This window comes from Haematobia irritans, chromosome 2, assembly GCF_050003625.1.
Source record: "Haematobia irritans isolate KBUSLIRL chromosome 2, ASM5000362v1, whole genome shotgun sequence".
In the NCBI taxonomy this organism is placed as follows: domain Eukaryota; kingdom Metazoa; phylum Arthropoda; class Insecta; order Diptera; family Muscidae; genus Haematobia; species Haematobia irritans.
In genome coordinates this window covers 25,973,519-26,192,164 of record NC_134398.1, presented here as the reverse complement: position 1 = coordinate 26,192,164, position 218,646 = coordinate 25,973,519, and the positions used below count along the sequence as shown (strand labels likewise).

The following is a 218,646-nucleotide window of genomic DNA, read 5'->3' as shown; positions in this document are numbered from 1 at the left end:
CTCTTAGAGGCTCCGCAAGCTAAATCGGGCGATCGGTTTATATGGGGGCTATATATAATTATGGACCTATGTGCATGGTTGTTAGAGACCGTATACTAACACCATGCACAAAATTTCAGCCGGATAGAATGAAATTTGCTTGTTTTATGAGGGCTATACGTAAAAGTGGACCGATATGGCCCATTTGTAATGCCATCCGACCTACAGCAATAACAACTACTTGTGCCAAGTTTCAAGTCGATAGCTTGTTTCGTTGGGTGAGTAGCGTGATTTCAACAGACGGACGGACATGCTCAGATCGACTCAGAATTTCACCACGACCCAGAATATATATACCTTATGGAGTCTTAGAGCAATATTTCGATGTGTTACAAACGGAATGACAAAGTTAATATACCCCCATCCTATGGTGGAGGGTATAAAAAGAAAATTTAAATCAATGATCCTGAACAGCGTTGCCAGAATTGTTTCACCAAAAACCGCTAGATTTGCCCAAAAAAATAGCTAAAAAAAGCTAAAAAATTCTAAAAAATAGCTAGAAAAAAAGCTAAATTTTTTTGTATCAAAAGTCACATTTTTGATTGAAATTTAACAAACTTAAAGGCTTTATTTCACTTACAATGCATATTATTTTCATTTTAATTCCACTTCTGTGAGACTGTAACAATATCTAAGGCATATTAGCTCTGTTTGCGTATTCGATACATTTTGATTACTATCACAAATTTTTTACTGGAAGTCCTTCGTTTTGTGGGAGCTACCTTCCCAACACCTCTATTTTATTTACTCGTTATTTTAAAATATTAAATGATCTAAGCATGCTTTGGATTTGGTAAAAAAAATGATTTGTCATTTTTTTAAATAAAATTTTAGTTTAGTTTTGCAATTGTGAAAAATTCGAAATACATTACTTTTATTTAAATTGTAGAAAATTCCTATAGTTTACATTTCCCAGTAAAAACATTTTCCTTTTCTTCATGAGCTATCAAAGTGCTTTAAAAACGTGCTAACGCCAACTTAAATTTCCAAATTCAGACTCGACTTCAAGTAGAAATTATTGTATATATACGTTTTTAAAATAAAGTGTTGAAAAACATCTTCTATTTTTGAACGCTATTTTGGTTTGTGGTTAAGATGCAAAAACTCCTCACATTTAAAGACTATTTCATTAATTCTTCCTTCTTTCATGAAAACATACCCATTTTTAAGTTGAATCACTTAATTATAAGGACAAAACGACTTTATCGTCTTTTGGACAAGGAAAACAGTTTATATAAAAGAAATTCACAAATGCTATTATAACCAAAATTCGCGTTCGTATTTTAAGGAGACGACAATATTTTTTCAGTGCACAAAGCTATTCACATCTACTATTTTAATTTAGTAATATCGTAATAACTTTAGAATATTATAATAACATAAAAAGGATAAACGAGTCAAATGATAATATTCCCAATAATTTACTGACAGTTTATCTAACAAATTTGTATGGTAATAGTAGATTTAAAGTTTACGATAACTTTTATGTATATAATGAAAAAACTTTACAACAAAGTGTATTTGCTACAAAAATGCCCACATAATGGCTGGACTCATTATTAATGTTTCAACTGAGCTTTGAAATATGTGGAAACCCTTATACTTGCAGCAAGGCTTAGATAAAAACGCCGATTTATCCATATTTCAATAGAAACATGTCGAAAATAAAAAAAGCCAAAAATAGCTAAAAGGGTCATGAAAAAAAGCCAGAAAAAAAGCTAAAAGCTAAATGCATTTTTTTCCCGCTAAACGTCTTCAAAAAAAGCCAAATCTAGCGGGAAAAAAGCTAAATTGGCAACGCTGATCCTGAATAAGTCTTAGCCTGTATTTCAAGCCCTTTTATATTTAATTCAATTATACACTATCTCAGTTAATTTAAGGATTGCTTCTTTAAATCAATAAAGTCTTTCTTTACTGTAAGGAAAATTTACTTCCTGAGACAAATTTCCCTTAAAGTAAAGACAAACTTTATTGATTTAAACAAACCAATCTTAAATTATGTTTTTTATTAGTCTTTATTACAAGAAAATCAGCACGTTATTTTGGAAATAATTTGTAAAATTTTTACAAAAATTCCCTTCAGAATATAATTTATAAATTGGTTTAGCCCACACTCTTTTCTTAAAAATAACATTTAAGAGAGTTATAGTTAAATATTCTCTTAACTCTGGAAACGAATACTCTAACAACGAAGCATGGCTAACACAGCTGACATCATCGATGAAAACTTATTTAATGGCCAAGACAGTAATCCAACGTTTTTAGTACAGCGTTGGCGGGCTTAAGCGACGGTTTCACAGACAGAGAACGATAAAAGTCAGATGAGTTTTGAAACTCGTAAAAAACTCAGCTGCTACAATCGAGGCATTGCCAAAAAACGAAGATAACAAATAGGAATAAAAAGCAAAAATAAAAACCATAACACAACAGAGTCTATAAAATTGATTCCAAAAAAAGCAAAGGAAAAACCAACCAAACTACAACAAAAGTGAACTACTATAATACTAAGTGAATGTTTAACACTAAATAATAAAATCTCTATATTAAAAAAAAAATAAGGTAAAAAGTCATAAAAGATATTTTAGCCGTTTTAAGAAAATAATAAAAAAATAAATATTTGAACTGAAAGTCATTAGCAACGAATTAAAACGTGAGACCTTAGACGAGAAGAAAGAGCATCGTTCAAGACGGGGTGTATAACACTTTTACGTTCACAGAACCAGTCTAAACGGAAAGACGGCAAGTAAGACAAAACAAAAAAACGCTGCAAATGATGTCAGTTGTCTAGAGGAGCTAAAACAGCCAACAACGATTATTTGAAAAACACAAGAGAACTTGGAATAAAATCCTAAAACAAAATAAAAGTAAAGAAATCACAAGAAAAAGTAAAAAAAAACGCTGTAAAAGTGAAACAGGAAAGTTCCATATGGTATAACCGAAAAAAGTGTTAAATTTCATTGTCCTCAGACAAAAGTTAAAACCACAACAACAACAAAAAAAGAAGCAAGCAGCAAGTTGGAGTTCAGCTTAAATTACAAAGAATAAAAAAACAAATAAATAAATATCGCCGTCCATACAAAAAATTTATATCAACAAATTATTTTGTGGCGTGTTAATTTCAAGTGAAAATTCGTTCAATAGCAACACCAACAATGACAATAAAATTTTCAAAAAAAAAAAAGAAATAATAAATAAAATTTAAATAAATACATATTGTTCATTGGAAATTGCAAAATAAAAACGAAACCTAGCAAAAAATTACTCATTGTGATTCCCATTGTGTGTATAAAAAAAAAAAAAGAGTTTCCGGCAAATATCAATAAAGCTACAATACACTTAAGCTTGTAGAATATATCACAAGGCATATGTGGATTTTTTTTCGTAGGCTCTCGTTAGTAGACTCCATGAATTGATTTAAGGTAACTTATAACTTTTTTATTTAGATATAGGATTGGAGCATATATAACGTATTTCCATTACTCTTTGTATCACTTGCCAGTTAAAGTATTATCACATGTTCTTTGTTTTTCTCGATTAGCATTTATTATTGCTAGTTTTTTTTTAATTTTTATTTTTGTTAGATATTTATATATGTAAAGATATTTTTGTAGTATTTTTTGTAACCATTTTCTATTGGCCTATAGGTTTGGTTATTTTTACAATAAATAGAAATAAAAATAAATAAATTAAATAAAAATTTGCGTCCTTCTGTTAAAGTGATACGTTTTTGAAGTAAGGCAAATTTCTTTTAAAGTAAAGAAAACTATTTTGGATTTAAAGACATCGTCCTTAAATTAAGTGAAAAATTTAATCTTTGGATAAAAAGGCTAATATTTGTTTTGAGGATTTTGCAAATGGTTTGGTTTTTGTTTTTTTTTTTTTTTGTTAATAAAAAAAATATTTTTTTCGTTGAAGTATGTGTCATAGTTATGATTTTTAAACTTTCTTTAATACGAATGCGAATTTTGCTTAGCATAGCTCTAATATTGTGTTAGGTTAGGTTAAAGTGGCAGACCGATTAAATTTCAGGCTCACTTAGACTATTCAGTCCATTGTGATACCACATTTAACTAAAAGTACCTATTACATATGGGCACTTCTACACTCAAAAAAAAAGTGAACTCTCTATTTCACTAAAGCCAATTTAACTTTATTTTAGTTCATGGAATTATTATGTTTAGAGAAAGTTTTCTTTACTTTAATAATTTTTTGTGTACGTTAGTTAAATTAACTAAACCCGAGGAAAAAAATATACTCCAATGAAGCATAAAGATGAACTAAATTCGTGTCTTCCACAAAATAGTTCAGAATTTCTTTATATTTGTAAATTTTACCAAAAATGCGTCCATCATGAACTTCGTATGTCACTAAAGACATTCTTGCAATTTTGAACTCCAAGTTTGTCCTTCAAACTACAAAATTTTCTTTAACAAGTGAAAAAACTTAGTTATGTCTAATAAATTTTCTTGAATTTGTCGAAAAATATGTACTTATTTTTATGACATCGGCGTGATGCGGACGTTTGTAATACTGTTTAGTTAAAATTTTCAATAAATATTCAAAATTTTCTAAAATTAACCGAAAGTTTTCTTCCTGGTGGGTTCACTGTTTTTTCAGTGTAGTCTTAACCACTGAACCTTCTTTATTATTTACTTTTGTTGAACCAACCAGATTGCTCCAAAAACTTTAACAAACTGCTTAAGTTAACGCTTTCCAGGTCCGCCAGTAATCTAAAGCTATATGCTCCTAAAATTCGCTTACGCCTTACACAAAACAGCAGGACACTCACACAAGAGGTGTTTAATTGATTCCTTTTCCTCCACATCATGACAGCTAGCTCTGATATTAAGTTTTGCCTTATCAAAAATTCGATAAATTTTTACTTAAAACTGAGTATCTTTACTTGAATGAACAATTAAAAAAAAAAATTTACTTGGATCCAAAGATTTTGACTTTCCTTTAAGAATTTTGGTATTAATTCTGAGCCAAACATGCGGCTTCTTTAAAATAAAGAAACTTTTTAGCGACCTATCTGGCTTTAAATCTAGGATCAATAAAATTAAAATTATGATGCAGATTTAATTTATAAAAATTTCCAATCTCTTTTCGCTATTCACGTACAAACAAATGCTAGTTTAAAAATCCATATTATAAAGAATACTTCAAAGTAAACAAGTATATACGGCCGTAATTTCGGCCAGGCCGAATCTTATGTACCCTCCACCATGGATTGGGTAGAAACTTCTACGAAAGACTGTCATCCACAATCGAATTACTTGGGTTGTGGTATCTTAAAACTTCTTAGCATAGTTTTCTAAATTGTGAATTAGTCCATACGTGGTAGAGAGCAAGAATTGAAATATGGGAGTCGCTTATATGGGGGCTATACAATTATGAACTTGATATGGACCAATTTTTGTGTGATTGGGGATCGATTTATCTGAGTTAGGCATGGTTGTTAACGGCCATATACTAGCACAATGTACCAAATTTAAACTGACTCGGATGAAATTTGCTCCTCCAAGAGGCTCCAAAACCAAATCTCGGGATCGGTTTATATAGGGGCTATATTTGTTTATGGACTGATATGGACCACTTTTGGCATGGCTGTTAAATATCATATACTACCACCACGTACCAAATTTCAACCAGATCGGATGAATTTTGCTTCTCCAAACGGCACCGGAGGTCAAATCTGGGGATCGGTTTATATGGGGGCTATATATAATTATGGACTGATATGAACCAATTCCTGCATGGTTGCTGGATACCATATACTAACATCACATACCAAATTTCAATCGAATCGGATGAATTTTGCTCTTCCAAGGGGCTCCTGAGGTCAAATCTGGTGATCGGTTTATATGGGGGCTATATATAATTATGGATCGATTTCACGGGTGTTAGAGACCATATACTTACACCATGTACCAAATTTCAGCCGGATCGGATGAAATTTGCTTCTCTTAGAGACTCCGCAAGCCAAATCGGGGAATCGGTTTATATGGGGGCTATATATATTTATGGGCCGATATGGACCAATTTTTGCATGGTTGTTAGAGATTATATGCTGACACCATGTACCAAATTTCAGCTGGATCGGATGAAATTTGCTTCTCTTAGAGTCCCCGCAAGCCAAATTTGGGGGTCCGTTTATATGGGGGCTATACGTAAAAGTGGACCGATATGGCCCATTTGCAATACCATCCGACCTACATCAATAACAACTACTTGTTCCAAGTTTCAAGTCGATAGCTTGTTTCGTTCGGAAGTTAGCGCGATTTTAACAGACGGACGGGCGGACGGACATGCTCAGATCGACTCAGAATTTCACCACGACCCAGAATATATATACTTTATGGGGTCTTAGAGCAATATTTCGATGTGTTACAAGCGGAATGACAAAGTTAATATACCCCCATCCTATGGTGGAGGGTATAAAAAGGGTTTCTTAATTCCAAAAATCCTTTAAACCAAAGATGCTGAATCCTTTAAGTCTTTGCCTATATTTGAAGTGTTTTTATCTTAAATCTAAAGATTCAACATTTCAGTTGATTTCTTTAAATCAAAAATGTGTTTGTTTATTTTATTTATGCGACTTTAACGAAGGGACGCAAATTTCTAAAATTTGTGTCCCAAATTCAATGAAAAAAATGTTTGAAGAAAAGATTTTAAAATTTATTTTAATTAAAATTTCATTATTTTAAAGAAATTTGTCCTTAATATTTTGTAGATTGCACATTCTAAAACTTAGGTTGCGTAATCCTTAATATCACGTAAATATTTTTTTCAGTGAAGATTTTATTTGGTCAAATTCTTTACAATTAATGAAATCGTCCTTAAGTTTCTTGGCTTTTTGTATTTTAACTACAACGCAAAAAAGCATTAAAAAAGAGATGTTTTCAGCACGTTTTAACTAGAACTTTGAGAGCGTATGAAGAAAGAAACTCAAAATAAGTATAAATTAAAAATTTTCTTTTTAGAATTGTTGATTGTTCGGAAACATATGTTAATATCACGTACCAAGTTTCAATCGGATTGGATGAAGTGGCTGTTCCAGGAGGCTCCACACTGAAAAAATATTAACATATAAAATATTATGCAACCTAAATTTTAGAAAACCCAATTTACACAATAATTTTTTAAATAATGCAATTTTAATTAAAATAAAGTTTATAAACATTGCTTCAAATTTTTTTCATTAAATGTAGTATACAAATTTTAAAAATTTGTGTCTCTCCGTTAAAGTCTTGTGTCTTTGAAGTAAGGCAAATTTTCCTTAAAGTGAAGAACAATATTTTTATTTAAAGAAATCGTTTTTAAATTTACTGATATACTGCATTTTTAGATTTAAGACAATTACGTTTCAAATAAAGGCTAAGACTTATTTTGAGGATATTTGCATCTTTGGTTTAAAGTGTTTTTGGGATTAAGAAATCATTTTTTTCTTTGGAGTATCCGTTATAATTTTGAATTTTTAAATTGACATTTGTTAGTACGTAAATACACTGAAAAAAATATTGTCGTGAGGTCAAAGATTTCATGTCTTTAAAATACGAATACAAATTTTGCTTAGCATAGAAGACGCATTTCTCTAAAATAAAGTTATTTTCCTTGTCCAAAAATCGATAAACTTTTCAATGAAGTCATATTGTCCTTATAATTAAGTGATTTGACTTAAAATTGGGTATCTTAACATGAAAGAAAAAATTTAAAGGCTAAGGTCAATTTGACTTTAATAATTCAGAAAAATTCTTTAAATTTAATGAAATTGTCTTTAAATTTGTTGTCTTTTTGCATCTTGACTACAAAGCAAAAAATCGTCCAAATATAGGACATGTTTTTCAAAACTTTATTTTAAAGAAGTTTTTTGCTTCAAACACAGCATAATTTCTACTGGAAGTCGAGTCCTAATTTGGAAAATAAAGTTGCCGTTAACTCGTTTTTAAAGGACTTTGATAGCATATGAAGAAAAAAAGCTGAGAAAGCGAAAAATTAAAATTTGCTTCCTAGAAGCAAGTACACAAAACCTAATTTTAAAAGAGAATTGTGTCTTAAAATTATCCTTACTTGTATTCTCCGCTTCTTTGGCTCGGAATCAATACCAAATTTTTTAAAGTAAAGACAAAATCTTTGGAACCGAGTATGCTTTTATTCAATGTAGAATGTAAATTCAATAAATAAAATCAGTATCCTAATTTTAATTTTATTGATCCCAGATAAGTCCCTAAGAATGTCTTTATTTTGAAGAAGCCACATCCTTCAGGGAAGGTCAAAATCTTGGGATCTAAGCAAACGTTTATTTGAGTTCAGAAATCAAACAGGGATCGATTTATATGTATATCTATGAGTTCAGAGATAAATATTTTAATGTATTACAAATGGAATGACAAGTTTAGTTTTCTCCTATTCCGCACTGGAAAAAGATATTTACGTGATACTACAGATTATGCCACCTACATTTTTGGATGCGCAACTTACAAAATATTAAAGACAAATTTCTTTAAAATAATGACATTTTAATTAAAACAAAGTTTATAATCTTTACTTCAAAAATTTTTTTCATTCAATTTAGAAAACAAATTTTGTAAATATGCGTCCCTCCGTCGCATGTCTTTGAACAAAGGCATTACAAAAAACATATTTGATTTAAAGAAATCGTCCTTAAATTAACTGAAATATTGAGTCTTTAGATTTAAGATAAAAACGCTTCAAATATAGGCTAAGACTTATTTTGAGGATTTAGCATCTTTGGTTTAAAGTTTGTTTTTTTTGGAATTAAGAAAACATTTTTACTCTGAGGTATCCGATTAAAACACGATATTTTTAGTTTTTGATATTGTGGCAAGTGATGTAACCCCTATATGCAACGATCTTCCAAGTGGAAGATCTTATTTATATTCTCAACTACGATATCTTTCTTCTTCATATACAAAAGTCTGAAATTTACCACTTCTCTGACCAGATGTTTGATTGGGCTCCAATTAATTTATACAAATATTCCAATTAATTTATAATAATATTCTGGTTTTTATTATTCTAGTTTATTATAATGAGGTGACACGCCTTGCAGCATTCAGAGTCAATAATGTCATTATGAATATTGATTAGTAATAAATTCTGCCTGATAATAGAATTTTTGCTACCACCTACGATTCTAATTAAAAAGGCAAAATAAATCACATATACAAATTATAAATGATTAAATCATAATTAATAAAATGTTTCGTATTTTATGATTAGAAATGTATAAAACGGTTTCGTTTTTATACCATAATCAAAAATAGTTCATTATTTATAATATGTATATAGATATTTCCCAAGCAAATATTTTCGTAAGATAACTCTAATTATCTCTAATCGAAATATAAGCAAAATACAAAAATTATTTGTGCTTAAATTACGAATTAAATTGCTTCATAAAATATGAGGCACATTTAAAATAAAATAATCTAGAAATAAAAATAAAGAATATGGAATGCAAAGAAACCGTTAATTTCAAAACAAGACTCTTGAAATGAAAACAAGCTATATGTCAATTAAAGAAACCATAAATTTCAAAAAAGTACCCAGCCAAAAAAAAAAAAGTCGTCTCAAACAATACTAACACATATGTGATGGAAAATTCCACGTCAGAAGAGAAGTGGATACACAGAAAAAAAATAATTGTTTGTCTTGAATTAATCGAAACTAATTGATCCAATTAATTTAATGTCTTCAATCTCAGGGAGGATAGTATCAATCACCAAAGTCAATTAGAAAATTAATTGTTTCTATTAAAAAAATAATTGATAGAATAATTAATTGTTGTGATTGATTTTTGTCGCAATTAAAACATTTTTTGAACCAATTAAATTTTTAGTTGAATATTTTTTAAAATTCAATTTAAATCACTTGGAATTTTTTTCTGATGTTTTTTTGTGTTTGTACTATTATTATTTTATTTGTACTGGGTAAAATTCAAAAAATTAAAATTAATTGGTCAAACTCGACTTTCTTTAATCTTCAAATTTAAAAAAAAAACTAATTTCTACGTTTTTGATAGACGTCGAGTTTGAGTCGAAAGTATAATATGATGTAGATCTTTCACACAGATGTAGATCTCTTTAACTTGCCAATAAAAATGTCGATAATGTCCGCAATAGTGCACACCGTGGTCTAAGGAAAATTCGAAATTGTGAACTGCACTCACCAACATCTGCCGAATTGGCGATGTACACCGCATGGTCAAATTGGCCAAATTGAGCCACAAACTACCCCATCCACCGTTCTGGAGAAAAAAAATTGTAACAAAACAAAAACGTTACGATTCCTAGGTATTTTGAAAAATAAATTGTTTTTTTTTTTTGTATTTTGTGGTAGGCTAATAACTTATTGTCTTTGTAGTATGTTCAGCCTAAAATTCAGTCAGTTTTTAATAAAAAATATCCTACTATGTTATGTTTGTGTTTTTTTGTATTTTCAAAGCATTCGATAACCTTGATGTATTTTGCAAAATTTCTATATAGTAGCACAAACAAAAAAATGGTACAATTGCAATGAATAATGTTCTAGTTGATTATTTATATAGACACCTCTGTTATCCCACTCATTTTATCGTTTATATGTGTCTGTCTGTGTGTGTGTAGTAGTTGGTTTAGTTAAATTGAAATATAAAGCAAACATTTTTAGCAGACATTGAACTAAATTTCAATGCACAACCACATTGTGGCACCCAATGAATGGCATTTGTGACCACTTACATGTGTTTAGAATGTTGTAACTCATGCCAGACGAATATAAATCGCTACTCCCTATTTGTGGAGCTATATGTTTTTTTTTGTTCTACTCACATTTATTTCCAATTGCCCACCCAGAATAGAATACGAGTTTTTGTGTCTGGATGTATTGTATTAGGGAGGGCTAGTTTTGTATGTTTGACATTGCATTTCGATATATTTATGTTTGCCACTGAACAATATTTGCAAACAAATAATGATATTGTCATATGAGAATATTTTGTTATTGTACTTAAAAAAATTTCGAAATAAAGGGTGATTTGTTAAGAGCTTGATAACTTTTAAAAAAAAAAAAACGCATAAAATTTGCAAAATCTCATCGGTTCTTTATTTGAAACGTTAGATTGGTCCATGACATTTACTTTTTGAAGATAATTTCATTTAAATGTTGACCGCGGCTGCGTCTTAGGTGGTCCATTCGGAAAGTCCAATTTTGGGCAACTTTTTCGAGCATTTCGGCCGGAATAGCCCGAATTTCTTCGGAAATGTTGTCTTCCAAAGCTGGAATAGTTGCTGGCTTATTTCTGTAGACTTTAGACTTGACGTAGCCCCACAAAAAATAGTCTAAAGGCGTCAAATCGCATGATCTTGGTGGCCAACTTACCGGTCCATTTCTTGAGATGAATTGTTCTCCGAAGTTTTCCCTCAAAATGGCCATAGAATCGCGAGCTGTGTGGCATGTAGCGCCATCTTGTTGAAACCACATGTCAACCAAGTTCAGTTCTTCCATTTTTGGCAACAAAAAGTTTGTTAGCATCGAACGATAGCGATCGCCATTCACCGTAACGTTGCGTCCAACAGCATCTTTGAAAAAATACGGTCCAATGATTCCACCAGCGTACAAACCACACCAAACAGTGCATTTTTCGGGATGCATGGGCAGTTCTTGAACGGCTTCTGGTTGCTCTTCACTCCAAATGCGGCAATTTTGCTTATTTACGTAGCCATTCAACCAGAAATGAGCCTCATCGCTGAACAAAATTTGTCGATAAAAAAGCGGATTTTCTGCCAACTTTTCTAGGGCCCATTCACTGAAAATTCGACGTTGTGGCAGATCGTTCGGCTATTCATGATGAAATGTCAAAGCATACTGAGCATCTTTCTCTTTGACACCATGTCTGAAATCCCACGTGATCTGTCAAATACTAATGCATGAAAATCCTAACCTCAAAAGAATCACCCTTTATTTCGTATTATTTTATTTTGCTTAATTTCGTTTCATATTACTTCATGTTTTATTTATGTCATTTAATTTATAATTTTATAAACTTCATTTTAAATTCTAATACCTGTACTGTAATTTAGAGAAATTAGGGTATTGTTGTCGAAGAATAAATAAAATAAATAAGTAAAAATGAATAAAAAAAATGGATAGAAAATGATTTATTACCTTAGCTCAAAGTCCTCCAATTACAAATTAAATTAGATTAATTAACTTAAACGTAATTTAATTTAGACTCCCAGCAAAAATAAAACGTCGCCAAAAACGTAGTGAAAATTGTCTTTTTGAATCAAGAACTGGTGCAAAATTGGCGCAGAAGCAATGAATTTAATATGGGCTTGTCATAGGACGGATGATAACCATTTCAACAGCCGTTGCACTGAATTTGCATCACTTCTTAAGGTGAGATTCGAATTCAGTATTTTGGATCTGAATTAAAAAATTTTATGATATTTTGCCAAATAAAAAATTTTCATAATTTTTTATGATTTTTAGTGCATTCTAACGTTTGTCTGAAAATTTTAATCTCATATTTTATCACAAATTCTCAATTTTTCTGGAACGGATGTCGCATTTTTATCGACAAAATTTAAATAAGTTGTACCATTTTATTAACTATTACTCTGTTTTTAATCCATTTGAAACAAAAAAGTTAAAATTATCCATTAAAAAGCGAGTTATAACAAGTATATACGGTCGTAAGTTCGGCCAGGCCGAATCTTATGTACCCCCCACCACGGATTGCGTAGAATCTTCTACTCAAGATTATCATCCACAATCGCATTACTTGGATTGTGGCAATACTTACCGATGGCAAGATATCTTAAAACTTCTTAACATAATCTTCGAAAAAAAGCAGATTAAATTCGTATATTCGTATAGGTTTAAATGGGGACTATATTATGGACCGATATGGATACATGTTTGCGTAGTTTTAGAGACTATATACTTACATCACGTACTCCGGTGGCTTCGGAGGTCAAATCTGGGGATTGGTTTATATGGGAACCGCACCCAGAAAAAAGTGACCCCTTCTTTAAGTTAAAATGAACTCATTGTGAAGAAAGTTGAACTTCGTATAGCGCCAAAGACATTTTTATTTGTTTGAACGATGTGATTTTCGTAGAAATTAGGAATAATGCATTCCATATATTAGTTAACATTTTCCTATATTTATATACCACTATACTACAGAATGAAAAAATTTAACTAATTTGAATTCATATATGGAATGATTTTATTGAAATTTTTTCATTCATTTCGACAAATCTTACACATTTGTGGTAAAACTTTTACTTCATAATTAGAACTGCTTACCTTCGTTTTTAAATACAATTTTATTTATTTCTATAAGCAATTTTATCTTCAATAAAAGACATGTTTTATTAATATATTGAATATATTTATTAAGAATCAACAGCATCGAATCTCTTTGAAATATTAGTTTATTATTCCACTATTTCCAATTTCCGTGTGATATTATCAACTGTAAAACGCACTTTTTCTTCTTCTTGTACTTTTCACTTTTAATAAGTTGCTGCCTAACGATTTTGTCCTCCTTTTACAATTTCAATACCTACAAATATAAAAAAAAAAAATCATAAAACATTTTTGTTGCAAAAGGTTAGCGTCACTGAATATTACCTGATAATTGAAGATTCCAAAATGAAGACAAATGAAAGGGTTGTTATTCTGCTGGTGTTTTCTTTCTTTATACACTATCACGAATATTGATAGATTTATTTAAAAAACGAAATTTTTTCTCACTAATTTAAAATAACAAATATTTTATATATTTTATTTGTTATTTATTATATTATTTTACCATATTATTTTTTAACAATCTCTCCGTATACCAAAACAACGCGATTCCAACTAAAAAAACAACCGACGCGCAAATATATCGATTACACCCACGCGCAAACACATCGATTACGATGACAGGTATCGATTACAGGTAAACAATAGAAATTTAGGAAAATTTCCTATATTCTAACAAGTGTGTTTCCTTAAGTTTTGAAAGGATTGCATACTTCTTAGTACGAATGAACTAAAATATTTTTCTATGCCAAGTGTTGTTCGTATGTATGAAAAACTTTCTATTATAAAGGAAGTCGCAATTATCATTTTATAAGAAATTTTACTAATTTTGAGGAAACTTGGTTTTAGTTCGGTTTTTGTTTATTTTTACGAATGCTTTGTTATCGGTGAATAAAATTTTCTTTTTCAGAAGTAAATTCTTATACCCAGCGAAGAAAATAGGATGAGTAAAATTCCATGCCTTATTCTAGTTAATGAACTATTCCTAACTGCTTACAGTTTAGGATTTTTTTACTGAAACGAGTAAATTTTATTATTTTTCACAAAAATTTACCTTAATGGAAATAAAATGGATAAACTATATTGATGAAAATTTTTTCCTTTAGTTTCGAAGGCACTTTTTTCTGGGTGCGATATGGATAAATTATTGCGTTGTTTTTAGAGACCATATTCTAACACCACGTACCAAATTTCAACCGGCTCGGATGAATTTTGCTCCTCTAAGAGGCTCCGGAGGTCAAATCTGGGGATCGGTTTATATGGGTGCTATATATAATTATGGACCGATATGGACCAATTTTTGCATGGTTGTTAGAGACCATATACTAACACCACGTACCAAATTTCAACCGGATCGGATGAATTTTGCTCCTCGAAGACCCCGGAGGTCAAATCTGGGGCTATACGTAAAAGTGGCCCATTTGCAATACCATCTGACCTACATCAATAACAACTACTTGTGCCAAGTTTCAAGTCGATAGCTTGTTTCGTTCGGAAGTTAGCGTGATTTCTACAGACGGACGGATGGACATGCTTAGATCGACTCAGAATTTCACCACGACCCAGAATATATACTTTATGGGGTCTTAGAACAATATTTCGATGTGTCACAAACGGAATGACAAAGTTAATATCCCATGGTGGTGTTGATACCCACCAAGGTCAACTTGACTTTAATAATTCAGAAAAATTCTTTAAATTTAATGAAATTGTCTTTAAATTTGTTGTCTTTTTTGCATCTTGACTACAAAGCAAAAAATCGTTCAAATATAGGACATGTTTTTCAAAACTTTATTTTAAAGACGTTTTTACTTGAAACATAGCATAATTTTTACTGGAAGTCGAGTCCTAATTTGGAAAATAAAGCTGTCGTTAACTCGTTTTTATAGGACTTTGATAGCATATGAAGAAAAAAAGCTGAAAAAGCGAAAAATTAATATTTGCTTCTTAGAAGAAAGTACACAGAACCCAAATGTTAAAGAGAATTGTGGCTTAAAAGTATCCTTACTTGTATTCTCAGCTTCTTTGGCTCGGAATCAGTACCAAAATTTTTTAAAGTAAAGACAAAATCTTTGAGACCGGACATGCTTTTTTCAGTGTATTGAGTATATTCTTTTTGACCAAACAAACCCAAATTTATGATATGCGATTCAACGATTGTCTCTAATTTTTTATATTACAGTTTAAAGAAGATTCTATAGAGTCAAAAGAAAACTGTTTTTTCTTTTCTGAGGAACGAAGTTTTCGACAAACAACTTCGTTCCTCAGAAAAGAAAACTCTTCTTTCAGTATATGTGAAGGTGAAAGTATGGGGTTTCTATAGCTGATAACTAATAACGTTTGAAATGGTTAAATAAATTGCAACACCATCGCATAATATTACATCATTAGGGTATTACATTTTAATTTTCAATAACTTAAAAACTCCTGATTTAAGACGAGTAAAGTTTTTCAACAACTCATTCGGGGAAAATAGCAAACAAACAAAAAAAAATAATTCTAAAGAATCATAACAAAAAAAGAAACACATGATATAACAATCTAGTTGAACTTGTCTTAATTAAAGTTAGAAAACAACCTACACCAAATGCGTTTGTCTATACGCAAATGTGTGAAACATTGAAATGGGTAGTTCAAGTACAAAGATATATGAATGCCTTCATGTTTACATTGTTGTTGCTGGATTTATGACATTTAAACAAGACTCTAAATGATAATTTTTAAAAGAAAATCGAAATAAAAAGGAGTATCATTGTAAACAACACTTATTGGAAATCCAAAACCCAGCAACAAAACCACGTTCTTATGCCCATATTTGTATTGCCTTTAGGCCAAATTTTCAAACCACGCAAAATATTTTAAAATAAATGAAAAAAAGCAATGTCTATACCTATAAACTGAAATTGCCACAAATATATACATACATTCGCTTATAGTGTTTAATATATACAATGTATATATATAAAGATTGCCCCTACACACATTTTGATGTACTTCATTAACATCTTCAGTAAGTATTTTAATGCGATTTTAATGCAATTTTTAATTTCACTCATTGAGGCCAATACTGCATTAGCACCTTTTCTGAACGATTATGGACATTTTTATAATGATTCATAAGAACTAGGTTAGGTTAGGTTGTGGCAGCCTGATGTTACTGGCTTACTTACACTATTTATTCAATCTATTGTCACCAGAATTACTGATAGGGGATAATCCACCGCTGAACTTTTTTTTTTGGTGTTTGGTCGAAACTGGGATTGAACCTATCACTCTTTTTATGGAAGGCGGGTCTGCTAACCATTGCATCACCGGTGCTTTAAAAAAGTACAAAATTTAGTATTTCATGTATATTTTTTATGAAAATTTCTTTTTCGGTATTAAGCTTTTGGCTCCCAATGTTTTAAGTTACATACGTACAATTTTTCACAAAATTAGGGTAAACATTTTAAATTTGTTGTTATATCTCCTAAACTTTAGCAGATATTTACGAAACGTGAAACATAAATGAATGAGATATAGCAAAATTTGAATGAGGCTATTTCTCAAGACCCGGGTACTTCCGGGCCAAAATTTTTACTTTGTTGGAATCAACACACCAAATTACGTAACATACTTGAAATTTAAGCGATTTGGTGAGGTGCCAGTAAAGTGCAGTTGCTCCAGATCTCGTTACCGCTAGTGCACTGTATTTCAGAAATGCCCTTGATAATTCAATATTAAGAAAATTGTAAGGACTGATTTCAAGTTTGCGTATATGTTATTTCTACTATATAACAAGTACATAAAGCAGTAAGTTTGGCCGGGCCGAATCTTAAATACCCACCACCATAAATCAAATATTAGGGTTTCCTTTGAAATTTCAGGAGGGCTTGAGGACTTGAGGACACTTCCCGAAGATAAATTTAAAGATTTCACCGATGAGGACTATATCAGATTCTGGATTTATAAGAACCATTTTTGTTTGAGTTTTAGAGGAATCATTAACATCTCTTGTAAGTGTGCAAGAAAATTATAAAATAACGTCTTGATTTGAAATCTTAAATCTGTAGAAGTAAAATCTGGAAATTTTACATTGAGTTTCAAGCAATTTTCGTGATCAGTGCCCCTTCTACACCCTCAAGAAGTGAAGTTGGTCTATATGGAGGCATTACCAAATGGACCGATAAAAACTTAACCCGATACACGTTTTTGTGAGCCTAAAATACCAGAATATTTACAATTTCACGCAAATCAGATAAAAACTACGGTTTCTAGAAACCCAAGGAGTTAAATCGGGAGATCGTTCTTATGGGGACTATACTAAAATATGGACCGATACTCACCGTTTTCGGCACACCTCTTTATGACCCGAAAATACCTCTGGATTTCCAATTTCAGGCAATTAGGATAAAAACTTCGGATTCTAGAAGCCCAAGAAGTAAAATTGGGAAATCGGTTTATATGGGGGCTATACCAAAATATGGACCGATACTCACCATTTTTGGCACACCTCTTTGTGGTTCTAAAGTACCTTTCGATTTCCAATTTCAGGTAAATTGAATAAAAACTGCGGATTCTAGAAGCCCAAGAAATGAAATCGGGAGATATGGAGGCTATGCCAAAATATGGACCGATACTTACAAGTTTTGGCACACGTATTTGTGGGTCTACAGTATCTCTAGATTTCCAATTTCAGGCAAATTGGATAAAAACTAAGGTTTCTATAAGCCCAAGAAGTCAAATCGGGAGATCGGTCTATAAGGGGCTATACCAAAACATGGACCGATACTCACCATTTGTGGCACACCTCTTTATGGTCATAAAATACCTCTAGATTTCAAATTTCAGCCAAATTGGATAAAAACTACGATCTCTATAAGCCCAAGACCCCAAATTGGGAGGTGGGTTTATATGGGGACTATATCAAAACCTGGACCGATATAGCCCATCTTCGAACTTGGCCTGCCTGCAGACAAAAGACGAGTTTGTGCAAAATTTCAGCATGATTGCTTCATTTTTGAAGACTGTAACGGACATGGTTTTATCGTCTTAGAATTTCTCACTGATAAAGAATATATATACTTTATATAGTCGGAAATCGACATTTCGATGTGGTACAAACGGAATGACAAACTTATTATACCCCCCTCACCATTCTATGGTGGTGGGTATAAAAATAAGTCGGGTTTTCCTTCCTGACGCAATAACTCCAGAACGCACGAACCGATTTCCACGGTTTTGCATTCGTTGGAAAGGTCTCGGGCTCTGTGAGGTTTATAGAAAGAAAATTTTCAATGGAAAAGCGGGAAAATCTTTTTTACATACAGCGCATATTACAAAAATGTATAATTTGAATTCATGGCAGTTGCTTTTGTTCGGAAAACGTGGAGGGTAATCATGTGGTGAAAATAGGGTACCTCATTTTTTGATATCTGGTGGGGAGGGGGACATCCCCCTTGGCCGACTTTTTGAAAATTGGGCCAAAGTTCTGCGATTTTGGTGAAATTACCAAGGAAGGTTAGGGGTGACCCGCCAATTTATTTTTTGATATTTGGTCACGGAGTTGGAACACCCCTTTATACGATTTTTGCTTAAAGTACAGTAAAAAAAACAAAAATTCTTTGATTTATTTGAGATTTGCAGAGAACACGCCGTGATGCTATGAATTTATTACGGAGTACCTGCTCTTTTAATATTTGGTCGGGAAGGGGGACCTCCCCTTGTCCGACTGTTTGAAAATTGGAACAAAATTATCCGATTTGCTTGAAATTTTCAGGAAGGTTGAAGGGGGCGTCTAGGCAAAGAACAGCTATTTTATTTTAAAAGGTCACAGGTCAAGTACAAACCGTGACACAATTAAACTTTTCAATTTACTTGAAATTTACCGAGGATGTGGGGTAGGTTATATTATTATAATGGATATTTGATTTTGTGATATTCGTAAGGAAAGAAGGGCCTCTCCTTGCCCTGCTGTTTATAAATTGGGCTTATAATTTGCTTGAGATTTTCTGGGACGTATACACAATATACGGTATATCATTTTTCGATATTGGGCCGGAAGGGGGGTCTCCTCTAAAACTGTAAAAAAAACTAGAATTCTCAAGTTTAGTAGAAATTTACAAAGGCGTAGGGGAAGCTTATGAAATCAATATGGTGTACTTGACTTTTGGGTATTTGAACGGGAACCTTCTCCTTGCCCCACACTATGAACCTTGAAGTAAAGTTTACAGATTTTCTCGGAATTTGCAGGAAAAGTGACGTCACTGTACAAAAAAATAGATAAAAATCTAACCTTCTCCGATTTACTTGAAATTGGCAGAAGATGATTAAATTTATGCAGGGTATATGATTTTTCGATGTCTGGTTGGGGAAGGGAATAGTGAAGTTGGGTAGTTTGTGAAATGAATATAGAGTACGCGAATTTACAATATATGGTTGGGGAGGAGCGAAGGTGGGGGTGTTCTCTTTTGCCCGATTTTTTGAAAATAGAAAGTAGAGAATTGTCGATAAATGGGAACTTGATACATAATTTTTTGATTTTTCCACAGGCTTCTGCCAGACTTTTTTAAGTAAAAAATTTCTGCATAACCGCCCTATTTCTGTATATAAACGAAAAAGCAAGTAGTCCGAATTTTTTGATATGTATGGGTCACGTGTGTGGAAACCATGGAGTGATTAATTAGTACTTCAGCTTTTGCGCCAGTTCCCCTGAGTTCCCCTGACACTACTCTTTAAAAGAGTTCAAATCTTTTCGAATTTGTTTTCAGAACGAAGGATATGGTACCGAAATAAACCTAATGAAACAAAAATTATTTTTCTTCTGGTTTTACTTGTACTAATAGCATGTAGAACAAAAATTGTCATTTTGAAAACATACCTCAATACTTCAAGGGCTATATTAGCTTTTCCTGAAAGCTTGATTCTTAAATTGTGACCAAATGGCCTTACGAAAATAAGCGCATATAATATCTTTCAAAATGTGAGAAAAATACAAAACTGAACCCGTAAAAGTATCAGCTATAGTTTTTGTATAAATGTCCATCTACTAGAAACATACAGTACAAAAATTGTCTCAAATTTTCGTATTTTTCTTTTATTGTTAAAGAAGTTTATAAAAATATATTTTAGACATCACCAATATGGACAATATTTATAGCTTATTTATATTAAGGCCTCTACTTTAAAATAAAATATAGTACAAAATCGAAACTAAGTGGGAAAAAGAATTTGGTGTCTTTTTCGAATGTCCTTCTAAGTGGACATCGGTAGAGAAAGGGTTTACGAAAATATTCTTCGGGAGGCGCAGCAAAGCTGGCCGGGTTACGCTAGTCTATTTACAAGAATCTGTCTTGAACTTATGTTAAGAATTCCAGCACTTTGATATAATTTAAAATTCTGTTTTTTTTCAATTTTGATTTTATATGAAAATATAAAATTTTTGTGTTAAATGGCTTGCAAGTAGGCCTTCCTCTTAAATATTTCATTTCATAAACTATGGCATCACAATCTCTTTAGCTCACTCAGTCAGTTGTTGAGAGTCTCGTTAATTATTTCTGATACCATTGCACTGTTTGTTGGCAGTTAGTTCAAGTGGTTTTTATTATACTAAAACAAAAGACTTAAGACACAAACTTGAAAAATGTATTTATGTTGTCTGCTCAAAGCAATAATCACAAGCATTCGCTGCGGCCTCAGCAGTGCATTGCAACTACCGTCAATTGACTTAATTATTATAGTTGTTTCTACGTTTGTTTGTTGTTGTGCTGCTAAAACTGCTGCTGTTATTGCTAAGCTGATGTTTGTAAATAGTCCAGTGAAAGAGAGCAGAGGTGTTATAATTGTTGATCTGTTGGTTGTTTAGTTCAATGTGGTGTTTGACTGTTTTGAGTGAGCTAAGTAGTTTTGTACATCGGTATGCTGTTTAGTTAGGTGTTGTAGTTTTGGTTTTGCATCGTTTACCTTGAGGTCTAATAACGGTGTGGATCATAATTTATATTATGTTTTTCATTTTATTTTTATAACCCTCATCCTACGATATAGCAGGGGTATTTCAATTTCTTTTTTTATCTATGTAACATCTCGTTTTGATGATCTAGGGGGAGTGGATAAAAAAATGTACAATGGCTTTATTAGCGAAAGGGGATGTGGTCATATTCATTTTCTGGATGAAGAGAGTGTTGTCTTTGGAACAAATAAAAAACTTACAACGAAAAAATTTAACTAAATTTATATAAACATAAAAAAATTCACTAAAAATTTTTCCTATTAAAGTCTTAATTGAGTTTTAAAAAATATTCAATTAAAATTTAATTAATGCAAAAATTTTTTTTTTATTGAAACAAAAATCAATCACAAAAATTAATAGTATCATTTACGGCCATTTTCATGTAGCTCCGTTATGATTTAACTGCCATTTAACAGAAAGTAAATTGCAAATCTTCTCTCCGGTTAACTTTAACTGAAAAAAATTCATCAGTTAAGTTCCTAACTAGCCTATGGAATATAAAGGCAAGATGACAGCTTCGTCCATAATACGGTTTAAAAGTTGGTTAGTTAACGGAACACTAACGGAGCTTTATGAAAATGGGGGTTAATGTTTTAATTGAATCAATTAATTTTTTAATTGGATCAATTAATGTTTTAATTGACTTTAAACTAATTTTTAATTGATACTATCATCTCTGTGATTGAAGACATTTCAATTAAAAATTAATATTTTTGTGTGTACAATTTTTGGAAATTTCCTTAATGCGACAATTTGAATTTACCATTCTACCATTTACGAAATTCTTCCTTCTCATAAAAGCAAAACTAAACGTCAGGGCTGTGGAGTTGAGCCAATTTTGCTCGTCTCCGACTCCAGCATTTTTTATCAGCCTCGTCTCTGGAGTAGACTCCGGGTAATAAACTAAATCCCATTTTAATAAAAGTAATTCCTAATTTATGGTGGAGGGTACCAAAACTGCACTGATATATATTAACTTATTTATTTATGTGTGCAAACGTTCTCTAAATTTTATATTTAATACCAATTGTACACTAACAAATCTTAGCCTTTTAGGAGATTAAAACAGCTCTAGATTTCAAATTTGTTCAATAAATTAAATCACATAGATATAGATGACCCGTCACAATATGAGCATATGTATTTATAACAGCTACGTACGGTTAAAAGTTCGGTCGAATCTTAAATACCCATCGCCATGGAATCCATAAAATAATTTTATTTGAAAACACCTACGCGTCCCAGCAAAGAAAGAGTCGCAAAAAAAGAAGTTCTTTTTGAATCCGAAAGTGGTGCAAAATTGGCGCAGAAGCGATGAATTTTACATGGGCTTGTCATAGGACGGATGTCCACCATTTCAACAATCGTTACTCTGAATTTGCATCACTTTTTAAGGTGTCATTCGAATTCAGTGTTTTGGATGAGAATTAAAAAATTTTGTAATATTTTGCCAAATAAATAATTGTTATAAGTTTTCATCTCAAATATTTTCAAAAATGTGCAATTTTTCTAGATTTGATTTAGCATTTTTTTCGACAAAATTTTAATTTAAATTTGAAACAAAAAATTAAAATTACCCATTAAAAATATGAAAAAGCGAGTTATAAAACAATAAAAGAATTAAAAGAATTTCCGGTGTAGTTAAAGTAAAGAACATCTTTGGGAGGACATTTATGGAAGTGCTTTTCAAGTTGTGCCTTTGGGATAACTTACAAAAATTTTTCTGGCAGGTTAAAAATTTGGATGTTATATTTAGTTTCAATGAAAACATAAAAGGCGTTTGCAAATGCCGTAAAAATACGTTGTTACACGGCAAATATTAATTCTATTATAATGTTTAACTTTCCTAAACATATCGTGTTTGGACATTTGTTAAAAATTATATGTTTCTGAACACACATTATTTGTATTAACAATTTTATTCAGCTAAGCATATTATGTTGTAACATATTGATATGGTAGATTACAAACATAATATATTAGTTTTTAACCACAATGTTGAAAATTAATATTTTGTTCAAAATTTTTGTCCCAAACATCGTATTTGACTATCCAAAGACATAAAAATATTTGAAATAAATAATCCAAAGTATGCAATTCAAAAGGAACTATAATGTAATCCTGACTACAGACTACAGTTATTGTGATAACCATGTGTACTGCCTACCCTAAGGATGAATAAATGCTAGAGAAAAATTACTGAATTGAATTTATAATTGAACTAGCATAATCCGGCCCGCTTAGCGTCGCCTTCCGAAGCATATTTTCGTTAACATAGTCAGCCATATCCTTCGATCTGAAAACAAATTCCAAAAAATTTGAACTCTTTAAAGAGTAAGGTTAGGGGAAGCACCCTCTACGTTGCTATCAACTTCATGAAAATTTAAGTTTTTTACTTAAAAATATCTGGCAGAAGCCTGTGGAAAAATCATAAAATTATGTACCGAGTTCCCATTTATCCACAATCCTCTACTTTCTATTTTCAAACAATCGGGCAAAAGGGAACCTCCCTCCTTCGCTCCTCCCCGACCAGATATCGTGAATTCACGTGCCCTGTATTCATTTCACAAACTACCCAACTTCACTATTCCCCTTCCCCAACCAGACATCGAAAAATCATGCACACTGTATAAATTTAATCATCTTCTCCCAATTTGAAGTAAATCGAAGAAGGTAAGATTTTGCTCTATTTTTTTGTAAAGGTGGAAAAAATGGGACATCACTTTCGCTGCAAATTCCAAGAAAATCTATAAACTTTCCTTCAAGTTTCATAGTGTGGTGCAAGGGGAAGTTTTACGTCCAAATACCCAAAAATCAAGTACACCATATTGATTTCACAACCTTCCCCTACGGCCTTTGTAAATTTCAAGTAAACTTGAGAATTCTATTTTTTTTTAGTTTTAGGGGAGGTATCCCTACCCGTCCCAATATCGAAGAATGATATATCGTATATTGTGTATACGTCCCAGAAAATCTCATGCAAATTATAAGTCCATTTTTTAAACAGCATGGCAGGGGGAAGCCCCTCTTCCCTTCCGAATAACACAAAATCGGATATGTATTATAATAATATAACGTACCCCACATCCTCTTTAAATTTCAAGTAAATTGGAAAAGTTTAATTTTTTCACGTTATATACTTGAGGAGAAATGAGGTCTTCCTGTGCCCCTTTATTTTTACCCGATCAAATCTTAAAAAATCAAGTTCTCCGTAAAATTTCAGTATGTTGACAAATTTTAGTTTTTTCACTGTATTTCAAAAAAAGTCAGACAAAATGGGGGCCTGCCCTCCTCGACCAAATATCGAAAAATAAAGTAGCTGTTCTTTGCCTAGACGCCCCGTTCAACCTTCCCTGAAAATTTCAAATCGGATAATTTTGTTCCAATTTTCAAAAAGTCTGGCAAGGTGGAGGTCCCCCTTCCCGTCCAAATATTAAAAAAATCAGGTACCCAATAATAAATTCATAACTTCACGGCGTGTTCTCTGTAAATCTCAAGTAAATCAGAGAATTTTTGTTTTTTTTTACTGTACAAAAATCGTATAAAGGGGTGGTCCACCTCCGCGACCAAATATCGAAAAATAAAGTAGCGGGTCTTTGTCTAGACATCACCCCAACCTTCCTTGGAAATTTCACCCAAATCGGAGAACTTTAGCTCAATTTTGAAAAAGTCGGCCAAGCGGAATGTCCCCCTCCCCCACCAGATATCGAAAAATGAGGTACTCTATTTTCACCACGTGTTCTCCGAACATTTTTCATGTGAAAAAAAAAAAACAAAATTATATTGTAACAAAAGCAAATATGTAAATACGAGTATGTAAAAAAATATTTTCCCGCTTTTCCGTTGAAACTTTTCTTGAATTTTCTTTGCTATAAACCAGGCTCTGTGAGGTTTTGAACGAATGCAACACCGTGGAAATCGGTTCGTGAGTTCTGGGGTTACAGCAGAGATGGCGCTGTATATAAAAAAAGGGTTTCCCGCTTTTCCGTTGAAACTTTTCTTGAATTTTCTTTGCTACACGGATGAAAAAGACTGTTTTACATATGTTTGGCTATAAACATTATATGTTTGGAACACAAATTTTTAAACACAATATTTTTGAGTGCAAGCATATAATGTTCATAAACTAGCATAACATGTTTGGGACATATATGTTAATATGTTAGAACATATTATGTTTGGGACATAAAATGTTTGTAAATATAATATGCTTGGATGCAAACATATATTAATTTAGAAATAGCCTATAAACATATATGTGTTTAGTAGCTTGGAGCGCTATTTAACAGGGAGCGATATTGAATTAAGTTGGTGGTTGTTGCTTGTTATTACAAAATTAACATTTTATTTTTCCTTGGGCAATTGATCTGCTACTTCTTTGATCCTTACAAACTGTGTAGTCCGCTGTTCGAATCTCCGTCCGGCAAAAGGTAAAATTAAAAAACAAAAAAAAAAATAAAATTGAATAATTTTTTCTACAATGTTTGTATCACAGAAAAAAGTGCTAAGAACTAAAAAATCTCGTGGAAGTGAGAAAGATGTGGGGGAATATACAATTAGGCAGAAACAAAATTTTGAGCATTCAGGTCGAAAACCTATGTTGTTAGCACCTATATTACCTGTTTATTTTCATAATTCATTATGATTGTAAATATATAAATAAATAAATAAAATTTTGAGCACAATATTGTTTGGGAGGATTTCTTTAAGCATATAATATTTTTGGGTGCAAAATGCTTCCAAACATATTATATGTTCACATAATAACATATTGTTTTTTGGAAGACAACATTATTGAATTTGGATGCAAAAATACAAAATGTTTGGAAATTGACTACCCAAACATATATTGTTTAGACCAATATACTTTCAAACATATTATATATTGGAAGAGATCAAACATATAAATGTTTGGGCAATAGCCAAAAATGTATATGCTTGAAGCAAAATATGTTTGGGAGTATATGTTACAGAAGCGATTTTTTGTGAGCGTGTATAAACCTCACAGAGCCTCAACGAATGCAAAACCGTGGAAATCGGTTCGCGCGTTCAGAAGTTATTGCGTTAGGAATGAAAACCCCACTTATTTTTATATAGTAGAAGAAGATAGATTAAAAAATTGGATGTTATGTTTAATTTCCATGAAAACATAAAAAGGTGTTTCAAATGCCGTAAGAATACGTTTTTAAACGTCAAATATTAATTCTATTATTATATTTAATTTTTCGAAACATATCGTGTTTGGATGTTTGTCTTAAGAATTATAGGCTTCTGTTCAAACATTATTTGTATTAAAAATTATATTCACCTCAACAAATTATGGTTTATAATATATAAGTTTTCAAATTCAAATGTCTATCAAATTTTCAACCAAAGATTATAATAATGCAGAAATCGTGTAGCATTTCAAAACTTCTCTATTTCTCACTTTAAACCCAGTTTAAGCAATCATTTTTCACTTGACACTTTTTGAAAGTATTTTAAAAATGAAACCATGGTATTAGGTGTATAATTTTTGGCATACTCTCCCGGTCAACAGATAATGATATATGTTTTACATGGCATATTTATTTAGGTTACAAAATACATTTTGTTGCTATTTGCCAATTCTATTGGCAAATGAATTGTGGGTTGGTTTGAGTTATTTTTTTTTGCGCTGATGGTGAGCCTTTAAGTACTAGTTTCAGTGTGGGACTTGCAAGATACCTAATTTCCATTTATTTAGCTTTTGGGAATTTTTGTAATGTGTGGTAAAGAGAAAAAAAATGCTTATTTAGTTTTGTATATATTTAAGATGTAAATTTATTCAACTATAATATGATTTTTTTTTAAGTTTTCAATATTTACGTTATAAATATGAAAAAACCCCTTCACAAACTCTTTACTAAATAATTTCAAATATGCTGTTTTTTAATACGTTTATATATAATTATTTTTGGACCTGTCCGTTTATATTACGATTTTTTGCAGAACATTAATATAAAGGAATGTTTGTCGATTTTAGCCTGTGAAGCCAATGTGCTAAATCGAAAGACTTAAGAGACAAGCGTGACTGTTTGAATGTTATTGTGTTTAATTCATTTCTTCATCTTAATCAATGATATTTATTATCATTTCCATTTGTTTGTTTATTTGACAGCTAACTTGATTATTTAATTGCACCGTTTCCTTTTTTGTGTTTTTTTGATGAATAGAATTTTTTCACCTTGTTGAATAATTTGTTTTCAGTGACGAACAATGGCATTGATTTGATTAGCACCTTTAGGCTTTGCAAGTGCTTATCATAATATAATGCAAAAACAGAATGTTTAATTAAGTTAGACTAACATACTAATGCTTTAAATCTTTGTGCTGGGTGGTTGTGTATGACGCTTTTTTCGTTTGCAAAAAGTTAGTATCTAAAATAAAAAAAGCAAGTAGGTCTAAAGTCGGATGAGGGAGATATCCCGAGCCCCGGGATTTTTTATTTCGTTTTATTCGGGATCCAGGGATTTTTCGGGATCCTGAAATAAAATTAACAATATTATTGACATGCAACCATATTGTTACTTTATGATGGCTTTCTTCTAGGAATTTTAATGTGTTGGAAAATAAAAAGATACGAAAGGAAAGGAAATAAAAACGGAAAAGGAAATAAAACAATGGTGTTTTATATAAATCAAAAAAATTTTAATAAGCACAGATAAATATTAACACGGACAAAAATTCAAAAATTCAGCACATAATCTTTGGAAGAAAACTAATCAAATTTTGTTAAATGTGTGGATTTTTTGGACTAGGGATTTTAATCAGAAAAAGTCGATTTCAAATTTTCAACTTTTCCACACCGAAAAAAAATATTTACCCCATAAGACCCATTTCGTCTAATGAAAATGAACCCCAATAATTATATGTGATACAACAACACGAAATTTTGATCTTTTTTGGGGTCGTATGTCATTTATTTTTGGGGTTAATCTTCAAAAACTCAATATTATTTTGTGAAAACGAGCCCAATTTTTCTTTGGGGTTCATCTTCATTTTCATAATTCATAAAATTGGGGCCCATGTTCATGGGTTTTGTAGTCATAACGAAACAGGTCCCCAAATTTGGGGCCATGATTCATTACAGTCCCCAGCAAAAAAAATTGGAAGTTGTTGCACAAACATTTCTTTTTAAGCGCATCCCGGAATCCCCCATCAAGCTTTTTCCGCTTCCAATGAGGTCTTTTTGGACAAGTCCACAAAGATTTCTTTTAAATCGTATCCTGGAATCCCCATCAAGTTTTTTCCACTTCCGATGCAGTCCTTTTGGAACAGTCCATAAACATTTCTTTTTAAGCTGTGCCGTTTGACTTTTTCACTTCCATGGAAGTTCTTTTGAGAAGGTTTTGCAAATTACGATAATTTTTAACTTTTTGTTGATTTTTAATGGAAAAAAATATATTTATACAAAAATATATGCAAAAAACAACAACGAAATAAAAACGATGTATAACATAATATATAATTGTTTTGAAAAATATTTAATAAAAAATTGCCGCTGGTCAGATTTGAACCGGCGTTCTTTATTTTTTCATTCATAATAATAAAGAACATCTCAGGAAGTAGTTATAATGACATGCAGTGATGTAATATTAGGTTCATGTCACAAACATTTGAATAGACCTTTTGATACATCGTGTTCAATGGCGTTCGTGGCTTAGTGTGATAACTGGCTTAGTGTGGCTTAGTGTGATAACCCCCGGTAGAAACGAAGAAGTTTTGCAATTTGTAAAAACTAGATAATAATAAAATAAAAGTGTAACAAAAAATACTGATAAAAATAAAAAGTGAAATTGGGTATTTTTTTTAGTTTTTTTTTTTTTAATTTCTTCATCCAAATGAACTTCGAAGGCACAACTTCTATCTATGACAAACCCATGTAAAATTCATCGGAGATGATCCAAGTTTGCACTACTTCCGAATCACAAATTGGGGATCTAAACTACTTTTTTGGAAGCTTGTTTTTTGCTGGGTTGTTCTTAGAGCCATATTTTTCGATTTGTTTTTTTTTTTTTTTAATTTGTGGTTTGATTAAATCCCATAAATCTTTCTATTTATATCGAAAATAGTTTCTCCCATAATTTCGTATTGATATTTTTGAATAGTTCATCTGGCATCTGTGGGATTTTCTCTCACATTTGCATCATATGCGGGATATTTAATTTAAATTAATCAAATGGCTAATTAATCAGTAAAATATTAATCTTATGAAAAGTTTTGGCACCACTATACAAGTATTTAGCAAATCATTCAGTGAAAGAAGTCTCTGCTTGAGGCCATAAACACGTGCCAACAAACACAGTTTTTGCTGTTGACATTCAATTATGAAAATCTCTTTTTGTTATTAACTAATATAATAAATATATTTGCATACTCATTTTTGCTTACATTCTCTCACACACACATATAAACAAATCTGTTTGTTTGCTATCCATTGTCGTGGGGCTTAACAGAAGTAGCTAGATCAAGTTTGGCCCTTAAGTCTTCTGTTTGCTTCTGGTCTTTGTTGTATTTATAACTCCGTTATTCGGCAATATAGTTGACATTAACAGGAAAGTAGGTTTCAAATAAGCTTTTGTTATTGCTTACCTAAATATTTTGGCGCTTAAACAAATAATTGCTGGCTTACTCCAATAAATTGGAGACTTTTGGCCCACAAAAGTTTGCCATTCATGTTTGTCTACCTAATCGGTCATTTGGTCACGTTTTTATTTATTATTTACCATTCATTGGAAAAATACATCTCTCCACCTCCCATAAAAATTCAATGACATAGAAGGTATTATAATTACCATTAAAATGTAATTAAAAATATTGATATTGTGCGGACATGTGCGAAATGTATGTAGATTTGTATTCTTCAGGTGAATTATACAAAAAATTGGCAGTTTATAAGACAACAAAAATAACAACGATATCATATGTGCAAAAATAAAATTAACGATGTTATTGACATGCACCATATTGTTAATTTATGATGGCTTTCTTCTAGGAATTTTAATGTGTTGGAAAATAAAAAGAGACTAAAAGAATGGCAATAAATAGCGAAAAAGGAAATACAAGAATTGTGTTTTATATAAATCAAAGAATTTTTAATAAGCACAGATAAATATTAACACGGACATAACGTAATTTATCAGCACATAATCTTCGGAAAAGCTCATTTCCATGTAATATTTGCAAACAGATAGAATAGAGTTCGAAGATGGGTTATAGGCACGGTTGCCACTCGTGTAAAAAATCATCTACCAAAATTTGAAACAATTTTACCACAAACCTTTCAATATTAAAAAATCTTATTTTGAAGTTTTTGATCAAATTTTTGTGGTTGGTATGAAAAAAATGTTTTTTTCTGTAGAAAATTTTGTTAAAATTTTATTTCTATAGAGAATTTTGTCAAATTTTATTTCTGTAGAAAACTTTGTCAAAATTTTATTTCTATAGAAAATTTGTCGAAGTTTCATTTCTATAGAAAATTTAAAAAAAAAAATTTATTTTTATAGAAAATTTTGTCAACATTTTATTTCTATAGGAAATTTTGTCAATATTTTATTTATGTTATATAGACCATATTGCCAACATTTTATTTCTATAGACAATATTGTCAAAATTTTGTTTCTATAGACTATTTTGTTAAAGTTTTATTTCACGGTTATATTTGCAAGCAGATAGAATTGAGTTCGAAGATGGGTTATAGGAACGGTTGCCACTCGTGTAAAAAATTATCTACCAAAATTTAAAAAAAAAATTACTACAAACATTTCAATATTAAAAAATCTTATTTTGAAGTTTTAGATCAAATTTTTGTGGTTGGTATGAAAAAAATATGTTTTTTCTTCGAATGAATATGGGATCCTTCACAAGTTTAGTTCTGTAGAAATATGTGTCAAAATTTAATTTCTATAGAAAATTTTGTCAAAGTTTTATTTCAATAGAAAATTTTGTAAAAAAAAAATATTTTTATAGAAAATGTTGTCAAAAATGTATTTCTATAGTAAATTTTGTCAAACTTTTATTAGTATAGAAAATTTTGTCAAAATTTTATTTCTATATTGCCAACATTTTATTTCTATAGACAATATTGTCAAAATTATATTTCTATAGACAATATTGTCAAAATTTTGTTTCTATAGACAATTATGTAAAATTTTTATTTGTATAGAAAATTTTGTTAATCTTTTATTTGTATAGAAAATGTTGTCAAAATGTTATTTCTATAGAAAATTTTGTTAACATTTTATTTCTATAGAAAATTTTGTCATTTTTTTTTTAATTTTATTTCTATAGAAAAATTTGTCATCATTTTATTTCTATAGAAAATTGTGTCAACTTTTTTTCTATAGAAAATTTTGTCAAAATTTTATTTCTATAGAAATTTTTTTAAAAATTTTATTTTTATAGACAATATTGTCAAAATTTGATTTCTAAAGACAATATTGTCAAAATTTTATTTCTATAGAAAATTTTGTCAAAGTTTTATTTCTATAGAAAATTTTGTAAAAAAATTTTATAGAAAATTTTGTCAAAAATTTATTTCTATAGAAAATTTTGTCAAGATTTTATTTCTATAGAAAATTTTGTCAACATTTCATTTCTATAGAAAATTTTGTCAACTTTTTTTCTATAGAAAATTTTGTCAAAATTTTATTTCTATAGAATTTTTTTTAAAAATTTTATTTTTATAGACAATAATGTCAAAATTTTATTTCTAAAGACAATATTGTCAAAATTTTATTTCTATAGAAAATTTTGTCAAAATTTTATTTCTATAGAAAATTTTGTCAAAGTTTTATTTCTATAGAAAATTTTGTAAAAAAATTTTATAGAAAATTTTGTCAAAAATTTTATAGAAAATTTTGTCAAAATTTTATTTCTATAGAAAATTTTGTCAAACTATTATTTCTATAGAAAATTTTGTCACAATTTTATTTCTATATTGCCAACAAAGACAATATTGTCAAAATTTTATTTCTATAGACAATATTGTCAAAATTTTGTTTCTATAGACAATTTTGTAAAACTTTTATTTGTATAGAAAACTTTGTTAGTCTTTTATTTGTATAGAAAATTTTGTCAAAATTTTATTTCTATAGAAAATTTTGTCAAAATTTGTTTAAAAATTTTATTTCTATAGAAAATTGTGTTAACTTGTTTTCTATAAGAAATTTTGTAAAATTTTATTTCTATAGAATTTTTTTTAAAAATTTTATTTCTGTAGACAATAATGTCAACATTTTATTTCTATATACAATATTGTCAAAATTTTATTTCTATAGAAATTTTTGTCAAAATTTTACTTCTAAAGACAATATTGTCATCATTTTATTTCTAGAGAAAATTTTTGTCAAAATTTTATTTCTATAAAAAAATTTTCTTAAAATTTTATTTCTATAGAAAATTTTGTCAAAATTTTATTTTTATAGAATTTTACTTCAAAATTTTATTTCTATAGAAAATCTACCAAACCATCAAGAATTCTACCAATCTACCAAACAGTAAGGATTCTAGCATTGTTGGTAGAATTCTACTAACTGTGGCAACCGTGGTTAGAGGTATCGCTTAAGTAAATTATATTCATGACTTTCTGAGTCGTCGAAATATGTATTTCCGCCAGTACGAGTATGTCTTCTTGCATTGTTTGCACGATTACTATCGAAGGATGAAAAGAAATATCTGAATAGCAATTATTTCTATCCAAAAGCTTTGATCGTTTTTGTATGGGTTTATTATTACAAAAAGGACCCATAAATCATTTCCAAAATTGGGGGAACTCGACTTATGGCGATTTTGATTGGGAAAAATGGTGCAACATTCTCGAAGTCGATTGCAAAATATGGAGGGCACTGTCCTAGATTTTGGATCCTGTATCGCTCATAATATTATAAATTAACAATAACTGTGGAATGGTACTATCACTTTGGTGAAAATACAGTGAGGGAAAAAGTAGTGTAACACCAAGGCAACATATTTTTTGCGAATCGAAAACGACCTTAGTAAAATTTTGGAAAACTTATTCATTTACGGGGGCCGACCGTTAGTGATTGAAAAAAAAACAATTTTTGACATAAGCGAATTTAAAAGAATTAATTTTATTACCTTTTGAGTAATTATCACAATGGACTGAATAGTCTAAGTGAGCCTGAATCTTAATCGGGCTGCCACTTTAACCTAACCTTTAACCTTTGAGTAGTTGACTATGGAAAGAAGATCGGTCATATTCATTTCCTTACAGTGCTCAAATTTTTATTGAATACAAATTAATATATAATACACATCGGTCCATAATTGTATATACCCCTAATAGTGATTGAATAACCCATTTGACTTCTTGAGCTGATTATTATTCGATGATTCCGGGTCTACAAAAAAATTTCCTCATTGAACATTATTTGGAAATTTCTATTCGCGGTAAACAAGCTTGTTTGGAAAAATAGTATATTACAATATTTTTGTGATAAACCTTGACTCTTTTACATGATGCAAAAATATTTTCGATAAATCCTTGCTCAATTTTTTTTTTAATTGTCTTTCCTATTCCACATAATTTATTTAGTTGTAACCAATTTCTATTAGACAAAGAATATTTGCACATTCTTTGATCTGATTTCATATTTTAATTTTAAATTTAATTTTACCTTTTGACCGGAAGAAGCGAACCACGGATCATTGGTTTTATAAGTCAATATCCACAATAGAACGACATTTGACTCTCTCCAAATGCTTTTTTAGGTGTACGTGACGTATATTATTTATATGAATATTGGCATATTGATTTACTCCTCATATATTTTTTTCTTACTAACATATTTATTTTCCTTTCATTACAGGTATGGACACATCCTTTTTTGTTTTTTGAAAATGCGGTTAAATCAAATAGACTATTAAGTATAAAAAAAAAAACAAGTAAGTAAAAGTAAATTTAGTTTCATTGTCCGTTTTTAGATTTTTTGCGTAATATGTTCTTATCTCTTAGGTATCGCAAGTAAATCTTATAAATTTACTTGTTTGTTCCATTGTTAGTCAACTTGTTGTTCAATATATGACAACTTACCATAATTTCATTTGTTGTTTTCCAAAACAGGTTTAATGATATGCATTTCTTATAGTTTAAAATTGTAAATTCAATATTTACCCTAATTTTTGTGAAAAAAAAACAAAAGACTTAAGACAGAAACCTCATCAAACCATTGGTCCATCAATAATTTCCTAACAAAACATATGCATTTTATATGGCTATTACCACTTTCATATTTAAGAAACATTTTGAATAATTTGTTAAACTTGACCTTTGAAAAAAACTACAATTACTTTATTTGACCAATAAAAACACAAATGCGAATAGTAGAAACAAATAGAAATACATAATTTGTATTTATTTTGCATGAATAGGAAAAACACTTTTGAACGAATAATTGCAAATAATTGATCATTGCGAATGGCCTTTAAAACAATGAACATTGCTTGTTTATTTTCAAATAAAAATGTTTGCCCAACAATTGTGTAGAGATAAGATATCATACTGCAGATTAAAGTGGCAAATCAACATAAACAATAATCAGAAATACAAAATAAAACAAAAAAACATTAAATAATATTTTACTTAGTTATAAATTTATGAATTGTTGTACACACAAAACATTTTTTACTGATCCAATCATGGAAATAATTGATCCAATTAATTTTTTAATTGAAATGCCTCAATCACGAAAATGATTTTATCAATCATAGTTTTAACTGGACATAAAAAAATATTTGATTAAAAAATTAATTGATTTGAAAATTTCAATTAATTTTTTAATTGAAATGTTTTCAATCACACAAAAAAAAAAACCAATTAAAGTTTTAGTTGAGTTTTAAATAATATTCAATTAAAAATTTAATTGATTCAACAATTTTTTAATTGAAAAAAAATCAATCACAAAAATTAGTAGTATCAATTAACTTTTTAATTTGATCAGTTAAGTTTTTAGTTAACTTTCAATTAATATTTTAATTAATTAATTAAATTAATTAATTTATTAATTTCGTGATGAATCAGATTTTTTTTGTGTGCACACAAATGATAATATCAATCTAATAATTAATTGGTCGAATTAAATAATTAATTGATACTATTAATATTTGTGATTGATTTTTGTTTCAATTAAAAAAATTTTTTAAATCAATTATATTTTTAATCGAATATTTTTTAAAACTCAGTTATTTGGAAAATTTTCCGTGAAATTTTTTTCCCTGTTATCTGACTTTGTATTTTTAGTTTGATTAAAAAATTGATTGTTTGAAATAAATTTTTATTTAAAAATTAAAAAACAAATCCATCACTTTTTTAAGTGACTTAGTCTTTCGAGTTTGATTAAAATGTTAATTGTATCGAATATTTTTTAAAACTCAGTTAATTGGAAAATTTTCCGTGAAATTTTTTTCCCTGTTATCTGACTTTGTATTTTTAGTTTGATTAAAAAATTGATTGTTTGAAATAAATTTTTATTTAAAAATTAAAAAATTAAAAAATTTAAAAATTAATAAATTAAAAAATTAAAAAAAACAAATCCATCACTTTTTTAAGTGACTTAGTCTTTCGAGTTTGATTAAAATGTTAATTGTATCAATTTATTTTTTAATTAAAAATGTAAAAATTTTCAATCATGGTTTTAATTAATTTAATGAATCTATCTTGATTAAAAATTTATTTGTATCAATTAATTTATTAATTGAAAAATATTTTAACTTCAATCAACTTTTTAATTGGAAATATTTTGGTGAAATATATCTGTGGATAATTAAAAGAGGAATGAAAAACTTGTGCAATTTTTTTCCAAAGAGTTCTTTCAAATTGTTTTGATTGACCCATTATCAAAATTTTTTCACTGATACTAGGGTCTAACTTAAGGTTGTTTTTCCATATGCCCACGCCATACATATTTACATTTTTATACCCTCCACCATAGGATGGGGGTATATTAACTTTGTCATTCCATTTGTAGCACAAAGAAGTAGTGCTCTAAGACCCCATAAAGTATATATTTTCTGATTCGTGGTGAAATTCTGAGTCGATCTAAGCATGTCCGTCCATCCGTTTGTTGAAATCACGCTAACTTACGAACGAAACAAGCTATCGACTTGAAACTTGGCACAAGTACTTGTTATCGATGTAGGTCGGATGGTATTGGAAATGGGCCATATCGGTTCACTTTTACGTGTAGCCCCCATATAAATGGACCCCCAAATTAGGCTTGCGGAGCCTTTAAGAGAAGCATATTTCATTTGATCTGGGTGAAATTTGGTAAATGGTTTCTTATAACCATGCAAAAATTAATCCACATCGGTCCATAATTATATATAGCCCCCATATAAACCTCATCCCCAGATTTGGCTTGCGGAGCCTCAAAGAGAAGCAAATTTCACCCGATCCGGCCGAAATTGGTACGTGGTGTTGATGTCTCTAATAACCATGCAAAAATTGGTCCACATCGGTCCATAATTATATATAGAGCCTCCATATAAACCGATCCCCAGATTTGACCTCTGGAGCCTCTACTAAAATATTATTGCTATAGAAAATTTTGTCAAAATTTTAAATTTCCTCTTGGAGAAGCAAATTTCACTCGATCCGGTTGAAACTTAGTACGTGGCATACCAACACCACCATGGTTTCTAACAATCATGCAAAAATTGGTCCACATCGGTGCATAATTATATATAGCCCCCATATAAACCGATCCCCAGATTTGGCTTGCGGAGCCTCAAAGAGAAGCAAATTTCACCCGATCCGGCTGAAATTTGGTACGTGGTGTTGGTATATTGTTCTAATAACCATGCAAAAATTGGGCCACATTGGTTCATAACTACATATAGCCCCCACATAAACCGATCCCCAGATTTGACCTCTGGAGCCTCTACTAAAATTTTATTGCTATAGAAAATTTTGTCAAAATTTTAAATTTCTAAAGAAAATTTTGTCAAAATTTTTTATTTCTAAAGAAAATTTTGTCAAAATTTTATTTCAATAAAACATTTTGTTAACATTTTAGGAAATTTTGTCAAAATATAATTTTAATACAAAATTTTATCAAAAATTTATTTCTATAAAAAATTTTTTCATAATTTTATTTCTATAGAAAATTTTGTCAGAATTTTATTTCTGTAGAAAATTTTGTCAAAATGTTATGAAGCATTTCATAGTTGGAGTGGAATATTTTGCAAAATCTTCCAAAACATCAAGAATTCTACCAATCTACCGAACAGTAAAAAGCTGCCATTTTTGGTAGACTCGAGTTCATAATTATATATCGACTCCCATATTTCAATTCTGGCTCTGTAATTACCGCACAAAAGTTCATATCGGCTCGTAATTATTTCTTCCCTATATATACCTGTCAAGAACTGAATATAAACGTGTTTAATTAATCGACCTTTCTGTTGTCTACCATATATCCCGCATGGACTAACTTACAATTTAGAAGATGATGTTAAGAAGTTTTAAGATGACTTGCCATCGGCCGCAACCCAAGTAATTTAATTGAGGATGACCGTCATTAGTATAAGTTTCTACGCAATGGTGGAGGGCACATAAGATTCGGCCTTGCCAAACTTTCGGCCGTATATATTTGTTATATTATAGAAAGTTTTGAAATGTAATTTTCTTCATGGAAGTAGGCGAGAGCTTTTTATCTCTATCATACTACTCTCTTATGCATAAAAAGACCCAGTGAATTTACGGTTATTTCTCATTCTAACGCTATTTCGTAAAAACATTATGTCGTATTTTTTGGCTTTATGACAGATTAATATCAAATTAGATAAAACGCTTGCAATAATAAACTAGAATTTAAATTAGTTTTATCCAAAATAAAATTTCATTAAAATTCTGCCAAAACACAAAAAACGATGTTTCCATGATAAATCGACTAACGACAATATAAAATCTATCATTAATCTATTATATATTGTATAATCACAGTTGGGTGTTGATTGGATTGATAATATCGGCAAAAAAGGTTATAGACACCATAACAGCTGAATTTTGTCGCCATATAAAATGGGATGTTGGTTTGTTTAAGTACCGTTAATTAAATACGAGTTTTTGAATTTTTGCAATGTTTTTTTTTTTTTTTAATCAAATTCATAATCAAATTTATTTGGTCGAAATAAAAATGCATTTAAATGTGTTTGCCATTTAGAAATCAATATGGAAAACTAATTAAAACAAAAGACTTAAGGCACAAACTAAAAATGTTTGCTCTACATAAGTGTGACATGTAGAGAGGAAAGGAAAAACAAACCAAATGTTTTCATAAAACTTCTTTATGATCAGATTCAACGAAATTGGCAAAAAATAAACTAGATTAAATCTTAATTGAATTTTGTTGTATTCTTCAAATGGCAAAGTATAAATCATTCAAGTTTTGTTTATGAGCTTTATTTAATTTTTCGATAGACAATTTTCTTTCTAATGTTGAACTAATTTCATATGACTTGTTATATTAAATATATTTGTATAAACAAGTTTCGGGAGATCAAATATTTCCACATTTATGTAATTATTGTAACATATATAGCTCTAAAACGACAAAAAAATTATGGGAATTAAATTAGAGCCGATTTAAATAAAATTTGACACACTTTTATATGAAACCATGTGAGAGTATGCCAAATTTATATAAAAGAATTTTTTTTTTTTTGAAGAATTAAGTGCTCCTTAATAATTAATTAATTATAAAATTTGGTTATTTTCAAAACATGACCTGTGAGCTATAATTAATTAATTATAAAATTTAATTATTTTCAAAACATGGCCTTTGAGCTATAGAAATAAAATTTTGACAAAAATTTCTATAGAAATAAAATCTTGACAAAATTGTGTATAGTAATAAAATTTTGACAAAATTTTCTATAGAAATAAAATTTTGACAAAATTTTCTATAGAAATAAAATCTTGACAAAATTTTCTATAGAAATAAAATCTTCACAAAATTTTGTATAGTAATAAAATTTTGAAAAAATTTTCTATAGTAATAAAATTTTGACAAAATTTTCTATAGAAATAAAATTTTGACAAAAATTTCTATAGAAATAAAATCTTGACAAAATTTTCTATAGTAATAAAATTTTGACAAAAATTTCTATAGAAATAAAATTTTGGTAGATTATTTTTGGGGATCGGCTATATATAACGATAGACCTATATGGACCAATTTTGGCATGGTTGTTAGCGGCCATATACTAGCGCAGTGTACCATGAGGCTCGGGAGGTCAAATCAGGGGATCGGTTTATAAGGGGGCTATATATAATTATGGACCGATGTGGACCAATTTTTGAATGTTTTTTAAAGACCATATACTAACACCATGTACCAAATTTCAGCCGGGTCGGATGCAATTTGCTTCTGTTAGAGGCTCCGCAAGCAAAATTTGGTGAACGGTTTATATTGGGGGCTATATATAATTATGGACCGATGTGGACCAATGTTTGCATGTTTGTTAAAGACCATATACTAACACCATGTATCAAATTTCTCTGGATCGGATGAATTTTGCTCCTCCAAGAGGCGTCGCAAGCCAAATCTGAGCGTCGGTTTATACGGGGGCTATACGTAAAAGTGGTCCATTTGCAATACCATCCGACCGATGTCAATAACAACTACTTGTGTCGAATTTCAAGTCGGTAGCTTCTTTTGTTCGGAAGTTATCGTGATTTCAACAGACCGACGGACGAACATGCTTAGATCGACTCAGAATTTCACCACGACCCAGAATATATATATATATATATATATATACTTAAGGGGTCTTAGAGCAATATTTCGATGTGTTACAAACGGGATGACAAAGTTAATTTTATGCTTCTGTTTTATCATAACAATGTGACTACCAACATTTTCGTTTTATATGGTGTTACTTTAATTAAATCTTTCCTTTTGTTTTATGGCATTTACTGTAGCATTATATGTATATGGAAACGCATAATATGTATTAAAAATGAATATTTTATTCACAGGTTGAAGGGCAATGTATTAATGAAACGGTAGACGTTATAATTTTTTCCACATTTAGAGAAAATGAAATGTATGTTTATTTCGCAAGTGTTTAATTCATAGTTTGGGGAATACGCTTGTCAAAACTCTCCTTTCATAGTTCCAAATTTATTTTAAATAAAGTCCAAATTGAAAGATAGGGAAATAATAAAAATATTAATGCAAATTAATGCAAATGTTTAGTTCATATTTTGTGGGATACTTTTTTTTAAATTTAAATTTTAACCAAGTTTAAAGTCGATTAATTGCAGAATTCAAAAAATATGAATATATAAAATTTAAATTTTTTTTAAGTAATAGAAAATCAAATAAAACAATTTTTCATGTACTACTTCCCTAATTGTCTCTACACCCAAATTGTAGTGCAATAGTAGAGAGGCTACTAATCTATAATGGAATCCTAAACTTAAAAGTTAGAGCACAATTGTTTATGTTTGGGAACAATTTGTAAATATTTTATTTACACATATTTTTTTTTTAATATTTTTATAAATTAATAAAATATTGCTGCTAATTTTCCATTACATTATTTGTGAACTTTCTCTTTTCTGATACATTTTACATTGATCAATTGTTTGTTTGTGATTGACAGATCTCGTTTTTCTATTTTTTTCTTCAATGTGATGACCACTTTTTTTACGACAAAAAACAAGTGAAAAAAACCATCTATTGTTATACATATAATTCAAGTGATTTCCCACTTTTTCCACAATGTTAACGTAGCAAGTCATGATTTCCATCGTGGCCAATTCAAGCATATCCATAGCTTTGCAAATATATCAAATGAGATTAATATCGTAGCAAGTTTTTTGCTTAAGTCTTTTGTTTTCCATTGAAGGGTTTTCATGAATGAAGGCATAACAGAGAAATCCATTGTATTGATAATGATTAAAGGTCGTATATATTTTCTACACGGGTGGAGTGTAATAAAATTGAAAGTTAAGAGACAGATAATAAAGTAATACATGACATTAAATAAATATTATTAGCAGGCAAGTGTCAAAAAATTGACAAATTGTATGAAGTCAATTTACACTAATATGATTAATATTACTACAACTATTGCATTTTTTTAAATATTAAATAGTTGCTGTTCTTTCTATAAAATATTTGCAATTTGAACGTTAGAAACTATCTAAGTTATGTACGTTAGAATAATTCCCCATCATTCTATCCAGTAATATAGCCAAAAAAGCAATTAAAAATTTCGTTTTGGATCCGAAAAAAATTGTTTAGAAGCAATGAATTTTAAATGGGTATGCCATGGGTCGGAAGTCATCTTTTTAAACATCTGCTGTATTTATCTTGCACCCAAAGAAAAAAAGTTTGGAAACAGTGTATCGAAAATTTCAAACTTTTATTACCAAAAAAAAAATTACATTTTTTTACCAAAAATAATTTTATCCATCGTTTATATCAAGCACTGTTTTCTTCTCAGTTTAAATCTTTAATAGGACACAGAATACATACATTTAAATATCACTCGATTTGGACAGAATTTGATAGACTTTTACAAAATCTATAGACTCAAAATTTAAGTTGGCTAATGTACTAGGGAGGAACACTATTTTAGTAAAAAAACATTTAAATCTGAAGCAATTTTAAGGAAACTTCGCAAAAGTTTTTTTAAGATTTAACGCTCGATATATATGTATTAGATGTTTAGGAAAATTAGAGTCATTTTTACAACTTTTGGACTAAGCAGTGGCGATTTAACAAGGAAAATGTTGGTATTTTGACCATTTTTGTCGAAATCAGAAAAACATATATATGGGAGCTATATCTAAATCTGAACCGATGTCAACCAAATTTGGCACGCATAGCTACAATGCTAATTCTACTCCCTGTGCAAAATTTCAACTAAATCGGAGTTAAAAATTGGCCTCTGTGGTCATATGAGTGTAAATCGGGCGAAAGCTATATATGGGAGCTATATCCAAATCTGAACCGATTTCAACCAAATCTCGCACGCGTAGTTACAATGCTAATTCTCCTCCCTATGCAAAATTTCAACTAAATCGGTGCAAAAAATTGGCCTCTGTGGGCAAATGAGTGTAAATCGGGCGAAAGCTATATAGGGGAGCTATATCTAAATCTGAACCGATTTGGCTGATATTTTGCAAGTTTTTCGAGACTCATAAAATATTCGGATGTACGGAATTTGAGGAAGATCGGTTGATATACACGCCAATTATGACCAGATCGGTGAAAAATATATATGACAGCTATATCTAAATCTGAACCGATTTTTTCCAAAATCAATAGGGATCGTCTTTGAGCCGAAATAGGACCCAATACTAAATTTTAGGACAATCGGACTAAGAATGCGAGCTGTAATTTGCACATAAAAATACACCAACAGACAGACAGACATCGCTAAATCGACTCAGAATTGAATTCTAAGCCGATCGGTATACTAAACGATGGTTCTCAGACTTTTCCTTCTTGGCGTTACATACAAATGCACAAACTTATTATACCCTGTACCACAGTAGTGGTGGAGGGTATAAAAAAATAAAATTATTTTTAACTTGTTTGTCTTTGTTTTCTCTCTAAATAAAGACATTTTCAATTACTGGAAAATTCTATGTTTGCCAAAAAATGGATCGGTATACTTTTTATACCCTCCACCATAAGATGGGTGTATATTAACTTTGTCATTCCGTTTGTAACACATCGAAATATTACTCTAAGACCCCATAAAGTATGTATATATTCTGGGTCGTGGTGAAATTCTGAGTCGATCTGAGCATGTCCGTCCGTCCTTCTGTTGAAATCATGCTATCTTCCGAACGAAACAAGCTATCCACTTGAAACTTGGCATAAGTAGTTGTTGGTACTTGGTGTTAGTATATGGTATCTAATGACCATGCAAAAATTGGTCCATATCGGTCCATAATTATATATAGCCCCCATATAAACCGATCGCCAGATTTTACCTCCGTAGCCTCTTGGAGGAGCAAATTTCTTGGAGGAGCAAAATTCATCCGATCCGGTTGAAATTTGGTACGTGATGTTAGTATATGGTATCTAATGACCATGCGAAAATTGGTCTATATCGGTCTATAATTATATATAGCCCCCTTATAAAGCGATCCCCAGATTTGACCTCCGGAGCCTCTTGAAGGAGCAAAATTCATCTGATCCGGTTGAAATTTGGTACATTGCGCTGGTATATGACCGATAACAACCATGCCAAAATTGGTCTATCTATAGTTATATATAGCCCCCAGATAAACTGATCCCCAATCACAGAAAAATTACGATTGCCACTCGAGCCAAAAATAATCTACGAAAATTTTATTGCCATAGAAAATTTTGTCAAAATTTAATTTCTAAAGAAAATAAAAAAATATATATTTTCTTTCCTATATATACCGGTCAAGAACGGAATATATACGCATGTAATCGATCTTTCTTTTGCCTAATAAATATCCCGCATGGACTAACTTACAATTTAGAAGATGATGTTAAGAAGTTTTAAGATGCCTTGCCATCGGCCGTAACCCAAGTAATTCAATTGTGTACGACCGTCTTGAGTAGAAGTTTCTATGCAATCTATGGTGGAGGGTACATCAGATTCGGCCTGGCCGAACTAACGGCCGTATATACTTGTACTTTTTGAAATTTCCAGTATTTTATTGTCGTCACAATAAAATTGCAAAAATATATGTAAATTTATTCCGAAAACTGCGCAAGATTTTACGTATTTATATATATCACCCAAAAATAACTCTTTGTGAAGTGAAAATTAAGTCCATCTATAGAAGGGCATTTGTCGATGGATATTAAAAGTAATGACTTAAAAAGAACTTCGAAAAATTGTTTGATAAATTTTCGTTAATATTGTTGTGTATTTCAGTCTCCAAAATTATCCCTATACATTTGTGGTGAAATAAAATTTTCCAAATTTTCTACAATTAAAAAATTTTTGCTACTGTAACGAACAGTGTAATATATAAGGTCACAAAATACAGTAGCTAAATATAATCGTTTAAATAAGAGAAATTAATTAACACTACTCTTATTTGCGGTAAGAAATTCTACCATATCCCGATTGAAACTAAAGGTTTAAGTAATAAACTTTAAAATGTAATTATAACTAAAAAAAAGCTTAAACTTGTAGAAGTAATATATCTGTCGTCTACCTAACGTGTTATTTTATCGACTTTTTTTGTGCTTTATGTCATTGTTCTCGTTGGTGTTAATTTTTTGTTTCAGGTTTTCAGTTTCAATTTCAATTTAGTTTCAAGATTTTCAAAACCCTAATGTTTTTCACTATTTATGACAGTCGGAGACGCGTGCTATGATGTCTGTCTGGAATTTTTACCGCTTGTCTCATAAAACCTTAAAATAGTCAACACCTTTTTTCGATGGCAAAGGAACAAAACATTATTTTTGAGAAGGGTGAGGGAGGGAGGGTTGTGGCTTTGGGATATTTGTCGACTTAATGTGGTTGCAATTTAACCGCATAAAAGCAGCTTTATTTTGACACTTGGGCAAAGTTAAGTCCCCACACCTTTAGAAAATCTATGGTTACCCGCATACATAACATGGACATAGCTTGACGGTTTGTTTTTTGTTTGGAAGTACTTCAAAGCAAATTATTGGAATTTTTTGTTGCTAGCAACAATCTCAAAAATTTAATGGCACAAAATATAAACCTTTAAGCTACCCACATATAATTGTAGTTACGAATTTTAGATGATTGTCCACATATCCGGTTAAGAGATTTAATAAAGCTGGGATATTATGACAAAAAAAAAGAAGAAGGATTTGGAATAATTAAAAAATTTTTGATATATATATATATATATATATATATATATATATATATATATATATATATATATATATATATATATATATATATATATATATATATATATATATATATATATATATATATATATATATATATATATATATATATATATATATATATATATATATATCAAAAAATCCTTCTTCTTTTTTTTTGTCATAATATCCCAGCTTTATTAAATCTCTTAACCGGATATGTGGACAATCATCTAAAATTCGTAACTACAATTATATGTGGGTAGCTTAAAGGTTTATATTTTGTGCCATTAAATTTTTGAGATTGTTGCTAGCAACAAAAAATTCCAATAATTTGCTTTGAAGTACTTCCAAACAAAAAACAAACATAGCAAGGAAAGTCTAAAGTCGGGCGGGGCCGACTATATTATACTCTGTACTAATTTGTAGATCCACATTTTCAATGCCATATCAAATCCGTCAAATGTGTTGGGTGCTATATATAAAGGTTTTTGTTCCTATATACATATATTTATATAGACTTAAAATTTAAGTCGGCTAATGTCCTGTAGTGGAATAAAATGTTAGTAAAAAACAAATAAGGAAAGTCTAAAGTCGGGCGGGGCCGACTATATTATACCCTGCACCACTCTGTAGATCTAAATTTTTGATACCATATCACATCCGTCAAATGTGTTGGTTGCTATATATAAAGGTTTGTCCCAAATACATACATTTAAATATCACTCGATTTGGACAGAATTTGATAGACTTTTACAAAATCTATAGACTCAAAATGTAAGTTGGCTAGTGCACTAGGGTGGAACACAATTTTAATAAAGAAATATGGGAAACTTTTAAATCTGAAGCAATTTTAAGGAAACTTCGCAAAAGTTTATTTATGATTTATCGCTCGATATATATGTATTAGAAGTTTAGGAAAATTAGAGTCATTTTTACAACTTTTCGACTAAACAGTGGCGATTTAACCAGGAAAATGTTGGTATTTTGACCATTTTTGTCGAAATCAGAATAACATATATATGGAAGCTATATCAAAATCTGAACCGATTTCAACCAAATTTGGCACGCATAGCTAGAATACTAATTCTACTCTCTGTGCAAAATTTCATCTAAAGCGGAGTTAAAAATTGGGCTCTGTGGTCATATGAGTGTAAATCGGGCGAAAAATATATATGGGAGCTATATCTAAATCTGAACCGATTTCAACCGAATTTCGTACAATTACCGATACTATAAAACGTACTCCTTGTGCAAAATTTGAAGCAAGTCAGGACAAAACTTTGGCTTTTGAGGCCATATAAGTCCAAATCAGACGAAAAATATATATGGGAGCTATATCTAAATCTGAACAGATTTCAATCAAATTTGGCACACATGACTATACTACCAATTGTACTCCTTGTGCAAAATTGCTAGCTAATCGGGATAAAGCTCTGGCTTCTGGGTCCATATAAGTGCATATCGGGCGAAATATATATGGGAGCTATATCTAAATCTGAATCGATTTCAACCAAATTTGGTACGCATAGCTACAATGCTAAATCTACTCCCTTTGCAAAATTTCAACCAAATTGGGCCAAAACTCTGGCTTTTAGGACCATATTAGTCCAAATCGGGCGAAAGATATATATGGGAGCTATATCTAAATCTGAACCGATTTCAATCAAATTTTGCACACTTGACTATACTACTAATTGTACTCCTAGTGCAAAATTTCAACCAAATTCGGCCACAAATCTGGCTTCTGGGGCCATATAAGTCCATATCGGGCGAAAGATATATATGGGAGCTATATCTAAATTTGAACCGATTTCCATCAAATTTTGCACACTTGACTATACTACTAAGTGTTATATTTGTACAAAATTTCAAGCAAATCGGTAAAAAATCTGGCTGCTGGGTCCATATTAGTGCATATCGGGCGAAAGATATATATGGGAGCTATATCTAAATTTGAACCGATTTCTTCCAAAATCAATAGGGTTCTATTCTGTCCCAAATTAGGAACATGTGCCAAATTTGAAGGCGATTGGACGTAAATTGCGACCTAGAGTTTGATCACAAAAATGTGTTCACAGACAGACGGACAGACGGACGGACAGACGGACGGACAGACGGACATGGTTATATCGGCTCAGGGACCCACCCTGAGCATTATTTCCAAAGACACCATGTGTCTATCTCGTCTCCTTCTGGGTGTTACAAACATATGCACTAACTTATAATACCCTGTTCCACAGTGTGGCGCAGGGTATAAATATGGAAATTTGAAGCAATTTTTAGGCAACTTTTCAAAAGTTTGTTAATGATTTTTCGGTCGACAGATATGTTTTAGAAGCACACGGAAAACATGGGTAGTTTGGCGAATTTTGCCGAAATCAGAAAAACATATACAGTCTACTCTCGATAATTTGACACTTGTTAATTTGAATCTCTTGATTATTTAAACTGTTTTACCGGCCCCTTGAAAAAACTTGATAAATCGAAAAAATTGACACTTTGATCATTTGAAGCTGTAGGAATGACATTTTTCTCACCAATATTCTATAATTTGAATTTCTGTTATTTTACTCTCTCTATCTTGAAGTCAGTGATTTCTCGGTTAACGATGACATGAAAAAGGAAGAACGCCCCTTATGTTAGATCACGTGAAATTCATATTTTTTCCACCCAGCACGACATCAAAGATACAGACATTAGACCAATGCATTATCCAGTACTTTAAAACTCTCTACCACAGAGAAATTGTTTCTCTTGTGCTGGATAGCATAAAAAGAATGAAAAAGTGAATATAGCAATGCTCGATAAGACCTGGAAAAATGTCAACCCTAAGACTATTAAAAACTGTTTCAAAAAGTGCGGGTTTAGACAAACAGATAATGAGCCATAGTTATCAGAACTATCAATATTTTCGAGTACGGACCCTGGGTGGGGACTTCTACCTAACTGTGGATATTTAACTTTTGAGGATTTTGTTCAAGTTGATACTGACATCTGTGTTTATGGAGTTCTTACTGATGCTGAACCTTTAGATTTGAATAAAAACAAGGAGGAAAATGAGGAAGACCAATCGCTGAATCCACACAAAAAAAAAAAAAAATCATGAAAAAATTTCCAACTAAAATGTTAATTGAGTTTTAACAAATACTCAATTAAAAATTTAATTGATTCAAAAATTTTTTTAATTGAAACAAAAATCATAATCATAAGAAATAATTTGTTCCCGTTTTCTAGTTCATTTAACTAATGTTCGCAAAAAAAAATATTAGAGTAAAGGAAACTGTCTTCAAACATAATAATGTCATGAACTGAGAGAAAGTTAAATCGGCTTTAGTGAAATACACAGTTCACTTTTTTTGAGAGTAGGCTTCAAATTACTAAATTTCTAATATAAAAGTTAATACAAAGTGATTTTTACTTTCGTTGTGATCATAACCCTATATAACCCCTTTATTACCGACTACTGCCCTAGATAACCTCTTTATTTGCGACTGTTGCAATTCTTCACCCTACCAATTTTTCTATTACCATATGAAATAGATCATTATGAAATAATTATGCTATTTCAAACAATTTTAAGTTCAAGAAATGTCTACACCCCACATCCCACCTCCCCCCCACCGAAATATGCCTAATGACTTTGTTTAAACGTTTTTTTGTTTTGTACATTTCGATTTATTTCAGAGCTAATTTAAAAACCATTAAGCAAAATAATTGGTTAGTTTAACCAAGCTATATAGAAAACCATTGGGGCGATAATCGTCTTCGGCAATTTTGGCATCAACTCCATTTATTGGTTATACGAAATACAAAGGATTTTGTTGCAGCTTGTTTCAAACTTATATAAAAATAGGGCTTTTCCAAAAAACAAAACCGAAATACCAACTTCAGAGATTTTGTTATTTAATGGTCTATTAGCAGATTTTTAAAAGTTTCATTCCACTATCGAAAATGCGGAAGAGAGCAAAGAGACGATTTTACAAAAATTGCTATTGGAAAAAAAACTAAAAACATGGCAAAAACTTGAACTAAAACAAAAGCCGAAATAGTGAAATGTTTTGTTTTTTTGTTTTTTTTTTTTTTTTTTGCTGAAAATGAAACTGAAACCATGTCACTGAAGCCATAGCATGAAAAAAAGTATTTGTAAAATAATTTCCCTTTCAAACGCTCTTCACAGTGGTGTAAATAATTAAAATATAAAATTTTTACATTAAAGTATTCCTCATTGGGGTGGAGTAATAAAAATATTTACTAAAATTATGATCTTCAAGTTTTATTAACAGGTTTTTCTTTGTTAGAAAATGTGTTTTTCTAACAAAGAAAAACACATTTTTTTTGTCAAAATTCGTTTTTATTATTCAACATAGTTCTCTTCAAGAGCGATACAACGATTATAACGACCTTCCAATTTTTTGATACCATTTTGGTGGTACTCCTTCGGTTTTGCCTAAAAATAGGCCTCAGTTTCGGCGATCACCTCTTCATTGCAACCAATGCGAGCATCCTTTTGAGGTCTGAGAACAAGAAAAAGTCGCTGGGGGCCAGATCTGGAGAATACGGTGGGTGGGGAAGCAATTCGAAACCCAATTCATGAATTTTTGCCATCGTTCTCAATGACTTGTGGCACGGTGCGTTGTCTTGGTGGAACAACACTTTTTTCTTCTTCATATGGGGCAGTTTTTCTGCGATTTCGACCTTCAAACGCTCCAATAACGCCATATAATAGTCACTGTTGATGGTTTTTTCCTTCTCAAGATAATCGATAAAAATTATTCCATGCGCATCCCAAAAATCAGAGGCCATTACTTTGCCAGCGGAGTTTTGAGACTTTCCACGCTTCGGAGACGGTTCACCGGTCGCTGTCAGCCGACTGTCGATTGGACTCAGGAGTGTGGTGATGGAGCTATGTTTCATCCATTGTCACATATCGACGGAAAAACTCGGGTGTCTTAAGAGTTAACAGCTGCAAACACCGCTCGGAATCATCAACACGTTGTTGTTTTTGGTCAAATGTGAGCTCGCGCGGCATCCATTTTGCATAGAGCTTCCGCATATCCAAGTATTGATGAATGATATAACCAACACGTTCCTTTGATATCTTTAAGGCCTCTGCTATCTCGATCAACTTAATTTTACGGTCATTCAAAATGATTTTATGGATTTTTGTGATGTTTTCTTCGGTAACCACCTCTTTCGGGCGTCCACTGCGTTCACCGTCCTCCGTGCTCATTTCACCACGCTTGAATTTTGCATACCAATCAATTATTGTTGATATCCCTGGGGCAGAGTCCGGAAACTTATTATCAAGCCAAGTTTTTGCTTCCACCGTATTCCACCGTCCCCATATAAACCCACCTCCTGATTTGGGGTCTTGGGCTTATAAAAACTGTGGTTTTTATCCAATTTGCCTGAAATTGGAAATCTAGAGGTATTTTAGGACCATAAAAAAGTATACCGAAAATGATGTCTATCGGTCCATGTTTTGGTATAGCGCCCATATGGACCGATTTCCCGATTTTACTTATTGGGCGTCTAGAAAGTGTATTTTCTATTCGATTTGCCTGAAATTCGAGATCTAGAGGTATTCTAGGACCGTAAAGAGGTGTGCTGAAAATGGTGAGTATCGGTCCATGTTTTGATATGCCCCCCATATAGACCGATCTCCCGATTTTACTTCTTGGGCTTCTAGAATCCGTAGTTTTTATCCAATTTGCCTGAAATTTGAAATCGAGAGGTATTCTAGGACCCTAAAAAGGTATGCCGAAAACTGGTCCATGTTTTGATATAGCCCCCACATAGACCGATCTCCCGATTTTACTTCTTGGGCTTCTAAAATCCGTAGTTTTTACTCAATATGCCTGAAATTGGAAATCTAGAGGTATTTTAGGAAAATAAAGAGATGTGCCGAAAATGGTGATTATCGGTCCATGTTTTGATATAACCCCCACATAGACCGATCCCCCGATTTTACTTCTTGGGGTTCTAGAATCCGTAGTTTTTACCCAATTTGCCTGAAATTGGAAATCTAGAGGTATTCTAGGATCATAAAGGGGTGTGCCGAATATATTGAGTATCGGTACAGTTTTTGATATAGCCCCCTTATTTACCGGCCCTCCGATTTGGGGTCTAGATTCTAGAACTACAATTAAATGTGCTGAATACTGTGTGTATCCTTCCATGTTTTGGTATAGCTCCATAACACCGAGCTCCCGAGTTAACTCCTAGGGTTTCTAGAAATTGTAGTTTTTATCCGATTTGCAACAAATTGGAGATATACTGGCATTTTAGACCCATAACAAAGTGTATATGATTTAGTTTTATCGGTCCATTTGGTAAGGCCTCCATGTAGACCGATTTCACTTATTGAGGGTATAGAAGGTGCACTGATCATGAAAATTGCTTGAAACTGAATGCAAAATTTCCAGATTTTACTTCTCGTAGTCATTTAAATAATTGGGATGAAAATGCACAGATTTTAGATATCAAATTAAGGCGTTATTTCATAATTTTCTTGCACTTACAAGAGATGTTTATGATTCTTATAAAACTCAAACAAAAAATTGTTCTTGTAAATCCAGAATCTGATCTAGTCTTCATAGGTAAAATCTTTACATTTATCTGTGGGAAGCCTACTGATTGAACTGATCTGCTTGGGAAAATATCTGTCATCAATCCCCTCTGAAATTTTCATAGGAAACTATTATATTTGATACAAGGTGGTGGGTATTTAAGATTCGGCCCGGCCGAACTTACTACTTTAGGTTAGGTTAGGTTAGGTGGAAGCCCGATGTATCAGGCTCACTTAGACTATTCAGTCCATTGTGATACCACATTGGTGAACTTCTCTCTTATCACTGAGTGCTGCCCGATTCCATGTTAAGCTCAATGACAAGGGTCTTCCTTTTTATAGCCGAGTCCGAACGGCGTTCCACATTGCAGTGAAACCACTTAGAGAAGCTTTGAAATCCTCAGAAATGTCACCAGCATTACTGAGGTGGGATAATTCACCGCTGAAAAACTTTTTGGTGTTCGGTCGAAGCAGGAATCGAACCCACGACCTTGTGTATGCAAGGCGGGCATGCTAACCATTGCACCACGGTGGCTCTGTATGTACTTGTTTTTTTATCCAAATTACTAACCCAACCGCTTCGTGTTTTATATCTCGGCTTTATGACTGATCTTTTAATAGGACTAAAAGCCTTATTTGAAATTTTGATTTTATTCCATCTTTATATTTTTAGAAGAATTTAAGAAGAATTATTCAAGCTTGAGTCCCCAATACATTTTTCGCAAGTTTTTTTTTTTTGAGTTCGGTCACCTTGTTTTTAAGTTTTGGTAGAATTTTGGAAGATTTTGCAAAGAGGTACTTCATAAATTTTCTATAGAAATAAACTTCTGACAAATATTTCTATACAGAAATAAAATTTTAAGGAAATATTCTATATAGAAATACAATTTTTCTGTAGAAATAAAATTTTGATAACATTTTCTATATAGAAATAAAATTTTGACAAAATTTTCTTTAAATAAGAAATAAATTTTCACAAAATTTTCTATATACAAATAAAATTTCGACAAAACTTTCTATAGACAATATTGCAAATTGTATAGTTAAATAGAATTGTGACAAACTCTCCTATAGAAATAAAATTTGGTTAAAAATGATTAAACAGATTTCTCGAAAAAATCCCCACAAAAATCCCCAAATTTATTGAAATTCGCAACCAAATCCCCAAGTCCCCAACTCAGAAGTTTCGTCCCCATTCACGAAAAATATCTCCAATTTGGGGAAAAATCCCCAATACTGGCAACACTGAAGAAAAAGAAAAAAAAAATATTTTTTACATTTTTTATAGCACCTATAGCACTGTCTGTAACCTCATTTTGTTTTCTTTTTTCACTCCGCTCTGTTTTCGTCTGCCATATGATCGGTTTCCCTTTTTTTCTTACCATCTTCTAGTTTCCATTGTTTTCTTTTATTTCATGCGAATATTTTCTTTTCAATTTTGTATCGTCTCACACATCATCTTTAGATGCTTTCACTTTCTAGTTTGTTTATGGCTTCGGTTCTGCTGTCTCATTGTGTTTTCATCACTGCTAATGCCACAACAATTTTTTTTTCTCTTCTCTAAGTTTGGCCTTTCGACTCTAATGTCTCATTTAGTGATTTTGTTTTTCACCGTCACTTGAGATTTTTGCTACTTGACTTCAGAAAAGTGCCTATGGCAAAATAAAATCCCCAACTTCAAAGGAATATATTATTTTTTTTGTCAAATAGCTTCAGTAAAAAATAAAGCCAATGAAATGGAAAATAAGTGAAACAAAACAAATGTCACCAGTGGTTTAATACCAATGATGTGGAGATATTTGGAAGATTTAAATTTCTCTTTAATACAAAGAAGCTTTTTAGATTATAATGAAATCTAAAGTATTTTTATTTCGGATTTTAGAAGTCAAAAAAATTTTTTTTTTGTTTTCGAAGAAAATTTGCCGTTTATATGGGTTGTGTCAAGGCAGATTTAGGAAGGTAGTTTCAAGCTATCAGATGATTAAAATTTTTTCATTTGAGAAGAACTTAGATTGTCTATTGTGTTTACCAAGTATGTTTACAAACAAAACAAAGTGTTTATTTTAACTGACAACAGTGACAGTTAAAATGAATTTTTCAATTAAATATTTTGTTTTGTGAAAATAAGTAAAATATAATGAGAATGTGTCGCGTGTGTGGAAAGAGAGATGACCGTAGTGAAAGCTGTTCTTTTCACAGAGTGCCAAAAACAGATGAGGCCCTTCGAGAAAAGTGGCCTCAGTCTGTTGGCATAAGTTTGGAGAAAAACCAATACGTATGTGAAGACCATTTTTTTCCAAAAAAAAAAATTCTCTTGCCGGGAATAATTTTATTCCCTGTTTTTTCTTTCTAAATACTAAAAGATGACCAACTTTGAGTTTTGGAGCAGGCAGAAAATGTATACAAGCTACGGCGTGGCCGAGCTTAATCCTCTATATACATGCAAATAATATTATCTGCACATCCGTTTGCATTTTCAGCCAAAAACACTAAACTATTGCAATCAACTGGCAATTGTAAATTAGATTCCACAGAATGGTTGAAATCCTCACATAATTCTTGTCCAAACGCAAAGAATTTCAATAAAGACGAATCTGGAGAGGGGGAAAATGATGATGAATTGGAACTAAATAATTTTCACGACTTTGGTGATCTTCAAGAGGACGCTCTTGAATACATAGCAGGCTACTTTATCCATAAGCTAAATCTTAAAGATACCCGCAGTAGTCGAAATTCAGATTCAGATCGGACTTGAAATTTTCCTTCTATCGCATGTGGAGCAGTGTTGTGCGTGGACTCTTGGGAAAGGACCAATATTCTTTTCCTGTTTATGGAAAGTAAACTGCTCAGTGAAATTAAAAAGCGTTTGGATATTTTTCTATATGAACGCCGATGAAAAGATAATCTACAACCACCAAAGAATACATTTGAAATAGTTCTAAATATTGTCCCATCGGCCAGAAAGATGATAGCGACCTTTTGTTTTTAGATTTCCAAGTTATGATCCACATAGACAACAAAGAAAATGGTAAATCTATCAGTTGCACTATTTCTTATTTCATAAAAAACATCCTTGCAATAACAATGAAATTTTGAAATTACGCAAATTCCGGAACCTCATGGATGAGCAAAATTCATACGATGCGGTTGAAATTTGGTACGTGATGTTAGTATATGGTCTCTGACAACCATGCAGGAATTGGTCCATATCGGTCCATAATTATATGTAGCCCCCATATAAGCCGATCCCCAGATTTGACCTCCGGAGCCCCTTGGAAGAGCAAAATTCACCCGATCCGGTTGAAATTTGGTACGTGGTGTTAGTATGTGGTATCTAACAACCATGCAAAAATTGGTCCCTACCGGTCTTAATTATATAACCCCCATTTAAACAGATTCCCAGATTTGACCTCCGGAGCTATTGGGGGAGCAAAATTCATCCGACCCGGTTTGAAATTTGGTACGTGGGGAAATTTGGTACATTGCGCTAGTAATATATATGGTAGCTAACAACCATGCCAAAATTGGTCCATATCGTTCTATAGTTATATATAGCCGATCCTAAAAAATAATCTACCAAAATTTTATTCCTATAGAAAATTTTGTCAAAATTTTAGTACTATAGGAAATTTTGTCAAAATTTTATTACTATTTAAAATTTTGTCAAGATTTTATTTCTGTAGAACATTTTGTCAAAATTGTATTGCTACAAAAAAATTTTGTCAAAACTTTATTTCTATAGAAAATTTTGTCAAAATTTTATTTCTATAGAAAATTTTGTCAAATTTTATTACTATAGAAAATTTTGTCAACATTTTATTTCTATAGAAAATTTTGTTAAAATTTTATTTCTAAAGAAAATTTTGTCAAACTGAATTATGTACGTATTTAATCGGCCTTTTTTGTTTAATAAATACTCCGTATGGACTAACTTACAATTGAGAACACGGTGTTAAGAAGTTTTACGATACCTTGCCATCGGCAAGTGCTACCACAGCCCAAGTAATTCGATTGTGGATGACAGTCTTTAGTAAATGTTTCTATGCAATCCATGATGGAGGGTACATAAGATTCGTCCTGGCCGAACTTACGGCCGTATATACTTGTTTTAACTGCGCAGGAAGTTCATTTGAGTCAATTTCTTTATAACTCGCTTTTTTCATAGTTTGAATGGGAAATTAATTTTTTTATGTTTCAATAGGTTAAAAACAGATTAAGAATTAATAAAATGGTACAAGTTATTTAAATTTAGCCGAAAAAAGCTAAATACTAGCGTTATAAGGCATTAACGCTAATCCAACCGTTATAATGCATTAAAAATCATAAAAAAATTTAAAAATTATTTTTTTGTCAAAATATCACAAAATTTCTTAATTCACATCCAAAACACTGAATTCGCCTCATACCTTAAGAAGTGATGCAAATTTCGTGCAGCGGCTGTTGAAATGGTGGGCATCCGTCCTATGACAAGGCCATGTTAAATTCATCGCGTCTGCGTCAATTTGGCACCACTTCCGGATCCAAAAAGAACATTTTCACTATTTTTTTGGCGGCGCTTTTTTTGCTGGATTGTGTATTAAATTATTTTGATTTCTGAAAATATGTATTCTCTGTATGAAATAAGGAAAACAATTTCATTTCATCATGTTTCGGATCTTTCTTTTACTACATTTAGATATTACAAATTTGTGATGTAGTATGTCTCTACAAAAGAAAATCATTAAATATTCGATTGCTAACGAAAGACTTAAGAACAAAACTTGATGTTTGTATATGCTTACACTCAAAAAAAAAGTGAACCTTATATTTCAGTAAAGCTGATTGAACTCCCTTTTATTTCATGGAATTATTCCGTTTTAAGAACGATTCCATGACTTTAATATTTTTTGCGTGCCTTAGCTAAATTAACTAAAATAGAGAAAAAAATTATAAATTTTTATTTTCTATTGGGAAAAGATTATACACAAATGAAGCATAAAGATTAACTAAATTCGTGTCTCCCACAAAATAGTTCAGAATTTCATAAAATTTGTGAATTTTACCAATAATGCGCCCACCTAGAACTTCGTATGGCACTAGAGACATTCTGGCAATTTTGAACTTAAATTTTTTCCTTCAAACTATAAAATTTTCTTTAACAAGTCAACAAATTTAATAATGTCTAATAAATTTTCTTGAATTTATTGAAAAATATTTACTTATTTTTGTGACATAGGCGTGATGTCAGCGTTTGTAATACAGTTTAGATAAAATTTTCTAAAAATAATCGAAATTTTCAAAAATTAACCAAAAATTTTCTTCCTGGTGGGTTTACTGTTTTTTAAGTGTGTAGGGAATAAGGAAAACAATTTCATTTAATCATATTTCGGATCTTTCTTTTACTACATTTAGTTATTACAAATTTGTGATGTAGTAACATATGTCTCTAAAAAATTAAAATCATTAAATATTCTATTGCTAACGAAAGACTTAAGAACAAAACTTGGCGTTTGTATATGCTTATATATGGCTTTATAAATTAATTGCCGGCAATTAATTAGTATCACCTAGAATGCATAGCGATAAATCGATAGTTTATCATCAATTAGAAAACTATTTTTTAATTAATATAATTTCGTATGTTCAGGAGTAATACGAAAACTTGGAAAACTGGTGTTTTCACAAAATGTAGACAGGGCAATTAACACGTAAATGTAATTAAAAATATTTCTAACCGCATTATTTTAAAAATATTCAATAAATATTTACGCTCATTACCTGATTTCTTTCCAGCTTCTAGATATTTTTCCAAAACCGAATAGATTCATGTGTACACGTAAATTATGACTTATGTTGCTCTAATTCACGTACTTTCCTCATTAAAGTGTAATTCATAGACTTGTGCATGTGGTTTTGTTGCCACAACACGAAGTCTAAACAAAGAACATGAAAGTGTTTTTTTTAACATATTTGTGGGCAATTAAAATACTATGAAAAATACGTATCCAAAAAATAAAAGCAAACGAAATTTATTCAAATGTTAGACAACATTAATCTCAGCTTAATGGAAATAGTTGGCATGAATTCGTCATGCCATATGTGTAATTGCTTGTGGAAGGTGGGTGTATGGATGATGTTTTGGGGGTACATTTTATAACGCAGAAGAAAAAATAAACCATCCAAGCAATCGGATATATTTCTGTTTTGCGTTATTTTAAAAACCTTGAGTGTGAATGCGTGGGTGTTGAAATACGTGAAAGTATTTTTCACAACTTATGTGCGTAACCATTTTTACCCTCAGGCTTGGTAAAAACCATCATGAATTTAATGATGCTCCATTTTTTTTTTTTAATTTCATAAGATATACAGGAAAAAAAAAACTACGTTGGTAGAACTTTCAAACGTTATTATTTTGTGAATTATGTGGTAATTTTTAGAATCTTGATAATATGTATTAACTGAAAGAGGGTAATTGGAGACCTTAAATTCAACCTTAAATTTTTTCATTAAAATATGTTTTTAATTAACGAATTAAAACAATATACTGTAAGCGTTAAAAAATTGTAGATAGTTTATTTTAAAACTGTTTTTGGCTATGTTAAGTTTTTATTTTACACTCAAAAAAATATGTGAACACTATATGCACTAAAGCCAATTTAATTATCTTTGTGATCATGGTTTTATTATGTTTTGAGAAATTTTTCTTGACCTTAATTATATCTTTGTGTATGTTAATTAAATAAACTAACAAAAGTGGAAAACTTATACACAAATGAAAAACAAAGATTTTCTAAGTTTGGTCAAGGTCAAAATCGCGGCAAAACGGCCCCATATGAAGAAGAAATAAGTGTTGTTCCACCAAGACAACGCACCGTGCCCCAAGTTATTGAGAACGATGGCTAAAATTCATGAATTGGGCTTCGAATTGCTTCCCCACTTACCGTATTCTCCAGATCTGGCCCCCAGCGACTTTTTCTTCTTCTCAGACCTCAAAAGGATGCTCGCAGGGAAAAAATTTGGCTGCAATGAAGAGGTGATCGCCAAAACTGAGGCCTACTTTGAGTCAAAACCGAAGGAGTACTACCAAAATGGTATCAAAAAATTGGAAGGTCGTTATAATCGTTGTGTCTCTCTTGAAGGAAACTATGTTGAATAATAAAAGCGAATTTTGACAAAAAATGTGTCTTTCTTTGTTAGACCAGGGACTTATCAGCCAACCTGTTATATGGAGGCCTTACCAAATGGGTCTAAAATGCATGTATATTTTCAATTTGTGGCAAATCGGATAAAAACCACAATTTCTAGAAACCCTAGGAGTTAAATCGGAAGATCGGTATAATGGGGGCTATGCCAAAAACATGGAGGTATACACACAATATTCAGCACATCTAATTGTAGTTCTAGAATCTAGACCCCATATCGGAGGGCCGGTTTAAAAGGGAGCTATATCAAAAACTGTACCGATACACAATATATTCGGCACACCTCTTTATGGTCGTAGAATACCTCTAGATTTCCAATTTCAGGCAAATTGGGTAAAAACTACGGATGGATAGAAGCCCAAGAAAATAAAATCGGGAGATCGGTCTATATGGGGATATATCAAAACAAGGACCGATAATCACCATTTTTGACACATATCTTTATTTCCCTAGAATACCTCTATATATCCAATTTCAGGCAAATTGGATAAAAATTACGAATTCTAGAAGCCCAAGAAGTAAAATCGGGAGATCGATCTATATGGGGACTATATCAAAACAAGGACCGATAATCACCATTTTTGGCACATCTCTTTATTTTCCAAGAATACCTCTAGATTTCCAATTTTAGGCAAATTCGTTAAAAACTACTGATTCTAGAAGCCAAAGAAGTAAAATCGGGAGATCGGTCTATATGGGGGCTATACCAAAACCTTAAATTCGTTAAAAACTACTGATTCTAGAAGCCAAAGAAGTAAAATCGGAAGATCGGTCTATATGGGGCTATACCAAAACCTGGACCGATACTCACCATTTTCGGCACACCTCTTTATGGTCATAGAATACTTTTAGATTTCCAATTTCAGGCAAATTGGATAAAGGGTGATACGGTCAAAATTTGGTCAAGGGAAAACGCGTGTAAATCGGTGAAATCGTTTATTTAAAAAATCAAATTAAATTTCTTTTTCAAGTTCAATTAGTATAAAATTCAGGAAAAATATTCAGTAAGGCATTCGCTTTTCCAAATCCGAATTGCCGGGCCTCACGCTTGACACCTGCCATCAGATTTTGTACAGCCACCTAGTCCACCTTCTTCGCGGCAGAAAGCCAGTTTGCCTTGAACTGCTGCTCGTCCTTAGCAGTTTTTTTTGGTCTTCTTTAGGTTCCGCTTGACAATAGCCCAGTATTTCTCAATTGGGCGGAGCTCTGGCGTGTTGGGAGGATTCTTGTCCTTGGGAACCACCTGCACGTTGGTGGCGGCGTACCACTCCAAGGCCTTTTTACCGTAATGGCAAGATGCCAAATCCGGCCAAAACAGTACGGAACAACCGTGTTTCTTCAGGAAAGGCAGCAAACGTTTATTCAAACACCCTTTCACGTAAATTTCTTGGTTGACAGTCCCGGAAGCTATGAAAATGCTGCTTTTCAAGCCACAGGTACAGATGGCTTGTCAAACCAGATATTTCCTTGCGAACTTTGACAGTTTTATGTGCTTGAAAATATCTGCTACCTTTCCCCTTCCTTTTGCCGTATAAAACTCCTGTCCCGGAAGCTGCTTGTTGTCGGCTTTGACGTAGGTTTCGTCGTCCATTACCACGCAGTCAAACTTCGTCAGCATCGTCGTGTACAGCCTCCGGAATCGCGCTTTGGCCGTCGTATTTTGTTTATCATCGCGATTTGGAGTCACTACCTTCTTGTAAGTCGATAGTCCGGCTCGTTTTTTGCCTCGATGCACGGTTGTAGACGATACACCCAGCTTATTTGCGGCATCTCGGAGAGAGAGGTTAGGGTTTCGCTTGAAAGTACCGGCAACTCTCTTTGTCGTCTCAGCGGCTTCCGGTTTTCAATTTCCCCCCGATCCAGACTTCCTGGCTGTCGACAAACGTTCCCCAAACACTTTAATTACATTTGTAACGGTTGATTTGGCAACTTTTAGCGATTTTGCCAGCTTTGCGTGCGAGTAGCTCGGATTTTCGCGATGCGCGAGCAAAATTTTGATACGCTGCTCTTCTTGCTTGGACGGCATTTTGACAACTGAAGAGTGAATTCCAAAATCAAAATAGGACCAACATTCTACACACACACCTTCAAAATGAGGGGTGTTCAGGTTTTTTAAATGCAAAATTGAAAGAAATACGTCAAGTTTATATTGACCAAATTTTGACCGTATCACCCTTTATGTTTTTTTGGGCATTCACACTCAAATGTGTTTGTCGCGGGATGTATGATCCTTGTTGGAAAATGACTTGTTTTCTTTACCAAGTGGGTCAAATTTCTTCAACGAATTCCAAAAATTCAGGAGAGTACAGCTCTTTTGCTTCAATGATGAATAAACTTCGTACTGCTTTAATATGAAAAAGTGATTGTCCCAAAGCAGCTCTTATTATTCGGAGTGAGGAAATGTGGTACTCATCGCACCAACAGCTTTCGTTTGCAATCAACTTCGTACAGGGTGAATTCGTGGCACCTAAAAGTAGACGAAATAAAAAGGCACTGGTTTAGAATGTGAACCAAAATATTGGGCTTTATTTAGTAAACTATTTTGCTCGTCAAACAATATGTAACTTCGTAGGAAGTAAAGCCAAAAGCGAGAGTTTCAAAGTAAGAATGGCAAAAAGCTTGGATGCCGAAAGGCGGGAGTTGATAACATTTGACGTTAGAAAATGTCCTTATTTTCGTACCGAAAGGCAGAAAAGTTATAGACATATCCTAACGGCGGGATTACCCTTGAAAATGATTATATGATTTAACAAAAGCTAATAAAACGACATTTGAACTTAAACACAGGGTATGAACCTTGTGACCAATCACTTCAATAAAATTTAATTTAAAGCTCCAGTTATATCAATGTAAAGTTCCGGGAAATTTGTATCGTTATAATGGTTGTCATATCACATTTTAAAGCGCGTCTTAGTAAAATCCAAATGCGCATACTTCCGGTTATATGTCCAAGAACCTTTCGACTTTGTCCAAAAATACTTGTGGGCCCCGAGTGCCTTTTATGGGCTTTAAATATTTTTATACACTTAAATAGGCAGTTTTATATTCTTAAATAATTTATTTATTGAAGTATATAGAAAATCCCAATTCCCTCCCACCTTTAGTAAAGAGAAAGATATACTAAATCTGTTTATTGCTTAAGTCTTTTTTTGATCTATAAGTTTGTTGCCTAAGTTTTTCGATTTAAAGAAATATTTAGCATCATTTATTTTTCCAGATTCTTCTTGTACAGCATAATCTTCGAACTGTTTTAAACTTTACGCTTATGGTCATTTCCAATTCTAGTTTATCATTTTGAACTAACAATGGTTGTTTGGAGAAAACTTGTATGGAATTTTATATTAATTCCCAATTGGTTTCTTTGTTATACCCTATTTGGGCCCTATTGATACTTAGGAATATAGTAGAACTTCGTTTTATTCTCTACATATAGTGGCATATATAGTTTTATAGCCTCTATCATAAGAAAGATGGTTATAGTAAATTTGCTATATCATTTGTAACTTAGTGAAACGAAGATTGTAGATTGTAAAATATGTCTTAAATTTTCAATAGAGGGCACTGGAAGAATAGTTTTCTTTTCTTATGGAAGAATTTTAAAAATGTAACAAAAAGATAAATCGAAGACAAGGTACAGGGAATTATTTTTACGCAATTTTAATTCAGTTCAAAACTTTTTATATCACTAATGAACAGTTGAAGTTATACATATATTGTAAGCTCCAAATTTCTACAGTATTAAAAAAATCTCTGCATATATTCAAAAAGATGTGCCCAAATGGTAACACATTTTTGATTTAAAGAAATTGTACTTAAATTAACGGAAATATTAAATCTTTAGATTTAAGATAAAATCGCTTCAAATATAGACTAAGGCTTATTTTGAGGATTTAGTAACTTTGGTTAAAAGTGTTTTTGGAATTAAGAAAATAGTTTTTATTTCGAAGGATCCGTTACAATCTGGATTTGTAAACTGGCATTTGTTTGTGAATAGCTTTATTAATATACCAGAATATAGAATGAAAATTCGATAAATGAGATCTGTATCCTAATTTTAATTTTATAGGTCCTAGATTTAAAGCCAGATAGGTCGCAAAAAATGTCCTTAATTTAAAGAACCCGTATTTTTGGCTCGGAATCAATACCAACATACTTAAAGGAAGGCCAAAATCTTTGGATCCAAGCAAACTTTTTTTGAGTATAGAAATAAAATTTTGACAAAATTTTCTATGGAAATACATTTTTGACAAAATTTTCTATAGAATTAAAATTAGGAAATAAAAATTTGCAAAATTTTTTATAAAAATAAAATATAACAAAAAAATTCTATAAAAATAAAATTTTGAAATTTTTTTCTATAAAAATCAAATTTTGACAAAATTATCTATAGAAATAAAATTTTGAGAAAATGATCTATAGAAATATAATTTTGACAAAATTTTGTATAGAATTAAATTTTTACAAAATTTTCTATAGAAATAAAATTCTGACAAAATTTTCTATAGAAATTAAATTTTGACAAAATTTTCTATAGAAATAAAATTGTGACAAAATTTTCTATAGACATAAAATTTTCAAAATTTTCCATCGAAAAAACATTTTTACACAATTTTATATAGAAATAAAATTTGACAAAATTTTTTATAGAAATAAAATTTTTACAAAATTGGTAAAATTGTGACATTTTATTTCCGTAAAAATTTCGCCAAAATGTTATTTCTATAAAAAATTTTGTCAAAATTATATTTATGTACATAATTTTCTCAAAATTTTATTTCTATAGATAGTTTTGTCAAAATTTGATTTCTATAAAAAAATTTGTCAACATTTTATTTCTATAGATTTCTTTTTTAATTTTATTTCTATAGAAAATTAAAAAAAAAATTGATAGAAATAAAATTTTTACAAAATTGGTAAAATTGTGACATTTTATTTCCGTAAAAATTTCGCCAAAATGTTATTTCTATAAAAAATTTTGTCAAAATTATATTTATGTAGATAACTTTCTCAAAATTTTATTTCTATAGATAATTTTGTCAAAATTAGATTTCTATAGAAAAATTTGTCAAAATTTTATTTCTATAAATTTTTTTTTAAGTTTTATTTCTATAGAATATTAAAAAAAATCTATTTTGACAAATTTTTCTATAGAAATCAAATTTTGACAAAATTATCTATAGAAATAAAATTTTGAGAAAATTATCTACATAAATATAATTTAGACAAAATTTTTTATAGTTAAGCTACTTTTCCTCTGTTGGTTAAGCTACACTTGTAGTTTAGTCAATGTATGGTTTTAAGTTGCAACACAACAACAATGCTTAAAGAACAAAACCAACAATAACGAAACAAAAAAAAAAAATTTGACAAAATTTTTTATAGAAATAAAATTTTTACAAAAATTTCTATAGAAATAAAATTTTCTAAAGAAATAAATTTTTGATAAAATTTTCTATATGAATAAAACGTTGACAAAATTTCTATAGAAATAAAATTTTGAGAAAATTATCTACATAAATATAATTTTGACAAAATTTTTTATAGAAACAACATTTTGGCGAAATTTTTACGGAAATAAAATGTCACAATTTTACCAATTTTTTAAAAATTTTATTTCTATAATTTTTTTTTAATTTTCTATAGAAATAAAATTAAAAAAAAAATCTATAGAAATAAAATTTTGACAAATTTTTTTATAGAAATCAAATTTTGACAAAATTATCTATAGAAATAAAATTTTGAGAAAATTATCTACATAAATATAATTTTAACAAAATTTTTTGTAGAAATAAAATTTTGACAAAAAATTCTAAAGAAATAACATTTTTGATAAAATTTTCTATAGAAATAAAATTTTCTAAAGAAATAACATTTTTGATAAAATTTTCTATAGGAATAAAATGTTGACAAAATTTTCTATAGAAATAAAATTTTGGCAAAATTTCTATAGAAATGAAATTTTGACAAATTTTCTATAGACATAAAATTTTAACAATTTTTTTTAAGGAAATAATTTTGTTACAAAATTTTCTATAGAAATATGGTAAAATTGTGACAAAATGCTCTATAGTAATAAAATTGTGGCAAAATTGACAAAATTTTGACAAATTTTTCTATAGAAATAAAATTTTGACAAATTTTTTATAAAAATAAAATTTTGACAAATTTTTTATAAAAATAAAATTTTGACAACACTTCCCATACAAATAAAATTTAAAAAAAAAATTTTAGGAATAAAATTTTGACAAAATTTTCTTTAGAAATAAATTTTAATTTTCGTTTATATCATATGATCTGTTGTGAGTAAGTTTTCCCTTTGTGTATATGTAGCTAAAATATTTAAAATTCCATAATTGGGGTGATCATTCGAAGAAAATTTTTTGTAACTAACCTAAAAAAAATCTGATCAAAAACATAAAAAAGATTTTTTTATTTATTTTAAATAAGAAAATACTCAAGAAAAACCAGGAAACCAGGAAGATTTTATGGATTTGTGTACCTAGTAAAAAAGCGTCGCAAAAAAATTGGTGAAAATGTTTTTTTTTTTTTGGAACCGAAAGTAGTGAAAAAGTGGCGCAGAAGCGATGAATTTAACACGGGCTTGTCATAGGACGGATGTCCACCATCTCAACAGCCGTTTCCCTGAATTTGCATCACTGCTTACTCTGTGATTCCAATTCAGTGTTTTGGTTGTGAATTAAAAAATGTTGTCATATTTTGACAAATAAATAATTTGTATATATATTTTTTTTGATTTTTAATGCATTCTAACGTTTGTCCGAAACGTTTGAATTAAACATTTTTGAAAAATTCACAATATTTCTTAAATGGATTTAGAATTTTTTTTCGACAAAATTTCAATAATTTGTACCATTTTGCTAAACCTTTTTGAAACAAAAAATTTAAATTTACTCATTAAAAATAAAAAAAAGAGAGTTGTAAATAATTGAATTATACGAACTTCCTGTGTAGTTGAAATAAAGAACATTTTGGGAGTACATCTTTTGGAAGTTCTTTTAAAGTTGTGCTTTTGGAAGAACTTCCAAATTTTTTACTGGGTAGATTTAAAGATTTGTGGATTTTTTTTTGACATATTGTGAGAAAAGAAAAAAACTATATTCGGGAAAATGATACATACTGAAAATTAAAACTATGGATTAAGGCTTTGACGAGAATATATTTTCAGTATTCTTTGAAGCGTATATTCCGAACTATGCCATCTGTTACTAATTTGCGAGGCTAATAATAAGTCATAAATTTTAGCGTTTTTATCCAATCTGAAAACAATGAAAAAGTTCTTTAATGATTTAAATTCATGGTGCAGGGTATTAAGACTTTGGTCCGACCGAACATAGCTGTGTTCTTTCTTATTTCGCTTGTCTTTTTTCCTTTGGTAGAGGAAAACATAGATGTTTCATGTTGATAAGACCTGACACTTTTGTGGCCATAAATAACTACTTAAACATGCACCCTCGAGGATAAAAGCAACATTGTTTATTTTTATTTTCCGATGCTAGGAAAAAAAGGAAATTCTTTTTTTCTGTTAGCACAGACCAAACAGAGCTTTGGTTTAGACTATTAAATTGCTGGAACGTAGAGAAAAAATACACTTAACAATGACCATCAATTTTTTTTTCAAGGTAAGGAAGTACTTTAAGTGTTTTTCAGTTTAAGCCTGTTTTTTTCTTTTCTTATAAAGGCTTCACCAACTGGCCCAAACACCATCCAAACAATTCAACTGCAGGAGCTACAGCAGTAAAAAAAAACGAAGCAAAATCTTTAACAATATCACAATCTTAGGCTAACAAGATGTGCAATGTCTTTGTTGTGGCCAGTTATAAACGTTTTGTGGTATTCCTATCTCATGGCTTGGTACTCCTATGCCATGGTCAACTATCTACTTATGGGTAGAGGTGATGTTTCCTTAGCCAAAGATGGTGTGTGATGGTTTGCCATCTATTAGCCAGTCATCTCATACAATAGAAGAATATTTTCTTCTTGGTATAACAAAGGAACCATAAAAAGTTTTTTTTTTTATTATTTCCTACCCAAAAAAAGGGGAAAGCAGGAAGATTTTATGGATTCGTGTAGATTTAAAGATACCTATTACTATGTGAGATACTCTAACAAGGCTGTATTCTTAGATTCTATGTATAGACAAAAGTGGGGGAGGGGAGCAGGAAGTAATTGTTAGTTAAATAATATGAGGAAGTCGTCGTGATATTGATCGATCGTTTATACTCTCTCTCTCTATTTAGATTTATTTATTCGCACAACATTTCGGTATTCACAGAGAATAATGAGAGGATTTTTGAAAAAAATTGTCCTTATCCGTGCTTCTAAAATAATAAAAATTCTAGTAGGCTGTATTAATCGGCAGAAAAAAAAAAACAATTTTGCATTCTTAGATTATACATGAAGGAAAAAGAGGAAAGCAACAAGTATTTGTGAGTGGATTATTATGAGGACGTCGTTTAGATATAGATATTTTATCTCTCTATTTTTAGATTTATTACTTGCTTAGCGCTTTTTTTAATTTTTCCTTATTCTTAGAAAATGATTCTAAAACACTCAACATTCTACACAAAAAAAAAAAATATTTTTTGTCTTCAATTACGAAATTAATTGCTCCAATTAATTTTTAATTGAAATATCTTCAATCACAGAAATTATAGTATCAATTAAAAAATTAATTGATCCAATTAAAAAATTTATTGGTACAATTAATTTTTGTGATTGATTTTTGTTTCAATTAAAAAATTTGTTGAATCAATTAAGTTTTTAATTCAATATTTTTTTTAAACTCAATAAAGATTTTAATTGGAAAAATTTTCATAAAAAAATTCATAAATTTCAATAAAGACTTTAATTGGAACAATTTTCATAAAAAAATTTCATAAGTTTCATTTCATAAAATTTTTTTCTGTGCAGAAGGTCTCAGAATGTAGTTTCTCCTCAAAGTCCTTAAATGGAAAGGACAGGTAACAGAAATTTTGCTCCCCTACTCTCCTTTGAATTTCTGCATAAATTTAAATTTATACAACTAATGCATATATTTCTGTTTTATTCCAGATTTTCCATGTTTATTGTCTGAGAAAGGTAAGTTCGTCCTAATGTATGTTTAACGCTTAAGTCTTTTGTTTTTGTTTTATGTTTTTGTTTTTTTTACAAGGAATAAAAACATTAATGTTTTCGTAAAAGCTTTATCTTGTATCTACTTTGGTTATTCAGTTTTAAAACATCTTGTAATTCTTTTTAACAATGTCTTTACAAACTTAATCCATCTAAAATGCTTGTAAAGGAAACAACAACAAGAAAGAAACATTACAACCAAGTGAACTGAAACTTAGGCCCATCATGGAAATAAGGTTTTTTTCGTTCGCTTATAAAAATGACTATTTTAATGTCTACAATCCCAAAGATTAAATGCTTATAAGGATAGATGAAGTCACCGAAAGATGTTAACTTTTCTTAAAAAAATTATGATATTGGTATATGGCTTTGATCCGTTAAAAAATAATAATTTTTAAATTCGTATGTTTTTGAAGTAAGGCAAATTTTTCTTAAGCTAAAAAGTTAGAGTCTTTGGATTAGATATAAAATAAAATCATATTTTCGCTAAATGACTATTATTTATTGTTTTAAATCAATTGCATTCCCAATGTAAACACTTCCCCATAAAATTCACTTATGCCAAATTTTTTCCCAATTTTCAAAACCTGCCAAATAGTACCTCTTAGTCTGATAAAACAAACCGGTGGACTATACATTTGGTCTATCTTTCTACACCAACTGTCGCTTATCTAGAAAATCTTATTTTCGGTGGAGCGGTTGATCTAGTGTTTTCAAGGCCCCCAAAACTAATGTTTTTAAGGCCTTCAAAAAAGCTGCAAATTTTATACCAAATACATAATCATACGGTTTAATTAAGGAACTTCAATAAAAACAATTCCAAATGAATGATATGTACGTATGAATATTTATTACAATGGACTGAATAGTCTAAGTGAGCCTGAATCTTAATCGGGCTTCCACTTTAACCTACGTATGAATTAAAAGCATTAGACCCATCTTTTCAAAAATTGTTGCATTTTTTTTGCACTGCATCTTTGTGACAATAAAATTGGATATTTCTTTCGAAATCACTGTCTTTATGGTTATTAGGAATAACAAGTTGAATCCGCCATGTCGGTTATTCGCCGGTTTTAGAAAAAAGTGCGGGTTTTTTAATCGGGGATTTCTGACTACAAAAAAACCGATTGCCACAATAGTTAAAATTCTACCAATTTTGGAAGATTTTTTTTTGTTTGGTAGATTGGTAGAGTTCTTGATATCTTGGTACATTGTGCAATATATTCCTAAGAGGTGCTTTACAAATTTTTATAGAAATAAAATTTTGAAAAAAAATGTCCATAAAAATAAAATTTTGACAGAATTTCCTATTGAAATAACATTTCATTTTCTAATGAAATAAAATGTTGACAAAGTCGCCAATAGAAATAAATATTTGACCAAATTGTCTATAGAAATAAAATTTTGACAAAATTTCCTATAAAACTAAATCTTTGACAAAATTTTCTATAGAAATAAAATTTTGACAAAATTGTCTATAGAAATAAAATTTTGAAAAAAAAATTCTAAAGAAATAAAATCTTGACAAAATTTCTTATAGAAACAACATTTTGGCAAAATTTTCTATAGAAATCAAAATTTTGAAAAAATTTTCTATAAAAATAAAAATTTGACAAAATTTTCTATAAAAATAAAATTTTCACAAAATTTTCTATAGAAATAAAATTTTGACAAAATTTTCTATAGAAATAAAATTTTGAAAAAAAAATTCTAAAGAAATAAAATCTTGACAAAATTTCTTATAGAAACAACATTTTGGCAAAATTTTCTATAGAAATCAAAATTTTGAAAAAATTTTCTATAAAAATAAAATTTTGACAAAATTTTCTATAAAAATAAAATTTTGACAAAATTTTCTATAGAAATCAAATTTTGACAAAATGTTCTATAGAAATAAAATTTTGACAAAATTATCTATAGAAATAAAATTTTTACAAAATTTTCTTTAGGAAAAAATTTTGAAAAAATTTTCTATAGAAATAAAATTTTGACAAAATTTTCTACAGAGATAAAATAAAATTTTGACAAAATTTTCTATGAAAATAAAATTTGGTGAAAATTTTCTATAGAAATAAAATTTTGACAAAATTTTTAAAAGAAATAAAAATTTGACAAAATTTTTAAAAGAAATAAAAATTTGACAAAATTTTCTATAGAAATAAAATTTTGACAAAATTTTCAATAGAAATAAAATGTTGAGAATATTTTCTATAGATATAAAATTTTGACAAAATTTTCTATAGAAATACAATTTTTGACAAAATTTTCTATGAAAATAAAATTTGGAGAAAATTTTTTATAGAAATAAAATTTGGACAAAATTTTTAATAGAAATAAAAATTTGACAAAATTTTCTATAGAAATAAAAATTTGACAAAATTTTCTATAGAAATAAAATTTTGACAAAATTTTCCATAGAAATAATATTTTGACAAAGTTTTCAATAGAAATAAAATTTTGACAAAATTTTCTCTAGAAATAAAATTTTTACAAAATTTTCTACAGAAATAAAATTTTTGACAAAATTTGACAAAATTTTCTACAGAAATAAAATTTTTGACAAAATTTTCTATAGAAATAAAATTTTGACAAAATTTTCAATAGAAATAAAAATTTGACAAAATTTTCTATAGAAATAAAAATTTTGACAAAATTTTCCATAGAAATAATATTTTGATAAAATTTTCAATAGAAATAAAATTTTAAAAAAATTTTCGATAGAAATAAAATTTTGACAAAATATTCTATAGAAATAAAATTTTGAAAAAAAATTATAGAAATAAACTTTTGACAAAATTTTCTATCGAAATAAAATTTAAAAAAAAAAATGAAATAAATTTGTTTTATTTGCATCTTCAAAAATTAACTAAAAATAGCCCATCACAAAGAATTTAAAAAAATTTTCTATAGAAATAAGATTTTGAAAAAAATTTTCTATAGAAATAAAGTTTTGACAAAATTTTCTATAGAAATAAATTTTGACACAATTTTCTATAGAAATAAAATTTTGACAAAATTTTCTATAGAAATAAAATTTTTGATAAAATTTGCTATGAAAATAAAATTTGGAGAAAATTTTTTATAGAAATAAAATTTTGACAAAATTTTTAATAGAAATAAAAATTTGACAAAATTTTCTATAGAAATAAAAATTTGACAAAATTTTCTATAGAAATAAAATTTTGACAAAATTTTCCATAGAAATAATATTTTGACAAAGTTTTCAATAGAAATACAATTTTGACAAAATTTTCTCTAGAAATAAAATTTTTACAAAATTTTCTACAGAAATAAAATTTTTGACAAAATATTCTACAGAAATAAAATTTTTGACAAAATGTTCTATAGAAATAAAATTTGGAGAAAATTTTCTATAGAAATAAAATTTTTACAAAATTTTCAATAGAAATAAAAATTTGACAAAATTTTCTATAAAAATCAAATTTTGACAAAATTTTCCATAGAAATAACATTTTGACAAAATTTTCTATAGAAATAAAATTTTTACAAAATTTTCTATAGCAATAAAATTTTGACAAAATTTTCTATAGAAATAAAATTTTCTTCAAATCGGTATTCAGAATAGGAACTGGTGTCTGGGCACATAGAAGAAAAGCATGCCCGGTTCCAAAAAAATTCTCTTTACACCAACGATTTTGGTATGGATTCCGAGCCAAAGAAGCGAGTAATTGAAATAAATACAAATCTAAGATACAATTCTCTTTTAAATGTAAGTTTTGCGTACTTGATTCTAAGAGAGAAGGTTTAGTTTATTCGATTTTCAGCTTTTTTCTTCATGTGCTACCAAAGTCCTTGAAAAACGTGTTAACGACAACATAAATTCAGGCTCGACTACAAGTAGAAACTATGCTTTGTTTTAAGTAAAAAAATCTTAAAAATTAAGTGTTGAAAATATCTTCTATTTTTAAACGCATTTTTTGCTTTGTAGTGAAGATAGAAAAAGTCAACAAACTTAATTTTCAAGAATTTTTTAGAATTATTAAAGTCAAGTTGACCTTAGTCAAATGTAAATTTCTTTCATGTTAAAATACCCATTTTTAAGTCAAATCACTTAACTTTAAGGACAAAATGACTTCATTGCAAAGTTTATCGACTTTTGGACCAGGAAAAAAACTTTATATCAGATAAATGCATTTTCTACCATAAACAAATTTTTTCGTATTTTAAGGACATGAAATCTTTGGCCTCACGACAATATTTTTTAGACTTTAGACTAGAATATTGTTGCCAATTTATTAAAAATTTCAATATTTACAAAGAGAAATTTGAAAAATTAACCTCACATTAGAATTAATCTAACCTCACATTAAAACACGTTAATGCTATCATTCTACGATCATTTGATTAAAAATTTTTCTTAAACGATATGATGGAATGGCAACTTCAATTTTACGATTTCAATCATTCAAATAATTCGTATTATTTTTATTGGATATCTATCCGACGTCGAATAGACTAAGTTGTATCGGTTAAGCCGCCGCCAACAAAAATGTGCCCAGCCCCGTAATCTTATCCATCTTGAGTCTATCGGAGTGGCAAATATTTGCATCTGATATCTGTTTTGGGGTTCCATTCTGTCTTTCAGAATGTCGCACTTAGAGGTTATGGTTACCTCAGCTATAACACCATGGATAATTGCAACCGCCACTACTCCAACTTTATTTGGATGTAGCTGTTTCTTAGAAGTTTCTAAATTTCCAATTTTTATGTTTTTTTTTTTATTCAAATCAAATTAAATCCAGTTTTCGTGAACAAAATAATCGTACTTCATTTTCTTGCAATCAACACAAAGTTGATTGCAATGTCATATTAACTGAATAAATTATTAATTTTTATACTTCAAAAGTTATCTGACAGATAATGGAGTGCCAATTAATATTGCATTAAATGTAAACTTATTTAAATTCTATGTATGTAATGATGACTCATCAATTTGGTTTTTCGTACCCTCAGGTACATTCTATTTTAAAAACTTCCATACGATTAATTTAGCTTTTATTATATCTCTATCTAGTTTTTGCTAATGACAGTGACAACAAGAAAAAAAGAGCTAAGTGTACCATATCATCCAATGTCATTCTTTTGGCTGTTTGGCAGAAATTGTCATAAAGAAACAACAACACACACATACACACCTATATATGTTCAAGACAACCTTCATAATTAAATTGCATTCATAAATGATTATGATTACTTTCAATAGCATTTACTTTAACGTGGTTCATAGATAAGTATGTTTGTGTCCTAAGTCTTTTGTTTACTCAATTACCGTAATGTTTACTCACGTTGTTGTTCCCTGTTGGTAAATGAACATGAAATCATTTCATTTCTTGGATGCCATATATTAATCACAATAAAAACTATACAATAGACAATAACAGTGTTAGTTAGCGTAAAATGAAGTTAATAAAAATATAGTTTTATTGTTTCATACAATATATGTTTGGGTGATATATTTTTTTGTGTGACAATATTTTTCACACCAATAAACAAAGCCAGCCTAAAATTCGTAGTAATGAACTTGACTTTGGCACTGAATATCCATGGCAAAAATTAGAGGAACTAATAAAATAGGCTAGCTGTGAATAATTGATAAATTTAACTTTCATAGTAAAAAGTCTTGCTATTGCAGTGATTTAAACGGTATTCCAAAAATAAAATTAAAATTCGATAAAAGAAACATAAAACCTTGGAAATATATGTTACTATATAATGTCTTTTTCGTGTTATATCAATTAATTGGCCTAAAAGGATGTATTGAAAAACAAGTGAGTAAAGTAGAAAGTCGGGCGGGGCCGACTATATGATACCCTAAACCACACCTACTGAATTAGTAAATATTGTTTCTCGGGTATCAATGGTATAGGTTTGGGAGATAAACAGTATTTCCATATTCAAGAACATTAAGGGGTACATGGTTATGGGAGTTTTATCACAATCTGAAAAGAAATGTCTGAAAATCGGAAATCGCTCAATTAGTTTTGGTTATAAATCCAAATTTGTGCAAATCGGCCAATATATTTATGTACAAGCTACATGTATGGCTAAATAGATCGTCTAATACATAAAAATTTGAAATTTAAGTAACGTTGGTTAATAAATAAGAGTATTATGGCAAACTTTGGGAAAATCGAGTGATGCATATATATATATAGAAGCTATATCTAAATCTGAACAAATTTGGATAATATATGGCAAGTTTGATTTATACCACAGAAGGTTACCTTGTGCTAAATTTGAGTAAGATCTTATAATAAATGAGGCCTCTATGGTCAAAAATATGGTTATTAGGGGCAAATTTTTCAAAATCGTGTAATACATATATGTGGAAGCTATATGTAAATCTGAACCTATTTTGATAATATTTCGCAGGCAAAAGAAGGCTATCTTGTGCTAAATTTGAGTAAGATCGGGTGATGAATAATGGTTTTATGGCCAGATTTGTGAAAATCGGCGATACATATATATGGGAGCTATATCAAAATCTGAACCGATTTGGATGATATTTAGCAGGTTTGGTTGATACCACAGTTGGTTACCTTTCGCCAAATTTGAGTACGATCGGGTAATAAATAAGGGTTTTGTGGCCAAATTTGGGAAAATCGGGCGATACATATATATATATATATATATATATATATATATATATATATATATATATATATATATATATATATATATATATATATATATATATATATATATATATATATATATATATATATATATATATATATATATATATATATATATATATATATATATATATATGGGAGCTATATCTAAATCTGAACCGATTTCGATGAAACTTTGCATACTTGAGGGGTGATGAAAAAGATTACTTTGTGCCAAATTTGACTATAATCGGTTAGTAAAAAAGCGCATCGTAACCCCATTTGTCGAAATCGGGCGATACATATATTTGGGAGCTATATCTAAATTTGATCCGATTTCTTCCAAATTTAATAGCGTTCGTCCTTGTACCCACAAAACACCCTGTACCAAATTTCATCAAAGTCGGTTAATAATTGCGACCGGAATCCTGCGAAGAACAAATACATGGACAGACGGACGGATAGGCGGACACCAAGCGCTAGATCGACTCAGGAGGTAATTCTGAGGCGATCAGTATATATTTTATGGGGTCTAAAATCAACATTTCTGGTAGGCACATATTTTGGCAGATCAAAGTTATTATACCCTGAACACTATGTGGTTTAGTGTATAAACAGTGAACCTACCAGGAAAGAAAATTTTATTCAATTTTAGAAAAAATATATTAATTTAAAAAAATTTTAACTAAAATGTATTAAAAACGCAGGTGTCACTTCGATTTCATAAAACTATGTAAATAACTTTCGACAAATTCAAGAAAATTTATTAGAAACAAAATTTGCAGCGGAAATAAAATTTTGAAAAAATTTTCTATAGAAAAAAATTTTTTTTCACAAAATTTTCTATAGAAATAAAATTTTCACAAAATTTTCTATACAAATAAAATTTTGACAAAATTTTCTATACAAATAAAATTTTGACAAAATTTACTATAGAAATAAAACGTTTACAAAATTTACTATAGAAATAAAATTTTGTCAAATAAAATTTTGACATTTTCTCTAGAAAAGAAAATCTGAAAAATTATATCTAGAAATAAAATTTTGAAAAAATATTTTCTATAAATAAAAATTTTTGTCAAAATTTTATTTCCATAAAAATTTTGTCAAAATTTTATTTCTATAGAAAATTTTGTCAAAATTTTATTTCTATAGAAAATTTTGTCATAATTTTATTTCTATGGAAAATTTTGTCAAAATTTTATTTCTATGGAAAATTTTGTCAAAATTTTATTTAGAAATAAAATTTTGGCAAAATTTTATTTCTGTAGAAATTTTTGTCAAAATTTTTAAAATTTTATTTCTTTAGAAATTTTTGTTAAAATGTTTCTGCGAAAATTTTGTCGAAATTTATTTTCTAGAGAAAATTTTTTTCAAAATTTTATTTCTAGAGAAAATTTTGTCAAAATTTTACTTATAGAGAAAATTTTGTCAAAGTTTTATTTCTATGGAAAATTTTGTGAAAATTTTATTTCTATAGAAACTTTTGTCAAAATTTTATTTCTATAGAAAATTTTGTCAAAATTTTATTTCTATAGAAAATTTTGTCAAAATTTTATTTCTATGGAAAATTTTGTCAAAATTTTATTTCTTTAGAAATTTTTGTCAAAATGTTTCTGCGAAAATTTTGTCGAAATTTATTTTCTAGAGAAAATTTTTTCAAAATTTTATTTCTAGTGAAAATTTTTTCAAAATTTTATTTCTAGAGAAAATTTTGTCAAAATTTTACTTATAGAGAAAATTTTGTCAAAATTTTATTTCTATGGAAAATTTTATTTCTATACAAAATTTTGTTAAAATTTTATTTCTATAGAAAATTTTGTCAAAATTTTATTTCTATAGAAAATTTTGTCAAATTTTATTTAGAGAGAAAATTTTGTCAAAATTTTATTTCTATAGAAAATTTTGTCAAAATTTTATTTATAGAGAAAATATTGTCAAAACTTTATTTCTATGGAAAATTTATGCAACATTTTATTTCTATAGAAAATTTTGTCAAAATTTTATTTCCATAGAAAATTTTGTCAAAATTTTATTTCCATAGAAAATTTTGTCAAAATTTTATTTCTATAGAAAATTTTGTCAAAATTTTATTTCTATAGAAAATTTTGTCAAAATTTTATTTCTATAGAAAATTTTGTCAAAATTTTGTTTCTATAGAAAATTTTGTCAAAATTTTATTTTTATGGAAAATTTTTGTCAAAATTTATTTAGAAATAAGATTGTGAAAATTTTGTCAAAATTTTATTTCTTTAGAAAATTTTGTCAAAACGTTTCTGCGAAAATTTTGTCGAAATTTTATTTCTTTAGAAAATTTTGTCAAAACGTTTCTTTTCTAGAGAAAATTTTTTCAAAATTTTATTTATAGAGAAAACTTTGTTAAAATTTTATTTCTATAGAAACTTTTGCCAAAATTATATTTCTATAGAAAATTTTGTCAAAATTTTATTTCTATAGAAAATTTTGTCAAAATTTTATTTATAGAGAAAATTTTGCCAAAATTTTATTTCTATAGAAAATTTTGTCAAAATTTTATTTATAGAGAAAATATTGTCAAAAATTTTTTATAGAGAAAATTTTGTCAAAATTTTATTTCTATGGAAAATTTTGTCAACATTTTATTTCTATAGAAAATTTTGTCAAAATTTTATTTCCATAGAAAATTTTGTCAAAATTTTATTTCTATAGAAAATTTTGTCAAAATTTTATTTCTATAGAAAATTTTTATTTATAGAGAAAATTTTATTTCTATAGAAAATTTTGTCAAAATTTTATTTCTATAGAAAATTTTATTTCTATAGAAAATTTTGTCAAAATTTTATTTCTATGGAAAATTTTGTCAAAATTTATTTAGAAATAAAATTGTGAAAATTTTGTCAAAATTTTATTTCTTTAGAAAATTTTGTCAAAATGTTTCTGCGAAAATTCTGTCGAAATTTTATTTCTAGAGGAATTTTTTTCAAAATTTTATTTCTAGAGAAAATTTTTTCAAAATTTTATTTATAGAGAAAACTTTGTTAAAATTTTATTTCTATGGAAAATTTTGTGAACATTTTATTTCTATAGAAAATTTTGTCAAAATTTTACTTCTATAGAAAATTTTGTCTAAATTTTATTTCTGTAGAAAATTTTCTCTAGAAATAAAATTTCGACAAAATTTTCGCAGAAATATTTTAACAAAATTTTCTAAAGAAATAAAATTTTGACAAAATTTTCAAAATTTGATTTCCAAATAAAATTTTGACAAAATTTTCCATAGAAATCAAATTTTGACAAAATTTTCTATAGAAATGAAATTTGGACAAAATTTTCTGTAGAAATAAAATTTTGACAAAATTTTCTATAGAAATAAAATTTTAACAAAATTTTCTATAGAAATAAAATTTTGACAAAATTTTTTATAGAAATAAAATTTTGACAAAATTTTCTATAGAAATAAATTTTTGCAAAATATATTTTTTTTTAATCTAAAAAAATTGTCCAAATCGGTTTAGATTTAAATATTCGCAAACTTTTACAATAGTCTTTAAATTTGATATTATGTTATTTTAGGCTTCGAAAAGTACATTTTTAATACATTTTTCGTACTTTTTCGTCAAAATTATTTATTATCCCTGTTATATACTAAGTAAAATAGTTTTCGAATTGCAACATGTTTCAAATAAGTTAATACTTTTTGTCAAGTTGAAGAAAATTTATTAAAAATAACGAATTATTTTCTGTTGTTTTAGAAAATTTTATATTCAAAAATTGGATTGAAAAATTTTTAAATTGTTAACGCTGTACGAAGTTTAAGACAGCTACAATTTTAATAAAATTTACTCATTTGAGAGACGTATGAACTCAATTCATATGGTCTAATGAGTCCGATTGCAAATTCTCTATGTCATATAGCAGTAAAAGGCGTTTTGGGAAATTTCAAGGAAATATCTCGATTAGCTTGATTTCAACAGAAAGATAATAATAAAGTCGTCTTAGGTTTTCACAATGACCATGAATATATAAAGTGTATATACTCGTATATAGAGATTTTGATGATTTACAAAAAGGATGACAAATTTAGTATACCTCTATTCTTTGGTATATGCCACAAAAAATAAATTCTCTTAAGCTGCATAATTTCTACAAATAACGCCACACACAAAAAAAAATCTGATTCAATCACGAAATTAATTGATCCAATTAAAAAATTAATTGATAATATTAACTTTTATGATTGATTTTTGTTTCTATTAAAAAATTTGTTGAATCAATTAAATTTTTAATTGAATATTTTTTTAAAACTCAATCAAGCGTTTAATTGGAAAAATGTTCATGAACTTTTTTTCTGTGCAAATGGCAAAAAATCTAAACATTTCAATGGTATACAATACAACATCATCTAATCTTTAATTTCACATTCAAAAATGTCCAAACATGTTGTATTTTATATTTAATGTGAAAATGCAAATATGTTATATACATCTACACTCTCGTTGACATGTTGACCATTGGTTAAAACATACGTCTTTAATTGTTACACAAATGACTTTGTAGATAAATAAAAACAAGCTAACATTAATTAACATTGGATATTCTTAATAGGCAAAAGACAAGGTACAGTGGGACTTAGAAAAAAATCATGACGGGTATAATCAATTGAAAAATATGTTTAAGATTTTATACGACAAATGGATTATTAAGTTATTGAAAAGAAACTACCAGATAAAAATCTATACAACCCTAGCCATACATAAATATAGATCTGACAGGGGTAGATGACTCATTTGGGGTCTTATAAATTATAATTAATTAAATTATTATAATTAATTATAAATTAAAATAAATTTTTTGTACGATTTGTTCCACTGTACACCGTCTCACAAAAAATATAATAAAATAATAATAACTAAAAATTCCCACACTATAGGAGATTTTTGACCATATGTGCACTGTTCCACTTAGAGAATGATGTTGATCGTTTCTTTAATGTTTTTTTTTTATATTTTGTCCCATTCTTTATTTAACGTTATTATTTGTTGTTGTTTTGTTTTGTCTTTTTAAAATTTATTTACTCACATTTCTTCTTAATAAATATGTTAATTTTGGTTGACAGTTATGTCTGGCCGAACGGTTTCTGGTTGCTATCTTGTGACTTTTGATTTTGATGTTTTTCTTATGTGTTAACCATGAAAGCCTATAATTTCGTCATATTTAGCAAAATATTTTTATGTTTATTTATATGGAACAATCTTTGATTAACAAAAAATACCAATATTATTGACTCAAGCTAAAACCTGTGAGTCATGATTTTAGGTGCATATGGTTTAAATACTACCAAATTAAAAGTGAAGGTATCTTAATTTGACATAAAAGTTAAGTTTTGAGGAATTTATGAAACAAAAATAATATAAACAACAACTATTCAATGTCAAAAGTATGGAAACAAAATAAGAATACAAAACAGTATTGGCCTATTTCAGTTATTCTATTTCACACACTGTAAGGTCTCCCATAAGATAACAAAAAGACTTGAGGTATTGTGGTTTGTAATTGAATACAATTTATTGAAAAATAAATCAAACATGCAGAGTTAAATTTTTGCCATTGGTGGTGCCATATATGAGTTGAATAATGTATTTGTTTTTGTTTTTTATTTTCATCATATTAAAATATATACATTTTAAATTGATTTTTAATATTTCAATCACTATTATTGTTTATAAAATATCTAATCTTAATTTATTTGAAATATGAACGTTTACTAACTTCTGCCTCAGTTTGTCTCTTAAGTCTTTTGATTTGGACTTTTTCATTGTCTATCAAACATTCACCGGCAAACAAGAATGCCAACTAAAAACCTTTCAATATTAATTAATCCATTTTAAGCTTAATTTATAATACATTACGTGTTCATTACATGTCATTATCTCTAGTTTGCAATTCTTGATATATTTTTCCCATCATAAAGTCACAATCAACTACAACTTCATTTAGACAAGTCCATGATATGTCTTAGTAGTAATCATTCTTTCAGGCAAAATTGTTGCAAAAAAAACACCCTCACAATAAACAAATGATTTATTTAATGATGTCTATTTATCCATATGCCATGGTTTAATTCATTGAAATAAAATCTATGGTGGGAGTTTTTAGAAATCTAAAAATATGATGTAACAGATCTTTAGGGTGGCATAAATGGGACATTCCACTGTAAATCAGGTGGCCTATAAATGTGAAAAAATTTGCAAAATATATATGACTAATGGTTAGAGTTATTAAAACCTCTTTTTTGTGGTGCGCGGCGTTTGTTTAGAAATATAACCGGTGTGACCGGTAGAACGGATTTTCCGAAAAGCTCAATTTGGAAAGTAACAACTAATTGTTTAAAAAGTTGTTTGTTTAAAAATATAACCGGTGTGACCGGTAGAACGGATTTTTCGAAAAGCTCAATTTGGAAAGTAACAACTAATTCTAGTGCCCCAAAATTCAGCCTTGCATTTATTTTAAATGTTTTTTTAGCAGTACACTTGGCTTTAAATTGTCAATTGTATTCTGAAATAATAAAAACCGAAACCTCGTTTTTATGCGGCAATGGAAAAATGGTTATACTGGAATTGTGATTTTTAACAAACCATCGTTCCGTGAAAAAATAAACAGTTCCACCGATTTTTGTCACCCAGTTTTTATCACTCTATTAATAGAGTCTTAAAAATAGTGACAGTGCTTTTTATTTTAGGAAAAAGTAGGCACATCAATTTGCTATGATGCCACACTAGGGTTTTTTCTCAGACTATGTCAGGGAGTGCGGGAAATATTTTCGGCTATCATCAAAGAACCACTTCAGATAGCATATACGTATGGAAAATTTTGCAAACTATATATGACTAATGGTTAGAGTGATAAAAAAATTTGGAAAGTAAAACTAATATTAGTGTCCCAAAAATTAGCAATGCATTTTTTTTACTTTGAAATAATAAACAAGTATATATGGCCGTAAGGCCGAATCTTATGTACCTTCCACCATGGATTGCGTACAGACTGTCATCCACAATCGAATTACTTGGATTGCGGTAACACTTGCCGATGGCAAGGTATCTTAAAACTTCTTAACACCGTCTTCTAAATTGTAAGTTAATCCATACGGGGTATATATCAAACAAAACGGTCGATTAAATAGGTATATAAATAAGTTTGACAAAATTTTCTATAAAAATAAAATTTTGACAATATTTTCTATAGAAATAAAATTTTCACAGAATTTTCTATAGAAATAAAATTTAAACAAAATGTTCTATAGGACTAAAATTTTGACAAAATTTTCTATAGAAATAAAATTTTGACAAAATTTTCTATTGAAATAAAATTTTTGGAAAAATTTTCTATAGAAATAAAATTTTGAAAATTTTTCTATAGAAATAAAGTTTTGAAAAATTTTCTATAGAAATACAATTTTGGAAAATTTTCTATAGAAATAAAATTTTAACAAAATTTTCTATAGAAATAAAATTTTGACAAAATTTTCTATAGAAATAAAATTTTGACAAAATTTTCTATAGAAATAACATTTTGACAAAATTTTCTATAGAAATAAAATACTGAGAAAATTTTCTACAGAAAAAAATTTTGACAAAATTTTCTATAAAAATAAAATTTTGACAAAATTTTCTATAGAAATAAAATTTTGACAAAATTTTCGATAGAAATAAAATTTTGAGAAAATTTTCTATAGAAATAAAATTTTGAGAAAATTTTCTATAGAAATAAAATTTTGACAAAATTTTCTATAGAAAAAAAAATTTGACAAAATTTTCTATAGAAATAAAATTTTGAATAGAAATAAATTTTTACAAAATTTTCTATAGAAATAGAAATTTTGACAAAATTTTCTATAACAATAAAATTTTGATAAAATTTTTTATAGAAATAAAATTTTGACAAAATTTTTCTATAGAAATAAAGTTTTGAAAAATTTTCTATAGAAATACAATTTTGGAAAATTTTCTAAAGAAATACAGTTTTGAAAAATTTTCTATATAACTAAAATTTTGACAAAATTTTCTATAGACATAAAATTTTGAAAAAAATTTCTGTAGAAATAAAGTTTTAAATAAAATTTTTCTATAGAAATAAAATTTTGACAAAATTTTCTGTAGAAATAAAATTTTGACAAAATTTTCTAGAGAAATAAAATTTTGACAAAATTTTCTATAGAAATAAAATTTTGACTAAATTTTCTATAGAAATAAAATTTTGATAAAATTTTCTGTAGAAATAAAGTTTTAAATAAAATTTTTTTATAGAAATAAAAAATTTTGACAAAATTTTCTATAGAAATAAAATTTTGACAAAATTTTCTATAGAAATAAAATCTTGACAAAATTTTCTATAGAAATAAAATTTTGACAAAATTTTCTATAGAAATAAAATTTTGACAAAATTTTCTATAGAAATAAAATTTTGGCAAAATTTTCTATGGAAATAAAATCTTGGCAAAATTTTTCTATAGAAATACAATTCTATAGAAATAAAATTTTGACAAAATTCTCTATAGAAATAAAATTTTGACAAAATTCTCTATAGAAATAAAACTTTGACAATATTTGCAATAGAAATAAAATGTTGGTAGATTATTTTTGGCGATATGGACCATTTTTTGTGTGATTGCGGATCGGCTATATACAGACCAATTTGGACAAATTTTGGCATGGCTGTTGGCGGCCATATACTAGTATAATGTACCAAATTTCAACCGAATCGGATGAATTTTGTTCCTCCAAGAGGCTCCGGAGTTCACATCTGGGGATCGATTTATATTGGGGCTATATATAATTATGAACCGATATTGATCAATTTTTGCATGGATGTTAGAGACCATATACTAACACCACGTACCAAATTTCAACCGGATTGGATGAATTTTGTCCTCTCAGGGGCTCCGCTCCGGAAGTCAAATTTGGGGATCGGTTTCAATGGGGTTATATATAATTATGGACCGATATAGACCAATTTTTGCATGGTTGTTAGAGACCATATACCAACACCATGTACCAAATTTCAGCCAGATTGGATGAAATTTGCTTCTCTAAGCAATGAAATTTCCTAAAAAATTGTATAATCATTCATAGTAATTTAACATTTTGTCAGTATATACTAACCACAGTAGGTTCTAAATCTGCATTTCTTGAACTCGAACTGGCAAATATGCAACCGTAAATTTTTCAACAAGATCCCCTCTAATCAAGAGCAGAACGCAAATAAAAACAATTGAGTAAAGTAAAAAGTCGGGCGGGGCCTTAAACCACCCCTACTGAATTAATAAACATTGTTTGTGGGGTATGAGTGGTATAGAATTGGGAGATAACCCGCATTTCCATATATAAGAACATTATGGGGTACAAAGTAATGCGAGTTTTATCACAATCTGAACAGAAATTTCTGATATTAGAAGTTATACAGCCTTCAATAATGAAGTTATCGTGTTGAAATCCTTTTGTCTGCAGGCAGGTTAAGTTTGAAAATGGGCTATATCGGCCCATGCATTGGGTTCTTTATCATCGAGACATCGCAATTTCTATCCGATTTACTTGAAAATTTAAATCTAAAGTTATTATAGGCTCCCAAAAAGTGCCGATCTTCCGATTTGAATTCTTGAATCTAGAAAACCGAAATTTTATCCGATTTGATTACAATTTTAAATCTACATGTACTTTATTTTTCCTGAAATTGTAAATCTAGAACCATGAATTTATGAGCAAATTTGACATTGCTTTATACCGGTATGGGTTTGATATAATCCTCATTTACACCGGTCTCATGAATTAACTTCAGGGAAAGAAGCGCACTGATCACCCAAAGTAAAATTTCCCGAGTTTAGTTATGGTACTCTTTCGATTAATGCGGGTAAAGATCTATAGAATTTAGATTTGAAATCATATGAGAGGCAAATACTCTTGCACGATTAGAAAGGAAGTTAAAAATTCCTCTAAAACTCAACTAGAAATGGTTATTATAAGTCCAGAATCGTATGTAATCTCCATATGTATAAACATTATATTTATCTTCGGAAACCATACCATTTGAACCAATCTCTATGGGAGAGTATCGGAACCAGCAGCATTCATGTAAAACCATTCCTCCATGTTTGTTTGCCATACATGCTAGAAATTCGATACATGGAGTTATTTTGAGTTATCAAAAAAAAAAAATATTTTCAATACAAACCAATGTTTTCAATTTTTTGTCCACAGGAAACATCCCTTTCTTAGATGATTCATTATATGTTGCGATCCCATCCATGGGGAAGATTGCATAATTTTGCCACATTCCTCGATTTAAAAATTCTATATTAAATATGAACACTTTTCTTCTTCAATTAATTTTAATATAATCAAATGACATTTAAAAAGTATTTGAAATATCACTCGGCTGTAACTAATATATGAAAATGGTGTCTACTAACTGATAGTTAAGAAATGTTTTTACGGTTGGTTGTATCAACCAATTTGAATCAAAATACATGTAAATACTGAAAATTGATATGAACAACTTATATATATTTCTAAATATAGAATGTTCCTAGCTACAACCGAATTTCAACCCAGCTCTTCTCTGTGTGTGTATGGGTAAATAGATCGTCTAATACATCAACATTTATTTTTAGTAATTTTTGATGTATTTAATTTAATTTAAATAACGTTGGTTAATAAATAAGTGTATTTTGGCAAACTTTGGGGAAAAATAGCGATGCATATATGTGGAAACTATATCTAAATCTGAACTAATTTGGATAATATTTGGCAAGTTTGATTGATACCACAGAAGATTACCTTGTGCCTTTTGCCAAATTTGAGTAAGATCGGGTAATAAATAATGGTTGTATGGTCAGATTTGTGAAAATCGGGCGATACATATATATGGGAGCTATATTTAAATCTGAACCGATTTGGATGATATTTGGCAGGTTTGATTGATACCACAGAAGGTTGCCTTTTGCTAAATTTGAGTAATATCGAGTAATAAACAAGGGTTTTGTGGCCAAATTTGGGGAAATCGGGCGATACATATATATGGGAGCTATATCTAAATCTGAACCAATTTCTATAAAATTTTACACACTTGAAGGGTGATGGAAAAGTTTACTTTGTGCCAAATTTGACGATAATCGGTTAGTAAAAAAGCGCAACGTAACCCCATTTGTCGAAATCGGGCGATGCATATATATGGGGCTATATCTAAATTTGATCCGATTTCTTCCAAATTATAATAGCGTTCGTCCTTGTACCCGAAAAACACCTTGTACCAAATTTCATCAAAATCGGTTAGTAATTGCGACCGGAATCCTGCGAACAACAATACGGGCACCAAGCGCTAGATCGACTCTGGGGGTGATTCTGAGTCGATCGGTATATATTTTATGGGGTCTAAAATCAATATTTCTGCACATTACCCAAAGAAAAAATACTATCCTCAGGAATTAAATTTTAGACAAACGAAATTCCCTTTTGTTATAAAGTATTTTTTAATGACTTTTATTTACATCAATAGAAAATTTTGGAGCATCAAAAAAGAGAACTTTTCTTTCAGTGTACTAAAGCAAAAGTAGTTTAATATACACCCACTTGTTTTTCCATCGGGTTTTTCCCTCACCTCTATTTATTTTTTTTTTTAGAAACTCATTAATGCTCATTACATGAAAAGAAAACTACTAATTAAAAGCTAATACTAGATTTCATATCATAACAGAAATCAATACAGCATGAAAAAAGCAAATAAAAATTAGACAAATAAGCGGATATTGCCAAGACATGTAAAAGAAATGATTGATAATCTAAGATAAAAGAAACCAGAACAAGTAAAAGTGACCTTGTAACTGTGTGGAGTAATAAAGGGATTTTTTTTTTTTGCCAATGAGAAGGATTTCTTCAACTGTTGAAGAAAGTGAAAAACGAAATAATTTCCCATATTCTAACTTGGTAAATTTTCATCCAAAAACTTTACTGTCCTAAAGCCATTTTAGATAGTACGATAGACAGACGAACATTATTAGATCATCTTAGAATTTCGCTATAGTTTATAGTCGATATACTAATAACGCAATATTTTATTTTTGCTTTGCAACTGGTAGTTGCTTTCATCGAGTATTATGTCAAGTGGAAAATTACATATCAGTTCTCTCCATTTTTTCCTCTAATCTTTGTCATCATTATGATATTTTTCCTTATTTTAAACTGGTATTACAGTTAAAATAATTAATTGAATCAACTATAACCCCCTGTGTATGCTACTCCTCTAACCACTTTATGGCTTTTGTCGTTTCAAATAAACAATCTAGCAATAATTAGTGAGAAATCTAAGAGATTTAGAAAGAAAAGTCGTTAATGACTGATTTTAAATTCTTATAAAAAAAGCCAGTAACCGTTAATTCATTAAGAATACGATTTTATTATAATCGGGATAAATACTGAAATGGAATCTACTTTAGAATTTAAACAAAAGACTTAAGAAGTAAACTTTTCAATATTTTCTAGTGATACGATTTTTTTCTCAGAATTATTTGGAAAACAATTCAAAAATTTAAGCTGAATTACGGCGTTTTATATTGGATATACAACAGTGAGCATTAGCAAAGCACAAAAATATATTTTCAATAAAACTGGTTATATTTTCAATTGTAGAGAGTCCTCATGTTTATGTTAAAAAAGAATTAAATATCAAAAAGGTTTGATCACATTTATTTAAATTGTGTTGCAAATAATGTCGTTTATAAAACTAAGATTAAAATTTGCTTACACAATAGGCGTATCATTCAGTGCATTACTTTAACCGAACGATTTTATAGAACTGCCTCACAAAGGGATGAAATCCTAATTGCCTGTAATTTGTGTCTGAATAAAGCGAATGCTTTGAAATTTTAAAGCTAACGTGCTTGACAGATTATAAGCTAAATTTAAGCAAAGCTGAAATCGCAAACAATATGGAGATCTAAAGCCCATATTGTTGCCTAGAAAACATTGAAGTAAGTACACACAAAAAATTTTTTTTTCTGATTCAATCACGAAATTAATTGATCCAATTAATTTTTTAATTGAAATGTCTTCAATCACGAAAATGATAGTATCAATCACAGTTTTAATTGGGCATAGAAAAAATTCTTGATTAAAAAATTAATTGATTTTTTCAGCAAATTTCAATTAATTTTTTAATTGATTCAATTAAAAATTTAATTGATGTTGATTGCAAAACTCAATTAATTTATTAATTAAAAAAGGTAACTATTTTTAATTACTTTCTGAATTGGTTTAGAGTTTTTATTTGGATTAACAAATGATTGTTTGAAATACATTTGTAATTAAAATTTAAAAAAAAATCAGCATTGTTTTTAATGAATTAGTCTTCTGAATTTGATTAAAAAGTTAATTGTATCAATTAATTTTTTAATTAAAAATTTTAAAATTTTCAATCATTGACTTAATTAACATAATGCTTCTATCATGATTAAAAAGTTAATTGTATCAATTAATTTATTAATTGAAAACATTTTCAACTTCAATTAACTTTTTAATTGGAAATATGTTGGTGATATTTTTTTCTGTGTAGTACAAAAAATTACCTATGTTCGTCAAAGGCAATCGGAAATTTTAATTAAAACAAGTAAGGAAAGTCTAAAGTCGGGCGGGGCCGACTATATTACACCCTGCTCCACTTGTAGATCCACATTTTCGATACCATATCAAATCCGTCAAATATTTAAATCTGACTCGATCTGAACAAAATTTGTTAGACTTATGTATACTTAAAATTGAAGTCGGCTAATGCCCTGTGGTGGAACAAAATGTTAGTAAAACAAGTATATACGGCCGTAAGTTCGGCCAGGCCGAATCTTATGTACCCTCCACCATGGATTGCGTAGAAACTTCTACGAAAGACTGTCATCCACAAATTTCAACTCACGTGGTTGTTAAATATCATATACTACCACCACGTACCAAATTTCAACCAGATCGGATGAATTTTGCTCTTTCAAAAGGCACCGGAGGTCAAATCTGGGGATCGGTTTATATGGGAGCTATATATTATTATGGACTGATAGGAACCAATTCCTGCATGGTTGTTGGATACCCTATACTAACATCACGTACCAAATTTCAACCGAATGGGAAGAATTTTGCTCTTCCAAGGTGCTCCGGAGGTCAAATCTGGGATCGGTTTATATGGGGCCTATATATAATTATGGACCGATATCGACCAATTTTTGCATGGGTGTTTGAGGCTATATATTAACATCACGTACGAAATTTCAACTGAATCAGATAAATTTTGGTCTTCCAAGAGGCTCCGGATGTCAAATCTGGTGATAGGTTTATATGGGGGCTATATATAATTATGGACCGATATGAACCAATTTTTGCATGGTTGTTAGAGACCATACACTAACTCCACGTACCAAATTTCAGCCGGATCGGATGAAATTTGCTTCTCTTAGAGGCTCCGCAAGCCAAATCGGGGGATCGGTTTATATGGAGGCTATATATAATTATGGACCGATGTGGACCAATTTTTGCATGGTTGTTAGAGACCATATACTAACACCATGTACCAAATTTCAGACGGATCGGATGAAACTTGCTTCCCTTAGAGGCCTCGCAAGCCAAATTTGGGTGTCCGTTTATATGGGGGCTATACGTAAAAGTGGACCGATATGGCCCATTTGCAATACCATCCGACCTACATCAATAACAACCATTTGTGCCAAGTTTCAAGTCGATAGCTTCTTTCATTCGGAAGTTAGCGTGATTTCAACAGACGGACGGACCGACATGCTCAGATCGACTCAGAATTTCACCACGACCCAGAATATATATACTTTATGGGGTCTTAGAGCAATATTTCGATGTGTTACAAACGGAATGACGAAGTTAATATACCCCCATCCTATGGTGGAGGGTATAAAAATATAGAAAACATTTAAATCTGAAGCAATTTTTAGGCAACTTTGCAAAAGTGTATTTATGATTTATCGGTCGACAGATATGTATTAGACGTATAGGAAAATTGGAGCCATTTTTACAAGTTTTCACAGACAGACAGACGGACGGACAGACGGACATGGCTAGATCGACTCAGTGGCCGACACTGAACAATATTGCCAAAGACACCATATATCTATCTCGTCTCCTTCTGGGTATTGCAAACATATGCACTAACTTATAACACCCTGTTCCACAGCGTGGCGCAGGGTATAAATATTAAAAAAATATTTTTTACCAAATATTGACAAGTTTCTGACATGAGTGTGAATAGTTCAGGAATTAATGAATAAATTATTAAGCACTAGGTAGTACGTTTGTACACCTACATAAATGCTTGTCTATTGGGCGCTATGGCACATCTACTTTTGTACATAAATTAAATTCAATAAAATCATTATTTGTAAAAAAAATCAGTTCCGTTAGAAATTAAATCAGCTCAGACAAATTGATAATAAAATAAAATTAAATTTAAACTAATCACAAAACTTACCGAACTTTTTTAGTACGAAATTTCGACTTTCTAGTGGTATCGGAAGCACGGTTGTCACTACAGCCATAAATAATCTACCAACATTCGGAGAAAATTTTACCACAAACTATCAAACAAAAAAAATTATTTCTATAGAAAATTAAGTCAAAATTTTATTCCTATAGAAAACTTTATCAAAAACAAAAAAGAAAAACAACGAAAACTAGGAAAAACACGACTAATGTACGCGTTAGAATTGTTGTTGTATCCTGGAAACCAGTTTCTGTTAATTGTCATATGTTGTAGTTGACTGTAGAAACAATAAGCATTGTTCGACTGTTCACCACTTAGGTGAATTCCGACAAATTAGCTTTCTAAAAATAAATTTCGTGTTGTTGCATTACTATGTAACAAAACGAAATAAAAATAAGATTAAGGGACTCGTAAGTTATATGAAAAGATGATGTACAGTGGGAGAAAAGATGATTCAATTTGTAAGAGGAAATTTTCCAAATGTTTTCTCCATAAGGAGTTAGCATAAAGGGCCCAAAATTGAGTTATCTCTCCCAGCCAGATCTATACTAAAGGCTGTGGAAAGGTTCATTCGCCCGAACCGAAACATGTACAGTCCAGGCGTGTATAGATTGGTATCTGGCGTTTTCTTTTCAATGGCTCTATTAACCATGTTCCTTAATCTATATCTGTCCATAAAGCTCGAAAAATAATTGTATAATTAGATATAATGCATTTGGACGTCAATTGCCTGTTTCGGTATCAGGCTAACATGTAATATAAAAAATTTTATTTCTATAGAATATTTTGTCAAAATTATACTTCTATAAAAGTTTTGTCAAAATTTTATTTCCATAGCAAATTTTGACAAACTTTTACTTCTGTAGACAATTTTGTCAAAATTTTATTTCTACAGAAAATTTTGCCAATATTTTATTTCTACAGAAAATTTTTTTCACAATTTTATTTCTATGGAAAATTTTGTCAAAATTTTATGTCTATGGAAAATTTTGTCAATGTTTTATTTCTATAAAAAATTTTCTCAAAATTTTATTTCTAGAGAAAATTTTGACAAACTTTTACTTCTATAGACAATTTTGTAAAAATTTTATTTCTACAGAAAATTTTGCCAATATTTTATTTTTACAGAAAATTATTGTCAACATTTTATTTCCTTGGAAAATTTTGTCAAAATTTTATGTCTATGGAAAATTTTGTCAATGTTTTATTTCTATAAAAAATTTTCTCAAAATTTTATTTCTAGAGAAAATTTTGACAAACTTTTACTTCTATAGACAATTTTGTCAAAATTTTATTTCTTCAGAAAATTTTGCCAATATTTTATTTTTACAGAAAATTGTTGTCAACATTTTATTTCCTTGGAAAATTTTGTCAAAATTTTATGTCTATGGAAAATTTTGTCAAAATTTTATGTCTATGGAAAATTTTGTCAATGTTTTATTTCTATAAAAAAATTTTCTCAAAATTGTATTTCTAGACAAAATTTTCTCAAAATTTTATTTCTATAGAAAATTTCGTCAAAATTTTTTTTCCATAGAAATTTTCTCAAAATTTTACTTCTATAGAAAATTTTCTTAAAATTGTATCTCTACAGAAAATTTTCTCAAAATTTTATTTCTATAGAAAATTTTCTAAAAATTTTATTTCTATAGAAAATTTTCTCATAATTTTATTTCTACAGTAAATCAAAATTTTATTTCTATAGAAAATTTTGTCACAATTTTATTTTTATGGAAAATTTTCTCAAAATTTTATTTCTATAGAAAATTTTGCAAACATTTTATTTCTATAGAAAATTTTGACAAAATTTTGCTTCTATAGAAAATTTTGTCAAAATGTTATTTCTACAGATAATTTTGCCAATATTTTATTTCTACAGAAAATTTTGCCTATTTTTTATTTCTATTGAAAATTTTGTCAAAATTTTATGTCATTGGAAAATTTTGTCAATGTTTTATTTCTATAAAAAAATGTTGTCAAAATTTTATTTCTATACAAAATTTTGTCAAAATTATATTTCTATAAAAAATTTTATCAAAATTTTACTTCTATAGAAAATTTTGTCAAAATTTTATTTCTATAGAAAATTTAGTCAAAATTTTATTTCTATAGAAAATATTGTCAAAATTTTATTTCGAGAGACATTTTTGTTAAAATTTTATTTCTATAGAAAACTTTGACAAAGTTTTATTGCTATAGAAATTTTGTCAATGCTTTATTTCTATTGAAAATCTAAATTTTATTTCTATAGTAAATTTGTCAAAATTTAATTTCTATAGAAATTTTTGTCATTTTATTTTTAAAGAAAATTTTGTAAAAATTTTATTTCTTTGGAGAATTTTGTCAAAATGTTATTTCCATAGAAAATTTATCAAGTACCTCTTATCTGGAGAGGAATATTCTGCAAAATCTATCAAAGCATCAAAAATTCTACCAATCTACCAAACAGTAAAAAATTTACCATTTTTCCGTGATCCGAAGTCGCTTACACTGTTTGTAAACATAATGGATTCCTGTTTATTACTAAACAATGACTAAATAAATAAAAAAAACTTTTCGAAGAAATACAAAAACTTTGAGTAAAAAATTTATATTTGCGACACTCGTTTTCTAAAAGATTTATTTCTTTGCATGTAAAATTTATCATATTTTGCTACAGAATAATTTCACGTTTTTTTGAACCCTCTATTGCCCAAGCCCCCATTTAGGCGGTCTTTTTTTCTTGTTATTTTTCTTTCTTTCGTGTCGTCAACATTGAAAATTTAATCAGCTGGCAAAAAATTGGAGCATTAAAGGGTTAATAATAATAATACATAATTTTTCTAACAATGGAAATAAATACTTTCTCACGTCACCTAAAGAATTTTACTTATGAATAATGGTCATGAACAGAATAAAATTTTATATGGGTCAAATGACATTTGTCACCTAGTTTCTGACAATGTATTTAGAAGTTTTCGTTTAGATCTTTTGTTTAAGCAAAGTACAATGTAAACAATATCGTCTTATATTTCATAGATTGTTAAAAACTATTGTTAAAACTATTTGTGAAATCATTTCAAAAGAGATATATAAAAAGTTTATTTCTTAAATCTTTTGTTTATCCAAGAGGAGGATATAAAACATCTAATGACTTTGAAACTAAATGGAATTGGAAAAGAATGAGAAAGCATAGTTTCTATCAGACAAGGGAACTCTATATGTCTTACATATATGATAATCAACTAGACCAATAAATATCTTATTGGACCAAAAAATAGAGGAATTTTTCACACTATAGTAACGTTTAAGAGAAGATATATTTCATAATTTGAATATGAATTGCTTTTATCAATTAACTGTGTATGTACAGAACGTATGAGTATGAATTTTAAATATTCTGCTAAACTTTTAAAAGAGTATAAACAAAACTGCAATAGCGATCTCATTTTATTCGGTAACTTTTCTATATGTATAAAGAAAAAGTTTGTGTCTTAAGTCTTTTGTATTTCTTTGAACTCTGTTAAGATTTTCAGATAACATGAGAATTATACCTAAATCTAGATCAACTAAATTTGTGTGGTGATCTAATTAAGTGTATGTTAAATATATTGACATGTTTAATATATTTCGTTGAATTTAATTATTTGCCATCAAAGGTGCATGGTTTGTTTCTGTGGGAAAACAAAATACAAAATGCTACACTCAAAACAAGTGAACCTACCATGAAAGAAAATGTAGATTTATTTTAGAAAATTTTAACTAAAATAGTTTTCCAATTACAACATATTTCAAATAAGTTTTTATTTTTTGTGACAATGAAGAAACTATATTAAAAATAGTAATTTTTATCAGTTGTTTAAGAAAATTTAATATGATGAAGAAAAAATTGGATTTAAAATTTGTTAAAATGTCTGTAGCGTCATAAGAAGTTCACAACACGTAAAATTTTAGTAATATTTAATCATTTGAGAGACCTATGAACTGAATTTAAGCAAATTTCTCCAATTTTAGGAAAATATGTGCTATTTTATTTTTATACCCTCAACCGCAGGATGGGGGGTGTATTACCTTTGTCATACCGTTTGTAACACATCGAATTATTGCTCTAAGACGCCATAAAGTATATATATTCTGGGTCGTGGTGAAATTCTGAATCAATCGAAGCCTGTCCGCCCGTCTGTTGAAATCACGCTAACTTCTGAACGAAACAAACTATCGACTTGAAACATGGCACAAGTAGTTGATATTGATGTAGGTCATGACTATTGCAAATGGGCTATATTGGACCATTTTTACGTATAGCCCCCATATAAACCGACCCCCAGATTTGGCTTGCGAAGCCTTTTAGAGAAGCAAATTTCATCCCATCTGGCTGAAATTTGGTACATAGTGTTGGTATATGGTTTCTAACAACCATGCAAAAATTGGTCCATATCGGTCCATAATTATATAGAGCCCCCAAATAAACCGATCCCCAATCACAGAAAAATCACGATTGCCACTCGAGCCAAAAATAATCTACCAAAATTTTATTGCCATAGAAAATTTTTTCAAAATTTTATATTTCTGTTGTTGTTTTTTGATGCAGATTTCATTGACTAAACTACAAGTGTAGCTTAACCAACAGAGGAAAAGAATGTTTGTCAAATTTATTTGGGCAAAGCCCTATAGACTGCAAGATGGTTGGATGGACGCACGTTTCGGAATTACCACATTCCTCATCAGCATCCTCTACTCTATTTCTATAGAAAATTTTGTCAACATTTTATGTCTTATGGAAATTTTCTCAAAATTTTATGTCTTTAGGAAATTTTGTCAAAATATAATTTCTACACAAAATTTTGTCAAAAATTTATTTCTATAGAAAATTTGTCAGAATTTTATTTCTGTAGAAAATTTTGTTAAAATGTTATTTCTATAGAAAATGTATGAAGCATTTCATAGTTGGAGAGGAATATTTTGCAAACTCTTTCAAAACATCCAGAATTCTACCAATTCATAATTCTCATGTTCATAATTGTATATAGCCCCCATATAAAGCGACCCCCATATTTCAATTCACGTCTGAACTATAGACGTGAATCATTCCTTTCCAGTCATCTGTCGATTTCGTGCACCATGCCATATTAAATAGCTTTCTACAGAATTTTCCCATTTTACTTTATATCTTAGACCATAGTTCATGCAAAATTATTGTGAAACTCTTAGTCCACCGTCTGAAGTTCCAAAATCAAATTTCGTTGGGAGTCATCAAGAATGATTTCAAAATAAGAAAACAAAATAAAAGACATTTGCAAAACTATAAAAACCTAAACCAATTGGATGAGTTAGAATAAGACTTAATACTTTATGTAAATTATGAAAACCGTGTCTACAGATTTTTCTATTAATTTTTTAAGCCAAAAAAGTAAGCAGTACCAAGAACATCCATATATGAGTTTTATACAAACCATACGTCTTCAGGGCGGTGTATGATGAAGTCGGAGTGGCAATTAATGCAAAACATTGTTATATGCCATTTTTGATAATTTTGTCCTTTCATACGATAACAACAAAAACGGTTTCTTCTCTATTTGTAGTATATAAAAACAAGACCTTAGTTTTAACATATCATTTATTTGAGTTCCCGGTGGAAATTACCACACATTTTCATCACAATTTGCTATTCAATTCCAATGCCACTACAGTTTTTTCTCGAACAAGTATTTCTCCTAGATGACTATGACAATCAGTAAAACGGAATTGAAGCTAACTCATAAGACCAAACTAGTTCTTGTTTTTAGTTGCGATCAACTAAAGCGAATACAGTTAGTGGACATAGTTGGTTGACTGAATGACTGGCTGACTGATCCGATTGCTGTTGCCTTAATTTCTTCATTTCAAAACAGCGTTGAACTTGTACTCATTTTAGATAGCCATTCATGTATGGACATTTGAAAAAACATATCCTAAGTGGGCCGTAGCTGCGTAAACATTACATCTAGCAACTACAGCTTCTGGGCACTGAGAGAAAAATGTTCATTTCTAAACAAAAATTATGTCATCAAAATTACACTCGCCCTTGATATTATCAAAAACCTTTACAGAATGTCTTTAAGTACACTGAAAGAAGTGTTTTCTTTCCTACACTCAAAAAAAGTGAACCCCCCTATTTCACTAAAGCCAATTTAACTTTATTTTATTTCATGGAATTATTAAGTTTGGAGAAAGTTTCCTTTATTCTAATAATTTTTTCGTGAGTTAGTAAATTAACTAAAAAACGTAGAAAAATTATACATAAATTAAGCAGCATTAAGATTTCCAAAGTTGTATTTCTCACAAAATAGTTCATTATTTCTTTAAATTTGTAAATTTTACTACAAATGCGCCCATCTTGAACTTCGTATGGCACTGAAATTTTCAATTTTGTACTCTAATTTTTTCTTCAAACTAACATACAAAATTTTCATTTAACAAGTGAAACAAATTAATTATGTCTATGTTAATAAATCTTCTTGTTGAAATTTGTGGAAAAATATTTACTTATTTTTGTGATGTCAGCGTTTGTAATACTGCTTGGTTCAAATTTTCTCAAAATGAACGAAATTTTCTAAAATTAACAAAAAACAAGTATATACGGCCGTACGTTCGGCCAGGCCGAAGCTTATGTACCCTCCACCATGGATTGCGTAGAAACTTCTACTGAAGACTGTCATCCACAATCGAATTACTTGGGTTGCGGTAACACTTGTCGATGGCAAGGTATCTTAAAACTTCCTAACACCGTAATATATACCACATAGTTCATACGTGGTATATATTAAACTAAAAAAGGCCGGTTAAATACGTATATAATTAAGTTTAAAGTTTCTATAGAAATAAAATTTTGACAACATTTTCTATAGAAGTACAATTTGGAAAAAATTTCTATAGAAATAAAATTTGGATAAAATGTTCTATAGAAATAAAATTCTGACAAAATTTTCTATAGAAATAAAATTTTGACAAAATTTTCTATAGAAATAAAATGTTGACAAAATTTTCTATAGAAATAAAATTTTGACAAAATTTTCTATAGATATAACATTTTGACAATGTTTTCTATAAAAATAAAATTTTGGTAGACTATTTTTGGCTCGAGTGGCAACCATGATTATGAATCGATAAGGACCAATTTTTGTGTGATTGGGGATCGCGTATATATAACTATAGACCGATATGGACCAATTTTGGCATGGTTATTTGCGGCCTAACACCACGTTGCAAATTTCAACCGGATCGGATGAATTTTGCTCCTCTAAGAGGCTCCGGAGATCAAATCTGGGGAACGGTTTCTATGGGGGCTATATATAATTATGGACCGATATGGACCAATTCTTGCATGGTTGTTAGAGACCATATACTAACAACACGTTCCAAATTTCAACCGGATCGTATGAATTTTGCTCCTCCAAGAGGCTCCGGAGGACAAATCTGGGGATCGATTTATATGGGGGCTATATATAATTATGTACCGATATGGACCAATTCTTGCATGGTTGTTAGAGACCGTATACTAACACCACGGACCAAATTTCAATCGAATCGGATGACCTTTGCTCCTCTAAGAGGCTCCGGAGGTCAAATCTGGTAATCGGCTTATATGGGGGCTATATATAATTATGGACCGATATTGACCAATTTTGACATGGGTGTTAGAGACAATATACTTACACCACGGACCAAATTTCAATCGGATCGGATGACCTTTACTCCTCTAAGAGGCTCCGGAGGTCAAATCTGGGAATCGGTTTATATGGGGGTTATATATAATTATAGGCCGATGTGGACCAATTTTTGCATGGTCATTAGAGAACATATAGCAACACCATGTACTAAATTTCAGCCGGATCGGATGAAATTTGCTTCTCTTAGAGGCTCCGCAAGCCAAATCGGGGGATCGGTTTATATGGGGGCTATATGTAATTATCGACCGATATGGACCAATTTTTGCATGGTTGTTAGAGACCATATACTAACACCATGTACCAAATTTCAGCCGGATCGGATGAAATTTGCTTTTCTTAGAGCAATCGCAAGTCAAATTTGGGGGTCCGTTTATATGGGGGCTATACGTAAAAGTGGACCGATATGGCCCATTTTCAATACCATCCGACCTACATCAATAACAAATACTTGTGCTATGTTTCAAGTCAATAGCTTCTTTCGTTCGGAAGTTAGCGTGATTTCAACAGACGGACGGACGGACATGCTCAGATCGATTCTGAATTTCACCACGACCCAGAATATATATACTTTATGGGGTCTTAGAGCAATATTTCGATGTGTTACAAAGGGAATGACAAAGTTAATATACCCCCATCCTATGGTGGAGGGTATAAAAATTTATTCCTGGCGTGTTCACTGTTTTTGAGCTGATTGAGGATACTTTTCTTTCAACTTTTGAAATTGATGGTATGCTCCGATTGAGGGGAAAGCCCCAGTTCAAATGTCGTGCCATTAGCTTATTAAAGTTCCTAAAGGATGCAGCGTAGTTTTTGTTACAACACTGATTTTCACTCGCAACGAATCAATGGGGTATACCATATATCCTCAACAGACCATGAGTAGTAGCTTCTCTGTGCACTAAAAAAAGACTACTTGGATCCAAAGATTTTGACCTTCCCTTAAGGATTTTGGTATTGATTCCGATTCAAAGATGCGGTTTCTTTAAAATAAAGAAATTGTCAGCTTTAAATCTAGGATCAATAAGGGAGCCACCGTGGTGCAATGGTTAGCATGCCCGCCTTGCATACGCAAGATCGTGGGTTCGATTCCTGCTTCGACCGAACAGTGGTGGATTATCCCACCTCAGTAATGCTGGTGACATTTCTGAGGGTTTCAAATATGGCCAAAATACTTACATTTTACACAAAATTCTGTGATGATTTCCCAATATCGTAATCATATCATACACACTGTAATGCCAGACATTCCACAGAATGATTGAGTTTTAAATAAGGCTCCGACTTGTGGAAATATCGTCCAACTTGACCAAATAATATATCATAACCCACAGATATTTGAATATGAGAATATAAACCTTCATAATAACTCCAAACAAATTTGTAGGAGTTGAGATGGTAACACACATTTTGGTGTACAAAGTGGTGAAGGGTATAATGTAGTCGGCCCCGCCCGACTTTAGATTTTACTTACTTGTTTTTGTTTGTACTTTCTTAAGTATTTCGTGTGGATTTTTTATCACATTATTCTCCGTTTTAGGAACATCAAAATACAACGTGCGATCAAAATAAAACTCATAAAATCATTGCGTGCGATTGGCAAAAATTATTTTTTCAGTGTAGTTGGCAACCGGTAGATAATACTGGTCGAGTAATTACAATTAATGTTGGCTCAATAAGGTTGACTAAGTTTTCAACGCTTCGGGAAAACATGAGTTTTATTTTTTTTTCTATTAGCGAATTTACAGATAGTCAAGTGAGACTGACAGTCTCGTCCGCTGCTCCTACGGCATTACACTACGTCAATCTATTTGCGTTTCAAGTCCGACAAATTTAAATCATTCGGAACTGTAGAACATGAACGTGTTGATTATTATTACTTCGGTGGTCATTAAACATTCAAACAGGTCTGATGTATGAGTGGTAAAGAACTCACTCATATGTACTGCATGCGTCCATTAGAGGTATTACACACGCTCAAAAACTTGAATTATTTTATTCTTTTTGAACGAAAGACAAAAACGCAACGGCTTAATAAACATCAGGTTTATAAAAATTAACCATATGGAGCTATGTGACTGAACATATGAAATTTTTATTATACGTCCTCTGTTTTTATTTTTTAGTTTTTTTTTATTTTCGTTTGTCGGCTTTTGTTGTTCTTCTGAATTTATAATTTATTGCTTCTTTGTTATTTAGTGTATCTTGTCCCATTCTTACGGTTTTCCGTTGAATGATTATGAGTTTTTTTTTTAATAATTTGTTTGTAATTATTTATAAATTTATTGTTTTAAGCAAAACGACATATGTAAGTACATTGTTATTTTGATTAATTAGGATCAGATTTTTAGTCATGAAATAAGCAAAAAAAAAAAAAAAAATAATTATATCATAAATGTGGTGCATTTTTGTTAGTCAAAATTCCTTGACATTTAAACGAAAACTGACCATATATCAATGTTAATAAACTTTGCGACCCTAGAGGTATTTTAATTATTAATTATTGGGTACGCAAACTAAAAATGGGAACATTTCCAAACGTTTGAGAAATTATTCCGAAAAAATTGCAGCCCACCAAAGAAATTTGGAAGATGTTCTAGTTAAAGACACAATTTTAAAAGCATTTCCAAAAATCTCGCCCAAAGATATTCTTTATTTTAACTACACCGGAAGCTTTTTTTAATTTAATTTCTTATACTCCATTTTTTCATATTTTTAATGGGTCATTGTAATATTTTTTTTACAAATAGTTTTTGGTATATATTTTGTCAAATAATTAATTTTTATAATTTTTTATGATTTTTAATGCATTCACACGCTTGTCTGAAACGTTAAATAATGTATCAAATTAAAAGCTTAAATAATTTGCTTTTAATTTGGTACATTATTTAACGTTTCAGACAAGCGTTAGAATGCATTAAAAATCATAAAAAATTATAAAAATTAATTATTTGACAAAATATAACAATATTTTTTAATTCACATCCAAAACACTGAATTTGGATCATACCATAAGAAACGATGCAATTTCAGAACAACGGCTGTTGAAATGCTGGACATTTGTCCTACGCTAAAAAAAAAATTTACGTGATATTAAAGATTATGCAACCTCAATTTTAGGATGTGCAATTTACACACTATTAAAGACAAATTTCTTTAAAATAATGAAATTTTAATTAAAAGAAAATTTATAATCTTTGCTTCAAAAATTTTTTTTCATTAAATTTAGGACACACATTTTGAAAATTTGCGTACCTTCTTTAAATTTGCATGCCTTTAAACTAAGGCAAATTTTTCTCAAAGTAAAGAAACACATTTTTGATTTAAAGAAATCGTTCTTAAATTAACTGAAATATTGAATCTTTAGATTTAAGATGAAAGCGCTTTAAAATAATAGGCTAAAACTTATTTTGAGGATTTAGCATCTTTGGTTTAAAGGTTTTTTTTTAATTAAGAAAATATTTTTTACTTCGAACTATCCGTCATAATTTGGATTTTAAACGGGCATTTGTTTGTACGTGAAAAGGCATTTTTTTTAAGTAAAGAAACACATTTTTGATTTAAAGAAATCGTTCTTAAATTAACTGAAATATTGAATCTTTGGATTTAAGATAAAAATGCTTTAAAATAATAGGCCAAAACTTATTTTGAGGATTTAGCATTTTTGGTTTAAAGTTTTTTTTTTGAATTAAGAAAATATTTTTTACTTCGAACTAACCGTCATAATTTGGATTTTAAACTGGCATTTGTTCGTACGTGAATAGCTTTATTAATAAACCGCGAAAAGAGAATGAAAATTTGATAAATGAGATCTGTATCCTAATTTTAATTATATAGATCCTAGATTTAAAGGCAGATAGGTCGCAAAAAATTTTCCTTATTTTAAAGAACCCGCATTTTTGGCTCGGAATCAATACCAAAATCCTTAAAGGAAGGTCAAACTCTGTGGATCCAAGTAAATTTTTTTTGAGTGTATGTGAAGCCCATGTTAAATTTATCGTTTCTGCGTCAATTTTTAACCACTTTCGGATACAAAAAGAAAATTTTCACTACTTTTTGGGCGACGCTTTATTTGCTGGATTACTACTGGCTTGGAAAGTACGTCGTAAATAATGGAAATCAATATCATGTCAAATGTCTACCATGAGCCCGTTTTAGACGACCCTATTCATTATATTTAATTTTTTGTTTCTTTCATGGCCTCGTGAGTTTTAGACAAGAAAAAAATTTTACCTAAAAAACCAGTATATACGGGCGTAAGTTCGTAAAACTTCTACTAAAGACTGCGATCCACAATTGAATTACTTGGGTTGCGGTAACACTTAACGATGGTAAGGTATCTTAAAACTTCTTAACACCGTCTTCTAAATTGTAAGTTAGTCCATACGGGGTATATATTAAACAAAAAAGACCGATTAAATACGCATATAATTCAGTTTGACAAAATTTTCTATAGAAAAAAATGTTGATAAAATTTTCTATAGAAATAAAATTTTGACAAAATTTTCTATAGTAATAAAATTTTGACAAAATTTACTATAGAAATAAAATTTTCGTAGATTATGTTTGGCAATATGGACCAATTTTTGCGTGATTGGCGATCGGCTATATATAACGATAGACCGATATGGACCAATTTTTGCATGGCTCTTAGCGGTCATATACTGGCGCAATGTACCAAATTTCAACCGAATGGGATGAGGTCAAATCTGGGAATCGGTTTGTATGGGGGCTGTGTATAATTATGGACCAATTTTTGCACGGTTGTTAGAAATCATATACTAACACCACGTACCAAATTTCAACCGGATCGGATAAATTTTGCTCCTCAAAGAGGCTCTGGAGGTCATATCTGGGGATCGGTTTCTATGGGGGCTATATATAATTATGGACCGATATCGACCAATCCGATCGGATGAAATTTGCTTCTCTTAGAGGCTCCGGAGGTCAAATCTGGGGATCGGTTTATATGGGGGCTATATATAATTATGAACCGATATGGACCAATTTTTGCATGGTTGTTAAAGACCATATACTAACACCATATACCAAATTTTAGCCGGATCGGATGAAATTTGCTTCTCTTAGAGGCTCCGGAGGTCAAATCTGGGGATCGGTTTATATGGGTGCTATATATAATTATGAACCGATATGGAACAGTGACTGTTAAAGACCATATACTAACACCATGTAGCAAATTTCAGCCGGATCGGATGAAATTTGCTTCTCTTAGAGGCTCCGGAGGTCAAATCTGGGGATCGGTTTATATGGGGGCTATATATAATTATGAACCGATATGGACCAGTTTTTGCATGACTGTTAAAGACCATATAAAGGTTGGTTAAAATTTCAAAGCCGATGTTGATTTTGAATAAAATACAAACTATTTAGGAAATTATTGTAATTTTATTTTATTATGATATATTGGTATTACTCAATTATGTATGGAACAAAATATCGGCCAAATGGGCGCCGCGACCTCGGTGGCACACCTTCCTTCGATGGTCCAAATTTTCGATGACGCTGAGGCATAATGGAGGTTCTATGCCGTTAATGTGCCGAATTATCTCATCTTTAGCTCTTGAATTGTTGCTGGCTTATCGACGTCCACCTTTTTTTTTTCAAATAACACCAAAGAAAAAAGTCAAACGGTGTCAAATCACATGATCTTGACGGCCAATTGACATCGCCATTATGTGAGATAACACGGCCATTGAATTTGTTGCGCAAAAGAGCCATTGTTTCGTCTGCTGTGTGGCAAGTGGCACCACATATCGTCCACATCCATATCTTCCAATTCGGGCCATAAAAAGTTCGTTATCATCTCACGATAGCGAACGCCATTCACAGTAACTGCCTGACCGGCCTCATTTTGGAAAAAATACGGCCCGATGATGCCGCCAGCCCATAAACCGCACCAAACAGTCACTCTTTGTGGGTGCATTGGTATTTCGACAATCACTCTTGGATTCTCATTCGCCCAAATGCGGCAATTCTGTTTATTGACGAATCCACTGAGGTGCAAATGTGCCCCATCACTGAAGATGATTTTCTTCGAAAATTGATCATCCACTGTTGCCATTTCTTGGAACCATTCTGCCCATTCGCGACGTCCATGGTTCAAATTGAGTAAGTCTGAAATAGAGAAATGTCAAATAAAATTCGAAAAAAACTTGGCGTTTAGGTGTGGTTCACATTCAACATCGGCCCTTACAATTTAACCACCCTTTACTAACACCACGTACAAAATTTTAGCCGGATCAGATGAAATTTGCTTCTCTTAGAGGTTCCGGAGGTCAAATCTGGGGATCGGTTTATATGGGGCCTACATATAATTATGGACCAATATGGACCAATTCCTGCATGGTTGTTAGAAACCATATACTAACACCACGTACCAAATTTTAGCCGGATCGGATGAAATTTGCTTCTCTTAGAGGCTCCGCAAGCCAAATCTAGAGATCGGTTGATATGGGGACTATATATAATTATTGGTCGATATGGACCAATTTTTGCATGTTTGTTAGAGACCATATACTAGCACTATGTACCAAATTTCAACCGGATCGGATGAATTTTGCTCCTCCAAGAGGCTCCGCAAGCCAAATCAGAGGGTCGGTTTATATGGGGCCTATACGCACACAAAAAAAAAATTTTCTGATTCAATCACCAAATTAATTGATCCAATTAATTTTTTAATTGAAATGTCTTCAATCACGAAAATGATAGTATCAACCACAGTTTTAATTGGGCATAGAAAAAATTCTTGATTAAAAAATTAATTGATTTTTTCAGCAAATTTCAATTAATTTTTTAATTGATTCAATTAAAAATTTAATTGATGTTGATTGCAAAACTCAATTAATTTATTAATTAAAAAAGGTAACTATTTTTAATTACTTTCTGAATTGGCTTAGAGTTTTTATTTGGATTAGCAAATGATTGTTTTTTAATTAGTCTTCCAAATTAGATTAAAAAGTTAATTGTTCAATTAATTTTTTAATTACAAATTTTAAAATTTTCAATCATTGACTTAATTAACTTAATGTTTCTATCGTGATTAAAAAGTTAATTGTATCAATTAATTTATTAATTGAAAAAATTTTCAACTTCAATTAACTTTTTAATTGGAAATATTTTGGTGATATTTTTTTCTGTGCGTAAAAGTTATCCGATATGCCCCATTTGCAATACCATCCGACCCACATCAATAACAACTACTTGTGCCAAGTTTTTGCTCAAATTGAAACCGGGGTTTAAGAGATTGTACACGATTTGTTCATGTGGACTAAACTGTCCCAGGATGTGTTCTTTTGATTGAGTCCAAATCGTGTCCTAAAGCGTAATGTTTCCCCCTCAATGACAAAGCCATGTTCATTGGCGGTCCCGCCCATACGTTTTGATTAGAACTGGCACCGGTCATTGCGCACTAAGGAGTAGTCGTGCACCTATATTTCAGAATCTATTTGTTATTAAAATCTTTTCGTTCCTGAGAGTAGCTTGCTTGCCTTGCTGATGTTCTATTCTTAAAATATGATTTTTTTCATATTAAAGTAAACAATTTCTAAGATTAGTTTTTAAAGTTTTCATTGTACTCTTAAAAAAATTAAGAAAAAAAGAATATGTCATTTGTTGGGATATATAATAAATATTTATTTATACCACATCTGAAAAACGGCAACAAATGATTTATTATTTTTTCTTAATATTATTATTCAGAAATTTCAGAAATTTTCAATTTTGAAATTGCAACAATAACTAATGCGGGAATATATCGACGAAAATTAAAAATACCTCTTATCTAAAGTGTATTGTACCAGTATTTGTTCTCTGTCCCAACAAGAAATATATATATAAAGACGGACAGACCACATAAGCTCAGCATCATGTACGATTACATTAGAGTTTACATTACATTAGAAAGATATATGATATAGAACCAATACTTCCATTTACTCTGAACATCAAGATAATCGAATAGTCAGTCACGGCTAAGTCAAGCCAGCTAGTAATTCTAAGAAGAAACTTAATTAAAATATGGGGCCAGGGGCTAATGTTTCAGTAAGATAATTTTTTTTAGTGAAAAATTAATAAAAGCTCGGTACCATGAAGAATCTATAAATTAGTGCTTTCCAACTGATTAAATATGTTTTCACAAAAAAACAGATATAAAATTGTATTTTCTTCTCTTATAAATCTTTGCTTCACAATCATGTATTTTCTCAGCAGAGAAATATAAAATAGAAATTTTTTGAAATGGGATATAATAAAATCATATAATTAAAATATTATATTAAAATATGAAAAAGTTTGTTTTCTCTGTCTGTCTCAAAACAATACAAACTAAAAAAATATCATAATTTTAATTTAGTCAAAATATAAAAACAAAAAAATTAATTTAATACTGTTTTCTCTACTTTCAGAATTTCACAAAAATTTATTCCATATTCGTCCGTTACGAGCCAGTGAAGACAGCATTCAACAACAACTTAAAAAAAAAAAAAATATCAATAATTAAATTAGAGCGTAAAGAAAATTTAGAGGTGTTCATGAAAAGAACAACTAAAACAGTAGCTGAAGCTACCAAATTTCAAAGTAAAAGAAAAAAGTTTAAAAAAAGAAACTCTTAAGAAAGCATATCTCCCACAAACAAACAAGAGGAGTAATAATCATAAATTATAACTTTACATTGGTTAGTGAAATTAAAAAGCCTTAAGGAAATACACAAAACTTTTTAAATATAAAATAAATCAAGAGTCGAGCTTAAGGTAAGCTCATCGAAGATAAAGATAAAGAATCTTTGGGAATTGTGAGAAAGGCAGCTGAAATTTATTGCAATAAAATTTACATGTAAATTCGCAACTATGGAAATCATGACCACAGCATCATCGGTAAATGGTCACAACTCACAAAAAGAGTTGCGTTTATTTGCTCCATCGGCAGTGGCCAATACATCGGAACAAATCAACTCCACATCGCTAACAGCAACAAATGGTGCCAGATCTCCTTTCCAACGTGAGGTGCGTGAGTGGCAAAGAATTGATCCGGATACAGGTGCATTGCTAACAGGACGTCTGGAGGCTGATCGTTGGGTAAATGGCCCATTGAATAGTTATGGCAAAGTAAGTACAAAATAAACTGCAAAATATATGATGTGATTTACAGATAAAAATATTTCTGTTGATGTTGTACTCTTATTAAATAAAAAAATATATATATTTTTAATAAAATCTAAGAAGAAAAGTTAAATAGAAGCTGTCTGATTCGTAGTTGAGTTTAAAATTCTCCTTTGACAATGCGCACTGAAAAAAATATTGTCGTGAGGCCAATATTTCTTAAAATATTAACACGAATTTTGCTTAGCATAGAATATGCATTTCTCTGATATACATTTTTTGTCTTCTCCAAAAGTCGATAAATTGTACAATGAAGTTGTTTTGTCCTTATAGCTTAAAGCGATTCGACTCCAAATTGGGACCTTAGCATGGAAGACAATTTTGTTGTACTAAGGGCAACTTGGCTTTATTAATACTGAAAAATTCTTCAAAGTTATTGAAATTTGAATGATTTTTTTTTATCTTAACTATAAAGCAAAAAAGTGTTCAAAAATACACTAAAAAAGGGAACCCTATATTTCACTAAAGCTCATGTAATTATATTTTAGTTCATGGACTTACTATGTTTTAAGAAAGTTTCTATGACTTTAATATTTTTTTTGCGTACGTTAGTTGAATTAACTACAATAGGGGAAACAAGTATATACAACACTAAATTCGGCCGGGCCGAATCTTAAATACCCACCACCATGAACCAAATATTAGGGGTTCTTTTGAAATTTCAGGAGGGCTTGAGGACACTTCCCGAAGATAAATTTAAAGATTTCACCTATGAGGACTATATCAGATTCTGGATTTATAAGAACCATTTTTGTTTGAGTTTTAGAGGAATCATCAACATCTCTGATGAGTGTGCAAGAAAATTATAAAATAATGTCTTGATTTGAAATCTTAAATCTGTAGAAGTAAAATCTGGAAACTTTACATTGAGTTTCAAGCAATTTTCATGATCAGTGCGCCTTCTACACCCTCAAGAAGTGAAGTCGGTCTATATGGAGGCATTACCAAATGGGCCGATAAAAACTTAATCCGATACACGTTTTTGTGAGCCTAAAATACCAGAATATTTACAATTTCAGGCAAATCAGATAAAAACTACGGTTTCTAGAAACCCAAGGAGTTAAATCGGGAGATCGTTCTTATGGGGGCTATACTAAAATATGGACCGATACTCACCGTTTTCGGCACACCTTTTTATGACCCGAAAATACCTCTAGATTTCCAATTTCAGGCAAATAGGATAAAAACTTCGGATTCTAGAAGCCCAAGAAATAAAATCGGGAAATCGGTCTATATGGGGGCTATACCAAAATATGGACGGATGCTCACAATTTTTGGCACACGTATTTGTGGTCCTACAGTACTTCTAGATTTTCAATTTCAGGTAAATTGAATAAAATCTGCGGTTTCTATAAGCCCAAGAAGTAAAATCGGGAGATCGGTCTATATGGGGACTATACCAAAACATGGACCGATACTCACCATTTTTGGCACACCTCTTTATGGTCATAAAATACCTCTAGATTTACAATTTCAGGTAAATTGAATAAAAAGTGCGGTTTCTATAAGCCCAGGAAGTAAAATCGGGAGATCGGTCTATATGGGGACTATACCAAAACATGGACCGATACTCACCATTTTTGGCACACCTCTTTATGGTCATAAAATACCTCTGGATTTCAAATTTCAGGCAAATTGGATAAAAACTTCGATTTCTATAAGCTCAAGACCCCAAATCGGGAGGTCGGTTTATATGGGGACTATATCAAAACCTGGATCGATATAGCCCATCTTCGAACTTGACCTGCCTGCAGACAAAAGACGAGTTTGTGCAAAATTTCAGCACGATTGCTTCATTATTGAAGACTGTAGCGTGATTACAACAGACAGACAGACAGACAGACGGACATCGTTATATCGTCTTAGAATTTCTCCCTGATCAAGAATATATATACTTTATATAGTCGTAAATCGATATTTCGATGTGTTACAAACGGAATGACAAACTTATTATACCCCCGTCACCATTCTATGGTGGTGGGTATAAAAATTATACACAAATGAAGTATAATGATTAACTAAATTCGTGTCTCCCACAAAATAGTTCAGAATTCCTTAATGTTTGTACATTTTGCCAATAATGCGAACATCTTGAACTTCGAATGGCATTTTGAACTCCAAGTTTTTCCTTCAACCTGCGAAATTTTCTCTAATTACTGAAAAATAAAAATTTTGTCTTGTCTTACAAATTTATAGAAAATTGTCTGAAAAATGTCAATTTATAAAAAAACTTATTTTTGTGTAATCGGCTTGCCATCTTTGTTTCTAATACACTTTACTTAAAATTTTAGTGACAAACATGTTACATGGTCACCATACAAAAATGTTATTTGTTTGAGGTGATCATATTCCTTCTCTGCGTGCGGATAGAATTTTGCCAAAAACATAGAAGACGAATATTCCCAAAGATTTTTACTTGAGGTGTTTCGACTTTACAATAGTTATCTTTACACCAAAGAAAATTCCTTTGAAATGAGATCAACTTGGTTCTACACGGTAATAAAAATTAAAAACTCCATTTATTTAAATGTGTATCAAGTACGCAAAATCTAAATTTAACAAGTAAGGAAAGTCTAAAGTCGGGCGGGGCCCACTATTTCGATATCATTTGAAATCCTTCCTATGGGAGCTATATCTAAAACTGAACCGATTTCTTATATCAAAATCAAAATCAATAGGGTTCTATTCTGACCCAAAACACATACTTGTGCCAAATTTGAAGTCGATTGGACTTAAATTACGACCTAGACTTTGATTACAAAAATGTGTTCACAGACAGACGGACATGGCTATATCGACTCAGGAGCCCACCCTGAGCAGTTTTGCCAAAGACACCATGTGTCTATCTCATCTCCTTCTAGGTGTTGCAAACATATGCACTAACTTATAATACCCTGTTCCACAGTGTGGCGAAGGGTATAAAAATGAATATCATTCTAAGTATATCGAAAATGCAATTCTTTGTTTTTTTCGCTCGAGATTAATACCAAAATAATTAAAGTAAAGGCAAAATCTTTTGATCTGAGTACATTTGTTTTTGAATAAACAACACTTACATTGTTGCTGATTGATTTCAAAATTGATCAACGTAATCCATATTAATGACATATAATTCTTGTGAATCGTTGAAAACTTGTTTTTGTTTTAGGAAATTTTGTAAACACAAGATTTAAGACAAAAACTTGATTGATTCATTTTTCGCTTGGTTACCCTAAAGCCTGTTTGTGTCTTAAGTCTTTTGTTTAATTGATTAAATGTGTTCAAATTACAAGAATTAAAATTCCAATTGATTAATGTTTATGAAATTCTATATATAAAGACCTTCATTAGTTTTTGTTGTTAAAAAGTTAAATAATATATAACTTTTTAACAACTTTAATATAGGAAAGAGGAAATTTCTAATTTAATTTTTACTATAGCTAAAGTTAACCTAACATACCTAACCATGTTAGTAAAATTGATTGGGGAAACCCCTGCAACATGGTTTGTTCGTTTTGTTCAACAACGTGGTTCGTTTCGGAACTGTCGAATAACTACACTGAAAAAAATATTTTCGTAAGGCCTACGATTTCATGTCCTTAAACTATGAATGCGAATTTTGCTTAGCATAGAGGACTTATTTCTCTTGTATAAAGTGTTTTCCTTATTAAAAAGTCTATACACTTTTCAATGAAGTCGTTTTGTCGTTATAGTTAAGTGATTCGTCTTAAAACTTGGTATGCTAACATGAAAGAAAATTTTGTTTGACCAAGGTGAACATGACTTTAATAATTCTGAAAAATTCTTTAAAATTAATGAACTCGCTTTTAAATTTGTTAACTTTTTGTATCTTGACTACAAAGCAAAGAAGCCTTCAAAAATAGGACATCACTTTATTTTAAAGACATTTTTACTTGAAACCTAGCATAACTTCCCTACGGGAAATGGATCAATCACAGAACCGGTACAGGACTAGTCCCTGGTGTGTATGAACCAGTCCCAGTTCTGGTCAAAACGTATGGAAGGGATCGGTCACTTTAACATGGGTTTGTCATTGACGGGGTAAATTTACATTTTTAGACGCGTTTTGGACTCATCCCAAAGAACACGTCCTGGGACAATTTAGCAGGAGCACCCCATAGACCGGTAGTCAGGAACCAGTCTCGGACAAACTCTTAGAAATCTGTTTCAATTTGGGCATCCCAATCGAACCCGAAATGAAAAAAAAACTTTTGAAATATGTCGAACAATTGGTTATTCTGCTAATTTTATGTGAAAATGCTTGATATTAAAATCGTAATGGATCTATGATTTTAATATCAAGCGAGAACGGAAATAAATAAATTACGACTATATAAAAATTGCAACTAACTGGAGAACATGTACCAGTTCTGTGATAGGTCCGTCAGTGGCAATTTGCACCAATTTCCCGTAGGGTTGTAGTCGAATCTGAATTTGGAAATTTAAATTGCCGTTAACGCGGTTTTAAGGAACTTTTATGGCACTTGAAAAAAACAGCTAGAAAATCGAATAAATTTAATTTTATTTCCTAGATTCAAGTACGCAAAACTTAAATTTAAAAGAGTAATTATGTCTTAAAGGTATCCTTACTTCAATTCTCCGTTACTTTGGCTCGGAATCAATACCAAAATAAAGAAACAAACTTTGGAACCGGGTGTGCTATTTTCAGTGTGTAGTTTGCACATGTAGAGTCCGCTTGCTTTCTTTCTGGAGTTTTCTCTGTGAAATACTTCGCTATGGTGAATTGAGCAGGACCCTAATATAAGCAGCCATAACATCGCCAATAAATTAATCACTCATCATCAAAGGGTTTTGAACTATATAAAACAAGTATATACGGCCGTAAGTTCGGCCAGGCCGAATCCTATGTACCATGGATTGCGCAGAAACTTCTATGAAAGACTAACATCCACAATCGAATTACTTGGGTTGTGGTATCTTAAAACTTCTTAACATCGTTTTCTAAATTGTGAGTTAGTCCATACGTGGTATATATTAGACAAAAAAGTTATGTATAGTTAAGTCTACAAATAATTAGGAATCGATATGGACTTTTTGCACGGTACGTAGAGAGCCAGAATTGAAATATGGGGGTCGCTTATATGGTGGCTATATACAATTTTGAACTTGATATGGATCAATTTTTGTGTGATTGGGGATCGATTTATCTGAGGGTCATATATAACTATAGACCGATATGGACCTAGTTAGGCATGGTTGTTAACGACCATAGCACAATGTACCAAATATCAACTCACTCGGATGAAATTTGCTCCTCCAAGAGGCTCCAAAACCAAATCTTGGGATCGGTTTATATGAGGCTATGTATGATTATGGACTGATATGGACCACTTTTGGCATGGTTGTTAAATATCATATACTTCCATCACGTACCAAATTTCAAGTAGATCGGATGAATTTTGCTTCTCCAAAAGGCACCGGAGGTCAAATCTGGGGATCGGTGTATATGGGAGCTATATATAATTATGGACTGATAGGAACCAATTCCTGCATGGTTGTTGGATACCATATACTAACATCACGTACCAAATTTCAACCGAATGGGAAGACTTTTGGTCTTCCAAGGGGCTCTGGAGGTCAAATCTGGGGATCGGTTTATATGGGGCCTATATATAATTATGGACCGATATCGACCAATTTTTGCATGGGAGTTTGAGGCCATATATTAACACCACGTACCAAATTTCAACTGAATCAGATCAATTTTGATCTTCCAAGAGGCTCCGGAGGTAAAATTTGGTGATCGGTTTATATGGGGGCTATATATAATTATGGACCGATGTGGACCAATTTTTGCATGGTTGTTAGAGACCGTACAGTCTCACCATGTACCAAATTTCAGCCGGATCGGATGAAATTTGCTTCTCTTATAGGCCTCGCAAGCCAAATTTGGGGGTACGTTTATATGGGGGCTATACGTAAAAGTGGACCGATATGGCCCATTTGCTACACCATCCGACCTACATCAATAACAACTACTTGTGCCAAGTTTCAAGTCGATAGCTTGTTTCGTTCGGTAGTTAGCGTGATTTCAACAGACGGACGGACGGACATGCTCAGATCGACTCAGAATTTCACCACGACCCAGAATATATATACTTTATGGGGTCTTAGAACAATATTTCGATGTGTTACAAACGGAATGACAAAGTTAATATACCCCTCATCCTATGGTGGAGGGTATAAAAAGGCTGGCTGCAAAAATAAGTTCAATGATTGGGTGCCACATGAGTTGTCTGTGAAAATTTTTATAGAAAAACAAGTAAGTAAAGTACAAAGTCGGGCGGGCCGACTATATTATACCCTAAACCACCCCTAGTGATGTAGTATACATAAACATTTGTAGGACATCATTGGTATAGGTTTGGGAATTAAAGCGTTCCACATTTATGAAAATTTAGGGCACAATCTGAATAGAAATGCCAGATCTTTGGAGCTATATTTGATTTAATACCTGCAGAGTTAATATGCCAATAATCCATTATTAAAAAGAGGAAATCGCTCTAAAGGGTGATACGGTCAAAATTTGGTCAAGGGAAACGCGTGTAAATCGGTGAAATCGTTGTTTTAAAAAATCAAATTAAATTTCTTTTTCAAGTTCAATTAGTATAAAATTCAGGAAAAAAATTTTCAATTAGGCTTTCGGTTTTCCAAATCCGAATTGCCGGGCCTCACGCTTGACACCTGCCATCAGATTGTGTACAGCCACCTTGTCCACCTTCTTCGCCGCAGAAAGCCAGTTTGCCTTGAACTGCTGCTCGTTCTTAGCAGTTTTTTTACCTTTTTACCGTAATTGCAAGATGCCAAATCCGGCCAAAACAATACAGAACAACCGTGTTTCTTCAGGAAAGGCAGCAGACGTTTATTCAAACACTCTTTCACGTAAATTTCTTGGTTGACAGTCCCGGAAGCTATGAAAATGCTGCTTTTCAAGCCACAGGTACAGATGGCTTGCCAAACCAGATATTTCTTTGCGAACTTTGACAGTTTTATGAGCTTGAAAATATCTGCTACCTTTCCCCTTCCTTTTGCCGTATAAAACTCCTGTCCCGGCAGCTGCTTGTAGTCGGCTTTGACGTAGGTTTCGTCGTCCATTATCACGCAGTCAAACTTCGTCAGCATCGTCGTGTACAGCCTCCGGGATCGCGCTTTGGCCGCCGTATTTTGTTTATCATCGCGATTTGGAGTCACTACCTTCTTGTAAGTCGATAGTCCGGCTCGTTTTTTGGCTCGATGCACGGTTGTAGACGATACACCCAGCTTATTTGCGGCATCTCGGAGAGAGAGGTTAGGGTTTCGCTTGAAACTACCGGCAACTCTCTTTGTCGTCTCAGCGGTTTCCGGTTTTCGATTTCCCCCCGATCCAGACTTCCTGGCTGTCGACAAACGTCCCCCAAACACTTTAATTACATTTGTAACGGTTGATTTGGCAACTTTTAGCGATTTTGCCAGCTTTGCGTGCGAGTAGCTCGGATTTTCGCGATGCGCGAGCAAAATGTTGATACGCTGCTCTTCTTGCTTGGACGGCATTTTGACAACTGAAGAGTGAATTCCAAAATCAAAATAGGACCAACATTCTACACACACTCTTTGTCGTCTCAGCGGCTTCCGGTTTTCGATTTCCCCCCAATCCAGACTTCCTGGCTGTCGACAAACATTCCCCAAACACTTTAATTACATTTTTAACGGTTGATTTGGCAACTTTTAACGATTTTGCCAGCTTTGCGTGCGAGTAGCTCGGATTTTCGCGATGCGCGAGCAAAATTTTGATACGCTGCTCTTCTTGCTTGGACGGCATTTTGACAACTGAAGAGTGAATTCCAAAATCAAAATAGGACCAACATTCTACACACACACACCTTCAAAATGAGGGGTGTTCAGGTTTTTTTAAATGCAAAATTGAAAGAAATACGTCAAGTTTATATTGACCAAATTTTGACCGTATCACCCTTTATAAGTGTTGGTAATAAATCAAAATTTCTAAAAATGGGAGCTATATCAAAATTTGAACCGATTTGTATGGTATTTTGCAGGTTTAGTTGATATCACTGAAGGTTAACTTGTGCTAAATTTGAGTAAGATCGGTTAATAAATAAGGCTGTTATGGTCTGAAATAAAGTCATTGGGGGTAAATTTTTGAAAAACGGCCGATACATATATATGGGAGCTATATCTAAATCTGAGCCGATTTGGATTATATTTTAGTTATATCACAATAGATTACTATTTGCTGAATTTGAGTAAGATCGGTTAATAAATGAGGCCACTATGGTCAAAAATAAGGTTATTAGGGGCAAATTTTTGAAAATCGGGCGGTACATATATATGGGAGCTATATCTAAATCTAAACCTATTTGGATGATATTTTGTAGGCTTGGTTGATACTACAGAAGGCTACCTTGTAAGATCGGTTGATAAATAAGGGGTTTATGGCAAAATTTGCGAAAATCGGGCGATACATATATATGAGAGCTATAGCTAAATCTGAACCGATCTCGATGATTTTTTGCACATATTGCTAGTATTATAAAAGAATATAGTAAGCCAAGTTTGAGTAAGAACGGTTGATAAATAAGGGTTTTATGGCCAAATTTGGGAAAATCGGGCGATACATATATATGAGAGCTATATATAAATCTAAACCGATTTCGATGAAATTTTGCAGACTTGAAGGTTAATGAAAAATATTACTTCGTGCTAAATTTGACGACGATCGGTGGGTAATAGAGTGCATTTGTCGAAATCGGGCGATACATATATATGGGAGCTATATCTAAATTTGATCTGATTTCTTCCAAATCCAATAACGTTAGTCCTTGTGCCCTCAAAACACTCTGTACCAAATTTCATCAAAATCGGGTATTAATTGCGACCGGAATCCTGCGAACAACAAACACATGGACAGACAGACGGACGGACACCAAGCGCTAGATCGACTCAGGAGGTGATTCCGAGTCGATCGGTATATATTTTATGGGGTCTTAAATCAATATTTCTGGTAGGCACATTTTTTGGCAGATCATAGTTATTATACCCTGACCACTATGTGGTTTAGGGTATAAACACCATGGTTTAGGGTATAAACAGCAAACATAGCCAACTTTCACCCAACAATCTTTATGGGCTGTATGAAACAACTTTAACAATAAAAGAAAAATTCGTTGGTGTAAAATATGGTTTTCCAGGAAAGAAGTTAATTTTTTCATCATGAAAAGGCCACGTTTTATATCAATTTACATTGTTAGTTGTAAATTTCCTAAGTATTTTTTTTATTGCCTCTTAGCCTTAAATGAGATAACAGCAAATTAACTCTCTCCAATTTTAAATTCTAAATAAAACTTTTGGGATATCACTTTGTTTTTGTTACTTCTATGAAATCATTGCTCAAAATTTAAATCACATAAATCTTTAATGGCAAATATGAGGGATTAGTATTCACCCACTCTTCTCAAGAATAAATGAAATATTAAACATTTTCTTCATATGGTTTTTGACATTAGATATTTTCTCATTTTATGGATCAAAATAAATCTTATTAAAATCAAAAGACTTAAGACACATACTCCTCAATCAAAAATATTTATTTTTTTTTAAGATAAACGACTATAACTTTTTAATGTTTCTATAAGCTTAGGTTTTATATTCTCTTCATCCACTCATAATGTCTGGCATATCAGTAAAACCAAATTGACTTCATAAATAATTAGAGAAAAAAAACATCTTTTTGATGGCGGCCTAAAGATCTTTGAATTATATATTTTTTTGTTGTTTTTTTTTTTTTTTTTGATTTTCTAAAGTTTTTAGATCTTTTTTGCTCTATTCAATTTATTCGATTACCTTTAGACTAATCCATGTATGACGTCAATCAATTTCATGATATAAAATAAACATGCGGATCCCTAGAGTATGAGGTCTGTATGGCAAATATACAACATCAAAAAAAAGATCAAATAGCAAATCAACCTTCTTAAATGACATAACATGCGATTAATTTGCAATAGAAATGCAAAAACAAAGTCGCTGACTTCGAATTTGTTAGATTTTTTTTTATCAGTTCTGTGAAATCATTGCCCTTTTCAAAGTTTGAATGATAGTTTTAATTGTTTTTGTCACATGTCTTTTGTTTGTAGGGAGATGAAAATACAAAATGCCGCAACGCATGACTTGCAAGTGTTTAGTATCTACAAAATCCCTAGACTCTTTAGATCAGGTGCTTCATTAGTGAACTACTAGAGGATGTTCGCGTAATTAATTAATGATCAGATATAGAGAAGAATAAATTTAAAATTTTATTGTCACGATGGGTTATTAATATGTCAAGGAGTTTTACAAAATTTCTGAATGATTTTGAACATAAAAGTGATAGATATTAGGTAAATGTTTACACTTAAACAACAATATTTTAGTCACATCGTCTTTTTTGGTAAACAGAATCGGAAATCCCAAAGGTTTATCTCTAGAATATTTTAGCAAAGTCACTAGCATAAAAAACAAACAATTGGGATTTTTTTTAACCTTGCGTAGAGAGGGAGATTTATCGCTTAAAAAAAAACGAATTCAACGTTTTGTATTCTAAATATTCAAAACACAAAAAAATATTCAAAATCTACTAAATATTTTTTTTTTTTTTTTTTGAAAATCAAGTGAAATCACCAAAGACTTTGATCTTACCATAACGAGTCCGAGTCAAAGATAAGGCTCTTTAAAACAAAAAAAAACAAAAACGAATTGATCCCTATCTAGTTTTCAATATAGGTTCTATAAAATTAAAATTAAAATATAAATCTATTTTTTTTTCGAAAAAAAAAAAAAAAAATAAACCAAACCTGAAAAATCCTCAAAATACGTCTTAGTTCAAATTTGAAACTTTTTTTATACCCTCCACCATAGGATGGGGGTATATTAACTTTGTCATTCTGTTTGTAACACATCGAAATATAAGACCACATAAAGTATATATATAAAGTTGAAATCACGCTAACTTCCGAACGAAACAAGCTATCGACTTGAAACTTGGCACAAGTAGTTGCTATTGATGTAGGTCGAATGGTATAGCAAATGGGCCATATCGGTCCACTTTTACATATAGTCCCCATATTAACGGACCCTCAAATTTGGCTTTCGGGGACTCTAAGAGAAGCAAATTTCATCCGATCCGGCTGAAATTTGGTACATGGTGTCAGCATATGATCTCTAACAACCATGCAAAAATTGGTCCACATTGGGTGGGTGGGTTCAACTTAAAAAAAATATTCATATAATCTCATGTGTAGATAATTTCATTTATGCATAGGTATGTATACAATATTTTTACAATATTAAATTGAGCCGACGGGCTTTTTGGGCAGCAAATAAAACAATGACTTCTTCAGTCGGCACATTTATTCGGCGATGAACCGACATTAATGGCAATCCATTGAGTCTACTCTCGCTAGTCGAATTTCTAAGATACGTCTTTAACCTCTTCATTGTTGAAAATGAAAGTTCGGATGAGTACGTAGTAACTGCAGGGATGGAAAATGCAGTACTATAGTACTTTTTCCAATACTTTTTCACCCCGGTCAGTACCGTAGTACCCCCGCGAATGATTTAGTACCTTTTGTGTAGACATTTTGAGTCGATATCCGATTTATGGTACAATATCTTTGACAAAATATTTTAATATTTTGAGAAAGTCTTTATCAACCTTATTTGCTAATAGTCTTTTACAAATATGGCAAAACAGACATGTTCATGTGGGAAGAAAATCTCGATTTTGTAAAAGACATAGTCAAAAACAGGATTTTATTGATCTTCAAGAATGTTTTAGTCGAAAAAAGAATGCGATTCAATATTATCGATTTTTTATTTCGGTAGAAAATGCTGTCAAAATTTTATTTCAATTGAAAATTTTGTAAAAATTTTATTTCTATAGGAAATTTTTGCAAAATTTTATTTCTATAGAAAAAATTTTGCAACATTTTTTTCTACAGATTTTTTTTGCAAAATTCTATTTCTATAGAAAATTTTTGCAAAATTTTATTTATATAGAAAATTTTGTCAAAATTTTATTTTCTTTAAAATTTAGTCTCTTGACAATAATTTTCCAGTGAAATTTTTGTAAAAAGTACCTTTCCGCTCAAAAAATACATTTTTTGTACTTTCTTAAAAATTGCATTTTCCATCCCTGAGTAACTGGCAAATTGACCAAAATTTTTAAAAGAATATGCACGTGTGGAAATATCTCTTTATTGCACTCTCCAAGTGCTTCCATCGCTGAATAAGGCAGGTTCTTTTCGCAGGTTTTGCGCCATTTCATTTACACATGTGTGTTTGGCTATTTCGTTGTTGTTGCTATGGCTAAACAAAGCGAGTCATGTTCACAAAAAGAACAACAAACACAAATAAAAAGCAGAAAGACATTTTCCAAAAATGAAATTTGTGGTGCGAGAACAAAAACAATTTGTTTTTTCGGCCGACGTTTGACGGACTTTTCAACTAGTATTCTATGATTTGTGCAAGTTTTATAGGTAAGCGTTTTCAAAATAAAACCTCCAGCTTTTCTTCAACATCTTCGATAAGATTTTTCTATGCAGCTAAAAATATATATTTATTTATATAAAAATATTCATTCATTTCGGGGGGTTTGATCCCCCACACCCCCTGCCATGACCCCATATAAACCGATCCGCCGATTTGGCTTGTGGAGCCTCTAAGAGAAGCAAATTTCATACGATCTGGCTGAAATTTGGTACATGGTGTAAGTAATGGTCCACATCAGTCCATAATTATATATAGCCCCCATATAAACCGATCACCAGATTTGACCTCCGGAGCCTCTTGGAAGACCAAAATTCATTTGATTCAGTTGAAATTTGGTACATGGTGTTAGTATATGGTCTCTAATGACCATGCAAAAATGGTCCACATCGGTCCATAATTATATATAGCCCCCATATAAACCGATCACCAGATTTGACCTCCGGAGCCTCTTGGAAGACCAAAATTCATCTGATGCAGTTGAAATTTGGTACGTGGTGTTAATATATGGCCTCAAATACCCATGCAAAAATTGGTCGAAATCAGTCCATAATTATATATAGCCCATATAAACCGATCCCCAGATTTGACTTCCGGAGCCCCTTGGAAGAGCAAAATTCATCCGATTCGGTTGAAATTTGATACGTGGAGTTAATATATAGTATCCAACAACCATGCAGGAATTGGTTCATATCAGTCCATAATTATATATAGCCCCCATATAAACCGATCCCCTGATTTGACCTCCGGTGCCTTTTGGAGAAGCAAAATTCATCCGGTCTGGTTGAAATTTGGTACGTGGTGGTAGTATATGATATTTAACAACCATGTCAAAAGTGGTCCGTATCAGTCCATAATCATATATAGCCCCCATATAAACTACCTCCTTATTTCAATTCTGGCTCTCTACGTACCGTGCAAAAGTCCATATCGATTCGTAATTATTTGTAGACTTACCTATACATACCTTTTTTGTTGTCTAATATATACCACGTATAGATTAACTCACAATTTAGAAAACGATGTTAAGAAGTTTTAAGATACCACAACCCAAGTAATTCGATTGTGGATGATAGTCTTTCGACGCAATCCATGGTGGAGGGTACATAAGATTCGGCCTGGCCAAACATACGACCGTATATACTTGTTTTATCATTAATCCAAAGATTCCATCTCACAAATAATTTAGAGATTATTTCTTTAAATGAAAAATGTTTTCCTTTATTTGAAGGAAAATTAACGTTAACTCAAAGATGACTTTCGTGGTGACATGCAAATTCCAATTATTGGTAATCTAAATTTTAATAAAAAATTAAATCAATGGTTATTTATGCAATGTTTGTATTATAAAGAAAAAATAAATAAATTTGTCCTTGATACTGTGTAAATTGTGTATTTTAAAATTTATTTTGGAAAGTCTTTCATATTAGTGACCAAAAGACGCATTGTAATTGAAAGAGGAATGCGTGTTTTTATACTGAAAATTCAGCAAAAAATCAAAAGTCGACTTTTCCACAATCGCAAAGTCGGAATTCGATTTTTTCAAATTTTGAAAATTTCAAAAATTGACTCGGCCCATTTTCGCAAATATAAATGTCCACTTTTGCAAGAATCTCGTAGAATTGCAATAAATTTGGATGTGAAAGACGTGCTTTCTTGTTTGTAACCTTCGATCGCATCACAATTAATTTTATCAAAATATGCTTATGTGTTTTAGTTTGATAACAAACATTTTCGATCGCATCTTTTTATTTGCGATTTTCCCCCATTATACATCAATAAGCCTTCCATGGCCTTAAAACCTACATCGTAAACACCCACCTACATTGAACGATGCCTGCTGCTCGCATGTTTCTTATTCTTCTTTTGAAAATTCTAACATATTCTAAAAACTTTAAATTGAAAAGTTGATCTTGTTTTACCACCACATACATTGGCAACTAGAAATTCAATTGACTAACATCTGAAATAATCACTGGAGGTGACCTCTTTTCTTCGTCTACATTTCTTGTTACTTAAATTCCTCTTTTTCGCTTTTTCCCAGATTTCGTACATCTTTACATAAGCCTAGCAAGAAAAACAGTAGAGAAAAACGTCTCTTCTATCACATCTCATTCCGTGGAAACTTTTGAAAAATGCCGATGGTTGGTAGTTTGAAGATAACTCATGAATTCCCAGCAAACTTCAATGGAGCTATGCGACTGCAAATAAAAAAACATTGACGTTTCTGTGGTCTCATTCCATTTAATAGGAAAGAGAAAAAAATACAAACAAAAACTATTTATGCCACCAACTAAATGTTTTTCTTTGCCACAAATTTTTATTTCTTTTCCCCCAAACTACAACAGTATGCGAACAACTATAAAAGAAATAAATATTGTCCATAGAAAATTTCAAGTTAGTGGTATTTGGTGAGAAATTATTTATTTCCGTATAGCAAGGGAGACAAAAAGTCAACCACATAAAAATATTCATATAAACATTAAAAAATACAAGCCAGCGTGTATGTGGATTATATGGCGTAAATATTTTCTTTTAAAGGAAATTCGATTAATGTCAGGCATTTGCCTTCAAAACAAAAGACTTAAGCCATAAACCTTACTTTCTTAAACCAGCATATGGTGGGCTATCTGTTAATGATATTTAATCAAAATATTTCATTAATTTTTGCATTAATTAATCATTTGCTTATTGTACTCTGCGACGTATATTTAGTTGGCTGAACGAAAAAAAAAATTAGCAAAACCCACAGATTTGCAAAATTTTAGTAATTTTTTGGCAATTTAACACAGGGAACCGGAAACATTTTTCAGCAAAGCACAGTAAGATTTTCTTAAACGGTGCAAAACATCATAGGAGTGGCGGAGATTATTATTATTATTAATGTTCAAAGTAAAAAAGTCGCGTTTAATGACCTTTTCGTTGTTTCACAATTTTTTGAAAAAGAAAGGTGTGAAATGAATTTTGTATACATGGTTAATTTTATTCAGTTTAATTTAATCTTAAGTTTTCCAATCAAATCGCAAAATTTTCATTTTGCATTAATTTCTTAACCCTGAAACTTATAAACTTAAATACTGGTAATATAGTAGTCTTTAATGATAAATTCAAATTAAAATTGTATTGGACTCCGAGAGTATATCTATTAATAATAAAAATCGTTTTAAGTAATGACGCATTGTACATTTGTTTGGAAGTCACTCGGTCATTGCAATGAGAGACCGTATTTTTTATCAACTTTCTATGGTACAGCAATAATTTGCTCCAAGATCTCTCAAAGTAGTAATGCTCTAAGTGTTTCTATAGATAATATTGTTTTTATTGATTTGTTTTCGATTTTAGCGGCTAAACTCAAACTTAATACCCAACTTATAGAAAACCAAGTAAGAAAAAAATTTAAACTCCGGCGGGCCCGACTATATTAAAGGGTGATACAGTCAAAATTTGGTCAATATAAACTTGACGTATTTCTTTCAACGGGGGAACGTTTGTCGACAGCCAGGAAGTCTGGATCGGGGGAATCGAAAACCGGAAGCCGCTGAGGCGACAAAGAAAGTTGTCGGTAGTTTCAAGCGAAACCCTAACCTCTCTCTCCGAGATGCCGCAAATAAGCTGGGTGTATCGTCTACAACCGTGCATCGAGCCAAAAAACGAGCCGGACTATCGACTTACAAGAAGGTAGTGACTCCAAATCGCGATGATAAACAAAATACGACGGCCAAAGGTCGATCCCGGAGGCTGTACACGACGATGCTGACGAAGTTTGACTGCGTGGTAATGGACGACGAAACCTACGTGAAAGACGACTACAAGCAGCTTCCGGGACAGGAGTTTTATACGGCGAAAGGAAGGGGAAAGGTAGCAGATATTTTCAAGCTCATAAAACTGTCAAAGTTCGCAAAGAAATATCTGGTTTGGCAAGCCATCTGTACCTGTGGCGTGAAAAGCAGCATTTTCATAGCTTCCGGGACTGTCAACCAAGAAATTTACGTGAAAGAGTGTTTGAATAAACGTCTGCTGCCTTTCCTGAAGAAACACGGTTGTTCCGTACTGTTTTGGCCGGATTTGGCATCTTGCCATTACGGTAAAAAGGCCATGGAGTGGTACGCCGCCAACAACGTGCAGGTGGTTCCCAAGGACAAGAACCCTCCCAGCACGCCAGAGCTCCGCCCAATTGAGAAATACTGGGCTATTGTCAAGCGGAACCTAAAGAAGACCAAAAAAACTGCTAAGGACGAGCAGCAGTTCAAGGCAAACTGGCTTTCTGCGGCGAAGAAGGTGGACAAGGTGGCTGTACAAAATCTGATGGCAGGTGTGAAGCGTGAGGCCCGGCAATTCGGATTTGGAAAAGCGAAAGCCTAACTGAATATTTTTCCTGAATTTTATACTAATTGAACTTGAAAAAGAAATTTAATTTGATTTTTTAAATAAACGATTTCACCGACTTACACGCGTTTTCCCTTGACCAAATTTTGACCGTATCACTCTTTATACCCTGCATCACTTTGTAGATCTAAATTTTCCATACCATATCACATCCGTCAAATGTATTGGGGGCTATATATAAAGGTTTGTCCCAAATACATACATTTAAATATCACTCGATATGGACAGAATTTGATAGACTTCTACAAAATCTATGTTGGTATTTTGACCATTTTTGTCGAAATCAGAAAAACATATATATGTGGGAGCTATATCTAAATCTGAACCGATGTCAACCAAATTTGACACGCATAGCTACAATGCTAATTCTACTCCCTGTGCAAAATTTCAACTAAATCGGAGTTAAAAATTGGCCTCTGTGGTCATATGAGTGTAAATCGGGCGAAAGCTATATATGGGAGCTATACTTAAATCTGAACCGATTTCAAACAAATTTGGCATGCATAGCTACAATGCTAATTCTACTCCCTGTGCAAAATTTCAATTAAATCGGAATAAAATATTGGCCACTGTGGTCATATGAATCGGGCGAACGATATATATGGGAGCTATATCTAAATCTGAACCGATTTCAATAAAATTTGGCACACTTGACTACACTACTAATTGCACTCCTTGTGCAAAATTTCAACCAAATTGAGGTAAAACTCTGGCTTCTGGGACCGTATTAATCCATATCGGGCGAAAGATGTATATGGGAGCTATATCTAAATCTGAACCGATTTCAATAAAATTTGGCACACTTGACTATAGTACTAATTGTTCTTCTTGTGCATAATTTTAAGCAAATTAGGGTAAAACTCTGCCTTCTCTATATATATGGGAGCTATATCTAAATCTGAACCGATTTCTTCCAAAATCAATAGGGTTCTATTCTGAGCCAAAACACATACTTGTGCCAAATTTGAAGTCGATTGGACTAACACTGCGACCTAGACTTTGATTACAAAAATGTGTTCACGGACAGACGGACATGGCTATATCGACTCAGGAGCCCACCCTAAGCATTTTTGCCAAAGACACCATGTGTCTATCTCGTCTCCTTCTGGGTGTTGCAACATATGCACCTGTTCCACAGTGTGGCGCAGGGTATAAAAATTTTGTGAAAGAAAATGTTTTAATATATTTTTTTAATATTTTGTCAAATTTTTATTTCTCTACAAATTTTGTAAAAATGTTATTTCTATACAAAATTTTTTTCAAAATTTTATTTCTGTACATTTTTTTTTAAATTGTATTTCTATAATTTCTAATTTTTGGTCAAAACCCTTTGTTGTTAGCACCTATCTTTTTATTTTTATTTTCATAATTTATTATGATTGTAAGTCTTGTAATAAATAAATTTCTAATTTTGTCCAAATTTTGTTTCTATACAAAATTTTGTTTCTTAAGGAAATTTTGTCAATTTTTTTCTATAGATGTTTTTTTCAAATTTTGTTTCTATAGGAAATTTTGGCCAAAATTTTATTTCTATAGAAAATTTGTAAAGTGCCTCTTAGTTGAAGAGGAATATTTTACAAAATCTACCAAAACTCAAAATCAAGAATTCTACCAATCTATCAAACAGTAAAAAAACTACCATTTTTGGTAGAATTCTACCAACTGTGGCAACCGTGCATCGCGTCCAAAAAAATGGACAAAAAAACTGGAAATAATGATCCGAAAGGTGAAGACCCTATTTGATCGGAATACACGGCGCAGTGGAAGAAAACGTGTTCGTGTGCTGAACATTTCGAGCGAAAACGGATGCACCATATATTGAAAAATGCAAGCTCATTATACCTTACGCCACACTGTGGAACAGGGTATTATAAGTTAGTGCATATGTTTGCAACACCCAGAAGGAAACGAGATAGACATATGGTATATTGCTCAGGGCCGACCCTGAGTCGATCTAGCCATGTCCGTCTGTCTGTGAACACATTTTTGTAATCAAAGTCTAAGTCGCAATTTTAGTCCAATCTACTTCAAATTTGGCACAAGTATGTACTTTGGGTCAGAATAGAACCCTATTAATTTTGGAAGAAATCGGTTGAGTTTCAGGTATAGCTCCCATATATACCTTTCGCCCGATATGCGCTTCGCCCCAGAAGCCAGAGTTTTGCCCTAATTTGCTTTAAATTTTGCACAGGGAGTATAATTAATATTGCAGCTAATCAAACAAATGTGAACCACTCACGAAGGATAATGTGGAAAATTTTAACTAAAGAATATTACAAATCCCGTTATCGCGCCTAAATAAATATTTTCGAAAAATTCAAGAAATTTTATTAGACACTAGCGTAACCCGGCCCGTTTCGCTGCGCCTTCCGAAGCGTATTTGGAGGAACATTTTTCGTTAACTTAGTCAACTATATCCTTCGTGCTGAAAACAAATTCGAAAAGATTTCAATTCTTTTAAACAAAACGGACTACTTGATTTTTCGTTTATAGGTACAAATACGGCGGGAGAGGGTGTGCCCTTTCCTCCAAATTTTTTTAATAATGTTCTGTATTCAAGTAGTTGGACAATCTTGTATATTTCTTGTGAATTTTAAGTGTGGTTTGTCAAGGAAAGGTATCCTTCTCCTCAACATATCTGAAAATTAAGCACTCTATTATAACATACAAAGAATTACTGTGTCCCATCCAATAAATCGGAAAAAGCAAAAGTAGTAAAAATTTTTACCACATTAACATTTGCTAAAATGTTGGAAAATGATGCACCCTATACGTTGGCTGCCAATTTCATGTAAATTTAAGTTCTTTACTAAAAAGAAGTCTGGCAGAAGCCTGTGCAAAAATCATAAAATTATGTACCGAGTTCCCATTTACGGACAACCCTCTACTTTCAACTTAAGAAAAAAAAAACGGACAAAAGGGAACCCACTCTTTATTAAAAAGAAGTCTGGCAGAAGCCTGTGCAAAAATCAAAAATTATGTACCGAGTTCCCATTTTCGGACAACCCTCTACTTTCAATTAAAGAAAAAAAAAAACGGTCAAAAGGGAACCCTCCCCCCACCTTCGCTCCACTCCGACCTGATATCGGACTATCACGTACCCTATATTAATTTCGCAACTACTCAATGGTTCCTATAAATTCTATCGAAGTAAATCGACAAAGTTTATTTCAATTTTCCCCTTCCCTAACCAGATATCGAAAAATCATATACTAATTTAAAAATCATGTATAAATTTAATCACCTCCTCCCACGTTCCCTGTAAATTTCAAGTAAATCGGCGATGTTTAAATTTTGCTCTATTGTTTTAAAGGGACGTCACTTTCCCCGATACAATATCGACAAACACCGTAGTGAATAGCACCCCACCCTTCCCTGAAAATTCTTGAAACTTTCCTTCAAGTGTGGGGCAAGGAAGGTTGTCTCTTCGTTCATAAACTTCCCCCACTGCTTTTGTAAATTTCAAGAAAACTTAAATTTTTTTTTTGCTGTTTTAGAGGAGGGCCTCCTCCCCGACCAAATGTCGAAAAGCGTATCTTTTGTAAACGTCCCAGAAAATGTCAAGCAAATTATAAGCCTAAAGGGGCGGCCTCTCTTCCGTCCAAATATCACAAAATCAGGTATCAACTATTACGGTTGACGGAGGTTACGATCTCTCCAAAGTGCTCTGTAAATTTCAAGTAACTCGGTAAAGTTTAATTGTTTCTCTGCATGTACTTAAGAGAAGCGGATGTCTCCCTATGCCCTTTTATTTTTATTAAAAAATCAGGAACCTGATATAAATTTCATAACCTCACCCATTTTTTCCGTAAAATTTCAGTCGGGGGAGTTTAGTTTTGTTTTCACTGTACTTTAAAAAAAAGTCAGGCAAAGGGGTGGTCCCCCTCCCCGACCAAATATCGAAAAATAATGTAGCAGATTTTTGTCTAGATGCCAACCCCAACATTCAATGAAAATTTCAAGCAAATCGCATAATTTTGTTCCAAGTTTCAAAAAGTAGGGCAAGGGGGAGGTCCCCCTCCCCATCCACATATGAAATCATCGGGTACCCCATATTAATTCCATAACCTCATCACATGTTCTCTGTAAATCTCAGATAATTTAGAGAATTTTAGTTTTTTCACTGTACTTTAAAAAAAGTCGAACAAAGGGGAGGCCCCCCTCCGCCACCAAATATCGAAATATAAAGTAGCGGATCTTTGTCTAGATGCCAACCCCAACCTTCAATGAAAATTTCAAGCAAATCGGTCAACTTTGGTCCAAATTTCAAAAAGTCCGACAAAGGGGAGGTCCCCCTCCGCGACCAGGTGTCAAAAAATGAGGTACCCTATTTTCACCACATGAACGCCCCCTACGATCTCTGAAAGTTTCAAGTAAATCGGTTCAGCCGTTTCGTAGCCAACTCGGACCACACAAACAAAAAAAAGTCGCTTAAGGGGAGGTACCCCTCCCGATCAAATTTCGAAAAAAAATTGCGAATCTTTGTCTAGGGATCACCCCCTACTATCCCTGAAAACTTCGTGCAAATCGGTCAAGTTTGGTTTAATTTTCAAAAAGTCGGACAAAGGGGAGGTTCCTCTCCGCGACCATATGTCAAAAAATGAGGTACCCTATTTTCAGCACATGAGTGCCCCCCACGATCTCTGAAAGTTTCAAGTAAATCGGTTCAGCCGTTTTCGCGCCAACCCGGAACATACAAATAAACAAACAAACAAATAAACAAACATAATTTGAATTTTATATATATAGATAATAGATAATAATAGATAATTAATATTTGTTTGACTTGTTAAAGAAAATTACGTAGTTTGAAGGAAAAACATTGGCATTCAAAATAGATCAGTTCAAAAATTTGTTTTCTTGAAATATTAATATTTCTCAAGGGAAAGTACCCATGAACAAATCAAGGGAAAGTACCCATGAACAAATTAATGTTTTCTACTATATTACAATACAGCTAACTCAATGCTAAACTAACTTAAGGCTAAAACTTGAAATACACAGATTCCATCAATTCTCGTCTAAAGATTGCTTATATCATCCAATTTTACTAAATATTTATTTTTTTTTTTTTTGAGTTTCAACGATACATGGTTGCGCAATTTTAACATATACTTTGATGCAAAGAAAATTTCACTGAACTGTCTCAATATTTAAATTTAACTTATTTCCTAAATTAAGTTCAATTTAGCATCAGCTTAACGATTGATTTTTTTCTTTGTATATTTAAACAAATAGATAAAACCCACTTAATGCAAATTAATGTGTAACAAATAATAATAAATTTGTGCAAAATAAACAATAATCTCTTTATGCATAATTAATGTATCTATATCAAAAATCTAGAAAATCTAATATATGAAAAACTGGTTATTAATCCATTTCCATAAACATAATTTTAAGCCTTAATTTGAATCGGGCTTTTTTGTTTTTCAAAAGAAAATCAACAATGCTAAATTTCTTTGCAAATAAAGTGTTAATCATCTTCCTATAAGCTGTATTAATTGAAAACATATGGTAGATCTGTCATCACACCACATTATTAAAAATTCCCATCCATGCAATTGAGCCCATAAATTCAACTTAATTCAAAGAACAATAATAATTATGAAGTTGTAGAAATTAATACAAGAGTCCAAAAATGGATTATTATATAGATTAAAGAAACAAAAACTGATTTCGATAAAGCCTAGATAACTAAAAAAGAATGAATATAAAATTAATAATTAAAAATAAGTTAAGTATTCGTAAGATTTTAGTGAACTGATGAATAGAATGATCGTAAACAAAAGACTTAAGACACAAACACAATTAGTGGGTTTTATTTATTATATTTGCTAATATACTCAAATTAAATTTTATTTCAAATAAAATAAATACGTGCAAATAATTCTAATGAAATTAGTTAAGTTTTTCATACATTTTCATTTTATCAATAAAATGTCTCTTCTACTTTTTAACAATTATATTTAATTCTAAAGAGTTTAGGAACCATGATTTCCTTTTTTTCTTTCGAGGTGTCCCACCCAGGGTTGCCACAGTTGGTAGAATTTTACCAAAAATTGTAGTAAATTTGTTATGTTTGGTAGATTGGTAGCATTCATGATGTTTTGGCAGATTTTGTAAAATATTCCCCTCTAAATAAGAGGTACTTAATAAATTTTCTTTAGAAGTAAAATTTTGACAAAATTTTTTATAGGCACAAAATATTATTTGTGGAGTGTGTAAAGCTTGAGGTCATGTTGTAATAAAACAATATAAAATCATAGTTTTTTATAGCATTTTATTTTGAACTATTTCCAATATTTCGAACACCATCATTTTCCGTCTTCAGGGAAAATAACTAGGACATTTACATGTTTAACTGATGGCCTTGTTGTGACTTGGTCGCCACTACGTTAGAGTTTACACTAAAAGCTATTTCTTTTTACTGTATATGCGCACAGTGGTCCATGTCAGTCTCATAATTTATCCTTTTTTCTGTCGGCACATTTATAATATTTATCATTTCTAAAATATATCTTCTTTTATAATTGTTTTCCTGGGCTAAAATATCTGCATCTTGCAGATTAGGTTGCTGCCCCGTTGTTGTGCAATGAACTGAAAGTGCCGTCATCTGTTCTAATGGTTTTTCTGTTGCTTTTTGGTCCGATTTATGCCCAGACAGTCTAGTCTTTAATTTTGTTTTTGTAGTGCCGACATATACTTTCTGGCATATGTCGAACTTGACCCCATTACATGTGACCTTGTACACCATTGGATTTATCGTGGCTATTAATTTTCGATTTTGTCCTGCTAAAGAACTTGTTGACTGTGTTGTAATTTTTTGCGCGATTTAATATTTTTCCTTGTTTTGACAAAATTTTCTATAGTAATAAAATTTTGACAAGATTTTCTATAGAAATAAAATTTTGACAAATTTTTCTATGAAATAAAATTTTGACAAAATTTTCTATAGGAATAAAAGTTTGACAAAATTTTCTATAGAAATACAATTTTTACAAAATTTTCTATAGAAATAAAATTTTTACAAAATTTTTTATAGGAATAAAAGTTTGACAAAATTGTCTATAGAAATAAAATTTTGACAAAACTTTCTATAATAATAAAATTTTGAAAAAAATTTCTATAGAAATGAAATTGAGATAAAATTTTCTATAGAATTAATATTTTGACAAAATTTTCTATAGAAATAAAATTTTGACAAAACTTTCTATAGAAATAAAATGTTGACACAATTTCCTATATAAATAAAATCTTGACAAAATGTTTTTAGAAATAAAGTTTTGATAAATTGTTCTAAAGAAATAAAATTTTGATAAAATTTTCTATAGAAATAAAATTTTGACAAAATCTTCTAGAAATAAATGTTGACAAAATTTCTATAGAACCAAAATTTTGACAAAATTTTCTATAGAATTAATATTTTGACAAAATTTTCTATAGAAATAAAATTTTGACAAAATTTCCTATAGAAATAAAATCTTGACAAAAATTTTTTAGAAATAAAGTTTTGATAAATTTTTCTAAAGAACTAAAATTTTGATAAAATTTTGATAAAATTTTGAAAAAATTTTCTATAGAAATAAAATTTTGACAAAATTTTCTAAAGAAATAAAATTTTGACAAAATTTTCTATAGAAATAAAATTTTGACAAAATCTTCTATAGAAATATTTTTTTTTTTGTTTTTCTATAGAAAATTTTATTAAAATTTTGTTCCTATAGAAAATTTTGTCAACATTTTATTTCTATGGAACATTTTGTCATAATTTTATTTCAATAGAAAATTTTGTAAAAATTTTATTTCTTAGAAAATTTTGTCAAATTTTATTTCTTAGAAAATTTTGTCAAAATTTTATTACTATAGAAAATTTTGTCAACATTTTATTTCTATAGAAAATATTGTCAAAATTTTATTTCTATAGAAAATATTGTCAACATTTTATTTCTATAGAAAATTTTGTCAAAATTTTATTTCTATAGAAAATTTTGTCAAATTTTATTTCTATAGAAAATTTTGTCAAAATTTTATTTCTATAGAAAATTTTGTCAACATTTTATTTCTATAGAAAATTGTGTCAAAATTTTATTCCTATAGAAAATTTTATTTCTATAGAAAATTTTGTCAAAATTTTATTTCTAAAGGAAATTTTGTCAAAATTTTATTCTATAGAAAATTTTGTCAACATTTTATTTCTATAGAAAATTTTGTCATAATTTTATTTATTTCTATAGAAAATTTTGTCACACAAGGAAAAATACTAAATCGCGCAAAAAAACTTACTTAAGATCTTTAGCAGAACCAAATCGTTAATAGCCACGATAAATCGAATGTGGTGTACAAGATCACATGTACGAGTAGAAATAAATTTGACAAATTTTTTATGGAAATAACATTTTGACAACATTTTGTATACAAATCAAATGTTGACAAAATTTTCTATAGGAATAAAATTTTGCAAAAATTTTCTATAGAAAAAAAAATTGACAAAATTAATTAATTAATTAATTAAAATTTTCTATAGAAATAATATTCTGACAAAATTTTCTATAGAAATAAGATTTTGACAAAATTTTCTACAGAAATAAAATTTTGACAACCTTTTCTATAAAAATGAAATTTTGACAAAATTTTCTATAGAAATGAAATTTTAACAAAATTTTCTATAGAAATAAAATTTTGATAAAATTTTCTATAGAAATAAAATTTTGACAAAATTTTCTATAGAAATAATTTTTTTTGTTGGTTTATTCTTCAATCATTATTGTTGTTTTAGATTTCAGCTTAAAACCATGCATTGACTACACTACAAGTTTAGCTTAACCAACAAAGGAAAATAATGTAAAATTTTGACAAAATTTTCCACAGAAATAAAATTTTCAGAAAATTTTCTATACAAATAAAATTTTGAAAAATTTTCTATACATATAACATTTTGACAAATTTTTTTATAGAAATAAAATCTTGACAATTTTTTTATATAACTAACATTTTGACAAAATTTTTTCTAAAATTCAAATTGTGACAAAATTTTCTATAAAAATCAAATTTTGACAACATTTTCTATAGAAATTCAATTTTGACAAAATTTTCAATAGAAAAAATTTTTTTTGACAAAATTTTCTATAGAATTAAAGAGTTTACAAAATTTTCTATAGAAATAAAGAGTTGACATAATTTTCTATAGAAATAAAATTTTGACAAAATTTTCTATAGAAATAAAATTTTCATAAAATTTTCTATAGAAATAAAATTTTCATAAAATTTTCTATAGAAATAATATTTTGGCAAAATTTTCTATAGAAATGAAATTTTGACAAAAATTTCTATTAAAATAAAATTTTGAAAATTTTTTCTATAGAATTAAAATGTTGACAACATTTTCTATAGAAATAAATTTGACAAATTTCTGTATGGAAATAAAACATTGCAATTTATTTTATTTTTTTTTGTCGAGTGACAACCGTGGTCCCATCACATGGACAATATACAATTAAAGTAAACATAATCAAATTTTTATATAAATAATATTATATATATTTTTTAATAAATAATGAATAATATATAAATGAATTTTTAAAAAATGTAATAGTTTAAAATATTAAATATATTAATATTAATTTAGTTTAACCAAACAAAATTATATTATATTAAATTAAATCATACTCTTTCTTAAGTCCTTTCCTTTTATAATCAGCATTATTTACTGCCAACAGTTTTTTGTTTAATTTTACATGCACGAGTATAACGAAACCACATGACTAGAAATCTTGTATTGAAAGATATTTACTTTATGTAGAGGTCGTATATCATGCATGCAATTGTATACACTGTTTTTTTTATTTCTTAGTATAAAGCAAAGTTTATGGCCATAAAGCAATATAACCCATAACAAAACTTGCAAATCCATTTACAATGAAAATCTCAAAAAAAAACATTATGTACTCTAAGTATATGCAATATTTTTCCAAAGTTCATGCAAAATTATTGTGAAACCCTAAGCCCACCGTCTGAAGTTCCAAAATCAAATTTAGTTGTGAGTCATCAAGACTGATCTCAAAATAGGAAAACAAATCAAAGGACATTTGCTAAGACTTTAGGTATCTTAAGCAAAACTACAAAAACCTAAACCAACTGTATAAGTGAGAATAAGAGTTAAGACTTTATGTAAATTATGAAAAACGTGTTCACAGATTTTTCTATTCATTTTTTAAGCCAAAAAAGTAAGCAGTATAAAGAATATGGCGCCCAATTGTATAAAGTTTTGTGTTGTCAGCCCTTGAGGGCAACGCACGATTTTCATTGCAATAAAATTGGTGATCAACAAGAACTCATTTTTCATCATATCTTTAGATGGCGTTGCTATTTGTCGTTGTATTGATTAGGTTATGCGGCCTTAATGTTTTTTATAAGGCAGATTATAAAAACTTTGAAAAGAAAAAAATAAATTCCCACGGTAATACAAATAAATTGAAAAGGCTTTAATTATCTAATTTATGAGAACCGAATTATTCTAAAATTAGGAAAAAATAGTTTTTTTTTAAGTTTTCGGATTTTTGAAAAGTTTTTGACCGTTCGACTTTCAAAGTTTTAAAATATCAACTCTTCGAGTTTTAGACTTTTGAAAATTTGCAGGATTCGAGTTTGTGAATTTTTGTAATTCTCTTTATTTTTGAGATTAATTAGTTAGCATTGGATTTATTTGTTCATAAAATTTTTGAGACATATTTGAAAAAAAAAGAAAATTTCATTGGGCTGACGAAAATGTATTAAAAAAAATTAAAAATAAACTAAAATAGATTTTATTACAAAAAATATAAATTTATTTTAGCATCAAAAAAAGATTTTATTACAAAAATATCAATTTATTTTAGCATCAAACAAAGATTTTATTACAAAAAATATAAATTTATTTAGCATCATTTTTTCTGGTTATGTATCCCATTTAAGATAATTTGTAAAGTAAATGATATCGTCTATTATATTTGCATCACATTCCCCTTTTAATCCAATGTTGAATTTTTAATCCAATGTTGAATTTCCAGTCGGTTCAGATTCAGATATAGCTCCCATATATATCTTTCGCCCGATTTACACTCATATGACCATGGGGGCCAAAGTTATACTCCCATTTACGGGAAATTTTGCAGAGATAGTAGAATTATTATTTTAACTACACTGAAAAAAAAGCATGCCTGGTTCCAAAGATTTTGTCTTTGCTTTAACAATTTTGGTATTGATTCCGAGCCAAAGAAGCGGAAAATACAAGTAAGGATACTTTTAAGACACAATTCTCTTTTAAATTTGGGTTTTGTGTACTTGCTTCTAGGAAGCAAATTTTAATTTTTCGTTTTTTCAGCTTTTTTTCATAAGCCATCAATGTCCCTTAAAAACGAGTTAACGACAACTTTATTTTATATTCAGACCCTACTTGCAGTAGAATTTTTGCTATGTTGCCAGTAAAAAAAGTCTTTAAAATAAAGTGTTGAAAAATATGTCCTATATTTCAACGATTTTTTGCTTTGTAGTGAAGATGCAAAAAGACAACAAATTTAAAGACAATTTCATTAATTTTATAGAATTTTTCTGAATTATTAAAGTCAGGTTAACCTTAGCACAAATTTTTTTTCTTTCATGTTATGATACCCATTTGTAAGTCAAATCACTTAATTATAAGGACAATACGACTTCATTGACAAGTTTAACGACTTTTGGACAAGGAAAAAAGCTTTATATTAGAGAAATGCATCTTCTATTCTAAGCAAAATATGCATTCGTATTTTAAAGACATGAAATGTTTGACCTCTCGACAATATTTTTTTCAGTGTATGCATGTCAAATTTAGTCAAAATCGGTTAAGATTATATATAGCTCCCATATATACGTACACCAGGGTTGAGGAAATAGGGTAGACTGTTTCATATTTTAGCGCCATTTTCAATGGGATTTTCATCCAATTAACTAGATAGCGTTACCGATTTAAATTTTAATTCTAGAGATTTTGCATAAGTACAAAAAATGTCTCCATTATAAGTTTTTGTATCTGGAAATGCAAACCTTTATATAGCTCCTAAAAAATTTGAAGTAATTGAGATGGTAAATGTTGGTCTAATATAGTCGGCCCAGCCCGACTTTAGACTTTACTTACTTGTTTTATAATTTTTTTATATGAAAAATTAGAAATGTCCTTAACCATCTAATGGCTACAATTGATTGGACTTAACGGAAACAATTTCAATGCCACTAAATAACATATTTATAATGAAATATAAATATTTTTAGCTAATACACTACATATTTTGTTGAGCCTCAAATACCAGTCTGTCACAATAACCTAACCTATGTTGTTTCAATTTTATCATTAAAAATAATTGTTGTATTTCCTTTTGTGGATATGTATTTTTTTTAGGCTTTATTAACCCAAAACCTTAGATTATACATGAAAACTGTATACATGCTCTCACATCAATACAATGTTTATCATAGTCATGATTTTGAACTTAAGGTCTTATTTTTGGTCTACCAAAATTTACAATAACAAAAAAAAAATAACAAAAAAGACCAACACAATGATGGACTAACTACTTTTGGTCGCAGCTAACTAAAATGTCTTCAGATGTCTTACGTTGAGAAAGATAAAATTTTACAGCAAAAAATCTAAACTAAAGGCATCTGCTATGGAAAAAAAAGAAACTACTATTGAATTTTAAGTATGTAAGACCTGGGCAAAATATCGTGGTACAATGAAAATTGATTTTCGTATTGCTTTTCTTTCGACCATTCGAAGAGCTGCTCTTCACGATGAAGTCAAGTTTAAGGTCTCTAAACTGAATATATTATTCAGAAAACTAGCTAACATATGGAAAGATTATACCCTACACTAAGTTATAGTAGAAAAGCAAATATAGTTTGAAAATTTATTTTTCCTGTTTTTTAAGAATTAAAATTAAAAATCATTTCCTCAAAATTTATTTTTACACAGAATTTTTGTAAATCATTTTTTTTTTTTGAATATAAAAAATTTTAAAATAAAAAATCCTTAAATATTTTCGTAATACAAAATTGTACGAAAGTCTATAAGAAATTTGGTGAATCTTAAATTGTACAGGGAACGAAAGTAGTTGAATGCCACCATTTTATGTTTTTTGGTTTAAAATATTTTTTTTTTTTTGTAAAAAAAAACTTGAATTAAAATATAATATTTCTGTTAGTAAAAATAATAATAATGAGTTTTTTTTTTAACATATTTAATTTTTTATTTGTTTTATTTTTCAGTCTTTTGTTTTCAATGCCTTTATCATAGACATGGATTTTTTTTTTTTTTTTTTTTTTGATTCAAGCACGAAATTAATTGTTCCAATTATTACTTAATTGAAATTGCTTCAATCACAAAAATGACAAAATTAATTAGAAATAAAAATATACTTTATTACAGTAAAACCCCTCAGAAATGGACACCCACGGTCGCCTAAATTTTGGCCACATTTGGCAGGCCTTTGCTGTATTCAGCCTCACGACACATGTCTATATTTGGGAGGTGTCCGGTTTTGAGAGTGTTCAAGCTTGAGATATTTCACTAAAGATTATAAATAAAAATTAAAAATTTTATATAATTTGAAAGAAAACTTAATTAATTTTTAATTTTTAAATTTTATTTTTATTTACATTTTTTAATTAATTAATTTATTTATAATTAATTCATTTCATTTGTTGAAATAATTTTTGTATTTTACTATTTCAAAAGCGTTCAAAAGCGTATGATTTGGCACTTTCTTATGTATTTCCCAATTATAATTATATGAGGATTTTTCCTTGAATTTGAGTAAAATTTTAACGAATTGATGTCTACATAAAATCTAATTATTTACGACAATAAATTTCAATTCTGTTACAAAGTTAATTATTTGTTTATTTAATTAAAATGCTAGTTGGGACAATTAATATTTTTATTAAATCGACAATTAATATTTTATTAAAATTTCAAAAATTTTCCTAATTGTATCAATTTTTAATTCATTATGTTTTCAACTTCAATGAACTTTTTAATTAGAAATATTTTGTTAATATTTTTTTATGATCCTCATAAAATTTTAAATGTAAGTGTTTTTCTTAAACCATTTTTTTTTTAATTTAAAGAAATTTTATTGCTAATTTTATTTTATATGGAACAAAAGTCGTTACAAACCACTATAGTATTTTCCAACACATTTTCCATATTTTGACCATCATTTGGTGTAGCTGGTGATGATTGTAATGTTGATGGAGGTTGTTCGTTTGGTTAATGCCATGACTACATATGGCAAAAAGTTCATATCGTGATGAAGACTTCTTGAATTTTTACAATCGTGAAAACCAAAAACAAAATGAATAAATGAAAAATGTGCAGTATAATGGATGGTACCACAAACACAAAAGTATTCCTACACTGATAAAAATATTGGGATTGAACCAGCCCCAGTGATCGTTTTATCCTTCTATAGTCATGACAAGAAGTGTAAAATGTTATTTCTGTAGAAAATTTTGTCAAAATTTTATTTCTATCGAAAATTTTGTCAAAATTGTATTTCTATAGAAAATTTTTTCAAAGTGCTATTTCTATAGAAAATTTTGTCAACTCTTTATTTCTATAAAAAAATTTTGTCAAAATTTTATTTCTATAGATAATTTTGTCAAAATTTTATTTCTATAGAAAATTTTGTCAAAATTTTATTTCTATAGAAAATTTTGTCAAAATTTTATTTCTGTGGAAAATTTTTTCAAAATGTCAAAATTGTATTTCTATAGAAAATTTTGTCAAAATGCCATTTCTATAGAAAATTTTGTCAACTGTTTATTTCTATAGAAAATTTTGTCAAAATTTTATTTCTATAGATAATTTTGTCAAATTTATTTAACCTTCTATAGTCATGACAAGAAGTGTAAAATATTATTTCTATAAAAAAATTTGACAAAATTTTATTTCTATAGAAAATTTTGTCAAAATTTTATTTCTATAGAAAATTTTTTCAAAATTTTATTTCTATCGAAAATTGTATTTCTATAGAAAATTTTGTCAACTCTTTATTTCTATAGAAAATTTTATTTCTATAGAAAATTATGTCAAAATTTTATTTCAATAGAAAATTTTGTCAAAATTTTTTTTCTATAGAAAATTTTGTCAAAATTTTATTTCTATAGAAAATTTTGTTAACTCATTATTTCTTTAGAAAATTTTGTCAACTCTTTATTTCTATAGAAAATTTTGTCACAATTTTATTTCTATAGAAAATATTGTCAAAAATTGTATTTCTTTAGAAAATTTTGTCAAAATTTGAATTTTATAGAAATTTTTTGTTGAGATTTTATTTCTATAGAATTTTTTTTCAAAATTTTGTTAAAATTGTATTTCTATAAAAAATTTTGTTAAAATTTTATTTTTATAGAAATTTTTTTTTTTTGGGAGCCACCGTGGTGCAATGGTTAGCATGCCCGCCTTGCATACACAAGGTCGTGGGTTCGATTCCTGCTACGACCGAACACCAAAAAGTTTTTCGGCGGTGGATTATCCCACCTCAGTAATGCTGGTGACATTTCTGAGGGTTTCAAAGCTTCTCTAAGTGGTTTCACTGGAATGTGGAACGCCGTTCGGACTCGGCTATAAAAAGGAGATCCCTTGTCATTGAGCTTAACATGGAATCGGGCAGCACTCAGTGATAAGAGAGAAGTTCACCACTGTGGTATCACAATGAATAGACTGAATAGTCTAAGTGAGCCTGATACATCGGGCTGCCACATAACCTAACCTTATAGAAAATTTTTTTCACCTCTTTATTTCTATAGGAAATTTTGTTAAAATTTTATTTCTATAGAAAACTTTGTCGCAATTTTATTTCTATAGAAAATTTTGTCAAAATTTGATTTCTATAGAAAATTTTGCGAAAATTTGATTTTTACAGAAAATTTTGTCAAAATTTAATTTTTATAGAAAAATTTGTCGAAATTTTAATTCTATAAAAAAATTTGTCAAAATTTGATTTTTATAGAATTTTTTTTCAAGATTTTATTTCTATAGAAAATTTTTTTCAAAATTTTGTTAAAAGTTTATTTCTATAAAAAATTTTGCCAAAATTTTATTTCTATAGAAAATTTTGTCAACTCTTTATTTCTATAGAAAATTTTGTCACAATTTTGTTTCTATAGAAAACTTTGTCGCAATTTTATTTCTATAGAAAATGTTGTCAAAATGTGATGTCTATAGAAAATTTTGTCAAAATTAGATTTTTATAGAAAATTTTGTCAAAATTTAATTTACATAGAAAATTGTGTCAAAATTTTAATTCTATAAAAAAATTTTTCAAAATTTTATTTGTATAGGAAATTTTCTCAAAATTTTATTTCTATGGAATTTCTTGTCAAAATTTTAAAATTATTTTCCTCTGTTGGTTAAGCTACACTTGTAGTTAAGTCAATGCATGGTTTTAAGCTGAAATCAAAAACAACAATAATGAGTGAAGAATAGACCAACAATAACAAAACGAACACATATTTCTATAGAAAATTTTGTCAAAATTTTATTTTTGTGAAAAATTTTGTCAAAATTTTATTTTTGTGAAAAATTGTGTCAAGATTTTATTTTTATAGAAAATTTGGTCACAATTTTATTTCTATAGAAATTTTTGTCAAAATTTTATTTCATTAGAAAATTTTGTCAAAATTTTATTTCATTAGAAAATTTTGTCACAATTTTATTTCTATAGAAAATTTTGTCAAAATTTTATTTCTATAGAAAATTTTGTCAAATTTTTATTTCTATAGAAAATTTTTTCAAATTGGATTTCTATAGAAAATTTTGTCAAAATTTTATTTTTGTGAAAAATTGTGTCAAGATTTTATTTTTATAGAAAATTTGGTCACAATTTTATTTCTATAGAAATTTTGTCAAAATTTTATTTCATTAGAAAATTTTGTCAAAATTTTATTTTATTATGTCAAAATTTTATTTAATTAGAAAATTTTGTCAAAATTTTATTTCATTAGAAAATTTTGTCAAAAATTGATTTTTATAAAAAAATTTGTCAAAATTTTATTTCATTAGAACATTTTATCAAATTGTATTTCTATAGAAAATTTTGTCAAGATTGTATTTCTATAGAAATTTTTGTCAAACTTTTATTTCTATAGATAATTTTGTCAACTCTTTATTTCTATAGAAAATTTTGTCAAAATTTTATTTTTGTGAAAGATTGTGTCAAAATTTTATTTCTAGAGAAAATTTTGTCAAAATTTTATTTCTATAGAAAATTTTGTCACAATTTTATTTCTATAGAAAATTTTGTCAAAATTTTATTTCATTAGAAAATTTTGTCAAAAATGGAGTTTTATAAAAAATTTTGTCAAAATTTTATTTCATTAGAAAAATTTATCAAATTGTATTTCTATAGAAAATTTTCTCAAATTGTGTTTCTATAGAAAATTTTATCAAATTGTGTTTCTATAGAAAATTTTATCAAATTGTATTTCTATAGAAAATTTTGTCAACATTTTATTTCTATAGAAAATTTTGCCAAAATTTTATTTCTATAGAAAATTTTGTCCAAATATTATATTTCTATAGGAAATTTGTGATGTACCTCTCAGTTAGAGAGGAATATTTTGCAAAATCTACGAAACCATCAACAATTCTACCAATCTACCATTTTTGGTAGAATTCTATCAACTGTGGCAACCGTTGCTAGTAACCCCTTCCAACACCTTACCAAGGTAATGTAGAAAAAAACCTTAATTACGGGTAAAAGTCAGCTTCGCTACTATCAAGTCCAGCCAAAACTCTATTATCTGATTATTGTTAATGTTTTTCTCAGTGTAGGAATTTACATTTTGCTCTCTGTTTGTCTTCGTAAGCCGTAGGCATTGTTATATTCATGTACAGCTATCAGAGGGAGGACATTGAGGAGGAGTTAGTTTTCTGTGTAAAATTATCTTCACCGATACAGTTGTTGGTTGATCTTCTTTGATTGACTTTGAATTAAGAGTTTCAGGAAATTCATTTTTACTACACCGTTGTAAGGAAGCTCAAAATATCAAACCATACCGAAAATGGCCATGAACTCTACCAAAAAGCTCCGGGGGCCACACTATTCCAAACAACAACACATTTTTTGGAGAAGAATATTGTCTAGAGTTTATCACAGATGCTTTGCATAATAATTAAGATTTTTTGATAGACTACTGGCTTAAGTCAGACATAGGAGATTTTATGCACGACCACCATAATTCAATATTAATATTAAAGTCTTTGTTGCCAGAAAGCAGTTTTTAGTTATAAAAATGTTTTCTTTGTGGAGTTTCTTTGGGGATTATTAGTGAAGCACCTAATGGCTTGGAGTGAGAATAGCTCCTCCTATAAAAAAATTAAGTTTATATTTCATAGCTAGAGCAACGATTTGTGGAAGAAAATTGTTTTGACCAAAATAGTTTCAGTCAGGCGACATAACCATATCTGATGACAAAGGAGCTTAGTTTGCATTTTAAGAAACGTTGTATGTGTTTCCGAAATTTTCGAGTAAATTTTCTATAGAAATAAAATTTTGACAAAATTTGTCTACAAAAATACTATTTTGACAATTTTTTCTTTAAAAACACAATTGTGACACAATTTTCTATAGAAATAAAATTTCGACAATATTATCTATAGAAAAAAATTTTTGAAAAAATTTTCTATAGAAATAAAATATTGACAAAATGTTCTACAGAAATAAAAATGTGACAAAATTTTCCATAGAAATAAAATATTGACAAAATTTTCTATAAAAATAAAATTTTCGTCAAAATTTTCTTAGAAATAAACTGTGGACAAAATTTTCTATAGAAATAAATTTTTGACAAAATTTTCTATAAAAGTAAATTTTTAACAAAATTTTCTAAAAATGTTTGACAAAATTTTATATAGAAATAACATTTTGACAAAATTTTCTAATGAAAAAAAATGGTGACAAAATTTTCTATAGAAATAAAATTTGGACAACATTTTTATAGAAATAAAATTTTGACAATTTTTTTTTATAGAATTAAAATTTTGACAAAATTTTTTACAGAAATAAAATGTCCCTCCGAACCCTCCCCTTTTTTCGGAGGGTTCAAGTGTGGTTTTTGTTGGGTTTAATAAACTGCCTGAATTTATTCTGATAATTGGTTGATAGTTTTGCTGCAAGTAGAGGATGCTGATGAGGAATGTGGTAATTCCGAAACGTGCGTCCCAAATAAATTTGACAAACATTCTTTGCCTCTGTTGGTTAAGCTACACTTGTAGCTTAGTCAATGTATGGTTTTAAGCTGCAATAAAAAAAAAAAATAATAAAATTTTGACAATATATTCTATAGAAATGACATTTTGACAAAATTTTATATAGATATACAATTTTGACCAAAATTTTTGACAAAATCTATTGAAATAGATGTTTGACAAAATTTTCTATAGGAATAAAATGGTGACAAAATTTTCTATAGAAATAAAATTTGGACAACATTTTCTATAGAAATAAAATTTGGACAAAATTTTCTATAGAAATAACATTTTGGCAAAATTTTCTATAGAAATAAAATTTCGACAATAGTTTCTATAGAAAAAAATGTTTGACAAAATTTTCTTTAGAAATAAAATTTGACAAAATTTTCTATGGAAATAAAATTTGGACAACATTTTTCTATAGAAATAACATTTTGACAAAATTTTCTAATGAAAAAAAATGGTGACAAAATTTACTATAGAAATAAAATTTGGACAACATTTGCTATAGAAATAAAATTTTGACAAATTTTTTATAGAATTAAAATTTTGACAAAATTTTTTACAAAAATAAAATTTTCAAAAAATTTCCTATATATATAAAATTTTGACAAATTTTTCTATGGAAATAAAATTTTGACAATATTTTCTATAGAAATAAAATTTTGGCAAAAATTTCTATAGAAATAATATTTTGACAAAATTTTCTATAGAAATAAAATTTTGATAAAATTTTCTATAGAAATAAAATTTTGGGAAAATTTTCTATAGAAATAAAATTTTGACAAAATTTTCTATAGATATACAATTTTGACAAAATTTTCTATAGATATAAAATTTTGATAAAATTTTCTATAGAAATACAATAGATATAAAATTTTGATAAAATTTTCTATAGAAATAAAATTTTGACAAAATTTTCTTTATTTTATAAAAATAAAATTTTGGCAAATTTATCTATAGATATAAAATTTTGACAAAATTTTCTATAGAAATTAAATTTCGAAAAAATTTTCTATAGAAAAAAAATTTCTATAGAAATACAATGTTTTCAAAATTTTCTATAAAAATAAACTTTTGACAAAATTTTCTATAGAAATGACATTTTGACAAAATTTTCTATAGAAATAAAATTTTGATAAAATTTTCTATAGAAATAAAATTTTCACAAAATTTTCTATAAAAAAACTTTTCACAAAATTTTCTATAGAAATAAAATTTTGGCAATATTTTCAACAGAAATAAAATTTTGACAAAATTTTCTATAGAAGTAAAATTTTCTTCAGACTTTTTGCCCTATTCTAAATTATCACATTTTCAAACTGTCCGTACTTTTTTTAAGACTTGCTTCAATTTTTTGTCTCTTTCAAAATTTGGAAAAATCGACTTTTCTTTATCTGTTAACTGTGGTAAAAATCCTTTGTTTACACTTTCTTCTGTTGCTATCATTAGAAAGTAATTTTTGGACTTCGAGTAGTCGATTTTAGTCACAATCAAAAGCCAATTTTTGTTTAAAAAATTTTTAGCCATATGCAAAATACGTCTCATATATATTTGTGGCTATATTACCCACACTTTTTTCTGCCTTTCGGCAAATCGGAAACGTCAACTAAATCGGTTATGATTTAAATGTGTGCGAACCTACTTTAGCAATAATATTCCCATTAGATAACAAATCGTCTTAAAATTGGTATCCAAATTATCCAATGCCCTTGATTGCGAATACATGATATGCTAGATTAAAATTCTTTAGGTCTGTGTAATAGATATTAAAATCTAAAAATAAATATGGAATGAATTTACTATAAATTTAGCATAAAGCAAAGAGGAAATTGCATGATTATGAAGTGGGTGGATGCATGCTAAATGTGCAACAATTTTGCAAAACATAAAAAAAGTATATGAAGGTTAACGACTTTTAAATTGCCAAGAACATGAAATGGAATACAGAACATGGTGACAAATGAAATAAAACTAGTAATCCAAAACAAGTCCAAACACAAAATAGAAATCCGGTAATTATCTCTGTTTAAGAAATCGATGGAAAACCCAACTACATTTTGAATTTATTTTTTGGTTACAAATGAAGTTTTTTAAAATGCAAAAGAATAAGATTTATTATTTAAAAATTTTTCTAATTTTCTAAAATAATATACGAAACACTGAAAAAGCATTATATCGGAAGAATTATTAGGAAGTCATTGCAGCGGATGCTTAAAAAGATGACTTCCGTCCTCTGATATGTAAATTCATTGCTTCTGATCGGAGTTTTGGCCTACTTCCGGATCTAAACAGAAAACTTTCATTATTTTTTTGGCAACACTGTTTTGCTGGGCTATAGTAAATAGGCTTGGCTGACATTTGGTTGGATAAAAGTGGCAAATTCTGTGAACTCTTTCAAGATAGATCACTTTTGTGATTCCGTACTCGTAATAAATCACATGGTATAACATCCCAGCAAAAAAATTTGCAGTTCTAAAAATGTCCTCCCAAATATGTTCTTTATTTTAACTATATAGGAAGTTCTTTTAATTCGAATTTTTATAATTTGCTTTTTTCGTATTTTTATTGGGTAATTTTAATTTTTTTTGTGTTTCAAATAGGTTAAAATCAAAGTAAGAATTAATGAAACTATTTAAATTTTGTTGAAAAAAAATGCTGAATCCATTCTAGAAAAAATGCGTATTTTTTTAAATGTTTCAGACAAGCGTTAAAGTCCATTGAAAATTATAAAATATAATTTAAATTATTTATTTGGCAAAATATTACAAAATTTCTTAATTCAAATCCAAATAAATTCATCGTTTCTGCGTCATTTTGGCACCACTTCTAGATCAAAAAATAATATCACTTCTTATTTGCCGACACTTTTTTGCTGGGATTTTCACATTTATGCCAACAATTATTTACGTCCTAGTGATGACCTCCGATTTTATGTACCATACAAATTCTCATTGAAGATAAGTTTCGACTCATTTTAAGCATGTTTTTTTGATACACTAAAGAAAACCTAATTTCTCTTATTCAAAAGCCAATCACTCGAACTACTTAAGTATCACTTGAGTTAGAAACAATAAAAGTTTCAATCAAGAATATGATGAAGAGGTTCAGTGAAATTTTGCCCTCAAGGGTTTGTTGTCTAAGTCTTTTGTTTATCTTATCATAAACCCGCAACAGTAACAGGATGTATTAAGTACATTAAAATTAATGTTAAGTACATAGCTCATAATTAGAAAGAATATGTTCATCAATTTAGCCTTAGGCATTACTCATGATTTCAATGTTAAGATTGTGTTAAAATGGAAAACAACACCTAATCAAATAAAAGAAATAAATTTCTTTTTATTTAAAAAAAAAGATAAGAATTTCCAAGACATTGAAAGAAATAAAAATAAACTCATTCATAACCCGGTCGTCTAAAAATTTAGAAGCATGGGAGACTCATATATAATCTCAAAGTTAAGGAAGAAATATATGCATCATACGAGTATCTATCTTTTTAATTTAATTTTAGGCTAATATAAATTTTGGCCAACATTATCGACCCAGCAAAAATATTTGTACAATATTTTAAAAGCACTTCCAAAAATGTCCTCCACAGACGTTCTTTATTTTAACTACACACAGAAGTTCTTTTTAATTCTATTTTTTTATAACTCGCTTTTTTCATATTTTTTATAGGCAATTTTAACTTCTTTTGTTTCAAATAGGTTAAAAACAGAGTAAGAATTAATAAACTGATAAAAATTATTTAAATTATGTCGAAAAAAATTGCTAAATCCATTCTAGAAAAATTGCGAATTTTTGAAAATATTTTGGGTCAAACGTTACAGACAAGGGTAAAAATGCATTAAAATAAAAAAAGATAAAAAAATTATTTATTTGGCAAAATGTCACAAAATTTTTTAATGCACATCCTATGACAAACCCATGTTAAATTCTTCGCAATTGCTTTGCTTTGCTCCCGGATCCAAAAAGATAATTTTAACTCCTTTTTCGCATTTTTTGCTGGGGATTTGATTTGCTTTTAAAAAATCTAATTTTGTCGACAAAAAAAAATCGTGGGCAAAAAGTTGTGAAAATTTTCTTTTTGGATCCGGAAGTGATGCAAAATTGGATAGAAGCGATAAATTTAGCATGGGCTTGCCATAGGACGGATTTCCATAATTTCAACAGCCGTTGCACTGCATCATTTCTTAAGGTCTGAATCAAATTCCGTGTTTTGGATGTACATTACAAATTTTATAATATTTTGCCAAATAAATAATTTTTAATGATTTTTTTTATAATTTTCTTCTAACGCTTGTCTGAAACGTTTGATATCAAATATTTTCAAAAATTTGCAAGTTTTTTAGATTCAGAATTTTTTGTCGACAAAACTTTAATAATTTGTACCATTTTATTAATTCCTTTTCTGTTTTTTTTACTAATATGAACCCATTAAAAATATGAAAAACAAATACATACAGTAGTAAGTTCGGCCGCGCCGAATCTTAAATACTCACCACCATGTATCAAATATAATAGTTTCCTTTGAAATGTTCAGGGGGGTTTGATGACAGATATTTTCCCAAGCAGATCAGTTCAACCACACGCAGAGAAGGAATATGATCACCTCAAACATGTTTTAAGAGCAAAATGTTATTTTTGTATGGGGACCATGTTACATGTTTGTCACTAAAATGTTATTTTCTCGTCAAATATAACATGCTTGCCGAAATCAGATACATGATTTCCGAGAAAATAAAATGGTTGCGAAAACCAGGTTACATGGTCACCACCCAAAAATAACATTTTGCTCTTAAAACATGTTTGAGGTGATCATATTCCTTCCCTGGGTGCAGTACGCTTCTCACAGATAAATGTAAAGATTTTACCTATGAAAACCAGATCAGATTCTGAATTCCTAAGAACCAGTTATTGTTTGAGTTTTAGAGGAATTATAAACATCTCTGTAAGTGTGCAAGAAAATGATGAAATAACGCCTTGATTTGAAATCTAAAATCTGTAGATTTTCACCGCAATTATTTAACTGTTTACGAGAAGTACAATCTGGAAATTTCGCATTCGGTTTCAAGCAATTGTCATGATTATTGCGCCTTCTATACACCCAAGAAGTGAAATCGGTCTATATGGAGGCCTTACCAAATGGACCGATAAAACTAAATCATATACACTTTGTTATGGGCCTAAAACGCCAGTATATTTTCAATTTGTGGCAAATCGGATAAAAACTACAATTTCTACAAACCCTAGGAATTAAATCGGAGTTCGGTGTAATGGGAGCTATACCAAAACATGGAAGGATACACACAGTATTCAGCACATCTAATTGTAGTTCTAGAATCTAGACCCCAAATCGGAGGGCCGGTTTTTAAGGGGGCTATATCAAAAACTCTACCGATACACAATATATTCGGCAAACTTTTTGTGGTCCTGGAATACCTCTAGAATTCCAATTTCAGGCAGATTGGGTAAAAACTACGGATTCTAGAAGCCCACGAAGTAAAATCGGGAGATCGGTCTATATGGGGGCTATATCAAAACCTGGACCGATAATCACCTTTTTCGGCACACGAATCTGTGGTCTTAAAATACCTCTAGATTTTCAATTTCAGGCAAATCGGATAGAAAATACCCTTATTGACGCCCAAGAAGCAAAATCGGGAAGCCGGTCCACAACATGGATATGGATAGGCCGATAGGCACCATTTCGGTACACGTTTTGATGGTCCTAAAATACCTCTACTACGGTTTTTATAAGCCCAAGACCCCAAATCGGGAAGTCGTTTTATATAGGGGCTACACCAAAACTTGGACCCATAGACACAATTTTCGACACACTTTTTGATGGTCGTAAAATACCTCTACATTTCCAATTTCAGGCAAATTGGATAAAAACTACGGTTTTTATAAGCCCAAGACCCCAAATCGTTAGGTCGGTTTATATGGGGACTATATCAAAACTTGGACCGATATAGCCCTTCTTCGAACTTGACCTACCTGCAAACAAAAGACGAATCTGTATCAAATTTCAGGACGATAGCGCTATTATTGAAGGCTGTAGCGTGATTACAACAAACAGACGGACATGCTTATATCGTCTTAAAATTTCTCCCTGATCAAAAATATATATACTTTATATAGTCGGAAATCGATAATTCGATGTGTTACAAACGGAATGACAAACTTATTATACTGTCATCCATAATACAATTAAGTTCTTGACCCGGTATATGGAATATAGGGAAGTGTAAAAATAATTATGAAGTTTTGCGCGGTAATTAGAGAGCCCAATTGAAAATGGGGGTCACTTTATAACGGGGCTATATACAATTATGAACCGATATGGACCGATTTTTTTATGATTGGGGATAGGTTTATCTGGAGATTATTTACAACTTTAGACCGATATGGACGAGTTTTTGCAAGGTTTTTAAAGACTAAATAATTAGAACACGTTCCAAATTTCAACCGGATCGAATAAATTTTACCCCTCCAATAGCCTCCGGAGGTCAAATCTGGGGATCGTTTATATGGGGGCTATATATAATTATGGACCGATATGGACCAATTTTTGCACGGGTGTTAGAGATCATAAACTAACATCACGTACCGAATTTCAATCGGATCGGATAAATTTTGCTTCTCTAAGAGGCTGCGCAAGCCAAATCTGGGGATCGGTTTATATGGGGGCCATTGATGAAAACTTCCTCTTAGCAATAGAAACAATTTACTATTCTCTACCATTTTTCTCCATTCTTACTATTTTTGAAAAATATAAGAACATTTTCTTAGGCTTTCATAAGTATTAAATTTAATTGTATAGTCATTAAAATATATACCCATGTTTGGTTCATCAAATTTTAAAATGTAGAAAATTTAATTGGACTGGGAAAATTTTGGTTAAATTTTTTTTTAAATAAACCAAAAGCAAATGAGCTTTTAAATAACAATAAATTAATTTTATGATCAGTTTAACCGGAGGACTTGTGTTTGGTTCGTGGTTCAATCCATCAATTATAAAATCGGATATTTTCGATCACACAGTTTTTGTTTTCTTTCCTTCCAAATAAACTCTTTTAGAATGAAGAGCAAATAGCAAACAATTTAGGTTTGTCTAAAATTTTGTTTGGGAGGAAAGAAAATAGTTTTTTTCCATATAAGATCAAATATTCATAAAAAAAAATATTTTTTGTCTGCCATCACGAAATTAATTGGTCCTATTATTGTTTAATTGAAATGTCTTCAATCACGGAAATTATAGTACCAATCACCAAAGTCAATTAAAAATTGTAATTGATCCAATTAAAAAGAGAGAAATTCACCAATCAGGCTCACAATGGACTGAATAGTCTAAGTGAGCCTGATACATCGGGCTACCACCTAACCTAACCTAATTAAAAAGTTAATTGATACAATACATTTTGTTGAATCAATTAAATGTTTAATTGAATATGTTTTAAAAATTAATTAAAAATTTAATTGGAAAAATTTTTGGTGATATTTTTTGTTTTTGAGAAGCCTGTAATTTAACGAAGGGATCAATGCTAAACATGTATATCCAAGCCCAAATCATAATCTAATATTTACATCACCATAAAAACCATCGTTTGACAAATTCCTAATGCACTACCCCTGATCACAAATATCCCAGCATTAAGTACAAAATTCAAATATTGGCAACAAAGATATAAATTTATCCTTAATTATATATCCTAAATTACTCATAACCATATTCCTATCATCACCAAAACTCAACAAACTATCTTTCTTTCTTTTTCTTCCCCTCTCCACCCACGCCCTACCAAAAAAAAACACCCATTCCCCCTTCTCATTACAGATATCCGATTCCAAAAATATATCCCAACCCAATGGTACCCAACAGACACAACATAAGCAATTAGAAGTAATACAAACGTGTACTGCAGGTGGGGCTGCTATGCAGGTGATACGTTCACAGACGGTACAGACGACATCATCACGTTGGTCCACACCATCCTCATCGGCAACAGCATCACCCTCACCAACATCACTGCTGCAACAATCATATAGTCAGACCGTAAGAGAAACAGCATTGCCCAGTAATAAGAAAACGACTACAACAGTCACCAAAAACAGTCACAACAAAAGCACTGCACTAAAAGACAAATTTTCAAAATCGACACAAAAACGCACTACCACTGCAACAAGAACAACAACAACAAAAGCATCCAAAACATTCCCAAATGCATCATACTCTAATTCATCGCCGTTGGCTCCAGCCATGATCTCTAGCACAGATAGCAAACCCTTTGGTGTAACAAATGGTTTCGGTCATTCTCGAAATTCCCCGGTTACCAATTCCAAGATAAAATCCTCCTCCCTAACATCTAGGCATACTCATGTAAATGGCCATAAGAATGATAAACATAATTGGCCTCAAATTGTAACGGAAAATATGTCGTCTTCATCCATATTGGATATTTGCAATAATGATCATGATAATGAGCATGTTCATGACAATGATTACATTGTAGAAGAACAGCTCAGTGATAATGACACAGATGATAATAGAGACAATGTTGTTGTTGTCAATGGCAATAACCCCATAGTCATTGATAATGACAATAACTCCCCTGTGGAACTTCATGAAAATAATTCCAATTCACATTATCTTCTTCATAAAATATCCTCATTTCGTGATAATAATGATGATGATAATAATAATGAAGAAGCCATAAATGATGCGGTTGGAGATAATAAAAAATTTTATTTGTCTAACAATTTGCCAAACTATACCCGCAAACAATCATCTCAAACTAGATGTGGTATTAAAACCAACCATACCAATACTGGTGGTAACGATGATAACGATGATGATGATGATAATGATGATAATTACGATGATCTCTGCCAGCATCCCAATTTCCAATATGATCTTCACAATGGCCATTGCAGTAGTAGCAATAGTAGTTTGAATAGTCATAGTGGTAATAGTTGTAGCAATAGTAATCAATTATTTTTACTGGATACGGCACCAAGTTTGAAGCTAAGTAATCTCATGGTAAGTAACAGCCAAGATTATCAAATACAAAGTAAAAAAAAAAAAAAAAAATACTTTTTTTATGTTTTGCTAATATTTTCTACAGTCTACTTGTCTTCATCTTTGGTTCAGGTTTGAATCAATTTTCCTATGCCACTCTCTGGACCTTGTTTCAAATATACAAGTTGTTATTACCGTGCTTAGTGATTTGCTTAACGAGATCCATAATGATTGTTGTTACAAACGATTTTCTCTATGGGTAAAAAACCATAGAAAAAAGGGGATCTCCTTATGGTATAAAAAAAATATATATTTTTAATTTTTCTTGTGTTGCTTTTTAAGCTTCATGATTACCTTGCCAAATTATGTTGTAAAATACCCATCGCTGTTTTTGTTTTTTTTTTTTTTATTTCAAAATTACACAAATTGCCCTTGGCTCCTCCTCCAATTTTTAATGACATAATAATTTCTTGAAAATTACATTGTGGGCTTTTGGGAATTTTCGTTTTTATCTTGGTGATATTTACCACACATGATAAGCTGATGACAAAAATGATAAATTGTATTTTTGTTATGTTTTGTTCAATAATTTGGTAATTGTTTACAATGAGCAAAACAAAAGACTTATGACACAAACATTAAAAATGACAAAATAAAATATTTAATAAATCACTGACTTAGGCTCAGTTTAAATTGGTAGGCATAGAACATCCATAATAAATATGGTATCACAATGGAAAATCATACCATTGTGATAGCATATTAATTAAAAATATTTCTTACATACGCTGAAAAAAAAAACATGGTCTAAAAATTTTGAAACATAGGAGACTCATATATATTCGCAAAGTTAAAGAAGAAATATTTGCTCTATCTTTATACCCTGCTCCACACTGTGGAACAGGATATTATAAGTTAGTACATATGTTTGCAACACCCACAAGGAGACCATATAGACATATGGTGTCTTTGGCAATATTGCTCAGGGCCGACCCCTGAGTCCATCTAGCCATGTCCATCTGTATGTGAACACATTTTTGTGATCAAAGTCTAGGTCGCAATTTAAGTCCAATCGTCTTCAAATTTGGCACAAGTATGTGTTTTGGGTCAGAATAGAACGCTATTGATTTTGGAAGAAATCGGTTCAGTTTAAGATATATCACCCATATATATCTTTCTCCCGATATGAACTTATATGGCCCCAGAAGCTAGAAGTTTGCCCTGATTTGCTTTAAATTTTGTACTGGAAGTAGAATTAATGTTCTCGATATACATGCCGATTTCTGTTGAAATCGGTTCAGATTTAGATATAGCTCCCATATTATCTTCCGTCACAATTACACTCATATGACCCCAGAGGTGAAATTTGTAATCCGATTTAATTGAATTTTTGCACAGGGAGTAGAATTAGCATTGTAGTTATGCGTGCCAAAGTTGGTTTAAATCGGTTCAGATTTAGATGTAGCTCCTATATATAGCTTTCGCCCGATTTACACTCATATGACGACAGAGGCCAATTTTTTGCTCCGAGTTAGTTTAAATTTTGCACATGGAGTAGAAATAACATTGTAACTATGCATACCAAATTTGGATGAAATCGGTTCAGATTTATATAAAGCTCCCCTAAATATGTTTTTGTGATTTCGGCAAAATTTGCTAAAATACCCACATTTTCCTTGTAAAAACGTCACTGATAAGTCGAAAACTTGTAAAAATGACTCCAATTTTCCTATACTTCTAATACATATCTATCTACCGATAAATCATAAATACACTTTTGCAAAATTGCCTAAAAATTGCTTCAGATTTAAATGTTTCCCATATTGTTTTTACTAACATTTGTTAAATTTTAAGTCTACAGAAGTCTAACAAGTTTTGTCCAGATCGAGTCAGGTTGAATCGCCCTTTATAAAATCGAATATTTTACCAAACAAAAATATCGAATCTGATTGTTTTGCAATAACCAAAAGTTAGATTAGTTTCTAAAGAGATAATACAACGTCTAAACTATTTGATTAAATGTCTACACAAAAAAAAATTTTGGATTCAACCACGAAATTAAATTAAAATTTTCATTGGACACATTTGGTAAAAAAAATTTTCTGTATAAAAGTGATTCGCATTACGATCACGGTTGTCATAGATGGTAGAATTAAATTTTTTAAAAAAATTTTTCTGTAGAAATAAAATTTTGACAACATTTTTTATAGAAATAAAATTTTGGCAAAATTTTCTATAGAAATAAAATGTTGACAAAATTGTCTATAGAAATAAAATTTAGGCGTAATTTTCCATAGAAATAAAATGTTGACAACATTTTAAAAAACAAAATATTTTTTTTTTATAATTAAAATTTTCTATAGAATTAAACTTATGACAAAAAAAAACAGAAAAAACCAATAAATTTAAATTTGTTTTGCCAGAATCTATAGAAATAAAATGTAGACAAAATTTTCTATAGAAATAAAATGTTGACAAAATTGTCTACAGAAATAAAATTTTGGCACAATTTTCTATAGAAATAAAATTTTGACAAAATTTTCAAAAAAACAAATAGTTTTTTGCAATTAAACTTTTCTATAAAATTAAACTTATAACAAAATTTTCTATAGCAATAACATTTGACAAAAGTTTCTATTGAAACAAAAAAGTTTGACAAAGTTTCTATAGAAACAAAAATTTGACAAAATTTTCTATAGAATTTTGGCAAAATTTTCAACATAAATAAAATTTTGGCAAAATTTTCTATAGAAAAAAAATTTCGACAAAATTTTGTATAGAAATAAAATTTTAAAATTTTAAAATTTTCTATAGAAATAAAAAAATAAAATTTTGACAAAATTTTCTATAGAACTTTGTCAAAATTTTCAACAGAAATAAAATTTTGGCAAAATTTTCTATAGAAAAAAAATTTCGACAAAATTTTCTATAGAAATAAAATTTTAACAAAATTTTCTATAGAAATAAAATTTTGACAACATTTTCTATAGAAATAAAATTTTGACAACATTTTCTATAGAAATAAATTTTGACAAAATTGTATATAGAAATAAAATGTTGACAAATTTTCTATAGAAATAAAATGGAGACAAATGTTCTATAGGAATAAAATTTTGACAAAATTTTCTATAGAAATAAAATTTTCACAAAATTTTCTATAGAACTTTGGCAAAATTTTCAATAGAAATAAAATTTTGGCAAAATTTTCAATAGAAATAAATCTTTGTCAAAAATTTTTATAGATATAATATATTGATTTTCTATAGCAATGAAATTTGGCAAAATTTTCTATAGAGTTAAACTTATGACAAAATTTTCTATAGAAATAATATTTTGACAAAATTTTCTATAGAATAATAATTTGACAGAATTTTCTACAGAAATAATATTTTGACAAAATTTTCTATAGAAATAAAACTTTGACAAAATTTTCTATAGAAATCAAATTTTGTCAAAATTTTCTACAGAATTAAAATTTTGTCAAAATTTTCTACAGAATTAAAATTTTGTCAAAATTTTCTATAGAAATAAAATTTTGACAAAATTTTCTGTAGAAATAATATTTTGAAAAAATTTTCAACAGAAATAAAATTTTGGCAAAATTTTCTATAGAAAAAAAATTTCGACAAAATTTTCTATAGAAATAAAATTTTAACAAAATTTTCTATAGAAATAAAATTTTGACAACATTTTCTATAGAAATAAAATTTTGACAACATTTTCTAAAGAAATAAATTTTGACAACATTTTCTATAGAAATAAATTTTGACAAAATTGTATATAGAAATAAAATGTTGACATAAATGTTGTCAAAAAAAAAATAAAAATGTTGTCAAAATTTTCTATAGAAATATAATTTTGGCAAAATTTTCTATAGAAATAAAATTTTGATAAAATTTTCTATAGCAATGGAATATGACAAAATTTTCTATAGAAATACATTTTGAGAAAATTTTCTATGGAAATTAAACTTTGACACAATTTTTAACAGAAATAAAATTTTGACAAAATTTTCTTTAGAAATAAATTTTTGACAATTCATTTATTCAGAAATCTTGAACACGTTTTGTAATTAGGGATTTTTACTAGCTTTTTGTTTCAAAAAACATTTAGAAATATACAACCATCAACAACAGAAATCCCCAGACAAAAAACTACCAACATTGCAATAAACCTCATTTTCCCATGATTTACTGATTACAATCAGTTGAGTGTATCCATATCATGTCTTCTTATTTTATTTACTTTGCCCCATCAAATTTTTAATACCTGATGGTCATCACAATGGCTCAGAAAGAAAAAACGAACGGAACAACAACGATTTCATAATAATTCTAAAACATTATAGTCCAATGAACTTTATCGTATCTTTGAAACGAACGAAGATACCCCCTGAAGAAAGCCTCAAACAGACAACTCAACAATTTTATTATAGTATTTACAATTAAGCAGAAAACAAATGGCACTTCAGAAAAGTAAACCGGACACAATTAAATATCCAAAGGTGAAACAGAACAGCATGAAATGACACATTTTTCTTTAGCAAAGAGGCGAATTAAAAATTTTGTTGGTGTTGTTTTTTTGTTAAACATTTTCTTACTTTGGGCAAACACCCAACAGAGGAGGAAACATTTGACGAACCAATTAATGATGGGTAAATCCATAATATTTGGTTTTTCTTTCTGATGGTATTGCCATAACAGAACTCTACTGGCAATTGTATCCAGGAATGGTATACGCAAGACATACCGAAAATAAAGTGATTTCAACATAAACATTTCAAAATCCCATTCATTCATTAATTATTTTAAAGCTTTTGGGTGTATTTATGAAAAATCACACTCACTCCCACCACCACCACTGCTATTGCCGTATCTTTCACTGTGTGTAACTACAATGAAATACATTTTTGATGGTTTGGTACTGGGTACACCCACCCACATCAATGACTTTTCTTCGCTTTGTGGAATCTGAAGAAAAAATCGTATCTCACTGTCAGCTACAACAAAAAACAAAAGCCATGGCTTAAATAATACCGTTAAAGTGAAATGATTTTATGGCTGGGTTGGTGATTAATCTTAAGAGATTGAGGTGCAGTATGAACAGGTGGGTTAATTAGGTTAAGGTCTATATGGATTATCTTCGTGGGATAAATGATTGGCAAGAGAGGTTTTGTATTGTTTGTAACTAATCTGAGGTGTGACTTAAGAAAGTTAGAAGTTAATAGGGGGTTAGATGAGTATTAGACTATTGGGAATTCACTTTCCTATAGAAATAAAATTTTGACAAAATTTTCTATAGAAATAAAATTTTGACAAAATTTTCTATAGAAATAAAATTTTGACAAAATTTTCTATAGAAATAAAATTTTGACAAATTTTTCTATAGAAATAAAATTTTGATAAAATTTTCTATAGAAATAAAATTTTGTTTTGTTATTGTCATTGTTAGTTTGTACTTCAATCATATTTGTTGTTTTGATCTCAGCTTAAAAACCATTGCCTTGACTAAACTACAAGAGTAACTTAACCTACAGAGGAAAAGAACAGAACCATAACATTTTTGTAGACAGAATCATAAAATTTTTTGGTAGATTATCTTTGGCTCGAGTGGCAACCATGCTTGCTTCATCGACTCAGAATTTCATGCTTAGATCGACTCAGAATTTCACCACGACCCTGAATATATATACAATATTTCGATGTGTTACAAACGGAATGACAAAGTTAATATACCCCTCATCCTATGATGGAGGGTATGCAAAACCGGATCGGATGAGCAAAATTGATATTTGGTACATGGTGTTAGTATATGGTCTCTAACAACCATGCAAAAATTGGTTCACATCGGTCCATAATTATATATAGTCCCCATATAAACCGATCCCCATATTTGATCTCCGGAGCCTCATGGATGAGCAAAATTCATCCGATCCGGCTGAAATTTGGTACATGGTGGTAGTATATGGACTCTAACAACCACACTGTTAGAAAAATATGTTTTTCATATGTTCCGATATAAACAAAATGTGTTTCGGGCACAATTTTTAAACACAATATATTTAAGTGCAAGCATTTAATGTTCCTAAACTAACACTAAATATTTGGGACACATATGTTAATATGTTAGAATATATTATGTTTGGGGCATGAATGTTTCATAAAAATAATATGTGTGAATGTAAACAATTTACAAATTTCGAGTAGACATATATATGTTGTGATATTTTATTCAGAGAACGACAGAGAGAGAGAGTATAGAGATGGAAACCGGGAGGGTTGACGAAAGATATCAACATAACACAGCGAGAGAATCAAAAGGGAGCAATTTCTGTGAAACCGCTTGTATGTTGTTTCGGAAAACTGTTTTATGATAAGGCCAAAAATTTAATATGCTTAAGTCTAAATATTATTTAATTTGAATATTAGAATGAGTATTCGGAGTAAAGAGAATAGACATTCGAAACCAAGAGAATAGACCAAGAGGAGTTGACGGACACCTTCAAGTAGAAAAGCGGACATTAAGTTCGAGTTTTGCAGCTAAAACAATTGAAAACGATTATTTTCTTTAAAATGAATTATTAAAGAAAAGTAAACGGCAAAACATTTCCATTTTAGAGTGATAATGCCAACTTAATACCGGCCTTAAAGGTAAAAATGAAATTATGTACAAATGTGTAAATTAAAAACAAATGGTGTTCGGTCGGAGCAGGGACTGAACCCACGACCCTTTGCATTCAAGGCAGACATGTTAACCACTGCTCCACGTGGCCAACAAATGTATGTTTCTGTTAAATAATGTTATGTTTGCATGGGCTCGTGGGCGCTGCAAACTATGCTATATAAATGTAACTTATAACGATAATTGTCTACAGGTGACTATAACAGCTACGTAGCCCAGTGGATAGTGTGTCGGCTTACAAACTGTATGGTCCTCGGTTCGATTCTCCGTCTTCAACATTATTTGTATTACACAAAAAGGTGCCAAGAACTAAAAAATTTCGTGGAAGGGAAAATTATGTGAGGGAATGAGCACAATTTTCTTTGGGGCAAATTCTTCCAAGCATATAATATGTTTGGGCTCAAAATGCTTCCAAACATATAATATGTTCACATAAAACAAACATATTAATGTTTCGGCAGTATCCAATAATATATGTGATTCCTGCAAAATATGTTTGGAACATATGTTAGAGAAGCGATTTTTTTTTGAGGGTGCATGCAAACATTAGTCCACATCGGTCCATAATTATATATAGTGCCCATTTAAACCGATCCCCAGATTTGATCTCCGAAGCCTCATGGATGAGCAAAATTCATCCGATGCGGTTGAAATTTGGTACATGCACCCTCACAAAAAATCGCTTCTGTAACATATACTCCCAAACATATTTTGTTTCAAGCATATACATTTTTGGGTATTGCCCAAACATTTATATGTTTGATCTCTTCCAATATATAATATGTTTGAAAGCATATTGATCTAAACAATATATGTTTGGGTAGTCTAAGTTCCAAACATTTTGTATTTTTGCATCCAAATTCAATAATGTTGTCTTCCAAAAAACAATATGTTATTATGTGAACATATAATATGTTTGGAAGCATTTTGCACCCAAAAATATTATATGCTGAAAAAAAATTCTCCCAAACAATATTGTGCTCAAAATTTTATTTATTTATTTATATATTTACAATCATAATGAATTATGAAAATAAACAGGTAATATAGGTGCTAACAACATAGGTTTTCGACCTGAATGCTCAAAATTTTGTTTCTGCCTAATTGTATATTCCCTCACATCTTTCTCACTTCCACGAGATTTTTTAGTTCTTAGCACCTTTTTCTGTAATACAAACATTGTAGAAGAAATTATTCAATTTTATGATTTTTTTATTTTAATTTTACCGGACGGGGATTCGAACAGCGGACCACACAGTTTGTAAGGATCAAAGAAGTAGCTGATCAATTGCCCAAGGGAAAATAAAATGTTAATTTTGTAATAACAAGCCACAACCACCAACTTAATTCAATATCGCTCCCTGTTAAATAGCGCTCCAAGCTACTAAACACATATATGTTTATAGGCTATTTCTAAATTAATATATGTTTGCATCCAAGCATATTATATTTACAAACATTTTATGTCCCAAACATAATATGTTCTAACATATTAACATATATGTCCCAAACATGTTATGCTAGTTTATGAACATTATATGCTTGCACTCAAAAATATTGTGTTTAAAAATTTGTTTTCCAAACATATAATGTTTATAGCCAAACATATGAAAAACAGTCTTTTTCATCCGTGTGGTGTTAGTATATGGTATCTAACAACCATGAAAAAATTGGTCCATATCGGTCCATAATTATATATAGTCCCCATATAACCGATCAACAGATTTGATCTCCGGAGCCTCATAGATGAGCAAAATTCATCCGATCCGGTTGAAATTGTGTACATGGTGTTAGTATATGATCTCTAGTGACTATGAAAAATTGGTCCATATCGGTCCATAATTATATGTAGTCCCCATATAAACCGATCCCCAGATTTGACGTCCGGAGCCCACATATAAAGCGACCCCGATAAATAAATTCTGGATCTATAATTACCGCACAAAAGTTCTTATAGATTCTTAGTTATTTCTTCCCTATATATACCGCTAAAGAATTTAATATATACGAATTTAATCGACCTTTTTTTTGACTACTATATATCCCGCATGGGCTAACTTACAATTTAAAAGATGATGTTAAGAAGTTTTAAGATGCCTTGCCACCAACGCACCCCAAGTAATTTAACTGTGGATGACCGTCTTTAGTAGAAGTTTCTACGCAAGTACATAAGATTCGGCCTGGCCGAACTTACGGGTGTATATACTTGTTTAAAATTAACCTAACCTAATTAACTTTAATGGCTTGAATTACCAATTTAAAAATTTTCAATTCAATTATCAATCTTTTGCATATAACCCTCGTAACTATTGAACTGAATCACTAAAGAAAACAAAGCTGTAAACTGTATTAGAAATGAAACCCAATCAATCATTTAGGCTATAAAAAGAAACATAAAAAAGTTTAAATAACATTTAACATTATAACTTTTCACAATTGTGACACCAATAGCTGACTCGTCTAAGACACTCACTAATGTCTTTCATGTCTATTTTCTTTCTTTTGTTTTTTTTGTGGGCCATTGCAGAAAAGCAGTTCCAGTATATCAAATAGTTCGAATAATTCGACAACAACGTCTGCAACAACATCCACGAATACTGTGAATATAAATTCGTCAATGAACACCCACCACCACCGCCATCAGCAACAGCAAAAGTCAGTGAATAAAAACCTAAGCCTACATGCAATCGTTGGCAGCACAACGGCCAATGATCATATGACAAAGGCAACAGCATCATCGACACCATCACCAACACCATCACCAACGACAACGACCACAAAACCATCTTGGCAACAACCTACCTTATTTAGGCAAAACAGCAATCGATTCAGTCCCATACAACTGGCAACACAGAGTAACAAACCCAACAGTTCCAGTCACAGTCGTTTAATGAAATCCCGCGTAGGTGACAACAATTGCTGTGGCAGCAGCAGTGATGAATCTCGTTCGTATACGGATAATCGTAATCATCATCCTCTGCAGCAGCAGCACCAGCAACGACATTCGCCGACAACGTTCCAATTGAGTCAACAGAACGATCGATTGACACCAACGCAATCCACAATAACCCCACTAAGACAACATCATCAGCCGCATCATCATCATCATTACCATCACAACCAACATCGTACCGATTTGGAAAGTTTCCGGCATTATAGCAACAATATCAGCGATACATATATTGGCATGGATGCTGAGACAGCCGCTACTACTGCTGCTGCCGGTGATGCCGATATCAACCATGATGGTTTACGGTAAGATTTATTCCAAGCTCATCAAATGCTCTGTATATTTAGCTTCTTAATTATTTCTTTCGAACATTTTCTTTCCCTCTGACGTTTAACGAACATCATAACTACCCTCAAAGCTACTCTCTTTCGCTCACACTAGCAACATTTTTGTTCAATAATACCACACATTGGCTTAATGAATACAGTGTCTCGTTTGCTTATATTTTTTTACCGCGGCTGATTGTTTTTTTTTCATCTCTCGAATTTGTATACATTTGCAATGGGGGACCAATTAACAATTGGCATTTCACAATTTATTTGAGTTTTAATTGTGTTTTCGAGAGGTTCGGTAAGATGGATCATTGATGAAACGTAATGGTGAAATAAATTTGAGATTGTCTTATAAGTGAAAATTAAAGAAATTTTCTGCCCATTAGAACATATGCCATACAAAAAACCAGTGATATCATTTGAAAAAAAAAAAACACAATAATTATCTAAAATATGGTCTATAAAAATCAAAAACAAAAATATTAAGAAACAAACTTAATGCGTTTACAACGTTCTCTACAAAATCTCTAATGAATTTTAGTAAAAACAAAAGATTTAAGAAACAAACTCATTGCATTTGCAAAAAACCAAATCCATTAAAGTGACAATGCACAAAGTTAAGGTCTCTATGTAATATGAACAAATGAGTCATTAGATTTGCCATGCAAATAAAAAAAACAAAAGATTTAAGACACAAACTTGAAATGTAAAAAAAAAAAATTTACTATAACCGGACACTGGTCAAACTAATCAAGTTGGTTTTCAGTGTCATTACATGGATAAACACGTTTAATAAAATAGAAAATACCTACGAAAATTACTCAAAGAAACATCGTTAATTTTTAATCGTGATAAATTAAATGTTGTTCTATCACAAATAAAATTTTAATCTGCAAAATTTTCATTCAACTGTGATATTATTTTGAAAATTGCATAACAAAATATTGATTTCATGATGGCTTGATATAAAAATTTCTTACGCAATTCCATACAGTTAAAAAAAATTGTGTTAAGATGGTCTAGATCGAATTTAGCATACCCTCCACCATAAAGTTAAATGGAAAAATTCTATATATAAAAAACAAAAAAAAAATTATGTGTAGATAAATTAAAAATAAAGATATGAACGAAGGCGTGAAAAAATTAAAATCTGTTTTTTTAGCGGATCGAAATAAAGTCTGAAAATGTTAAATCGTGCGATTGGTGTTTATAGCAGGACAGTGGAGTCGGAGTCGGAGTCGGAGCCGGAGTCGGAGTCTGAAGATTTTGCTGGAATCGGAGTCGTATAAATTTTGCTCGACTCCGGCGAAACAAAATTTGAAAAACACTTCACATCTTTGTAACAAAAGAAATATTTGGACAAATTAGATTCGATTGGGGTTTTTAATCGAATAACGAAAAACGAAGTACTACATTTCAGGCTATTCAAAGTGTATTTATATGGGTGAAATTTCACGGTGATATAAAGAGTAGGTTAGGTTAGGTGGCAGCCCGATGTATCAGGCTCACTTAGACTATTCAGTCCATTGTGATACCACATTGGTGAACTTCTCTCTTATCACTGAGTGCTGCCCGATTGCATGTTAAGCTCAATGACAAGGGACCTCCTTTTTATAGCCGAGTCCGAACGGCGTTCCACATTGCAGTGAAACCACTTAGAGAAGCTTTGAAACCCTCAGAAATGTCACCAGCATTACTAAGGTGGGATAATCCACCGCTGAAAAACTTTTTGGTGTTCGGTCGAAGCAGGAATCGAACCCACGACCTTATGTATGCAAGGTGGGCATGCTAACCATTGCTCCACGGTAGCTCCCGTAGCACCTACATATAAACCCATTTCCAATTTGTTTTAAGAAATTTTTCCCAGTCTTCATAAGATTTGTCAGAAATTTTAAGTCGGCCCAGATTTTGTATATGGAGATAATTTTTTGAGAAATCTCCATATACACCCAATGTCCTTGGAAGCTGTAATTTTAAATTAAACCTCTGCCAACGTGTCATCTGAGGCGGACTTTTGGGAGTAAGTTTGTTTCATCAATGTCACTCGAAATTCTTTACATTAAATTAATGGCCTCTAATGTCCATAACTGATATACCATTTATGAATCGATGTTTCACCATTTTACTTCTATAGAAACAATATTCGTAACTGTCCAGCTATTCCTGTCATCTGTTGTATGGTTGTGGTTATTTAAAATTCCGCCCGTCCTAATTTATGACAGTTTATGTTTGTTTTATATATCCGACACATTAAATTTTTTAACATCTAAACTTTCTATCTGATTAGCCCGACATTTTGATTTTTGTGTATTTTTCTTTTCTATATTGAATTATATTTTATAAAAAGGCCTACATAGACCAATACCACGATTTTACTTCTTAAACATCTGGAAGCCTAATTATTTTTTGAAATTTTGAAATTTTTATAAATTCATATTCTGGAGATTGTTGTTATCTACCAATATTTTGATGTGGTCTCTATATAGTTTTGTGTCGTATTTGAATTTATTGGCCTGAAAATAAACTCTAGAGTTCTTTACATTCCTAAAATGCTGAGATTTGTCATCGAGTCGTATCAAATATTAAAATTAGAGTTCTTTTGGACATATAAACACATATGGCCTTAAAATTACAATTGAAATACTATTAAAATGAGATTTAGATACACCCACTGGAGTCGACTCCGGATTCGGAGTGGAGTCCAATAAGAAATGCTGGAGTCGGAGCCGGAGTAGAGCAAAATTGACTCGAATCCACAGCCCTAGTTTATAGGGCATACATCAATATTACTCTGAGATAAAAGGCTTTCAAATATCTCAGTATGGGTCCTAAAAAACATCAAACTCTAATTTCTGATCAATTCGATAACAATTGCAGCTTCTAAATGTCAAATAATTTAAAATCTGTTAGTTTCCCTATATTCATAGGAGCCAAATAAAATAATGACTGCCAAATAAATCATAAAAAAAAATATTTCTTCATTACCCTAAAACAATTGTCATATTCCAAACTCAAAAAAGTGCATGAAAATTAGGAACTCCACACATTTCCTCCTACACACAGAGAAGAGAATGGTTGGAATTCGGTTGTTCTTATGAACATTCCATATTTAGAAATAAATATTAGTTGTTTATACCAATTTTCTGTATTTACATATATTTATTCATAGCTGTAACCATTTGATGAGATTTTCAACAGATTTTCTGTTGTGCCACATTATAAATGGTTGTAGTAACCAAATTTACCTCCTTTGAATAATTTTGATTTGTATTGGTTGATACGACCATCCGTAAGGAAAATTTTTAACTATCATTTAGTAACCACCATTGTCATATAATATTCATAGCCGAATATCATTTAAAATATTTATAAAATGTCATTTGTTTTTTTTTTGTTTTTTGGAAGAAGAATAAAGAATTATTTCAAAATTTTAAATAGAGGCAACAATAACAAAAACATAAAATTTTATCATCTCTTCGTTATAAATGGGATCACAGTACAGCATGAATGGTATCAGAAATGTATTCTCGGGGCAAAAAATTCAAAACAATGGTTTGTATTGCAAAAAAAATTTTTTTAGAGGACTCAAATTAACTCAAAAATCTTAATATCTAGCATGTATCAAAAATAATCGTGGAGGTTGAGGAGGTTCCCGAAAACATTTATGATTTATAATTAGATGTGTAGGTATATTTGAGACATTTTTACAATTTTACAAATGGGCTGGACTTCTCCAAGACATTTGGCGAATTGTGAATTTATGTTCACAATTATTTGCAATCTGCTAGTAACCGATTTTCACCATTAAGGTAAGGCCCGTCCGATGTTCTATCGTATTTAGTTGATTTCAACACGATCATAACATATACCACTCAATTTATTAATCAATTTTTATTTTATTTTTAGTAACGATTTCTTGCCGTATAGAATGATTTCGCCAATTCAGGGCAGAGGATACATGAGTTGATTTAGTGCAATTTTCATCTTCCGATGTCACCTACTTTGTATTTAGATTTATTATTTATATAAATATATTTTAAAAAAATAATATATAATATTTAACTGGGACGAAATTGGTTTTTAATTCGGTCATTAGTATTATCAAAGTTGGGCAACACAACCGAATGATGAAGGTGGCAACAACCAATGTCGTCGGCAGACCCAACCAACACTATATGAGATATTGGTTGTGTCAACCGAATCAGTCGGGTGAAACAACTGCCAACTGGTAGTTGCTACAACTGCCAAAAGGAGGTTGGCAATAAATTCGATTGTCACAACCAATTTGTATTCTCTGTGTAATTACTCGTATTTCCGCCGAAACGAAACAAGGCTTGTCTCCTTAAAGGCAAATAAATATTTGGTATAGTTTTATAGTTGTCGAAGTTGATGTTTTGCAATCTGCAAAATAGACTTATAAATTTTTCTTGATTTTCTTGAAAATTGTGTCAAATCCAAAATCGACAAATCGAATTTTAACGATAAGTCGAATTTGAGTTTAAATGATAATGTGATAACATTTAAAATTCATCAAAATGTCAAAAGCCGTGACGTCAATATAAGAATTTCCAATTATCGTAAAAGTCGAAACTGTTTCAATTGTAAGAGAAACTATTATAAACGGCTGAAAGTTTGGCCAGACCGAATATGGGGGATATATATAACAAGTAAGGATAGTCTAAAGTCAGGCGGGGCCGACTATATTATACCCTGCACCACTTTGTAAGTCCACATTTTCGATACTATATCAAATCCGTGTTGGATGCTATATATAAAGGTTTTTGTCCCAAATTCAGACATTTAAATCTGTCTCCATCTGAACAAAATGTATAATCTATAGACTTAAAATTTATGTCGGCTAATGCCTTGGGATGGTACACTATGTTAGTAAAAAAATATGGGATACATTTTAATCTGAACCAATTTTAAGGCAACTGCGCACAGGTGTATTTATGATTTATCGGTCCATAGATATGTATTAGAAATAAAGGAAAATTTGAGTCACTTTTACAAGTTTTCGACTTAGCAGTGGCATTTTTATAAGGAAAATGTGGGTATGGTTTGGTCATTTTTGCCCAAATCGGAAAAGCATATATATGGAAGCTATATAGAAATCTGAACCGATTTCAACAAAATTTGACATGCATACTTAGTATTTTAATTCTACTCCCTGTGCAAAATTTCACGTAAATCGGACTACAACTTTCAACTCTGTGGTCATATGACGGAAAATCGGGCGAAGGATATATATGGGAGCTATATCTAAATCTGAACCGATTTCAATAAAATTTAGCACACTTGACTACACTACTAATTTTACTCCTAGTGCAATATTTCAACCAAATTGGGCTAAAACTCTGGTTTCTGGGGCCATATAAGTCCATATCGGGCGAAAGATATATATGGGAGCTATTTCTAAATCTGAACCGATTTCAATAAATTTTTGTACACCTGACTATAGTACTTATTGTTCTCCTGGTGTAAAATTTCAAGCAAATTAGGGTAAAACTCTGGCTTCTGGGGCCATATAAGTCCATATCGGGCGAAAGATATATATGGGAGCTATATCTAAATCTGAACCGATTTCAATAAATTTTTGTACACCTGACTACAGTCCTTATTGTTCTCCTGGTGCAAAATTTCAAGCAAATTAGGGTAAAACTCTGGCTTCTGGGGCCATATAAGTCCATATCAGGCGGAAGATATATATGGGAGCTATATGTAAATCTGAACCGATTTTCCACAAACATAACACTTGACTGTACGACCAAGTGTTATGTTTGTGCATAATTTCAAGCAAATCAGGCTAAAACTCTGGCTTCTGGGTCCATTTAAGTGCATATCGGGCGAAAGATATATGTGGGAGCTATATCTAAATCTGAACCGATTTCTTCCAAAATCAATAGAATTCTATTCTGATCCAAAACAGGAACTTGTGCCAAATTTGAAGGCGATTGGACTTAAACTGCGACGTAGACTTTGACCACAAAAATGTGTTCACAGACAGACGGACGGACAGACAGACAAACGGACATGGTTAGATCGACTCAGGGACCCACCCTGAGCATTATTGCCAAAGACACCATGTGTCTATCTCGTCTCCTTCTGGGTGTTGCAAACATATGCACTAACTTATAATACCCTGTTCCACAGTGTGGCGCAGCGTATAATTATGAACCGATATGGACCAATTTTTGCATGGTTGTTAGAGACCGTATAATTACACCACGTACCAACCGGATGGAATGAATTGTGCTCCTGCAAGAGGCTCCGGAATTCACATTTGGCGATCGGTTTATATGGGGGCTATATAATTATGGACCGATATGGACCAATTTTTGCATGGTTATTAGAGACCATATACTAACACCACGTACCAAATTTCAACCCGATCGGATGAATTTTGCTCCTGCAAGAGGCTCCGGAGTTCACATCTGGGGACTGTTTATATGGGGGATATATATAATTATGGACCGAAATGGACCAATTTTTGCATGGTTGTTAGAGACCGTATACTAACACCACGTACCAAATTTCAACCGGACCGGATGGAATTTGCTTCTCTAGGCTCCGCAATCCAAATATGGAGGTCGATTTATATGGGGGCTATACGTAAAAGTGGTCCGATATGCCCCATTTGCAATACCATCCGACCTAAATCAATAACAACCACTTGTGCCAAGTTTCGATAGCTTAATTCGTTCGGAAGTTATCGCGATTTCAACAGACGGACGGACGGACGTTGCTAGATCGACTCAGAGTTTCACCACCACCCAGAATATATGCTTTATAGGGTGTTAGAGCAATACGTCGATGTATTACAAACGGAATTACAAAGTTAATATACCCGCCATCCTATAGTAGAGGGTATGAAAAATGATGGAATTTTTATTTTAATTTTTAACTAAAAATGTATTTCAAACAATAAATTTTTTAATCAAACTAACGGCCATTTTCATGTAGCTCCGTTAGGCTTTAACTGCCAGTTAACAGAAAGAACAAATGGAAATATCTTTTCTCCGGTTAACTTTAACTGAAAATTTTTCAGCAGTTAAGTTTCTAACTCGTATATGGATTATATATGTTACACAAGATGACAGATATGTAGATATCACGATTTAAAAGTTCGTTAGCTAATGTAGCACTAACGGAGCTTCATGAAAATGGGGTAAGTCAGTTAAGAAAGTAATTGAAAATAGTTAAATTTTAACGAATAAATTTATTGAGTTTTGCAATCAACATCACTTTAATTGAATCAACTAAAAAATTAATTGAAATTGTGTTTGAATCAATTAATTTTTTAATAAATATTTTTTTAATGTTCAATTAAAACTGTGATTGATGCAATCATTTGCGTGATTGAATACATTTCAATTAAAACCCTAATTCGATCAATTAATTTCGTGATTGAATTAGAAATTTTTTTTGTGGCTACGACATTACTATTAAATTAGGGAGCTGATTCTACGCCGAATATAAAAAACGGCTCACTTGACGAAGAACACTTTTTCTCTTTTATCAAGATAATGCCCTGACTCACGGCATCCGCCTGTTCAAAGTCAAACTGTGGAAATTGGGTGGCGAACGGCTACCTCATCGAACTCATCTTCTGAATTTGAATAGGTTCCGGTTTTTTATTTACAAACATAAAAAAACTCACTGTGCATCAACTCGTTAGATAATCGGACACTCTAAGAAGGGAACAATAAATCCAAATCAACTTTATTTAATTCATGAAAATTTCCCCAATTAAATGTTTTGTGTGTTTCAGTTAAATGGGACAAAAATAAAAAAAAGTTGCATAAACATTTTCTAAATTCGTCCATCTTAAAATTTGTATGGCCTTCCAAATACAAAAAAATTCTTTAACAAGTGTGAAAAAAATATTAATTATTTATTTCTAATACATTTTCTTGATTTAGTCGACATGTTTTTTTTTTTCATAGTAGCGTTTGTACTTTAGTTTTGTCAACAATTTCTAAAATTAACCTAATTTTTTCCCCTGGTGGATTATCTTTTTTATGAGTGTATCACAAATGACTTACTATGATAGGCTAACTATAAAAATATATAACAGTTACATTTGACCACATCTTTTATGCTGTAGTTATTTTATCTTCAATTCTGGTAGATTTCTAAAGAATATCAAAAGACTTAGGAAACAAACTCATTTCGAATAGTTCGTTTCTTGAGTTTTTTATCTTGTACAAAGGTTCTTTTCTATTCAGGGGAAGGGGATTTTTTTCTCCAAATTTCCCGATATCCCGACACCCGTGGGACAATGGTAAGCATGCTACGCCATGCATACAAAGGGTCATGGGTTCAATCCCAGTATCGACCAAAAACCAGAAAGTTTTTCAGCGGTGGGAAGTTCACCACTAGTCACAATAGACTAAATAGTCTAAGTGACTTCAAAATAATGGGCTGCCACTTTACCTAACCTACCCCAGTGTTTTTCTAACACCACCTTTATTTTGTCTTTTTTTCAGACTCTCTTCCCGTCATCTGCGAAGACAGCAAATACCCAGAGAAAATTATTCACCATTAGCAATAACAACATCTGCAACGACAACGACCTCATTGCAAAGATCACGATCGATATCGACCGATGATTTAAGTACTGAATGGGATATTAATGGTAATGACAACGAAGAACCTGGCGAGTGGAGACGTGTTAGTAAACTACGAAGATCTTTTCAATCGGCTAGCACCAAGGCCCAGCCTTCGCCCACAAGTGTTAGAAGACCACTGGATTTGCCCCCATGTTCTGTTAGTGTTTCCAAGATACGAGCCGAATTAGAGAACGGTAGACGTTTAAATACGGTAATGAAAAATAATCACGTAGATTTAGCTGCTCTAAGCAGTATTCTCAATGGAAGTGACAAGACCTCACCAAAACCAGAGCGTAGTAGCTTTCTCACTGCGGAGTCTCTTAAAGAGATAAGGGGTAAATTGAAAAAACTTTCCGATGAGTCATTGTACAAAGAAGATTTTCTAATTAGTCAACAAACGGCAAGTGGAGAATTACCCGAACACGATCATATAGAGGTACAAGCACCAACAATTCGAAGAAGTGTAGATCGTTCACCAGATAGATTTAGGGGCTTTGTTCAAAAGGATCTAAGAAGTCCGGTACCCAGTGTAAAACATACTACCAATAGTTTGGAATCTAGATTGAAATACAAAGAAACCAATCCCATTGAATGGCATTTGAGACGTAAATCTTATGGTTTTGAAAAAATGTCACCGCCCGACAAATCTATGCAACGTATGGATGCCTCCACAGATAGTGGTTTAGGCCGATCTGGGGAATTACCAAATTGGTCTCCAACCCAAACAAATGGTGATAATTCAAGGACAGGAGCAGTAGTGGTACGTTTTGGAGAGCGTTCTTCACCATCATCAGCGGTCCAAAGGCGCTATAAACCTCAGAAGTCCTATGAAGAATCGGAAAATTCCCATGAAGAGGATGGAATTACGAATAAACGTCACTCCATTGCTGTGGATGAAAGTAAATATGTAAGTGACAATGGCCGTCAGACAACTCAAGTTAGAGTGAATGGATTTCATGAGTCATCATCTTCGGCATTCAACAACGAGGGTAAATTCTCTATGACTACGGAATATAGCAACACAAGTTCAGCCTTTTCCCAGAGGGGCCAACAGAAGAGAGTGGAATTTTGCAAAACCGAAGTACATTTTGCCACCGAATCGGGTCGAGTGAATATTGTGGAGACCGATAGTAAACCCCCTCCCACTAATAATTTTAGAAGACGTCGTAGCCGTAGCTCCAGTGTGGGACCTCTGCAAAGTTTGGTAAAATCGGCTACTACGGTATCAACCTCCTCCAGCTCCTCTTCGACTTCGGCATCAGCATCAGCAACATCTTCTTCTGTGGCCATGCCTGTTACCTTATTTGGTGATGATAAATTAAGACGTAAAACTATAGCCTCTACCACAGTGGCCTATAGAGCTCCTCTAATGGAGTCCCCCGACCCACTTAAAGATTCCATGAAAAGTGTTACTGTCACAGTACCCGAAACTAGTTATGGTCCTTCGGAAAGTTCTCGTAGTAGTTATGCTTCTACTAGTGGTGTGGATACCACAGATTGTGAAACCGATGAGATGACCTCATTGCGAGGTATACTCAAAAATAAACCTGCCAAACCGAAACCTTATGTTTTAGGAGAAAATATCGATAAACCTGATGATCTATGGGGGGTTCAATTGAAACCGGTCCAAGGAAAACATGAAATAATCACAAGGGGTAATATGAAGTTGTTTGAACGAAACAAAAGTATACTTTTAAAAAATGATTTTTACTATTTTTAGGTCAAAGTGATTCCCCCACCAATATCAGTACTACAACATCAACTACCAGTTTGGCCCAATTGAAATCAGTAGCTGAACGAGTACGTCAAGTGGAACAGCAACAGGATTCAACATCAACCCCAACCAATGGATTTTCTACAAAAATTAATTTGAGTGTAGGTCGTAGCTTATCGCCCAACAAAAATTGGGAAGAAAATGGTAAGTCTGAATATATTTCACAGAGGCTGAAAAGACCTCCCAAATCAAATCAAGTTGTAAACATGTCTTCTCTTTTGTACTTTTACTGCATATGTTTGCCTGTTTGTACAATTGTATATGGTAGTTTTGTACTATTTTGGCTTATATTTAATCTTAGTGATGTCTATATATATTCGTTGTTGTTGTTTTCTTCTCTTCTTATGGGATGATCTACTTTTTTTATGGGTATTTAATTTATTTGTTTTTGTTTTTTGTGCTAAATTAAAATAATATTTAATTTTTTTTTGTTTTTATATATAGTGTTTAGTTTTTATTGCCTGTGTTTATCTGTTGTGTGTATTTTGTTGTTGAAACTAATTGGAAGAAGCTCTCTTAACACCCAAGTAGAAAACAAAAATAGTAAAGCTAAATTTAACAGTGGGCTTTATTTTCTTATATCTGTGGTGCTATTCAATTGATTGCTAATTAGAAATTATTGTACTAAAAATTAAAACAAAAAACTAAAAAATTACAATTACAATTAATTTAATTAATTTAATTAATTAAAGCGCGCTAATTTGAAGCCATTAATAGAAACTCCCAAAAATAAAAACAAAACTTGCATGCTTCTATCATAGGATGACTTCATAATGCTATATGCAATTAATTGAAATATTTGAAAATGGATGTCGTGAAATTCTGAGCCCATATTGCCATGTTCAGCGGTCCAAAACGTATTATACCCCGATCACCATCCTATGGCAGTGGCCATAATTAAAAAAAGACTCCCAAGAGTCAATTAATATCAGATTTCCTTTTTGAGAATTAATATCTCAGATTCCTTGACGAATAATGGGTTCCACTGCAATTGTCACTATGCCCATGCCCTCGTCGGTCTACTGCGATAGCTTGCATAGCTTTACTCTGTCGCATTTGACAGTTTGGTTATTAAGGAAATCTGTTCCACGGTTGCCACAGTTGGTAGAATTATACCAAACATGGTAGATTTTTTACTGTTTCGTAGATTGGTAGAATTCTTGATGTTTTGCAAGACGTACTTCACAAACTTTTATAGAAATATTTTTTTATAAAAAATTTATGGCAAATTTTATATGGAATAAAATTTTGAATGTGAAAAAAATGTAGACAAAATTTTCTATAGAAATTAAATTTTAACAAAATTTTCTATAGAAATAAAATTTTTACAAAATGTTCTAAAGAAATAAAATTTTGACAAAATTTTCTAAAGAAATAAAATTTTGACAAAATTTTCTATAGAAATAAAATTTTGACAAAATTTTCTATAGAAACAAAATTATGACAAAATTTTCTACAGAAATAAAATTTTCACAAAATTTTCCATAGAAATAAAATTTTGACAAAATTGTCTATAGAACTGAAATTTTGACAAAATTTTCTATAGAAATAAAAATTTCACAAAATTTTCTATAGATATACAAATTTCACAAAATGTTCTCTGGAAATAAAATTTTGAAAAATTTTGAAAAAAATTGTCTATAGAAATAAAATTTTGACAAAATTGCCTATAGAAATAAAATTTTGACAAAATTGTCTATAGTAATAAAATCTTTACATAATTTTCTATAGAAATAAAATTTTGACAAAATTTTCTCTAGAAATAAAATTTTGAAAAATTTTGACAAAAATGTCTATAGAAATAAAATTTTGACAAAATGTTCTATAAAAATGAAATTTTGAAAAAATTTTCTATAGTAATAAAATTTTTACAAAATTGTCTATAGATATAAAATTTTGACAAAATTTTCTACAGAAATACCAATTTGACAAAATTTTCTATAGAAATAAAATATTGAAAAAATTTTCCACAGAAATACAATTTTAACAAAATTTTCTATAGAAATAAAATATTGAAAAAATTTTCTACAGAAATACAATTTTGACAAAGTTTTCTATAGAAATAAAATTTTTGACAAAATTTTTCTACAAAAACACAATTTTCTTCAGAAATAGAATTTGGCAAAATTTTCTATAGAAATAAAATTTTGACAAAATTTTCTATAGAAATAAAATTTTGACAAAATTTTCTATAGGAATAAAATTTTGAAAAAATTTTCTATAGTAATAAAATTTTGAAAAATTGTCTACAGAAATAAAATTTTGACAAAATTGCCTACAGAAATAAAATTTTGACAAAATTGTCTATAGTAATAAAATTTTTACATAATTTTCTATAGAAATAAAATTTTGACAAAATTTTCTATAGTAATAAAATTTTTACAAAATTGTCTATAGGTATAAAATTTTGACAAAATTTTCTACAGAAATACCAATTTGACAAAATTTTCTATAGAAATAAAATATTGAAAAAATTTTCCACAGAAATACAATTTTAACAAAATTTTCTATAGAAATAAAATATTGAAAAAATTTTCTACAGAAATACAATTTTGACAAAGTTTTCTATCGAAATAAAATTTTTGACAAAATTTTTCTACAAAAACACAATTTTGACACAATTTTCTTCAGAAATAGAATTTGGCAAAATTTTCTATAGAAATAAAATTTTGACAAAATTTTCTGTAGAAATAAAATTTTGACAAAATTTTCTATAGAAATAAAATTTTGACAAAATTTTCTGTAGAAATAAAATATTGAAAAAATGTTCTACTTAAATACAATTTTAACGAAATTTTCTATATTATATATAGAAATACAGTTTTGACAAAATTTTATGCAGAAATAAAATATTGAAAAAATTTTCTATAAAAATAAAATATTGACAAAATTTTCTATAGAAATAAAATTTTGACACATTTTCTGTACACCCAAAGAAATTTGTTAGTAGGGACAGCAGAAAAGTCTGCTGAAAAAGGGACAGCAGTCACTGTTTGCTGAAATAGCCAACATTTCCTGCTATTTTTGAAGCTCGATTAAACTAAAACATGTTTTATTTTGGCTAAGACAAATAAAAATGTCAACTTAGGAGCTATCCTAACATAATTAAAACAATATTTTATGAATATCTATAGTATTTGACCAAAAATCTGAATATTTATCAAATTGAGGCATAACAGCAAACAAAATGTTTGCTGATCGTATTTAGGAGCTTGTAAGTATATTACAGTGCAAAAATATACCAAAAACTACTTTTGGTTCTTAAATATGCTTTGGGGAAAAATTTATAACCTACAAATTTTATAAATTGTTGTTCATTTGGCCCTGAAGTACAAACATATAACAGCAGACATCGACTGCTGTTTTTAGCAGACTTTTTTCTATGAGTGTAGAAATAAAATTTAGACAAAAATTTCTATAGAAATAAAATTTTGACAAAATTACAATAGAAATAAAAATTAGACAAAATTTTCTACTGAAATAAAATTTTGAAAAAATTTTCTATGGTAATAAAATTTTTACAAAATTGTCTATAGATATAAAATTTTGACAAAATTTTCTACAGAAATACAATTTTGACAAAATTTCCTATAGAAATAAAATATTGAAAAAACAGAAAAACAATTTTGACAAAATTTTCTATAGAAATAAAATATTGAAAAAATTTTCTACAGAAATAAAATTTTAACAAAATTTTCTATAGAAAAAAAATGTTGGCAAAATTTTCTATAGAAATAAAATATTGAAAAAAATTTCTACAGAAATAAAATTTTGACAAAATTTTCTCTAATATATATATAAATACAGTTTTGACAAAATTTTTGTAGAAATAAAATATTGAAAAAATTTTCTATAAAAATAAAATGTTGACAAAATTTTCTATAGAAATAAAATTTTGACAAAAGTTTCTATAAAAATAAAATTTGACATAATTTTCTATAGAAATAAAATTTTGGCAAAATTTTCTGTAGAAATAAAATATTGACAAAATTTTCTATAGATATAAAATTTTGAAAAAATTTTCTATAGATATAAAATTTTGACAAAATTTTCTATAGAAATAAAATTTTGACAAAATTGTCTATAGAAATAAAATTTTGACAAAATTGTCTATAGAAATAAAATTTTGACAAAATTTTCTATAGAAATAAAATTTTGACAAAATTGTCTATAGAAATAAAAGTTTGACAAAATTGAAATAAAATTTTCTATAGAAATAAAATTTTGGCAAAATTTTCTATAGAAATAAAATTTTGACAAAATTGTCTATAGAAATAAAATTTTGACAAAATTGTCTATAGAAATAAAATTTTGACAAAATTGTCTATAGAAATAAAATTTTGACAAAATTGTCTATAGAAATAAAATTTTGACAAAATTTTCTATAGAAATAAAATTTTGACAAAATTGTCTATAGAACTAAAATTTTTACAAAATTTTCTATAGAAATAAAATTTTGACAAATTGTCTATAGATATAAAATTTTGACAAATTTTTCCATAGATATAAAATTTTACAAAATTTTCTTTAGAAATAAAATTTGACAAAAATTTTTATAGAAATAAAATTTTACAAAATTTTCTTTAAAAATAAAATTTGACAAAAATTCCTATAGAAATAAAATTTTCTATAGAAATAAAATTTTGGCAAAATTTTCTATAAAAATAAAATTTTGACAAAATTGTCTATAGAAATAAAATTTTGACTAAATTTTCTATAGAACTAACATTTTTACAAAATTTTCTATAGAAATAAAATTTTGACAAATTGTCTATAGATATAAAATTTTGACAAATTTTTCCATAGATATAAAATTTTACAAAATTTTCTTTAGAAATAAAATTTGACAAAAATTTTTATAGAAATAAAATTTTACAAAATTTTCTTTAAAAATAAAATTTGACAAAAATTCCTATAGAAATAAAATTTTCTATAAAAATAAAATTTTTGCAAAATTTTCTATAGAAATAAAATTTTGGCCAACTTTTCTATAGAAATAAAATTTTGACAAAATTTTCTATAGAAACAAAACTGTGACAAAATTTTCTATTGAAATAAAATTGTGACAAATTTTTCTATAGTAATAACTCTTTTATAAAATATTCTATAGCAAACAAAAAAATTGAAAGAATTGTCCATAGTAATAAAATTAAAAAAAAAATTGTCTATAGAAATACAATTTTGACAAAAAAGGCTAGAAACAATCGTTGCATTGCTTGTTATAAATTCGGGTATTTCATTTCGATGCCTTCATTCCAAAGAACGCTAAGTCTAAAAGGTGAATTTTATAGGAAACAAGTTCAAAGTTTTCTTTTTGGAATTTTTCAAAAAACGTATAAGATATAAATTCACTTTTTTCGTTCTTAAAATCATGTTTATTGTAGATTTTTTTTTAGTATTTTAGTATGTACGAATGAGGACATCGATTTGTCGAGAATCTCGTTCAGGAGGCTCTCTTTTCATTGGGCGTCCACTGCTTTTGCTGTTCTAATCCGCTTATTTTCGGCGACCTTCTTCCTGATCTTTGATAACCTTACGAGCGATCGAATAACTAGTTTGTATTACCCAGCAAAGCATGTTCGAAATTTTTTGAAATCAATTTTTTAAAAAAGAGTGTGATCGTAAAATCTCATACCATTCTACACTGAAAAAAATATTGTCGTGAGGTCAAAGGTTTCATGTCCTGAAAATACGAATGCGAATTTTGCCATAAAATACACATATCTCTGATTTAAAGATTGTAGTATTTCAAACTCCCACTACGCATGACTTATAAAATATTAGACATATTTTGCCAACTTTCAAACCTCTCTGCTTGAATATCGCTTTTTTCTGTTGTATGCTTAAATTTGTTATGGATAAACTAAAAATTATTTCTGTTTTATCTATAATTCTAATATTTAATGAACAATCTTAATTCTTATTTCACTAATTCTAAACTAAACTTCTCTCTTTCTTCTTAACTTTATACTTTAATTAAACCAAAAAAAAACATATTCTTTCAACTTAAAAAAAATTAAAACAAAAAGCTTTGAAGGCCGTAAAAGTACGTAGATCTCTCTACTATTTTGCCAACTAAAAGTAACAGAAAAATATTATTAATAAAAAAATTAAAAAAACACAAACTTTTAACGCAATCAAATATTGAAACTTCAATATGACCTAATATTGAAAGATAAAAATAATCAAAGTAATTGACACGATAATCAGTATCTAAAACAAAAATAAACCAAAATAATTGCAATCGTTTCGAAATCAAACAAATCCATGAAATCTTGCTACCTAAACAGGTCTCCAGCAAGGCCAATGGAGGCCCAATACCCAAGAACTTTTGCTGCAAGATCTTAAAGATCATCAGCGTATTCTAGATGAGGGTCTTAAATCAACAACATTGATTATCAAAACGATGCGTTCGGCTACCGAATTCGATGAGGCCATGAGACGTTTGAGTATAGCATCGATTGAGGCCAATGCCTTGGTACCGGCTACAGTGTTTTTGCGTTCGCTGAGTAATCAGGAGACTACATCAACAAATCTTGCCTCCTTAAATCAGTCCAATGAAGCACTACAACTTTACAAATCTACTAGTTTCTCGTCGAATTCCTCTTGGTCCACCTTCGATTCACGTCGTTATTCCAATGACTCTAGGAAAACGTCTACTGATTCTGGAGCTTCTTTTGCCCGCCGCAATAGTTCGGGACCTCGCCTTAGCTTTTTAGGTAATGAACAAATCCCGGTGAGTCAACAATTACAACGTTTGCGTCTTATCTATGATGCTGCTACCATTTCTCAAGAGGATGAGGATAGTGCCGATGAAGAGGTTAAAAGATATTTCCGTGGTCATGGTGATAGTGATAGTGGTGGTGGTACTCAAGAAAGTTCTTCATATGAAGATGATTACAATTTGGAACATTCGAGCAGTTGGAGTCGCCTTAAGGCTAAGAAGACCATATGGAAAATTGATACCGACAATGATGTGGAGACAAAACCTGCAGCACGTGACTTGAAACCTTTGGAGAAAACAGGTAAATCTCAATGGATGGAGAGATTAGTTCTTGGGGTTAGAAAAGTAGATCATCTTGTAAGCTAAGGTCAATAATTAATTTTTAGGCAATAATAAGGCTTGAAGGGATTTTTTAATTAAAATTCTTTATATTCCAAGTCAACACATTAATCAGATTAACATGAAAATTTAATATCTGGCTTAGTTGTTTTGCTAAAAGTTTCAAAAATTTATTTCGAATAATTGGCAAAATCATTCATATCGTTGCGATAAAAGTAGCGAACAGTTTTAAGACTAGTAAGAAAATCACGTTTGTCCATGAAAAGTTGTTATACTCTTTTTTACATGAAAGAGGGGAATAATTGTGTAAACTTTGTGTGTTGAGTTTTTTTTTTTCAACGACATAATTTCTGTAGAAAATTTTATTTCTATAGAAAATTTTGTCAAAATGTTAGTTCTATAGAAAATTTTTGTCAGAATTTTATTTCTATAGAAAATTTTGTCAACATTTTATTTCCAAAAAAAATTTTGTCATAATTTTATTTCTACAGAAATTTTTGTCAAAATTGTATTTCCACAGAAAATTTTGTGAAAATTTTGTCAAGATTTTATTTCTATAGAAAACTTTGTCAAAATTTTATTTCTATAGAAAACTTTGTCAAAATTTTATTTTTATAGAAAATTTTGTCAACATTTTATTTCTATAGAAAATTTTGTCAAAATTTTATTTCTATAGAAAATTTTGTCAAAATTTTATTTCTATAGAAAATTTTGTCAATATTTTATTTCTACAGAAAATTTTGCCAAAATTTTATCTCCATAAAAATTTTTGTCAACATTTTATTTCTATAGAAAATTTTGTCAAAAATTTCTTTCTATAGAAAATTTTGTCGAAATTTTATTTTTATAGAAAATGTTGTCGAAATTTTATTTCTATAGAATATTTTGTCAAAATTGTATTTCTATAAAAAATATTGTCAAAACTTTGTTTCTATAGAAAATGTTGCCAAGGTATTATTTCTATATAAAATTTTGTCAAAATTTTATTACTATAGAAAATCTTGTCAAAATTTTATTTCTATAAAAAATTTTGTCAAAATTTTATTTTTATTTTATCAAAATTTTATTTCTATAGAAAATTTTGTCAAAATTTTATTTCCATAGAAAATTTTGTCAAAAGTTTTTTTCTATAGAAAATTTTGTCGAAATTTTATTCCTATAGACAATTTTTTCAAAATTTTGTTTCTATAGAAAATGTTGTCAAACTTTGTTTCTATAGAAAATGTTGCCAAAATATTATTTCTATATAAAATTTTGTCAAAATTTTGTTACTATAGAAAATTTTGTCAAAATTTTATTTCTATAGAAAATTTTGTCAAAATTTTACTTCTATAGAAAATTTTGTCAAAATTTTATTTCTATAGAAAATGTTGCCAAATATTATTTCTATATAAAATTTTGTCAAAATTGTATTTCTGTAGAAAATTTTGTCAAAATTTTATTTCTATAGAAAATTTTGTGAAAATTTCATTTGTATTTTGTAAAAATTTTATTTCTATAGCAAATTTTGTCAAAATTTTATTTCCATAGAAAATTTTGTCAAAAGTTTATTTCCATAAAAAGATTTGGCATAATTTTATTTCTATAGAAAATTTTGTCGAAATTTTATTTCTATAGAACATTTTGTCAAAATTGTATTTCTATAGAAAATGTTGTCAAAACTTTTTTTCTATAGAAAATGTTGCCAAAATATTATTTCTACAGAAAATTTTGTCAAAATTTTATTTCTATCGAAAATATTGTCAAAATTTTATTTCTATAGAAAATTTTGTCAAAATTTTATTTCTATAGAAAATTTTGCAAAAATATTATTTCTGTATAAAATTTTTTTATGTCTATAGAAAGTTTTGTCAAAATTTTATTTCTATAGAAAATTTTGTCAAAATTTTATTTCTGTAGAAAATTTTGTTAAAATTTCATTTTTATTTTGTCAAAATGTTATTTCTATAGAAAATTTTGTAAAAATTTCATTTCTGTTTTGTCAAAATTTTATTTCTATAGAAAATTTTGTCAAAATTGTATTTCCACAGAAAATTTTGTCAAAAGTTTATTTCCATAAAAAATTTGGCATAATTTTATTTCTATAGAAAATTTTGTAAACATTTTATTTCTATAGAAAATTTTGTCGAAATTTTATTTCTATATAAAATTTTGTAAACATTTTATTTCTACACAGAAAAAAATATCACCAAAATATTTCCAATTAAAAAGTTAATTGAAGTTGAAAATATTTTCAATTAATAAATTAATTGATACAATTAACTTTTTAATCATGATAGAAACATTAAGTTAATGATTGAAAATTTTAAAATTTTTAATTAAAAAATTAATTGATACAATTAACTTTTTTTATTTCCATAGAAAATTTTGTCAAAAGTTTATTTCCATAAAAAAATTTGGCATAATTTTATTTCTATAGAAAATTTTGTCGAAATTTTATTTCTATAGAAAATTTTGTCAAAATTGTATTTCTATAGAAAATGTTGTCAAAACTTTTTTTCTATAGAAAATGTTGCCAAAATATTATTTCTACAGAAAATTTTGTCAAAATTTTATTTCTATCGAAAATGTTGTCAAAATTTTATTTCTATAGAAAATTTTGTCAAAATTTTATTTCTATAGAAAATTTTGCAAAAATATTATTTCTGTATAAAATTTTATCAAAATTTTATGCCTATAGAAAGTTTTGTCATAATTTTATTTCTAAAGAAAATTTTGTCAAAATTGTATTTCCATAGAAAATTTTGTCAAAAGTTTATTTCCATAAAAAATTTGGCATAATTTTATTTCTATAGAAAATTTTGTAAACATTTTATTTCTATAGAAAATTTTGTCGAAATTTTATTTATATATAAAATTTTGTAAACATTTTATTTCTACACAGAAAAAAATATCACCAAAATATTTCCAATTAAAAAGTTAATTGAAGTTGAAAATATTTTCAATTAATAAATTAATTGATACAATTAACTTTTTAATCATGATAGAAACATTAAGTTAATGATTGAAAATTTTTAAATTTTTAATTAAAAAATTAATTGATACAATTAACTTTTTAATCAACTTCGGACGACTAATTCAGTTTAAAAAAGTGCTGATTTTTTTTAATTTTTAATTATAAATGTATTTCAAACAATTATTTGTTAATCCAAATAAAAACTATAAGTCAATTCAGAAAGTAATTAAAAATAGTTACCTTTTTTAATTAATAAATTAATTGAGTTATGCAATCAACATCAATTAAATTTTTAATTGAATCTATTAAAAAATTAATTGAAATTTGCTGAAAAAATCAATTAATTTTTATACCCTTCACCAGGGTATAATAAGTTTGTGCATTTGTATGTAACGCCAAGAAGGAAAAGTCTGAGACCCATCGTTTAGTATACCGATCGTCTTAGAATTAAATTCTGAGTCGATTTAGCGATGTCCGTCTGTCTGTCCGTCTGTCTGTTGATGTATTTTTGTGTGCAAAGTACAGCTCGCAGTTTTAGTCCGATTGCCCCAAAATTTGGTATAGGGTCCTGTTTCGGCTCAAAGACGATCCCTATTGATTTTGGAAAAAATCGGTTCAGATTTAGATATAGCTGCCATATATATTTTTCACCGATCTGGTCATAATTGACGTGTATATCAACCGATCTTCCTCAAATTCCCTACATCCGAATATTTTATGACTCTCGAAAAACCTGCAAAATATCAGCCAAATCGGTTCAGATGTAGATATAGCTCCCATATATAGCTTTCGCCCGATTTACACTCATTTGCCCACAGAGGCCAATTTTTTGCTCCGATATAGTTGAAATTTTGCACAGGGAGTATAATTAGCATTGTAGCTATGCGTGCCAAATTTGGTTGAAATCGGTTCAGATTGAGATATAGCTCCCATATATAGCTTTCGCCCGATTTACACTATATGACCACAGAGGCCAATTTTTTGCTCCGATTTAGTTGAAATTTTGCACAGGGAGTAGAATTAGCATTGTAGCTATGCGTGCCAAATTTGGTTGAAATCGGTTCAGATTGAGATATAGCTCCCATATATAGCTTTCGCCCGATTTACACTCATATGACCACAGAGGCCAATTTTTAACTCCGATTTAGTTGAAATTTTGCAGAGGGAGTAGAATTAGCATTGTAGCTATGCGTGCCAAATTTGGTTGACATCGGTTCAGATTTAGATTTAGCTCCCATATATATGTTTTTCTGATTTCGACCAACATTTTCCTTGTAAAATCGCCACTGCTTAGTCGAAAAGTTGTAAAAATGACTCTAATTTTCCTAAACTTCTAATACATATATATCGAGCGATAAATCATAAATAAACTTTTGCGAAGTTTTCTTACAATTGCTTCAGATTTAAATGTTTCCCATATTTTTTTTTTACTAAAATTGTGTTCCACCCTAGCCAACTTAAATTTTGAGTCTATAGATTTTGTTGAAGTCTATCAAATTCTTCCAAATCTAGTGATATTTAAATGTATGTATTTGGGACAAACCTTTATATATAGCCCTCAACAGATTTGACGGATGTGATATGGTATCAAAAATTTAGATCTACAAAGTGGTGCAGGGTATAATATAGTCGGCACCGCCCGACTTTAGACTTTCCTTACTTGTTTAATCAAGAATTTTTTCTATGCCCAATTAAAACTGTGATTGATACTATCATTTTCGTGATTGAAGACATTTCAATTAAAAAATTAATTGGACAATTAATTTGGTGATTGAATCAGAAAAAAAATTTTTTGTGTGTACAGAAAATTTTGTCAAAATTTTATTTCTATAGAAAATTTTGTAAAAATGTTATTCCTATAGAAAATGTCAAAATTTTATTTCCATACAAATTTTATCAATATTTTATTCCTATAGAAAATCGTGTCAAAATTTTCTTTCTACAGAAAATTTTGTCAACATTTTATTTGTCTTAGAAAATGTTGTCAAAATGTTATTCCTATAGAAAACCTTGTCAAAACTTTATTTCTATAGAAAATGTTGCCAAAATATTAATTCTATCGAAAATTTTGTCAAAACTTAATTTGTTTTACAAAATTTTGTCAAAATTTTATCCCTATAGAAAATTTTGTCAAAAATTTATTTCTATAGAAATTTTTTGTCAAATTTTTATTTCTACTAATTTCTTTGCCAAAATGTTATTTCCATAAAAAATTTTGTCAACATTTTATTTCTATAGAAAATTTTGTCAAAATTTTTTTTCTATAAAAAATTTTGTCAAAATTTTATTTCTATTGAAATCTTTGCCAACATTTTTTTCCCATAGAAAATTTTGTCAAAATTTTATTTCTATAGAAAATTTTGTCAAAATTTTATTTCTATTGAAGTCTTTGCCAACATTTTTTTCATAGAAACTTTTGTCAAAATTTTTTTCTTTAAACAATTTTGTAAAAATTTTATTTCTTTAGAAAATTTTGTAAAAATTTTCTTTCTATAACAAATTTTGTCAAAATTTTATTTCTATAGAAAATTTCGTCAAAATTTTATTTCCGTAGAAAAATTTTTCAACATTTTTTTTCTATATAGAATAGTAGAATTCTACCGACTGTAGCAACCGTGGCTGTAGGACATGTCCTTGCATATCATAATTTCCATTTAAATGTAATGGCTTACCAATTTGGAATACAATTACCTCCAAGATTATTTGGTAATGAGAGGTTTTATTTGGAAATATATTTCCCACATTGTAGCACGGAAAATTATCGTGGTTTTTGTATGTTCCTTTTTTACGGAACACATATTGTTGCGGATAAGTACTCGTTAGTATTTGGTAAACAAATATTCCCATCTCTTCACTATTTGTTCTCTGAGAGAGAGTGCATTTACTGTATTGGACAGCGAATTGCATACATGCAGTGAAAAGTTATTCGATGCAGACCTCTTGTGAGGACTATACGGCAGATGGCCCATCAAATCGATGTTTTGAGTGCTCAAAAATGCAGTTGTTTGAGACGATGTGTGAGAGCTCGCATTGTCATGGAGAAGAGTGATCCTTTTTCGGCGGTTGGGTTTTCTGATATCTTGGAAGGCAACTGGCAAACAAATAGAGATTGCTATATGTCAAGTTTTTCCGAAAATACAGACGTGCTTGGAAGAGCTTCGTGTACTAGAAACTTTTGTTGGTTTTCCTCATCTAGAAACAACCATACATCCACGATTCCACCCCTGTCACGATGACATATCATTCGACCAACCGCCACGAGCCTTTTTTGACGGTCAAATGTTTATGCAATATTGAATGTATGCTGCACTGTTAGAAAAATATGTTTTTCATATGTTCCGATATAAACAAAATGTGTTTCGGGCACGATTTTAAACCACAATATATTTAAGTGCGAACATGTAATTTTCCTAAACTAACACTAAATGTTTGGGACATCTATGTTAATATGTTAGAATATATTATGTTTGGGGCATGAATGTTTCATAAAAATCATATGTGTGAATATAAACATATATAAATTTACAAATTTCGACTAAACATACATATGTTGTGATATTTTATTCAAAGCGACAGAGAGGGTATAGAGAGAAATAGAGATGGAAACCGGGAGAGTTGACGAAAGATATCAATATAACACAGCAAAAGAGTCAAAAGAGAACAATTTCTGTGAAACCGCTTGTATGTTGTTTCGGAAAACTGTTTTATGATAAGGCCAAAAATTTGATATGTTTAAGTCTAAATATTATTTAATTTGAATAAAGAGAATATACATTCTGAACCAAGAGAATAGACATTTGAAAAACAAACAGCTTATGTTTTCGCCTTGAGAGCAGCATTTTATGTATGTGTGGACATGTGTTTTGTTTATCATTTTGGCATTATGGGCACAATTTTTTTCTTGGTTCGTTAAAAGAAATCAAGGGTCTTCATAAAAATAACGAAAGGGCACTATACCCTTTTTAGAGTTGGGACAGTAAAATGAAATAAGGAGGAAATAGTGAAAAATTACACAGTAAAATGTAAAAAAACAAACTTTAGTTCCTCTTTATTAAAAAGTAGTCCACGAGGAGTTGACGGACACCATCAAATATAAAAGCGGGCATTAAGTTCGAGTTTTACAGCTAAAACAATTTAAAAAGTTTATTTTCTTTAAAATGAATTATTAAAGAAAAATAAAAGGAATTTTAGAGCGATGGTGTTAAATGCTAGTAAAAAACTGTTCACTCCTAAATAAATTTATGTTTATATTATAAAATTATGTATGTATGTTTATACTCGACTCTACGTTCTTCTTTTGTTAGTTTTTGAATTCCTTCCCAATTTTAAAGTTTTGTACAAAAACAGTTTTTTATTACAAGATTGTTATTTTTGCAATAAAAAATAATATTTTATCCAAAAATCAGTCAATTTCGTTTATATCAAGCACTGTTACTGACTATAAATCTTTAATAACGCACATTTCGAAGTTTCATTTAAAAAAATTAATATAGTATAAATATAAATGTGTAAATTAAAAAAAAAAAAAATGTTCGGTCGGAGCAGGGATTGAACCCACGACCCTTTGCATGCAAGGCAGACATGCTAACCACTGCTCCACGTGGCAAACAAATGTATGTTTCTGTTAAATAATGTTATGTTTGCATGGGCTCGTGGGCGCTGCAAACTATGCTATATAAATGTAACTTAAAACGATAATTATCTTCTGGTGACTATAACAGCTACGTAGCCCAGTGGATAGTGTGTTGGCTTACAAACTGTATGGTCCTCGGTTCGATTCTCCGTGCAGGCGAAAGGTAAAATTTAAAAAATTTATAAAAGTGAATAATTTCTTCAACATTATTTGTATTGCAGAAAAAGGTGCCAATAACTAAAAAATTTCGTGGAAGTGAAAATTACGAGTATGTTAGGGAATGAGCACAATCGTGTTTGGGAAAAATTCTTCCAAGCATATAATATTTTTGGCTCAAAATGCTTCCAAACATATAATATGTTCACATAAAACAAACATATTAATGTTTCGGCAGTATGCAATAATATATGTGCTTCCTGCAAAATATGTTTGGAACATATGTTAAAGAAGCGATTTTTTTTGAGGGTGTGGTTCCACTAATGCCTAAGTTTGTCTCAATCACACGATAGGTCTCATGACGATCTTGCAATATCAGTTGGCAACATTCACCATATTCGACCTGAAGTGAACTACGACCTCGGTTGAATTCACCATACCATCGACAATGACATTTTGCTCTTTAAACATATTTGGGGTGATCTTATTCCTTCTCTACGTGTAGGATTGGCCAATCCCGAAATATAAAAGGCAACTCTAGTAGTAAAAAATCGCATTGGTTACCCTGCCGCTGATCTTGGCAAAATCATATATCGATTATATATCGAACAAGATGGAGATATGCTCCCTTTTAATGCGATATCAAATGTCAAGATTCTAGATGGCACTGATAATCGCACATATTCCCTCTTTTAAAGTCACAACCTGAACAACCCAAATATTGGATGTTGCATATAAGAATATTTAAATATTTTTTTATTGGCTTTCTGGAGGAAATTATTAAGAATTATTTAAAAAACTAATCGAAAAGCTATACTACCATTGAAAATAATTAACTTCGTAAATATGTTTCTTGCAGATCTTCCCATATCAAATGTGATGAGTATAAAATTACATTCACCACAAGCTGCAGGTGATGCCCTTGGATCAATTAAGTCTATTCCACCGCCCATTGCCAAGCCAAGAACCATAACAAACAGTTAGTAAAAATCATTAAAAAAATCTCAATTTCAAATAATCCCTCTTTGAATTTTTTAGTCCCCGAAAGCCAGACATCGAAACTCCACCCCTCATCGGCGAATACAAAACAACCAACGCAACCATTTCAAACGAGTCTACCCACCAAAGACTCCTTGAAGATCATCAAAGAAGCCCGCGGAGCCCGTCAACTACGAGAACATGAATTATCCTATTTTGGCATAGAAGCATCGAAATTAGAACACGAGAATAAACTGAAAACGAAACTTTCCACGAATTCATCCAATACCAGAAACTCACCCAAACGTTCTTTACCTCTAAGAAGACTGAGTGAAGAAACGTCTGTCTCAACTACTGGAAATGGAGTTGAGAACTCAACATCAAATCGCAAATGGCAATTGGATCATGATAAACCCGATCTATTGAAGCACAATCCCATTGGAGAAGAGGAAAAACGAAAACCAGGTTTGAAACCAGCAGAGCGGAAAAGCCTTAAGAATAAGGCCAAATTGAATGAAGATGAGGAACACTTGTACGAGAATATTGCAAATGAAATAACTCCGGTATTTAAGGTGAAAGAAGTCTACGATCGAAAAATGGATCTACAGAGAGATGCCATGATTTTGAGCGAAATGAATCAAAGTGCTGATCAAACTTTAAGAGTAAGGATTAAAATCCAATTTCTAATTTTGAATATTTAAAATATTTGCCAATCCATTTTCAGGACCTTTCTGATGAGGCTGCTCTAAAGGATCGCAGAAGACGTTCTTTACAAAGACGTAACTCCAAACCGCTCGAAACCATCGATGAAAAGGCCATTGCCGAGAAAATCACGGACACTTGTATAGCTGTTAAGATTTCTCGTTCCACATTTGCCTCTGAAGCCAAGAAAACCTCTCGTCATTCTACACCTTCTCCCACAGGCATTAAGTCAAGGGAGCGTACTTCATCCCAATCGTCTGTGGAATGTTGCCCTCGAGCCCGATCACGCTCACTGTCCAGCGAAAAAGAATACGAAAATGCAAAAACTCCCAATAAGTATCCACGGTCTGGCCAAATGGTCAGGCATAAATCGCATAAGTCACAAGGGGGAAGTCGCTCCAGTTCAATGGATTCTCAGAGATCATATCACTCACAATATTCTTCTGGCGAAGAACAACCACACCAGCAACAACAACAACAACAACAACCCACGCGTAATAGCTTCCGTCGAGAAGACCGCTCGAGGGCCAAAACAAAACGGATAACGGCTTCATCTACAAATACATCCTCTATGTCCAACCATCGACATGAGAAATCGTCTAAATCATCCTCACATGGCGAGTCCAAGCGTTCATCCAGTACCACGCATTCTTCTATGAACAGAGAACGCGTTGAGTGCACAAAGGATAATGCTAATGGACATGTTAATTCCAGTAATGGTTTAACGCAAGCCCATTGCGGTAAATCGCATCAACCATCTGCGTCAGCTTTACATCGGTCCACTCCATTAAATGGAAGTGGTCGACGTCATAAGGATGACTTGCGTGATTCACAAAGAATAAAACGTTCTTCGGCCGTCGTTTCGGAAAAATCTACATCTGAACGTTATGAGAAAGAAGAGAGCGGTACTGCGAAAAATTCCGCATCACGATCTTTGCGAGAGGATGAACGCAATAATTCGGCTCGTTCATCTTCGCATCGTTTGGAGCGTACTAGTGACAAGGATAAAGAGAAGATGTCTAAATCTAAGGGTAAGTACGAGAGCGAGAGAGAGAGAGGAAGAGGAAGCTAAGATAATTTCAATTGGAATACGTTCGGATTAAGGATACAAATGACGAAAATCGACTTTTTATCAAAAGCAGGAAATTGAAAAAATTTAATTAATTTATCTTCTCCCCCATTTTAATGAAAAATAATTTTTTGATTCTTATGTGGCATATCTATTAATGAAGAAAGGCCAATATTGCAAACTGTGTTCATACTGAGTTTGAGGGAAAAATTTTAATGGACTCAGAAATTACATCAGGATTTTTAAATTAATGGAATTGAATGGAATTTAAATGGAATTGAGCTTTTGTTTGCGAGACTGGCATCATATCAATTGCACAACGGTGAACCAGACAATATTAGATATCTTTTAACCGAGTCGAAACGTTACACTTGCAATGAGGAGAAATTAATGAGACTAGATAACAGATTGGCTGATAAGTCCCCGGTCTAACAAAGAAAAACACATTTTTTTTTCAAAATTCGTTTTTATTATTCAACATAGTTCCCTTCAAGAGCGATACAACGATTATAACGACCTTCCAATTTTTTGATACCATTTTGGTAGAACTCCTCCGGTTTTGCCTCAAAGTAGGCATCAGTTTCGGCGATCACCTCTTCATTGCAGCCAAATTTTTTCCCTGCGAGCATCCTTTTGAGATCTGAGACCAAAAAAAAGTCGCTGGGGGCCAGATCTGGAGAATACGGTGGGTGGGGAAGCAATTCGAAGCCCAATTCATGAATTTTTGCCATCGTTCTCAATGACTTGTGGCACGCTGCGTTGTCTTGGTGGAACAACACTTTTTTCTTCTTCATATGGGGCCATTTTGCCGCGATTTCAACCTTCAAACGCTCCAATAACGCCATATAATAGTCACTGTTGATGGTTTTTCCCTTCTCAAGATAATCGATAAAAATTATTCCATGTGCATCCCAAAAAACAGAGCCCATTACTTTGCCAGCGGACTTTTGAGTCTTTCCACGCTTCGGAGACGGTTCACCGGTCGCTGTCCACTCAGCCGACTGTCGATTGGACTCAGGAGTGTAGTGATGGAGCCATATTTCATCCATTGTCACATATCGACGGAAAAACTCGGGTGTATTACGAGTTAACAGCTGCAAACACCGCTCAGAATCATCAACACGTTGTTGTTTTTGGTCAAATGTGAGCTCGCGCGGCACCCATTTTGCACAGAGCTTCCGCATATCCAAATATTGATGAATGATATGACCAACACATTCCTTTGATATCTTTAAGGCCTCTTCTATCTCGATCAACTTCATTTTACGGTCATTCAAAATCATTTTGTGGATTTTTTGCGTTCACCGTCCTCTGTGCTCATTTCACCACGCTTGAATTTTGCATACCAATCAATTATTGTTGATTTCCCTGGTTCATAGTCCGGAAACTCATAATCAAGCCAAGTTTTTGCTTCCACCGTATTTTTTTCCCTTCAGAAAACAGTATTTTATCAAAACACGAAATTCCTTTTTTTCCATTTTTTCACAATAGCAAAAGTTGCTTTACAAAAGACGCTCTATCTAACAAACTAATTTTGACACGAAACATTTGAAGGTTGGTACTATATAAAAACAAGTATATACGGCCGTAAGTTCGGCCAGGCCGAATCTTATGTATCCTCCACCATGAATTGCGTAGAAACTTCTACGAAAGACTGTCATCCACAATAGAAGTAATTGGGTTGTGGTATCTTAAATCTTCTTAACATCGTTTTCTAAATTGTGAGTTAGTCCATACGTGGTATATATTAGACAAAAAAGGTATGTATAGGTAAGTCTATATGATATGGACGTAGTTAGCCATTGTTGTTAACGACCATATACAAGCACAATGTACCAAATTTAAACTGACTCGGATGAAATTTGCTCCTCATAGTGGCTCCAAAACCAAATCTCGGGATCGGTTCATATGGGGTCTATATATGATTATGGACTGATACGGACCACTTTTGCCATGGTTGTTAAATATACGTACCAAATTTCAACCGAATCGGATGAATTTTGCTCTTCCGAGGGCCTCCGGAGGTCAAATTTGGGGATCGGTTTATATGGGGCCTATATATAATTATAGACCGATTTCGACCAATTTTCGCATGGGTGTTTGAGGCCATATATTAACACCACGTACCACATTTCAACCGAATCGCTTGAATTTTGCTCTTCCACGAGGCTCCGGAAGTCAAATCTGGGGATCGGTTTATATGGGGGCTATATAGAATTATGGACCGATGTGGACCAATTTTTGCATGGTTGTTAGAGACCATATACTAACACCATGTACCAAATTTCAGCCGGATCGAATGAAATTTGCTTCTCTTTGAGGCTCCGCAAGCCAAATCAGGGGATCGGTTTATATGGGGACTATATATAATTATGGACCGATGTGTACCAATTTTTGAATGGTTGTTAGAGATCATATGCTGACACCATGTACCTAATTTCAACCGGATCGGATGAAATTTGCTTCTCTTAGAGGCTCCGCAAGCCAAATCTGGGGATCGGTTTATATGGGGACTATATATAATTATGGACCGATGTGGACCAATTTTTGAATGGTTGTTAGAGATCATATGCTGACACCATGTACCTAATTTCAACCGGATCGAATGAAATTTGCTTCTCTTAGAGGCTCCGCAAGCCAAATCTGGGGATTGGTTTATATGGGGGCTATATATAATTATGGACCGATGTGGACCAATTTTTGCATGGTTGTTAGAGATCATATGCTGACACCATGTACCTATTTTCAACCGGATCGGATGAAATTTGCTTATTTTAGAGGATCGGAAAGCCAAATCGGGGGATTGTTTTATATGGGGGCTATATACAATTATGGACCGATGTGGACCAATTTTTGCATGTGTGTTAGAGACCATATACTAACACCATGTACCGGATCGGATGAAATTTGCTTCTCTTAGAGGATGGGCAAGCCAAATTTGGGGGTCCGTTTATATGGGGGCTATACGTAAAAGTGGACCGATATGGCCCATTTGCAATCCCAATACCGACCTACATCAATAACAACAACTTGTGCCAAGTTTCAAGTCGATAGCTTGTTTCGTTCGGAAGTTAGCGTGATTTCAACAGACGGACGGACGGACATGCTCAGATCGACTCAGAATTTCACCACGACCCAGAATCTATATACTTTATAGGGCAATATTTCGATGGGTTACAAATGGAATGACAAAGTTAATATACCCCCATCCTATGGTGGAGGGTATAATAATATGCATTTAATACTAGCGACGCCATCTATGTGTCAGACCGGGGCCTTATCAGCTAATCTTGGTATGTTTGCTTGAACCTTATGTGTAGTCTCTGCACATGATTTTCATGAATACAGCGGTTGAAAAGATTTTTTTGTTGAATTTAGTTATACCATGATAATTTTTTAAGCTACGGGTATATGCATTTCAAAAGGATCTTGTAAAATATAACTTTTGGAAAGGCTTTCTATTTAATACCACCTCTTTGATTATTTTCTTTTTACAGACTTACTGGTTTTGGGCCTATTGATAATGGGTGCCACACAGCCAACAAATTTACACAAACGTTTTAGGTTAGAGTTCTACGAAAACGAACAAAATATATATATACAAAACAACTTTGTTGCTAATTAATCCTAACCCAATAAACACAATCGTTAGTAAAGACGCCTTCAAATCTTTTTTTCAAAGAAATAATATTCAATTTGGGGAAATGTTGAGAAAATCGCTTTCTCAAAAAAAAAAAAATAATAATAAACATACATTACCCTCAACAAATTCAATTCACTAGCAACAATTTCTCAAATTGAAATTAATTTCTATATTTGAAATATATTAGAGAGTCGTTTGAAGGCAAACAATTTGTAAGGCCTCTTGCATTTATGTTGAGAATGGGTTTGCTCCTTAAATTTATGTAGTTCTTTATATGAAAAATGCTCTTCCTTGTGTTTCTTGGGAAAGTGGAACCCTCCAAAAATATAGTATAGCACTTCTGCACAACTTTCAAATTTAATATTTGATATTTTGTAGAAATAAAGCACAACGCAAGCACAGCTAAAATCCCATGAATAGACTAATTAGTAACCAGCTGAATATAAAGGAATCTCTAACCAATCCTTAAAATTTTTTGTAACACCCAGTTTTTGGAGATAGAATTCTGTGAAAGCAAAACAACACCCTGCTATTTAATTCTAAAATCAAGCTCTCGAAATATTGCACTTATGCACACCTTATAAAGCGAATATTCGTTGGTTTTTTGCACTTGTAAAACCCAACAAATAAATTAATTAGTAATCAGCTAGCTTATCATATTTAATGGAAATCCAACTTTCCAAAAACTAACTAAAGCTAAATTTAAAAAAAATTAATAATAATAATACAATTTGTATTGCCTGCATGCTTTAATTTTTGTTTTTCTTTTCGAAAATTCACAGCTCACTCCAATCGCTCCACATCCCAACAACGCCACCATGAACGTTCTACAACATCGACAACGACTACAAATGCAAATGGCCAAGATAAACATAGGACAAGCAAAGCTGTCAAAACGAAAACATCATCATCATCATCATCCACGGCAGTAACAGCCGACAACAACACGACGACGTACGTAAGCGTAACGAATTTAGCCGAATTTGAAAACGAATCACAAGAAATTTTTGAGCAAAAAGAAAACGAGCCACGATCTTCTCTCCCACACATAACTACCAGCAACATAGACTTGCAATCTCATTCCTCGGAAGTTGGGAGAGAAGAAGAGACGAACGCGATTAACGATATTACAAATGAAAATGAACAAAAAATACCTCCACCCAAACCGCCTAGAAAGAGACGGAAAAATTCCCTAATCCCTATAGCCATACCCACTAAACCAGAACGCCAACCACCCTTACCACCAACTTCACCCCTTTCGCCAGCTAGTGATTCTCCCACCTATGAATATAAAGTCAAATCGAAAATCATACCTCCTACCTATTCCAATCAGAGTACATTGCGTAAAAGTTCCTTGCCTAGACCCACTAGCCGTTTGGCTTTATTGGCTAAGGCAAGGAAACCTTCTCTCAAAACCACACAATCGACTTCTTCCTCGTTTGCTTTTCTTCCCTATTTACCAGCCAAACGAAATTCAGATGTTAGCCATGTCTATGATAATTATATGTTGTATGCTGTACCCGCTAATATTGGAGGTGGCAAGGCCTATCAACATAATTTGGTCAATGATCATGCCCAGCTGTTTGGGCATTCAGGTGGTGGTAATCGTCGTCAGGGATATGGTGGAAAAGGTTTAAGGCGAAGGACTGTAAGAAGTTCAGTGTCAACGCATCACCCATTTGGCATATGCACATGTTCATAGTTAGAGAGAGAAGAGAGTAAATAAAAAACAAACAATCAGAGAATGAAAAATGAGAAGAGAGAGAATGTGATTTCTCTTTACATATAAATTCAAAGAAAATAACATAAAATCTCTCTTTTTTCGAAATACTCGCATTGACAATATAACTTTTTGGTTTTGAAAAATGAGAAGAGAGAGAGAGAATGTGATTTCTCTTTACATATAAATTCAAAGAAAATAACATAAAATCTCTCTTTTTTTCGAAATACCCGCATTGACAATATAACTTTTTGGTTCAACTACCTCAATTTTTTTCCTAAAATTCCCTACCACTCTTCTTTTAATAAAAAAAAAATAAATTACCAAGCAATTCACTGTCTGTAAAATTATACACCAAAAAAAAATTAAGCATTTCACCTCAAAAACCACTACTACCACCAACACTCCATCAACAAAAATGTTCAGCACTTCTGTATTTCTAGTCTCAAAGAGAAAACAAACGAAATGAGATCATCTTAACTATTCAAACGATACGAATTCAAAATTCAACATTTTACGAAACAAAAAATTCCAATCACTCAACATCTTCCATTAATTTTGCATTGCAAAATTTCTTTGATATATTTTTTGGATACATTTTTACTTTTTCACAGTGTAAGAAATTGAAAAATTTTTTTATTAATATTTTAATTTCTCCTTACTAATTCACGAGTAGATTTTTTGTTTTTATCCCCCCATATCTGGATACTTCTTATAGTAGTAGTAGTTGTAGTTGTATCGTTCCGTATCTCTACATAATCGTCCATTATTTCTCAGAGGCCTTTGTAATACTCTTAACGTTTATCGTTTGGAATTAACTAACACATCAATTGAACTCCATCTAACAAAGATTAATCTCTTTAATTGAAATCTAATAATTAACAAAGTAATAAATACAGTGACGGACAAAATTATTCACACAAAGAGAGAACTTTTAAATAAAATAACAAATTTAATATAAATCAAAGACAAAAACTTAATTTAAATCCACTCTTACCTGGTGGTACCCAAAAATTAAAAAAAACTCTCCTTTGAAGAAAATTAAATAATGGTATACTGAAAAAAAACAGTGAATCCACCATGAAAGAAAATGTTACTTAATTTTAGAAAAATTAAATTAACTATACAAAATTTTAACTAAACTGTATTACAAACGCAGATGCCACACCCATTTCACAAAAATAATTTTCGACAAATTAAAGAAAATTTATTAGACCACAATAATTATTTTTAAAGAAAATTAATTATTGAAGAGAATTTCGTAGTTTGAACAAACAAAAACAAAGTTAGTTCAAAATTGCAAAAATTTCTTTAATGCCTTACGAAGTTCTATGTAGGCGCATTATTGATAAAAAATTTAGAAAATCTATATGTTTGAATTGTGTATAATTTTTATACACTGTAGAACAGGGTCCCAGCAAAAAAAAAATTGAAATTCTTCTAAAGGCACACCTTTGGAAGCACTTCCAAAAATGTTCTCCCAAAGAAGTTCTTTATAATGCATTGAAACAGACTGAAAAAAAAAAAACAAAACAAAAACAATGGAAGTTCTTTATTTTAACTGCACAGGAATTTCATTTGAGTCAATTTTTTTATACCCTCCACCATAGGATGGGGGTATATTATCTTTGTCATTCCGTTTGTAACACATCGAAATATTGCTCTAAGACCCCATAAAGTATATATATTCTGAGTCGTGGTGAAATTCTGAGCCGATCTGAGCATGTCCGTCCGCACGTCTGTTGAAATCACGCTAACTTCCGAACGAAACAAGCTATCGACTTGAAACTTGGCACAAGTAGTTTTTATTGATGTAGGTCGGATGGTATTGCAAATGGGCCATATCGGTCCACTTTTACGTATAGCCCCCATATAAACCGATCCCCCGATTTGGCTTGCGGAGCCTATAAGAGAAGCAAATTTCATCCGATCCGGCTGAAATTTGGTACATGGTGTTAGTATAGGATCTCTAATAACCACGCAAAAATTGGTCCACATCGATCCATAATTATATATAGCCCCCATATAAACCGATCACCAGATTTGACCTCCGGGCCCTCTTGGAAGATCAAAATTCATCTGATACAGTTGAAATTTGGTACGTGGTGTTAATATATGGCCTCAAACACCCATGCAAAAATTGGTCCATATCGGTCCATATTATATATAGCCCCCATATAAACCGATCCCCCTATTTGGCTTGCGGAGACTCTAAGAGAAGAAAATTTCATCCGATCCGGCTGAAATTTGGTACATGGTGTTTGTATATTGTCTCCAATAACCTTGCAAAAATTGGTCCATATCGGTTCATAATTACATATAGCCCCATATAAACCGATCCCCCGATTTGGCTTGCGGAGCCTCTTAGAGGAGCAAAATTCATCCGATCCGGTTGAAATTTGGTACGTGGTGTTAGTATATGGTCTCCAACAACCATGCCAAAAATGGTTCAAGTCGGTCCATAATTATATATAGCTCCCATATAAATCGATCCCCCGCTTTGGTTTGCGGAGCCTCTTGGAGGAGCAAAATTCATCCGATCCGGTTGAAATTTGCAACGTGGTGTTAGTACAAGGCCGCTAATAACCATGCCAAAATTGGTCCATATCGGTCTATAGTTATATATAGCCGATCCCCTATCACACAAAAATTGGTCCATATCGGTTCATAATCACGGTTGCCACACGAGCCAAAAATAATCTACCAAAATTTTATTTTTATAGAAAACATTGTCAAAATTGTCATTAAAAATCATAAAAAAATTAAAAATTATTTATTTGTCAAATATCTCTAAATTTCTTAATTTACATCCAAAACACTGAAATCGCGTAACATCTTAAGAAAAGATACAAATTCAGTGCAACAGCTGTTGAAATGGTGAACATCCGCCCTATGACAAGCCCATGTTAAATTCATCGCTTCTGCGCCAATTTTGCACCACTTCCGGATCCAAAAAGAACAAAGAAAGCGTCGCCAAAAAATATAATGAAAATGTTCTTTTTGGATCCGGAAGTGGTGCCATATTGACGCAGAAGCGATGAATTTAACATGGGTTTGTCATAGGACGGAAGTCCTCTATTTCAACAGCCGTTGCACTGAATTTGCGTTACTTCTTTAGGTGTGATCCGAATTCAATGTTTTGGATGTAAATTAAAAAATTCTGTGATATTTTGTCAAATAAATAATTTTTAATGGATTCTAACGCTTGTCGGAAACGTTTGACCTCAAATACTTTCAAAAATTCACAATTTTTTCAGATTGCATTTAGCATTTTTTTCGACAAAATTTAAATACTTTGTACCGTTTTATGAATTCCTAAACCGTTTTTAACCAATTTGAAACATAAAAACTTAAAATTACCAATTAAAAATGTGAAAAACGCCTGTTTTAAAAAATTGAATGAAAATAACTTCCTGTGTACTTAAAATAAAGAACATCATTGGAAGTGCATCTTGTGGAAGTGCTTTTAAAGTTGTGCCTTTGGAAGAACTTTCAAATTTTTTTGCTGGGAAGTTAGTGCATATGTTTGCAACACCCAGAAGGAGACGAGATAGACATATGGTGTCTTTGGCAATATTGTTCGGGGCCGGCCCCTAAGGCGATCTAGCCATGTCCGTCTGTCTGTGAACACATTTTTGTGTTCTAGGTCGGAATTTTAGTCCGATCGACTTCAAAATTGGCACAAGTATGTGTTTTGGGTCAGAATAGAATCCTATTGATTTTGGAAGAAATCGGTTCAGTTTTACATATAACTCCCATATAAATCAATCAAACCCGATATCTACTAATATAGCCCAGAAGCCAGAGTTTTACCCTGATATGCTTTAAATTTTGTACAGAGAGTAGAATTAACGTTATCGATGTATGTGTAAATTTTGTTTGAAGTCAGTTCAGATGTAGGTATAGCACCCATACCCAGCAAAAAAGGAGCTACCAAAAAAGTAGTTGGGATCCCCAATCTGTGATCCGGAAGTAGTGCAAACTTGGATCATCTCCAATGAATTTTTGCATAGGCTTGTCATAAGACGGAAGTACTCCCATTTTGGATCCTTTGCATTGCTTTAGAAGTTGTGCTCTGGAAGTTAATTTGAATGAAGAAATTTAAAAAGCGAAAAAAAAAATTTTCAACCAATATCACTTTATTTCATCCATATGTTTTTTATTACACTATTATTATCCTGTTATCTAAATTCTACGATTTGAAAAACTTTTTCGCTCCGACCAGGGGTTGAACTTGGGTTTGCTGGCACCATAACAGAACGCCTTAGCACACTCAGTCACAAACGCCATTGAACATAAAGCGTCGAAAGGTCAATTCAAATGTTTTGTGATATGATCGTAATACGACACCAAGGATAACATTCTAATTGCTTCTCGAGATGTTCTTTATTAGTATGAACGAACAAATAAGAAACGCAGGTTCAAATCTCACCAGTGGCAACTTTTTTTAAATATTTTTCTACAAGATTATTTTTTTTTTATGTTATGCATCGTTTTTATTTTTTTATTTTTGGCATATATTTTCGTATAAATATATTTTTTCCATTAAAAATCAACAAAAAAATTAAAAATTCTCGTAATTTGCAAAACCTTTCCAAAAGAACTTCCATGGTAGCGAAAAAGTCAAACGGCACAGGTTCAAATCCCAGCGGGGATGAAATTTATTTTTTTTATTATTTTTTTACTTTTTTATTCATTTTCTATTTTTTTTTTTTTAGTTTTCTATTTTTTTGTAAAAGCTAATTGTCCAAAATTTGTACTTAAAATAGCTTGATTGCGTTCTTTCTAATACTTGTCCACAAGGACTGCATCCGAACCCAGCAAAAAATTTTGGAAGTTCTTCCAAACTTTAAAATCATTTCGAGAAGATGCACTCCCAATGATGTTCTTTATTGTAACAACCCAGGAAGTTCTTTTAATTCAATTTTTTACAACTTGGATTTTTCATACTTTTAATGGATAATTTTAACTTTTTATGTTTCAAATAGGTTAAAAACAGAGTAAAAATTCATAAAGTGGTACAAATCATTTAAATTTTGTCGACAAAAATTCTAAATCCAGTCTGAAAAAATTGTGAATTTTTGAAAATATTTCAGGTCAAACGGTTCCGACAAGCATTAGAATCCATTAAAAATTATAAAAAATTATAAAAATTATTTATTTGACAAAATATCACAGAATTTTTAAATTTACATCCAAAACATTGAATTCGGATAACACCTAAAGAAGTGATGCAAATTCAATGCACCGGCTGTTGAAATGGAGGACTTTCGTCCTATGACAAGCCCATGTTAAATTCATCGCTTCTGCGTCAGTTTTGCACCACTTCCGGATCCAAAAAGAACATTTTCACCATTTTTTTGGCGACGTTTTTTTTGCTGGGATTGTATCTGTGCATGCCAAATTTGGTTGAAATCGATTCAGATTCAGATATATCTCCCATATATATGTTTTTCTAGTTTCGGCAAAAATGGCCAAAATACCAAGACTTTCCTTGTAAAAACGCCACTGCTAAGTCAAAAACTTGTAAAAATTACTCCAATTTTCCTATACTTCTAATATATATCTATCGACCGATAAATCATAAATAAATAAATGCAAAGTTGCCTAAAAATGGCTTCAGATTTAAATGCTTCCCCCTATTTTTTTATTAACATTTTATTCCACCCAAGGGCATGAGCCAACTTAAATTTTAATGCCCATATTCATAATAATTTCCTGACAGTGTAGTAGGTTTAAAGTTCATGTTAACTTTAACGAATATGGGGGTAAGTCTATAGATTTTGTAAAAGTCTAACAAATTTTGTGCAGATCGAGTCAGATTTAAATGTATGTATATGGTAACACCTTTATATCGTATATAACACCCAACACATTTGACGGATTTGATATGGTATCGAAAATGCGGATCTACAAAGTGGCACAGGGTACAATATAGTCGGCCCGACCGACTTTAGACTTTCCTTACTTGTTTTTTTTTATACCCTGCGCCACACTGTGGAACAGGGTATTATAAGTTAGTGCATATGTTTGCAACACCCAGAAGGAGACGAGATAGACACATGGTGTCTTTGGCAAAAATGCTCAGGGTGGGCTCATGAGTCGATATAGCGATGTCCGTCTGTCCGTCTGTCCGTGAACACATTTTTGTAATCAAAGTCTAGGTCGCAGTTTTAGTCCAATCGATTTCAAATTTAGCACAAGCATGTGTTTTGGCTCAGAATAGATCCCTATTGATTTTGGAAGAAATCGGTTCAGATTTAGATATAGCTCCCATATATATATATATTTCACCCGATATGGACTTATATGGCCCCAGAAGCCAGAGTTTTACCCTAATTTGCTTAAAAATTTGCACAAGAAAAACAATTAGTACTATAGTCAAGTGTGTCAAATTTTATTGAAATCGGTTCAGATTTAGATATAGCTCCCATATATATCTTTCGTCCGATATGGACTAATACGGTCCCAGAAGGCAGAGTTTTACCCCAATTTGGTTGCCAAATTTGGTTGAAATCGGTTCAGATTTCGATATAGCTCCCATATATAGCTTTCGCCCGATTTAAAATCATTTGCCCACAGAGGCCAATTTTTTGCTCCGATTTAGTTGAAATTTTGCATAGAGAGTAGAATTAGCGTTGTAACTATGCGTGCCAAATTTGCTTGAAATCGGTTCAGATTTGGATATATCTCCCATATAAAGCTTTCGCCCGATTTACACTCATATGACCACAGAGGCCAATTTTTAACTCCGATTTAGTTGAAATTTCGCACAGGGAGTAGAATTAGCATTGTAGCTATGCGTGCCAAATTTGGTTGAAATCGGTTCAGATTTAGATATAGCTCCCATATATATGTTTTTCTGATTTCGACAAAAATGGTCAAAATACCAACATTTTCCTTATAAAATCGCTACTGCTTAGTCGAAAAGTTGTAAAAATGACTCTAATTTTCTTTAACTTCTAATACATATATATCGAGCGATAAATCATAAATAAACTTTTTCGAAGTTTCCTTAAAATTGCTTCAGATTTAAACGTTTCCCATATTTTTTTACTAACATTGTGTTCCACCCTAGTGCATTATCCGACTTAAATTTTGAGTCTATAGATTTTGTAGAAGTCTATCAAATTCTTCCAGATCGAGTGATATTTAAATGTATGTATTTGGGACAAACCTTTATAAATAGCCCCCAACACATTTGACGGATGTGATATGGTATCGAAAATTTAGATCTACAAAGTGGTGCAGGGTATAATATAGTCGGCCCCGCCCGACTTTAGACTTTCCTTACTGGTTTTTTACTAACATTGTGTTCCACCCTAGTGCATTAGCCGACTTAAATTTTGAGTCTATAGATTTTGTAGAAGTCTATCAAATTCTGTCCAGATCGAGTGATATTTAAATGTATGTATTTGGGACAAACCTTTATATATAGCCCCCAACACATTTGACGGATGTGATATGGTATCGAAAATTTAGATCTACAGAGTGGTGCAGCGTATAATATAGTCGGCCCCGCCCGACTTTAGACTTTCCTTACTTGTTTTTTTTTTATTTTTATAAAAAATAATATTTTACAACTTAACACAAATTAACATACTTTCAATTTTATTGTAAAAAAACATTAACATTAATTCTCATCTCAAATTCTAAATCTCCCGCTGACTATGAACATGTTGCTTTAAAAGGAAATTCTTCGGGTCACGACAAAAAATACAGCAACTTGCGTAAATGTAGACCTCATTGTAATATCGTCGTTGTTATGGTAGTATACAAAAATTCTATCTTCTTGCCATCTGTAGACCATATAACATTTGTTTTCATCATAATCGCAATCGTAAAAAAAACAAACGTTGCCTTTCAAATTCTCCAAGTAGAATCTTTCTAAGAATCTATCAAAAAATATTGCCTGTAGTTTGCTGTAAAAAAAAATACAAAACTCTTTAAACAAATAACCTTTCCTAATAATTTATGATAAAAACATATCGACTCATATATATTTTTTCATCTAATTTATAGCCATAGTAAAAATGCCCAACAATCAAATCAATATCATCACCGCCAACATCAGTCTTCATCAAAGGATCATGGAAAACATGAGCGTCAACAAAGATCATCGAAGCGTGAAGAATCCTCGAATCCATCCAAAGCTCAAGAACATGTGCATGGTTTAAAATCGGCAATTATAAAAACCACTACGAAATTACGAGAAAAATCCAGGGCCCGTAAGGAGAAGAAATAGAAAAACTTGATATTTACTAATAATTCAGAGAAAGCAGTTCCAGATTTAAGGAAGTAGCCCGGATTTAATTTTGGAAGAGGGGGAGGATAAAAATTTTTTTCGAGGAATTAAAAAACAACGATTAAAAATAAAATAAGATTGTCTAAGAATGGAAAAGGCCATTGCTCCCTATCCCTTATGTCACACCAAACCCCCCCCCCCTAGGCTACATTCCTGTTCAACTTGTTTTGCGTATTTGATATACGATTTATTTCCTAACATATAACTACTATATTAACTCGCACTTATTGACATTTTTTAATTAATTAAATAATTTAACACAAATAACAAGACAACAACAAAACAAAGTATTAATTAATTAATAATACAAAATCTTGACTTATAATTTAATAACCATGCTAATCCTAAAGTCGACAACAATATGTGTTTTCTTTTCCATTAGTTTTTATTAACTTTAAATGATACTCATATATAATATTCTTATTTAATATATATTTTTTTTAGAACTTAAGCTAATTTCGTTTTTTTCGTGTTATTTTTATGTGTTTTCTGTTTGCAAGAAAATAAGTTTTTTTTTTTAACAACAAAAAATATATTATTTTGACTTGAAGTTACTTTAAGAGTGTTACATGGTTTTCGATAATAGTTTAGATGAACACAATTATACATTTTAGTATTTAAAAATAAAATACGATAGAAAGAAAAATATGCAAAAAAAATTTTAAATTTTTTTAGAATAAGTTTATCATCACCTATCCCTCATAAATTATTTAATATTATGTATACATAAAATTTTAATAAACGAAAAACAAAATTATTATTATGAAAAGAAAAAAAAAAACAAAATGTTTCTGTTTACTGAATAGGAAAAAGATATATAACGTGACAAAGCGCACAAATTGTCGCTCTCACCCCGAAAGTCAAATTTGTGAATAAGTTTATATGGGGTCTATATAACATATAATTATGGACCGATATGGATAAATTTTTGCATGGTTCTTAGGAGCCATATGCAAACACCACGTACCAAATTTCAACTGTATCTTATGAAATTTTTTCCTCCATGATAGTCCAAAAGTCAAATTTGCGATCGGTTTATATGAGCGCTATATAATTATGGACCTATATGGACCAATTTGTGCATGGTTATTAGAGGTCACACATATATAACAACACATATCATATTTCAATCGGATACGATTAAATTTGTTAGCATGATTTCAACAGACGGACGGACATTACTAGATCGACTCAGAATTTCAGCACGACCCTGAATACAGTACTGTACAAAACATTTGCAACCAAATCACCTGTTGAAAATAAATCGTAATAATAATGAAAATAAAAATATTAAAACTAATCATTTAATGCAATGTTGTTGGTTATTATGTGTTTTAAATATTTTAAGGAATGAAGAAACTAACTACAAAATCTTCTTCACATTTTATAAATTTAATTAAAAACAAGTATATACGGCCGTATGTTTGGCCAGGCCGAATCTTATGTGCCCTCTACCATGGATTGAGTAGAAACTTCTACGAAAGACTGTCATTCACAATCGAATTAATTGGGCTGCGGTAACACTTGCTGATGGCAAGATATCTTAATATCTTCTCAATTGTAAGTTAGTCCATACGTGGTATATATTAAACAAAAAAAAAAAAATGCCGTTATAATTCGTATATAATTCAGTTTGACATAGCTAACATAGCTCTATAGCGACAATGAATAAATACATAGATGCCATTAGCAAATGAGGTTACAGAACCAGGTTATTCGATTCTAATACAAATCATTCAATTAACCACATTTATCTAAAACGAATTGATTCTCTTATATGAAAATTTTATTAAATGATAAAATATTAACAATTGATTTGTAATAGACAATCGTATAGTTGGGAATTTATATAGTACTGGCTACAACTAAGCTGCATTCATATCGTATCAGAAAGTTGATTTTCATAAGTATCAATAGCCGATTAATCGAATTTGAACATTGCAAAAAATCGACATCGAAATTGATTTTCGGCTTTTGTGTCTCTTATTTCTTATTCCAAGGTGTGCATTGGACAAATATGCTTATTTTCCGAAAAAAATGATAATACATACAAATCTAACGACCTACAATAGCAAATCAAAAATATCAAAAGTCGATAAAATATATCATAAGTTGACCAAAAATATCAAAAGTTGATCAAAAATATCAAAAGTGGGGAGTCGAATTTGTATTAGGGGCCACTCATTCTGGAGAAATAATGAAAAAGTCCCAGACACGGTTGCCACTCGAGTCAAAAATAATTTCAAAATGTTTGAGAAAATTTTACCAAAAAAATTTTATATTCAAAAATTTTATTCCTATAGAAAATTTTGTCAAAATTTTATTTCTATTGAAAATTTTGTCATAAATTTATTTCTATAGAAAATGTTGTCAAAATTTTATCTAAAGAAAATTTTGTAAAAATTTTATTGCTATAGAAAATTTTGTCTAAATTTTATTTCTATAGAAAATTTTGTCAAAAATTTATTTCTATAGAAAATTTTGTTAAAATTTTACTTCTATAGAAAAGTTTGTCAAAAATTTATTTCTAAAGGAATTTTTTGAAAATGTTATTTCTATAGAAAATTTGTAAAAATTTTATTTCTATAGAAAATTTTGTCAAAATTTTATTTCTATAGAAAATTTTGTTAAAATTTTACTTCTATAGAAAAGTTTGTCAAAAATTTATATCTATAGAAAATATTGTAAAAAAATTATTTCTATAGAAAATTTTGCCAAAAATTTATTTCTATGGAAAATTTTGTCAAAATTTTATTTCTATAGAAAATTTACTCGAAATTTTATTTCTAAAGGTAATTTTGCCAAAATTTTATTTCTATAGAAAATTTTGTCAAAATTTTATTTCTATTAAAAATTTTGTCAAAATTTTATTTCTATAGAAAATGTTGTCAAAATATTATTTCTATAGAAAATTTTATCAACCTTTTATTATACCCTGCGCCACACTGTGGAACAGGGTATTATAAGTCCATGCATATGTTTGCAACACCCAGAAGGATACGAGATAGGCACATCGTGTCTTTGGCTATAATGCTCAGATTTTGCTCCTCCAAGAGATCCGGAGGTCAAATCTGGGGATCGGTTTAAATGGGGGTTATATATAATTAAGACCGGTATGGACCAATTTTTGCATGGTTGGTAGAGACCATATACTAACACCACGTACCAAATTTCAACCGGATTGGGTGAATTTTGCTCTTCCAAGGGACTCCGGAGGTCAAATCTGGGGATCGGTTTATATGGGGGCTAGATATAAATATTTACCGATATGGACCAATTCCTCCATGGTTGTTAGAGATCATATACTAACACCAAATTTCAAGCGAATGGGATGAATTTTGCTCTTCCAAGGGGCTCCGCAAACCAAATCTGGGGATCGGTTTATATGGGGGCTATATATAATTATGGACTGATGTGGACCAATTTTTGCGTAGTTGTTAGAGACCATATACTTACACCATGTACCAAATTTCAGCCGGATCGGATGAAATTTGCTTCTCTTAGAGGCTTCGCAAGCCAAATCTGGGGATCGGTTTATATGGGGGCTATATATAATTATGGACCGATTTTGACCAATTTTTGCATGGCCATTAGAGACCATATACTAACACCATGTACCAAATTTCAGACGTATCGGATAAAATTTGCTTCTCTTAGAGGCTCCGCAAGCCAAATCTGGGGATCGGTTTATATGGGGACTATATAAAATTATCGACCGATGTGGACCAATTTTTGCATGATTGTTAGAGACCATATACTTATACCATGTACCAAATTTCAATCGGATCGGTTGAATTTTGCTCCTCCAAGAGGCTCCGCAAGCCAAATCTGAGCTTCGGTTTATATGTGGGCTATACGTTAAAGTAGTCCGATATGGCCCATTTGCAATACCATCCGACCTACATCAATAACAACTACTTGTGCCAAGTTTCAAGTCGATAGCTTGTTTCGTTCGGAAGTTAGCGTGATTTCAACAGACGGACGAACGGACATGCTTAGACCGACTCAGAATTTCACCACGACCCAGAATATACAGTGAGTCACAGTGAAAATGGCCCACCAGAGTAAATGTAAATATTTTGAAATTTTATCTCATATTTGGCCAATCAGAAATCCAAATGTTAGTTTTCTCTTAGGTAAATCTAATTAATAACAATATTTGGTGAGTATAAAGTTCAGGTTTCAGCTATAAATGATTGGAATCAGACATTTAAGAGAAATGTCAGAAATATCATGCCACAGTGAAAATGGCCCACCAAAAGAAATGGCAAAAATATAACGGTTTTCTTCCAGCATTTCATCACATTTGCTTTTAACTGTTACATTACAATGTTCTTAGAATATTAAAAGTGCAAACACGCAACAAAGTGGTCGATTAAAATTTTCTTAAAAAATAGTTAAAACAATCGAAAAATGGGACCTCACACTTCGTTTGAGATGCGAAATTTAATAATAAATCATTTTAAAAACGGCGTAATTCAAAGGCGAATTGCAGAAATGGTTCAAGTCCCTCGTGGAACCATTAAAAATATAATTAAAAGGTATACCGATGAAAATCGGATCATTGATAAACCGTGATCCAGTTCAAAAAACTGTTTTCTGACAGAGATGAACGATGGATAGTAAATAAATGTCGATCTAACCCCAAACTAAGTGCTCCAAATATTCGAGATTTGGTGGCCAAACATCTCCAAGTGAATTTCCATGCAGAAACCATCAGAATAGTTCTCCACAGATCAGGATTACATGGACGAATTGCAAGAAAGAAACCGTTCGTAAGTGCTAAGAATAAGAGAGACCGATTACTGTTTGCCCATGCGTATACAGCAAAGGAATTTTCGTTTTGGAAAGATGTTCTATTTGTAGATGAGTCGAAATTCAACCTTTTTGGGTCAGATGGTAGAAGAAATGTGTGGAGAAAAGCAAACGAAGAACTGCACCCAAAGCATTTACGGCCAACTGTTAAACACGGCGGAGGGCATGTGATGGTTTTGAGTTCTTGCTCTGCTGCAGGTGTTGGAAATCTCATTTTTATTGAAGGCAACATGGACAAGATGCAATATCTGTCTATTTTGAAAGATAATTTGAAGCAAAGTGCGGAAAAGCTGGGCATTGGTAGCTGATTTCATTTTTACCAAGACAACGACCCAAAACATACAGCTCATGTTGTAAAAGAGTGGCTGCTTTATAATTGTCCGCGTGTCATAAAAACTCCAGCCCAGTCTCCGGACTTAAATATAATAGAAATTTGTGGTATAAACTTGAAGTGGAAATTCGAAAAGTGGAAATTCGAAAATATCCTGCAAGGAAGACTTGAAGAGAGCACTAGTGGAAGAATGGCCAAAAAATAAGCCCTTCTTACACAACAAAATTGGTAGAATCCATGCCGTGACGCTTAAAATTAGTCATAAAACAAAAAGGATTTTCCACTAAATATTAGATATTATTTATTAAATTAAAATATTTAGTTAAACATTTTGGGTCATTTTCACTGTGGCGTGAGATTTTTTGTTTTCCTTAAAAACATTTTTGTTTTATGAATTGATAGAATTTTAAGGACTTTCTAATATTATATTTAGTTTGTATTTATCTATTTTTTAAGAAAATAAAAGAAATTGAAATATATATTTGCAAGAAAATGAGGTTTTCATTCTAACAACTAAATTTGTGTGGGTGGGCCATTTTCACTGTGACTCACTGTATATACTTTATGTGGTTTTAGAGCAATATTTTGATATGTTACAAACGGAATGACAAAGTTAATATACCCCACATCCTATGGTGGACGGTATAATAAGCGTTTTACTAATACTACGTGTCCATATATTTAAAAATATGATTTTTGTTACTTTCAACGATAAATGTTAATAGCTTATAATATAGTGACGACGTTCGACAACTTCTTCGCATTGGCATTGACAGGATTAAAGGGACAATGATATCCTATGCTTCACGATTACAGCAAGCTTTTTCAAAAATTAGTACCAATTTTTAAATGTGTGTATTAAGTTCAATGACCGTACACATAAGTGTAAAAAGAACTAAAGCAAAAGGAAATTTTCGTATGATTCCCAAAAATAGTAAGAATGAACTAAAGTATGGTTAAAATTATCATGATATGGCGCCAATGATTTTCTTCCTTACTTTTAGTTAATTTTTTTTTTTTGCTATAAGAGGGTGTAATTTCGTAAACTGCAGTTAAAAACGTACAACAGCGCAATAAATTATTTTGGTTTTAGCCACGCTTTGTGGATATCTCAAAATGTGGAGTTCAATTTAGTTCCACCGTGGTGCAATGGTTAGCATGCCCGCCTTGCATACACAAGGTCGTGGGTTCGATTCCTGCTTCGACCGAACACCAAACAGTTTTTCAGCGGTGGATTATCCCACCTCAGTAATGCTGGTGACATTTCTGAGGGTTTCAAAGCTTCTCTAAGTGGTTTCACTGCAATGTGGAACGCCGTTCGGACTCGGCTATAAAAAGGAGGTCCCTTGTCATTGAGCTTAACATGGAATCGGACAGCAGTCAGTGATAAGAGAGAAGTTCACCAATGTGGTATCACAATGGACTGAATAGTCTAAGTGAGCCTGATACACCGGGCTGCCACCTAACCTAACCTAGTTCAATTTTCGTACGAGTTAGTTCATTCTTCCTATATAACAGTTTATTGTTTTTTTCGGTGTAAATTGATTTTAGCATTTTTCTATAATTTCACACCACCAACAACCCATGCAGTCAAGCAGTTATATTTAGAAAACGTAGTTTTCGGTACCCACAAGCTGATTTAAAGAAACTTTATTTAAAAGAAACATACATCTTTCATAGGAATGATGTACCAAATACAACTTTTGGGAATGGAAATTATGTAATGGCTGGGGCCATCGTGCTGCAATGGTTAGCATGCCCGCCTTGCATACAAAAGGTCGTGGGTTAGATTCCTGCTTCGACCGAACACCAAACAGTTTTTCAGCGGTGGATTATCCCACCTCAGTTATGCTGGTGACATTTCTGAGGGTTTCAAAGCTTCTCTAAGTGGTTTCACTGCAATGTGGAACGCCGTTCGGACTCGGCTATAAAAAGGAGGTCCCTTGTCATTGAGCTTAACATGGAATCGGGCAGCACTCAGTGATAAGAGAGAAGTTCACCAATGTGGTATCACAATGGACTGAATAGTCTAAGTGAGCCTGAAATCTCGGGTTGCCACTATACCTAACCTAACCTAATGGCTGGGTGGATTTTGACTGTGTCCTATTTAAGATATACAAGCAGAAAAGAACAGTGGTCGATATAACTTAGATATACGAGGGCAGTTCGGAAACTTCTTAGCCTAGCACAAAAAGCGCGGTATAAACAGAAAAAAGTTAAGTGTTTTGGAAACTTCCATCTCTTTTATGAACACATGTTAAATTTTGTTTTGATCTGACAACTCCTTTATATAGAAACAGGTGTTCAAAAAAGACGCATCCGCAATTTTTTTACAATGGAAAAATTAGAAATGCGTGCTGTCATTAAATATTTACATAAAAAAGGTTTATCGGAACAGGAAATTCATAATGATATGGTGAATGTATTAGGTGAAAGTGCTCCTTCATATGCAACAGTAAAAAATTGGGTTGCTGAATTTAAACGTGGTCGTACAAGCATTGAAGATGAACCACGTAGTGGACGTCCAAAAACAGCAACAACAACAGAAATTGTAGCCAAAGTGCATGATATGGTATTAAATGATCGACGAATAAAAGTGCGTGAAATTGCTAATATCATGGGCATCTCAAATGATCGAGTCCATATAATTTAGCATGAAGAACTACAGATGAAAAAGCTTTCTGCAGGATGGGTGCCTCATTTGTTAACAGTCGATCAAAAACGTATAAGAATAAACATTTCTCAAGCTTGTTTGGATCGTTTTAAGCGAAATAAAATGGATTTTAAGCGTCGTTTCATAACTGTTGATGAGACATGGATCCACCACTATACTCCAGAGACAAAAGAACAATCCAAACAATGGCTGAAGCAGGAGGAAGTGCCCCAAAGAAGGCAAAAACAATTCAATCGGCTGGTAAGGTTATGGCAACAGCTTTTTGGGACTTCGAAGGTATTTTATTGATTGACTATCTGCAAAAGGGTAAAACAGTAAATTCAGAATACTATTGCAACCTTTTGGATCAATTTGTACATTTAATTCGAGAAAAACGTCCTGGCTTACAACACAAAAAAATAATTGTTCATCAAGACAACGCACCAGCGCACAAGAGTGTTTTAACAATGGCTAAAATCAACGAATTAAAGTACGAGTTGCTTGACCACCCACCTTATTTTCCTAATTTAGCTCCCAGTGACTTTTACTTGTTCCCAAATCTAAAAAAAATCCTTGCTGGCAATCGTTTTACCTCAAATGAAGATGCAATTACAGTTGTAAACCACTATTTTGAAGACCTTGAGGAAAACTATTTTAATCAAGGGATAGAATTGCTAGAAAAGCGTTGGACTAAGTGTATTGAAGTTTCAGGGGATTATATTGAAAAATAAAAATATTTTTGAAAAAACTAACTATTCTCTTTCATTGATAGGCTAAGAAGTTTCTGAACCGCCCTTGTATTTTATAGAAGAAAAAATTGCTTATATAAATAATAAATTTTATTTAAAAATATAGGTAAGCACTTCTAATTTTGAAGTAAAAGGTTTACCACAAATATGTAAGATTTGTCCAAATGAATAAAAAAAGTTAAATAAAATCAATCCATACATAAATTCAATTCAGTTACATTTTTTCATTCTGTAGTATAGTGGTAGTATAAATATAGAAAAAATGTTAACTAATATATGAAATGCATTCTACCTAATTTCTACAAAAATCACATCGTTCAAAAAAATAAAAATGTCTTTGGCGCTATACGAAGTTCAACTTTCTTCACAATGAATTCATTTTAACTTAAAGAAGGGGTCACTTTTTTCTGGGTGTATAGTTTTCTCTCTCCATAAAAGGAGATTTTTAAGTGAAATAGCCTATATCAATTTGAGTGTCGATTCATTTTTTGTTTGTTTTTTGATTACGAAGAATTGTGATTGTGATCTCGTCTGTGATTCATCACAAATTTTTCGTAAGCCACAACTATTTATGTCGTGTTATACCAGCTCCTCCTATAGCGATTATTCATGTACCAAATTTTCCAAAAGCGAACGGTAAAACTATTCGATGGGGTCGAAGCATAAAGTCATTGAATTTTCCTAATCTAATCTTGTCCAAAAAAAAAAATACCAACATAAAAAACAATTGTCTGTAATAACTAAACCCTCATATTCTCCTATCTTGTGTCTCACATTAACTTTATCTGAAGAATGCTTTTTAGTGACGAGATATTAGCTCAAATTTGTTTTCAATAATATACGCAATATGCTAAATGGTGGACTATAGTAATTCTATGGTTTGTTCTATCGTCATCGCGAAATAACAATGCGTGATTATTCTTGACAATGGTGAATAATCCTAGACAGGGAAAATAATACAATTACAACAACAAATTTAACACCAACAATAACCTTTCAACATAATACAACACTAACAACAAAGGTAAAGTTTTGAGTACTAATATCACCAGCTATCTTCTTTTGCCTTCCACATACACCCATACGTATCTACACACTCATGTTCATTCGACTGATAACCGTTTAAGAATACAATATAGGCTGATAAGGTAAGCGGATTCATTTCACAATCAAATCAAATAATATGACCAAAGCTTTCATGGGGTAAATAGAGAGAACCTGGGTGAGTTAATGCACTCTCATACTCATTTTTGTCAATAACTAAAGCTTAGCAACAATATGGATGGGATACGTAGGTCAAAGGAATCTCGTTCTCAGCAAATTTATTCTACTCTCTTCCTCTCTAATGTGCTCCTAAAATCAGGTGTTTTGGGGTACAAATGCTTCGCGACAAATGAGTCTCGTATGAGTTATTACCCATGTTATTGTTGTTGTAATTATATATCATATAGTTAATAATTTTTTCTATATTTAATATTTGAAAATATATGTGAATTCCCATTTGATGTCAAATGTAAAGTGAACTAAGTTACTTTTGTATACAACTACGCATACATATATCATGATATCATTACTATGAACATTATGAGTTAAAATATTGCATCGTAATTACATCGTAACTGGGGAAATGAAGACAACGTCAAACATTTAAGACCTATAGGTTCAGAAGATGTTGGGGCAATGAACAAAAACACGAAAATGACGAAGCATTAAAGGATTATAGGAAAAACGGTGTGTGTAAAGGTGAATGTCGTAACAATCCATGATCGTATACCTGAGTGGGATGGTCCTGGCAAATGGAACCCCAGAACAGTTACTATACCGATGGATCGAAGTTAGTTAAGATGACGGAACTGAGCGTATATGTGGAGAATCAATAAATCGAGAAACTGTTCCGATTACCGGAACCACAGCCAACCGTGGCCATAGTTGGTAGAATTCTACCAAAAAACTAAAAACTAAGAGGTAACTCATAAATAGAAAAAAAAAGTTGACAAAATTTTTTATGGAAATAAAATTTTGACAAAATTTTCCATAAAATAAAATTTGACAAAATTTTCTATAAAATAAAATTTTAACAAAACTTTCTATAGAAATAAAATTTTAACAAAATTTTCAATAGAAATAAATTTTTTTAAAACATTTCTATTGAAATAAAATTTTGACAAAATCTTCTATAGAAATAAAATTTTCTATAGTAATAAAATCTTGACAACATTTTCTATAGAAATAAAATTTTGCAAAATGTTCTATAGTATTAAAATTTTGCAAAAATTTTTATAGAAATAAAATATTGGCAACATTTTCTATAGAAATAAAATTTTTATAAAATTTTCTATAGAAATAAAATTTGTACAAAATTTTCTACAGAAATAAATTTTTTACAAAATTTTCTATAGAAATACAATTTTTAAAAAATTTTCTATAGAAATAAAATTTTTACAAAATTGTCTATAGAAATAAAATTTTGACAAATTTCTCTATAGAAATAAAATTTTGACAAATTTTTTATAAAAAAAAAAATTAACAAAATTTTCCACTGAAATAAAATTTTGACAAAATTGTTATAGAAATAAAATTTTGACAAAATTGTTATAGAAATAAAATTTTGACAAAATTTTCTTTATAGAAGTAAAATTTTGTTATAGAAATAAAATTGTGACAAACTTTTCTATAGAAATAAAATGTTGACAAAAATTTTTTTAGAAATAAAATTTTACATTGACTAAACTACAAGTGTAGCTTAACCAACAGAGGAAAAGAATGTTTGTCAAATTTATTTGGGCGAAGCCCTATAGACCGCAAGATGGTTGGATGGACGCACGTTTCGGAATTACCGCATTCCTCATCAGCATCCTCTACTTGCAGCAAAACTATCAACCAATTATCAGTAATTATCAACAATAACAAAACAAAACGAATAAAATAAAATGTTGACAAAATTTTCTATAGAAATAAAGTATTGACAAAATTTTCTATTGAAATAAAATTTTGCAAAATATTTTTTTTTATTTAGTTTTTGGTAATATTTTCTCCAAACTTTGGTAGATTATTTTTGTAGATTCTGCAGGCGGAAGTGCGTCCCATAACGGAATGTGTTAAATCGCGCGGAAATGACACGAGACCACAAAACTTCAACATTTTCTCAGTTTGCGGGAGCGCATTAAAGGTAAAAGCAGTCATTAAGGTTCGATCGCAAACCGTATTGGAATGCAAAAGCATGAATAACGAATATTCGAAAATTTGCCCTCACTGAAATCGGATCTACTGCCTAGGGCTGACACAGGCTTTTCAACTCGGTTCAAAGACTGCGAATGCCCATTTAAGGTTTCCTGAAAACCTCGAAAACATAAACAACTCCAAAGGGCCACATCAACAACGAATATTGGGAATACACCAGGATCCGCATCATATGTTATGGGTGCCGGGACTTGTCGGTATAAAGGGAAATGTAAAGTTAAATGAACTGAAGATAAGAGCTGGGACACATAAGGAATTGAACTAAGAAAAGACAAAGTCCTAGAAGCAACGCAGGTCGAGTAGAATGAAGGGGCACGCGATATTCAAAAATCTATGTATTCCTATACATACGAATGCAACGGTCCGAATCTCATCAAAAATACTATGAGGTAAAATCTTTTCCGAATGGGAGCATCAAAGGATGGCCCATGTAGGACGTGTTTTGAGGATGATGAGACCTGGTACACTGTCCTGCCTTTAACAGACAAAGAGTTAACCATGTCGGTAAAGAGGTGATTCTGGACATGGTCTAGCTTGGGAACAAGTTAGTGTATTCGTTATGGAGACCCAGACAAGAAACATACTTGAAAATCACTCATGGAGAATAAGACAACAGTCAGGAGGGCCAATGGAATAATGACCTAGCCACCTAGAAAAGAGAGCAAAAATGTGCCGAATAGGAGCAACAGAGGATGGTACATGTAGGGTGTGTTTAGAGAACGAAAAGCCAATAGAGTCAACACCCAGCAAAAAATTTGGAAGTTCTTCCAAAGGTACAACTTTAAAAGCACTTCCAGAAGATGCACTCCCAATGATGTTCTTTATTTTAACTACCCAGGTTTTTCATACTTTTAATGGGTAATTTTAACATTTTTTGTTTCAAATAGGTTAAAAACAGAGTAAGAATTAATAAAACGGTACAAATCATAAAATTTTGTCGAAAATAATGTCAAATCCAATCTGAAAAAATTGTGAATTTTTGAAAATATTTGAGGTCAAACATTTCCGACAAGCGTTAGAATCCATTAAAAATTATAAAAAATTATAAAAATTATTTATTTGACAAAATATCACAGAATTTTTTAATTTACACCCAAAACATTGAATTCGGATCATACCTAAAGAGGTGATGCAAATTTAGTTCAACGGCTGTTGAAATGGAGGACTTCCCTCCTATGACAAGCCCATGTTAAATACACTGCTTCTGTGTCAATTTTGCACCACTTCCGGATCTAAAAAGAACATTTTCATTACTTTTTTGACGACGCTTTTTTTGCTGGGCACATAGAGCGATGTGGATGAATGCGACCTTCGGACCGGTCGACGAAATAGTATGGGGTAACCCAGACAAGAATAAGCCTGGATAACTACTCATAGAGAGTTGGACAACAGTGAGGATGGCCGTGGGAATAATGAGCCGATCATCTAGAATAGAGAGCGCATACACCCAGAAAAAAGTGACCACTTCTTTAAGTTAAAATGAACTCATTGTGAAGAAAGCTGAACTTCGTATAGCGCCAAAGACATTTTTATTTGTTTGAACGATGTGATTTTCGTAGAAATTAGGTAGAATGCATTCCATATATTAGTTAACATTTTCCTATATTTATATACCACTATACTACAGAATGAAAAAATTAAACTGAATTGAATTAATATATGTAATGATTTTATTGAACTTTTTTCATTCATTTGGACAAATCTTACAAATTTTTTTGGTAAACCTTTTACTTCAAAATTAGAACCGCTTACCTTCGTTTTTAAATACAGTTTTATTTATTTATATAGGCACTTTTTCTTCAATAAAAGACATGTTTTATTAATATATTAAATATATTTATTAAGAATTAACAGCATCGACTGGCCTTGAAATATTAGTTTATTATACCTCTATTTCCAATTTCCATGTAATGTCATCAACTGTAAAACACATTTTTTATTCTTCTTTTACCTTTCACTTTTAATAAGTTGCTGTGTAACGATTTTGTCCTCCTTTTACAATTTCAATACCTACAAATATAAAAAATGTTAAACCAATTTTTTCACAAAAAGATAGCGTCTCTGTATGAATGTTACCTGATAATTGCAGTTTTCTTTCTTTATACACAATCACGAACATTGATAGTCTTATTGTTTGTTATTTATGTTCAATAATTTTGAAAAAAAAAAAACGAAAAATGTTCTCACTAATTTAAAATAACAAATATTTTATTTGTTATTTATTATATTATTTTACTATATTATTTTTTAGCAATCTCTCCGTATACCATAACATCGCGATTCCAACTAAAAAAACAACCCACGCGCAAACATATCGATTACATCGATAACAGGTAGATAAAAGAAATATAGGAAAATTTCCTATATTCTAACAAGTTTGTTTCCTTAAGTTTTGAAAGGATTGAATACTTCTTAGTACGAATGAACTAAAATGTTTTTCTATGACAAGTGTTATTCGTATGTATGATAAGCATTCTATAATAAAGGAAGACATTTTATAAAAAATTTTACTAAATTTGAGGAAACTTGGTTTTAGTTCGGTTTTTGTTTATTTTTACGAATGCTTTGTTATCAGTGAATAACATTTTCTTGTTCAGTAGTAAATTCTTATACCCAGCGAAGAAAACAGTATTAGTAAAATTCCATGCCTTATTCTAGTTAATGAACTATTCCTAACTGCTTTCAGTTTAGGATTTTTTACTGAAACAACTAAATTTTATTATTTCACACAAAAATTTAACTTAATGGAAATAAAATAGCTAAACTAAAGTGATAAACATTTTTTCCTTTAGTTTCGAAGGCACTTTTTTCTGGGTGTATGCACCGAATAGGAAGAGAAGAGGATAGTTCATGTAGGGCTTGTTTTGAGAGTGATGGGACTTTGAATACTAGCTTTGTGCCTTTACCAGGCAAAGAGATAACCATATCGGTGAAGAGGACGAGGTCTAGCTTAAAAACAGGGAATGGAA

The 218,646-nt window shown here is 30.5% G+C and overlaps 2 protein-coding genes and 1 long non-coding RNA gene across 7 annotated transcripts; all 3 read left to right on the top strand.

Annotated features, from left to right (window-relative positions):
• The first annotated feature begins 2,319 nt into the window (after window positions 1-2,319).
• LOC142223746 (uncharacterized) lies at window positions 2,320-204,563 on the top strand. Of its 5 annotated transcripts, none has more exons than XM_075293583.1 (13): window positions 2,320-3,458; window positions 68,029-68,055; window positions 106,345-107,043; window positions 151,134-152,336; window positions 161,524-162,251; window positions 170,768-172,545; window positions 172,611-172,808; window positions 178,955-179,689; window positions 188,332-188,451; window positions 188,511-189,112; window positions 189,175-190,183; window positions 194,647-194,818; window positions 203,607-204,563. In XM_075293583.1, the coding sequence occupies exons 3-13, from the start codon at window positions 106,786-106,788 to the stop codon at window positions 203,827-203,829; spliced, it is 7,026 nt and encodes a 2,341-aa protein (XP_075149698.1). In that variant the 5' UTR covers window positions 2,320-3,458; window positions 68,029-68,055; window positions 106,345-106,785; the 3' UTR covers window positions 203,830-204,563. The 5 variants fall into 5 exon arrangements, with proteins under 5 accessions (XP_075149698.1, XP_075149702.1, XP_075149700.1 ...); XM_075293587.1 differs by having other exon boundaries at window positions 151,134-151,352; window positions 203,607-204,558; XM_075293585.1 differs by lacking the exon at window positions 203,607-204,563 and adding an exon at window positions 193,719-193,785 and having other exon boundaries at window positions 194,647-194,813.
• LOC142223747 (uncharacterized) lies at window positions 165,696-166,269 on the top strand. The gene is made up of 3 exons (XR_012718885.1): window positions 165,696-165,830; window positions 165,894-166,087; window positions 166,185-166,269. It is a non-coding gene; the product is annotated as an uncharacterized LOC142223747 (long non-coding RNA).
• LOC142227556 (uncharacterized) lies at window positions 195,004-203,736 on the top strand. The gene is made up of 3 exons (XM_075298071.1): window positions 195,004-195,031; window positions 195,088-196,199; window positions 203,613-203,736. The coding sequence occupies exons 1-2, from the start codon at window positions 195,004-195,006 to the stop codon at window positions 195,564-195,566; spliced, it is 507 nt and encodes a 168-aa protein (XP_075154186.1). The 3' UTR covers window positions 195,567-196,199; window positions 203,613-203,736.
• Window positions 204,564-218,646: the final 14,083 nt, after the last annotated feature.

Bases quoted from the DNA above. Each gene is read 5' to 3' on its own strand.
- LOC142223746 (XM_075293583.1), top strand. From the start codon at position 106,786: ATGGAAATCATGACCACAGCATCATCGGTAAATGGTCACAACTCACAA. The intron at 179,690-188,331 runs GTAAATCTCAAT...TGTTTCTTGCAG, and splicing joins GAAACCTTTGGAGAAAACAG to ATCTTCCCATATCAAATGTG. The intron at 188,452-188,510 runs GTTAGTAAAAAT...TGAATTTTTTAG, and splicing joins GCCAAGAACCATAACAAACA to TCCCCGAAAGCCAGACATCG.
- LOC142227556 (XM_075298071.1), top strand. From the start codon at position 195,004: ATGAACAAAAAATACCTCCACCCAAACC. The intron at 195,032-195,087 runs GCCTAGAAAGAG...CCACTAAACCAG, and splicing joins AAAATACCTCCACCCAAACC to AACGCCAACCACCCTTACCA.